The sequence below is a fragment of the Hermetia illucens genome, chromosome 5, assembly GCF_905115235.1.
Source record: "Hermetia illucens chromosome 5, iHerIll2.2.curated.20191125, whole genome shotgun sequence".
In the NCBI taxonomy this organism is placed as follows: Eukaryota; Metazoa; Arthropoda; class Insecta; order Diptera; family Stratiomyidae; genus Hermetia; species Hermetia illucens.
The window spans coordinates 111,832,111-112,106,548 of record NC_051853.1 but is presented as its reverse complement, the minus strand read 5'-3'; the positions used below and the strand labels follow the sequence as shown (position 1 = coordinate 112,106,548).

The window sequence follows — 274,438 nt, the reverse complement described above, 5'->3', positions numbered from 1 at the left end:
TCGGGCGGCGGAGCTGCGGCAGACGTGTCTTTCTAAGATTTTCCACCTCCGTATACGCACAAAAAAAAAAAAGTGTTGTACAGTAAGAGCTTTGACCCTATGGTGAGACGTTTCGAGCGGAACAGTCTTTGTAAGCTGAAATAGGCTCTGTTGGCTGACAACAACCGTGCGCGGATTTCATTCTTTCTTGTTCGTGCTTCTGTTTGACCAGTGCGGTTTGATGTTGTTGGTTGATTCGTCTTCATTGATGTGCAGCCAAGATCTCGCGCCGCCTGCTCGATAAGGATGAAGGCAGTTTGTAAGTCTCGGGCGGTTCTTCCCACGATGTCGATATCGTCAGAATGGGTCAGTAGTTGGGTGGACTTGAAGAGGATCGTACCTCTTGCATTTACATCAGCATCACGGATCACTTTCTCGAGGGCCAGTTTAAAGAGGACGCATGATAGGGCATCCCCTTTTCGTAGACCGTTGTTGATGTCTAATGGTGTTGAGAGTGATCCTGCTTTTATCTAGCCTCGCACATTGGTTAGGGTCAGCCTAGTCAGTCTTATTAATTTCCTCGGGATACCGAATTCTCTCATGGCCGTGTACAGTTTTACCCTGGCTATGCTATCATAGGCGGCTTTAAAGTCGATGGACAGATGGTGCAACTGTTGTTCATATTCCAACAGTTTTTCCATCGCTTGCCGCAGAGAGAAAATCTGATCTGTTGCTGATTTGCCTGGAGTGAAGCCTCTTTGGTATGGGCCAATGATGTTTTGGGCGTATGGGACTATCCGGCCCAGCAAGATAGTGGAGAATATCTTATAGATGGTACTCAGCAACGTGATAGCTCTATAATTGCTGCACTGTGTGATATCTCCCTTTTTATGTATGAGACAGATAATGCCTCGTTGCCAATCGTCAGACATTGATTCTCTGTCCCATACCTTGAGCACAAGTTGATGAACCACTTGGTGTACCTGGTCGCCTCCATATCTAACCAATTCGGCTGTAATTCCATCGACTCCTGGCGACTTATGATTTTTTAGACGATGAATTGCACGGACTGTTTCTCCTAAACTTGGTGGTTTCAGCATTTGTCCGTCGTCTTCAGTTGGCGAGGCCTCCAACTCGCCGATGTTCTGGTTGTTCAGTAGCGCATCAAAGTACTCAATCCATCGCTCTAATATGCTCATTCTGTCGGAAATCAGATTTCCCTTCTTGTCTCGTCAGGATGAACATCGAGGTGTATAAGGCTTCATCCTGCTGACTTGTTGGTAAAACTTCCGCGTCTGGTGCGGTTGCTCACTGTACTTTTCTAGTTCACAGACTTGTTGGTTCTCCCAGGCTTCCTTTTTCCGTCTGTGAAGTCGCTTCTCCGCTCGACGGAGTTCGTGATAAATCTCTGCGCGTGCCCGCGTTCTTTAAGAATGCAACATTACTTGGTATGCGACATTCTTCCGTTCCGTTGCTAGGTTACATTCATCATCAAACCAGCCGTTCCGACTCTTTTTGCGGTTGGGGCCAAGTATGTTTGTGGCCGTATCCATGATAACGTTCTTCAGGTGATTGTGAAGATCATTTGTTGATGCTCCATCTCCCGGTCCTCTGTTGACTGCGATTATTGCGGCATCCATTTCCCTCTTATAGATGTCGTGGAGGGTTGTGTTGTGGATGGCTTCAGTGTTCACTCTCACTTGATTGGCAGAGGGGATTCTGGGTGGGATTGTTTTTCGAGCTCGGAGCACCATGCCAACAAGATAGTGATACGAGTCTATATTGGCCCCCCTATATGTTCTGACATTCATCAAGGCTGAAAGGTGGCGGCGCTCGATCAACACGTGGTCAATTTGGTTGAAAATGGCCCCGTCTGGGGAGGCTCACGTATGTTAGTGGGTATATCGTAGACGCCTCGCGCAAGTACAGAGACGGGGAGCTTTACGGGTGGCGTCTGCGTACCGCATTGTCTCTGAACCGGCCGTGATGGGGATCGCGGGAGTTATCCCCGTTGCCCTTCGTGCTAGGGAGCGTCAGGCCATATACAAGCGCAAGGAAGATGAGCCAAGGGAGGTGGTTGCTTGCGAAGAAAGGCAACACACTCTAGACAAGTGGCAGCTCTCTTGGCAAAATGAAACTAGAGGCAGATGGACTGCGCGGCTCATCGGCAACTTAGGTGCGTGGCTGAATCGGAAGCATGGTGAGACTGACTATTTCCTTACCCAATTTTTAAGTGGACATGGAGGTTTTCAGTCTTACCTGCACAAGATTGGAAAGGCGCGTTCTCCGGATTGTGTGTTTTGCAATGGAGTTGTGGACGATGCCCACCACACTTTTTTTTCTTGTGGAAAGTGGGATGGGGTTCGTCAGCAGCTCTCTTTAAACACAGGGGGTCTCTCTCTAGACAACATTGTGGAAGAGATGCTGAGGACTGCTGACAGCTGGAACCGTGTTGCCCATTACGTTCGGGCCCTTCTTGTTGCTAAGAAGACAGAGCTCGACCGGTCGAGGAGCCGGATGGCAGGGGGTTCCTTAAACTGACAGTTCCCTTCCTCCTCTTCCCTCCCGTTGGTGAAAGGAATTCCCTAATTTGAAGGCTCCGCAAGGCGGGAGAGTTCGGGGGCTGGCTCGAAGTAATGTGACAAACGGTTCCAGGCTAGCTCTCTGACGATGGGAAGGTGTTCAGTTGGTAGTCCGACGATGTACCGAATCGGGAGTCCAACACTGTGTGCGTAAATGCATTCACCTATCCTACTCCCAAAAAAAAAGAAAAAATACGCAAATCGTTGATCCGTTGTCGTTGCCGGGTCCGTCGTTTTAAAGTCCATCCTGTCCGGGGCCCCTTTCGTGGCTCCGTAACTTCAGTTTCCCGTGTAGGGTTGTCAGTCCTACCCAACACCCAACCTGGAGGGCCAGTTGGTACAATTTGTCTCGTTTTTAGGCGCGGGAGACTCGCTTTCATCCTTCTCCGTGTGTAGCTTTTCGTTAAGAAAGAGCTCCCAGCGGTCACCACGTGAAGATGGAGATAGGGTTTGGTAGTAGAGCTGTTGGTGTTGGTTCGGCAACAAGTGGATACTCCCACATAATATAAACATATATTATGTGCTACGTACTAATGAGGCAAATGCACACTCTGCCTCCAGCTTCCGGTTTCCCGATTTGTTACATATCTAAATAAATTCCAGTGTCGCGACGTTTGTTTAGATTCTATAGAACTCAAATTTACAAAACAATGAGATGGTGAGTCAGTCAAAAATAATAAAAGCTCACGAAGTAGATCAAATACGAATAAATTTATTTTTTTATTCAAAATTTGTAGTGACCGCGGCTGCGCGACGGGAGCGGAATCTCATTCGGCTCTTTCTTAATTAATTTGCTTAAATAATGCATTTAATAATGTGCAATTGCCCTAATGTTCGCCGCAGATTGCACATGATGCGAATGATTTTCCGCATCCTTGCGCATGTTGCCGCAACATTGACTAGAGAGAGTTGAAGGCAATGTAGCGGCAAATGAAGCGGTGCTGGAAAAAAGAGGAGGACCGTTGTTTTTCCTTTTGGTTTTGGAGAGGAAGAAGTGACAGTTGGGTTGGGAAGTGAAAATCGTTTTTTTTTAAAAAGGTGTGAAGATTTTCGGGAGGAAGGAAAAAGGGATTCGACCAATAACACGAACACCACATCGTGCTAAATCATAACTCAAGTGTATTTTAACGAAAGATTCCGAGAATAAGTTCAAATCGTTGACAAGAGTAACAAATGATAAATGCTCAGGGATTTAAAGAAAAAAACGGGAAGTCGAAGGCCGGGAAGTCTTTGTTTGGGCACTTTTGGCGAGAACGTGGACGGGACCAACCTTGATCGTCTCTGTCCCGGATAAAGAAAGGCTCCGGGACTGCTTCGAAGACTAATCGAGACGCGATTTGGATTAATATTAACAGTGAAAAGTTATAACGTTCGTGGAAATAGATTGTTACACCAGAGAACAGCGGAAGAAAGGCGAAAAGGCGACTCCAGTTGATGTGAAATTTTCGGAGAGTCTTGCCCGCAACTACACACTCACCAATCGGAAGAAAAACGAAAACAAGGAGAAGGGAGACCATAAAACAAAAAAAATTCAATTAAAAAAATTGTTATTTTTAGGATTATCCATCTCTAACATAGCCGTATTTAACGAATTTCATATTGTACGGTACCATCCTTCGAGCTCAAAGTTGACGGCCTAAATGAGTTTTTTTAAAATTTTCGTTGCTTTTCTTATTTTACTTTTAGTTGTTTTTTTCTCTTTTTATTGCATTTCGTTGTTTAAGTTAATTTTTTTTCTATTTCTTTGCCTATATTACATATTTATAGTTTATTTTTCCTTTAATATATGATGTATAGTGAATAAATCAAACGTAATTTGAGGACTTCCTCCCTCTCTTTTCCTCCGTGCTACCGCTGAACCTCTATCGAAAGGGACATCCTCAAAAATGACAAACTGGCCTGAGGATATCAAGGAAGGGTGGGAGCCTCAGGGGCCTCGCCTCATTCAAGGTCTGAGGCGGAAGAGGCAATAATTGGGACTGTGATCCGTCGTGGATCTTCCCCTCCTTGATCGCGGCACTCGGGTCCGGAGACTGACGGCTCCACGCGCGCGGTCGAGCCGTTTTTTAAGGTTTTGTTTGTAAAACAAAACCTTATTAAAATCGGTTTACTGTCTATCTGTCTGTCCGTCTGTCTGTCTGTCGGTGTGTCTGTCTGTCTGTCTATCCGTCACACGCATTTTTCTCGGAGACGGTTACAGCGATTTACACCAAATTTGATAGTAAGATGGGAACTGTGAACGCTCACGCATATAGTGAGCTACATCCTTTTACGACGAATTTAAGGGAGGATCCCCATGCATGCAAAAGGGGGGTGTACATTTTTTTTTCATCAAATATAGTCATGTTGGGTATAAAATTAAAGGTCTCGGTTAGTACTTTTCGAAGCCAGTCTTAGTTTCGACTTTTGTTGAAAAGGTGGGGAGTGCGGAGGGTTGAAAGTGGTCATTTTTTTAACGAACCCATTCTCAGGAACTATTCAACCGAAAAATCTGGAAAAAATCAGGGGGCTGGCACTATATGGTGCCTAGGCTCCGAAATACCCTCCATATTGATACCTGTTCAAATAAAGTTAATAATAGTATATTACTATAATTTTTAGTAATTTATAGGAAAACCCCCCTTAAGTTCACCCTAGAATCACGAAATTTTGCAGCAATGTAGGTTACAGTATAGGTCATGATCGTGCCAAATTTGGTGAAAATCGCACTATTACTTACAGAGTTATACTAGGTCAAATCTGTCGCTCCTCTGCAAATTCAGGACTATGAATGTCAATATCACTTAAAAGTGGCTATTTTCTCATAATATATGCATATTTTACGTGCTACATGCTAATGGGACAAATGCACACCCAAATCTCTTTATAAAAGAAATACACAAAACCTTTCATATCTGAAGCGTCTAGCTTCCGGTTTCCCGACTTGTTTTTATTTACTTTCCCATTTTAGTTCGCGTTCGGGCTATTATTCGATAGGCCTTCGCGAAGTCCCTATTAATGTCTATTTTGGAATCCGGTGCGGACCCACGCATCGGAATGGGCACATTGATTTCTAATAATGAAGCGTAAGGTATCAAAGCGCTCAAAGGACCCCCCACATTCCCGAGCCTGGCTAGCACAGAGGCGTGCGAGAACGTGTCGAGCGAGCACTTTGATGGAGCTTCAGTCATTGCGGGCGGATCTTCACGGTGAACTTAGCCAATTTGTTTTAGGTTTCTGGGATAGCTCTGCCCTCTAGGTCGTTGTTGGCCACTTAGGATGATCATTATGATCATCCTACCCATTTAATTACATTACAAATTCGCACTTCGTAATCTCGCTGGTGCAGTCGGTAGAATCTTACTAAAGCGGCAAGATCCTTAAAGAATCATTGAAAGGCGGAAGTCATTAAACTTAAATTTTTTGAATACAATACGTGGCGGTTTTTGTCAAAGGTTATTATCGTTTGGAGAGAGAAGACAGAATCCTAAAAAACTTGGTCTTAAAACTACTTTCTGAAGATGGGAAGAACCCATGCGTTGAAAACCAATAATTTCTAAAAATCAGTGAATTCCCAATTTTTATCACATCAGTGACATAAAGTGGCAGTAGAAGATATCTAAAAATCAACAGCAAAAAACAGAAAACAAGTATACAAATAATCCTTTGAATGCAACTTCTAACTCACCCGGCAGGAGTACCCAGAAACCGCAAATTTTTGGAGCAAAACCAATAAAATTGATGTGGAGCGACTAATACCAAGATACCGATTTCAGCCGGCCAGTAACTTTGATGAAGGACACCGCCTACATCAAAGAATTCAAGATGGCAATAGATGTCCCGTATAACCCAGTGATAAATTGGGTTATATTTGTCGCAGTGGTTGGTACCCACTTAGAGGGAGTGAATGCGGAGCAGAAGGTTGAGTTATGGCAAGCAATACACAACCCTAAAACTTAAGCAACGTGGAGGAGCTTCTTCTAAACAACTTGGAAAGCAGCTCGAAAACTCCTGAAATAACATTTCCGGCACAGCATTAAACATAAAAACATTTGTAAGAGAATAAACAATTTTAAAGTTATTTCAATTTTCAATCTTAATTATGAAACAAGTCGGGAAACCGGAAGCTTGACGCTTCAGGTATAAAAGGTTTTGTGTTTCCCTATGTGAGGAGTATAACGTAGTTCTCCATTGGCTTATAGCATTGACCCGAGATATTGAAATCGCTCAGTTCTGGGCAGGTTACTGCCATTGCCAGAACTGAGCGATTTAAATATCTCGAAGGGCAGGTTACTGCCATTGTCAGAACTCAGCGATATAAATATGTCGAATCAATGCTATCAGCCAATGGAGAACTGCGTAATGAAATTGTTTCACGCATTAATGCAACCTGGATGAAGTGGCATTCCCCAACTGGTGTTCTTTGTGATCGACGTATCAGCGCACGTTCCAAATCTAAAATTTACTGCAATGTCGTCCGTCTGCCGCTCTCTATAGTTCTGAGTGTTGGCCGACTATAAAGGACAATGAACGGCGTCTTGCGGTAATGGGGACGAAGATGTTGCATTGCACTGGTAGCGTGACACGTTTTGATTACGTCTGAAATGAGAGTATCCGTGATCGATATAGGTTTGCATCGATCGTGGAAAAACTGCAAGAGAGGCGTTTTCGATGGTGTGGTCACGTAATTCACGCTAACGAGAATTCAACAATCAATATTGGTCAAAACATTGAAAGCAATGGTAAGCAACCAAAAATCCGGTAAAAAAAATGATGGCTTGATACGCTGGATGGGGATCTGAAGGTGTCGCGATTACATCCTGATCAGGCATTTGATAAAATAAAATGCCGAAACCGATCACTACGAGCCGACCCCGCTTATGAACTGAAGGCCGAAGAAAAAGAAAAAGGTGTGAGGTGCGACGAGTGCACGACAGCTGCCTGTAATTTAGTTAAAAATTCCATTGCCCTCTATTTTCTAGAAAGCGATTTAAATAAATCTTTTGATGGAAAGCCATGTGTTGATAATGGTCAACTTCATACACTTCACGCTCTCAATTTAATGTTGTTAGCAAATGCCAACAATTTAACCAACATCAAATATAAACAAGTCGGGAAACCGGAAGCTAGACGCTTCAGGTATGAAAGGTTTTGTTTATTTCTTTTATAAAGAGATTTGGGTGTGCATTTGTCCCATTAGCATGTAGCACGTAAAATATGCATACATTATGTGAAAATAGCCACTTTCATATCACTTGTCTCGAATTTGCAGAGAAGCGACAGTTTTGACTTAGTATTACTTTGTTAGTAATAGCGCGATTTTCACCAAATTTGGCAGGATCATGTTCTATACTGTAGCCTATATTGTTGCAAAATTTTGTGATTTTCCTGTCAATTACTAAAAATTATAGTAATGTACTATTATTAACTTTATTTGAACAGGTATCGGTATGGAGGCTATTTCGGAGCCTAGGCACCATATAATGACTGCCCCCTGATTTTTTTCAGATTTTTCGGTTGAGTAGTTTCTGAAAATGGGTTCGTTAAAAAAATGACCACTTTAGACCCCCCGTACCCCCCACCTTTTCAATAAATGTCAAAACTAAAACTGGCTTCGAAAAGTACTAATCGAAACCTTTAATTTGATACCGCACATGACTATATTTGATGAAAAAAAAATTTACACCCTCCCTTTGCATGTTGTTTACACAAAACCTTAAAACAACATACAAACTGACAAAAAGAGAAGAAAATCAAAATAATTGTACAATTGCTAATTTCGCATAATTTCTTGTACTCATATTAAAATTTGAATAATTTTTTTTTGTAGTACACCGCAGCATATTTTAAGTCGGTGCGTGTTAATATTTTCTTAGGATAGGCAATTTTAGGTTCAGGAAAATTATATATAAAGAAAACATTAGGGCGAAATAAAGGAGTTGTTAATCCTTTACTTTCTTTCCTCTGGTCCGGCCGCTGGAGGCACTGAACAGCTCAAGCTGCATAAACTAGTACAATACTAGTTATATAGCGGAAAGAAAAATCCCAATATTGAACTGCTAATAGGCGGCATTCCAACGACACTGGTATTCTAGTAGTGAACCGTCCGCATCTTGAACGAAGACCTGAGGCGGGAAGGAAAAGCTTTTATCGCTGTATAAATATAGAAAGGGTAGTATAGGTCCCAGGCCGAAACGTGGATTGGAACCCACGATGGAGCATAAAACCTGGGAAATGCCTGCTGAACCAACACCAATAGCTCTACTACCAAACCCTATCTCCACCTCCACGTGGTGACCGCTGGGAGCTCTTTCTTAACGAAAAGCTGCAGACGAAGAAGGATAAAGGCGAGTCTCCCGCGCCTAAAAACGAGACAGATTGTACCAACTGGTTCTCCAGGTTGGGGGTTGGGTAGGGCTGACAACTCTACACGGAAAACAACTTGTTACGAAGCCACAACAGGATCCTCGGACAGGATGGACTTTAAAACGACGGACCCGGCAACGACAACGGATTAACGGTTTGCGCATTTTCTCATGGAACGTGCGTTCCCTGTACAGAGATGAAGCTGATGAGCAGCTAGCCGATACCCTGTCCCAATATAGGGGTGATGTAACAGCGTTGCAAGAGATGCGATGGACAGGGCCGGTTTCCTGGAGAAGAGGATAAATGCGTCATCAACCTCTGTTGGGAAAAGGATATGTTAATCATCTGGTAATTAAAATATCCTGAAGAACAATGGTATATAAGGATAAATTTTGGCATTGTCATTACTAATCAGCTTCAGGAATCTGAAAGAGCTAGTACAAAGTTATCGAAAGGATTGTAAATCATAAATCACAATGCAATACAATACCAAATTTTGTACTCTTCAAAATTATCAACCTGCTTGCATAGAGAAACCAACAATGCAGTCGCAATTACCAAACCAATTCCGGGCTATAGTCGACAAATGGTACGAAGATAGAAGGGCTGAAGAAATCAAGGATCTTAACGAGTATGACGAGACAGTGGACACCTACGAAAATTTTGTAGCGAATCTTTACGAGTTTTCGTACAACTCAACGCAATATGGGATTTTCACTAGACACGTTCCGGAATATTTCCCAGGTGATATCAGGGATTTAGGTCCAGATCAGGTACATCAACAACGCATGGTGAATCTTGCAAATGGAATCAGATGGCTTTTTGATTTTGTCGATTCATAGTTTACGTCGATGCCTCCCTTTTATTGGGGTTCCGCCATGGAAGATCTTCTGGGGATTCTTCGTTGCATTAGGAATAGGAAATTAATTGTTATTTTTTATTTTGCAAATTGTTAATAAATAATTCATGAACTGACATTGGACAAATAAATTTTCTTACTAATTACATTTCAGGAGACTGTACTTTCCAGGCGTCAAATGGTTTTTGAGACAGTTATAGCGGTTTTAGCATGGTTTGCCTATTCGGCAAGCTCATAATACAATGGCTAACTGTACCATCATTCCATTTGAAGTCATGTTTGCCACTTCCTCTTTTCTACCATAGGCATATATTCAATTCTTCTTCAATTCTTAGGTGGCGCAGTCACGGCAGTCTGCAGGATAGAGCACTGACATTTCAGGCAAAACGGTATTTTGTTGGTGGAAGAACACACATATGTGACTGTTATACTATGCAATTTTTCGACCCCGCAGAAGGGAAAAGGCTCGCTGATAGCGGATGCTGTTTTTCTTCCGGACGACTTGCCCCATATGAATGTGCAGCTTTATCGACAATAAGGCGACTCATTTCAAAAGCAGAGGGTCACTGTAGTCTAAATGGCCTGAAACATCCACCTGTGTGGAGTTGGCAAATCAGTAATGGGAAACTTGACTATTGTGGCATATAATGCTACAAGAGATCTTAGTGGACTGGATAGGGACCGGTTTCCTGGAGAAGAGCCGCTACACCATATATTATTGTGACCATCCAATAAACCATGTGCTCGCAATAGGTTTTTTAGTCAGCCAAAAAATGAAACCTACTGTTATCGGCTTTCAAAATATAAGCGAACGAGCGGGGCAAGTTTAGAAATATAAGCCTCATAAACGTTCACGCCCTACAGAGGAGACTGCAGAGTCGGAGAAGGTACCTTCTACGAGGCAGTAGAACGAACCCTCGAAGCCCGTCCCAGATATGACATCAAAATCATACTTGGGGATTTTAACAGCCAAGTAGGGCAGGAGCCCGTATTCAGGCGATACGCTGGCTCCCATAGCTTACACGAAAAAACAAATGATAACGGACTGCGGATTATTCAATTAGCAGTGTCACACGAAATGGTTGTTGGAAGTACATGGTTTGCGCGGAAAGCGGTCCATAAACATACGTGCGCCTCCCCAGACGGAGCCACTTTCAACCAAATTGACCACGTGATGATCGAACACCGCCACCTCTCAGCCTTGATGAATGTCAGAACATACAGGGGTTCCAATATAGACTCGGATCACTATCTCGTTGGCATGGTGCTCCGAACTCGAACAACAATACCACCTAGAATCCCCTCTGATAATCAGGTGAGAGTGAACACTGAAGCCATCCACAAACAACCCTCCGCGACACCTATAAGAGGGAAATGGATGCCGCAATAACCACAGTCAACAGAGGACCTGGAGATGAAGCATCAACAAATGATCCTCACACTCACCTCAAGAACGTTATCAAGGATACGACCACAAGTATACTTGGCCCCAACCGCAAAAGGAGTCGGAACGGCTGGTTTGAAGATGAATGTAAGCTAGCAACGGAACGGAAGAATGCCGCATACCGAGTAATGTTGTATTCTCAAAAAACGCCGGCACGCGCAGAGACTTATCACGACCTCCATCGAGCGGAGAAGCGGCTTCACAGACGGAAAAAGGAATCCTGGGAGAACCAACAAGTCTGTGAACTAGGAAAAGACAGGGAGCAACCGCGCGAGGCGCGCAAGTTTTACCAACAAGTCAGCAGGATGAAGCCTTATACACCTCGATGCTCATCCTGCCGAGACAAAGAGGGAAATCTGATTTCCGGCAGAATGAGCATATTAGAGCGATGGGTTGAGTCCTTTGATGAGCTACTGAACAACCTGAACATCGGCGAGTTGGAGGTCCCGCCAACTGAAGACGACGGACAAATTCTGCCACCACCAAGTTTAGGAGACACAGTCCGTGCAATTCATCGCTAAAAAATCATAAGTCGCCAGGAACCGATAGAATTACAGCCGAATTAGTTAAATATGGCGGCGACCAGTTGCTGAAGGTATGGGACAGCGAATCAATGCCTGACGATTGGGAAGGAGGCATTACCTGTCTCATTCATAAAAAGGGAGATATCACACAGTGCGGCAATTATAGAGGTATCACGTTGCTGAGTACAATCTATAAGATATTCTCCACTATCTTGCTAGGCCGGAAACCCCCTTTCGCTCAGAACATCATTGGCCCATACCAAAGAGGCTTCGCTCCAGGCAAAACAGCAACAGATCAGATTTAACCTGGCCCTCGAGAAAGTGATCCGTGATGCTGAGGTAAATGCAAGAGGTACGACCCTCTTCAAATCCACCCAATTACTGGCTTATGCTGACGATATCGAGATCATCGGAAGAACCACCCGAGACGTACAAACTGCCTTCATCCACATCGAGCAGGCGCGCGAGATCTTGGGCTGCACATCAATGAAGGCAAGACAAAATATATGGTGGCAACGTCAACACCGAAGACGAATCAACCAACAACATCAAACCGCACTGGACAAACACGAATACAACTTTGAGACCGTTGATAATTTCTCCTATCTAGGGTCGAAAGTCACAACCGATAACAGCTACGACGATGAAATCCGCTCACGGTTGTTGTCTGACTGTTCCGCTCGAAACGTCTCACCATAGAGTCAAATGATCTTGCCAGTCCTCATGTATTCCTCGGAAACTTGGGTTTTTAGCAAGAAAAATTGTGAATCTATGAGCGATATCATGACCGTCCGGTTGTGGATAAAATCCCGCTCAATAGGTTACGGTGGACGGGTCACTTAATCCATATGGATGAGGATGATCCCACCCAGAAAGTCTATAAGGTCAATATCTGTGGTAGAAAAATAAGGCGAGGCAGACCCTACCTAAGATGGAGCGATGGCGTAGGTCAGGACAGACAGCTTTTAGGGATATCGAATTGGTGGACCTCGGCGCAAAACCGGGATGTTTGGAGTTCCTTATTAAGGCAGGCCTAGACCGGATACCGGTTGTTGCGCCGTTGATGATGATGATGATAAATATAGAAATCAATACTTTTACAATTTATGAAATAAATCCATATCGAACAACAAATTGCCTTTATACTCTTTTAGTTAATAGAATTAAGTTAATGTCTACAAGGAACTTATCTAGACACATTAGAAGTTTGTTTGACCTTCATCAAATGAAAGGAATTTAATATTCATATGAAGGATACCATCATCACAATTTACATAAAGAATTCATAATATCTAAAAGACGACATCACCAAGACAGTACTATACGTGAAACTTACAAACAACGGAAACCCGATAACAGAATAAATTGCGCTAATAATCATCAGTCAGTCAAATTCCTCTCAATCTAAACCAAATCGATTTAATAATAGCCCTGGTCCAGAACAAAATCATAGCCCAGAATAGTATCAAAGACCTGTATCAGGTCAACCTAGAAACTCTCACCAGCGGCCTGCGCCAATGAGTTTCGCACGCTGGTCAATCAGAAGAAGTTGAGAATGAAGAGGTGCATAATATTGAACCAGAGATTTTTCTGAACTAGGTCTCGGAAATAAACTATTTATCGTTCTTACAATCGATAATATTAAATATAAAGGTTTAATAGATACCGGCTCAACCATGAGTATACTTAATTCAAATAGTGTAGATTGCAATCAATTGAAAGTTTGTGAAAAAAATCAAGATGAAACTTCAAAAGATAAATAATTTTACTATAATTTATAATATATTATAATTATAATTTCAATATAACGCTGTTAGGTGGTGTAAAAAGAACCTTGGGATAAACCATCCAATATTCTTATCGGTATTGATTTAATAAGCAGAATTGTTACGACTCTCGATTTTACCAATAAATGCATTATCCTCAACAATATCCCATTGTTCCCTATTTATTCAAATAATGAGGGTGTGGCTGCACATCGGAGGCGCGAACCTAGGGGCCAACATGGATTCGCCTCAACCGCTGCATTCAATGGCCGAAGAAACAGCTGACGGTCTGACATGAGACTGGGCCGAAAAAATGACAGTTTTAACAGAAAAGTGGAGTCACGTCCGCCGATCCGGGGAAAACGAAAAAGAAAAATTGTAACGTAATTGTAAAATTGTGTAATATCATTTAATGGATATAAATGCAATGAATTGGAAATCAAAGCAAAAGAAGTGTTTAAATTTTGAAGTTGCTAAAGGAATGATTTTTAATAGTTATGAACTTAGTACCCTACTTAGATATAAAATAATAAATAAGGAGAAAAAAATAAAATAAAATTAAGGTCCTTTTAAACAAATTTCAAAGTTTAATCTATAAGGAAGAAGGCCCACTAACAAACATGAATTCAATAACCCATGAAATAAAAATCACAACATATCAACTTATACACGCGAAACTGTAAAGGTTACCCCTAAACATGAAGAAAAACTCAGGAATCAGAAGAAACGGAAGAACAGTAACATAACACAACCGAAACCAAATAAAGTTAAATATATTCGCAAGTATCCCCTACCAAAAACAGAAAGCCAACGAAAAGGATTTCTAGAAGTCATGCGATATTACCGAAAATTTAAATAACCACGAAAACCTGCTCCGTTACAGATGATGAATTTTTGCAATAATATAGTCCGTTTTTTATCTAAGACCATAGCTATGGGAAAACAAATTCAAAATAATAACAGACCACATGCCTATAAAATAGCTAAACACAAAATACACGCCGGACGGTGATTTCGTGAGAGGAAAAAAGAAATTATCCCACTTAAGCGATTACCCACCATTATCAATGTGGAAGAATCTGCAACCCTCGAGGTCACCAAACCAGGTAAGCGGTACATAAACCGAGATACTTGGCTTTGGAATGATGACTTTGAAATGAAGGTCCGTGAAAAGAAATCCCTCCACCACAAGTTTCTCGACGATAAAACGCTCGCCAGTCAGCAAATTTATAAGAACCACCTATCAACGCAACTGAAGTCGAGTAGGCAATAAAACGAATGAAATCGGGAAAAGCCACAGGACCTGACGACATCGCATCTGAACTTTGGAAAGCGAAGAGCTGGAACTCAACACTGTAGCTCAGTGAATTCTTTAATCGGGTTATTCAGGAAGGAAGAACACCTTCCGACTGGCAAGAAAGTACCACTGTTCCAATATGGAAAAAGAAAGATAGTCCAGCAGAATGTTCAAATTACCGTCCGATCCGGTTACTGCATTCTTTACAAGCGTATTCGTGAAATCGTTGAAATAACCGTGAATCAAGCCGGAATTGTCAAAAACTGCGGAACCACTGACGCAATACATGCTGCCCGGTTGCTCATGGAGAAACACCGTAAAAAGCATTGCCCTCTTTACATTTCCTTTCTGGAAGTAGAGAAAGCGTTTGGCCGTGTGCCACACGAACTCATCTGGTATGCTTTACGACAACACTTAGTGCCAGAGGAGCTCGTTGCCTGGGTTCAATTGCACTACCACGATACGAAAAGTAAAGTTCGAAGTATGGCGGATGTATTTTAACTAAGACGGCGGCGCTACTAGTTTTGGGGCCAGGCTCGTTCAGCTCCAACGTATTATGCAAAATGAATATCACCAGTTAGTATTCGTTCGCTGGCCGTTCGGCAGCTCATACAAAGAATCAAATTCCAAGATGCTTTGTGTCACCTCAATGTAACAATTCCACTTTCGCATCGAGCGCCGCTGGTAATTTCACCACTTTGGCCGTAGTTTCCAAAATACTTTTCATTAACCTTTACGGTTAATGCTAGACAGAACAAAGTTTCACGTTGTCTGCTTAGTTATAGTTGGGATCAATTGATAAACAATTTGGTTTAAATAAAACGGTACACCGAATTTAGTTAGTTATTAAATTTAATTGAACTTGACTTTATAAAACCACTATACATTCAAATAATACTTCAATTTGGATAATCGATGAATTTTGCACAACAAGAAAACGTGCTGTGTGCACATGCCGGTGGTCAAGACAGGAGAGAGCGGCTCATCGCCATGCGGTCCTCCACACCCGTGGCGAGTTCTAAATAGTGGAGAGTTCGGCACGCCATCTATTTGCTCGCATTCGCAACATTCGAAATAAATTTCGAAATCGACATAAATTTCGAATGCTGCGAATCCTGCCGCGCCACAGTATCAAAATCAAGCGCCCTCTCACCACTCCTCTTTGTTCTAGTTATGGACACCGTCACACGGGAAGTTACGTCACACGTGTTGGATATCCTCCGGGAAACCCTTTTACCTGAACCCGATACAAGACACACCGCAATAAACAGTCACAAATATAATTAGGGTTTTTCACGAATTTGTCGGGAGTGTAAAACCCGTAATTAAAGGAATGTATCCTGGGTTTTTTTAGCAATATATATAACTGGCTTTTCCAGGATAGTAACTAAGGACATTGTGTAAAAGGAATAGAAAATAAATATATAAATACGCTGGCTCACAGCCTGTTAAGTCAGTCTGAGTTCGAGCTACATAGTGATCAAAGTGCAAAATCGAGTTTTTGTTATTCGCTCAAGAGGATGGGAAACCGCCACCACGACACCCTCTACACGTAACTGGCGCAGTCGGCCGTTCAACTACCAAGGATTTTATTTTCGGTGTTATAAGCGAAAACAAAAGTGGCGTGGGTACAAGATTTATTGGATGCCCTACCGACGTTGGAGCGTAAAGAAAATAATCCGCAAGTGAACAAATACAAAACGAAGAACATGGACTTCAAAACGATAACTGCACACATAAGCTCGTTGCCTAACTTCATGGGGGACCAGCACGATCTTCATACTTTTATAGGCTCGATCGACTCAATCCAAAAGATGATTCAGACTTTTTCAGAAGATCAACAAACGCTCATCAACTATCAAATCATGGGAAAGCTTCTGGGAAAACCGAAAGAAGTCGTCAACGCCTTGCCATCAACGCAGTGGACTTCGATTAAAGGAGCACTTCTATTGCATTTCGACGAACCGGAATCAGAATCCAGACTTATGGAGAAAATACTGGCAGCACAGTTCACAACTCCCGCCGAACTATACGAGTATGTAAGTAAGTACTTGAATATTATTTGCAACAAAATTAAAACGAATGTTGCATATACAGCAGAACAAGCTGCAAATGAGATTAAATTAAGAAGGGAAATGGTGAAATATTGCTATATTGATAAATGTCCAGAGCCTGTAAGGGGAGTGCTCTGTGCGCATAAGCCCGACACTTTAGAGGCCGCTTACGCAATTTTAGTGAATGCGGGATATCTTCACTTTAGTGTAAATCAGAACAGAAACTCATCCCAATACAATAATTATACTAATACTTTCCGAAATCATGTTAGTAATCGTAATAAGGCTCCGAATCAATTCAACCGAAACAGAAATTTTTCTCAATACGATAATACTTTTAGGAATCAAGTTAACCATAATCTTAATCATAATTACCCTCCGACTCAATTCAACACAAGCAGAAATTCTTCTCAAAATAATTATTCAAACAACAATTTTCGTAATCAAGTTTATGAACCTAATAACAATCAGACTCAATTTAATCACCATCAGAATTCAGGAAACTACAATCAGAGACCACATAGTCGGAATTTTAGGCGAAATGATCTTTCAATGCCTACCGATGTCTCAATGAATACAGCTACCACTTCAGGATCTTCATTACATATGGGCTTCGAAAATTTTTCGATTACCAGCCTCGGAAGACTCCCAATTCTTCGATTAACCATCGAAGGAAGACCTTTAAAGTGTCTAATTGATACTGGCAGTACTCATTGCATTATGAACTCAAAATTAGTAGGTCATAATCGGCGATATCCATTGGATAAACCCTTCATCATGAGCACCATACATAAAAAAGAAGAAATAAGATATGGTTTAAAAACTGAATTTCCATCCGAGTTTCGTACAAAACATTATATTGGGTGGAAATTAATCGATTTCGTATCCAACACATTCGATTGTATTATCGGTCAAAACGCCCTCTCCGGTACGCAAGCAATTTTAGACTTTTCAAAAAATATAATTACAATCAATAATATTTCACTGAGCTTTATCCAAGAAGGGGAAAATTATTCAATGATAGCAAACGAAGTAAGTAACATTTTAAATAAAGAGAGTTCTGAAATTCCCGAAATCTCAGTGAATCCAAATAATGAGACTAATTATACAACCGAAGAGAATTTAATGATAGAAAGAATTAAGGATGAATTTGCCGACATCCAATATGACAAACATAAGAAACTAACTTTCACTCACGAAATAAAGCATGAGCTGAAGCTAACGACTTCTGAACCCATATATCAACAAAATTATAGGTATCCGTACTCCCTTAGAGATTTCGTCAAGCGTCAAATAAAGGAAGATTTAGAACAAGGTATCATCGTACCCTCCAAGTCTCCGTATAATTCCCCAGTATGGGTTGTGCCTAAAAAAAGCAACGAACATAGGTTGGTGATCGATTTTAGAAAAATCAATAATTTAACCACTGCTGATAAATATCCGATTCCTCAGATCGACGATATACTTGGTCAATTAGGTAACGCTAATTATTTTACAAGTATAGACTTGGCAAAGGGCTTTCATCAAATTGAGATAAGGCCCGAGGATAGGCATAAAACCGCATTTTCAACAGACGAAGGACATTTTGAATTCACACGGATGCCTTTTGGTCTAAAAAATGCACCGTCAACCTTTCAGAGGTTGATGAATTCAATACTAGCCAAATACATAAACAAAATATGTATCGTATACATGGATGATATACTTGTCTATAGTACAACTCTGATAGAACATGAAATCGCCCTAAGGAAAGTGTTTCACGCTTTACGAAACGCAAATTTAAAGATTGAAATGTCTAAAACTTCATTTCTAAATAAATCAACGGAATTTCTAGGCCACGTCATTACAAAAGACGGTATTAAACCGAACCCTAAAAAACTTCAGGCCATAGACAAATTTCCATTACCAGCAACACAAAAACAAATTAAATCATTTTTGGGACTAGCAGGATTCAACAGGAAATTTATTAAGGATTTCGCGAAAATTGCGCGACCAATGACTAGATTTTTACAAAAAGACGCCAAGGTCGATTTAAATAACACTGACTACAAGGACGCATTCCAAAAATTAAAACTGTACATCTCTAACCATCCTATTCTTCAATTTCCAAATTTCAATAAACCGTTCGCAGTCACAACGGACGCTTCAAATTTTGCGATAGGAGCAGTGTTGTCACAGGATAATAAACCAATATGCTTTGCATCCAGAACACTAAATTCTTCAGAAACAAAGTTAGCAACAATCGAGAAGGAGCTACTTGCCATTATATATGCTTTAAGCTATTTCAGACCTTATATTTACGGACGGAAGTTCGAATTACACACCGACCATAAACCTCTTACATATTTGGAAAATCTTAAAACTGATAATCCGAAACTGCAAAGATGGAAACTAAAGTTAATGGAGTACGATTTTCATATCAAATACATTAAAGGCAAGGTAAATGTAGTAGCTGACGCATTATCTCGTATAGAAATAAACGCTTTAGAGGGTGAAAGTGATTTAGCAACGCAGCATACTTCTTTCGAAGATAATTCACATTATATTCCAATATCCGAAAAACCACTTAACTGTTTCTCTACCCAAATTGTTATCAAAGTAGGCGCAACAAAGGTTGCCAAGAAGGAAAAAATTAATCGAAAAACAAGGACTACATTTTTTTTTAAAGAGTTCACTGAGACGCAAGCTAAGTACGTGCTGAACAACCATGTACCTTTAATAGGAACTACAGGAATTAAGGTCCCAACTAAAAAACATTTATTGATATTACAAAAAGAATATAATATTTGGAAACAAGCAAATAGTAAAGCAACTCTGGTTAATGCTAACTCTTTACTATATGATTGTTCGCTCAGCGAAATCATGGAGATAATTGCAAAAATGCATAAACAAACAAACCACATTGGCATAAATAAATTGTACTCTGAAATACGAACTAAATACTACTACCCTAAACTAAAAGATTTTATTCAAAACTACATAAATAAATGTGAAATTTGTCATCAAAGTAAATACGACAGGAACCCACCTAAAGAACCTTACAAAGAAACATTGACCCCTAGTAAAATTAGAGAAGTATACCACATGGATATATGGTACAAACATAAGAATCAGATGTATATAACATGCATTGACAAATTTTTCAAATTCCTCGCAATTATACCAATAAAAAACCGTCAATGGGATACTATCATAAATGCCTTGACGACACTCTTCAATAAAATTGGTAAGCCTATAAAAACTATTACAGACAACGAATCAGCTCTCATATCACAAAAAACACAAGAATGGTTTGAAAACGAACAAATAGATATTCATTTTACGAGTCCCAACCACAAGACAGGTAATTCAGATGTTGAGATCGCACACAGAACTCTTAACGAGCATATACGAACCTTTTTACTCAGGCAAAAATTAGAAAATAACGAACTAACCCTTTTAGATCCAGTACAAGAATGCGTTAGATATTATAATACAACAACACATTCTGCACACAAATATAAGCCATCAGATGTGTATTTTGGTGAAGTAAATACTGAAATCGTCTACGAGAATTTGAAACAAACCAAAAAGAAAAATTTAGAATACCATAACAAGAGTAGACAGTCAGCAGAATTAGACTCTAACTGGATTAAAAACCCAAAACCTCAAAAATTAGACCCCAGATTCAAAAAAGCTAAAAATAAACAAAAAATCCACCCACAAAATATGAAAAGGCTTAAACATACATTTTCTGATATCTGATGGATGAGACAAAAACCTAAACTGATATGAATTAACTCAGATATCTTGGTTGAATCGAGGATATATAGTGGTATAATATTAATCTAATATATAATAAGTACTATTACTGTTAAGCACATTTTATAAATGAGTAATTGTAACTCCAAAATCAGATGTAATTAGAACAAGAAATAGAATGTATTATTGTAAAAAAAAAAAAAAAAACAGATTCAGCACATAATTAATTAAGATTGTATACGATGATGTACCACCATTAGAAGCATAAATCATAGAAAGTAAGCAAATCCTATACAAAACTTACACCTACCCAAACTGCGGACAGTTTGTACTTAAAGGGGGGAGGAGTTACGTCACACGTGTTGGATATCCTCCGGGAAACCCTTTTACCTGAACCCGATACAAGACACACCGCAATAAACAGTCACAAATATAATTAGGGTTTTTCACGAATTTGTCGGGAGTGTAAAACCCGTAATTAAAGGAATGTATCCTGGGTTTTTTTAGCAATATATATAACTGGCTTTTCCAGGATAGTAACTAAGGACATTGTGTAAAAGGAATAGAAAATAAATATATAAATACGCTGGCTCACAGCCTGTTAAGTCAGTCTGAGTTCGAGCTACATAGTGATCAAAGTGCAAAATCGAGTTTTTGTTATTCGCTCAAGAGGATGGGAAACCGCCACCACGACACCCTCTACACGTAACTGGGATATCCAATGTCCAGCGCCCTACACACTGCTTTATGTAGATAATGTTTTCCTAACATCTGATAGCAAAAATGATCTCCAGCAACGTATCCAAAAATGGAATGATCGCCTCATGCAACGCGATCTCAGATTGAATTTAAACAAAACTGAATTTTTGACGACCGATCCTCATGAAACAGGCACAACCACAGGCACAATGAACCGCGTCTTGCAGTAATGGAGACGAGGATGTTGCGTTGGATTAGTTGCGTGACACGTTTTGATCTCATCCGAAATGAAGATATCCGCGATCGTTATGGGGTTGCATCGATCGTGGCGCGAGAGAGGCGTCTTCGATGGTATGATCACGCAATTCGTGCAAACAAGAATTCACTTGCCAAGATCGGTCTGAACATCGAAGTCGATGGTAAAAGATCAAAAGGCAGACCTAAACAACGGTGGGCTTGATACGCTAGATGGGGATTTGAAAACCTCGAGATTGCACCCAGATCAGGCATTCGATAGAGCCAAATGGCGAAACCGATCACGACGAGCCGACTCCGCTTGTGAACGGGAAAAAGGTTAAAGAAAAATAAGAACTTGGATTTTAATAACCAGTCAATCACAGTTGTGAGTAATCATCAGTTCAGTCTTGAGTTTATTATCTTCAGTAGTTCTAGTTCAGTTGGGTAGGGGTTTAGTTCAGTTAAATAAACGATTAACATTTGGAAAACTAGTGTTTTATTCCGTTCTTGGGAAGAGAACGTTAAGCATATTTTTTTTTGTGGAGGTTGTATATCCCCAACGTAACTGCGATTACTCGATCGGCTTGATGATGATTTTAGAACGTAATAGCTCCACCTGGATCAAATTTATCGGCCCCGCTGCGAAACGAGATAAAGACAAAAGGAGAGCTAATTTGCTGAGCTTCTCGAAGAAGCTGCTCATATTCTCGTTCATTTCTTCTCAATAGAGCTCTGGAGTTGAGCCGTCAACCTCTTCTTCTTGCTCCTCCCCATTACATGCACTTCTTTTGTCTTTGGTGTGGAGGGCCAAGCAAATTAACCCCCATCCAATAACTTCTTACTGTCCATTGATTAACAAATAATAGCATGTGCTATTCCAAGCAGCTGCCCTCTCTCTTCTTTTTTGGCTTAATAGATTTTACGTAAGAAAAGGTCAAGATTATTAATAATAACAATTAAGACATGCGTACTTTTAAACAGAATTATTATTGGCATTTTATTTACGAAAATAATTATTGTTTAATTAGATAGCGACATGCATTTTTTGTTCGCTTCTGTAATAAGTTCTGAGTACCTTCTCCCTAAGTGCTGAATAACGCAGTATTCTTGAACTGTATACTCCCTCAATTTACAACAGCATTAACTGGTCTATTAAATATCGTACTCCATTGTGATGAGTTTCCAGGCCCACTATTGTGTTCCAAGCAGCCCATTTTCTTCAACTTCAATCTGATAGAGAAGGTAATTTTTCAGCCCTTCCACTCTTGCAACCCTCGTGTTCTTTTAGTAGAGCCAAGTTGTGAAGTTGAGTGTTTCGTGTCTGAGATATCGCAGATCTTATTTTTGCTTATTATAAATTCACCCTCTCTCGTTAGGACGTAAAACACAACACTTCTAATACTGAATACTTCCTGAAAATCTTCTTGCTCGTATAGAATTCCTTCAAGCCCCGTCTGAAAGGCTGCAGTTAGTAACTTATGATACTTGTTACCTCGGTAGTCCCACCCATGTGATTCTACTTTAGCAGTGCAGAGTGCAATTTATAAATATCGTTACTAAAGGCAGATTTCATTCCCGCTATTATTTCGAACAAATTTGAAGTCTAATTCTCTGCCCCCTGGGTATTGTCAGGAAAATTCGTCTCAAAGTGGTATCAAGACGTATTGCAAAAATGCTAGTTATCAGATATAAGGAGCGCAGCTGCAAGGATATAAATAGCCATTCGAGTGCCAGCTAGAAGTATCGACCGATGGCACTTGGGCTACGTGGCAGCTAGCATAGCCACATTTCACAACGTGTCAATAAGGAATTCAAATCACGTTTCGACCGTCTCAAATAAACTCTATCTCCATACGAGTATGATTTATCCGTAAGATATCACTGCCCTGCCCTAGCAGAACGAGCACTGCTAAAGGAGTTCCGTTTCCGACTTCTTTTTTCCCACAACGTGGCCGGAGGTGGATAACAGACGAGCTGAAGCAATGTAAAGATTTCATATGGCTCGAAAGCAAATCCTTGATTTGATATCTCATAAAATGAGCGGATGAAAAATTCAGTTGATAGCTCTTATACACTTTATTATCCTCACCCAAAGTAGACTGCGACAAGAATTCCAAAGTATTGTTACGCACCTTCCACAGAAATTTCGCGATTAAATGGAATATGGAAAGACGAGTATCTTTTGTGACCTTTGCGTAATAATGGATTACTTTCTATTTGCCCGTAGCAGACAGTAGTCGAATTTTGATTCACGAAAGATCTTCATCTCTTCTGTCGAAGTTTCGGAGAATAAGCTAAGGGGGTTATTGTGTTACAATTGCGAAAACTCGCAATAAGGTTGCCGCAACGGCGCAACCCCCGCCCCCACTTGCCGATTGCCAATATTTTTTCACTTTCACCTTGGGCACTTCAATATGGTTTATGGCCGCAGTGCCATTCTAGGGAACCAGAGTGAATGTAGGATTTATCGATTTTTATTCAAGCATTCGCGATCGTAAATATTCACTAGTAGACAGTGCATTTAACGGAACAAAACGTGATTTCATTGATATTCAAATGAGGTAAAAGGAAAGTAAACGATGAACGAAGAATTTGTGCTTCCATATGGAGTCCTCAACACTTGAATATTTGTTGCATTAAACACCCTCATGCTTTGCCATTCCTCGTTGTACACGCTTTTGACCTTAGCAATGTATCACCTGTGAAAAGATTTAAACTGTTTAAAATCTAAATAAAGTGCAAGCTCAGCTTACCTTGAAAATGTGGGTTTTCGACACCATAAAAAGCAAAACACGAAAGTTAGGATAAAAGCGAAGGCAACGAATTCCTCAAACATATACATATAAGTGAATTTATTGGCTTTGTAAGGTTACATGTAATTTATTCAAAAAGTCAAAAAGGATGTATATTGTGTGCCGCAGACGGTCAAAACTTCACGGACATTATACAAGCAAGGGTGTAAGACAGCACAAGGCAATGTATCAATAAGGCACGTATGGATGCTAATGAAATTTAGGTAAGCATGGTAAGTACACAGCAGGAAGTGCCTCTAAGGAAAGTAATAGTGTAATCACTTCTTAGATTCAAGTAAAGGTCCCAAGAGTCCAACCATCATGTCTGGTGCCGATATCGTCGTGGACTTATTGTATCGCGATAGAGTTGTGGCACTATCCTATAAGAGAAAGTTCTCCTCCTCAGTCTAGTCCCAAGGCTCGTTGAATCAAGGTCAAGAGTTTGACCGCTTCCAAAGACATGTTGAAATATGACTGCGACAGAACAAGAAATGAACCGAACAACATTGAACTTATTATTATTATTCTACTAGCTGACCCGGCCACGCGTTGCTGTGGCTAAAGTTTTTGTTATATTACATTATATGATAGTAAACAATCTAAGAGGAACAATAAGAGAACATCAGTCACGGAGTCCACTATGCTTTTTCACACAGATGGAATTTGTAAAAAAATATGGTGATTTCCTTATTTGACTTTCTACTACTATAACCCTTTAGTACAATGAAATTATTTACGAACAAAGACGAAAATGTTGATGTTGGTATACAAATTCACTGGATTGAGATTTGAAGGGGAAGTACGTTGAACACAATTAATTACAATGTTCTTACACTTGATATTAAGCAGAAATCAATAGGTACAAAATAAAAATTTATCAGATTTATTATTTCCATTTAATTTTATAACAAATATAAGTATATTACAGTATAATACAGTAAATAACATGTGACGCTTAAACTCATGAATGAGGTAGGCAAGGCAGACAGTCTTAAACTTTTAAACATTAATATCTATTTTTTTGAATTATAAATACTTTCAATTTCAATTTCAATTTAATTTAACACCAATCGGTGCACAATGTTTTTGGTTAACCTGTCTTTAGCTAACACAAATAGATTCGACGGTTTCCCAACACGTGAACACGCAACATATAGTTGCCCATGAGAAAAACATGGATTTTCCAAATCTAAACCACAAATGGACATTGTTTGACCTTGAGATTTATTTATAGACATGGCGAAAGCTAAACGAATTGGAAACTGTAGCCTTTTGAAGGGTATGGTAGAATCTGATGGTATCATCGGAATACGTGGCAGCAGGACCACTTTTCCTTTAAACTTCCCAGCCAAAATGGTTGCTTCAAGAATGTTTCCGGTGATCTTTTTGATGACCAAACGCGTACCGTTACATAATTGAGGTGGATTCAAATTACGGAGGAGAATAATAGGGGAACCAATCTTTAATCGAAGATTATGTGGTGGCATTCCAGGGATATCTAATGAATTTAAAAATTCAATCGGAAGATTACATACACTTTCATTTTCATCAACAACAGTATCGATTGATTTAAAAGACATCAGATCACCTGGTAGCAGCTGTTGTATCTGGAAGTTAATTTCGTCAACATCAACGTTTTGGCTGCCAAAATCGCCCGTTGACTAAGCCATTCATGATTCAAATAATTATTCTGTATATCCGGGAAAATACTCTGAATCAATTCATTTTTATCCTGAACAACAGTGCAAAAATTGTCTGGTAGTTTAATGCATTGCGTATTTGGTTGCAGTTCTATTTTACCGTTCCCAATATCTAGTAGTTGTTCGGAAAATATTTGTGCTGATGGATCATTTTGCAATTGCACTCGCATATTTATGGTCAATAGAAGTGTTTCAACACTTCGCCATAAGAATGATTGTTTCAAACATGCATTAACCTCATCCGCGAAAAAAGAGCGAGGTATAACCGGTAAGGTCTGCCGGAAGTAAGATAGCACCACCGAAAAGTTTATTATTGCTGTTTAAATCTTGCATAGTTCTGTTTAATGCTTCAAGTGAATATTTGTGTGCCATTGTGCACTCATCCCAAATTATTATAGAACTCTTCCGCAACACTGCAGCTATTCCACTATTCTTTTTGATTTTACACATTGCATCTGGTTTATTATGAACGTCCAATGGCAGCTTGAATGTTGAATGTGCTGTTCGCCCACCATCCAGTAAAGTAGCCGCAATGCCTGACGATGCTACTGCTAATGCGATTTTTTGTTGCGACCGTATTTTGGCAAGAATCAACGATATTAAAAATGTCTTACCGGTTCCACCGGGTGCATCCAAAAAAAAAAAAACCGCCTTGTTCAGCAGCAACAGCCAGCATAATCCGATCATAAATATTTTTTTGTTCTGCTGTCAGTAATGGTTCACTGTTCATGATAATTGTTGCTAAACTTCCATGGTCATATTGATTTTCTCGTTGTAAATCGGTATTGACTAAGTCGGTGGCTGGACGATTAGGTGATGGTATACCATAACGATTAAGTGGTAAATTTGAAATAAGAACACATAAATCCTCGATCAAGACCAATGCTTCATTGTACATCTCTGGTGTATAATCTATGTTTTGGCATTGATTTGTTTGTCTAATTCGGTGCAAGATGTCTTCTGCCATACAATTTTTATATTTTTCCCACAAAGTTTGTGCTTGCGAGGGATAACATGTCGTCAAAATAATTGCAAACAACTGACGAATGTTATTCGGTGTTGATGTCAACGCAGCATCAGCAAGCGTTAAGTCCCAATGGTTATCGTCTTCTAGCAATTGCAGTTCACGACATGCATCCTGGTATGTATTGAATACCCGACCATTAACTGTTCGCAAAAATTCAAAAGACGTTGGTCCGGGAACATTCACCAATAACAAACGTAAATAGAAGCACTCACGTTGCTTTGGATGTACCGTGTAAAGTCTCCCCAATGTTAGCTTATATGACACGTTCGTAGATTTACCATAGCAGCGCCATCTATTGATTACTTACTCAACCCAGTCGAAAGGTATCGACATCTGTTAGAATCATTTGGAGTTAACAGATAATTGTGATTGTCAAATAATAACAGACAAATAATTAGCAATAAATTAAAATTGCGACTATAATTTGAGATTTAAACTATCCTATCTCTCAAGTTGGATCGAACTGCACATGGTGTGCGAATTTTATTATAATCGGTTAAGTGGTTTAGGAGTCCATTGAGGACAAACATTGTGACACGAGATTTATATATATTAAGATAAGATTAAGCGAAAGTCGCACCGCGTGATTAAAGAACTCATCATCATTATCAACGGCACAACAACCGGTATCCGGTCTAGGCCCGCCTTAATAAGGAACTCCAGACATCCCGGTTTTGCGCCGAGGTCCACCAATTCGATATCCCTAAAAGCTGTATGGCGTCCTGACCTACGCCATCGTTCCATCTCGGGCAGAGTCTGCCTCGTCTTCTTTTTCTACCATAGATATTGTCCTTATAGACTTTCCGGGCGGGATCATCCTCATCCATACGGATTAATTGACCCGCCCACCGTAACCTATTGAGTCGGATTTTATCCAGAACCTGACGGTCATGATATCGAAATAGTCCATCCTCAAGTAGGGGGCCTAAAATTCTACGGAGGATTCTTCTCTCGAACGCGGCCAAGAGTTCGCAATTCTTCTTGCTCAGAACCCAAGTCTCCGAGGAATACATGAGGACTGGCAAAATCATTGTCCTGTACAGTAAGAGCTTTGACCCTATGGTGAAATGTTTCGAGCGGAACAGTTTTTGTAAGCTGAAATAGGCTCTGTTGGCTTACAGCAATCATGCGCGGATTTGATCATCGTAGCTGTTATCGGTTGTGATTTTTGACCCTAGATATAAAAAATTGTCAACGGTCTCAAAGTTGTATTCTCCTATCCTTATTCTTCCTGTTTGACCAGTGCGGTTTGTCTTGCCTTCATTGATGTGCAGCTCAAGATCTCGCACCGCTTTCTCGATCTGGGTAAAGGCAGTTTGTACGTCTCGGGTTGTTCATCCCATGATGACGATATCGTCAACCCAGGCCGGCAGTTGGGTGGACTTCAACAGGATCATACACGTCGCATTTACCTCAGCATCGTGGATTACGTTTTCTAGGGCCAGGCTAAAGAAGAGACATGAATGGTCTCAATAGTGACCCTGCTGCTACATTGGTCAGGATCAGTCTAGTCAGCCTTATCAACTTCGTCGGCCTACTAAATTCTCTCATGGCGTGTACAGTTTTACCCTGGCTATACTATAATATCATAGGCGGCTTCAAAGCCGATGTAAAGATGGTGCAACTGATGTTCATATTCCAATAGGCTTCCCATCGCTTGCCGCAGAGAGAAAATTGTTCTGTTGCTGATTTGACTGAAACCTCTTTGATATAAGCCAATGATGTTCTGAGCGTATGGGGGTATCCGACCTATCAAGATGGCGGAGAATGTTTTATAGATGGTACTCAGCAACCTAATACCTTTAGAATTGTTGCGTTGCGTGATATCATCCTTTTTATGTATGGGACAGATGATGCGTCATTGCCAGTCATCAGGCATTGATTCGCTGTCCTACACCCTCAGCATAAGTTGATGAACCACTTGGAGTAATTGGTCGCCTCCATATTTGCCACTTCCAACAAAGGATGAAGCGGTGTTGACACCCGCCACACTTCGAACTTTACTTTTTAGATCGCGGTAGAGCAATTGAACGCAGTGCACTAGTTCTTCTGCCACTAAGTTTTGTTGTAGAGCATACCAGCAGTGAAGGAGTGAATAGTGCGATCAACTGATATAATGGTGAGCTTCATCAGCCGATCATTAAATCGTTCGACTTCTTTAATTGCATCACGGAAATACTCTGATTTAGTAATGCCTACACCGTATTGAATGTGCGAACTACCAAAATAGAGAAGTTTTACCGCGTTCGCGTTCTGAGTCGCAGATATTGGCACCAGACCAACGGATTTCTTCTTTGAGCGCAGTAAAGACGCCAAAATTTAGCGTTCGGACACGTATCTGTTTTGCTCCGAATAACTTACTCGAGATTGAATGCATTTTCTTGATCGACCTATCGCAGGAGCCGTCACCATGAGAGATCAGGTAGAATTTAACATAGCGGAATAACTTTGACTATACTTTATTTATCTCTTTTCCCTATCTCAGCATTTTATTTTTGTTTTACTGAGGACAGTACAGAGGACTTTGCCTCAAAGCCTTTTCCTTCACCTGGGCTTGGGACCAGCTCGTTATGTTAATAGCTTAGTAGATTTTATAAGATTTTGTTTCACACAATACATTAAAAGGTTTTGTTGTACAAAACATTAATAAGGGGAACAAAAAAGCTGAAAAAAAGAAGTATAACCTGCACATTAAAAAGTTTTAGAATAATACTCTTAACTTCATAAGAACACATTTCTGCGAATTGCCGCTTTATATATGTACGCTTAGAATCAAATTAAGGAGCCTATAGCAATAGTAGGCACAAGTGACATCCAGCAACAACTGGGTTCAGTAAAGCGAATAAACGCCAACGACTTTTCTACAGATTTAAAAGCCAATTAAGAAGCTTTTATGTGGTTGTGTAGTTTTGTATTACACTATGAGCTCCGTTTTCTAAACGAGTTATCATTCCAAGCAGGATTTCTAATTTCCACTGATTGGTAAATGGTTAGCTCCTCGCAATAATATCGAAACGGAACTATTTGACTATGCAGACTAATAGGAATGTTGCGAGTTGAATTACTAATTCCCGTCGATACTAATCTTGAGCCTCCACTACCGCCGAAGCATCCCTAAAGCATCTGCACAAGTCACATTATCAATAATTCCGCCTAATTAATTCATGAATGTAAATCCGGCATCCTAAAGTGGAACAATGAACTACTTAAGCAGCCAAATCCTAAGATAATTTCCTAACCCTACCAAGGTAAAGCAATTTTAGCGATTTTCATGCATGTCAATACCCGCGACGTGGCAGTACCTCACCTCTCGGCCCATTAAATTCGGCACGTTCTAACGCTTTGAATTAGCATAAGATGTGGCTTTATGCGTGGTTAAAGGAAGGAAGTTGCTTCCAACCCTGATTTCCGGTGAAGGGGTTCATAGGGCTTAATCTGCTCTTTGGAACGACGTTCCTGGTATGCTAAAGTTAACCCGTTAATTTGCAAAGATATGGGGAATACCGTGTTTTGTTTGAAATCAGGTGAGCTGTACTCATAACTTTAATGATAGTGTAGGGAAATAAATCCTTGTTTGTTGGGCAAATTCCAAACAAAGGGAACCACACACGGAATATTCAACCAGATGCCATAGCGTTTTGCTGGTTAAGATGCTCGGAACCATTCGGTGTAGGCGAAACTACCTAGAAATTTACGACTAAGAAAAGATGTGTACAAACTTTATTCTCAAAGGAAAATTTTAATAAGGACCATTTTAAAATGGTGCTGCGACGTATCTGAGAGTTAAACCTAATATTAGGTTTTAAAATAATGCAATCATGTCCATGTGACTTCGCTCTTTCAATTTTTGTCGAGCTGTTTTCAGCAATTCCATCGCTTTATCCAGCAGTGAGATCAACTATTATACTTTTCTCCATGATCACGAAGACCCAGGAATTTTCTGTACTGCACAACAGTTGAAATTTTATCAAATACTAGCTGACCCGACAGACTTCGTACTGCCTCAATCGATAAATAAAAGACCTAAACTTTTGTATAAAATAATTTTAAAACAAACAAAACGAATCCGTATTTAATAAAAAAGCATATTGTGAAGCATTCCGTCTGCGGATTCGATCAATTTCATTATGTCGTGATTGCTGTTGTTGTGTTTGATGTGCACGAACTCGTTGCATTCTAAGCCTATCTACTTCATTATCACTCACTAATTAACGCAATTCTGACATAGCAATACGACTATTTTCTTGATCTGTCTCTCTCTGTTCATCAGTGCGGTTAGCACGTGAGGTAGCTCTTCGCACATTTGATTGACTGCGACGACCTAAGTCAGGTCGTCTTCTCCTCGGCATCGTAAATTGTAAATAATCAAAGTGGGAAAATTTTTCGCTCACTTAGCAGTAAAGTGTGACAATCACAAAATATCAAAAAAAAAGAATGTCACTATCGCAAAGGATCGCCAAAGTAAAGAAAGTTCTCGTGCACTCATAGATATCGTAACGCGATATCGTAATACTTCTTTCCGTGTTCTAAAGTGCAACAGGATGGATTGACATATTAGTTGGTTGTGAAATCTAATGTCAAATATTATCGTTGCGTTCAGAAATTTAATTTGTAACAAAACTTAATATCCAGTCTAGGTCTAGGTAGTCTAGTTTGGTCTTGAAATATTTATGGAGATTCAGAGAAGGTTTAAACGGTGAGAAACAAAAATACTAAAAACAGAAATTTTATTTTCCAATACAACATGTTCTGAGCTGTGAAACATTTGATGTCTTTTGTCTTTTTAGAAATAAAGGATTGTCACTTGGTTGTCAAATATTTCTAGTTGCGTTAAAAAATTTGTCCGTTTCATGGCTGTAATATGAGGTCCCACGAACGCTGTAAGTGATTGAACTTTATTGAATATCAATAAAGTTCAAATTGACTCTAAACTTTATTTAGAAAAAAACGTTTATATGGGAAGAAGAAAAGTGCTGTTTTTAGGGTTTTACCGGCAATTATTCGAATTTTTCTCACCTTTTAAACCTTCCCTAGACCTCTACGGACATTTCAAAACCAAGAAAAGATAAATCTGTTCAGCCGTTCTGAAGTTTTAGCAAGACTAGCGAACAGCAATTGATTTTTAAGGTTTTGTGTAAACACAAAACCTTATTAAAATCGGTTTACCGTCTGTCTGTCTGTCTTTTTTTTTTTTTTTTTTTTTTTTTTTTTTCTGATGGAAGGTGGAAAGCTTTAAAAGCTACCGCAGGCTCCTGCCACACCGTTATGTGGGACTCTTACCCACTAAAACCACCTCCTTCTCCTTCCACTCTCCCCGCGGGACTCCCATTTGGTATTACGTCGCGGGGCTGGATCAGAATTTATTCTGCGCTCATGTCAACATTCGTGTTCCTCCCGCGTTCATTCTTTCGGATGACTTCCTCCTGCCTAAGCTTCTTTCCGATGGCTGTAATCACTTTTTCTACTTCGGTCCATATCCCCTTGGCTTTCACCATAAGCTCCATGATATTTTCGGGTGTAAAGTGCTCCCCGGTTGTAGCTTCTAATGTAGCCCTTTGGGTTTCGAATCTGGGGCAGTGAAAAAAGACGTGTTCTGCGTCCTCTGGAATGTTTACACACTGTGGGCAATATGGCGAATCATCGCGCCCAAATCGGTACAGATATGCTCGATAGCCTCCGTGTCCGCTCAAGAATTGAGTTAGGTCGAAACCTACTTCGCCGTGAGGTCGCTCGATCCATTTCCGGATATCCCATATGATTTTGTGAGTCCAACGGCCTTTTTCTGACTCGTCCCACTTCTCTTGCCATTCCGCGACAGTTTCAGCTCGTGCGAACTGTCGCCGACGGGCAGGAGATTCTCCGGTGAGGTACGTTCGATCGTAAAGTCGTTGTATTTCTTTCGCCAGAATCTCAATCGGGATCATTCCTGCTATCACGCAAGCTGCTTCATTAGAAATTGTTCTGTAAGCGCAACATGTTCGGAGCACACTTATGCGATACGCAGCTCCAATCTTTCTTTTATTTATTATATTTTCCAGTGCATCTGCCCATACTGGGGCTGCATACAGTAGGATCGAACTGACCACCCTTGAAATAAGGAGTCGACGGCTCGGCCTTGGGCCACCTATATTTGGTAGCATTCTCGCAACCAGCGCTCCGATGTTATATGCCTTGGTTGCTGCACCCTCCACATGCAATCTGAAATTCAACCTCTGGTCAATCATTACACCTAAGTACTTAAGTGCAGGCTTGGAATAAATTGTTTGCATTCCAACTTTGATCTTCATGGAAGTGCACTTTCTCCGCTTGGTAATAAGTACTACTTCCGTCTTATGCTCTGCGAGCTGTAGACCAGCATTCTCTAACCAGGATTTAATCTCATAGACTGCTTCATTTGCATAGAGCTCGACTTCCTCGAGAAGGCGTGCAACAACCGTCACACCAATATCGTCCGCGAAACCAATGGAGGCCACACCAGTAGGAAGGTCTAGGGTCAGTACCCCGTTATACATAATAATCCACAAAAGTGGCCCTAGGACAGACCCTTGCGGAACTCCGCATGTCGTTTGGTAGGATTTCATTCCTTCATCTGATTCGCAGAACAGAGTCCTATCGATTAGGAAGTCGGCAACAATACGCACCAGGTACTTCGCCACGCCTAAGTTAATTAGGGACTCAAGTATCTTGCTCCATCTAGCGGAATTGAAGGCATTCTTCACATCAAGTGTAATCACTGCACAACATTTGCCCTCGTCAAGTGCGGTCTTAACTGTGTTTGCTACTAGGACAAGTGCATCCGTTGTAGACCTCCCCTTTCGAAAACCGAACTGATTTTCGGAGAGCCCGCCATCCTTTTCGGCAATTCGAATTAATCTGTTATAGATTACTCGTTCGAATAGTTTGCCAGTATTATTTAGAAGGCATATCGGCCTGTAGGACGAAGCTTCACCCAAAGGTTTGTTTGGCTTGGGGACTAGAATTAATTTCTGCTTCTTCCATTGTGTAGGAAATACTCCTTCTTTAAGGCATGTGGTGAACGCCTCGGCAAACATATTTGGAGCTATTTTTACTGCTGCCTTCAGAGCTTTATTGGGAATGCTATCCAAGCCAGGTGATTTATTTCCAACAATTTTATCCGCAGCTTCGAGGACCTCCTTTTCGCTTACCGTGGGAACTTCCGCGGTGTCTATCTCGACAGTGGGAAGGTTAGCGGTACTCACATTCTGTGGGAAAAGATCCGTTACTATTTCATCAAGCAGAGTAGGGGAAGAGATCGGTGGGGAGCGTTTGCCTTTAACTTTCGATATTACGGTTTTATAAGCGCCACCCCAGGGGTTCGTGTCAGCTTCATTACACAGTCGCTTAAAGTGTTCGCATTTACTTTTCATGATGGCCACATGTAGTTTCTTCCGAGCGTTTTTATATTCTTCATGTAACTGCTCGTATCCAGATCGGTTTCTATTTCGCTGACTGCGCCTTCTGGCCTTGAGGCAGGCCTTGCGGCATTCTCCGATTTCAGAATTCCACCAAAAGTTCGGAACTCGCTTCTGTGATACAACATACCTTGGCATGGATGCGTCACATGCTCGTCGCAACTTCTCGCCAATCTGCAGAGCTTTATTTTCTGCGCTTCCTTCAAGCGCTGTATTTTGCTGCAAAACCTCTCCGAAAATTTCCTCGTCAAACCTATTAGCTGCCCACCTTTCAGCTCTCGTCCGAGACCGTTTCATTCGTTTTCCATGTCTGATTTCAAAAATGATGGCCTGGTGGTCGCTATGTGTATATTCGTCACTGACATACCACTGCAGATCCTTAGCTAAAACATCGCTAATAAAAGTGACATCTATCACGGACCCCATTTCTCTCTTACGGAAAGTGTTCACGCATCCAGTGTTAGCCACTACAAGATTCAGACGAGAAAGAGCTTCGAGTAATATTCGTCCTCTTGCGTTCGTTTCTCGGCTGCCCCATTCTTCAGCCCATGCGTTGAAATCTCCAGCCACTATCTTAGGACTATGGTTTTGTGCGTCTGTTGCTAACCTCTCCACCTAAGAATGGAACTCCTCTGTCGTAAGGCTTGGAGCCGCATAACAGCTATAAATAGATATTCCGCCTATTTTTGCTCTAGTGAAGCCATTCTCGAGGATCTTGGTGGTTCCTTCTATGGCCCGATTTCCGCATGTCCATATCGCTGCCTTTCCGCTCTTATCCGCGACCCATACTCCACTGTCTAGGTTTTTGTACTGCTCGCAGATAATAGCAACGTCGATTTTGTTTTCGAATATCATCTGGGAGAGCAGGTCCTGAGCCGCTTGGCAATGGTTCAGGTTTAGCTGTAGGAACCTCATTTGCGCATAGTGTTGATCGCCTTCCTATACACCGGACATGTGCTGCTGCCTGTGACATGGGCGCTGTCAATGTCGTTTATTTGCCTGCAGAACAGACAATTGGGTTTTTTTTCGCAGGCTTTTGCAATGTGGCCTTTATTTCCGCATTTACGACACAGGTCGGACCTATCGTGAACGCTAGTGCATTTCTTCGCCACGTGCCCAAATTCCAAACACCTGAAGCATCTTTTTAGAGTTATCTGCTCTCGTAGTCGGCAGACGACCCAGCCAATCCGAACTTTGCTGGCTGTGATAGCCCTTTTGGCCGCTTCAAGTGTTAGGCTTATGGACGCAGTTTGCGTGCCGCCATATGCCTTCCTCAGCCGTAAAATATCTCGCTCCTGGACCGACTGTATTCCCAACTGGGATCGTAGCGCTTGACAAATTTCGTCCTTCGTTGTGATCTCGTCCAAGTCTTTACACTCAATGACCACACGATTTTGACTGAGCTTCACTTCTGCTGCCTCACCCAGTGACGACTCGATTTTTTTCTGCAAGTCTTCTGACTTGTTTTCGCCTGGTTTGAATTCCAGCAATAGGTCGCCCTTCTGTGTTCGCCTTATGCGGTTCACACTTTCACCTAGCTCCATTAACGAGGTGTCTGTTTTGACCTTGCGCAGAATATCAGCGTACGTAAGCTCACTTGTTTTTGTTATTATTAGCGCATCAGGCCTGCTTCTCTTCTGCAGCTTTTTCTTCTTTTCCACCTTAGTCCAAGTGGAACCTTGATTGGAGTTACCGTCTTTCGCCGTAGGCTCTGGTAGTCTTTCGCGAAGTTGCCGTGGAGGCGTTTTCTCCATTTTGCGTTTTTGGCTACGTCGAGGAGATTCTGGTTCCCCAATAGACTCTCTCGGTCTTTTACGGAGCTCCGGAGTTTCCTTAATAGTGAAGGGGCTGCCCCTAGATGGAAGCAGCACTCTAGGCGTTGACTGCAGTGCTGCAGTTTCTCCCTGTTTCTTCCCTTCACTACTTTGTTTTAGTTCTTCTCGTACTTCAAGATACGCAGCTCTAATAGCACGCACTTGGTCTTTAATCGCGTGATGGACATTATGCCGAGCGTTTACATACTCCATGAGGTTTTTTATCATTGCCCCTAGCTTAGTTATCGGCTCCGGCTCACTACTCGCATCCTTAATCGAGGCGCGTTGACTAATTTTGTCAGCATTATCGGGCTTTGCTGCCGGGGATCGCATGACTCTACTGCTCCTCTTAAATGGGTCGCCTCCAATATTTACCAGTGGCGTCTTCTCGCCGACGCCCTTACTAGTGGGGACCAGGCTGGATGCTGTGTTAACATCCAACGTCCGGACGGATGTCTCTTCTCCGGGTTGTTTATATTCACCTTCCATTTTTTTAAATAATCTACTAATCACAACAAATCAAGCAAGTTACCTACCGTAGCACTGTAGCGTAGCACTGCATTCCATAGTGTTTGTGAGGATGTAATTGCTGTAATTCTTGACGAATAGAAAATTCAAATTTCGCTTTCAGTGGGATTCAAACCCAGGGTGGAAATGGAATTAGAATTCAAAATTTAAAATGTTGATAAAAAATGCGGCGTCCTTACTCGGGCTCGAACCTGAGTCTTCGTGGTCGACGGGCAGACAAGCTCGCACCGCACCACGTATATCACTATCGTCAGTTTCCTTTTTTATTCCCTAGTCAAGTTTGTAGCCGCTAATACATTCAGTAAACGGCTAATTAATTTCTAGCTCAATACAGAGGGCAAACAAAGGAAATGAAATGAACAAAGAGAAAAATTATCACTGAAGAGTCAATGAAGAAGAATTTCTTGCAAAGTACTCAGATAATTATACACTTTTGTTTGTCACTTTCACCTTATTCACCAACTTTCACTGTTTTTGTTTTTTGTTTTGCTCACTGCTTCCAAAATTGTTATTTAACACCAAATAGACGCGGAGCGTTTTAAAGCTCGCCCAGCTCAGTCGACTGTTGATGTCTGTCTGTCTGTCTGTCTGTCTGTCTGTCTGTTCGTCTGTCTGTCTGTCTGTCTGTCTGTCTGTCTGTCCGTCACACGCATTTTTCTCAGAAGCGGTTACAGCGATTGACACCAAATTTGGTAAAAAGGTGGGAACTGTGAACGCTCACGCATACAGTGAGTTACATCCTCTTACGTCGAATTTAAGGGTGGGTCCCCATACATGCAAAAGGGGGGTGTAATTTTTTTTTTCATCAAATATAGTCATGTGGGGTATCAAATTAAAGGTCTCGGTTAGTGCTTTTCAAACCCTGTCTTAGTTTTGACATTTGTTGGAGAGGTGGGGAGTGCGGGGGGTTGAAAGTGACCATTCCTTTACGGGGGCCATTCTCAGAAACTACCCAACCGAAAAATCTGAAAAAAATCAGTGGGCTGCCACTATATGGTGCCTGGGCTCCGAAATACCTTCCACACTGGTATCTGCACAAATAAAGTTAATAATAGTATATTACTATAATTTTTAGTAATTCTCTGCAAAACCCCCCTTAAGTTCATGCTAGGACCACGAAATATAGGGTGTAACATAGAGCATGATGTTACCAAGTTTGGTGGAAATCGCACTATTGCTAACAAAGTTATAATACGTCAAAGTTGTCGCTTCTTTGCAAATTCAAGGCTATAAATGTCAATATCATCCGAAAGTGGATATTCTCACATAATATTGTATATGCATATATTACGTGCTACGTACTAAGAAATGCACAAAACCTTTCGTACCTGAAGCGTCCAGCTTCCGGTTTCCCGACTTGTTATATATAAGACTAGCTGACACGGCGAACTCTGTTCCGCATTAGAGGCAATAAATAAGCAGACTTTGGATTTTATTCAATTCAATTTTTTATTAGGAAAAATATAAATATAAAGTACTTTAATGATTCTTTATTGTTCATGTATTTTGGTGCATAGGTTGCACTCTTTAGTTAAGCACCTTGTGATACACGACAAACAACACAGATGGACTTCCGACCCGTGAACATACCACGTATAATTGACCATGGTAAGAACATTGATTTTCCAGATTCAGACCACAAACTTTCAAGGATTGTCCTTGTGATTTGTTAATGGTCATGGCGAATGCAAGACGGATCGGAAATTGAAGTCTTTTAAACTCAAACGGCATATCGGTTGGGATCATCGGGATCCTCGGAATTAGAACTTCCTCATCTTCGAATTTTCCTTTGAGTATCGTCGCGTAAATCACATTGTTCATCAATTTACTTACCAGCAAACGCGTACCGGGGGGTGGGTTTATGTTTCGAAGCATAATTACTAAGGAGCCAACCTTGAGGCGTAAATTGTGTGGTGGTAAGCCAGGCACATCCAAGGAGTTTAAAAATTCAATTGGATAGTTGGTGGCTTCATCTTCGCTTGTTACGGAGTCAATTGATTTGAATTAATGCATTGGTGGTCAAAGGGTAGTATAGGTCCCAGGGCGAAACCTTGGATTGGTATCCACGATGGGGCATAAAACCTGGGAAATGCCTGCTGAACCAAACCAATAGCTCTACTATCAAACCATATCTCCACCTCCACGTGGTGATCGCTGGGAGCTCTTTAGTAACGAAAAGCTGCAGACGGAGAAGGATGAAGGCGTGTCTCCCGCACCCAAAAACGGGACAAATTGTACCAACTGGTCCTCCAGGTTGGGGGTTGGGTAGGACTGACAACCCCACACGGAAAACTGATGTTACGAAGCCACGAAAGGAGCCTCGGACAGGATGGATCTTATAACGACGAACTCGGCAATGACAACGGATTAACGATTTGCGCATTTTCTCATGGAACGTGCGCTCCCTGTACAGAGATAAAGCTGATGAGCAGCTAGCCGATACCCTTTCCCAATATAGGGCTGACATAATAAAGAGATGCGATGGACAGGGACCGGTTTCCTGGAGAAGAGCCGCTACACCATATATTATAGCGGTCATCCAGTAAACAATGTGCTCGGAGTAGGTTTCTTAGTCAGCCAAAAAATGAAACCTGCTGTTATCAGCTTTGAAAACATAAGCGAACGGCTATGCACTCTGAGCTTGCGAGGAAAGTTTAGAAATATAAGCCTCATTAACGTTCACGCCCCTACAGAGGAGACTGCAGAGTCGAAGAAGGATACCTTCTACGAGGCAGTAGAACGAACCCTCGAAGCCTGTCCCAGATATGATATTAAAATCATGCTTGCGGATTTTAACAGCCAAGTAGGGAAGGAGCCCGTACTCAGGCGATACGTTTTCTCTCATAGCTTACACGAAAAAGCAAATGATAACGAACTGCGGATTATTCAATTAGCAGTGTCACACGAAATGGTTGTTGGAAGTACCTGGTTTGCGCGGGAAGCCGTCCACAAACATACGTGGGCCTCTCCAGACAGAACCACTTTCAACTAAATTAACCACTTGTTGATCGAACGCCGCCACCTCTCAGCCTTGATGAATGTCAGAACATATAGGGGATCACTATCCCGTTGGCATGGTGCTCCGAGCTCGAATAACAATACCACCTAGAATCCCCTCTGACAATCAGGTGAGAGTGAACACTGAAGTCATCCACAACACAGTCCTCCTATAAGAGGGAAATGGATGCCGCAATAACCGCAGTCAATAGAGGACCTGGAGATGAAGCATCAACTAATGATCTTCACAACCACCTGAAGAACGTTATCATGGATACGGCCACAAATATACTTGGCCCCAGCCGCAAAAGGAGTCGGAACGGCTGGTTTGACGATGAATGTAAGATAGCAACGGACCGGAGGAATGCCGCATACCGAGTAATGTTCCATTCTCAAAGAACGCGGGCACGCGCATAGACTTATCACGAACTCCGTGGGGCGGAGAAGCGACTTCACAGACGGAAAAAGGAACCCTGGGAGAAAACAAGTTGTTTCCGAAATTACTTCTTGGGACAGAGAGGGTGTTGAGTTTTAATTTCTAAATACTTTTTGCTAGAAATACCGCGAGCACGCATTGATTATTGTTCAACTCATTCATTTCCAATGACATTGTTGTTTAACACATTAAGTAATTTTAAGCATTTATTAATTCTAAAACATAATTGCAAAATTTTATTAATTTTTTCATTTCAAAAACTCAATTCAACTTTTTTTTCTCTGCCAACTAATTCTCGACTCCGCTTGCACGATTGCTCTGTCGACCTCATGACTGTCACCCCGCTACCAACAGATAGGCGAGCCACTCAGGCGGATGAGTTTCACTTAGTGAATTATATTATTATGGCGCGGGCCTCAGACGGATTCTCGTTAATCAGCTCGAGTGAATTGCGGGGGATACGCAGTCGTCCGGTGACATTTGAAGCCCAGCAGTTTCTCCAACGCGAAGAACAGAGTAGACTCGAACTGCATTCCCTGGTCAGTAATGACTTCGGCCGGAACTCCAAAGCATGGGATCCATTCACGACAAAGTTCTTCGGTGCACGATTATGCGGAAATGTCACCCAAAGCTATTGCTTCAGATCACCGCGTAAACCTATCAATAATTGTCAGGCAATACTTGAAGCCATGCGAATCTCGCCAAGGGCCAATAATGTCGATTACCGAAAAATCGACCGTGGCAGGGATTTTAACTTCTGAAACGCGTGACAAAGCGTCTGAAACTACATTATCCTTGCCGGATATGTGCTGAATGTGCGAAGTAAACTGGCTAAAGAAGCTCTGCTACTGAAGTTGGCGAGGGGAGGCCTTGACAGGCTCCTGCTCAAAAGCGAAGGTAAGAGGGTTTTGGTCCGTGAACAATGTGGATGACCTGCCCTCTAGGGAGTATTGGAAGTACTTTATTGCCATATACGCGACTAATAGCTCACGATCATAGGTGCTGTATTCAATTTCTGGGAAAAGAAGCTCAACGGCTGCCAAGTTTGTTTCACCTTTTGGTGAAGGGCAGCACCTACTGTGATGTCTGAACCATCAACGAATACAGCTAGGGTTGCATCTATTTGAGTAAATAATAGGAGTGTAGCGTCAACCAGCTGTCGTTTAGCTAGCTCAAAAGCCTGGACGGTCTCTGTATACCACGCAATCGCACGCGTGAGACAAGTAGGCATTGCGGATCGCTTGATGCTATCCGACTCTGGGCAAGAAACGACGATAGAAGTTTAACATGCCCAAAAACCTTCGCAGGTCCTTAACCGTTTGAGGCTGTGGAAAATCTATGATGCTCTGACAGTTGTCTGGATTCAATTGGATTCCCTCAAGGAAAATCATGGTGCCTAAAAACTTCACCTGCTGTTCAAATGCTGACTTTGAAGAAGAGACAACCAAAGCATCATCCAAGTACATGGAACAAAAGTTATGTTTTCCCAGGACAGAGTGGATGAACCTCTGAAAAGTTTGCGCCGCATTACAGAGACCAAAAGGCTTCCGTGTGAACTCAGAGAGTGTTCCCGTATTGCCGTTTTCGGAATATGTTCAGGAGCTTAGCTAAGTCCAAGGTCGTGAAAATACGGCGGTTAACAAGGTTATGCGCAAAGTGGTGGATGAGTGGTATGGGATAGCGGACTGGAATGTCGAATTCTTTCCTAGCAACAGCGAACTTCTGGGGTAGTAATGGACGCACCTTCGCGAAGATATGGGAGCCAGTAGTGCGAATGTGGTGCTGTACATCATGCTTAGCGGGTTCGAGATGCTACTTTCGGTAGTTATGCTCCTGTATTTTTGAAGAAACGCAGATGCTAGGATCGGTTACTTCTTCAAAAATGATCGAAAAACTGACAGTAGGGTAGGTGGCAAGTTTACCTGAAGACCTGAGCGAAGTTGCGGGATCTATAAGAGCCCTAATCTACAAATCCATTGTGGCTTAGAAAGTCTGCGCCTAATATGGGACCTCTGATATCCGCTACAACAAAACGCCATGAGAGCGTTCGTTGAAGCCCCAGACTTACATCTACTTGCCTGCAGCCGTAAATGTATATGGTTAAAGTATTAATTGCCGCCGCGCATGCTCCTCGTGGCTTTTGTCAGCAGTGTTTGCTAACACACCCAATGATCAGGAGTCCGCACAGGTCAAGATGGCCTCGGTGCTTTCCAGAAGTCGCTGAAACCACAGGGACTTCAAAAGCTCAACCCCGACCTTATCCCCGCCCAACTGCTTCATCTCACGCAGCAATTGGCTCGGGGAGCGGTTGTCTAAGGTGAGCTCCGTCAGCAAGTGATTCAGCTTTGCTGACTCACTTACCGACAGTCGCTTGATGAGAGTGCCCTTTAATTTCGAGAGGGAGCACTCCTATAGAAGGTCGGCGATGAGCCCTATCGACTCCTTGTGCAAGGCGACGGGCGCGTGATTGAATCGTGTGGCATTGGCAATGATGCAAGTGCGAATTGCGCCTCCATTTGCCGGAACCAGGCCTCCGGGTTACCTAGCCAAACCGGAGGCATTCGTACCGCCACTGCAGCCACGGAGGGTGAAGAGGTGCTAGAGACGTCTGTGGCACTATTCTGAAACGACATTTTTGAAAATAGACGGATTACGAAGAGTCGTCCGATCCCCACAACAAACAAAAAACGCAAAAACTCAATCACCACCGAAGCGGAATTCACACACGGAGCGGAAGCACTCGAGCTCCACTGTCGATAGAGGAATAACGGAGGCACAGTCTGCCCAAAAATGTTTGCTTTATTATTTTAAAAATTTAATAAAAATGTTATATAAGAAAAGTAAAGTTAAAGCTTTTTAACATCTGTTCGTTGCGATGCTGTTTATTCCGCGGCAGAGCAAGCTTACCACCGAAAGACGAACCGCGTCCAATCATTGGATGCCCTGAATATCCTGCAGCTTCGGGTGAGCTTCGATTCGACGGAAGTGTCGTTTAGTGCTGACGGACGCTGAGTTGATATTGTGCAGAAGCCGATGCAAGAGGTGGCTTGAATCCTGATCGATTTCCCTTAACTCCAGCGAAATTTCGCAATGTCTAAATAATAATTATTTGTACCATTTGTAAGGTAGAAAATTGGAGAAAGTGACTTGTCTGCTGTTACGGAGAACTGCTACTGCTGTTCATTATCCTTTTCGTGGAGTTTTTGAGGCTGCACGTTCTGGGAATTCGGGACCGACGTTGTTGACCGTGAGCTCGTACCTGAACAGGGGGGAGCTGGAATCACAGAAGTACAGTTCGATTTCTTTTTGTAAGAATAGATAAGGGCATCGATTGTTGTTAAACACATTAAGTAATTTTAAACATTTATTAATTCTAAAACATAATTACAAAATGTTATTTATTTTTTAATTGAAAGACTCAATTCAATTTTTTTTTCTCTGACAACTAATTCTCGACTCCATTTCCCCGATTGTTCTGCCAATGGAGTTCTGGTAATGGAGTTTAGAGGGAGGGTTGGACTAGTGGCATGACACGTTTTGATATGGTCAGGTAATTCGAGCTAACGAGAAATCACTTGCCAAGGTTGGTCTGAACATCTAAGACGAAGGCCGGCCGAAACAACAGTAGCTTGATACACTGGATAGGGATTTTAAAGCCTTGCGATTGCACCAAGATCAAGCATTTGATAGAACCATATGGCAAAACCGATCACAACGAGCCGACCCCATTTGTGAAAGGGACAAACCTGTAGAAAAACAACAAGATTTCAACTGTAATTTACTTCACTTTTATTTTTCATACAGAAGATCTTTTTCTACGAGAAGTTAATATTAGTCAAACTTTTCCCAAGGATTTTATGTTCCGCGTCGGCTGGCAATTTTGAAACCGGTCACGCTTGCTGTCGTCACAAATACTGAAATGCAAAACAGAAACTTTTGAAAAATCTCATGTTGCGCAATTAATATGTTAGTTCAATATCGATAGAATCCGATACCATACAATTTGAGTGATTTCAATCATACATATACATACATCCATTTTGACAGTTACTGTCAATACTGTGGGAACAAACGATCATTGACTATTACCGAATACTAAGGCATACATGAATACGTACGCGTCTAAATTGATCTAAAGCTTTACTCCGTGCACAAAAGCGTACATATATGTATGTAAATTAAACAGCGCTGATACTAACGTGCACATGTGCCCATCTTATTGGACATTACCCGCACACTTCGTTCACACATTATGGAATATGCACACGTCTGCCTTCAATAATTGATATTAATGTATAAATAACTAAAAAAAGTTAAACAGTTCGGAAACCGGAAGCTTTGTGATCGTGTTTCCATTTGAATATAGTTCGTGACCTACACATGCTGAATATACCCGATATTGAATTCGATGTGGTACTGACATTTTTTGACCCGAAAGATGCAATTTTGACCTATTCGAACTTTGTTAATAATGGTAGAGTTTCTGCCAAAACTCCCAGCCTGCTGTCCCATATTACATTCAATATTGATACAATTTTACGGATCTAAGATGAACTTAAGGGGAGTTCGCAGTAAATTTACAAAATATAAAAATGTACGATGGTTAACTTGATTTAAAAGGAAATAGTAACGCAGAGACGCAGACGACCATAATTTTTTCAAGATTTCTAGGTTGGGTAGTTTCTGAGAACGGCTCCTTAAAGTCAATGACCCCTTTCGAACTCCGCACTGCTTCCCTCCAAAACCTATGTCAAAACCAATACCTGTTTCGAAAACTACTCCCCCCCCCCCCCTCCATTGTATGCCCAAACATGACTGTAATCAGTGGAAAAACAATTTGCAACCATCTTTTACGTATATAGGGACCTCCGTTCAGTTCAATGTGCAACGTGCAACAAACGTTCTACCAAATTTTGTGTATAACCGTTCTGATAAAAGTGTCTGTGATAGACAGGCAGACGGACAGTGCACCGATTTTAATAAAACAAAAATTTTCAACAAAGCATTAAAAAGAGAAACTAAAATGTCGCCCTATAAGTTCGTATTATATTATGATGACGTTATACACGTTGTTCTTTTTTTTAAGAAGACGTTCAATCAAGTCTTTTATGCTCGAAATGTATCTTCCGCGAAGTCAATCGTCTACTTAATCCCACAAGTTTTCAATAATATTGCCATCCAATGATTGTGGAAAGGTTTGACTACCTTCAGACAAACAATAACTGCTGACATAATTTTTTTTAAACATCAGCGTACATATTGGCATCCATATTGCTGCTGATATACACCGCCCATTCTACAGTATATCCAATAGGCAGTATTCACACTAAATTTCCTGGTCTTCCAAATGTATTGGGGAAGCTATATGTTCACATCAGGCTGCTTGAGCCCTTGAGTAGGTTAGCAGAAAAGCAAATCTAAGGGGGCGCAATCTATTAGATGCTTTTGCGCAATTGGATATATTATAGTTCTAGCCAACGAAGATAATGTAAATGCCTTTGCGAGAAAGGCATCTGGCTCAAACCTAGGTGGTGTGCGGTGTACAGCTGCGTGGTATGTCCTGGTGCGTTAACAGTCAATTTTCTTTGGGCTATTGGTGGAACCTCAAGGCAGGGAGCTATCATGTCCCAAGCCGAGGAAGCTCTCAGGCTTGTCTGCAAATGCTTTGGACAAAAGGCCCTTCTTAGAAATTTGGTTAGACCAACCGAAGAAAACACGCGTCTCTACAAAACGTCCATGCCTAGGTAGTGCTCATTTCCCAGTATAAGACCAAATTACTAATGGAATAGTGAACTAGCCGATCTTCGTTCAGCAGAAAAAAGACTGTGCTAATGAGAAAACTCGCGAAACCGTCCAACTTACATCCAACAGAGCAAGAGAAAGCGGGGGGAAAGGAGCCCTCTATTCGGAGGCGGATGTAAACCCTTGATGGGATTTTTTGGACACTGTGGGGAAAATGCCAGAGTGAGTAATATAGAATAGATTACTCTCGGCCCAGTAGGCTTTTCATATCGGCAGTATTATTTCTCAAAATCCTACACGAACCCACGTGTGCATTTTTGTAAAATGACACGTGAGGGATCGAAATGCTCAAAAAAACCCCACATTCCCGAGCCTGGCTACCGCAGAGGTATGCAAACAAGTGTCGACGGAGCACTTCGGTGAAGCTTAAAAATTTGCGGGTTGACCTTCGAGGTCAATTTCGCCACCTCTTTAGATTTTTCGGATAGCTCTTCCCGCTTGGTCGTCTATCGGCCATTGACAAGCCCATTTTTGTCATTACAATATTCTAGAAGATAATTCCCGTGTGAAGGCCGTTTTTTTCACTTTCTTTAGAAATTTTTTGTGAAAAACTGGATAGAGATACAAATACGAATTTTTCATCATATATTTACTAATATCTACAGTATACGCAGTAATTTTTTCAGCTCGATAACATAGTTCGTTATTGAAATACAAAGCAATTTATACCACCAACACCAAGAAAAGGTGTTTTTTTTCTGCTGCCCCGCTAGATGGCGTTGCGATCATTATAACGAAAAAACTAAGCGGCGTTTTAATGTGCAGGCTCAACTACAGTCCACAAACTAGGATTATTAAAAAATATGAAAAGCTAAATTTTTGGTGCCGTGTTAATTTTTTTTTTTTAAATTTGGTGTTTTTTAAGGCTTTAATGAATAAAAAAAACTACTGAATCGCAGTTACCCTAGTTTACGGACCGTGAATAAGTCGTGAAAATTTCATAGAATTTCGTTGGATAGATTTATAGCTATGTTGGCAGCGAGCAAATATCTCTAAAAAGATGCTTCGGATGCCTCGAATCTGGCCATTTTGCCAACGCATCATAGATTGCACCGGAAATCCACGGTGCATGCTGTGTAGTGGGAGAGAGGGCGTGGACGACCGGCATGTTGCGGGAAGCAGCAGATGTCCGATATATAGGAGGGAGCTGAACCTCACAGGCAAATGAGATTGATACAGATCAATCTCACTCCTTGTGAGGAAGCATCGTCGAATGTGAATCTCCCGGTAATTTGCGAGCCGTTCAGAAACCATACCAGTGCGACTTGGGCGGTGGATGCGTCTGGTAACGCCGCAATCTGGATGTATGAAAGACAGCCCATTCAAGAAGTCATGGCCCCGCCAGCAGCCGGTTTTATAAGGGCCAAGGTCAACGGTGTCCATATTTACAGCTTCTACGCTCCTCCTAGTGCAACCTTAGCACAATATGTGGAGATGTTAGACAGTCTGGTGTTCGACGCTAGAGACCGCAACCCTAAAATCATTGCGGGCGATTTCAACGCGTGGGCCCTGGAGTGGGGAAGCCGACCGACGAACACCAGAGGTCAAATTCTGTTGGAGTCTTTTGCGGAGCTGGACATCGTGCTGGCCAACGTTGGATGCGTGCCCACCTTTCGAGGAAGAGGGTCGGGTTCGATCGTTGCCCTGACATTTGTTAGCACTTCACTGGTGAGGGAGATGACTTGGCAAGTGAATGAACACTACACCCACAGTGACCACCTGGCCATCTTCCCCCGCACTGGGAACCGGCGAAGCAGTCAACGACGCTCTGGAGATGCAAAGGCTAAGGCGGTTGGCTGGTCTATCGGACCTTTCGACGAGGAGAAATTCCTGGTGGCATTGGCTCCCTCCAATGATCCGGATGGAACAGCGGTGGAAAGGGTCACACAGCTGTCTCAGCGTGTAATCGAAGCATGCGACGCTACGATGCCACGACGACGTTTGCACCACGGCAAGAGGCCAAACTACTGGTGGAACACGGAGATCGCTGCCTTGAGATCTGCTTGTCTGCGAGCGAGGAGATTTTCCCACAGGACAAGGGGAAGGCCGGAGCACCAGGAGCGTGAAGAGGAATACAGGGATCTGCGAACCAAACTTAAAAAGGCCATACGAAGAAGCAAGCGAGAATGCTACCAGAAGCTCTGCATAGAGGCTAATGCAAACCCGTGGGGTACAGCCTACCAAGTTGTAATGAACAAGGTTCGCGAGAGAAAATCACCTCAAGTGACATGCCCACGGCTCTTGTTGCAAATAATCACAACTCTTTTCCCGTAGCAGGAGCCGGATGAAAGAACCCCAACTGGAAGCTCACCAGGGCGTCTTCTCGATCCCTGATGTTACTAAAGAGGAATTTCGGGAAATCTGCAGACGTACTGGGGACAGCAAGGCTCCGGGAATGAACGGAATTCCGAACCAGGCTCAGAAGGTGGAGGTCAATGACAGACCAAGGTGGTTTGCAAGCACATTCGAATCGTGAATGGCGGAAGGAATATTTCCCGCCCAGTGGAAGAGGCAGAAGCTGGTGTTGCTACCGAAGCCCCAAAAACCACCCAGCGTTCCCTCTTCATATCGCCCTATTTATCTCTTAGACACCATGAGGAAGATGTTGGAGAGGGTGATATACAACAGGCTGCTCCCGTTCATCGAGCTTACGAGTGGCCTTTCAGAGCGGCAATATGGGTTTCGGCGAGCCCGTTTTACGGTCGATGCAGTAGCAAAGGTCGCGAAATTAGCTCGAAATGCAATGGCCCTGGGCAAATGCTGTGCTCTGGCGACGCTGGACGTCAAAAATGCTTTTAGCTCAGCCAGCTGGGGCTACTTGGCTCGGAGCGTTACCTTTCGGGCAGACTTTTCTGGTACCAGACGGACGACGGGCCGAGTACATTCTGACAGCAGGTGTGCCTCAAGGTTCTGTATTGAGACCACTGCTGTGGAACATAATGTACGACGGAGTGCTTGGCCTACGCGTGCCGGGGGAGACAACGCTGATTGATTTTGCGGACGACCTGGCGGTGGTTGCAATTACAAAGCATCCCGAGGATGTGGAGCTTTATGCAAATGAAGCCATTCATACCATCAAGTCATGGTTTCGAATGGCCAAGCTAGACCTGGCAGACGAAAAGACGGAGGCGGTCCTCATTACCAACCGTAGGAAGAACAACACGGTTACCATCCGGGCTGGTAAGCTTGAAGTCGTCTCAAAATCAGTTGTCAAATACCTGGGGGTGATGATCGATGCCAAGCTGAGTTTGAAGGACACTTACTTTATGCGCGAGAGAAGGCAGCAAATGCCCGCTCATCCCTTGCAAGGATGATGCCTAACGTGGGAGGGCCGAAGTATAATCGCAGGCTACTCATCGCGGGAGTGGTGAGGTCGATCCTGCTATACGCGGCCCCTGTCTGGGCGGGAACGTTGAACCACGCTGTCAACCGGCCAATTGCGCTAAGAATGTGCAGCGCATTTAGGATCGCGTCGACGGAGGCAGTATGTGTTATCGCAGGAATGATCCCTATTGATCTTCTAGCGAGCGAGGCACACTGGTTCTACGAAAAACGAAAGGCAAATCCAGCCGAGGTGAATGCGGATTTCCGAAAAGCTATCAAGAGAGAGTTGTGTGGCAAGTGGGAACAACGGTGGGATAACTCCGACAAGGGCCGGTGGACCCATACATTGATCCCGTGTATCGAGAAAAGGGTCGACCGAAAGCACGGAGAATTGAATTACCCCCTGACACAGTTCCTTACGGGACAAGGTGGCTATAGAAAGTACTACGTCTTTCTAAGATTTCCACCTCCATCCATAAACAAAAAAAAGGGGAACAATCGCCAAAGAAAGAGCCTCGAGAAGATCCCTTGTGATATACTGAACTTACCAAAGACACATGTCACATATAAACGCAGTTGCTACTTTAAAAATGAAGACCGAAAAACTGTCAACCCGATAACTTTACCAAAAATGCCACTATTAGATTTAACGTCAAATGTTGCTACGATTCACTACTCAATACACTATTATTTTTACAAATATATGCATAAAATCGCATACCATATTCCAAGTGAAACATCATTCTTAACACATTTATCTATGAATTCTCACATATGTGTGTATATACTTGCTTTAATCATCCAGTAATGACATCAAATTCATAAACAAAGCCTGATAGGTTTCAGACTAACGCAGCAAAAGAAAATTTATAGAACACATATGTACATACTAACATATGTATATTGTGACTACGCTTTAATCGTAAGCCCCTGTTTAATTTAATAAATTGAAATTGAAATTAATGAGCACATCCCTTGCTCCTCCGGTGTGTACGTTCAACCAGGGCCCTCAAGTCATTCCTTTCACTTCCAAAGCTCTCGATTTGATGTTTGCTTTATGGGGTTGAATTTAGCAATGTTTGTTTGGGAGTATTAGCTCCGAAATCGGATCATAAACGTATGTCTCCTCTCTCCACAAGTTTTGTGGCAATAACACTATCCGGACATACATATGCCCGAAATTCTGATATTATGAGGTTGTGGTGTGCGTATAATGTTAAATAGATAACGAACTATCCTGCCTACACCAGTGATAAACAAACAAAGGATACACATCCTGCGGTCTGCCTAGGCAACAACTTGTTAACCCTAGAGCCACTGCTATCCCTTTCGATAGGTTACCCAACTAAGCACGGAGTTGATTTTCCCCAGAAACCTGCCTGTCTCCAAAGGAAATGGACTCGGAATAAAGGAAAACTCTCTAGGATTAATGGCCTTACGATGACAGCGTGGGTTTCGATAACAGTTGCGAATTGTTTAGAGAGGGAACCATCGGAGATTGTATTCCCTCCACGACACAGCTCTCCTACTTGATATTTATAGGAACCTATTAAGTGGTGGAGCTAAATTACATCACTCGTTAATGTTGATATGACATGTAACACGTGCTTTTTAGTATAAATAAGAAGTTCATTAATGCTGATGGCTGCAAACAACACAAGTGAATATACAGCACCGAACGCAGGCTGGAGATTAACGTTCATCTGAACGCTACTAGTAACCTTATCTTACATGATATGATGTCATGTTTCAATTTGTAAATCAACCTTTTAACTCTGTCTCGGTTGGGATAAATTACGAACAGATTAGTTAAATTGTGTATCCTTGATTCAGCAGGGAAGAGCTTGTTACGTGGCTTGACATGTTTATGATTCTCTGAAATTATCAAGGGGTTTACGACAATCTGAATCCTTCATATTCCACGGAAAATGTGTATCCTGAAATATTAATCACAGTCCCGCAGCGATTCAGTCAGTTTTGCTTAGATTTTCCAATGGAATCGTATGTGCTGAAGATTTAAAAGCGACAAAGCCTCTTGGAAATTCGACCGTTTAAACCACAGATAAATTTGCATTCAATGCTTTTTTCAAGGACTTCAATTCAGAGTTTAGTTTTCAGGAAAACTGGCAGGATACTTCGCATCATATTCAGGCTAAGGATCCAATCGAATCATCGGTAGTTTGCATTCATCTTTTCCTTGTTATTTCCTTTTTACACTGAGGTCAAAATGACATGGGCCACAAACCACAAAATAGTTTTTGGTCACGAATCAAATGCTACATTATACATATTTTTTTTTTTTTATGGATGGAGGTGGAAATGTTAGAAAGACGCTGCTGCGCCAGGTTGCACCACTTGCCACACAACTCTCTCCTGATGGCTTTTCGGAAATCCGCATTCACCTCGGCTGGATTTGCCTTCCGTTTTTCGTAGAGCCAATGTGCCTCGCACGCTAGTAGATCTATAGGGATCATTCCTGCGATAACACGCACTACCTCCGTCGAGGCCGTCCTAAATGCGCTGCACACCCTTAGCGCAATTGGCCGGTATGCCGAACATATCTTCCTTCGGTTAACAGCGTGGTTCAACGCTCCCGCCCAGACAGGGGCCGCGTATAGCAGGATCGACCTCACCACTCCCGCGATGAGTAGCCTGCGACTATGCTTCGGCCCTCCCACGTTAAGCATCATCCTTGCAAGGAATGAGCTGGCATTTGCTGCCTGCTCTCGCGCATAATCCAAGTGTCCCTTGAAACTCAGCTTGGCATCGATCATCACCCCCAGGTTTTTGACAACCGATTTTGAGACGACCTCACGATTACCAACCTGGATGGTAACCATGTTGTTCTTCCTACGGTTGGTAATGAGGACCGCCTCCGTCTTTTCGTCCGCCAGGTCCAACTTGGCCATTCGTAACCATGTCTTGATGGTATGAATGCCTTCATTTGCATAAAGCTCCACGTCCTCGGGATGCTTTGCAATTGCAATTACCGCCAAGTCGTCCGCAAAACCAATCAGCGTTGTCTTCTCCGGCACGCGAAGGCCAAGCACTCCGTCGTATATTATGTTCCACAGCAGCGGTCCCAATACAGAACCTTGAGGCACACCTGCTGTCACAATGTACTCCTTCGGCCCGTCGTCCGTCTCGTATCAGAGAAGTCTGTCCGAAAAGTAACTCTCGATGAGCCGAGCCAAGTAGCTAGGAACACCCAGTTTGGCCAAAGCGCCCTTAATTCAGCCCCAGTTGGCTGAGTTAAAGGCATTTTTGACGTCCAGCGTCACCAGAGCACAGAATTTGCCCAGGGCCATTGCATTTCGAGCTAATTTCGCGACCTTTGCTACTGCATCGACCGTAGAACGAGCTCGCCGGAACCCATATTGCTGCTCTGAAAGACCACTCGCAAGCTCGATGAACGGGAGCAGCCTGTTGTATATCACCCTCTCCAACATCTTCCTCATGGTGTCAAAGAGACAAATAGGGCGATATGAAGAGGGCACGCCGGGTGGTTTTCGGGGCTTCGGTAGCAAGACCAGCTTCTGCCTCTTCCACTGGGCGGGAGACACCTCTTCCGGCATGCACGATTCGAATGTGCTTGCGAACCACCTTGGTCCGGCCTTGACCGCCACCTTCAGAGCCCTGTTCGGAATTCCGTCCAATCCCGGAGCCTTGCTGTCCCCAATACGTCTGCAGATTTCCCAAAGTTCCTCTTCGGTAACATCAGGGATCGAGAAGACGTCCTGCTGAGCTGCAGTTAGGGTTCTCTTTCGTCCTGCTCCTGCTGCGGGAAAAGAGTTGTAATTATTTGCAACAAGGGTCGTGGGCATGTCACCTGAGGTGATTTTCGCCCGCGAATCTTCTTCATTACAACTTGGTAGGCGGTACCCCACGGATTCGTATTAGCCTCTATGGAGAGCTTCTGGTAGCATTCCCGCTTGCTTCTCCGAATGGCCTTCTTAAGGTTGCTTCGCAGATCCTTGTATTCCTCCTCACGCTCCTGGTGCTCCGGTCTTCCCCTTGTCCTGTGGGAAAATCTCCTCGCTCGGAGACAAGCAGATCTCAAGGCAGCGATCTCCGTGTTCCACCAGTAGTTTGGCCTCTTGTCGTGGTGCAAACGTCGTCGTGGCATCGTAGCGTCGCATGCTTCGGTTACACGCTGAGACAGCTGTGTGACCCTTTCCACCGCTGTTCCATCCGGATCATGGGCTCCCTCCAATGCGGCCAGGAATGTCTCCTCGTCGAAAGCTCCGATAGACCAGCCAACCGCCTTAGCCTTTCCACCTCCAGAGCGTCGTTGACTGCTTGCTTCCCCGGTTCCCAATGCGGAGGAAGATGGCCAGGTGGTCACTGTGGGTGTGGTGCTCACTCACTTGCCAAGCCATCTCCCTCACCAGGGAAGTGCTAACAAATGTCAGGGCAACGATCGAACCCGACCCTCTTCCTCGAAAGGTGGGCATCCAACGTTGGCCAGCACGATGTCCAGCTCCGCAAAAGACTCCAACAGAATTTGAGCTCTGGTGATCGTCGATCGGCTTCCCCACTCCAGGGCCCACGCGTTGAAATCGCCCGCAATGATTTTAGGGCTGCGGTCTCTAGAGTCCAACACCGGACTATCTAACATCTCCTCATATTGTGCTAAGGTTGTACTAGGAGGAGCATAGTAGCTGCAAATATGGACACCGTTGACCTTCGTCCTTATAAAACCGGCTGCCGGGGGGCCATGACTTCCTGAATGGCCTGTTTTCCGTACGCCCAGATTGCGGCGTTGCCAGACGCATCCACCGCCCAAGTCGCACCGCCGTAGTTTCTGTACGGCTCGCAAATAACCGCGACATACACATTCGACTCTCGAATGGTTTGCGAGAGCAGGTCCTGAGCTGCCTCACAGTGACTGAGATTGATTTGTATCAATCTCATTTGCCTGTGCGGTTCAGCTCCCTCTTATATACCGGACATCTGCTGCTTCCCGCAATATGCCGGCCGTCCACGCCCTCTTTCCCACTACATAACATACACCGTGGATCTCCGGTGCAATCTTTGATGAGGTGGCCCTCTTCCTCACATTTCCTGCAACTCCTTGACCTATCATGCTGGCTAGTGCATGCCGCCGCAAAATGGCCGAAATCGAGGCATCTGAAGCATCTCTTTAGAGATATTTGCTCCCTGAGCCTGCACACGACTCAACCTACTCTTACCTTGCCCGCGGTAATTAACTTAATAGCTGATTCCGCCGGCAAACTAATAATAGCGGTCTGTGTGCCACCATATGCCTTCTTCATCCTTTTTATGGCACTCTGGTCTATATCGCCAAGGTTGAACTGCTGCTTTAGCGCAGCACAGATGTCCTCCCGTGAGGTGACTTCATCTAGGTCCTTGCATTCGACCACTATCTCCTGTTTCCGAGCTCTTACCTCAGCTTCCTCTCCAAGTACACTTTCCACCTTCCCGCGGAAGTTATCGGCCGACTTGTCGGCGGATTTACTTAATTCCAGCATCAGATCCCCTCCCCGTGTTCGCCTGATACGGCTCACACTATCCCCCAAATCCTTCAATTCCGGGTCTGACTTCACCTTTCGAAGGATGTCGGCATAGGACATATTTCCCTTCTTGGAAATAATTATTATTTCCGGGTGGAGCTTCTTTTTGTCCTTTTTCCTCTTGTTGCTCACCTTAGTCCATTGTTCGGGCCTCCGGGCGTTGGTTTCTTCCACTTTTATAGGTGTTGTGGCTGCAATCGTGAGATTACCAACTTTCGCGGGTACTCTCGCCGGCTTCGCCTCCTTTGGTGAAGAGGCTGTTTTCTTCTTCGGGACTTTCTGTGGTCCAAGAGGGTCGCTGGTACCGTCTCTAGCCCGTTTTCCTGTCTTCCCGCTGGTTTATCACGGGGAGGCGTCACCTGCATTTCCCTTGTGACCTTGCCACCTGACGCTTGGGAATTCTTTTCTTCGAGTGCCTTGATATAAGTCAATTTAATGCCTCTTATCAAGGCTCGAATATTTTGGTGGATATTCCGCCTCTCCTTGATGAACTCGCACAGTTCATTTATTCGTTCCCCGAGTGTAACGAACGCCATTCCGGTATGCTCCCGTTTGCTTTCGCGCCTTGCACCACAAGGAATGATCTCGATTAAGGGACTATTCGTATTTCTTTCAGAGTCCCGCGATGAGTCTCGACTACCAAAAAGAACCATTGTTCTCGGTGGTGATCTCCCAAGCTTCGAACTCCTCCTAAAAGGATCCGGTGTGGACCTAATTTCGACTCCACCATTATCTCTCGTAGCATTAGATGCCACAGTAGCCAACTACTGAGTCACTGCGGTCGTTGGATATCGACGGCCGGGAGCGCGGTAGCTCACTCCCAAAAACCGCCGGCACTGGGTTTCCGAAGCCCTGCACCGTAAAAAAACTATTTTTCTCCTCTTCCATATTTGGTTTAATTTCTGGGTGTCCTTCCCATAGCCAATTTTTATCCACGGGTAGGCGTTTACTTCCCACCTACCCGGCCTGCGCATAAGCATGCCCATACACGCACATCTCCGGATGCGTGCATGTGCACGAAGGGACGCGCCTGATGGGAGATTTGGCAACTCCGCACAGGCTACATTACACATATGTAGAACTATGTACTATATATAAATTGACAACAAAAGGGAAAGAAGTCAAGTGATCCAATTACATATGCATGCGAGTATGTATAGATACAACTCTTTAACCGGGCAAAACAAACCGGGGACTGACAGAGGTATAAAAATGCACTGACTGCGTATAGCAACGCGATCAGGGAAGTGAAACGGAACAGCTTCAGAGAATTCTGTGAAGGGATCGAACAGATTACAGAAGGAACCAGGCTGTACAAGGCTGTAGCCAAAGACGGTGGAATATCCTCTGTCTGCTTGAAAAACCAAGATAGGACATTTACCGGGAATGAGGAGGATAGGGTACACCTGCTTCTCAGAACTCATTTCCCGGGGTCCTACCCCACGGTGGCAGGCGACAACATTCTGCCTGACACCCCAACAACGAATAAAAGGGGAAGGAAGAGCTGGAAACTAGCAAAAGAGGTATGCTCAGAAGCAAGGCTAAGATGGGGAGTGGCAACTTTTAAAACACTGAAATCTCCCGGAGTAGATGGCATTTTCCCAGCATTATCCAGAGAGGCCTAGGAACTATCTTAGAATCTCTTCTGAGGGCGGTAAGGGGGAGCATAGCACTGGGTTACATACCAAGGGCATAGAGGCGGGCAAAAGTGGTCTTTATTCCGAAAGCGGGTAAAAAGGATCCTTTCCATCCTAAATCTTTCAGACCAATCTGCCTAACATCGTTCGTACTCAAAACGGTGGAGAAGGTCATAGACAACTATATTAGAACTAACGTTCTAAAGCGTAATCTCCTACATCACTGTCAACACGCTTACAGGGCAGGACGGTCAACTGAAACTGATCTGTATCACCTGACAGAGGTACTACGGGATGCCATAGAAACAAAAGAAATTGCACTGTGCGCGTTTTTAGATATCGAAGGAGCATTCGACAACACATCGCACACAGAGATACAAGATACCCTGAGCCGAAAAGGAGAGGGAATCACCCTGGCATTCCGGATGGGCAAAATGCTAGAAAGCAAGCAAATAGAGGTACCGACAGGTACAAATTCTATTATCATAAACACCACTCAAGACTGTTCACAGGGTGGGGTACAATCGCCGCTGATGTGGGGTATGGTAGTGGATGAACTTCTCGACGTGCTAACAAATACTGGAATACAAGTCCAGGGTTACGCGGACGACATTGTTTTAATCTGTAAGGGCAAATATGAAGATACCCTATGTGATAGAATCCAAACTGGACTAAGGATTATTAGTGCCTGGTGCAGGAAGGTGGGACTGCGAATCAACCCAACCAAAACTACCATAGTAACATTCACTACGAGGCGTAAACTTGATCACCTGAGAGCCATAACATTACATAATATGGAGGTGAAGCGAGAAACAAAAGTCAAATATTTGGGAATTACGCTGGACCAAAAATTACTCTGGAAGACACATGTCGGAAACAGTTCTCGGAAATCCACGAGGGCTCTGATGACTTGCAGATCCATAACAGGAACAAAATGGGGTTTGCAGCCCGAAGGTACTACTTTGGATATATACTGCAATAGTAAGGCCAATGATTACCTATGGAGCGGTAATCTGGGCAGAAACAACCGAATTCAGCACATAAGCCAGGGAATTACATAAGCTCCAAAGACAGGCTTGCATGTGTATCAGTGGGGCAATGGGGACATGCCCAACGGCATCCCTGGAGGTCCTTCTGGGGTTAACCCTTGTCCACTTGCACATACAGATGCAGGCAATGAGGGCAATATTCTAGATGGCCGGTAGTATGAATGAGGCGGGGAGCTGTCTAAATCGAAGGAAGATTGATGTTCTTTCTAGGCGGTATCCCGAATTACTGATACCAAGGGATAACATGACATCAAGGTTTCACTTCGATAAGAAGTTTGAAACACGTTGGAGTAACAAGGCAAACTGGGAGAGCGTGGCTGCAACATACCGCTTAAACCAGCAACTGATTACTTGGTACGCTGACGGATCCCTCACAGCAGAGAAAGCGGGTGCTGGTGTCATTGGTCCAAGGAAAATGTACTTTGAGCCAATGGGCTGGTACACTAGCATATTCCAGGCGGAAATATACGCCATAGATGTATGTGCCTCCTTTAATCTGCAAAGGAACTATAGGGGCCAGAACATAGCTATTCTCACCGATAGCTAAGCAGCGATCAAGACACTTAGGTCCAACCAGGTGAACTCTAAACTGGTATGGGAATGCCTTGAGAGACTGAATACACTCAGTTCGCCCAACAAGGTCTGGATACTTTGGGTTCCAGGTCATGCTGGGTTGGAAGGCAATGAATTAGCCAAGAAGGGGGCAGGGACGCCTTTACACGGGCTAGAACCCTTCTGTGGAATCGAAAACGTTTTCATGGCTATGAATCTAAGAAATCAAGAGGAACGATTAGGGGAACTATACTGGGCGGGCCTACCAGGGATGGAGCTGTCCAGGGTGCTTATTGGGGAACACGAACCCATACGCACAAAGGATTGCTTAAATCTCACCAAAAAGAACCTCCGAATCATAGTGGGAATTCTAACTGGTCATTGTCGGCTGAACTATCACCTAGGGAAGCTTGGGATATCTACGGACACTGCCTGCAGGTTTTGTGAGGAGGAGGATGAAACCTCTATACACGTCCTAAGACATTGTCCGGCACTTGTGTAAAGTAGGTCGAGGCACCTAGGAGAACACTTAATCCCAGATGCAAAGCTGAAAGATCTGGCAGTAGGGAACATACTAAAGCGCCTAACGGTTATAGGCCTGCTTGAGATACTATGATCAATAGGTACACTATAACCATTAAAAGGGGCACAATAGTTCTTCAAGGACGCGGTGCGACTTTCCCTTAACAGAATAATAATAATAGGTACATACCATAGTTGGTACCTCAAAATGTACATGCATTTAGTATATCAGAAAGCACTGTAAGTTAGGGCTTAAGAAAATACTCAACAACTTCTCTGCTTGTCAAAAGAGGCAACTTGATAGAAATTTGCTGGAGATAGCAACCTGCAAATTGTGGAACTTTACTGCTACCGAAACATCAACAACGTTTCGGATAGGGACTGACCTCGCGGCAACTACCTTTGGCTATCGAAAGCGAACTATGATTGCTTGAAATAATAAAAAACTTGTTGTTTCCTTTTCGTTAGTATGGATATTTATTCTTGCCTGCATGAGGCACAGATGAAGGGAACAAGTGGTTCCCGAAATATCGGTATTTGAAAGAATAAATATACACACCAGCGAAAAGGAAGCAACAAGTTTTTTATTATTTCAGATAATTAACCGTTGGAAACACCGCATAATTACACTCAGATATGATTGCTTTCTGGAATGTGAGCACGCTCCTCGACAACGGTAGTGGAGGTCCCCAGAATGCTTACTTTCTCTAACTTGAATAACAATTTCAGCGATACAGACAGGACATTCTAGGGCTAAGCGAAGTGAGATGAGGGACTCTGGAGAACACTCCTCTCCCTCAAGGTGGGATCGGACAAAATCTTGCTCGGATATGTGATAGGGAAACAGGGCCTTGGCGATGGTAACGGTATTGGTAGGAGGTTTATGGATTTCTGCATCTTCCACCGCCTCGTCATTCGCGGCACATTGTTCGAGGGCAAGGCCTACCATAAGGTCAATTAGGTTTCAGCTGACTAATGCCGTACGAGCAATCAGATCGCCATCTGCAGTAAATTTAAGAGTTGTTTGAAGGATGTCCGTAACAAAAGAGGCGCTGGCATCGGCTTCGATCTGATGGTTACTGACTTTCGCTTGCGTGTTTCTTCCGCCAATTCTCGCAAGGGGTGAAGAGCTACGACCCCCTAAGTTCAACATCGACCGCTTGTATGATCCAGCTGTCGCTCTACAGCGGAAGAGCTGTGATGTTAATACTGAGTAAGCCGCCTGAAAATGTCAATAACAATTGGCCTGTGAACAAAAGTGCTCCTTTCTCGGATGCTACACAAGTCTTCTGCAACCGAATGGACGTCATAAGATCTGGTTTTTTAGCTTTTCTCCCATTTTCGTCACCTTCAAAACACAGGCTATACACTGGCCCTTAGACGCTGATACCCTCAGATCTCAAGATCACAAATCGGGTTCCTTTTCATCATTTTAAAGTAGTAGGGTAGGGTAGGGTTTACGAGCGATAGCAGATGCGACGCGCTCGAAGTACGATACGAAGCAAAATCACGAGAAGTGTAGCGTAGTGTATGCCGTGAGAAGAGAGAATTTGTTATTGCGCTAGTCCAAGAAGCGGAAGCGACCGCAGATCGCAATGGTTTCAGGAATGTGTAACGCATCCGGAAAGAACTTGCATATCTTTCAATGGTCCGTGTGAAGGACGTCAACAGTCGAATTCACATCCACGATAATGAACAATTGAATAGGTGAAAAGAACACTTCATCACGGTTGTTAATCGTATAATACCCGAGAAGTTCCTCCTTTAGTGGGTGATATGGCTAGTTACCATAATATGCGGATACGGACTATTCCTCCAAGCAAAAGGGAAATCATTTCGGCCATCAATGCACTCAAACGGAGTAAGTCCGCTAGGCTTAACGGTCTCCTCGCAGAATTACTTATCGCTGTACCTGTAGTTACTGCTGATTTGCTGCTTGCAGTCCCACAGAAATCTTGGAAACGTGAGACATTATCCGCTGTCAAATCACGATACAAATACTACTGCCACCAGTGAACCGCAACCTTTCGTATAACAGCCTTATGCTCTAACCCGTCATAGATAAAATAATTCATCAAACATCAAAGAACACATCGAAAGTTTGATCGACTGAGAGCAGACTGGTTTCCGCTCCGGATCCTCCTGCATTGTGTCCGGATAGCTCAGTGGTTAGAGCACTAGGCTGTCATACGGAAGGTCGCGGTTCAAATCTCACTGGTGGCAGTGGAATTTGCATCGTGATTTGACGTCGGATACCAGTCGACTCAGCTGTGAATGAGTACCTGAGTCAAATCAGGGTAATAATCTCGGGCGAACGCAATGCTGACCACATTGCCTCCTACAGTGTACTGTAGTGTACCGTTACGGTCTTGAATGAAGTGCTCTAACACACTTCAAGGCCCTGATCCCCAATATGGATTGTTGCGCCAACGATTATTATATTATTATTATTATCCTCCTGCATTGACCACAATAGTGCCCTACGGATAATTTTGGAGCAGTGCGCGAAGTTTAAACCGTCGCTGCACCTGCTCTCCGTCGATTTCGATGGCGTGAACGGGGAGTGTATCTGGGGTGCTCTACGCAGAAAGGTCATTCGAAAGAAGCTAATAGATGTTACCACGGCTACATATGATGGCGCATAATGTCACTTGCTGCAAGAAAGCAAAATCTCGGAGGATATGTCACCGATATTATTTCTTCTTGTTATCGGTGACGTTCTTCGTGCTGCTTTCCCCGGGGGACGTGGAGGACTTCAATTGCCAATGACTTCTTTTCTCAAACACCTCGAATACGCTGATGACATCTGCTTGTTCTGAGGCAAATAAAGTTGGACTGAAGATGAACACCAGCAAAACCAAAGTTCTCGGTCAGGCGGGTCAACGCGCTCTCCCTATCTGTGTTAATGGGCAGAGCATCGATAACGTTAATCAATTTGTATATGTAAGAAGCATAGTTTCTGCCGACGTGCAGAAATGCAATTATCTCAATACCAAGATCAAGGTGAGACTGTTCTGAGCTAATGATCTTTCAGTACTTTAAGTATCTGTTTTGCGTCGTATCATCGGAGTATGCTGGCCTGACTCTATCTCAAACGGAGAACGAAGTGATCGGGCGACGGAAGTGACAGATCACACTTCAAGGGGGAGTGACAATTGCATTACGGGCTACGCCATTCAATGGAACCTACTCTGTCCCCAAGCGCACTGGGCGTAGAACAGTAGAGGAGGAGTGCAAGCGTCTGAGGAAATCGTGCGGGGTGCTGAAGCATATGTCAGGTAATCGCAAACCATGGCGAGTAAATTTGGTTGACGTGCTATACCCCACTAACGGGTGAACGGCAACCATATATATACAACATATGTACAACAAAAAAGGTAAGGAAGTCAATTTATCCCATTATACATATATACGATTGAGCTGGTACTTCAAAATGTACATGCATTTAGTATATCAGACAGCACAAAAGATAGTTTTTTGTAGTTAAGCGAAAAGGAGAAGATTTTGAGTCTTCATTTTCAAACACAAACCACCATCCTTTGGTCACCTCAGAGAGATTTCTGGCTGCAGGGTGGGAGAGCTGGTTTCTTTCGTGAATGCTACGGGCTGACGGCAATATGGATTATTGCACCAACGATTATTATTCTTATTTTCCGACTTATCACAATCTCGGTAGATGCCGGATTTAACCTAATACTACCACTAAGTGCCAAGCATTTAGGCTCGGACGATTCTACCTATTTAAAAACTAAAGGGGCACTGGTGGTGGTGGCCGGTGGTAAGTCAGTGGGAAAATCCGTCGAGTAATCCGCACAACATCGAGCACATATGCAGAATGGTGTACTTGTGAGTGTTTTGAACAAGACTGTGCAAAAGTCCCAGGACATCAAGGGAAGCCGTGAGGGATTTAGGTACAATACCTGTAGCTGACAATATTATCGGAACTACAACCACCCGCTCGAGACGCCAAATTTCTTTGATTTCACGAGCCAATGGTTCATAGTTCACCTTCTTCTCCACGTATTTCCGTTCAATGTTGCTATTATGGGGGATAGCAACATCAATAATATACGCGGAGCGACCCGTCTTGTCAACTAGCAGTACGTCAGGCTTGTTGTGTGCGGTATGGCGATCAGTCAGAACTTGCCGGTCCCAATACATGCTGCAAGCAGAACTATCAAGTACTGCTTGCGGCTCATATCGGTAAACCAGACATGTTCCCGTGATCAGCCCATGCTTGTAGGCAAGGTTTTGATGGATAACCTTACATACAGCATTATGCCTGGTGATGTATTGCACTGGTGACATAACAGTATAGCCAGAAATGAGATGGTCCAACGTCTCTAACGCTGAACCACACATTCTGCACTGTCGTTCTCCACCCGTTCTTTCATGATGAGTTTTTTATAAGCTCCAGTGGCGACCACGCCATCCTGAATGGCACACATGAACCCCTTCGTCTCAGCAAAGAGCTCCCCAGCACACAGCCATCTGTTCGACAAATGCAAATCGACAAATGGCTGCCAAAGACAATTCACATGTTTACCGTGCATTGCCTTCGACTTCCATTCATCGATCCGCTCTTGGTCCGACTTCACCCCACTCAGAAGATTGAAAGATCGATCCTTCAAGTTAAATGGAGTCAGTCCACAGTCTGCCTTACAGACAGCCGCATGCAAGGGACTCGCCTGCTCTTTGCAGTAAAAATAAGCTCGCAGCGAGTCGACTTGGCGATGATGTTGTGCCGTCACGTCAACCACGCCCCTACCTCCGATGTCACGAGGCAGGTTCATCCGCTCCACGGCAGACTTTGAGTGATGCATTCGGAATTTGGACATAGTTGTCCATATCTGCCGCTGGACGTTTTCCAGATCGGTCTTCGTCCACGGCAATATTCCGAATGCATAAGTCAGTGAAGGGATAGCGAATACATTCAACGCGCTCATTTTATTCTTACCCGAGAGATGCGATTTCAGCACCAGCTTTACACCTCGCAGGATTTCGGACAGCAGAGCTTCCGTCAGATCACCAACTCGAGCATAGGTTCCTTGCAGAATTCCTAGGTACTTGTAGAAGTCTGTCTCGGTCATAGCTTCGATGTGGAGGTCACCAATGCTATGTTCGGCATGCGGCTCGTGATGACCTTTGCGGATGGCTTCGATTCGACACTTGTCTAATCCAAACTCCATCCGAATATCATGGCTGAACATGTCTATTATTCGCAACAGACTTCTAAGGTGGTTGTCAGTACCAGCATACAGCTTGATGTCATCTAAGTACATCAAGTGTGTCAGTTCGCACTTAGCACATAGGCCATACTTTATTGGAAAACCATGCCCTCTAGCATCATTCAGCAGCCATGAAAGGGGGTTCCGTGCCATACAAAACAAAAGGGGACTCAACGAATCCCCCTGGAAGATGCTTCTCCGTATACGGATGGGCTCTGAGGTATTAGCACCCTCATATTACGCACCGATGAGGTGGTATGCCACCCTTCCATGACTGTTGCCAAAAACTTTATTAGTTTCGGATCAATGCGATACAGATGTAGGATGTTAATTAGCCAGGTATGCGGAATCGATAGCGTTCCGCCTTGGCATAATCGATATAGCAACTGAAGAGGTTTCTTTGGCCTCTAGTTGCTTGTCCTACAACTACCGAGTCGATAATGAGTTGTTCTTTGCAACCCCTTGACCCAACTCGGCAGCCCTTCTGCTCCTCGGACAGAATGTTGTTGGTCTCGAGGTGCGCATTGACCCTTCCACTAATAATGGACGTGATGAATTTGTAGAGGGTTAGTAAGCAAGTAATCGGTCTTGTGTCTGCGGGGTAATGCACCGTGTCCTTCTCAGGGATAATGCAGGTAATCCTCGTAGTGAGGAAAGCGTGGAAACCTCATTTATACTGTGTGCCAACCGACCATGTACGCTGGTAAATTTCTTATACCAGAAATTCTGCACCCGATCCAGACCTGGGTCCCTCCAGTTCTTCGAGATATTTATGGCTCGTCGAACTTCCTCTTCGGTAACATCCGCAAAATTCATACCAGGTGTATTGGCATGGCGGGTGCCTTCGGCGTTGATCCACTCAGCATGCTGGGCGGGTAACCCCCAAAGTCCACCCCGATACTCTTTCGCTTCCGTCACCGAGAACTGTATTGTCTGGGCGCTCTGTTGGGATTCGTTGAGAGATCTGAAAAAGCTCCGCTGGTTCCTCGCATATGTTGCATTCTGAACACGTCTGGAATAACTTTCGCCATACCGCCGTAACCGACTGCATATGACAGAAAGTTTCTGTTTTAATGTGTCCAGAATTTCAACAACTGGTGTCTCACAGGGGATGGCACAGTTCCGGTAAACCCTCTGCACTTTATTTCTCACCCGTCAGCTGGCATTGCCAGAGCTGATCTGAATCAGTCTAGCAATGTCCTGCCTTAGTGAGTCCCGCCGACGTTCCAGACGAATTTTCCATGGTGGTTCTCTTTTGTCACTCAAACCAATAACAGAAAGCGGATCTTCTGACCGTGCAATCTGCAACTGCACCACAATACACTAGTGATTGTAGTTGCAGCAGCGACATATCAGCACACAGTCGAAATGCAATCTCATCATTGATTTGAGATAGAATTCCCAGAGTTGCTGAAGATGCATAGAGCCTGGGAATACCTGGTCAATGCAAAGGATCCATATCCGCGGCGGGTCACTTAATCCGTATGGATGAGGATGGCCCAGCCCGGAAAGTCTATAAGGACAATATCTATGGTAAAAAAAGAAGGCGAGGCAGACCATGCCTGAGATAGAACGATGGGGTAGGTCAGGACGCCAGACAGCTTTTAGGGATATCGAATTGGTGGACCTCGGCGCAAAACCGGGACGTCTGAAGTTCCTTATTAAGGCACACCTAGACCGGGTACCGGTTGTTGCACCGTTGATGATGATAATTAACTGTTTTTGAGTCTTCTTACATTTTATAGCGAGAGTACTACAAAAAACCTATATCCTCAAAAGGTGCCGACATTTTATCACATTAACTGACTGTAACGCCATTCCCTACGAGACCATCGCACATCAACACCGGCCGTTGATTGCTGTCTTGTGAATCAAACCACCGATAAAAAGGGGTGAGGAACGCACTGGCCCGCCATGTGTTGAATAGTGGCGAAGAAATGATCTCACTTATGCAATTACTAACCATTACGAATGTCGATCCACAAAGCGACTGTGCGACTCTTGAGGTCGGGTAAGATATTCATCAAACGAGATACCTGGCTTTGGAATACAGATGATCCGTAAGAAAAAACACCTCTACCATAACACACTGACCATTTTTTTTAAAATCTCCATGCTAATCTGGAAGCAAAGAAAGCCGAGCCGAGTTACCCGAGCACCAGATGATGTTTTCCAAACGTCCCAGCAAAGTTGATCTCGAGTCAATTCAAAAATTGAATGATCGCCTCATTCAGCACGATCTCAGACTGAATCTGATTTGGGAATTGTCAGGTTAGGTAGAAGCAAAAGTTGAATGAAAGCTGTTATATATGTGAAATGTTTATTTAAATCAAATACCGATCATATTTCTCATTGTGGGATTCACAAAGTGAGAGCTGTGAGTAGACTGTCTCTTCCACCGAGTAATTTCTCTACTTAACCCTCTAGCAATTAGTTAAAGTTTAGGGAGTAGATCACTTCGGTAGAAAAGAAAGGTAATTAAAAGTGATAACTCCAGACAAGTGCCTGAAAGTAATTAGCACTACCACACTAAATAGCACTGAATTTTTGATAACCGATCCCCATGTAACAGGCTCTATCACTATCACTGTCAGTGGCAGTAACCTACCAAGAACTAAGCGATTTAAATATCTCGGATCAATGCTATCAACCAATGGCAAACTGCGTTATGAAATTGCTTCACGCATTAACGCAACCTGGATGAAGCGACGTTCCAGAAATGGTGTTCTTTATGATCGACGTATCAACGAACGTCTCAAGTCTAAAATTTTTCGCAATTTCGTCCGCCCTGTCGCTCTCTATGGTTCTGCATGTTGGCCGACTATAATAGACGATGAATCACGGCTTACAGTAATGGAGACAAAGATGTTGCGTTGGACTAGTGGCATTACCCGCCTTAATCATATCCGAAATGAGGATATTCGTGATCGATCGTGGAAAAATTATGCGAGAAGCGTCTTTGATGGTATGGTCACGTAATTTGCGCTAAAGAGCATTCACTTGTCAAGATTGATCTGAACATCCAAGCCAATGGGGAACGGTCAAAATGCCGGCCGAAGCAACGGTAGCTTGATGCCCTTGATAGTGATTGGAAAGCCTCGCGACTCCATCCAGATTAGGACTTTGCTGGAACAAGATAGTGCAACCAATAAAGATGAGCCGACTCCGGTTCTAAATAAGACAAACACTAAGGAAGAAGGAGAAGAAATTGAGAGGCATAATGTGGACATACATTCCTAAAAGTTCCTGCTACCATGTTTTTGTCGGATGGCGCGACATTTAGCTCGTTTTTATTGAACTCGAAACCCGCCAAGGGTATAAATTATAATGACCGAAATCGCCTGGTTGGAACCTAAACTGGTTTAAGCTAATAAAATGAAAATGTTTGTTTGGGATGAGTTGTCCTGAGCCCACCATCTACTTGATGGCGAGCTGCGGGTTTTGAATTCAATAAAAACGAGCTAAATGCCACCCGTTGCCACTTTCGGTTACGCTGCTAGCGTAGAGGCGCTGAGGCAGCGTCAGATGAGATCGCCTCTGCCCTGCGATCGAAACCGTCAAAGCCAAATTGTAATTTTTTTAAAAGTACTGGGCGCTCGTACCCGAACAGAGTAGTCCACGCACTGAATGACAGAAATAAGTTACTTCTCAAATATGTGCAGCCCGCCATCAAGCAGATGGTGAACTCAGGACAACTCATCCCAAACAAAAATTTTCATTTTCTTTGCAGGTTTTTCCAGTCAGCTAAGAATTCAAAATATTCCTTCATATTTTTTCAAACTCCAAGGTATATGTACATATTACAGACATGATACAATATTATGTTCATCCTAAGCGAACAAACATTGCATATTACTGAATACTGTACATATGTACGCATATAAATTGATCGCACGCATATCTCAGATTTACTTCGTACACAAGAGCATCCGTATGTATTTACATATACAGTATTCCTGTTGAATTACGCTGGGACTGACGTACCTATCTACATATACATACATGTATATGTTTGCCTCGAGTAATTGATATTGAAATACAAATGACTTAAAAGGCTAAAGAGGAGAAAAAAACTTTTTTTTCATTCAATATTGTCATGTGGGGTATCAAATGTAAGGACTCGATAAGTGCGAATCTGATATTAGTTTTGACGTGAATTGTAAAGTGCGCGAGTACACTGTCAAAGTGAGGCAGGACTTATTTTCAAAAACTACCCAATCCGAAAGTCCGAAAAAATCAGAAAGAAATCTATGCCTTAAAATATGTCCCATTCCGATATCTGCTCAAATAAACTTATTAATAGTATATTACCAACTTTTAAAAATTGACAAGAAAACTCCAAATAAGTTCAGCCCAGGAGTTATTTTGCATACGCATGTATGTAAATCCAGCCATTAGCGGTAATATTATAGCAGTTCAAACTTAAGAATTTTGCGCGAATTTACTGCATCTGAAACTATGTAAATAAAATTCTGACGTCATAATTAACGAAAATAATTGACATTCGAGTAAAATATGAAAATTCGATATATGAAGAAGTTACTTCTCCCCAGCCCTTTTACCCTTTGCTGCTATTAGGTGCACCCTCGTTTGTATTTGTTTTTAGTGAACTTCTACACATTTGCTAACTCTTAGTGTGAAACGTATGGAATTAGCTATAATCGATAGAGGGCTTACCAGAGCAAATTATTTATGTAAATAGCTGCTGACTGCTAAATTTTAAATTATTATGCAAGTGCAACTGCTACGCACTCCAAATTCCTCACATAGAGAAACACAAAACCTTTCATACCTGAGGCTTTCAGTTTCCGGTTTCCTGACTTGTTTATTCTTTTTACGTAAATTTTCAATGATCTACGTTACTTTTCTTTCGAAAACATAGAAATGTCTCAATTATTCTCATCGTTTGGCGGTAGTGTATGTGTGAACATGTTGGCAGATTAATCGGAGTTTGTCCGACTTGTACTTTTATTTTTTTTTTCTTTTTCGAGTTGTCACAAACTCAACAGTTGCCGCGTTTTCCTAATGCAAGCACTAAGTCCCAAACATTTAGGCTGGTGGTGGTGCCCGGTGGTAGGCTAACAGGTGAATCAGTCCCGAACACCCCGCAACATCGAGCACGTATCCAGAATGGTGTATTTCTACTTGGTTTGAACTAGATTTTGTAAAAGTGCCAAGCCATCAAGGGAAGCCATGAGGGATTTAGGTACAATACACGTGGCTGAGAATATTAAGGACACTAGAACCACTTTCTCTGAATGCCAAATTTCTTTGATTTCTCAAGCCAGTGGCTCATAGTTCACCTGCTTCTCCACGTATTTCCATTCAATGTTCCTATTATGAGGGATAACAACATCAATAATATACGCGGAGTAATCCATCTCTTCAACTAACAACACGGCAGACGTGTTGTGTGGTGTATGGTGATTAGTTATAGCTTGCCTTGTTAATCATCTTCCATACAGTATTGTGCTTATTCGTGTATGGCACCGGCACTATAATGATGAAATGAGATGGTCCAACGTTTCTAATACTGAACCATACATTCTGCACTAGTCATTCTTCACCCGTTCTTTCGTTATGAGCTTTTTATAAACTGGGAGGCAGCCAAGCTGTCCTGAATGGCATACATAAATCCCTATGGTTCAGCAAAGAGCTCCCAGGCACAAAGCCATCTGTTCGAAAAGTATGCTGCCCGACGCTCTGCTGGGATTCGTTGAGAGATCGATCACTGATTCGCTGACTCCAGTGTCAACTCCCCACAATCCTGCGACCTTCTCTGCACCTACTTCTCTTCAGTGTTTTCTCCCTCGAGCCCTCCACCCTCTGCACCTCTCATAACTGCAGACTGCTCCGAATCTCGGGCCATTCCTCTCCTTACGGCTTACTTGATTGAGTTCCTCACTGGTAATCTTGACCCCAATGTCAGACCTGACCCCGAGCGGCTTCCTAACCTCTTTTTCCTTAACTGTAGAAAACGCATTTCCCTCTCCTGAGTATACAACAAAAGTCTAGATGAATGCTACTTTCCCCGTCTCTGGAAAGAGGTCCTTATCATCCCTATCCTCAAGAGCGAAGATCCTTCTCTTGCTGTCAACTACCCCCCATTTCTCTTCTCTCATCTTGCTCCAAAATCTGGTTGAACACCTACTTCGGTCAGCTCATTGTCAAAGAGCAGCATGGTTTCGTGAACTGTCTTCCTTCAAAGACTTGGGTGTAATATTCGACGACAAACTTCGTTTCAATTCCCACTTCGTTGACATCATCAAGAGCTTCCAAAATGTCTAGTTTTATTCTACGTTCCTCCTCCATCTTTACCTCAATCCAGCCCTCCTTAACACTCTTCAATTCCCTTATCAGAAACATCCTTGAATATTGCTGTGTAATCTGGTCCCCCTTCTACATTCGTGACTGCCGCACTCTTGCAGTTGTACAACTTAAATTCACCAAGACCCTCTTTTACAAAAAGAACCTTCCACGGGTGGATTATCCGTCACAACTCCGCACCCTCAATCTCCCCTCCTTACAGCAACGGGGATCTTCCTTGATATGGGTACTCTTTTCAAACTCTGCAATTGTCCGCCAACTCGGATGTCCTCATTAAATAAATAAATAAACTACGGGTGTTTCACTGGAGATGGCATAGTTTCTGTAGACCATCTGCACTTTATTTTTCACCCGTCTGCTAGCATTGCCACTTTTCCATAATTCGTTTAGCTTGACTAAAAATTCATTGTCAACTCCACTTTTTAAACTTCAATTATTTTGTCACATTTCATTTCCAAGCCTACTCCGCCACGGAGAACACCGGTTGTGGCATCTGACAGTCGAATTAACAATATTCGAAATAAATGTCGAATGCTGTTAACCCTGCTGCGCCACATGAGATAAGTTTATTTCATACTTACTTAGTTTTTGTTGATATACTGACTATGCAGACATTCATATTTGCAGAAATGGATTGTAACATATCCACGCAAACTGCACAGCACACGTTAGGATTGCCCGAAAAAATATTTTTGCTATGCTGGATACGTTACGTTCTGTAAAATCTTAGTATCTGTAAGTATAAATGCACTTCAGTAGTGTCTGCGAATGGCTTTACGATGCTGTGTTGGCATGTTTAGATGAATACTTTTCTCAATATTGGAGCATTTTTGTGGCAATTGTGTGAATTAAATTTATATAATGAAGTTTAGTGACAGTTAGCGACTATTATGCTACCACACCTTTTTTCCTCAAGGCAATGAAAGCATTGGGAGAACCCACGGCTTCAAATTGCCCTGGGGTTGAACAAATATGAAGTGTGCGGAAAATAGAATTGTCTGCTTTGTACAAGCCGTCCTTTCTACATAAAATTATACCATAGTCGAAGTTTACTTTATGCACTCATGTTTACGGGGATCAGAGCAATATAGAATCAAGTTAAAAACACAATCCACATCATGGATATGTAGCTCTCGGAATCGCCAAACGTGGCAAACACTTCATCAATTGGGAATAAGTGAATAAGACCAACAATGAAAAAACGAATATGTTGGATCTGCGGTACAACTCACTATAACTATGTCACAATGAAGACATCTCCGGTTGAAATGCCGGCAGAAAAGAAAGGAGGATCAAGTCATCTGCGATGATGGTAAATTGCTAACTAAAATTATCCTGAATTTCCAAGTCAATAGAAAGCGACCAATGGCTTCATATATACGATTAACATAGGTTCAAAACCTTTCGACTGCACTCGCTCTAAATTCCACAAATACCTTGGGCCAAACTATTGATCTTCAGAATTTTTCCGGAAGATGTGTGTATATGTAACTCAACAATATGTTGCGAGAGTAAAATACAAAGAAAAGACGCATAACATAACATATAAATTCACAAAGGCTCAATTAATCTGAGTTCACAAGTAAATAAGACAATTTCATGATCAAATGATTCAATTTATAATTTCCCAGTTCCAGTTCTGCATTCACTCGAATACCTCCTGAATCTCATCATCATTATCGTGTTGTAATCCATCATCGTCACCGTCATGACTCCGTCCTGTATTCCAAATAGAATCAAAGTCCAGTTTACATTCCCTGGCTAGTTTTTCAATTAATGGTTTTGGAATTAATCCCCGCATGCTCCATGACGAATCTTTCATTCCAAGTTCCTTGAGTGCTCCCAGCGCTTCTGAAAATAGTTTGGATATAACAAGTGCTTGCACCAGCAATGCCAAGATGTCGGAATGCCGAATTGGTGGTTTCTCTGGCTTAACTGAAAAGAAAAGAAAATGACATAGGATAAATTGAAAAGGAGAAACATGTTCACAAAAACTGTATCATATTCCCAAAGTGGTGCAATCGTGGGCTATATGTAAACCAAATAAAAAACCCCACCTCCTTTCCCTGTTTCTTCGAAGAGTTCCAATTCTAAGATTTGGAGCTCCCAAGATTTTACTCTTTCACCTCATAAAACAATCTACCAGAGCTTTTAACAAAATTATAGAGTAAGAGCCCCTCCACCCAGACCTACGTCATAACCTACAACTTGAAAGTTTGTCAATGGAAAGCCCCCACGAGCTTAGGAACAATTGTAAACTAAGAGTTTGAGTCGTAGTGGGTTCGACCTTTGCTACACATAAAGGGATTCACAGACCACATCATCATCATCAACGACGCAACAACCGGTATCCGGTCTAGGCCTGCCTTAATAAGGAACTCCAGACATCCCGGCTTTGCGCCGCGGTCCACCAATTCGATATCCCTAAAAGCTGTCTGGCGTCCTGGCCTACGCCATCGCTCCATCTTAGGCAGGGTCTGCCTCGTCTTCTTTTCCTACCATAGATATTGCCCTTATAGACTATCCGGGTGGGATCATCTTCATCCATACGGATTAAGTGACCCGCCCACCGTAACCTATTGAGCCGGATTTTATCCACTACCGGTCATGGTATCGCTCATAGATTTCGTCATTGTGTAGGCTACGGAATCGTCCATCCTCATGTAGGGGGCCAAAAATTCTTCGGAGGATTCTTCTCTCGAACGCGGCCAAGAGTTCGCAATTTTTCTTGCTAAGAACCCAAGTTTCCGAGGAATACATGAGGACTGTCAAGATCATAGTCTTGTACAGTAAGAGCTTTGACCCTATGGTGAGACGTTTCGAGCGGAACAGTCTTTGTAAGCTGAAGTAGGCTCTGTTGGCTGACAACAACCGTGCGCGGATTTCATCATCGTAGTTGTTATCGGTTGTGATTTTCGACCCTAGATAGGAGAAATTGTCAACGGTCTCAAAGTTGTATTCCCCTATCCTTATTCTTGTTCGTGTTTGTGTTTGACCAGTGCGGTTTGATGTTGTTGGTTGATTCGTCTTCGGTGCTGACGTTGCCACCATATATTTTGTCTTGCCTTCATTGATGTGCAGCCCAAGATCTCGTGCCGCCTGCTCGATCTGGATGAAGGCAGTTTGTACGTCTCGGGTGGTTCTTCCCAAATTTCGTTACAATCGGTTTAGCCGTTTTTTAATAAATCGGGTGTGACAGACAGGCAGACGGACAAACAGACATTGACTCGATCCTAATAAGGTTTTGTTTCACACAAACCTTAAAAATTAGCTTGATACTATGACGTGATTAAGTAGGAATTTTACTCACATTTGTCGCCTATTACCTGCCGAACCCACAACGACTCAAACTCTATAGTACGCAATTGTTCCTATACCCATGGGGGAAAGTCACTGATAAATTTTCAAATTTTATACTATGAGCTAGGTCAGTGGTCCCCGGGCTCTTAGACTACTAGATCAATTATGGCAAATAACTCCAAATCGAACGGCTTTTTGCATCTCAGCCAGTGGGTCTAGATCAAGGAGACTATACACAGGAGGGTGAAATGGCCTAGAAAAGCTTTCAATTTGTACGGGCCAAAACAGATGACATCCGGTGAAAGCCCCTTTCCAGTCAACATCACAGTTAAATTCTGCATATCGTCATTGGTAGAGTTTTTGATTTGAATGAGTGGCTCCCTTTGTATCGAAATTTTCCAGTTTGATGCCAAAATCAATCATAGAAGGCGGCAATCCGAGTAATATCCCAATGTCTGGCGTCCTCACCCTTCGCCATTGTTCCATCTCAGGCAGGGTCTGCCTCGTCTTCTTTTCCTACCATAGATATTGCCCTTATAGACTTTCGGGGCTGGATCATCCTCATCCATACCGAACACTGCCAAGGGTTCGCAATTTTTCTTGCTAAGAACCCAGATCTCCAAGGAATACACAGACACATAGATCATAATCTTCTGCAGTAAGACCTTTGACCCTATGGTAGGACACTTCGAACGAAACAGTTCTTGTAAGCTGAAATAGGTTCTGCCAAGCCAACAACCGTGCGCGAATTTCATCGTCATAGCTGTTATCGGTTGTGATATTCGACCCTAAATAGGAGAAACTTTCAACGTTCCCAAAGTTAGTCTCCTATCTTCATTATTTTCGTTTGACCTGTGCAATTAGATGTTGTTCGTTCTTTGGCTTTTGGCACTGATGTTGCCACCATGTACTTCGTTCTGCCTTCATTAAAATGCAGCCCAAGATCTCGCGCCGCCTGCTCGATCTGGATGGAGGTAGACTGTATATCTCGGGTTGTTCTTCCCATACTGTCAATATCGTGAGCTCAGGCCAGTAGTTGGGTGGACTCACTTTCTCCAGGGCCAGGTTAAAAAGGACACATGATAGGGCATCCCCCTGTCTTACACCGTTGTTGATGTTGAAAGGTCTGGAGAGTGATCCTTCCTGCTAGTTTTATCTAGCCTCGTACATTGGTCAGGGTCAGCCTAGCCAGTTTTATCAATTTCGTCGGAATACCGAATTCTCTTATGGCCGCGTTTTACCTCCTAGACGGCCTTTAAGTCGATGAAAAGATATCCATATTCCAACAGGCCTGGAGCCTCTTTGCTATAGGCCAATGAAGTTCTGAGCATATGGGGTTATCCGGCAGCAAGATAGCGGGGAATATCGTATTGATGGCAGTCAGCAGTGTGATACCCCTATGACTGTTGCACTGCATGATATACCCTCTTTTATGTATGAAACAGGTAATATCTCGTTGCCATTCGTCAGTCCCACACTTGGAGCATCAGTTGATGAACTGCTTGGTGTAATTGGTCGCCTCCATATTTAACCAATTCGGCTGTAATTCCATCGGTTCCTAGCGACTTATTGTTTTTAAGCCGATAGATTGCACGGACTGTTTCTTCTATGCTTGGTGGTGGCAGCATTTCTCCGTCGTCTTCAGTTAGTGCCTCCAACTCGCCGTTATTTTGGTTGTTGAGCAGTTCATCAAAATATTCAATCCATTGTTCTAATATGCCCATTCTGTCGGAAATCAGATTTCCCTCTTTGTCATGGACACATCTTCATCGAGTTATATAAGCGTTAGCTGCGGTTATTGCGACATCCATTTCCCTCTTATAGGTGTTGCGGAGGGTTGTGTTGTGGATGGCTTCAGTCTTCACTCTCACCTAATTGTCAGAGGAGTTCTGGGTGGTTTTGTTATTTATCCTTGGAGCACTATGCCAGGGATATAGTGATCTGAATCTGAGAAAGTTGGCCCCCCTATATGTTCTTACATTCCATCAAGGTTGAGAGCGGTGTTCGATCACCACGTGATCAATTTGGTTGAAAGTGATACCGTCTGGAGAGGACCATGTATGTTTGTGGATCGCTTTCCGTGCAAACCAGGTATTTCCAACAACCAGCCTGAATACGGGCTCCGTGCCTACTTGGCTGTTGAAATCTGCAAGTATGATTTTGATATCGTACTTGGGACAGACTTGGAGGGTCCGCTCAACTGCCTCATAGAAGGTATACTTCTCTATCTATGCAGTCTCCTCTGTAGCGCATAGTGCATAGCCGTTTGCTTATCCTTTCAAAGCCAATAACGGCAGGTTTCATTTTTTGGCTGACTATGAAACCTACTCCGGGTACATGATTTACTGGATGGCCGCTATAATATATGGTGCAGTGGCTCTTCTCCAGGAGGCCGGTCCCTGTCCAATCCATCTCCTGTAACCCTGTTACATTAGCCTTATATTGAGACAGAGTTTCGGCTAGCTACTGAACAACATTCGGTGAGCATTTGAATGAGCAAATACGCAAATCATTATTCCGTCGTCGTTGCCGAGTTCGTCGTTTTAAAGTCCATCTTGTCCAAGGCTGCTTCTGTGACTTCGCAACATCGGTTTTCCAAATAGGGTTGTCAGAAATTTAGCCAAAACCCCCCTTAAGTTCATGTTAGAAGTACTAAATTTGGCAGTGTTATCAGGGATAACATAAGGCGTAACTTTGAAGGAAAGCCAACTATTATTAAAAAAGTTATAGAAGGTGAAACTTTTACCTTTTTATGTGAATTTCGTGCATTCTAGAACGTGTATGACGTCATTATAACATATTAATTCCCTAATACCACAAAAAAGTGAGATCACAAGGAAACATTTCGCTTTAGTTTCTTAATCATTTATATATCAATTACTTGTGACGGACATATGTATGTATTTATATGAATATACTAATAAAGCTTTGGGGTGGTGTCTAATTCAGATGGATATATTTGTTGATTAAACCAACGGTAGTCAATATAGGAACTGTACATGTACATATGTATGCTTCCGGACACAAAGTAAATCGAGAATATGTGTACGACCAATTTATATTATAGGCAGCACCAGCTTCCAGTATTCCGACTTTTTTTTTGTCTGGTTTCATCTCCTGTGTATAGTCTTTTTGACCTAGCGCACCTTTGGTGCGGGCGCAATTTTTGCTAAGTAAATACGTTTCTTCTACATTATAAACACATAAAAAATAAGTTACAATTAAGTTCGGATTGGCCAAACAAATGTAATAGCCACCCATTTGAAACTAGTTAAGATAATGTTTTTAGCTAATCATAAATTTAAGATAAATCATGTCTACATGTAAGCCACTATAGGTGCTCTGAGGTGGCGGGGAGGAAGACAGGGCGGCAACCCTGACGGCTGAACCAAAATCAAGTGGCCGAGGAGAACCTCCACGTGGTGGCGCCGGGAACCGCTGTATCGCATTGGCTTGCCGGCCGTGATGCAGTAGGCGAATGCTCCAAGGCCTAGCAAGGGCGATCAGACCCGAGTCTGCACGGGGACTCATCTGAAGTGACTTCGGTCACGAAACCTTACCAGGGGTATACTGACCCCATGGGAACCGAGGTAGCCCATGGACTCTTATACTTCAGGAGAATTCCTGTCGCATCTGAGTACAGCTCGGTTGGTTGCGGTTGGCCCCCTTGTGGGAGTTTCATGGTGGCTGTGGTTGTGCTCAAGCGAGAAGAGACCTTCGGGTCTCGACGTGGTGTTGCGTATCAACACGGGTGCCGTACTCCATAGTTCGGTAGAGATTTAGCTAATTCTTGTATCCACCAGTATGAATGCTAAACTATGCACTTGGTATAGACTGGTACCGTTACGCTTGTCTCAGCGGGGCTCTGATTGTGGTCACAAAATCAATCCCTGACTGAAGAGGACCGTAGGATTAAGTCTCAAGACAGGTACCTACGTTAAACACCAAGGACTTCACGGTAAGCCACTATAAGAAAATAAAAGCCTAAAACCTAACCTCTTGGCCTAGCCATCGTATTTTCATTGACATTGACAGTGAATAGCATACGCCATGAAGTAAAGGACTTCACTTTGATTAGTTTATGTTGTGTGAATTTCTCAACACTTTTATGCACAACGATGAATTCTGACACAAGCCCCAGCCTATCAACCTGCTATTAACTTGAATTCTATTCAAACCCTCTGGACCCTCGTGAGGTCAAACGCTTTCCCTGCTATCAATCCTACCATAAATGCCCTAATGGAAAAAAATCGGAAAATTAGAAACTTATGGAAAAATAACAATAAAAGCAAAGTAATGTTGGAATGCTATTTTAAAAGTATTCCAGAGACGGTCCTATTTTGACGAAGCAGGAACTGTAAAATTATAAACTTATCACTTATCACTCTAGCCTTTTATTTAGTCTTTTCCCCCTGCACCATATCAAATTTTCGGGTTCACTGATTTTTCGTCCGATTATTTTCGAGTGTTAACCCAATTATATTTCTACCGCTGTCAACTTTGATCAGGGTTTCACGAGCATCCAGATCGTTGAATCTTTTCAGAGTATTCTCATTTCAAGTGCGTTTAGATCTTATGAATAACAGATTGATTTGATTCGGCAGATAAATCACTGAAGGAAAGTTACAGTGGAAGTCTACTCTTTCCTATAAACATATCTTTTTCCATATTTGATTTTTCTATAAGACTAAATTAATTTTCGCTATCATAACACTCCATACTGTGGTAATTCTACAACTGCGGAACAAACGCGACGATGAACTTAAATATAAACAAGTCTGGAAACCGGAAGCTAGACGCTTCAGGTATAAAGAGATTTGAGTGTCCATTTCTCCCATTAGCATGTAGCGGGTAAAATATGCATATATTATGTGAAAATATCCACTTTCAAGTGATATTGACATTCATAGTTTTGAATTTGCAGAGGAGCGACAGTTTTGACCTAGTATAACTTTATTAGTAATAGTGCGATTTTCGCCAAATTTGGCAGGACCATGCTCTATGCTGTAGCCTATAATTTTAGGGTGAACTTAAGGGGGGGTTTTCCTGTCAATTACTAAAAAATATAGTAATGTACTATTATTAACTTTATTTGAATAGGTATCGGTATGGAAGGTATTTGGGAGCCTAGGCACCATATATTGGAAGCCCCCTGATTTTTTTCAGATTTTTCGGTTGAGTAATTTCTGAGAATAGGTTCGTTAAAAAAATGATCACTTTCAACCCCCTGCACTCCCCAGCTTTTCAACGAAAACTAAGACCGGTTTCGTAAAGTACAAACCGAGACCTTTAATTTGACAGCCCATATGACTATATTTGATGAAAAAAAAATTTACACCCCCCTTTTGCATGTATGAGGACCCCCGTTAAATTCGATGTAAAAGGATATAACTCACTATATGCGTGAGCGTTCACAGTTCCAGTTCCTTTCTACCAAATTTTGCGCCAATCGCTACAACCGTCTCCGAGAAAAATGCGTCTGACGAACAGACAGACAGTCATTTGCGGTCAAAATGAGTAAGGATTCGGTGGTGATCGAATGCAAGAATTTGGATGAAGTCACCATCTGAGATCTGCGAGGGCTTGCAAAACCCAATTAGGATTACAGTCAGTGAGTGAGTCTAATGTGCTACGTACGGTGACAGGCAGATAGCGTCGATAAGTCTTCCTATTGAAGCAGTGAAAAAGGCGATTGCAATGGGCAAAGTACGTATTAGATGGGTGGTCTGTCGATTACGGGAACAGAGTCCAGTGCATAAATGCTATAAGCGCTGGCAGGTTGGTCACATAGCGAAAGCTTGCACTAGCTCGCAAGACAGATCAAATCTGTGCCGCAAATGTGGAGAACAATGCCATTTGGCAAAGGCTGCAACGGAATGCCCAAGTGCGTATCTTGCAGGAAGCAGTAAATGCCCAGTGTTCAGAAAGCCGTTCATAAATAAGGTCAAATTAAGTTTATACACCTCAATCTGAACCACTGTCGACCGGCCCAAGACCTACTTTCCCAAAGCCTATTCGAGAACAACGTCGACGTTGCGATTATATCCGAACAATACGAAAATGTGCATAGCGAAGTATGGATAGCAGGCAAAACCAGTAGGGCGGCGATATGCAGCTGCGGAAGCCAAGCTATTGTAGATGGGAAAAAAACATCCAGAGGACGGGTTCACCCGTGCCAAGATTGGAGGAACATACATCTATAGCTGTTACGCAGCACCGAGCCTCACATTAAAGAGATTCACGACATTGCTGGCGAAACTATCCTTCAATGCAAGTCGCTACAATCCCCCCCCCCCCCCCCATGGGCAGAAGAATGGGGTAGCAGAGAAACCAACGCAAGAGGACGAATATTGCTGGAGACGTCCTCGCGCTTGAACGTGGTACTCGCCAACTCTGGAGGAGCCAACACATTCCGGAGGGGAGAATTGCAATCGGTGGTAGACCTCACTTTCGTCAGTGATATAGAGTATCAGAGACTTTCAGTGGCGTGTCAGTGAGGAGTACACGCACAGCGATCATCAGGCTATCATCTTTCAAACCTCGCAAAGGAATAATCTGAAGCCATTAAAACGAATAACGATGAGCTGGGTAACTAAGAAATTCGACGCAGAAATGTTCAAGGAAGATACATTGCGATCGGGAAGCGCACAAAACAAAGTTTCACAGGTCGTGGAAAAATAGCAGCGGGTGTGCGATGCCGCTATTCCTCGACGTAGCACTTTCCGAAGACGAAATCCTAATTTTTGGTGGAATTCCGAAATTGAGGAAGGCCGGAAAAAGTGCCTCAAAGCTAAGAGACGCACAGAGCGCAGAAGAAACCGACCTTAGTTCGAGGAGCTACACGTACAATATAAAAATGCGAGAAAAAAATTGCAAATAGCTATCGCAAAGAGCAAATCTGAACATTTCAAGCGGATGTGTACTGAAGCTGACTCTTACCCATGGGGTGGCGCATATAGGTCGGTGATGTCATCGCTAAAAGGCGAGCGCTCCCTACCGATTACTTGTCCAGAGTTGCTGCAGAATATAGTGAACACTCTATTCCCAGTAGATGTGAATTGTACAAGTCCGGCTGCAGTACATTTTAATCCCGACGAAGTTCCGATAGTGGTAAATGAGGACGTTCTAGACGCATCAAAAAGATTGACTGAAAAAAAGACTCCAGGATCGGATGGAATCCCTAACATTGCCCTGAAAGTAGCCGCCAGGACAGCGCCAGGTATATTTGCCCAAGTTTTCACGGCATGCCTTAGGGAAGGAGAATTCTCCGAACAATGGAAGGTACAAAAGCTAATACTCATTCCGAAGGTAGATAAACCATTGGGTGACCCCTCTTCATATAGACCGATATGTCTGGTCAATACCATTGACAAACTATTTGAACGAGTAATATATAACAGACTGCTCGCTGCTGCGGAAAAGGAAGGAGGTCTTTCCGACAGAGAATTTGGATTTCGTAAAGCGAGATCAACTGTCGACGCAATCAGCATGTGACTGGCTTGGCTCAGGCTGCAATAGAAGAAGGAAAATGCTGTGCAGTAATAACCCTCCACGTAAAAAATGCGTTCAATAGTGCAAAATGGAAAAAAATCATCGAGGCACTCGACAAGATACAGGCCCCGAAGTACATAGTACGCATTGTGGTTGAGTTTCTCCTTGGGAGAAGACTTTACTGCGATGGGCTAAAAATGTTCCCGATAACTTGCGGAGAGCCACAGGGTTCTGTCCTGGGTCCCTTGCTGTGATTAGTTATGTACGATGGAGTGTTGACGCTACGCCTAGCGGACAACGTGACAACTATTGGCTTCGCCGATGATATCGGAATAACAGTGGTTGCAAAGCACCAAGACGAGATCGAGATCTATGCAAATGAAGCGATATGGGAGATCAATTCCTGGTTGAGAAATTCTGGCCTTTCACTTGCCGAACATAAAACAGAAGTAGTTCTCATTAGCAAGAGAAGACAGAACACAACTGTGAAAATCAAAGTTGGCGAAAAAACAATTTACTCCCAACCATCGCTCAAATACTTGCAAGTAATTATTGACAGAAGACTCAACTTCATAAGGCACATCTTCCATCGCTGAAACGATCTCGAGGATACTACCGAACATTGGTGGGCCAAGACAAAGTCGACGTCTTCTGCTCTTCAGGGTAGTCAGCTCCGTGCTACCCTACGCAGCTCCAGTTTGGGCAACTGCTCTGAATAACAAAGTGAACTGCACTCCGGGTATGCAGTGCGTATCGGCCTTCAGGTGAAGCAACATATGTACTAACAGGGATGCTCCCCGTAGACGTCTTGGCGAAGGAAGGCCGGCGACTCTACGACAAAACGTATGCAGCTGGAGAGTCTATCGCATTTCGACGGCAGCTGGCATGGTGGGAATCTATCGAGCGATGGCAACAGCGATGGGATGAGTCCCAAACTGTTCGTTGGACACACCGCATCATTCCAGATATTCGGAGATGGTTTGAACGAAACCATGGCGAATTAAGCTACGAGTTAACATAATTCTTAAGTGGACATGGAGGTTATCGTGCTTATTTACATCGATTTGGTCACGACGAATCGCCATGCTACCCAAGGTGTGGTAACGTGGCTGAAATGCGGAGCATGTCATATTTGATTGCCCCAGGTTCACCGCGCAGCGAACAAGAATGGAAGCGGCCGCAGACAGGCGTTTAAAACCGGAAAACATTGTGGAGTTTATGCTGGAGTCAACGGATGTCTGCAAGGAAAATGCAAGCTATTCACCAACAGCTTACGCAGGAAGAACTGCGACAAAAACATGGAAGGGAGAGAACCGAATGAGCCGCAGTTAAAAGCTGATCCAGTCCCGCCACGCAATACTTTATAGGAATTCCATGGGGAGAGTGGAATAAGAAGGAGGTAGTTTTAGTGAGTAGAAGTCTCACATAACTGCGTAGCAGGAGCCAGCAATAGGTTTTGAACCTTTCCACCTTCCAACGCCGAAAAAAAAAGACAGACGGTAAACCGATTTTAATAAGGTTTTGTGTTTACACAAAACCTTAAAAATAGTACAATTTGAACCCGAACACTAGGTCGAAAAGTGCGCTCAATCAAATTCTTTACATCATTCATATTCCACATTTTCTTACGAAGTGCACCAGTGAAAAGCATTTAAAAGTGTCGAAATATTTTTGATAAAATTAAAATTATATCGAAATATAAACGGAAGAACTTACAAGAGCCCATCGGAAAAGGCATCTGCGCGAGAATATCTGCACTATATAATAAGCTCGTTGGTGTGGTGCCAAAACTGCGACATACAATGCGAACATGATGAAATGGGGGATGAACTTCTTTACGTTGATAGCCCACGCACTAAATATGATGAGGACATTGCCATCTATGCGAGTTTCCGTGACGCCATTACAGAAGTCGACCGATTTGATGATTGGTTAATCTCTCAAATGTCAGCTGACTACACCATCCATTTCTGGGAGAGAGAAATGAGAGCTTTGGTGTCGAGTCCTTATAGTTGTCAATATATGGTTTACTAACTGGTTGGCTCATCTTCGTGGATTTTATAGTGGGAATAATATGTAATACTCTTGCTATCGTGCTATGAAGCCACCGCTCAAAGAGTGAAAGAAGCGAACTGGCCAACCGCCAATTAAATTGTGTCGATATCGCGAAACAAGAAAATAAATGATCTTATGGACTTGCATGACATACGAACGAACGTCGAAAACATGTGCCAATGCAACGGGAGGCGTCAAGCCTGGCAAGATGTCCATCTGCCGATATACGTCGCTTCGGAAAAACCATGTCCAAATGAAGATCCATTTTAAGCTTCTCGTCATTTCACACGTATACGGCTCCATTTGGTTCAGTTTATTTTTGGTCCCACTGAAGCCCTTTCACCCATACAAGGTTCCTAGTTGGCAAACTATTCATTCAACCCAAAAATAAAATCTAACAACTTTTAACAACTTATCATTAAAATCCACTTGCTGTGCGGTCAAAACTTAAACTGAGTCGTGACCGGAGAAGGACCGTAAGGACCGCTCTCTCTATATAATATTCCTCAATTTAATGAAGGCGTTTGACCATGTACCACACAAACTCAGCTGGTATGCTTTGCGACAGTACCCTGTACCACCAGAACCCATGCGTCTGCTTAAATTGTTCTACCGCGATCTGATGCCAAAGGCAGATATATTATCATAAAACCGCTTCGTATTTCTCTTAGTTTTCATGAGGGAAGTGCCCTTTCTTCACTCCTCTTTATTCTTGTTATAGAACATGACACGTAGAACATTCGACATAAAGGCCACATTGCTTCATGCAGATCATGTTTTCTTAGTGTTGCATAGCAAAACTGACTTCCAGCAGCCTGCCCAAAAGAGGAAAGACCGCCTCATGCAACACGGTCCCCGTTTAATCTGGATAAATAAAAAACAAGTCGGGAAACCGGAAGCTGGACGCTTCAGGTACGAAAGGTTTTGTGTATTTCTTAGTACGTAGCAGTAATATATCCATATATTATGTGAGAGTATCCACTTTCGGGTGATATTGACAGTCATAGTCTTCAATTTTCAAAGAAGCAACAAATTTGAGGCATTATAACTTTGTTAGTAATAGTGCGATTTCCACCAAACTTCGTAAGATCATGCTCCACATTATAGCCTATACCACTGCAAAATTTCATGGTACTAGGATGAACTTAAGAGGGGTTTCTAACGAATTACAAAAAATTGTAGTTATATACTATTATTAACTTTATTTAAACAGATATCGGCATGGAAGGTATTTCGGAGCCCAGGCACCATATAGTGGCAGCCTCCTGATTTTTTTCAAATTTTTCGGGTTTGGTAGTTTCTGAGAATGGCCCCCTTAAAGAAGTGATCACTTTCAACCCCCCGCGCTCCCCACCCTTCCAAAGAATGTCAAAACTAAGATCGGCTTTGAAAAGTACTAATCGAGACCTTTAATTTGATACCCCACATGACTATATTTGATGAAAAAAAATTTTACACCCCCCTTTTGCATGTATGGGGACCCCCCCTTAAATTCGACGTAAAAGGATGTAATTCACTGTATGCGTGAGCGTTCACAGTTCCCACCTTTCTACGAAATTTGGTGTCAATCGCTATAACCGTCTCCGAGAAAAATGCGTGTGACGGACAGACAGACAGACATACAGACAGACAGACAGACATGTGAGAAATGCATTCAATTCGGCCAATTGGAACCTAATAAGGGAATCTCTGGCGAAGATTGGTGTTCCCGCTTATCTTGCAGCTATTATCAACAGCTATTTACAAGAACGGAGGCTTTGGTATTGCACCGATGACGGACCCCAAGAGTACGTTGTCTCCGCGGGTGTCCCACAGGGCTCCGTATTGGGCCCACTGCTGTGGAACATCATGTACAACGATGTTCTTAATCTTCCCCTTCCGGAAGAAGCCACGGTGGTGGGCTACGCCGATGATATAGCGCTGGTTGTTGTCGCAAAGCATCTCGAAGATGCTGAGTTATACTCATGCGAAGCGATCAGTGCTGTTAAGGGTTGGCTTGAGAGTTCTGGTCTGACACTTGCGGAAGAAAAAACGGAAGCGGTCCTTATCACCAAGCGCCGAAAAAGAAATTTTGCCCGTATTCAAATTGGGAATCATATCATCACTTCTAAGCCTGCGATCAAATACTTGGGAGTGATGATAGATGGGAAGCTTAGCTATAAAGCACATGTGCAGTATGTCTATGACAAAGCATCCACTGCGAGTGTGGCCCTGGCAAGAATGATGCCGAACGTGGGAGGGCCACGGCATGCTTCCAGGTTGCTTATAGCGAGGGTAGTGAGTTCGATCCTGCTCTATGCAGCTCCAGTTTGGGGAAAGGCATTGCAGGTTACATTTAACGGTAACAAACTGAGTTCAGTCTACAGAAGAACAGCCCTAAGAGTGTGCTCGGCATTCAGGACTGTCTCAGATGATGCAGCATTCGTCATTTCTGGAATGATGCCCATTGACATCTTGGCAGACGAGATGACGAATATCTATAATGCGAAGTCTATCTCTCCTTTATCGCAGACGAAGAACGCCGAAAGGGAGAGATCGTTAAATAGATGGCAAGAGCGTTGGGAACGCTCGGGAAAGGGCCGGTGGACACACAGGCTCATCCCTGCCATCAAGGAGTGGTTGGAGAGACGGCACGGTGAGATTAATTATAATCTTACTCAGTTTCTCACGGGGCATGGAAGATATCGCCAGTACCTGTTCAGGTTTAAACCCCCCAGAGGACCCAGAGCATGTATTCTTCCACTGTCCAAGGTTTGTGGAGGAAAGGAAGAGCCTAGAGGAGACTCTAGGAGAGGTGCTTGTGCCAGAGAATGTGGTGCGAAAAATGCTAACATGTCAGGAAGACTAGGATGCGATCAACTCCATGGTCGTATCTATCCAGAGCAAACTGTGAAAGGCAGAGGAGATCAGAATAGCGCGGTTACGTACGCCGCGTAGAGACGAAAGGGGACGAAGCTAAAATGAGCTGACTCCGCCCTGTGATGTAATACCGTACGGTGGTTCCACGGGGCTTGGAGGGAGTCGGGGGTGGTTTTAGTGGGTAAGAATCCCACACGCTGGCGTGTCCAGGCCAGTGTCTTTTGAAGATTCCCACCTCCTCAAAAACAAAAAAGACAGACAGACAGACGGACAGACAGACAGACAGACAGACAGACAGACAGTAAACCGATTTTAATAAGGTTTTGTGTTTACACAAAACCTTAATAAGTGGTAGCGACCTACTGGGAACTTCTTATATTTCTGAAATATTCTAATCGTAAAAGCATTACCTTGATATTAATTCAAACGAAGGTTCGGAATCGTGCGAAAACTATAATTATTAACTGTCAAAACTAATTTTTCGGAGTCATGCCGAGTGACACTTTCCAGAGCGTTCAAAATTGAGTGCGCTCATCACGCGAGCTGCTCGCTCCACCACAGCACTTCACTCCAGCTGAAGCTAAAGCGGTTTCAGAAGCCAGGGGAACCAAGACCATCGCTCAAGGTGAAGGATTGATTAATTATAAGAATTTGCATTTCTAAACGATAGATAGGCCTTAAGAAAATGTTGAAAAAAGCAATCGAGGTGCTCTAAGTGTTCAAAATCTAAAGAAGACACGATCAGAATATCATCCGAATTTAGGAAGTTTTTGTAGTACAACATTTTCAAAAACGATGGAAAGAGTGTTTGGCATGAAGTTTGGGGTCCTGATGACCCAAGAGAGGTTGTAGCATCAATCAGAGATCTGGTGTTCAGATACACTAGCAATCCATAGAGACACAGGACGTCCACGTATGAGATGCGAGTGCTGATACCCGCGATAATAAGCGTGTTAATGGACGATTCGAGATGTAGAAACAAGTGAGACTTCAACGCCGGTATTAATCGGGTAATGGTACCGATTCAAGGCTTCATAAAACGGCGACGTGGTTTTGCAATGGGTAACCGCCGTCGGGCCGCCGGGCAAGTCTATTTTTCTGAAAATATGCAGAGCTGGTATATTTCGTTACATTTTCAGGGAACCTTTTACGGTACGAGCAAGTACTTCCCGAAAGTAAGGCACTAGCCGTCTCCTCCAATTTAGAAACGGGGTTATTTACGCTGCCAGTGTCTGTTGTAGCATGGCTATCTGGTTTGACGTGCTACGCGGCACATCATGAATTTTATCCGCACGTGCTTGGAGTGCCTGTGCGCTGTTCGGAAACCTCTGCGTCCACAAAAACTATAACAGCTCGGTGCTTTGTCACTACACAACTGCTTTATTCCGCCTAACGACTTTTCTCCGTTTGAGTGCATTGATTACCGAACTGACTTCTCTTCTGCTTGGAGGAACAGCCCGTATCCGCATGTTACGGTAACTAGCCATTTCATCCAAAAGGAGAAACGGTTAAGTACCATTGTGAAAAGAATACCTCTTTAGTTGTTCAATATCGTTGTTGATCTCCATCACAGAACCATTAAAAGAGTTCCGACCACATGCAAGTTAATATGGATGATGGGGTATACATTCCTTCGTTGCGGCCTGCGGAATCTTCCGCTTCCCAAATCAGCGCAATAGCAAACCCTATGTTGTCACGGCGTACACTACGTTGAACTTCTCGGAATTTCGCTTAGTTCGAGTGCGTCACGCTCGCCATCACTAACAGCGATCAGTAGAGACTTCAACCCCTTGCGTTCATCGATCCGCTTCCACGACCACGCATTCAGCTAGATCTAATGGCGTCCCCTTGGCCGACACCCTTTTTAGCACCCATCAAAAAAACACTTTTGATGAAAGTCCAATGCTTATACTCTCAGGCGGGTTACTCAGTATATCTGTCATTCGATCAGTAAGAAAGCTATGCCACTGCAACGTCTGGGTCATACAAGGAATCGATGTTGAACTTAGGGGGTTGCTCCTGTCTGTCTCAAGTGATCTCTTTCGAGACCGATGTCTGCGCCTCTCTTGTTACGCACATCCAGCAGACAACTCCTAAATCTACTTCTGATCGCGAAGTGATCTTATTGCTCATATGAAAACCAACTGACCTTATGACAGCCTCTTTGCTTCAACAATATGCCACGAGGCGGTGGAAGTTGCAGAAATCCATGAACCGCTTACCATTACCGTTACAGCCGCCAAGACCGTGTTTCCCCGTCATATGTTCGAGCAAATTGTCGGACCCCATCTTGGCATTCAGGCCACCCATCACGACCTCAATGTTACCTTTAGAAAGCTTACCCTGAACGGCATTTAATTGCTCGTAGAAAGCATCCTGCTCAACTACATCAGATGTCTCCTTTGATGCGTAACATTGTACAATTGTGATACTCCTTATGCTGGACAGGAATCTTGCAGTTAGAAGTCTGTTAGAAACCGGCTCTCGGCTTTGCGGTAGAAGTCGGAAGCAACCCGAAAACGGATTCTCCTCAGTTACCACTTGGCTTTCCAAAGTACAAAAGTACATTACCGCACGAGGAATAAGAGTACTATGCAGAGTCTCCCACCATCTTACTTCACTTAGGCCCACAATTTATTTGTCACTTACCATCGATTGCGATGTTCTGATCAATCTTGGCAAGTGAATTCTCGTTTCAACATTGGGGTAAATTTTAGATTTGAGACGTTCGTTGATACATCTATAACAAAAGACACCAATTATGGAAAGCCACTTCATTCAGTTTGCGCTTATACATCAGCAATTTTGTAACGCAATTCTTATTTAAATCACTCAGTTCGGAACCTACCACGGTTGTCAAGAAGCCGTTCATAAATCTTGATAATAGGGAACTGGATGGTAATTTGAACATTCTGCTGGACTACCTTTCTTTTTCCATATTGTAACTATGATCCATTTTTGCCAGTTGGCTGGTGTTCTAACTTCCTAAATAACCCGACTGAAGAATTCACTGAGGCAAAGTGTTGAGTTCCAGCTCTTCACTTTCCAGAGCTCAGATGCCATGTCGTCAGATCCTGTTTCTTTCCCTGCTTTTATTCATATTATTATTTCCTCTCCTTAAGTCGCGCTGACAGTTAAGTTCTTGGGGTTTTAACGTAGGTACCTATCGTGGACACTTAATTCTACGGGCTTCTTAAGACACGGATTGATTTTGGAATCACAATCAGAGCCCCGCTGTGACAACGGTACCAGTCTATGCCAAGTGCATGGCTTAGCATTCATACTGGTGGATGCAGAACCTACCTAAATCTCTACCGAACTCAGGAGTACGGCATCTGTGTTGAAACGCAACACCACTCAGAGGCCCGAAGGTCACTTCTCGCTTGAGCATCACCAACAACCCGCAAGAAGCTCCCACTAGGGGGCTAACCGCAAACAACCGAGCTATACTCATATACGACAGGAATTCTCCCGAAGTATATTAGTCCAGGGGCTGCCCCGGTTCCCATGGTACCAGTATACCCCTGGTAAGGTTTCGTGGCCCAAACCACTTCAGATGGGTCTCCGTGCAGACTCGGGTCTGATCGCCCTTATTAAGCCTTGGAGCATTCGCCTACTGCATCACGGCCGGCAAGCCAATGCGATACAGCGTTTCCCGGTGCCACCACGTGGAGGTTCTCCTCGGCCGCTTGGTTTTGGTTCACCTGGCAGGGTTGCCGCCCCGCCTTCCTCCCCGCCACTTCAGAGCACCAGTCGCGCTGACAAGCGGAATTGCTAGAAATGCCGATAGTGCTTGTGAAAGTGGAGGATAAATAAATTCTTCCATTGAAATCTGCTCGAAATATTCTCGCCATTTATCCGTCACAGCTCGTCGGTTGGTAAGCAAAGTTCCGTTTTTGTCATTAACGCAACAAATGTGTTCAATATCCCGTGAGCGTTGGTGTCGGCTTTTGTGAAGTCAGTATAAATTCCATTCCCCATCCCGAGTGTTCATTTCATCGTGAATATCTTTGAAATGGACCGCTCGGGTGACAGCGATCGCTTTCTTTGCTTCACGGTTGGCATTCTTACAAATTTGCCAATTAGCAGGCGTTTTATCTGGGAAATGTCTGCTGAACCAACACCAATAGCTCTACTACCAAACCCTATCTCCACCTCCACGTGCTGATCGCTAAGAGTTCTTCCTTTATGAACAACTGCAGACTGAGAAGGATGAAGGCGAGTCTCCTGCGCCTAAAAACGGGACCAAATGTACCAACTGGTCCAGGTTGGGGGTTGGGTAGGGCTGACAACCCTATACGGAAAACCGATGTTACGAAGCCACGAAAGGAGCCTTGGACAGGATGGATCTTACAACGACGAACCCGGCAACGACAACGGATTAACGATTTGCGCATTTTCTCATGGAACGTGCGCTCCCTGTACAGACCGAAGGCTGCTCAGCAGCTAGGCGATACCCTGTCCCAATATAGGCCTGATATAACAGCGGTTCAAGAGATGCGATGGACAGGGACCGGTTTCCTGGAGAAGAGCCACTACACCATATATTATAGCGGTCATCCAGTAAACCATGTGCTCGGAGTAGGTCAGCCAAAAAATGAAACCTGCTGTTATCGGCTTCGAAAATATAAGCGAAAGGCTATGCGTTCTGCGTTGGCGAGCCAAGTTTAGAAATATAAGCCTCATAAACGTTCACCCCCCTACAGAGGAGACTGCAGAGTCGGAGAAGGATACCTTCCACGAGGCAGTTGAGCGGACTCTCAAAGCCTGTCCCAAGTATGATATCAAAATCATACTTGGAGATTTCAGCAGTCAAATAGGGACGGAGCCCGTATTCGGGCGATACCAATGATAACGGATTGCGGATTATTCAGTTACCAGTATCGCACGAAATGTTTGTTGGAAGTACCTGGATGTCAGAACATATAGAGCAACCCAGCCGCAAAAGGAGTCGGAACGGCTGGTTTGACGATGAATGTAAGCTAACAACGGAACGGGAGAATACCGCATACCGAGTAATGTTACATTCTCAAAGAACGCGGGCATGCGCAGAGCCGTATGACGAACTCCGTCGAGCGGAGAAGCGACTTCACAGATGGAAAAAGGAAGCTTGGGAGAACCAACAAATCTGTGAACTAGAAAAGTACAGGGAGCAACCGCACCAGGCGCGCAAGTTTTACCAACAAGTCAGCAGGATGAAGCCTTATACACCTCGATGCTCATCCTGCCGAGACAAAGAGGGAAATCTGATTTCCGACAGAATGGGCATATTGGAGCCATGGGTTGAGTACTTTGATGAGCTATGAACAACCAGAACATCGGTGGGTTAGAGGTCCCGCCAACAGAAGACGACGGACAAATACTGCCACCACCAAGTTTAGGAGAAACAGTCCGTGCAATTCATCGGCTAAAAATCATAAGTCGCCAGGAGCCGATGGAATTACAACCGAATTAGTTAAGTACGGTTGCGACCAGTTACACCAAGTGGTTTATCAACTTGTGCTCAAGGTATGGGACAGCGAATCAATGCCTGACGATTGGCAACGAGGCATGATCTGTCTCATACATAAAAAGGAAGATATCACACAGTGTAGCAATTATAGAGGTATCACGTTGCTGAATACCATCTATAAGATATTATCCGCTATCTTGCTAGGCCGGATAGCCCCATACGCCCAGAACATCATTGGCCCATACCAAAGAGGCTTCACTCCAGGCAAATCAGCAACAGATCAGATTTTCTCTGTGCGGCAAGCGATGGAAAAACTGTTGGAATATGGACAACAGTTGCACCATCTATTCATCGACTTTGAAGCGCCTATGGTAGCGTAGCCAGGGTAAAACTGTACACGGCCAAGAGAGAATTCGGTATCCCGACGAAATTGATAAGACTGATTAGGCTGACCCTGACCAATGTGCGAGGCCGGATAAAAGCAGCAGGATCACTCTCAACACCATTAGACATCAACAACGGTCTACGAAAAGGGGATGCCCTATCATGCGTCCTCTTTAACCTGACCGTCGAGAAAGTGATCCATGATGCTGAGGTAAATGCAAGAGGTACGATCCTCTTCAAGTCCACCCAACTACCGGCTTATACTGACGATATCGACATCATGGGAAGAACCACCCAAGATGTACAAAGTGCCTGCATCCAGATCGAGCAGGCGGCCATTGGGGCGAGATCTTGGGCTGCACAGCAATGAAGGCAAGACAAAATATATGGTGGCAACGTCAGCATCAAAAACGGACCAACCAACAACATTAAACCGCAGTGGTCAAACAGGAAGAATCAGGATAGGAGAATACAACTTTAAGACTGTTGATAATTTCTCCTATCTAGGGTCGAAAATCACAACCGATAACGGTTACGATGAGGTAATCCGTGCACGGTTGTTGCCAGCCAACGGAGCCTATTTCAGCTTACAAAAACTATTCCGCTTGAAACATCTCACCACAGGGTCAAAGCTCTTACTTTACAGCACAATGATCTTACCAGTCCTCATGTATTCCTCGGAGACTTGAGCGCAAGAAAAATTGCGAACTCTTGGCCGCGTTCGAAGAAGAATCCTCCGAAGAATGTTTGGCCCCCTAAATGAAGATGGACGATTCCGTAGCCTATATAACGACGAAATCTATGAGCGATACCATGACCGCTCGGTTGTGGATAAAATCCGGGTCAATAGGTTACGGTGGGCGGGTCACTTAATCCGTATGGATGAGAATGATCCCATCCGGAAAGTCTATAAGGGCAATATCTATGGTATAAAAAGAAGACGAGGCAGACCCTGCCTAAGAGCGATGGGGTAGGCGAGGACGCCAGACAACTTTTAGGGATATTAAATTGGTGGACCTCGGTGCAAAACCGGGATGTCTGGAGTTCCTTATTAAGGCAGGCCTAGACCGGATACCAGTTGTTGCGCCGTTAATGATGATGACAATTCGTCTTTTTCCCGCTCAGTCCCTTTTCATCTAATGGAACCCCAGAGTTCTAATACATGTGTGACGCGGATGGAGAGATGATGAGTATTACGAGCATGACCATCCGGGTTAGCTGCCGCCAGCCCGTATAGTCAAACCAAAAATAAGACCACATTTCCTGGCTTAAACGCGCACGGGGAGCCAACTACTCGCACAATTGGAAACATGACCTAGGGTGACAAACCCTTGGTGGGTAGCACACTCAAACTCATTCTTCTTCAGCCACAAGTGGCACGGGATCAAAGAGTAAAAATCAGTGGTAAATGGACGACTCTTTCCATGCATAACCGTGATCAGTATTATTACCGAATTCCCAACCAGGAAACTTCTGGGCTGCGATTCAGATAAAGGTCTAAAAGTGCGCCAAACAACGTGCGGTGTCACATATCCTCTGTTCACCAGCGCCAGTTCGCATGGACTAAAGCAGGGAACGATTTAGAAAATTTATATCAGATAATCCGAGATGAATCTAATGATACCACAATAAAGTAGGTTCCGATCTGTCTGACACGAAGGTTACCTCTGTCGATGTCCACATACAATTTCACTATATTCCCCAATATGTTCGAACGTTACAGAGGATGCCAAGAGTGTACTACTTACAGGAACGAACTAAAGGCTACAACTCATTGATGAAACCCTTCCCCTGCCCCCGAAAACGCAAATAGAAAATAGTTATCATAATAAGTCAGTACACTCACCTAACATATTTCGACATCCTGCAATAACAAATTGATTGTCACCATTCTGGAAGGCTTCCTGAATGTCCAAAACTTGCTTTACTTCAACTACAGTTCTCTGCAGATTATCTGCAGCCCTTTGAGAATTTGGTACCTTAGCCAGACACTTCGCCGCTTCGTGCATGGCCTTCAATGCTTTCTCATAGTCACGAAAATCATCAATCTCCACTTGAGCGCAAGTTGCATAAAAGTTCGCTAGAGAATCATAAGCTAGACCTTTGGTGTAGAAAGTAATAATATTCTTCAGTATCTTCGGATCCTTCTGCCAGTCCAGTGCTTGCAAATAGTTTGCCGCCATGATGTAGACTTCCCTTTGTCGAGACATACCGGCAAAGAATACAATCTTGTCGGTGTCTCCAGATTTCAACAAGCTTTTCATGGCCCGAATTTTATCTCCAGCTTGAGTAAATTTTTTTGTTGCCGTATGATAGTCTCCCTGCTCTTGCAATATTTCCCCCAATCGCACCAGAACAGTTATCCGCGTTTGGTCGGAAACTTCTTCTTTAGTGGGGGTTAACATTTCTGCCAGAGATTCCGTAATGGGAACTCCATGTTCCGAGCAAATAGTCAAAGCACTTTCGAACTGTTTAGTTTTCGCGAGTAACTGAACGGCCTTTTGATGCTGTTCAACGTTGGAGAAGAATTCGGCGCACCGGTTAATCAAATCCGCATCGGATTCAGGTGTCAATTCCGACGCTATTACTTGTAATGTTTCCGGCTGTTGTGATGCAAACGCCATTTCTACGGCTTTGTGTAACATTCCAGCCCTGTGATAAAGTTCCACAGCCCTTTTGTATGAACCGCATTCCTCAAAATAAGCGGCAGCCATTGCTTTGTCCCTGGGTCGTGCTAAATTGGCAACTGTCCATAACTCATCCTGAAAGTCGTTTTCCTTACAAATTCGAACGGCATTACTGTAAGTCTGCGCTTTAGTGTAGAAGTCAATGGCATCCGGATATTTGCCAATGTTTTCCAAATGTCTTGCCAAGTGGTAGCATGCCGCCCTGTCACCGCATTGCCTTGCAATTGAATCGGCTTTAGAGAGTTGTCCAAGAAAACAAAGAATGCGAACCTAAGAAAAAAAGGATTTATGAAATAACTATTGACCAAAACATTGCGAATCAGCACGCACCTGAGAAAACCAATCTTCTGCTTTCTGATAAACCTTGAAGGCCGATTCCATATCCCCTGTACTTTCAATGTACTGACCCCACCATTTAAGCATCTTGGGATCGGTGGTGTTCTGCATATATTTCTGAAAAGGAATTAATAAAAAAAGTCGGCATGAAATACTCTGCACGCTAAACAGTGTTATATAAACTACAATATTACTACAGCCTTAGTGGCAGGATGCCACCAGCAAATCAAATGCACGAAAGGGAAACCCTCTTATTCGGTTCTTCAAGGATTTTTTATACTATGCGAGCATTTGTTGGGAAATGTTATAGTCAAAGAAACATTCGAAACTCTGTCAATAGTTTCACGATGATAACAAATATAGCTGACAGCGCTACGCTATTTAAGCGATCTTTTCTGGATGAAACCACATTTTCCTAGATACTCAGTATAATAATAATAATAAGAGAAGAGATCCACTGGAGGGGCCCAGGTCTGGATCGGGTACAGAATTTCTGGTATAAGAAATTTACCAGCGTACACAGTCGGTTGGCACACAGCATAAGTCAGGTCATGGATTGGTCAGAGGAATTTCCACCCTTCCTCACTGCGGGAATTACTTACCTTACCCCCAAGAAGGACACGGTGCAGGACCCCGCAGACACAAGATCTATTACTTGCTTACCAACCGTCTACAAATTCATAACCTCCATTATTAGTGGAAGAGTCAATGCGCAGCTCGAGACCAACAACATTCTGTCCGAGGAGCAGAAGCAACTCATTATCGACTCAGTAGTTGTAGTACAAGCAACTACAGGCCAAAGAAACCTCTTTAGTTACGATATCGATTATGCCAAGTATTTTGATAGCGTTCCGCATACCTGGCTAATCGACATCCTACATCTGTATCGCATTGATCCGAAACTAATCAAATTTTTGGCGACAGTCATGGAAGGGTGGCATAGCACCTTATCAGTGCGTACATCTGAGGGTGCTAATACCTCAGAGCCCATATGTATACGGAGGGGCATCTTCCAGGAGGATTCGTTGAGTCGCCTTTGGTTTTCTGTGGCACTGAACCCCTTTTCATGGCTACTGAATAATGCTAGAGGGCATAGTTTTGCAATAAAGTATGACCTACGTGCTAAGTGCGAACTGACTCACTTGATGTACTTAGATGACATCAAGCTGTATGCTGGTACTAACGACCATCTTAGAAGTCTGTCGCGAATAATATACATGTTCAGCCGTGATATTCGGATGGAGTTTCGATTAGACAAATGTCGAATCCAAGCCATCCGCAAAGATCATCACGAGCCGCATGACCTCCACATCGAAACTATGACCGAGGCAGACTTCTAAAAGTACCTAGGAATTCTGCAAGGAACCCATGCTCGAGTTGGTGATCTGAGGGATGCCCTGCTGTCCCAATTTCTGCGAGGTGTAAAGCTGGTGCTGAAATCGCATCTCTCGGGCAAGAATAAAATGAGCGCGTTGAATGTATTCGCTATCCCTTCACTGGCTTATGCATTCGGAATATTGCCGTGGACAAAGACCGATCTGAAAAACTTCCAACGACGAATACGGACAACTATGTCCAAATTCCGAATGCATCATCCAAAGTCTGCCGTAGAGCGGACACTGGAGGTAAGGGCGTAGTTGGCGTGGCAGCACAACATCATCGCCAAGTCGATTCGCTGCGTACTTATTTTTACAGCAAAGAGCAGGCGAGTCTCTTGCATGCGGCTGTCTGTAAAGCAGACTTTGGACTGACTCCATTTAACTTGAAGGATCGATTTTGTAATCCTCTGAGTGGGGTGAAGTTGGACCAAGAGCGGATCGATGAATGGAAGTCGAAGGCAATGCACTGTAAACACGTGAATTATTTTTGGCAGCCATTCGTCGATTTGCATTTGTTGAATAGTTGGCTGTGTGTTGGGGAGCTCTTTGCTGAGACAAAGGGGTTCATGTGTGCCATTAAGGACGGAGTGGTCGCCACCGGAGCTTATAAAAAACTCATCATGAAAGAACGGGTGGAGAACGAGTAGTGCAGAATGTGTGGTTCGGCGTTAGAGACGTTGGACCATCTCATTTCTGGCTGTACTGTTATGCGCCGGTGCAATACATCACCAGGCATAATGCTGAATGTAAGGTTATCCATCAAAACCTTGCATACAAGCACGGGCTGATCATGGGAACATGTCCGGTTTAACGATATGAGGCGCAAGCCGTGCTTGTTAGTTTTGCTTACAGCATGTATTGGGACCGGCAAATTCTGACTGATCACCATACTCCACATTACAAGCCTGACGTACTATTAGTTGGCAAGACAGGACGCTCCGCTTATTGATGCTGCTATTCCCCATAATAGCAAGGTATCCGACGTCAAATCACGATAAAAATCCGACTGTCACCAGCGAGATTTAAACCGCAACCTTCCGTACAACAGTCTTGTGCTCTAACCACTCAGCTATACGGACACGCTCAGTATAATAAGCTGGATTGAAACTCAAAGCTATTGTTTACGGTAAGCAACAAATGAATTAATCTCGCATTAAGGAATACCAATAACTTGCAACATGGTATAAATAATTTCTTCTAACTAAATACATTTATCTGAATCGGAAGGTATACGCAATCAGATTGGCTGCATAACCGTCAGCACTCTTTGCTGAAAATGCATAAGAGGACGTCCCGCCCGAAAAGAATCATCTTCTGAAGGTAGCTTATGAGCTGCTTTCGCCGCTTTTAGCAAGGTTAAAGAATTTCGATCCCCAAGTTCAACATCGACCGTTTATATGATCTAAGTGTCATTCAATAGTGAGAGAGCTGTGCTCCTAATCGGACGGCAGATACTTTAAGTAATCTGCCTCAGAATATTGATGAGCATTGGGCCGCGATTCAATGTTCCTTTCTCCAATGCTAATCAAGGCGTCGGCCGTCTCTTGAAGAAGATCTAGCTGACTGATTGATCATGAAAACGGATTACTGAACATGTAGGACTAACACGCAATGTCGTCCGTCCTGTCGCTCTCTATGGTTCTGAGTGTTGGCCGACTATAAAAGACAATGAACGGCGTCTTGCGGTAATGGAGACGAAGATGTTACGTTGGACTAGTGACGTGACACGTTTTAATCACATCCGAAATGAGGATATCCGCGATCGTTATGGGGTTGCACCGATCGTAGAAAAATTGCGAGAAATGCGTCTTCGATGGTTTGGTCACGCAATTCGTGCTAACGAGAATTCACTTGCCAAGATTGGTCTGAACATCGAAGTCGATGGTAAACGACCAAAAGGCAGGCCTAAACAACGGTGGGTTGATATGCTGGATGGGGATTTAAAAGTCTCGAGATTGCACCCAGACCAGGCATTCGATAGAGCCAAATGGCGAAACCGATCACGACAAGCCAACCCCGCTTGTGAACGGGACAAAGGTTGAAGAAAAGGACGAAATAGGACTAACACGCTTGAGCTCCAATGCGATATCTAGGGAAGTTTAGTGTAATGTACCTTGTGGTCAAGGGAAATTTATTAATCAAGGAACGAGAAGTAGCCGCAAATAGTGGTGATATAGAACCCTTTATCTCACTCGAGCCAATTAAGGCCGATGGGCTTGAAAGTCTAACCGTAGAAATATTCATTGCAGCTCCTCAACTTTTGACTTATGCTTGGAATCCGAGATCTTTCCCGTAGAATGGAAGAAGAGATGATCGAGGTGGAAGTTTCCGTAAATTATACTGATCGCATCAGAAAATACTTCGAGAGCTTGGTCAACAGAGAGTCGGTTGCACTCTCTTGCACAGACAGTATCAACACCCTCCGGATAATTTTAGAATAGTGTGCTGAATTTAGATCTCCGTTTCACCTGCTCTTCATCAATTTCGAGAAAGCTTCCGGCAGAAACAACGGGTAATGTATCTAAAATGCTCTACGCAAAAGAAACATTCCGGAGAAACTAATAGCTATTTTTAAATATATGGTAGTCCGAAACGTCATGTGATACATCGAGATACAATTTCTGAGGAAAGTGGAGTCTGCCAAATTTGCATCCAATCACCGATATTATCTCTTCTTGTTATCGGTGACGTGCTCCATGATACCTTGCCCAAAGGACATGGAGGGTCATTGAACCGCATGGCATCTTTCCACAAATATCTTGGCTATGCTGATATCTGTCTGCTATCACAACAGGTCATTGACATTGGCCAAACGGTCCTGAATTTGAACAAAGAGGCAAGCAAAGGCTCTCTGCCTAAATGGCCACCGCACCCTTCCTATTTGCTTAAATGAGACAACATTAGAGGCTTTGAGAGCACCAGAACCTCAAATGCCTCGGGAGCCTAGCTGTAGACCTACGGGACGAAAGTTAGGTAGAAGTGGCGTAGGGATCCTCAAATCAGAAACTCAGGTCAACTCCATGATACTACAATCTATTAGAAATCACAAGAATGAAGTATAATGGAATAACAATAAAACAGACCAGTGCAAAATGTATGGTTCGGCGTTAGAGACGTTGGGCCATCTCATTTCTGGCTGTACTGTTACCGGTGCAATACATCACGAGGCATAATGCTGTATGTAAGATTATCCATCAAAGCCTTGCATACAAGCATGGGCTGATCACGGGAACGTGCCCGGTTTACCGATATGAGCCGCAAGCAGTACTTGATAGTTCTGCTTACAGCATGTATTGGGACCAGCAAGCTCTGACTGATCGCCATACTGCACACAATAAGCCTGACGTACTGTTAGTTGACAAGACAGGTCGCTCCGCGTATATTATTGATATTGCTATCCCCCATAATAGCAACATTGAACGGAAATACGTGGAGAAGAAGGTGAACTATGAGCCATTGGCTCGGGAAATCAGAGAAATTTGGCGTCTCGAGTGGGTGTTTGTAGTTCCCATAATATTGTCAGCTACAGGTATTGTACCTAAATCCCTCACGGCTTCCCTTGATGTCCTGGGACTTTTGCACAGTCTGGGTCAAACCATGCAGAAGTACACCATTCTGCATACGTGCTCGATGTTGCGAGGAGTACTCGACGGATTCTCCCACTGACTTACCACCGGCCAGCACCATCAGTGCCCTTTTAGTTTTTAAGTAGGTAGGATCGTCCGACCCTAAATGCTTGGCACTTAGTGCTAGTATTAGGTAAAATCCGGCATCTGCCGAGATTGTGATAACTCTGAATTCTATAATTTGGTAAATTTCAATGAAGTAAAAATGATGCCAATCCATCAATTGAGAAGAAGGGAAATTTAAGGTCTTCTGCAGATATCTGGCGGGAGTCGTCTGATTTAGTGACTGGATCGGACTTCCGTAATGGACAGCACGTCGTAGAAGCGGATAATCGTGAGACTGTTTGTCATCGAGGCACCACGATGATCAAAATCCTAGCCACTATCTATGGGCAGGTTCGCGTAGAAGGTGGATGAAACGGACTGGGGGTATGAACGCAGTTACAACATCTTACCACCCCTTATTACACGAAGAGTCGATGCGGGCAGAGTTCACCCTCTACACGTTCAGAACCTCTGTTATTGATAGAAAGCCAACGCTCACTTCCAGATCACAGGCATTCTGTCCGAGGAGCAGAAAGGCTGCCGAGTTGAATCAGGTGTTGCAAAGAGCATACGGTGATTTCCACATCCAAGCTATGGTCGAGACAGACTTCTACAAGTACCTGAAATCACATCTTTCGGTGAAGAATAAGAGTCCCTTCACTGGCATATGCATAAGACGTAGGAAAGCTAATCTGGAAATCGCTCTGCGGCCAATACGGACTACTATGTCTAAATTCAGAATGCATCATCCAAACCCCGACATGGAGCGGATGGACCAGTTTATAAGGCACATTGCGGGCTGACTCCACTTAACTTGAAGGATCAATCTTTCAATCCCCTGAATGGGGTGAAGTCAGATCAAGAGCGTATCAATAAATGGAAGTTGAAGGGAATGCACGGTAAACATGTGAAATGGCTCCGGCATCCCTTTGACGATCTGTATCTGCCAAACAGATGACTGTGTACTGAGGATTTATGCGTGTCATTAGGACGCAGTGGTCGCCACCCGAGCTTATAAAAAGTGCATAGTAAAAGAGCGGGTGGAATACAAAGAATACAGAATGTGTGGTTCGGCATCTGAAATGTTGGCTCATCTTATTCCTGGTTACACTGTTATGACGCCGGTGCAATACACAGATGGGCATAATGCCATAAGTAAGGTGATTCATCAAAGCCTGGCATACAAGCATGGGCTGAACACGAAAACATGCACCATTTAAGGATATGAACAGCAGGCAGTACTAGTTAGTTCTGCTTACGGCATATATTAGGACCACAAAGTTTTAGCAAATCGCCATATACCACACAACGCGTATATTATTGATGCTGCTATCCCGCATAATAGCATAATTGAACGGAAATTCATCAAAAAAAGGATAAGAGAGTGAACTAGGAGCCAATGCCTCGGGAAATCTAAGAAATTTGGCATCTCGAGAGGGTGGTTATAATTCCCAGCTACAGATATTATAACTAAATCCCTCACAGCTTCCCTAAGGCCGTAGGTCTCTCATATTTGCACCATTCGGCAAAAGTGATTGATGTTGTGGTGGGTTCTCCACGGATTTTCACACTGAGCACCGGTCACCACCACTAGAGTCCCTATATGTTTTGAAGTAGTTAGGATTGTGCGAGCCTAAATGCTTGGCACTGCTAGTATTAGATAAAATCCAGCATCTGCCGAGATGGTGATAACTTTCCCAGAGCTCTAAGTAAAGTATTCCACTTTTTTCGAATCCAATAATGCTGAAAATACATAGACAAGAACATCAAAAGCAAGTAAACTAAATAATGCCAAGGTTCTATCAGCTCTGGATACAAACCCTTTATTGTTCTATTATTGAACATTTTATTACTGGCTGCCGAAATAGATAATAACCGTGTTACTAAGACAGCAACGGACAACGGAAATGTGCACAACCAAGTATTTCGCTATCATCACTGAAATATGGATCTTCTCGATCTCTTCGGCGAAAAGGCATAATCATCGTATAATATGGATATATAATATGTAATGTACTCTCGAACGGTATTGGGGAGCACTTGCGACCGAATATCGGTAACTTCAATGGTCCTCCGTCGCAACTCCAAACTTTATTGGACGTTTCACACAACTTCGCTTTCTTCTTATTCCCCGCAAGCTGCGATACGAGTGGCAAAACTAATTTCTCTAGAAGAATGTTTGCGACAGAAATGAAGAGACCGCACTGTTTGAATCTGTTTCAACAGTCGGGCAGCATTCTTTCTTCATTTTCTTCAGCTTTTGCCACGTTCACAAGCAGGGTCGGCTCGCCGTGATCGGTTTCGCCATTTGGCTCTATCGAATGCCTGATCTGGATACAATCTCGAGACTTTTAAATTCCCATCCAGCGTATCAAGCCACCTTTGTTTAGGCCTGCCTTTTGGTCGTCTACCATCGACTTCGAATTCTCATTAGCACCTATTACGTGATCATCGAAGACGCCTCTCTCGCAACTTTTCTACGATCGGTGCAACCCCATAACGATCGCGATGTCCTCATTTCGGATGTGATCAAAACGTGTGACGCCACTAGTCCAACGCAACATCTTCGTCTCTATTACCGCAAGACGCCGTTCATTGTCTTTTATAGTTGGCCAACACTCAAAATCATAGAGAGCGACAGGACGGACAACATTGCGGTAAATTTTCGATTCGAGACGTCCGTTGATACGTCGATCACAAAGAACACCAGTTGTGGAACGCCACTTCATCCAGGTTGCGTTAATGCGTGAAGCAGTTTCATATCGCAGTTCTCCATGAACATTCTGCTGGACTACCTTTCTTTTTCCATATTGGAACAGTGGTACTTTCTTGCAGTCAGATGGTGTTCTTCCTTCCTGAATAACCCGATTAAAGAATTCGCTGAGCCACAGTGTTGGGTTCCAGCTCTTTGCTTTCCAAAGCTCAGATGCGATGTCGTCAGATCCTGTGACTTTCCCCGATTTCATTCGATTTAATGCCTCCTCGACTTCAGTTGCGCTGACAGGTCGGGGATGTGCAAATTCTTCCATTGTGGCTCGACAGTTTGTAAGCAAAGTACCGTTCTTGCCATTGACGCAACAGAAGTGTTCGATATCCTGTGTACGTTCATTACGGCTTTTAGCAAGTCGATACAGATCTCGTTCGCCATCCCGAGTGCCCAGTTTATCGTAAAGATTTTTGTAATGGTTTGTTCGGGTGACAGCGACCGCTTTCTTTGCTTCCCGGTTGGCATTCTTATAAATTTGCCAATTAGCAGGCGTTTTATCGTCGAGAAATTTATGGTAGAGGCGTTTCTATTCACAGACCTTCATTTCAACATCATCATTCCAAAGCTAAGTATCACGGTTGATGTTCCGTTTACCCGGCTTGGTGACCCCGAGGGTTGCAGAGGCCGCTTTGTGGAGCGTGTCTTTTATGTGGTTCCATGATTCTTCCACATTCGTAATGGTTGGCAATCATATGAGTGAGACCGTTTCTTCTTTCTTCTCACCAAATCGCCACCATTTAATGCGCGCCGGGGCAGTGCGTTCCTCACGCCGTTTTATTGGTGGCTTAATTCGCAGGACGGCAATCAACGGTCGATGTTGAGGTGCGATGGTCTCATAGGGAACGACTTTGCAATCAGTGACGGTGGTAAAATGTCGACGTCTTATGAGAATATAATCGATTTGCGTTTTACTGTTCCCACTATAAAATGAAGGAAGATGAGACAATCGTTTGATAAACCATCTATTCATTAGCACAAGGTCATGGGTGTCCGCAAAATCGATTATACGCTCGCCACCCTCATTGCACCTGTTACCGTCTTCCTTTTCACCCACATGACCATTAAGGTCGCCGGCAGTTATAATATAGTCGTCAGTAGGCACGTGACAAGTCTTTTCATCGAGAAATTGCCAGAAGGCATCTTTCTCAGCATCAGGTCGACCTGTCTGTGATGCGTACGCGGTGAAGAAGTCAATAGTGCGATCAGCTGATGTAATGGTGAGCTTCATCAGCCGATCATCAAATCGTTCGACTACTTTAATGGCATCACGGAAACCCTCCGAGATAGCAATACCAACACCATATTGAGTGTGTGGGTTACCAAAATAGCTAAGCTTATAGCCGCAGCTTTTGGCACCGGACCATCGGGTTCCTTGCAGAGCGCAGATATCAATGCGCCTTTTCCGAAGGGCTCGTGCGACTTCCTCCGTCTTTCCAGTTAGGGTACCAACATTTAGCATGCCGACACGTATTTGTTTTGTTTGTTTTGTTCGGACTAACTTGCTTACGTCCTGACGCCGTCCATGCGTCAAGAACCCTTGCCCATTTCTCGACAGGACGGGGGCCCATCCTGCCGCGTCGACTGAGATGGACGCCCTAGCATTTCTCCGATGCTTGTAACTCAATCCAATCATCATGTCTGTAACGACATTGTATGCATTTTCTTGGTCGGCCTGTCGCGGGACCTGTCACCAAGAGGGATCAGGTAGGATTTAGCATAGTAGAATAACTCCAACTATACTCTATTTATCTCTTTCCCTGATCTCAGCATTTTATTTCTGTTTTATTGAGGATAGTACAGAGTACGTTGCATCAAATCCTCCCCCTTTACCTGAGCTGGGGACCAGCATACTATGTTAATAGCATGGCGGAGTTCTCAATCGGGCAGCATTATCAGCACTAAACAACAACGATCAAGCCAGTTGGTGTGGAATTGTCATCAGGTGCTGCTGAAACTTAGCCGATTGAACGAAACATTCGTGATATGGGTGCCAGGGCACTCAAACATCGCTGTTAATGAGGAAGGTGACAGACTGGCTCACCAAGGTTCTGAATCCACAACGGTGGGGCCAGAAGCAGCATTTAGAATCCTCCTACTCTGAAGGGGGAAATGGCGAGGATTCACGCAACCGAATGGAGAAATTTGAACTTCTGCCAGCAGACGAAAATCTTTTTGAAGGAACCCGGGGCCGTTAGAGCGGAATTTTTGTTGTCCCTTAAGAAGTGGGACATGAAAGCCCTACTAGGGCTTTCAAGAGGACACTGCCCCTTAAGCTGCTACATGGAAAAAAATTGAAGGAGTTAAATAACAGGTGGTCCTATAGTTATAGGATGTACCAAATTTACCTTATTTTTAACTAAAATTGTGTTCTTCATAATTATTATCCATACTTCAAGATCTCGTTCAGGATTATATCTTGACAATTACCATAGCTGATAATATCCTATCTTTCACTACGTTAAAAACTTCCCAAATTAATGTCAGTGGCATAACTCACACTGATTATGTCCGAATTGAAGACGTTCGCGAACAATGCGACATTACATACATCATAAAGAAGTTGCGAGAGAGGCTTCTTCAATAATATGCTATAGTCCGCCCGGATGACAACTCACTAGCTAAACTGGGCTGGAATATCAAAGTCAATGGGAAACATCCAGAAAGCTTTAACCCAGCCTTTATAGAAGCGATGGCTTAACGGTGACTTCTCAACTTCATCCGTACTTAACTTACGACCGGAATAGGTAGTGAACCCGATCTAGATGAAACGAAGTTGCCATCGAATGGGACAAAGGTTAAAGAAAAGGAGAATGAAAAACCGGTACCGTGTACCATACCATCACTTTGGTTGCTCCAATTATGATAGTGGGCATGATTATGATAAAACTGAATATCAAAATATATGTATATACATATGTCCAGATATTTTCGGAATATTCACAAGAATTTACGAACCTTCAGCATAATCGGATCTTCCAATAGCATCTGTGTTACATTTTGCACAGAGTCCTGCGTTTTCTCGAAAAACTGCAAAGCCTCCTTTAAGGACCCAGCACCTCTTAGTTGCTCACCTTTCTTAAAATATGTGTTCTTCAGATGAACTCTGTCGTCTCGTTCTGCAATTTGAAGTGCCTGAAAATAATTTAATAGTCAATCACCTCCTTGGATACTTTGTTCACTGTACCTCATCTAAGCGCCCACAAGCTTGCAGCAGTTTGTTCAATAAGTCAAATCTGCCACACTGAATATATAAGTTCTTAGCCTCCTCAATCATTCCCAATTCGATGGCTAGTGTAGCGACCTTTGCTTCATACTCCAAACTATCGTCTTCCATGGCTTGACGTAACGCTCGAACAGAACGCGCTTTTTTCAAGTGACCCAAACAAACACGTGCCACGTCTAAACGACCAGTTTGTACGCACATTTTAGCTAAGTTCATCCACACAACTTCCGACTGGATTGAACGGATACACCTGAAAAATGAAACAATTGGATTGATTGACTAGTTGATCAGATTGTAAAATTATGGCAAGGGAATACCGAAAAGCCTGATCCATATTTCCCTGAGCAACATTCAAGCTGAAATCGAGGACCATTTTCCTCGTTGTCTCATCACATTTATCCATTCCTTTGAAATTGCAGAGCGATGTATGAGCGACGGTGTTTATGTTCAATGTAATCTACAAGAGAGCCAATTTTCAGATTGAGATACAAATTTCAGTGGCAGTGTAAATTCATTTGAGGGATTAATCAATGAACATTTAATAATCCTGTGTTCACAAACTTAATGGGATGGGATTCTGAAATGGAGGAGAGTTGAAACCCATTTTGAAAAGACCAAATCCATCAGACAACTGAATTTGTTTATCCACTACCTTTGGCTAGAAACACTAAAAAGATTGATATGGTTAAAGCCAAAATAATACTGGCATACAAAATCAAGACTCATTTTTCATATAGCGGAATATGATCAAGAAGATGTACTATACACCCATTATAAGCCAATATACAACCTGAATAAAAAAACCCAAATCACCCCCATGTCGCCACTTATACCCACAAAAAGCTACAATGACAGTCGTCCAGAGACAATAACTGCCTATAGTGTCAGAGAATTGACAAAAAACATCTAGAGTTACAATATTGTGAGAAAAATCACTTTAGAAAAAATATGTGTGACGTCATTTGAAATCTTATAATAAATATAAAAATAATTAGCCAGGACACCAAAATTCCATTACCGTAGGGCCAACATTTAGTTAAGAGGATTGATAATGTCAGTAAGGAGATCCTGTAAGAAAGGCTAAGTAGTTTTCGAGCAAAGTTTTCGCATGTCTTTCGGGAAAGTTAAGCGGAGTATCAAAGCCACAATAACCAGTCGATCGCGGACAGCGCCCACCCTCAGTTTCCGATTTCCAGCGTCGAAACTGGAAACACATCAACCTGACCCTCAAAACCAAACTTCAACCTCTCCTACTCCCATCCAACCGTACAGTTCCTAACGAATCCATCGACCTGACAATTCGTCAATACACCAAAGCAGTTCGGCAAGTATGCGACGAATTGATCCCTTCCCGTCCCTTAAACTACCGCAAACTAATCACCCTTCCCGACGATATCCTATCCGACATCCAATATAAAAAGACCCTCCACAACCGCCTCTCCAACACTTAGCTGAACCCTGGTACATACAGGGAACTCAGAAAGACCTGCCCGCGTTTGGGCAAATCAGTCCAACAAAACGCAATCCTTCCCCAAAACATCCTACCCACAGAAAAAGTAAAAGTTCTCGAAGACCACTTCCTGCAAGCTCACATTGCCCCCAATATATCCTCCATCATCAACCACTGCCTTATCAACGCCCACTTCCCAACAGATTGGAAGAGTGCTCGAATTGTTCCTATCCCCAAGAAAAACCAAAATCCACTAAATCCCGATAGCTACAAGCCTATCTCAATCTTCTCATCCTCCACCAAGATTTTCGAGCGGATCATCAAAGTCACTATCGACGAGCACTGTGACTCCAATCATTCAATCCCACAATTCCAATTCGCCAACCGCCCCAAACACTCAGTCGAGCATGCACTACTCGTGCTCAAATCGGACGTCCTCCTCGGCCTCAACCGGAACGCTCCGACCATAGCCTGTCTCCTCGACATAAAGAAGGCTTTCGACTCCGTATGGCAATACGGACTCGCATACAAGCTTTCTGAAGTCCTCCAGTTCCATCCGCACCTCTGCAAGCTAATTCTTAGCTTTCTTGATGGGCGGAATTCCCAAGTCCAACTCCGTGAACACCTCTCCCCCCCCATATTCTAGCCCGGCTGGCATCCCTCAGGGGTCAGTCCTCTCCGCTACCCTCTTTTCCCTGTTTACCGCAGACCTTCCCAAACCAACTCCACACCCAAATCCAATCCGAATCCTTCAATACGCGGATGACTTCATCCTCTACACCTCCACCAGAAACATCCCTGCCGGTGAAGCCCGCCTCAATTCCTATTTAGACGAGCTCTACCGGTATTTCACACGCTGGAAACTGTCCCTAAATCCACAAAAATGCGAAACCATCGTATTCCGTAGTACCGCTAAGATGACGCCGGAAATGAGGAACGACATTTCAACCCTATCCCTGAAGATCCGCAACGACACCATCCCAACCGTCAAAGAAGTCACCTGGGGTAACAATCAATTCCCGCCTAACCCACGTCCCACATATCACGAAGGCACTGACAGTGCAACAGGTGCCTTCAAATCCCTCTACCCAGTCCTGAAATACACTAGCCCAACACCTCAGAAAGTCAAGCTGTTTTGCTTCAAACAGCTTATCCGTCCCCTCCTCGTTTTCGGCTTCATCTTCTGGTCCGACGCTCCCACCAAATCGAACGAATCCGCTGCAAAGAACGCAATCCTCCGCCACTGTACCAACATATACAAGAACGAAGACCGCTCCAAATACATCTCCAACCAGATCCTCTACGACTCCTCTCAAACGCCCCGCATTGACGCCGTCCTAGCCTGTCATGCCCTCAAATTCCTTGAAAAAGCCATATCCCACCCAAATCCACTTATCTCCCAGGCGATGCAGATCGAGATCGTCGAAGAGAATCTTCTACGAACTCATCTGTTCCCCCAAATCCTCTTATCTCTCCAGTCCCGTAACCTCCTTTTCGACCCCGGCGGTAGAGTAATCTTCTATAACGGCATCTACTCCTCATTCCAGTTTTCAAAACTTTCCCATCCTTAGCGCCACTCCTAGCTTCCTTTCCCAAACCCCTCCCGCATGCCCCCATCGCAATCCACATCCTAGTTCCTTCCCCGCCCGCCCGCTTTTATAAAAAAATTAACCGAGTGGAGGTTTTTTTCGACTTTTCCTCCACTATTAGCATCTCACGCACAGCTTCAACCCGATTTTTCATAACTTCATGGAGAGCAAGAACTTAATTTTGTCTAAAAGACGAAGCAGCGAGGAAAGGGAAGCAGACTTACCACCACGTAAAATCAAGAATACTTCCCATATTCCGATAAAAGATTCTTCAGGCTCAGAAATAATAATTGAAGACGTTGGACCGCCAAGACTTTTAGGTATAAAAGACGATCTACCACTGGATTCACCAGCTACCAACATAACAGTTACAGCAAAGTCCGCTACTCCACACTACTACATCAGCTAAAATTTCCATAGTATTACACTAGCTAAAAACTTCAACGCACCAAGGAGCCCGACAGAACAGGTAAGTCGTGAGAAATCTCCTCCTATAATAATGAGAGCAGACCCCAGACAACTAAAAAGATTACCCAAGCAATTTTAGAAACCCTCCACAACGAAGCTCTGCTTAAACGCAATAACCCCACTTCAACCCAAATCCTGACCCCTAGAGTCAACAAACAGGCAGACTAATTTCGTTGGAAGAAGGTTGGACAATTCCTGCTCTAGCGACGAGGTACTACAATTCATCGTCTAATAGAGGCAGCAGCTGTTCGTCTTTACGAAACAAGCTACTCATGCCGCAATCAGAAAGAATTGCATCTATTGTTAATTAGATTCAAACCAGGCGTTCAGACTGCCAAACTCTCGAAGCCCGCCACCCACTTTCAGTTCGGCCTGTCAGTTACGCGTGAAAAGTCCACATTTGACCGGTGGCCATAATATGGATGAGATGCAGTTGGTCTCCAATTTTGACTATTCAGGCGGCCGGTGATCGAATGAAAAATGATTGGGCCAACTGGCCAGACACGTTTGTTTAGGATGTAAGGAAGGATTTCATGTTGGTTTAGGCCATCAGCGAGAATTTTATGGGCTCCTTTATCGCTATCGCTAGTGTGTCCGGATAGCTAAGTGATTAGAGCAGAAGGCTGTCGTACGAAAGGTCACGGCGCAAATCTCACTGGTGGCAGTGGAATTCATGTCATGATTTGATGTCGGATACCAGACTCAGCTGTGAATCTGGCAGAATCTGGATTTTGCCTAATACTAGTGCCAAGCATTTTGGTTCGGACGATCCTACCTGCTTAAAAACTAAAGAGGCGCTGGTGGTAATGGCCGGTGGTAGGTCAATGGGAGAATCCGTCGAGAACTGCCCGCAACATCGAGCACGTATGCAGAATGGTGTACTTCTGCATGGTTTGACCCAGACTATGCGAAAGTCCCAGGACACCAAGGGCAGCCGTGAAGGATTTAGCTACAATAGCTGTAGCTGACAATATTTTGGGAACTACAACCACCCGCTCGCGACGACAAATTTCTTTGATTTCCCAAGCCAGTGGCTCATAGTTCACCTTCTTATCCTCATATTTCCATTCGACGATGCTGTTATGTCAACTAACAGTACGTCAGGCTTGTTATGTGCAGTATGGCGATCAGTCAGAACTTGCCGATCCCAATACATGCTGTAAGCAGATGCCTGGTGATGTATTGCACCGGCGCCATGACAGTACAGTCAGAAATGAGATGGTACAACGTTTCTAACGTCGAACCACGCATTCTGCACTTGTCGTTCTCCACCCGTCCTTTCATTACGAGCTTCCTATAAGCTCGGCTGGCGACCACGCCGCCCTGAATGGCACACATCAACTCCTCTGTCTCAGCAAAGAGCTCCCCAGTACACAACCATCGCTTCGACAAATGTAAATCGACAAATGGCTGCCAGAGACAATTCACGTGTTTACCGTGCATTGCCTTCGACTTCCATTCATCGATCCGCTCTTGGTCCCACTTCACCCCACTCATAGGATTGAAAGATCGATCCTTCAAGTTAAGTGGAGTCAATCCACAGTCTGCCTTACAGGCAGCCGCAGGACTCGCCTGTTCTTTGCTGTAAAAAAAAGCGTGCAGTGAGTCGACTTGGTGATAATGTTGTCAACCACGCTCCTAACTCGATGTCACGAGGCAGGCTCCTCCGCTCCACGGCAGATATAGCCTCTAGTTGCTTGTCCTACAACTACCGAGTCGATAATGAGTTGCTCTTTGCAACCCATTGACCCAACTCGGCAGCCCTTCTGCTCCTCGGACAGAATGTTTTTGGTCTCGAGGTGCGCATTGACTCTCTCACTAATAATAGACGTAATGAATTTGTAGAGAGTTGGTCAGCAAGTAATAGGTCTTCTCTCTGTGGAGTCTTGCACCGTGTCCTTCTTAGGGATAAGGTAGGAAATCCCCACAGTAAGGAAGAGTGGAAAATCCTCCGGCCGACTCATGACCTCATTTATACTTTGTGCCAACCGACTGTGTACGCTACACCCAATCCAGACCTGGGCTCCTCCAGTTCTTCGAGCTGTTTATGGCTCGTCAAACTTCCTCTTCAGTAACATCCTCAAAATTCATGCTAAGCGTATTGGGGTGGCGGTGATCCACTCAGCATGCTCAGCATGCAGGACGGGTAACCCCAAAAGTCCACCCCAATATTCTTTCTCTTCCGTCACCTAAAACTATACGATATATGTCTGGACGCTCTGTTGGGATTCGATGAGAGATCAGAAAAAGCTCCCCTGGTTCCTCGCATATGTTGCATTCCGGACACGTCTGGAAAGACTTTCACCATACCGTCGTAACCGACTGCATATGACAGAAAGTTTCTGCTTAAGGTGTCCAAAATTTCAACTGCGGGTGTCTCACTGGGGATGACATAGTTCGGATAAACCCTCTGCACCTTATTTCTCACCCATCTGCTGGCATTGCCAGTGCTGATGTGAATCAGTCTAGCAATGTCCTGCCTTAGTAAGTCCCACCGACGTTCCAGACGAATTTTCCATGGTGGATCTCTTTGGTCACTCTCAAACCAATAACACGAAAGCGAATCTTCTGACCATGCATTCGAATAGCCGTAACTGCATCACAATACACAAGTGATTGTAGTTGCAGCAGCGACATATTAGCACACAGCCAAGATGCAATCTCATCATTGATTTGAGGTAAAATTCCCGTAGTTGCCGAAGATGCATAGAGCCTGGGAATACCTGGTCTATGCAAAGGATCCATATCCGAGAATTCTATACACGCTCTTAGGAATTCGTTCCAAACCTGAGCGGAAACCTCAGCTGGACGGTAGCTAAGAGTGCTTCGGTGAGTACTGAAACTGTTGCCTACAGTGCGGTGTGGTGTTATTGATGCCACCGCCTCTGCTCCTCTGACTCGGTCACCAGTTTCCCCGATGACCCCAAGTCGAACACGCTCTCTGATAATGGTCGGGATTGTGTCGCTGCGAGTAATAAAGCGCGAAACAGCTGCAGCAGGCGGAGCAATGTTCCTGGTGGTCGTGGCGCCTAGACGTCGAACCGCCCGACGACTAGCGGTTTCAACGCGTGCTGTCCATTACAGGCGATCCAGTCATCAAGTCAGACGACTCCCGCCGGTTATCCGTACCGGACCTTAAATTCCTTCTTCTTCTCATAGATGGATTTGCATTTTATACCTAACTGCCCGGTTCGGGGATAGCTTCCTCACTGAGTAATCTGCAAGACTGCAAAGTTCCTGCACTTTCCTCACCTACCCCCTGAGACGCTGCGGAGGCGTACAGCCATTCAGACAGAAGTTATCCATCCTTCCTCCTTTCACAACCAGGCTTGGCACCGGCTACGGCGGTATTATTATTATTATTTATGGCTAATGAATGTTTTTGATAAATATTGACAAACGAAAATATCTCAAATTCTGATCTCAAACTATGCCAATAATGTTTCAGCTTGCCGGTACATGGATGGTACTTTGAGCTCAACTGGCGGCCGAGTGCATTGCGGGCTCCTCCAGCGTAAATAGCAGGCCGTGGATGGCAGGCTTAAGACTCGCTCTCTGTTCCACACGATAGTGTCTTTTGAAGCAGTTCGAAGAAACGATATCGTGCAATGTGAAAACTGCAGGAAGGTTGGTCATGCCGCATCAAATTGTAATATGCATACCGATGTGTCAAATGCAATAACCCCCATGGACCTAGATCGTGAAGAAGAATCAAATTTCATCATAATCGGTTCAGTCGTTTTTGAGTAAATCGGATGTGACAGACGGACGCACAGACATTGAATCGATTCTAATAATGTTTTGTTTTACATAAAACCTTAAAAACGGCCTGTGGGGAAGTAGATTCCTTATAAATTGAACTTTAATTGACATTGGACTGAAATGGAATGTCAATTATTCTCGTAAATCATACCCTTAGTGTCTTATGCCCATAGCTTAGCATGCAGTAAGTTCGCTCGAACTCAGTAAGTTTGCGACGCTGTCTTCTACGCTGATCCTAAGATGATTAAGGGGAATTTTTCAGTCCATTTCGAAAAATTGGTAATATACTATTAGGAAGGTTATTTGAGCAGATATGGGAGTAGGACATATATAAACGCATCACCCTGATTTTCTTCAGATTTTGGTGTTAGGTAGTTTCCGAAAATGAATCGTGTCTCACTTAAAGTCTATACATTTTGACTATTCGCGCTTTTTGTAATTTATGTCAAAACTGATATCAGTTTCGGAAAGTAACAATCGAGGCCTTTTATTTGGTGCCCCATATGACTGTATTCGGCCAAAAAATGTGTGGGAAGCCCCCTTTGCACTCCACGTAAATTTATGCCACGCAATTTCATAATTCGCATATGTCCACCAGATATGGTTTAAATCGATGTAGTCATTTTAGAGAAAAGTGCTTGTTACAGACAGACAATGAATCAATTTAGTAAGGTTTCGTTTTTCACAAAACCTTAAAAATTCGTTAAAACAATCAACCCATTTCTTACTAAAACCTTTAAGTACATTTTCCCACTTCTTAGGAGAACTCAAACTCACACAATTCCCATTCGGAAAAAATCAAATCTCATTCTCATATCACTATTGAATTGCGCATCAAAAATCGTTGAAAGAATCCTCTATACAATTGTTTTTGCACATGCCACTAAATTTGTCGTCATACGACACTTTCAGTTTCCTGATAAACAGAAGCACCCCACCTTTAATGTCCTCTTCATTCTTGAAAGTGATATGCCATCAAAAATGAATAGCAATATCCCCTCTACCGCATATATTCTCGACATTCAAAAAGCCTTCGACGATGTACTCATCTACTAAATGTTTAATATCTTGCAAGCTCCTTCTGAGCCACGTGAAGATTAGAAAAGATTCCCCCCTAATTAACACACTCAGAACGGGTACCCTTTTTGAAATCTTAATGATCATCCCCTTCTTCCATTCTCTGAAAAGAGCCTCGGATTCGAAGGATTTTCATACGAATGGAAGTAACAGATTTTAAAACTACCAGCGCAATAGCAAACTACCTTTTGTCACGACGCACACTACGCTGAACTTGCCGGAACTTCGCTCTATATCGTAGTTCGTGTCAGTCCGCTACCACTCACAGGAGTCCGTAGAGCCTTCAACCCTTTCCGCTCATCGATACCAGAAGACTCTAATGTCAGTAGATATATAGGGAGATCCTGTCAAAGGGGCGTAATAGGTTTCTAGCAAAGTACCCGAAAGGCCGGAGATTCGCCTTAAGGGTCAGTCTTGATCCTGAGAGGAGGCAGCCACACCAACCCGTAGTTAAGCCGACTAGCTTTTTATCGGTCCATCCTTCCAGGAAAATCTTACCTCCGCCATGTCTGAACGGAATCAGCAACATCGAAGTGATTGGAAGAAGAGCATCCTCCGCCGATTTCGCCGAAGAAGAGGAGTATGCGCACATAGACCAGCACCTGGAGGAAGCTCGCCTCACGCCGACAGGCCAGCACGGCACCCATATTTGCATCAGCCAACGACGGCAAAGATGCACCCACGTGCAACAGCGACACCCCCGTCAGCACTTCTGCAGCCTGGAAGGAAACAAGAATCCCGCTGATAATCATCTATGAGGACGAAACGGAAATTCCGTGCATCATAACTAAACATTTGGAAATGCGCTCAGGAAACGCGGTGAGAATACCAAAATCCTAGTCATCTCGACTAATGACTTTGAGAAGACTTGCAGCTACCTCACGAGCAAAGAGAAGAGTTTCTTCTCGAACATACCGATGAGCAAATATTTATTTATTAATTTTAGTTTTAAGTAATCCCCCCCCCCCTTGTCGAGGGATTTTCCCTATATTTCCCCTCCTTTCCAGATGTTCAATAAAGAGATATAAATGCCAATTTAATCATAAGATTTTACTTTTAGGTTTTGACTTAGATTAGAAAAATTATGTTAAGTCTCTTACTTTTAGTCATACTTTGAAGCACTCTGTGTGATTGGCGTTTGTTAAGTTTACGACAATTCATCATCATGAACGGCGGAACAACGGGTATCCGGTGTAGGCGTGTGTGGATTTCATAGTCATATCTGTTATCGGTTGTGATTTTCGACCCTAGATAGGAGAAATGTTCAACGGTCTCAAAGTTGTAGTCTCCTATCTTCATTATTTTCGTTTGACCAGTCCGATTCAGTGTTGTTCGTTCTTTCGTTTTTGGCGCTGACAACGCCACCATGCACATTATCTTGCCTTCATTAATGTGCAGCCCGAGATATCGCGCCGCCTGCTCGATCTGGATGAAGGTAGACTGTACATCTTGGGTTGTTCTTCACATAATGTCAATATCGTCAGCGCAGGCCAGTAGTTGGGTGGGCTTAAAGAGGATGATGCCTCCTCTTAAGGTAATTACCTAATTGTGTTTCAAATTGGATTTTTCCAAATAAAATATGCATGCAAGTCGATTGTCCACCAACAAAATCACGGCATTGCACATAATCTTTATTCAATTATTGTATGCACCTTCCTATACTTTATGTTATCAAATTCATACAATCAAATGCCACTAAGAGTGGCTTAACTTAACTTCAATTTTTAAGAATGGAAGCTACGGACCTAATGCAAGTGACATTAATAATTAGCACTTGCAACGCAAATAGTGCCTTCCGCAGTTCTCAAAACAAATTCGTTCAAATTAATTACATTCAACAACAACTGTCAAAAACGAAAAGCGCCGCCATATTGCAAATGACGCAATAAACTATTATCTGTCACGCATCACAAAAGTTCAATTTTCCGCACCTTTTTGCGTGCCGCATTGCGCATCGGACTTATATTTTGCCTCATACAAGCCCGTGTAATGAATTTCATTTGACAGCTCTCTCACTCCGCATGCACGCAGTTACTCCGCTGTTATGTTTGGCCCCTAAGCGATTCGACCTTATGATCGATATAGATGGTGCACCTTTGTATACCCATGTGTTTTTCCACTTATGACCCTAAAAAGAATCCATTTTTCATGGACAGTAACGATTCAATGCAAAAATGAATTTATTTTGTTTCGTACGAGCAAAGTTTACGGATAGCTGAGTGGTTAGAGCGCAAGGCTGTCGTACGGAAGGTCGGGGTTCAAATCTCACTGGTGGCAGTGGAATTTGTATCGTGATTTGAAGTCGGACACCAGTCGACTCAGCTGTGAATGAGTACCTGAGTGAAATCAGGGTAATAATCTCGGGCGAGCGCAATGCTGACCACATTGCCTCCTAGTGTACCGTTACGGTCTTAAATGAAGTGCTCTAACACACTTCAAGGCCCTGATCCAACATGGATTGTTGCGCCAACGATTATTATTATTAAAGTTTCACAGGTGCTATTTAGTTTCTCCATCTCTCTTTTGTTCAGCTAATGCTCTCCTTTCGTAAGCCCTCGAAAACAGCGTACTGACTTACGCTCCATTATTCTAGGAGTTGTTCTTGTGTTTGCGAATCATCTCCATCTAGTAATTTCACATCTCCGCCTTATTAAAATCGGTTTACTGTCTGTCTGTCTGGCCGTCTGCCTGTCTGTCTGACCGTCACACGCATTTTTCTCGGAGACGGTTGAAGCGATTCGCACCAAATTTGGTAGAAAGGTGGGAACTGTGAACGCTTACGCATATAGTGAGTTACATCCTTTTACGTCAAATTTAGGGGGGGGGGGGGTCCCCGTACTAGCAAAAGGGGGGTGTAAATTCTTTTTCATCAAATATAGTCATGTGGGGTTTCGGAGCCGGTCTTAGTTTGGACATCTGTTGAAAAGGTGCGGAGTGCGGGGGACTGAAAGTGATCATTTTTTAACGAACCCATTCTCAGAAACTACTGAACCGAAAAATCTGAAAAAAATCAGGGGGCTGCCACTATATGGTGCCTAAGCTCCGAAATAGCCTACATACCGATACCTGTTCAAATAAAGGTAATGATAGTACATTACTATAATTTTTAGTAATTGAAAGGAAAACCCCCCTTAAGAGCACCCTAGAATTACAAAATGCAGAAATGTAGGTTATAGTATAGAGCATAATCGTGCTAAATTTGGTGAAAATCGCACCATTACTAACAAAGTTATACTAAGTCAAAACTGTTGCTCCTCTGCAAATTCAAGACTATGAATGTCAATATCACTTGAAAGTGGATATTTTCACATAATATATGCATATTTTACGTGCTACATGCTGATGAGACAAATGGACACTGAAATCTCTTTATAAAAGAAATACGCAAAACCTTTCGTACCTGAAGCGCCTAGCTTCCGGTTTCCCGACTTGTTTTCAGTTATCTGCGGTCCTTTTCAAAATGACCATTTTTGAAAAACCAAAACCATCTTTCATACGTATATTGCTTTGGAGCACGCTTACCGAAGGCCTTCCAAAGTAATTGGTACCGTTCAGCAGGAGTTTTTTATAAAGAAAAACAAAACAAATTTAGTGTAAATCGCATAAATGTCAAATTTTTATACCACACACAGCATTGGTGCGCCATATGCATTCTCAAATCCGCATTTCATAGTTGTACACCTGCTATATTACTAGAATAAGAAATAGGTCGGATGGAGCAGACAAAAAAAATTTTGATTCGCTGGCGTAAAGTAATGATGATATGGACCCAACAATAATGAAGATGCCAAATAAATGATTATTCCTTATTAAAAGCTGACAGTGACTCCTCAGGGCTAGCACATTATAAATGTAGGACTTTGAAAGCCTTTTTGAGCGCTCTTTGGCTTGAATCCGGATGCTATTCAACTTTCTGCGCCTGAGAGAATGCAAGGCCGATTCAATACCATCCATTTAGCATAAAAGTGCCCAATTATAACATAACGATTGGTTTTGCTCTCCCACTCATTGAAGAAAGCTAAAAAACGTTCTAGTCTCGAAAATTCGATTTGATATCCAAGCACAGGATTGCTTTACAATTTTCTGTAGTACCACAGCGTCAGGAAAAATTTTTCAAGCATTGGTCAGTGTAAGTATCCTTCAAAGTTACACGTTGGTAGCCTTTGAGATAGGCGGACAGGCAGTAGTTGCAGCAAGCGAATAACAGAGCTTCGTCCCAGGGAGCAGTATATGTACCTTCATATCTGCCCTTGCTTTTGTAGTTCAGATAAAATCTTTTTCGAAAATTGCTGTACATCTTGTCTCCCATCGGCGTCTGATCCATGTCGTCAGGCAGGCAATCATTGACTCGTATTTGAACATACAACTTTACCTTACCTTTGATAGGAAAATAACCTTGGAAGTTTTCTATTTCAACAAGTTGTTGTAAATTTTTTGGCAGAAATATGAATTCAAAATGGACCTCTGCTTCTGATTTCAATTTTTCTGTAGAATTTCTTTATATTATTATAAATATCCCATGTTTCTGACAACAACACTAAGAACAACAACAGCAAAATCGAACATGACGATACAACCGGCTATAGCCGAAACTTTCAGAAGAAGCAACAACACACTACGCTCACCGCTGGGAGATTTCACTATAAATCCCTTTGCAAGAAGCGCGAAGTTATGACGGTCTCCTACTGAAAAAGTTAAAAGGCCCATTGTCCCAATGGTGAAGCTGACTGGAAGTGAAAAAGGGAGTGACACCGTATAGGCTAAGAGTACTGACGATCAAAAAAGAGAGGCCATCGAAATCAAGTTCGGAAAAGGGGCCACGAGAAAAAATGGCAAAATCCGAGCTTTATGACACCCATTTCATCCGAAAGACAACAGTAAAGGAAGAAAGGCTACTCAAGAAGTGCGGAGTGGTCCTACGGAAAATGAAGGATGCTACCATCGTCCAGCTAAACATCTCCATGGATACCAAAAATGGCATAATTGAGAAGGAAGAACTTCTGGACCTTATTGCACCCCAGCGAAACCCCTGGATGACAGTCGAAGAGGAGTTCAGGAGAAAGCAAATTGCTAGTGCAGCCTCTAGTTGCGCAAAAAGACAATGCCCTCAGCCCGCCAGAGGGGCAACAGAAAATCAACAAAAAGAGGCGAGGGGAAAACTGCGAATATCTGCCGACGAGAACACAGCAGGAAGAATTCCTCGTGTTGGTAACTAAGCGACCCAACCAGCGTCGATAAAGAAGAAAATTCAGTAACAGCAACCTAAGTTGAATAGCGACAGTAGTGGCTTCACTGTAGTAAAGTCGAAGTCGGCCACGGCATTAGCGTTAAAGAAAAAGGAAAGACGCGAACCAAGGTGAGAGCAAAGGGGGATTTTTCGCAGAAGTTCTGAGAGAAGTCCGCAACAACGCCAAACCAGAAGACGCTGAGATAGATGTTAAATCTACCCGGCGGACTCAAACTGGCGATATCAAGTATATCTAGCTTGGGTGGAAGACCGAAAAGAAGAGTACCTTCTGCAAGACAGCCAAGAGAATTCTAGACACGAAGACAGTTGTTTCCAGTCTAGAACCCATGTGCACCCTTGAAATAACAGATCTGGATTATTTCACTAATACGGTAGAGCCGGAGGAGGCGATAAAACGGGATTACCCAGATGTGGGCAACCTTAAGGTGAGAGTTATAATACGTTTGTCCACTCTAGAGGGCAAAAACTGGCCATTGCCACTATCCCTGAGAAGACAGCGATCCAACTTCTCCATTGTGGGCAAATGGAGATCGGACGGATTACTTGCAGAATAAGGCAAAGCGCAAATAGTGGAAGAAAGAAGAATTGACTTGTGGTTTCTCAGCGAACAGTTCTGGGATAGGAGCTCCTCATTGTGGTATGCCGATATATCTGGCACTGCTGCCATTTGGGTGGGAGATACAGTTAACTTGCTAGTGCGGGCCCGTGGTTGAGGAAATGGCTTCGTTTGAGTTCGTTAAGCGATATTGACGTTCACGCCAAACGTTCCGAGGAAGGCTCGCCGCCTTGGAGGACAAAATTAGAAACACGGAAGAAAGAATTTTGGTCGGAGGAGACTCTAACGCCAGAGCCCTCGAATCAGGCATGCCTCAATCAGATTCTCGAGGCACACAGACCTTGAAAATGACCAGCAAGACAGGACTCATTATCTTGGATACCGGTAACACTCCTACATTCCGACTATTGCTACAGAGTCTTAAGTATCAGCGGTCAAACGATGGAAACTACTGGAAGATTTCACTACCAGCGGTCATCAGTACATTTGCTTCGTAGTTCATTCAACAATGAGCCTTATTACCGCAGCTTGTAATGCATCAGCTTCTAAAAGGAAACTGCTTCCTGGGAAATTACCCATGTACTGGTGAACGGCTGAAATTGCACGCCTACAAAGGAATTGCCTCAGACTTCGGCAGATTGCTCAGCGCGCAAAAGGCCAAGACGAGGTGATGTTTCCTAAGCATCAGCAGAGTATAAGAGTGGGGAAAAGGAACTCCTCCATGAAATCAACAGACAGAAGGCACACCGCTGGCAGGAGCTCATCAACGACGTAAACAGAGAGCCATGTGCCTCTTGTATAAGCTGATTTCCCCGGTCCATTGGTCGCCCTGTTTTATAGAAGCAGCGAAGATGGATAAAATTGTGCAGGCACTATTTCCTGTCCCCCCCATCCAAACTGACACTGTCGATGAAGAAGTGAGTACTGAGGTATGCCCACTCTTTACAGCAAAGGAACTAAATTAGGCAGTCCTGCCCATGAAGTACAAAAAAGCACCAGGACCGAACGGTATTCCCAGCGAAGTGTTGAAACTCGTATGCAAATACTGAATACTGACTTGCTACTCGGCCCAATCAATAGATATCTGACAGCAGGTGTTTTTCATTCCCGCTGGAAGGTTGCGATACTTGTGCTGATAAGCAAGGGTAAAGACTTCCCAGCGGCGCCGTCAGCGTATTGTCCACTCTGTATGTTGAACACAGCGGGGAAGCTTGAGAATTGCATTACTGGCTGTGCCATTTAGGGGAATCCATACTCCCAGGATGGCCGACGTTTAGGTCGGTGAAGGACAAATACAAGCATTTCAAGAAGTAGTGGGGGGGAGCTAAAGGGCGAACGATGGCGCGTAGGTGTGGTTGTCGCGCTATGCCTCACCAAGGAATGAAGGGCAACTATATATATATAAGTGCATATGGAAAACAGAATGAAAACAAAAAATTACAAAGTGACCATCACATGTGTCAGCCAAAGATCTACATCAGGTTAAGAGAGGTCAGACGTTCAGGATATAACGATTAGGAATGTTGTTTTTAAAGGTTAGAGATCTCCATTGCTAAGATTCAATTACATCGCAATTACAATTATGACGAGGGAATCATACTACCGAAGCATATTCAAGAATATTACGGACGAATGATTTCTTATAAAGGTTACCTCAGGAATTGAATTGACACGAGCAGCGAAGCATAAAGCGAGAAGTGCAGCTAAGTACATCGACATAATGAAAATAAAATCGGAGTTTGCTGTGATCACCCCTAGCTCCTTGTAAGAAACAATGACGGGGAAACTTATTAGTGAATAGCATAAAGAGTAACATTTCTTCACATTAAGTGGTAACTTGTTACGAACGCACCACTGAGATAATGTGTCAAGATTTGATTAAAGGCTGCCCTGGTCAGTAGACGAACAGGCAACACAAAGCATGTCGTCTGCATATAAAAGGCTAGGACAGGTAAACAAGGAAAGAAGATCATTCACTAAAAATGAAAACAGAAGTGGACCGAGGATGGAGCTTTGGGGTAGTCCCAATAAGGGAAGAAATGGAAACGGGATAAAACCATTGAAGAAGACACGATTTACTCTACCATCTAAGTAAGGTCTTAATCACGAGAGAATACTTGTCGGACATCCATACAATGGGAGTTTGAAGAAAAGCAAGGAATGGTTAATAGAATCGAAAGCTTTGTAGAAGTCAGCATAGATTGCATGGACATAATTTCTTGTATTTAGAGACTTCGCAGCAAAGTTGGTGAACTCCAACAAATTGATCACAGTCGAGCGACCGTGCTGAAACCCATGCTACTCTTTCACAATGAAGTAACCGGTCCAGGACGAAAGGCAGTCTTTTACGGATCTTTCAAAAATTTTGTAAAACGAGGAAAGGATGAATATAGGTAGTTACTTTTCGGCCCGGGTATTGTCAACTTTTTGGGTATAATTCGAGCTTCCTTCTACATATCCGGAAAAATACCTTCGGAACATTTCTTGGTATAAATAATAGTAAGGGGAAGGGAGACTTTTAATAATTTCTCCTATCTAGGGTCGAAAGTCACAACCGATAACAGCTACGATGTTGAAATCCGCGCACGGTTATTGGCAGCCAACAGAGCCTATTTCAGCTTACAAAAACTGTTCCGCTCAAAACGTCTCACCATAGGCTCAAATTCTTAGTCTACAATACAATCATCTTGCCAATCCTCATGTATTCCTCGGAAACTTGGTTAATAATCCAGCCCGGAAAGTCTATAAGGGCAATATCTATGGTAGAAAAAGAAGACGAGGCAGACCCTGCCTGAGATGGAGCGATGGCGTGGGTCAGCGCGCCAGACAGCTTTTAGGAATATCGAATTGGTGAACCTCGACGGAAAACCGGGATGCCTGGAGTTCATTATTAAGGCAGATGATGATGATGAAGGAAGATGTTTTATTACAATTTTTTTACGAAAAGATTCGGAATACCATCGGGACCGGAACGGCCATTAACATCGACGCTGGGGGATTCAGAAGAGGAAATGTGTCGGAAGTGTGGTAAGATGAGTGGTTAAGAACGGAGGAGAAGTGATCCCGAAGAAGTTCACAAGCTGATTTAGAGGAATAAGAAGTATGACCAAGCAACTTTTACCAACAGTGGGAGAAAAGCATAAATTGCGAACGCGTGAAAAGATGAATTTGAATTTTCGTCGCTCGAGTGAGTGTTCGATGCTATTTAAATACTGGAAAAGTGGATTTTTGATCAGAACTTTGGCATGCTAACGAAGAGTTATATACTTTACCCTGTCTTCTTCCAGAACGTTGGAAGGTCAGACGAGCTTTATGTATTGCAGACCTCTACAGTGAACCAGCCAGAGTATCTGCGCAGACTAGAATGAGAAAGGCGAACGAAACAGGAAAAAAGGTTTTCCAAAAAGTCATGAAATACTAAAACATCCTGGAATGGAGCCTTCATTATTATTAAGAAGTGGCAAATGAAGCCCCAAGTAGGAGTTTATCGGAACACTGTTCCTGAAATTACTATATAGGAAAAATTAGGGTGGTGATTTCGGCTATATGCAGCACTTCATATCCGGCAGCTCGGCCTCCTGAGGTATCAGACGGAGACATGTCGGTCGGCAATCTGGAGAGAGTTCTCAGATTCGCAGGGCGCACAATGAGCCTAACAAAGGCCTGAATACTTGGAGCTGCTGCTCTGCCCACTAATTATCGTGAAATTTTTAGAGGTTTTTGGTTAGACAGAGACCGGTAATCCTTAATGCTGCACATATTTCGAATTTTTCCTCCCCTTCGTTGTTTCATTCGATATGAAAAGTCTAAAGACAAAGTCCATATTAAGGGAGAAAAAATCTACATCTGCTGCTTTAACTGAACGCACAATCAATCATACCTTGCATATAAAGGGTTTCATGTTACAAACCGAAAAATGATTCAATTTTAAAAAGGTTCACACAAAAGACCTTGGTTCCAAAGGTTCAAATTCAATTTCGAACTATTTCGATTGAGAGGATAACGCTCGTGGTACAACAATATCATAATCAGATGATGGTTTATAAGTCTAGAAAAAGAAAATCTCGCGAAAACCGAACTGTCAGCGATAATTTTTTCAAATTCTGCGACTGACAATTTCCATTCGTATGTTTTCTCCATTGTTACAAGGTGTCTGCAAAGTGGAAGTTCGCCCCTAACTTACCCGAAACCATGAAGTTTATATAGAATTGCTTTTTAGTTTTCAAATTACCACATGGGGTGCGCAGAGATTGACCAATTGCTCCCCGGGCGCCAAATTAACGATTTCCAGCTCTTTGATAAGGCATTTATCTGTAGCGAACATTATAAATACTTGCGATTCGACATGGCCCGATAGCAGATTCGGTCCGGCGCCAGCTGTGGTCAACGCTGCTGCAGTTGCTGATGCCGATACGGTCGTTGTCACTGCCGTCACTTGTCCACCGGTTTTACCACTAATTCGAAGCCCCTGGAATTCGATGCCGATTAGCCCCATCTGTCTATTGCTCACTGGACAAGTCCCAGCACCACCAGCGTTTTTTGCCGGTGCCGATGATTTTTGCTTTGGCTGTTGCAGTGAACGTGCTTCGACAGCCAACAAGCGGTTGTCGTCCGTGTCCCAGAGAAAGGATACTGGCAATCTGAAAGGAAAAAACCAAAAATTATACCATTAGATGTTGTGAATGGTTTCTATGGATGCCAGTTTTTTCAGTCTTTTAAATTTTCATTAAAATCAACTATATTAAGTTATTAGCAGGGCTGAGTTCCTAATCAGTGGCGAGATGGGTCACAGATACTGCCACAAATAAACGCACATCCATTCTGCAAAAATCCATCATTTTAGTTGAAAGCAGAATTAAACAAATAAATTTCATCCAACTATAGGAGGAAAGGTGGAGTGGGGTTTCTCATATTGATTTATTGAAGAGAATATTATGTGTGTAGTATGTATATGGGAAAGGATTTCATAATATAGATAATAGAGGGGTGTTAAATTTTTTTCCACCGAATATAACCTTGTGCGGCATCAAATGAAAACTCTGGATTAGTACTTTCTAAATCAGGTCCTCATTTTGAAGTCAATTGCAAAATGCGGGAGTGAGGAGATCGTACTAACATGGGTTCTAATGTGTAGCAATCCTCTGGAAAGTTTGGTAGGAATTCAACTATAATTAACAAATTTACAATAGGTCAAAGTTGCTTCTTTTCCGTCAAATTGGTACTCCTTAGGAGATAAAATGTCGTGTTCGAGTACGTTCAGCGTATATGCACTACAAGCTATGTATAAATGAAACCATCGCGTACCCGAATATTATTACATGAAAGATCAACAAAACCTTTCATTCTTGAAGCACGGCGCTTCCGGTTTCCCAACTTGATTGAATTTGCACGTCAATAAAGCAACAACAAGAAGAGTTCTCAATTTTTAAGGTTGTGTTTGCAAAACAAAACCTTATTAAAATCGGTTCAATGTCTGTCTGTCCGTCTTTTTTTTTTTAAGGAGGTGGAAATCTTCAAAATACACTGGTCTGGACACACCAGCGTGTGGGATTTTTACCCACTAAAACCACCCCCGACTCCCTCCCTGCTCCACGGAACCACCATATGGTATTACATCTCGGGGCGGAGTCAGCTCACTCTAGCTTAATCACCTTTCTTCTATACGCGGTGCACGTGACCGCGGTTTTCTCCTTTCCTCTGCCTTTCGCAATTTATCTTGAATAGATGCTATCATTAAGTTGACCGCATACCAATTCCCTTGATGTGCTAGCATTTTCGGGGGATGCCTTTATACGGGCCAGAACCCTTCTGTGGAATCGGAAACGGTTTCATGGCTATGAATCTAAGAAACGAAGAAAAACGGTTGAGGGAACTATATTGGGCGGGCCTACCAGGGATGGAGCAGTCCAGGGTGCTTATTGGGGGATACGAACCCATGCGCACAAAGGATTGCTTAAACCTCACCAAAAAGAACCTCCGAATCATAGTGGGAATTCTCACTGGTCATTGTCGGCTGAACTACCACCTAGGGAAGCTAGGGATATCTACGGACACTGCCTGCAGGTTCTGTGAGGAGGAGGACGAAACCTCTATGCACGTCCTGGGACAGTGTCCAGCACTTGTGCAAAGTAGGTCGATACATCTGGGAGAACACTTAATACCAGATGCAAAGCTGAAACTTCTGGAAGTGGGGAACATACTAAAGTTCCTAACGGTTACTGGCCTGCTTGAGATACTATGATCAACAGGTACACTATAACCAGTAAAAGGGGCACAATAGTTCTTCAAGGACGTGGTGCGACTTTCCCTTAACAAAATAATAATAATAGCATTTTCGGCACCAGATTTTCTTGTACGAGCACCTCTTCTAGAGTCTCCTCTAGATTCTTCCTTTCTTCCACAAATTTCGAACAGTGGAAGAATACATGCTCTGGGTCCTCCGGGACTCCCTCGCAATTTGGACAGTCGGGTGAGGTCTCCAATTTAAACCTGTGCAGGTATTGCCGATATCCTCCATGCCCCGTGAGAAACCGGGTGAGGTTATAATTAATTTCACCGTGTCGTCTCTCCAACCACTCCTTGATGGCAGGAATGAGCCTGTGAGTCCACCGACCCTTTCCCGAGCGTTCCCACCGCTCTTGCCATCTATTTATGAATCTCTCCCTTTCCCGCGATGAGGAAGAGGTTGGCTTCGCATTATATATGTTCGCCATCTTATCTGCCAAGATGTCAATCGGCATCATTCCAGAGATGACGAATGCTGCATCATCTTAGACAGTCTTGAAGGCAGAGCATACCCTCAGGGCTGTCCTCCTGTAGACTGAACTCAGTTTGGTAGCGTTCCCCGACATCCGCAACGCCTCCCTCCAAACTGGGATTGCATAGAGCATGATCGAGGTCACCACCCTGGCTATAAGCAACCTAGAGGTATGCCGTGGCTCTCCCACGTTCGGCATCATCCTTGCCAGGGCCGTACTTGCAGTTGATGATTTGTCGCAAACATACCGCACATGTTGGTTATAGCTAAGCTTCCTGTCTATCACCACCCCCAAGTATTTGATGGTCGGCTTGGAAGTGATGATATGATTTCTGATTCTAATACAGGCGTAATTTCTCTTCCTGCGCTAAGTGATGAGGACCGCTTTTGTTTTTTTCTCTGCAAGTGTCAGACCAGAGCTCTTCAGCTAACTTTTAACAGCACCGATTACCTCGCTTGAGTATAACTCAGCATCTTCGTGATGCTTTGCGACAACAACCAGTGCTATGTCGTCAGCGTAACCCACCGCTGTGGCTTCCCCCGGAATGGGAAGATTAAGTACATCGTTGTACATGATGTTCCACAGTAGTGGGCCCAATACGGAGCCCCGCGGGACACTCGCGGAAACAACGTACCGCTGGGGTCCGTCATCAATATCAGACCAGAGCCTCCTTTCAGTTAAATAACCATTGACGATAGCAGCGAGATAGGCGGGAATACCAACTTTCGCTAGAGATTTCTGAATTAAATTCCAATTAGCCCAACTGAATGCATTTTTCACGTCCAGGGTTACTACCACGCAATATTTGCTGATACTACCGTTTCCGTGAATTGCATCTTCGGCCAAACCAATAACCAATTTGATGGCATCAATGGTTAATCTGGCTTTACGGAACCCATACTGCCAATCTGAAAGGCCACCTTGGCTCTCAACCACTGGGAGTAATCTATTCTAGATTACCCGCTCTAACATTTTCCCCACCATGGTTCACCTGGAGGTTTACCTGGCTTGGCAGAAATATCCCCTCGGACATGCACGCTTCGAACAAGTCGGCGAGCATGTACGGCCTGGATTTCACTGGAAGCTTAAGGGCCTTATTCGGTACTCCGTCCAGTCTCGGCGCCTTATTGTCTCTCTATTCCGCAGCTCGTCTCTGATCACTGGCGGAATTGCCATCACATTCAGAGGTGGCTGCAATGTGTCGATGCTCTCCTCTTGTTGGGGAAATAACCCCTGGATTGTTTTCCGCAAGAGGGTGGGACACGTGATCTGCGGAGATGAACGACCCCTAAATCGTCCCATCACGATTCTGTAGACCTCTAAATCGTCCCATCACGATTCTGTAGACTGGCGCATACCTTCGCAAAGTGCCCAAACATTAGGCATTTAAAGCACCTCTTTAGTGAAGTCTGTTCTCTTAAACGGCAGACAACCCATCCAATCCGAACTTTTCCGGCCGCCAACAACTTCTGTGCTGCCTCCGCTGGTACTCGTATTTTGGCCGTTTGAGTACCGCCATTGGCTTTTCTGTCTGTCCGTCTGTCTGTCTGTCACAACTTTTCTCAGAAACGGCTATACCGATTGACACGAAATTTGGTGAGAAGGCGGGAACTGTGGACCCCCAGACATGCAGGGAGTGATATCCTCCTACGTTGAGTTGCAAAATGGGGGTGTAAAAATCTTTTCACCAAATATAGTCACGTGGGGTATCAAATGAAACGTCTTAATTAGTACTTTTCGAATTAATTTTGAGATTTGTTAAAAAGGCAGGGAGTGGGAGGGGTGGAAAGTGATGATTTCTTTCACGGACCCATTCTCAGAAACTGCCCAACCGAAAAATCTTAAAAATTCATTCTATCATATATGGTGCCCAGGCCTCAAAATACTCTCCATATCGATATCTGTTCAAATTAAGTTAATAATAGTATATTTTAATATAGTATGTAGCATATTATCTCCAAGTTTGATCAAAATCGTACTATTAGTAACAAAGTTACAGTAGCTCAAAGTTGTCTTTACCGTGTAAATTTACAACCGGAAGTACTAAATACGACATGCTAAATGCATATTCTTAACGGGCTACGTACAAAGGAGATAGTTCAACACTCAAATATACTCACACAAGGAGCAAACAAATCCTTTCATACCTGAAGCGCCCAGCTTCCGGTTTCGCGACTTGTTTTCTTTTATAATTTATTTCCTTATTTGCTTAAAGCTACGTGACATAAAAACAAGTACGGAAACCGGAAGCTAGACGCTTGAGGTGTAAAAGGTTTTGTGTTTCCATTTGTGAGGAATAATGATTATATGACAGTTCCATCTGTACATAGTTAAAAGTACAATTGCGCTGTACTTTTTAAAAAGCCAGTTACACAGATAATTCGATCTGGAAAGCACTGTATTGATAGCAGTTAACCTCATACGCTTCACACTAGAAGCTCAATAATGCTACAAAAGAGGGCTGGGGAGAAGTAGATTTCACAAGAATGGAATTTTCATAATTCACTCGAATGTCAATTATTCTCGTTAACGTCAGCATCTAATTTGCGTGGCTTAGGTTGCAGTAAATTCACACGAAATCGATAAGTTTAAACTGCTATAACCTTGATGGTAATAGCCAAATTTCCATGAAACTTGGCAGTATTATGTACGATGCTCTCTTCTATGTTGCAAAATTTGTTACTCCGAGAATGCACTTAAGGGAGTTTTCCAGGAAATTTCAAAATTTGGTAATAGTTCATTTGAGCAAATATCGGAATGGGACATATTTTGAGGTCTAGATTTGGTATAAGTGCACCACCCTGACTTTCTTTCAAAATTCTGCGTTGGGTAGTTTCCGAAAATGAGCCCTGTCTCACTTTAAATGTGTACATTTTCCCTCTCTACTCACGCATTTTCAAACCTACGTCTAATATCACCTTTCGAAAGTACTAACTGCGAACTTTCATTTGACACCCCACATGACTACATTGGTTGAACAAAAATTTTACATCCCCTCCCTTTGCATGTATGGGGAACCCCCCTTTAAACTCCACGTAAATTTATGTCACTCACTGTATGGATGGGATTTCATAATTCTCATCTGTCCACCAAGTTTCGTTTAGGACGGTTTAGCCGTTTTGGAGAAAACAGTCTGTGACCAACAGATAGGCAGACAGTGAACCAATTTGAATAAGGTTTTGCTTTACACAAATGTACAAATTATGTACTATACTGACAACATCGCATCTGAGCCCTGAAAAGCGAAGAGCTGGGACCCAACACTGTGGCTCAGCGAATTCTTTAATCGGATTATTCAGGAAGGAAGAACACCATCTGACTGGCAAGAAAGTACCACTGTTCCAATATGGAAAAAGAAAGGTAGTCCCGCAGAATGTTCAAATTACCATCCGATCCGGTTACTTTCCCATACCATGAAGATTTTTGAACGCATTCTTGACAACCGTATTCGCGAAATCGTTGAAATAACCGTGAATCAAGCCGGATTTGTGAAAAACTGTGAACTAATGACGCAATACACGCTGCGCGGTTACTCATGGAGAAACACCGTGAGAAGCATCGCCCTCTTTACACTTTCTACTTTCTGGATCTAGAGAAAGCGTTTGACCGTGTACCACACGAACTCATCTGCTATGCTTTACAACAACACTTCGTGCCAGAAGAACTCGTGCGGGGTTGAATTGCTCTACCACGATCCGAAAAGTAAAGTTCGAAGTATGGCGGGTGTATCAAAACCGTTTCCTGTCTCTGTTGGAGTTCATCAAGGAAGTGCCCTCTCACCACTCCCCTTCGTCCTTGTTATGGACACCGTCACACGGGATATCCAACGTCCAGCGCCCTACACACTGCTTTATGCAGATGATGTTTTCCTAGCATCTGATAGCAAAAATGATCTCGAACAACTTGTTCAAAAATGGAATGATCGCCTCATGCAACACGGTCTCAGATTGAATTTAAACAAAACTGAATTTTTGACGACCGATCCCCATGAAACAGGCACAATCACTGTCAGCGGCAGTGATCTGCCCAGAACTGAGCGATTTAAATACCTCGGGTCAACGCTATCAGCCAATGGAGAACTGCGTTATGAAATTTCTTCACGCATTAAGGCAACCTGGATGAAGTGACGTTCCACAACTGGTGTCCTTTGTGATCGAGGTATCAACGAACGTCTCAAATCTAAAATTTACCGCAATGTCGTCCGTCCTATCGTTCTCTATGGTTCTGAGTGTTGGCCGACCATAAAAGACAATGAACGGCGTCTTGCGGTAATGGAGACGAACATGTTACATTGGACTAGTGGCGTGACACGTTTAGATCACATCCGAAATGAGGATATCTGCGATCGTTATGGGGTTGCACCGATCGTGGAAAAGTTGCGAGAGAGGCGTCTTCGATGGTATGGTCACGCAATTCGTGCAAACGAGAATTCACTTGCCAAGATTGGTCTGAACATCGAAGTCGATGGTAAACGACCAAAAGGCAGACCTAAGCAACGGTGGCTTGATACGCTGGATGGGGATTTGAAAGTCTCGAGATTGCACCTAAATCAGGCATTCGATAGAGCCAAATGGCGAAGCCGATCACGACGAGCCGACCCCGCTTGTGAACGGGACAAAGGCTGAAGAAAAAGAAGAAGAATCGTGGAAAAATTACAAGAGAGGTTTCTTTGTTGGTATGGTCACGTAATTCGCGCTAACGAGAATTCACTTACCAAGAGTGGTCTGAACATCGAAGTCGATGGTAAACGACTAAAAGGCCGGCCTAAACAATGGTAGCTTGATACGCTCGTTAAGGATTTAAAAGCCTCGAGATTGCATCTTGTCCAGGCAAGGCCAAATGGCGAAACCGATCACAACGAGCCGACCCCGCATGTGAGCGAGACAAAGGCTGAAGGAAAAGATGAAGAATCGAATATTTGAAGCCTTTTTATTGTTCCCTAGTGAGGCTGCTAGAGATGGTTGGCTGAGCTAAGCTTAAGTTGGTGTTTCACCTAATTAAGCATATCACTCATTGCTGCTTCACAAAGGGGTATTTTCTGGAGAGTATTCTTCGGCGCAGTTTACGATACAAGAACCGTCAGCTGAAAGCATTACGACAAAACAGTTAATAACAGATTCAACTTTTTCTCAAATATTAAAAACTGAAAAAATAAAATAAAAAAAGTTTTTTTATTATTTTCCTTTTCTGATGCGACCGGCAGTTGGTTTATTTTTAGACTAACTCGACCCGCTTTGTGCGTCGGCCCCGGGGCTATCAGCAGGTAGGCGAGCTGACCAGGCGGATGAATTTCGAGTTGCTTAGTCATGAAGAGTTGTGCTGCGCTACTTTAGTGTTGAGCTGGAATAAATAGTTCCATATTGCAACACCTCCATACCCCCAAGCTCAGCGTTCTCTTGGTGAACAGAGAAACAAATAAAATTAAAACAATCAAGCAAACAAACCGCAAACTCCCCCCACAATACATCTAATAGGCAGAACTTGCTCCCAAGGGCCCCGAACTTGCGAATGCGTTGGGGTAGCTTATTCGTACACATTATAGGCCCTAACATTTAGGGACATTTACCTATGGTTTAATACCTATGATCATCATCATCAACGGCGCAACAACCGGTATCCGGTCTAGGCATGCCTTAATAAGGAACTCCAGACATCCCGGTTTTGCGCCGAGGTCCACCAATTCGATATCCCTCAAAGCTGTCTGGCGTCCTGACCTACGCCATCGCTCCATCTCAGGCAGGGTCTGCCTCGTTTTCTTTTTCTGCCTTAGATATTGCCCTTATAGACTTTCCAGGCTGGATCATCCTCATCCATACGGATTAAGTAACCGGCCCACCGTAATCTATTGAGCCGGATTTTATCCATAACTTGACGGTCATGTGTATCACTCATAGGTTTCATCGTTATGTAGGCTACGGAATCGTCCATCCGCATGTAAGGGGCCAAAAATTCTTCGGAGAATTCTTCTCTCGAACGCGGTCAAGAGTTCGCATTTTTTCTTGTTAAGAACCCAAGTTTCCGAGGAATACATGAGGACTGGCAAGAGCATTGTCTTGTACAGTAAGAGCTTTGACCCTATGATGAGACGTTTCGAGCGGAACCGTTTTTGTAAGTTGAAATAGGCTCTGTTGACTGCCAAGAACCGTGCGCGAATTTCATGATGGTAGCTGTTATCGGTTGTAATTTTTGACCCTAGAGTTGTAGTCTCCTATATTTATTCTTACTTATGATGCGTACGAAAAAGCTTCTCTAATACATTCACATTCGCGCTATTTGTCTCATAGACACCATGGGGAAGATGTTGGAGAGGGTGATATACAACAGGCTGCTCCCGTTCATCGAGCTTGCGGGTGCTTTTTCAGAGCGGCAATATGGGTTTCGGCGAGCCCGTTGTACGGTCGATGCAGTACCAAAGATCGTGGAATTGGCTCGAAATGCAATGGCCATGGGCAAATGCTGTGCTCTGGTGACGCTGGACGTCAAAAATGCCTTTAACTCAGCCAACTGGGGCTGGATTAAGGGCGCTTTGGCCAAACTGGGTGTTCCTAGCTACTTGGCTCGGCTCATTGAGAGTTACTTTTCGGACAGACTTCTCTGGTACGAGACGGACGACGGGCCAAAGGAGTACATTGTGACAGCAGGTGTGCCTCAAGGTTCTGTATTGGGACCGCTGCTGTGGAACATCAAGTCATGGTTACGAATGGCCAAGCTGGACCTGGCAGACGAAAAGACGGAGGCGGTCCTCATTACCAACCGTAGGAAGAACAACACGGTTACCATCCGGGTTGGTAATCGTGAGGTCGTCTCAAAATCGGTTGTCAAATACCTGGGGGTGATGATCGATGCCAAGCTGAGTTTCAAGGGACACTTGGATTATGCGCGAGAGAATGCAGCAAATGCCAGCTGATCCCTTGCAAGGATGATGCCTAACGTGGGAGGGCCGAGGTATAGTCGCAGGCTACTCATCGCGGGAGTGGTGAGGTCGATCCTGCTATACGCGGCCCCTGTCTGGGCGGGAGCGTTGAACCAGGCTGTCAACCGGAGGAAGATAGGTTCGGCATACCGGCCAATTGCGCTAAAGGTGTGCAGCGCATTTAGGACGGCGTCGACGGAGGCAGTGTGTGTCATCGCAGGAATGATCCCTATAGATCTTCTAGCGGGCGACGCACACTGGCTCTACGAAAAACGGAAGGCAAATCCAGCCGAGGTGAATGCGGATTTCTGAAAAGCCATCAGGAGAGAGTTGTGTGACAAGTGGCAACAACGATGGGATAACTCCGACAAGGGCCGGTGGACCCATACATTGATCCCGTGTATCGAGAAGTGGGTCAACCGAAAGAACGGAGAATTGAATTACCACCTGACACAGTTCCTTACGGGACACAGTGGCTATAGGAAGTACTTGCATCGCTTCGAGTTGGACGAGTCTCCCAACTGTCCTGAATGCGGTGCTACACCCGAGGACCCGGAGCACGTTATGTCCCATTGTCCCAGATTTCTGCAGCAGAGGAGGAGGTTGAACAGCATCTTGAGGGCGGAAATCGTGCCCTCCAACCTGATGAAAGAGATGCTGAAGTCGAATGAAAACTGGATGGCGGTAAATGATGCAGTAGCCGCGGTGCAGACAAAACTCCACGAGTTGGATCGAGCTCGGAAGGCGGCGCGACGGACACGTGACATGGACGAGCTGGTATAGCGAACCAGAGCCTCCCCTGCGAAGTAATACTTCACGGTGGTCCCGCGGGGAGGGACGGAAGAGTGGGGGTAGTTTTAGTGGGTGCGAATCCCACACACTGCTGCAACCGAGCGCAGCAGCGTCTTTCTAAGATTTCCACCTCCATCCATAAAAAATAAAAAAATACATTCGCAAGTTTGAAGCCATTGAGTGTGGGTATTACCTATTAGATGTACTTTGCTCCCTACAACGCGAAATTGGTATAAGAACTAATCTTCTTCATGTTATCCTTTTATCGCAAAAACATCAGGAAAGATATTAATTTCACGGTCCAGTATTAGCTTCTTGTAACAATACAATATGGACTACGACCAACCACTGTATGTACAAACAAAGAGAAACTTATTAGCCTTCCTGAATTATGAGCTTTGCCAAATAATCATATAATCGAATATTGTCAAAATTGAAAGCATATTTTTCTTTCACACATAAAATCCATGTAAGAAAGAAATAAACGTGAAGAGGAACTTGTGGAACTAGGACTAAGTCCCTGTTTCAGTAACTGCCATGTGGGAGATATTATGGCCGTTTACTCACATATACTTTTTTCTATAATGAAAACCGATAATAAACCCCGAAAAAATTGCAGCCAGAAAGAAAAATCCCGGCTTATGAAGGTTAAGCCTTAACAAATCCGCCGGAATATTTCCATTAAAAGTTAACGTGCCCTTTCTTATTAGCTAAAATATGATACCATAATAGTAATCATTTCCCGATATGTCCCCCGCAAAACAGGACACAAGGGAAACGCACGAACGCGACTACGCCACAGCGACATATCTTTACACCCGAATAAACCCTTCATCACAATCATTTATTTACCTTGCAATTGAGCTTCCTCTAGCCTCGTCCTCCGCAGTAATATCTGATTTAACAAGGAAATCATATGTTCCCAAGTTATCCTTCTCGAAATCCCACACGTACAGTTTGCCGTCGGGCGTAAGACTTTCGTCGGCTATAGTGAGTGCTACATGTGTCCCGCTCGAATTACACCTCGCCATTATTATCTCGCCAAAGTTTTCGAATAAATCATAGCCGCATTTAGGATGAATCAGGATTTTCGGATCATGGCGTGATACATCGTAAAGTTTTATGTAGCCGTTCATTGTGAAAATAGTCAGGTAATGATTGCTCAGGTCACAGCCAATGGGTTTACCTATGAAAAGAAGAAAAGGGAATTCGATATACAATATTTCGGACAGAAAGATATCATATCTGTGTGAGGAGTTCAAAGTTCAAATAGATCTGGTTTCACTAAAAGATAGTTTTTTCAGTACGGTGCATAATCAACGATTGTACGACTGCTTACAAAATTATAAATGTAGACTTGCTTGGATTCGAATCAAATTGGCATTAGAGAATGGAAACCTTAAATTATAATTATTTTATTTTATTTATTTTGCCTTTTCATTGAAAGCTGTATCTACAGCAGTTAACAAGTCAGAAAAAATTCTAAGGCTAGAAATGTGTGCTCAAACAGTATTAACCAAGAACATGATAGTTTAAAGACAACTGAAACAACTGGAAGTGGAACGAACCCTTAAAGTCTGTCCCCGTATCACATAAAAATCATACTCGAAGTCCTCAGCAGCAATATAGGCAAAGATTTGCAAATAGCCAGTTTGTGGGGGAAGGGCAAGCAAACGTGCGTCTTACCACCCGGAACTATATTCAACTAAATTGGCCGCGTGTTAATCAAACCCCATCCCTCTAACTCTTGATAAATATCAGAGCATATGGGTAAAATCAATATAAATAACGGCCTAAATGGAATAAAGATGCTATCTTAAATCCCCTCTGACAATCTAATAGTCGGCCAACACTCCCAACCACAGACGACGACAGGGTGGACGACATTGCTGTAAATTTTAGATTTGAGACGTTCGTTAATATGTCGATCAAAAAGAACATTAGCTGTGGATGCTAATGCGTGAAGCAATTTCATAACACAGTTCTCCATTCGCTGATAGCAATCTTCTTCTTTTTCTTCAGCCTTTGTCCCGTTCACAAGCGGGGTCGGCTTGTCGTGATCGGTTTCGCCATTTGGCTCTATCGAATGCCTGATCTGGCTGCAATTTCGAGGCTTTCAAATCCCCATCCAGCGTATCAAGCCACCGTTGCTTAGGTCTGCCTTTTGGTCGTTTACCATCGACGACGATGTTCAGACCAATCTTGGCAAGTGAATTCTCGTTTGCACGAATTGCGTGACCATACCATCGAAGACGCCTCTCTCGCAACTTTTCCACTATCGGTGCAACCCCATAACGATCGCGGATATCCCCATTTCGGATGTGATCTAAACGTGTGACGCCACTAGTCCAACGTAGCATCTTCGTCTTCATTACCGCAAGACGCCGTTCATTGTCTTTTATGGTCGGCCAACACTCAGAACCATAGAGAGCGGCTGGACGGACGACATTGCGGTAAATTTTAGATTTGAGACGTTCGTTGATACGTCGATCACAAAGGACACCAGTTGTGGAACGCCACTTCATCCAGGTTGCGTTAATGCGTGAAGCAATTTCATAACGCAGTTCTCCATTGGCTAATAGCGTTGACCGGAGGTATTTAAACCGCTCAGTTCTGGGCAGATCACTGCCGCTCACAGTGATTGTGCCTGTTTCATGGGGATCGGTCGTCAAAAATTCAGTTTTGTTTAAATTCAATCTGAGACCGTGTTGCATGAGGCGATCATTCCATTTTTGAACAAGTTGCTCGAGATCATTTTTGCTATTAGACGTTAGGAAAACATCATCGGCATAAAGCAGTGTGTAGAGCGCTGGACGTTGGATATCCCGTGTGACGGTGTCCATAACAAGGACAAAGAGGAGTGGTGAGAGGGCACTTCCTTGATGAACTCCAACAGAGACACGAAACGGTTTTGATACACCCGCCATACTTCGAACTTTACTTTTCGGATCGTGGTAGAGCAATTGAACCCAGCGCACGAGTTCTTCTGGCACGAAGTGTTGTCGTAAAGCATACCAGATGAGTTCGTGTGGTACACGGTCAAACGCTTTCTCTAGATCCAGAAAGGCAATGTAAAGAGGGCGATGCTTCTCACGGTGTTTCTCCATGAGTAACCGCGCAGCGTGTATTGCGTCAGTAGTTCCGCAGTTCTTGACAAATCCGGCTTGATTTACCGTTATTTCAACGATTTCGCGAATACGGTTGTCAAGAACGCGTTCAAAAATCTTCATGGTATGGGAAAGTAACCGGATCGGACGGTAATTTGAATATTCTGCTGGGCTACCTTTCTTTTTCCATATTGGGACAGTGGTACTTTCTTGCCAGTCAGATGGTGTTCTTCCTTCCTGAATAACCCGGTTAAAGAATTCACTGAGCCACAGTGTTGGATCCCAACTCTTCGCTTTCCAGAGCTCAGATGCGATGTCGTCAGGTCCTGTTGCTTTCTCCGATTTCATTTGTTTTATTGCCTCCTCGACTTCAGTTGCGCTGACTGGTGGAACTGCTCCAAATGTTGGCAATGATTGTGGAAGTGGAGGATGAGCAAATTCTTCAGTTGAAATCTGCTCGAAGTATTCTCGCCATCTATCCGTCGCGGCTCGACGATCAGTAAGCAAAGTACCGTTCTTATCATTAACGCAACAGAAGTGTTCGATATCCTGTGTGCGTTCATTACGGCTTTTAGCAAGTCGACACAGATCACTCTCGCCATCCCGAGTGTCCAGTTTATCGTAAAGATTTTTGAAATGGTTCGCTCGGGTGACAGCGACCGCTTTCTTTGCTTCCCGGTTGGCATTCTTATAAATTTGCCAATTAGCAGGCGTTTTATCGTCGAGAAATTTGTGGTAGAGGCGTTTCTTTTCACGGACCTTCATTTCAACATCATCATTCCAAAGCCAAGTATCTCGGTTGATGTACCGCTTACCCGGCTTGGTGACCCCGAGGGTTGCAGAGGCCGCTTTGTGGATCGTGTCTTTCATTTGGTTCCATGATTCTTCCACATCCGTAATGGTTGGCAATCGTATGAGTGATAGCAATGACTCGAGATATTTAAATCGCTCAGTTCTGGGCAGGTCACTACTGACAGTGATAGTGCCTTTTTATGGTAATCAGTCGTGCCACAGTGAGCACCAGTTTCGCTGACAGTTACGTCACGGTATTTTACGTGGGTACCTGACTCGTAGACTTAATCACACGGAAGAGGAACAAAAGACAACAACAAGTCTCGTCATCAGAAAAACCTCTGCCTAAAACTAAGGCAGACACGAAGGACGGAGTACCACAAGAAAAGGTGGGGAGACGAAGGAGGACTAGACCGCCAGCTATGCTTATTAAGCCGACAGAAGGCAAGACTTTTGCGGAAGTCCTCAGCGAAATCCGTTACAAAATTAAACCCGAAGACAACGGAGCGGAAGTGGGTTCCATACGTAAAACGAAGCGTGGTGGAGTCTTAGTCGAACTAGGCCCGAAGACTATAAATAAAATCACGTTCTGTGAAGCAGTCAAGGGGCTTCTAGGAGAAAAAGCTTTGGTTTCCAGCCTGGAACCCACGTATGCTTTGGAAATCCGACTGCCTCACGGAAAAGAACGAGGTAGAAGAGGCCATCAAACGCGAATGCCCGAAGGTAACCAATGTCCGGATTGGTATCACCTTCGCGAACTCCCGAAGCCAAAAACTCGCTGTAGTGGAAGTTGCCGAGCAATACACGAGGAAGCTTCTAAACAGCGGGAAAATAAGAATTGGTTGGGTAGTGTGTAGGATACGAATTCTGTCTGTAGGGGACCTGACAGAAGGGCAACATGCCGTAAATGCGGTCAGGCAGGCCATAAAGCGAGCACCTGCAATGAAAAGGAAAGCTATGCAGGGACCGTGGCGCGACTGATGAGAGCATTGCGCACACTACAGGATCGGGACGGTGTCCAGTTTTCAGAGCAGAACTGGAAAGAGCTAGGATACGGTCAACATGATTCGCATCCTACAAATCAATATGCACCGGAGCGCAACCGCTCACCAGTTGCTAGCGCAGTTCGCTGCGGAGACCAAAGCTGATTTAGTACTCATCAGTGAGCAGTACCGAAACAAGGGCCCAGTTTCATGGCACCCAGCCATATCAGGTACTGCCATCTGGGTTCGGGACGGCCCCCTCCTGGTGGTTCTTGCCCAAGGCCGAGGGAACGGCTTTGTTTGGATTCGGTGTTCAGAGATAACGTTTTTTAGTGTCTATCTTACGCCGAATAAGACGATGCCGGACTTTCGTCGGAGGCTTCATGCTTTGGAGGACGCTACCTTAAGCACGGGTGGGCGGATCCTGGTCAGGGGTGACTTCAATGCTAGGGCACTTGAATGGGGCATGCCTCACACAGATTCCAGAGGGAAACGAATTCTAGAAATGGCGGCGAGAACAGGACTGGTAGTTCTAAACACCGGATCTACCCCAACGCTCCGGCGCCCGGGCTGCGAAGGAAGCATTCCAGACGTAACCTTCGCGTCGGAATCGCTGCTGTCGCTGGTGGACGGGTGGCGAGTTCTGGAAGACTTCTCTGCAAGTGACCACCAATACATTGCTTTCGAAGTGGTGGACACAAACTCTCGGTGTGCGCCACCCCAGCGCTCTACATGTACATGGAACGTCGCGAAGGTGAACACCGGGAAGTTTGTCGAAACTCTGGGAACGGGTGGGGCCACGCTGGAGGGTACTCCTGGAGGCGGTGGCGCCGCAGCTGACACTGTCATAAATTCAGTTATGAACCTGATAACGACGGTCTGCGGAGCCTCCATGCCCACGAAGACATCGAGGCGCGGCAAACCTTCCATGTATTGGTGGACAGTGGAAATCGCAGAGCTCCGGAATGAGTGTCACAGGCTCCGCCGCTTAACACAACGTCTAGGCGACGGGGAGGAGGCATGTACCATAATGACGGAGTACAAATCAGCCAAAAGGAGACTCCGCAGCTCAATAAACAAGAGCAAAGCTCGCTGCTGGTAAGATCTGGTCGACGAGGTAAATGGGGATCCGTGAGGACTCGGTTACAAACTGGTAACCCGAAAAGTCGGGGCTCTGCGGAAACCCTGTTCATTTAGGGCGGAGTAGATGAACCGCATTGTGGGGGCACTCTTCCCTGCCCACCCCGTATGGGATGGTGACGTCGGCGCGGGGAGCACAGAGGACTGTCCACTTTTTTCTATAAAAGAGTTGGAACAGGCAGTCCTCTCTATGAAAAACAAGAAGGCGCCAGGACCCGATGGTATTCCAGCAGAGATATACAAACTGGTATTCCAACACCGGCCAGACCTACTGCTCGACGCATTCAACGCTTGCCTGAAAGAGGGCATTTTTCCTGCTCGTTGGAAAGTTGCGAGGCTTGCGCTGATCCCTAAAGGGAAAGGCGACCCCGAATTGCCGTCTTCATACCGCCCACTGTGTATGCTTGACATTGCTGGGAAAGTGCTCGAAAAGCTCATCAGAAGTAGACTCGCTGAAGCGATATGCGTTGCCGGAGATTTATCTCCCCGGCAGTTTGGTTTTAGGGCAGGGAGATCAACAATTGATGCTGTCATGCAAGCCGTGGACGCCGTTCGACGAGCAGAGGCACATAGCCGCCGAACTCGACGGGTGGTGCCCCTCGTAACGCTTGACGTCAGAAACGTAATTCCGTAAGATGGAAAGACATTCTAGGCACACTAGACAATACCTTCAACGTGCCGAACTATCTCTTACGGATTTTGAGGGACTATCTGAGGAACCGCTCCCTGCTCTATGAAACACTAGAGGGTCAAAGGTGGATGGAGGTCACGTCCAGGGTGGCACAGGGTTCCATCCTAGGGCCGGACCTCTGGAACGCTACCTATGACAGTCTGCTCAAACTCGATATGCCAAAGGAGTCGCGCCTGGTCGGCTACGCAGATGATGTCGCAGCACTTGTTGCTGGACGCACTGTCGAACAGGCGCAAAGCAGACTCGGCATATTAATGCGACGGGTAAGCGGATGGATGACTACTCATGGTTTCAACCTTGCACTGGAAAAAACCGAAGTAGTCATCCTGACTAAAAAGAGAATTCCGGCCCTGCGTCCCATATCGTTCGGCGAGTCGATAATGGAGTCAAAATCAACGGTAAAGTACCTCGGGTTGACTCTTGACTCAAAGATGAGCTTTTCTGAGCAAATCCAAGCAGCAGCAAACAAGGCCGCGGCTGGAGTTTCGGCATCAAGTAGGCTAATGGCAAACATTGGGGGTCCTATGTCTAGTAGGCGACGTCTCCTGATGAGCTCAACGCAGTCTGTCCTGCTCTACGGCGCAAAGGTGTGGGCTGGCGCTCTTAACAAGGAGGTATATCGTAAACGCCTCGCGCAAGTACAGAGACGGGGAGCTTTACAGGTGGCGTCTGCGTACCGCATTGTCTCTGAACCGGCCGTGATGGTGATCGCGGGAGTTATCCCCGTTGCCCTTCTTCCTAGGGAGCGTCAGGCCATATACAATCGCAAGGGAGATGAGCCAAGGGAGGTGGTTGCTCGCGAAGAACGGCAACACACTCTAGACGAGTGGCAGCTCTCTTGGCAAAATGAAACTAGAAGCAGATGGACTGCGCGGCTCATTGGCAACTTAGGTGCGTGGCTGAATCGGAAGCATAGTGAGACTGACTATTTCCTTACCCAATTTTTAAGTGGGCATGGAGGTTTTCAATCTTAGCTGCACAAGATTGGAAAGGCGCGTTCTCCGGATTGTGTGTTTTGCAATGGAGTTGTGGACGATGCCCACCACACTTTTTTTTCTTGTGGAAGGTGGGATGGGGTTCGTCAGCAGCTCTATTTAAACACAGGGGATCTCTCTCCAGACAACATTGTCGAAGAGATGCTGAGGACTGCTGGCAGGTGGAACCGTGTTGCCCCTTACGTTCGGGCCCTTCTCGTTGCTAAGAAGATAGAACTCGACCGGTGGAGAAGCCGGATGGCAGGGGGTTCCTTGAACTGACAGTTCCCTTCCTCCTCTCCCCTCCCGTTGGTGAAAGGAATTCCCTAATTTGAAGGCTGCACAAGGCGGTAGAGTTCGAGGGCTAGCCCGAAGTAATGTGACAAACGGTTCCAGGCTAGCTCTCTGACGATGGGGAGGTGTTTAGTTGGTAGTCCGACGACGTACCGAATCGGGAGTCCAACACTGTGTGCGTAAATGCATTCACCTACCCTACCCCAAAAAAAAAAACCCTGGTGGCAGCAATGCGATCTCGGTGTCACCGTTTTGGCGGCGTAACCCGGAGGACTAGTTCCACATCAGCAGACGGTGGCCACACTCGCAACTACGGTCTCTAAGCTAGCGGCGACAGTGGGAGCTTGACGTTCGGAAGGTATGTCGCGAATCCGTTCACGGTCCGCCAGCCGAAAAGGACGACCGAGTATTCGCTCGTAGGGAACCTCAAAGAGTCCTGCAATTTGCTGGTACCACCACAACTTCGCCGATAATTCAAAGAATTACAACAGTCCGTACACATTCATTGCACCAAAAAACTAAACTCGTTGGGAGCTCCGGCGTGGCTCCCCAAAATGTAACTCCACGCCGCCTAACCATCGACGACCCTTTGAGCCAGTGCCATTACCTAATCAACACAGGCGCAGACGTCTCGGTTCTACCGGTATCACGGAATCACAAGTCGATCCTAGAACATCTCAAACTCCTCAACCATGGATACTTGCGGCTACAGACAAAGTGAACGCAAGTCTGGGACTTCGACGAACGTTTTATAGCGGACATCATCATTTCCATATTAGGCGCAGGGTTCCTGGACAACCTAGACCCCGCAGCCTCGCTCACATCTTCGGGAACATTTTTGAAGAAGTAGCGCACACTTGCATTAGCGCGCTCCTTCAAAAATACAGCAACATAACTACTGAAAGTAGTCTCTCGCAGCCAGCTAATCATAATATACAGCACCACATGCGTACTACTGGCTCCTCTATCTTCTCGAAGGTGCGTCCATTTCCACCCCAAAAGCTCGCTGTTGCTCAGAAAGAATTTGATATACTTTTAAAGCAGGGTATTTGCAGACCATCAAAAAGCTGCTGGTCTTCTCCACTACACATAGTCCCAAAGCCCAATAGCGAATGGAGACCATGTGGCGATTGCAGACGTCTGAATACTCAAACCATTCCAGACCGCTCCCGCTTACCACCCATCCACGACTTTGCGCACAATTGCCGTATTTTCACGTCCTTGGACTTAGCCAAGGTGTACCATCAAATCCCTGCAGCTCCAGAAGACATTCCGAAAACGGCAATATGCACTCCTTCGGACTATTCGAGTTTAAACGGATGACTTTTGGTCTGTTCAATGCGGCGCAACCTTTCCGGAGATGCATCCACTCTGTCCTAAGAAACATTAACTTTTGTTTCGTGTGCTTGGATGCTGATTTGGTCGTCTCTTCCTCTGAGTCTGTTTGAACATCTCGAGCGCATTTTTCAGTATCTTCTTGAGGCCGGTCTTATACTTAACGTTAAAAAATGCAAATTCCTTAAACAGGCCGGTGTAGGAAACATACAAATATATACAAATGTTGGGTGAAGGCAGCAAAGTAAATGTTAGTCGGAATCCTAATCCTACATATTCATTCAAGGCTTGTAACTTCGAATGTCCAGACTCGACCGCGAATATTTCTGTTCGCATTCATTCATGCGGAATATGAAGGATTTGTGGAGCTTCGAATCGAAATCGCAAGCCCATAACTTGATGACACGTTAATGGTGTGAATGCCCATATATGTCAGACAAAACTTACCCTCATTGTCATTGCACAGGATCTCTTTTAGAATGACTCCTCCGAGCGAATAGATTTTCACGTCATTCGTCGTCAAACAAATAATGTTCTGATCATGGATGTACAGGCTCAAACATTCGGCGCCGAAATTTTGCAATAATTTAATGGACAAACTTTTGTCAGTGTCACTGAGTTCACTATCCTTGCTAATTTTGTATGTAACAATCGTTCGTCCGTTGCTCACGATGAAATTCAGTTCCGTCAGAGACAAGTTCGTGATTGAGATGTCTGCATGCACAGTGGTTGATTTGCCGCACGAATGCTCCACGTAGACTTGATTTGCGCTCCTCTGGACGGCCCAAATGTTACGCTTGTGGAATGATATCAATGGTTGTTCCTGGCAAAATAAACGAAACATGTAAATGTAGATGGTATAATAGAGCGACTGACACTGAAGGGAATAGACGTGAATGCGACACCATTTCCTAAATATGAAAAAGCTCAACTACTTCTACTAGCTCCAAATGCCGCTCTGAACTCGCTAATCAAATCGGCTTGAAATCTACAAACAAAAATGGCACTTAGAGATAAATAGATTGTAATAACAATAATCAATTATCAAACAAATCAATCATTAATCATGAATATTTCCAACAAAATCAGTTCCTACCCCAAGGGGAAGGCAACCTTAATCTAATTGACTGGAAAATACCACAAGATCTCAGGTAGTAGATGAGAGCGAACAGAGATAGTGGCATATTTAGCAGAAATGTAACGCCCAGGAAGAAACTAAAGTCTTGTTAGGTAAACTCAAAGTAATATCGTTACCATGAGAAACAAGATACTCGTAAAAGTTGAATTTTGGACCACCTCCCTGGAGGCGGAAGGAAGAAGGTCAGGCCCCCCTCATCAACTCTTTTCTTAAAAAGTTGTGCCACATCAAAATCGAGATATTTCGATGGCTTTATGGAGGAGGAGCATGGAGAGAAAAGTGGATAGTCGTCTCTCTGCAACCCTGATAAAAAGTCGCGGTATTTCAAAAGGGCGTTGTTTTCTTGTCTTCATCGGAAAGGCAGGACTAAGGAGGGTATGTGCGAGAAAGTGGAAGCTTTTAAATCTCTAGCCCCGTTAAAGAAATACAGCAGCCGCCACTTCCTAAAAAGTTATAAAAGAGATACTTGCATATCATTAATAAGCTTTATGATAAAGTAATTACCGCCGCAATTTTGATCCGCACGAGTAAATGGGGAAGGAGGGGCTCCTTCCAACCAATCTTCCAAACCGCGGCGATAATTTTCTTACCAATAAGCGCATCAAAGATATGGAAATAGACCCTTTCTGAAGCATCATAACTTTTCGAAACAAAGCGGCTAGTACGAGTTTTTAGCAGAACTAAAAAGGAGGAATCTTCCAATTTCTACAGCAGGATTATAGTTGATAAAACAAATTTTAACACAATCATACTAAAACACACTCCTCCCCTCATTGAAACGTCATAACTTTTTAAATTAAATTAAGTGAAACCTGTTTAATAAACTGCTAACCAAGATCTTTGGTCTGATATCACATATTAGTAATATTTGGTAAAAAAAATTTAGACCTCCAGGCGGACCGGGAAGGGGAATAGGAAGAAACTGATCCCCGAGAGTCGCAGCTTTCTCGGGGCATAGGTTAAGTTGGTCCGCCGGAATCGCCATCTCCCTGGCTTTTCTCTCTACTTCCCTGTATAGCCCTCTTTTGTATTTGTGGCGTTCTCCCTTAAATCCAAAATAAGATTTTGCCTTCACTGTTTAAATAGGTATTTGCAATGTTCTCATGTTGATATTTAATGCTTTTGTTTGCAGTTAATTTCTACAAAAGCGACAACTTTCAATTGCTATAACCATGTGACAAACAGTACGATTTTCACCAAACTTAGTGACATTATAACTTACAATACTCAGAAAAAGTTAGCGTACAGATAAATCTCTCTCAGGTCCTGATGGTATCCCGGCGGAAATTTACAAACTGGTGTTCCGCCAACTGCCAGAATTGCTGCTTGAAGTTTGCAACGCCTGCTTGAAGGAGGACATTTTTCCCTGTCGCTGGAAAGTGGCCAGACTCGCGTTGATCAGTAAGGGTAAAGGAGACCCGGAGCTCCCGTCGGCATACCGACCGCTGTGTATGCTTGATACGGTAGACTCGCTGAAGCGATCCGTGCTGCCGGGGACTTATCCGCAAGGCAATTCGGGATTAGAACAGGGAAATCTACAGTGGATGCTGTTATGGAGGTCGTAGATGCGTTTAATCGAGCCGGGGCACACAGCCGCCGATCTCGACGGATAGTGCTCCTCATAACGCTTGATGTCAGAAATGCCTTCAATTCCGTAAGATGGACAGATATGCTAGGCACACTAGAGAACTCCTTTCACGTGCCAAGCTATCTCTTGCGGATATTGAGGGATTATCTGAAAGACCGCTTCCTGCTCTATGAGACGCTAGAGGCCCAGAGCAGGATGGAAGTCACGTCGGGAGTAACACAGGGATCCATCCTAGGGCCGAACTTCTGGAACGCTTCCTACGATGGTCTGCTGAGACTCGATATGCCCGAAGAGTCGCGCCTGGTCGGTTATGCAGACGACATTGCGGCACTTGTTGCCGGACGCTCTGTTGAACAGGCGCAAAGCAGACTTGGCATACTGATGCGACGGATAAGCGGATGGATGACTGCTCACGGTTTCAACCTTGCGCTGGAAAAAACCAAAGTAGTCATCCTAACCAGCGATTAAATACCTTGGTTTAATCCTCGACTCAAAGATGAGTTTTTCTGAGCAAATCAAAGCAGCAGCGGACAGGGCTGCAGCTGGAGTCGCGGCCTTCAGTCGGCTAATGGTGAATGTTGGGGGCCCCATATTAACTAGGAGACGTCTCCTCATGGGAGCAACGCAGTCCGTTCTTCTCTATGGTGCGGAGGTATGGGCTGATCCCCTTGACAAGGAGGTGCATTGTAAACGCCTCGCTCAAGTGCAGAGGCGGGGAGCTTTGCGAGTGGCGTCTGCTAATCGCACCGTCTCCGAACTGGCTGTACTGGTGATTGCGGGAGTGATCCTCATTTTCCTCCTTGCCAAGGAGCGCAAAGCTATCTATCGCCGTAAGGGCGAAAACCTAAGAAAAGTGATTGCCCGTGAAGAACGTCAACGCACCCTTAGCGAGTGGCAACTTTCTTGGCAAAATGAGCCAAGGGGCAAGTGGACTGCGCGGCTCATTGACAAATTAGACCCACGGTTGAACAGAACGCACGGTGAGATTGATTACTTCCTTACCCAACTTTTAAGTAGGCGTGGAGGTTTTCAGTCTTACCTGCACAGGATTGGGATCTCCTGATTGTGTTCTGCAATGGAGTGGCGGATGACGCTGAACATACCTTTTTCTCTTGCGAGAGGTAGGACGGCCTCCGCTAGCAGCTTTATGCAGACGCAGGGGGGCTCTCTTCAGACAACATAGTGCGAGAGATGCTGAAGAGCGATGGCAGCTGGAATCATATTGTGCATTATGTTCGGGCTCTTCTTATTACGAAGAAGATTTAACTCGACCGGCGGAGGGATCGGACGGTAAGGGGTTCCCTGAATTAACAACTCCCTTCCTCCCCTCCCCTCTCGTTGGTGAAAGGAATTCCCTGACTTGAAGGCTTCCAAAGCCGGGGGAGCGGGAGGGTTAGCCCGTAGTAATGTGTTAAACGGTTCCAGGCTAGTTCTCTGATGACATCATTTCTTCTTTTCCAGATCCACTTTACAGCAGTTTGCGTCAAATTGGCTTGAAGTATATCCGAATATATTCTTTTGTCTATTGTTGGCTCGATAAAGTTATACTAACTACGCCACTAATTGCCATACACCCGCACACCATAACGCCACCACCGCCGTATTTGACAGTGATTACGAGATTTTCTTTATCTAATGCTGTATCTTATTTTCTCTAGACAAACTTTCATCCCTTGATCCCAAGACTACAAAATTTGTTCTTTATTGAAAAAGGTACTATTTTACAGGACTTTGCTGACTTCTTTATGTGGTCCTTAACAAATTCAATTCATCTTTTTCTGTTAACACGTGATAAAAGAAAGGCTTTCTACGTACCACGCGGCAACGATAACCACGTTTTTAAGGTTTTGTGTAAACAAAACCTGATTAAAATCGGTTTACTGTCTGTTTGTGGATCTGTCTATCTGTCTGTCATACACAGTTTGCTCGGAAACGGTTGTAGCGATGGATACCAAATTTGATGGAAAGGTGGAAACTGCAAACGCTCAAGCGTACAGTGAGTCACATCCTTCCACGTCGAATTTAAAGGGGCATCCCCATACATGCAAAAAGGGGGGTGTAAGTTTTTTTCACCAAATATAGTCGTGTGGGGTATTAGTTTTGACATTTGTGGGAAGGATAGGGAGCGCGGGGGGTCGAAAGTGATTATGTCTTTCAAGGGCCCATTCTCAGAAACTACACAACCCAAAAATCTGAAAAAAAATCAAGAAGCTGCCACTATATCCATATCTGTTCAAATAAAGTTAATAACAGTATATTACAATAATTTTTAGTAATTGACTGCGAAACCCTCCTTAAGTTTATGCTAGAATCTCGAAATTTTGCAGCAATGTGGGCTATTACATGGAGCATGATCCTATTTCTATTAATCTATTAATCGACTTTAAAGCCACCTATGATAGCATAGCCAGGGTAAAACTGTACACTGCCATGAGAGAATTCGGTATCCCGACGAAACTAATAAGACTGACTAGGCTGATCCTGACCAATGTGCGAGGCCAGATAAAAGCAGCAGGATCACTCTCAAGACCATTCGACATCAACAAGGGTCTACCACAAGGGGATGCCTTATCATTCGTCCTCTTTAACCTGGTCCTCGAGAAAGTGATCCGTGATGCTGATGTAAATGCAAGAGGTACGATCCTCTTTAAGCCCACCCAACTACTGGCCTGTCCTGACGATATCGACATCATGGGAAGAACCACCCGACACGTACAAACTGCCTTCATCCAGATCGAGCAGGCGGCGCGAGATATTGGGCTGCACATCAATGAAGGCAAGACAAAATATATGGTGGCAACGTCAGCACCGAAGACGAACCAACCAACAACATCAAACCGCACTGGTGAAATAGGAAGAATAAGGATAGGATAGGATACAACTTTGAGACCGTTGATAATTTCTCCTATCTAGGGTCAAAAATTACAACCGATAACAGTTACGATGATGAAATCCGCGCACGGTTGTTGTCAGCCAACAGAGCCTATTTCAGCTTACAAAGACTGTTCCGCTCGAAACGTCTCACCATAGGGTCAAAGCTCTTACTGCACAGGACTATGATATTGCCAGTCCTCTTGTATTCCTCGGAAACTTGGGTTCTAAGCAAGAAAAATTGCGAACTCTTGGCCGCGTTCGAGAGGAGAATCATCTGAAGAATTTTTGGCCCCCTACATAAGGATAGAATATTCCGTAGCCTACACAATGACAAAATCTATGAACGATACAATGACCGTCCGGTTGTGGATAAAATCCGGCTCAATAGGTTACGGTGGGCGGGTCACTTAATCCGTATGGATGAGGATGATCCCACCCGGAAAGTCTATAAGGGCAATATCTATAGTAGAAAAAGAAGACGAGGCAGACCCTACCTAAGCTGAAGCGATGGCGTAGGCCAGGACGCCAGACAGCTTTTAGGGATTTCGAATTGGTGGACCTCGGCGCAAAACCGGGATGTCTGGAGTTCCTTATTAAGGCAGTCCTAGACCGGATACCGGTTGTTGCGCCGTTGATAATGATGATGACCCTATTTCTTGATTTGATTTGATTGAAAGCGCACTATTACTAAGAAAGTTATAATAGGTCAAAGTTGTCGTTTCTATGCAAATTCAAGACTTTGAATGTCAGCATCACACGAACACGGATGTCCTCACGCATATATGCTTACATTACGTGCCAAATTCTAATGGGACAAATGTCGACTCAAATGTTTTAATAAAAGAAATACACGACTTTTCAGACAGTGTCACTACAAGCAAACTTCCGAAACCTATCTTTGATATCTTTAGTAATTTCTAAAGTCTTTGTTCTACGATTTTGTTGCACTCGCGTTCAGTTAATCTTTGTGGGCGCTCAGAACGTCGCCTTGATACGCAACCTGAACTTTAGGAGAAACTTTGCTGTGGACTTTCCAACCAGGGCAGATTGGAAGACCGGCTTCGACACAGTGTTCTTCGCCGGCGGATTAAAGGTCTGTGGAGTCGGTACGGAAGTTTTCACGAAAACACACAGTGTATTCGAGTCGTACGGTCTCCCAGATTTTGCCAATGTATTCCAAGCGGAAGTACTATAGATACTGAAAGCCTGTAAACGTAACATAGCCTTTATGCCGTCAGCCAAGCGACATTAAGACCTTGTACTCAGCGGCGACATCTTCTTGGCTAGTAAACAATTCTTTAAGGACCTCAGACAGATCCCTGGCTGGAGAGTGGGAGAGCTGCTTTCTTTCGTGAATGCTACGGGCTGACTCTGAAGATCCGAACCGACTGGACAGTCTCTCTTTGCTCTCATAACAGCAGTCGTGATGTTGGTTGTGGCATAAAAACGGCGCACCAGAACGCTATTTGGGCTTCTCGGAGAAGCCATTGATACCTACCTACCCTAACGTTGATGGAAGAATGCAACAAAGGAACATCGAATGTTATCACAAAGTGCATAGCACATGTTACTTTTCGCAAATTATGTTTTTCTAAACTCTCACAAGAAAGCTGATTTCAAGCAGTTTCTTCAAATATGGTGGTATGATCCTGAGTTCTAAGCAGCAAAGATAACAAATGGCGCCGCGAGATTATTGAAACAAAGAGGTCGTACTGAATCGTAACTCTGTATGATTATATCCGGGATAAGGACGTCTTCGACGATATGATCACGTGATCCATGTTGATGGCAGCTCCGTTGCTAAGGCTGGACTGAACATTCAAGTCACTGGGAGACGAAGCTGACCAAAACAGCCAAGTTCTTGACGCACATTCAAAAATGTATCTTCTTCTTTTTCTTCAGGCTTTGTCCCGTTCACAAGCGAGGTCGGCTCGTCGTGATCGGTTTCGCCATTTGGCTCTATCGAATGCCTGATCTGGGTGCAATCTCGAGGCATTTAAAACCCCATCTACCGTATCAAACCACCGTTGTTTAGGTCTGCCTTTTGGTCGTTTACCATCGACTTCAATGTTCAAACCAATCTTGGCAAGTGATTTCTCGTTGGCACGAATTGCGTGACCATACCATCGAAGACGGTTCTCACGCAACTTTTCCACGATCGGTGCAACCCCATAACTATCGCGGATATCCTCATTTCGAATGTGATCTAAACGTGTGACGCCACTAGTCCAACGTAACATCTTCGTCTCCATTACCGCAAGACGCCGTTCATTGTATTTTATAGTCAGCCAATACTCAAAACCATAGAGAGCGATTGGACGGACGATATTGCGGTAAATTTTAGATTTGAGACGTTCGTTGATACGTCGATCACAAAGAACACCAGTTGTGGAACGCCACTTCATCCAGGTTGCGTTAATGCGTAAAGCAATTTCATAACGCGGTTCTCCATTGGCTGATAGCGTTGACCGGAGGTATTTAAACCGCTCAGTTCTGGGCAGATCACTGCCGCTGACAGTGATTGTGCCTGTTTCATGGGGATCGGTCGTCAAAAATTCAGTTTTGTTTAAATTCAATCTGAGGCCGTGTTGCATGAGGCGATCATTCCATTTTTGAACAAGTTGCTCGAGATCATTTTTGCTATCAGATGCTAGGAAAACATAATCTGCATAAAGCAGTGTGTAGGGCGCTGGACGCTGGATATCCCGTGTGACGGTGTCCATAACAAGAACAATACGGATACGAATTCGGGCCGCCCCAACCAAATGTTACAGATGTTTGGATTATGGGCACACATCTGCAAACTGTCGGGGACCTGACAGAAGGGCAACATGCCGTAAATGCGGTCAGGCAGGCCATAAAGCGAACAGCTACAATGAAAAGGAAAGCTGCGTCCTATGCAGGGACCGTGGCGCGACTAATGAGAGCATTGCGCACACTGCGGGATCGGGACGGTGTCCAGTTTTCAGAGCAGAACTGGAAAAAGCCAGGATAGGGTCAACATGATTCGCATCCTACAAATCAATATGCACCGGAGTGCAACCGCTCACGAGTTGCTAGCGCAGTTCGCTGCGGAGACCAAAACTGATTTAGTACTCTTCAGTGAGCAGTACCCAAACAAAGGCCCAGTTTCATGGCACCCAGACATATCAGGTACCGCTGCCATCTGGGCTCGGGACGGCAGCCTTCTGGGGGTTCTTGCCCAAGGCCGAGGGAACGGTTTTGTCTGCATTCGGTGTTCAGGGATAACGTGTTTTAGTGTCTATCTTACACCGAATGAGACGATGCCGGACTTCCGTCGGAGGCTTCATGCTTTGGAGGACGCTATCTTAAGTACGGATGGGCGGATCCTGATCGGGGGTGACTTCAATGCTAGGGCACTTGAATTGGGCATGCCTCACACAGATTCCAGAGGGAAACGAATTCTGGAAATGGCGGCGAGAACAGGACTGGTAGTTCTAAACACCGGATCTACCCCAACGTTCCGGCGCCCGGGCTGCGCAGGAAGCATTCCAGACGTAACCTTCGCGTCGGAATCGCTGCTGTCGCTGGTGGACGGGTGGCGAGTTCTGGAAGACTTCTCCGCAAGTGACCACCAATACATTGCTTTCGAAGTGGTGGACACAAACTCTCGGTGTGCGCCACCCCAGCGATCTACATGTACATGGAACGTCGCGAAGGTGAACACCGGGAAGTTTGTCGAAACTCTGGGAACGGGTAGAACCACGCTGGAGGGTACTCCTGGGGGCGGTGGCGCCGCAGCTGACACTGTCATAAATTCAGTTATGAACCCGATAACGACGGTTTGCGGAGCCTCCATGCCCAGGAAGACATCGAGGCGCGGCAAACCTTCCATGTATTGGTGGACAGTGGAAATCGCAGAGCTCCGGAATGAGTGTCACAGCCTCCGCCGCTTAACACAACGTCTAGGCGACCGGGAGGAGGCATGTACCATAATGATGGAGTACAAATCAGCCAAAAGGAGACTCCGCAGCGCAATAAACAAGAGCAAAGCTCGCTGCTGGCAAGATCTGGTCGACGAGGTGAATGGGGATCCGTGGGGACTCGGTTACAAACTGGTAACCCGAAAAATCGGGGCTATGCGGAAACCCTTTTCACTTAAGGCAGAACAGATGGACCGCATTGTGGGGGCACTCTTCCCTGCCCACCCCGTATGGGATGGTGACGTCGGCGCGGAGAGCACAGAGGACTGTCCACTTTTTTCTATAAAAGAGTTGGAACAGGCAGTCCTCTCTATGAAAAACAAGAAGGCACCAGGACCCGATGGTATTCCAGCAGAGACATACAAACTGGTATTCCAACACCGGCCAGACCTACTGCTCGGCGCATTTTCCCTGCTCGTTGGAAAGTTGTGAGGCCCGCGCTGATCCCTAAAGGGAAAGGCGATCCCGAATTGCCGTCTTCATACCGCCCACTATGTATGCTTGATACTGCTGGGAAAGTGCTCGAAAAGCTCATCAGAAGTAGACTCGCTGAAGCGATACGCGCTGCCGGAGATTTATCTCCCCGGCAGTTTGGTTTTAGGGCAGGGAGATCGACAATTAATGCTGTCATGCAGGTTGTGGACGCCGTTCGACGAGCAGAGGCACATAGCCGCCGAACTCGACGGGTGGTGCTCCTCGTAACGCTTGACGTCAGAAACGCCTTCAATTCCGTAAGATGGAAAGACATTCTAGGCACACTAGGCAATACCTTCAACGTGCCGAACTATCTCTTACGGATTTTGAGGGACTATCTGAGGAACCGCTCCCTGCTCTATGAAACACTAGAGGGTCAAAGGTGGATGGAGGTCACGTCGGGGGTACCACAGGGATCCATCCTAGGGACGGACTTTTGGAAAGCTACCTATGACAGTCTGCTTAAACTCGACATGCCAGAAGAGTCGCGCCTAGTCGGCTACGCAGATGATGTCGCAGCGCTTGTTGCTGGACGCACTGTCGAACAGGCGCAAAGCAGACTCGGCATATTGATGCGACGGGTAAGCGGATGGATGACTACTCATGGTTTCAACCTTGCACTGGAAAAAACCGAAGTGGTCATCCTGACTAAAAAGAGAATTCCGACCTTGCGTCCCATATCGTTCGGCGAGTCGATAATCGAGTCAAAATCAGCCGTAAAGTACCTCTGGTTGACTCTTGACTCAAAGATAAGCTTTTCTGAGCAAATCCAAGCAACAGCCAACAAGGCTGCGGCTGGAGTTTCGGCGCTAAGTAGGCTAATGGCAAACATTGGGGGTCCTACGTCTAGTAGGCGACGTCTCCTGATGAGCTCAACGCAGTCTGTCCTGCTCTACGGCGCAAAGGTATGGGCTGGCGCTCTTAACAAGGAGGTATATCGTAAACGCCTCGCGCAAGTACAGAGATGGGGAGCTTTACGGGTGGCGTCTGCGTACCGCGCAGTCTCTGAACCGGCCGTGATGGTGATCGCGGGAGTTATCCCCGTTGCCCTTCTTGCTAGGGAGCGTCAGGCCATATACAAGCGCAAGGGAGATGAGCCAAGGGAGGTGGTTGCTTGCGAAGAACGGCAACACACTCTAGACGAGTGGCAGCTCTCTTGGCAAAATGAAACTAGAGGCAGATGAACTGCGCGGCTCATCGACAACTTAGGTGCGTGGCTGAATCGGAAGCATGGTGAGACTGATTATTTCCTTACCCAATTTTTAAGTGGGCATGGAAGTTTTCAGTCTTACCTGCACAAGAAAGGCCCGTTCTCCGGATTGTGTGTTTTGCAATGGAGTTGTGGACGATGCCCACCATACTTTTTTTCTTGTGGAGGGTGGGATGGGGTTCGTCAGCGGCTCTATTTAAACACAGGGGATCTCTCTCCAGACAACATAGTGAGATGTTGAGGACTGCTGACAGGTGGAACCGTGTTGCCCATTACGTTCGGGCCCTTCTCGTTGCTAAGAAGATAGAACTCGACCGGTGGAGGAGCCAGATGGCATGGGGCTCCTTGAACTGACAGTTCCCTTTCTCCTCTCCCCTCCCGTTGGTGAAAGGAATTCCCTAATTTGAAGGCTCCGCAAGGCGGGAGAGTTCGAGACTAGCCCGAAGTAATGTGACAAACAGTTCCAGGCTAGCTCTCTGACGATGGGGAGGTGTTTATTGGTAGTCCGACGACGTACCGAATCGGGAGTCCAACACTGTGTGCGTAAATGCATTCACCTACCCTACCCCAAACAAAAAATAACAAAAACAAAGAGGAGTGGTGAAAGGGCGCTTCCTCCATTCAAAAATCTCTATCTGGACCAAATTCACGACCGACCTAGACTAGTCAGCTACAAAAGCTGACAAACATGAAAAGTGAAGAACTAATTCTTAGCGAACCAATGAAGAAATATATTTTTTAGCTCTTTACTTCAATGAGCTATCACGGGCAATGCCCCATAAAACCGGCACCATTTGAACACATGAAGAAGTAGTAACATATAAAACGGGGCCAAATTTGGTAAGCAGAAAGTAAGATTCGATAAGCACCAATGAAGACTGCATTGGTGAGAATGGGCCGAATCTCAACCACGTATCCAACGGAAACAGAACAACTCCCACACTTCACACTCAGTCCCACTACAAATTTAAACATAGTACTATTGTCTAAAAATCAACATATTTAAACAGCTAAATCTAATCCATATAAGTGCATTGACACCTCTTTTAAGCAGTGTAGCGCAAAAGTAATGCTTTTCAAACTGGTGCGTGCAAAGCAAACTTACCTTAAGGACATAAACGTTAGATATACAGTTGACCATTATACAAGGCTTAATTGTTTCACTTATACCCCAGTAGCATTGTTTGATTGCGCCTCGGACGGCAGCGATGTTGTTTAATTGCCAGGAATTTTCCGGTACATCAATCGGATAATTTGTTGTCCTTTTCCACGTATACAAATTTCCCTGATTTGTTCCGGCACATAATGTTTGATTGTCCTGGCAGTAGGCGATGCATGTAAATATTTCATTTGTTGTCTGTGTTAGCGCTCCGTCAACTTTACTCGCACCTGAGCCGAATGTTCCGCCTGATGACGATGACACCGACGCTTTCATGTTTATCGTTGATGACGCTGTTCTGCCTGTCGAATGAATAGTTGATTAGATGAGTGATAAACAAAACGCCGTAATTGATCATAGTTGCACCGCGTTGCAATGAACTGACTAATTCGGGGATTCGGGGGCTGAGGTTAATGCAGGCATGTTCGTTAAATATCATACAATGGACCAGCATGAGTCTCCCCTGCGAGTATCGTTCGCAGGATTCACTCAATAGAGCAGACATTCTAGTATTTGATACGTGTGTGCTCGTTCTTGTCACAGAAAATGACAGGAACTGGCATATTGAACATTTCATCAAGGTAAGGGGTAGACCTTAACGAAATAGTATGTACTGCCATCGTTCATTACTTTTTGCGTCCCTTGCCTTTAAGCTTCCCAGAGAGGGCCAAAAAATTGGAGCTCTTTAGAAACTCTAAAATAGCCTCATGAAGCCAACAAATTTGTGAAGGCGTTTATATTTTCCACTTATCCATGGTCGGACTGAAATCAAGACATAGATGAATATTTCGGGTGATGAAGAAAAAATTACATACTTTCTCATAAATTATACTTTGATTGTGGACTGTGCTGAAAACACTCTCTGAACTTTACGATTTCGTAATTTGAATTAATCGATATTTCCCTAGCAATTGGGGCAGATTTAAGACAACGTACCGGATCACCGCAGTAAAATAGGATATAATTGTAGAGATCAGGGAAATTATGAATCCTACTAAATTAAGTGGCCGATTTGAAGTTAGGTCAACCACAAGCAAGCATTTAATGAGGGTAACTAATGAAAGGGCCGCGGAGTAGGTCTCGCAAAATTGTGACAATTGAGCTAAAGAGCCAAGGCAACGCGGGCGTATCTTAAGAATGCAAGGGCGGCATCGAGAAGCGGGACATCCATCGCAATCACAACAGACAATCATTAGAGACTCCAATATTTTGGACTCACGTCATCTCTGAGTGCTTCCGTAACACCATTCGCATGGCGAGCGGATTCATTGATTCAGCTGGCCAATCCAAACTTTTTCCCCCTTCACATCATAGACAAGCCAACCAAGCTCCACCAAAGATATCGCGGAACCATCATGTCACCAATGCTAATAAAAACCCCGCTAGCTAAACTTGGACTAGAAAATAAACCTGGAAAAAGCGCAAGATAACTAGAACTTAATACCCAGAAAACCAATATATAAATCAGTAGACTCCACACAAACTTTTGTAAACAATACAAAAAAAACCTCTAAAAACTGTATTTATTTATTTATTTAATTTACGAACAACAAACAGAGAAAATTCCAATTAATTATTGTCCTCAGGAGGAGGAGAAAGCAAAAAACTTATCCCACGTTTAAAACTACTTAAAGTAGGGAAGTTAAAAGGACCAAGCTGTTTTGCATTATAATTTCGGCAAAGTCTGGGAATCGGCGAATGAAAGTAGACTTCGAGCTCTGCGAAGGGCACGTTGAAAATGTCTGTGCTACGTGCGTTATAAGACGCAGGACGGCTGGTGATCTCGTCAGCGGCGGAGCAGTCCATCAGACCCGAGAAAAGTTTAAAGAATGTGCATAGATCCAGATAGGATCTACGCTGTTGTAGGAAGGGAAGGTTCAGAAAGCGGAGGCGGGAGGGGTAACCCACACAAGGGAAGCTTTTCTTAAAGAAGAGGGAACGGTTGAATTTACGTTGCACAATTTCAAAGGCAAGACAATCACACGGGAGGATGGCCAGATCACGGAGCAATACTCCAGGGTATTCCTCACGAGGGAATTGAAGAGAGCTAAGGAGGGTTGGATGGAATCAAAATCAGAGGAGGAGCGAAGTATAAAGCCTAACAATTTTGCTGCTCGATTGATGACATCGAGGCAATGGGTGTCAAAGCGGAGCTTATTGTCGAAAGTGACTCCGAGGTCTTGAGTGGAATTTAAGCAGGATAAGGAATATCCGTTAACAGAATAGGAGAAAGAAGTGGGTGTCCAGGTTAGACTAAAGGGAAATACAGTCCATAGGCGACGATATAGCGGAAAACAGCTTAAGTTCGTTTGCATAGAGCAAACAGGGACAAGTAAGGAGGGGAGGAAGGTCGTTAATAAAAAATAAAAATAGCAAAGGACCCAGAATAGACCCCTGTGGGACGCCAGAAGATAGGGAGAAGGAGCGGGATGTACAGCCATCAAAAGAGAAGCGGGAGGATCGGTTGGAAAGGTAAGAGGCAAGCCATAAAACAATGGTATGAGAACGTTTAGGGACGAGAGTTTGGATAGAAGTATCTTGTGATTTACAGTGTCGAAGGCTTTCGCGAAGTCAGTGTAAATGGTATGCGCTTCTTGCCGTGAATTTAGACATTTGGCGACAAAGTTGGTAAAGTCAAGCAGGTTGGAGGCAATGGACCTACGTTTAACGAAGCCCTGTTCGCTATGTATTGGCCAAAGTGGGCGGACAACCAATCACTAACATATCTTTCCAGGATTTTGGAACAGGAGAAAAGGGGGAAAATGGGACAGTAATTCTCGGCAAGCCAACGATCGCCACTTTTGTGAATTGGGGATAATGAGAGCCTCTTTCCACAAGCTGGGAAAATGATTCTTTTCCAGGCTTTTGTTGAAAATAAGAGATAGGGGAAGGGAGATGGACTTACCAGTTTTGAGCAAAAAGAGGTTTGGAAGACCGTCGTAGCCAGGTACGACATTGGCATCAAGTTTGCCAATGAGGTATTCGAGAAGGATAGGGGTAAGAAGGGGAATGGTAGGCGATGCGGGGCACGCTACATCCACTATCGGGAGGGATTCGGAGGAAGGAGGGGGAACATAGACTGACGAAAAGTAGCGGCAGAGTAAATCGCAAGATAGTTGGGGGGAGTTAGCTGAGCAGCCAGAGAATTTAATGGAAGGAGGGGATAACTGGGCAGGACAGCGCGAGTTGCGAATGTGGGACCAGAAAGGTTTCAGGTTTCCGCGCTTTAGTGGGTCTTCCACGCTGGATAAATATTCGTTTCTGGACTTACGTATTAAGGATTTGACCGAGGAACGAAGGGATTTGAAAAAAACTAAGTCAACGTTTCTAGAAGACAGGAACTTCTTTCTCGCAGTCTATTTTTGACGTAGTTTTTTGTGAATTTCAGTGGTGAACCAGAAGGGGTAAGAGCGTAAGCACTTAGGAGAGGAGGGAACGTAACAAGGAGGAAGATCAGATAAAATGGTATAGAAAGTGTTGGGACCCAGTTGATTGACGTCAGGGCTGAGTTCAGACCTTCGAAGTTCGCTTTACGAAAGTTGAACTTGGTAGGTTTGCGAGTGACAGGAGAGTGGAGTCGGGATATCTGAGCATCGAACTCGAGAGCAGGATGATGGGCGTCAAGGGCAACGTAAGACGGAGCATAAAGGGATTAGGAAAGATAACGTACAGGAAGGTAAGAGAGGACAAGGTCAAGAATGCGATCTAAGTGATTTCCAGAAAGATTAAACTGGAGGGCGCCACAGGTGTACATAAAACTGGATAGAGGAAGGGAAGGGTGGCTCGAGTTATTAGGGAGGGAGGGAAGGCCAGGACTAATGGGCCAGGAGAGCATAGAAAGATTAAAGTCGCCACAGAGGATGAAAGGAAGTGAGGAAAACAAAATAATTAGGGCCTCTGATAATCTGTCGAAGAAATCCTCGTACAGAGAAGACGGGCTTAGGCAGGGAAAATATACACACGATATGATAAAGGAACATACATTTGGCGGAAGGACAAGTATGGTAATAGAATCGTAGGAGGAGGAGGAGGAGAAGGAAAAGATGATTTCGGCACGCATTTCGACATTTGGGCACCTCCGCCAGTTGTCATGCCAAGCGCAACGCAGTCTCTGTCACAACGAAAGAGAGTAATCTTCGAGGAGCTCAGAATCTAAAATCCTGTCAACCAGCCAGGTTTCAGAAATGCAGATGACATGATGTTGGAATGCTAAGGCTAACAGTTTGAAATCCGACAGCTTGGTCCTTTTACCTCTTACATTTTGATAAAATAGCTTATAGTTATTGGAATCATTCAAGTTCGGCGAGGCAGGCGGGCGGGCCGGAAATTTTTAAGAAGCTTAGACCTCTGATAAGGCTTAACGAAGACCTTCTGTGGCCAAAAGGAAGATTGGACAATAGCATCGAAGTCATGGGAATATGTCACTTTGAAGGAAACTATCACTCGGTCAGGAGAGCCATCCTTCGTCAGCTTCACACAGAAAAGAGGTGACAAAGTTGAGTTGGTTTTATATTGATATCTAATGCTTTATTTATATTTAATATACGAGGTACATCCAGAAAATACGTGTATGTTGACAACACTGCCTTGTAACCTCACTCTTCCCCTTTAAAATGAGACCCATTCGGGATTAGTATATTCAAAACTCCTAACTCAGGATCATCTCTTGCACTTCACCACGGTTCTCGTCCAGAAGAAATTGAGTGAAATTCTAGATGGGAGCTAAAATAATCCTAAACGTATCAAAGAATGCCTTGAAATTTTATCGGCAGAAAACATAAAGTTTCCACTCTGAACCTTCCTGTATCCATCACATCAACAACCTGCGAATCATTTTGAAACAGATTGTCCACTTCACCTTCTCTCAACAGCGTCAACGGGGAGTGTATCTGGAATGCCCTACCGACCCTACACTAGGCAGAATATTCTGAAGAAAGAAATGGCAATTATCAGAGCGTCACGATTGATGCAAAATATCACGTGTTGCATCTAGGTAAGCCTCATAATAATTTGAGATCGAAGCCTCATCTATCTTGTCAACGATATTATTTCTCCCTGTTATCGATGATGGCCTACATGCCCCTTGACTCCAGGGATCTTTACTCTAACACATCGACTGTGGTGATGCCAGTTGCATGCTTTCCAAGTAACCGAGATTGGCCAAATAGCTCTGGATTTGGAAAAGAAGGCATGCAGACTCCGACTCAGGATAAACTCCAACAAAACCAAAACACTCAATCCAAAAGGTCATTGCAATCTTCTTATTTATATTAATGGACGAAATATAGAAGGCGTCAATCAATCTGTATATCTAAGTCGATGTCCTTCGGCGCATTATCAGCACCAAATTCTTTTCACTGTTTTATTCAAAATCTGGAAACGCAACACCAATGCCAAGAGACTGTCCGATGCTTATGCTCTTTCTATGCTGTTATCTAAGACGTGATTAACATTTAAAACATTCATCCGTGTTACATCGTATTCCGACGTGACAAAATTTTAAACTACGAACCCTGCCGAACTCATCATCAACGGCGCAACAACCGGTATTCGGTCTAGGCCTGCCTTAATAAGCAACTCCAGACATCCCGGTTTTGCGCTGAGGTCCACCAATTCGATATCCCTAAAAGCTGTCTGGGGTCCTGAGCTACGCCATCGCTTCATCTTAGGCAGGGTCTGCCTCGTCTTCTTTTTCTACCATAGATATTGCCCTTATAGACTATCCGGGTGGGATCATCTTCATCCATACGAATTAAGTGACCCGCCCACCGTAACCTATTGAGACGGATTTTATCCACAACCGGACGGTTATGGTATCGCTCATAGATTTCGTCATTGTGCAGGCTACGGAATCGTCCATCCTCTTGTAGGGGGCCAAAAATTCTTCGGAGGATTCTTCTCTCGATCGCGGCCAAGAGTTCGCAATTTTTCTTGCTAAGAACCCAAGTTTCCGAAGAATACATAAGGACTGGCAAGATCATAGCCTTGTACAGTGAGAGCTTTAACCTTACGGTGAGACGTTTCGAGCGGAACAGTCTTTGTAAGCTGAAATAGGCTCTGTTGGCTGACAACAACCGTGCGCGGATTTCATCATCGTAACTGTTATCGGTTGTGATTTTCGACCCTAGATAGGAGAAATTGTCAACGGTCTCAAAGTTGTATTCTCCTATCCTTATTCTTCTTCGTGTTTGACCAGTGCGGTTTGATATTGTTGGTTGATTCGTCTTCGGTGCTGACGTTGCCACCATATATTTTGTCGTGCCTTCATTGATGTGCAACCCAAGATCTCGCGCCGGCTGCTTGATCTGGATGAAGGCAGTTTGTACGTCTCGGGTGGTTCTTCCTATGATGTCGATATCGTCACCATACGCCAGTAGTTGCGTGGACTTGATGAGGATTGTACCTCTTGCATTTACCTCAGCATTACGGATCACTTTCTCGAGGGCCAGGTTAAAGAGGACGCATGATAGCGCATCGCCTTGTCGTAGACCGTTGCTGATGTCGAATGGTCTTGAGAGTGATCCTGCTGCTTTTATCTGGCCTCGCACATTGGTCAGGGTCAGCCTAGTCAGTCTTATTAATTTCGTCGGGATACCGAATTCTCTCATGGCCGTGTACAGTTTTACCCTGGCTATGCTATCATAGGCGGCTTTAAAGTCGATGAACAGATGGTGCAACTGTTGTCCATATTCCAACAGTTTTTCCATCGCTTGCCGCACAGAGAAAATCTGATCTGTTGCTGATTTGGCTGGAGTGAAGCCTCTATGGTATGGGCCAATGATGTTTTGGACGTATGGGGGTATCCGGCCTAGCAAAATAGCGGAGAATATCTTATAGATGGTACTCACCAACGTGATACCTCTATAATTGCTGCACTGTGTGATATCTCCCGTTTTATGTATGAGACAGATAATGCCTCGTTGCCAATCGTCAGGCATTGATTCGCTGTCCCATACCTTGAGCACAAGTTGATGAACCACTTGTTGGTCGCCTCCATATTTAACCAATTCGGCTGTAATTCTATCGGCTCCTGGCGACTTATGATTTTTTAGCCGATGAATTGCACGCACTGTTTCTCCTAAACTTGGTGGTGGCAATATTTGGCCGTCGTCTTCAGTTGGCGGGACCTCCAACTCGCCGATGTTCTGTTGTTCAGTAACTCATCAAAGTACTCAACCCATCGCTCCAATGTGTCCATTCTGTCGGAAATCAGATTTCCCTCTTTGTCTCGGCAGGATGAGCATCGAGGTGTATAAGGCTTCATCTTGCTGACTTTTTGATAAAACTTCCGCGCCTTGTGCGGTTGCTCCGTGTACACAGACCTGTTGGTTCTCCCAGGCTTCCTTTTTCCGTCTGTGAAGTCGCTTCTCCGCTCGACGGAGTTCGTGATAAGTCTCTGCGCGTGCCCACGTTCTTTGAGAATGCAACATTAATCGGTATGTGGCATTCTTCCGTTCCGTTGCTAGCTTACATTCATCGTCAAACCAGCCATTCCGACTCCTTTTACGGCTGGGGCCAAGTATGTTTGTGGCCGTATCCATGATAACGTTCTTCAGGTGGTTGTGAAGATCATTCGTTGATGTTTCATTGCCACGTTCTCTGTTGACTGCGGTTATTGCGGCATCCATTTCCCTCTTATAGGTGTCGCGGAGGACTATGTTGTGGATGGCTTCAGTGTTCACTCTCACTTGATTGTCAGAGGGGATTCTAGGTGGTATTGTTATTCGAGCTCGGAGTACCATGCCAACGAGATAGTGATCCGATCAAGTAGTGATGATAGTGATCATTCATCAAGGCTGAGAGGTGGCGGCGTTTGATCAACACGTGGTCAATTTGGTTAAAAGTGGTCCCGTCTGGGGAGGCCCACGTGTATTTGTGCACTGCTTTCCGCGCAAACCAGGCACTTGCAACAACCATTTCGTGTGACCCTGCTAATTGAATAATCCGCAGTCCGTTATCATTTGTTTTTTCGTGTAAGCTATGGGAGCCAACGTTTTGCCTGTATACGGGCTCCTTCCCTACTTGGCTGTTAAAATCCCCAAGTATGATTTTAATATCACATCTGGGACAGGCTTCGAGGGTTCGTTCTACTGCCTCGTAAAAGGTATCCTTCTCCGACTCTGCAGTCTCCTCTGTAGGGGCGTGAACGTTAATGAGGCTTATATTTCTAAACTTGCCTCGCAAGCGCAGATTGCATAGCCGTTCACTTATGTTTTCAAAGCCGATAACAGCAGGTTTCATTTTTTGGCTGACTAAAAAACCTACTCCGAGCACATGGTTTACTGGATGACCGCTATAATATCATATATGGTGTAGCGGCTCTTCTCCAAGAAACCGGTCCCTGTCCATCGCATCTCTTATAACGCTGTTATATCATATAAAAGGGGGGGGGGGACAGGGTATCGGCTACTTGCTCATAAGCTTTATCTCTGTACAGGGAAAGCACGTTCCATGAGAAAATGTGCAAATCGTTAATTCGTTGTCGTTGCCGGGTTCGTCGTTGTAAAGTCCATCCTGTCCGAGGCTTCTTTCGTGGCTCCGTAACATCGGTTTTCCGTGTAGGGTTGTCAGCCCTACCCAACCCCCAACCTGGAGGAAGAGTTGGTATAGTTTGTCCCGTTTTTAGGCGGGGGAGACTCGCCTTCGTCCTTCTCCGTCTGCAGCTTTTCGTTACGAAAGAGCTCACAGCGGTCACCACGTGGAGGTGGAGATAGGGTTTGGTAGTAGAGCTTTTGGTGTTGGTTCAGCAGGCATTTCCCAGGTTTTATGCTCCATCGTGGGTACTAATCCACGTTTCGCCCTGGGACCTATACTACCCTTTGACCACCCCCTGCCGAACTACGGGCCAGATATTGGTGAATGTGTTAATCAGAAAGCGGTAGTGGCAGTAGAAAGTTCACACTTGAAGGAAGGACTGCAACTACATTTCTGGCTATGCGATGCAATATAACGTACTATCTTGGGTGGCCTGCAACGACACCTCAACGATATTACAGTAAACAAACAACGATGGAGCATAAGCTTGATTGACACGCTTTGCCCACATAAATGGTAAATGGCAGTCCGGGCCTTTGAAAAAAGCATCAATGTTCGTTGAATATCTCCCCTTTTTCAAATATAACAAATTGAAGAACATCACCGATCGCAAAAAGAAATATTAAAAATGTCAGAATATAACTCCGATGAATTCCGTTTAAGACTACCAAATTCCGTTGAGATTTTACGACTATGCAACTCTTGACATTGTCATATGTGCGATTTGAACACTACCAAAAACTTTATGGAAGGGAATAAAGAGCGGATAACACTTGAAGAAAATTTGTCCCCGTGGTAAAGCAAGGTAACAGCACTCTGCCTAACACCCAAACGCCGGACAGAATGGGGAAAAGGCTGAAAGGAAAACTAGCGGAGGAGATATGCCCGGAAGCGAGAATAAGATAGGAAGTGGAAACCTTTAAATCGTTGAAATCACTCGGAGTAGATGTCATTTTCCCAGCATTACTTCAGACAGATCTAGAAATTAACTTCTATCTCTCCTACAAGTGGTAGAGGGCAGCAGAGCCTTGGTATAAAGGACATGTAGGCGGGCAAGAATGGTCTCTAATCCGAATGCACGTAAAAGCGATCATTTTCACTCTGGATTTTTCAGACCAAGGAGGGTCAACCGAACTTGCTCTGTATAAGTGGCCGGATGTAGTACACAATGCCACAGAAATAAAAAAAATTGACACTGTGTGCGCACAGGAAATACAAGACGCTTTGATGCGCAAGGGAGTGGGAAGTGGGAGTGGACAGAATATACGAAAGTGACGGAATAGAAAAACCAAAAGATAAAAATTCTTGTCGTGAACACTACTCATAAGGTGGGGTATTATCGCCGTTAATGTAGGGTATGGTAGTTGACGAACTCCTAGGAGAGCTAACAGAGACTGAAATACCAGGGTTACGCTGATGTCATTGTTTTCTTCTGCAGGTGCATAAATAAGGAGGCCTACGGATCACTAGTAACTAGTGCAAGAAGGCAGAGTTGCGTAAAAATCTAGCCAAGGCCAATATAGTACCATTTACCAGGAAGCGAAAGCTTTATCATTTGAGAGCCGTTAGATTACATGACATAGAGTTGAAACGAATAACGGAAATAAAATATTTGGGCATCACAATAAAACAAAAAGCACTCTGGAAGACACATGTTAAAAAAGGCTCTAATGACTTGCAAGTCCATAGCAGGAATTGGAAATGGGTTCCCAGCTAAAAAACCAAGAGAAACGGCTGAGGGAACTTTTCTGGGCAAACTTACCAGGAAAGGAGAACTTATGCGAAGCAGGTTGAGAGACCTGGAAGAACACTTAATACCAGATGCCAGGTGGAAACACTTAGAAGTAGAGATCGTAATAAATTTCCTGCCGGTTATAGACTTGAGAAGGGGGAACCACATTACAAGGCTTATTTTATTTTCACTCATTTTTTGAGATTTTTCTAGTGAGAGCAATTATTTAGAATTCATTCGAATTTGGACATTATATTAGTCATATTACGAGCAACTTTCGGGAATTTTTTTTAAAAATGTAAGTCAAAATTAAAAAAAGACGCGAAATTATTCTGCTGAAGGTCGCAGCTAAAGTTCTCCAGCTGCGGGACGTATAGCGACTCTAATTATTATCTGAAACCGAAAAGATTTTTTACTACCTTACTTTCTAAGAATGTAAATCTAAATGCAATTGGAAATTTTGCAGGCGTTCAAAAACAAATATTTCAATTTTCGTTATTTTTTCACTTCTTCTTTTTCTCTAGCACTTGGAACGCGGTCGGCTCGTCGTGATAGATTTCGCCATTTTGCTCTATCAAGCACCTTACCTGGATGTAGTCGCGAGACTTGCTTGTTTCGGCCGGTCTTTGGTCGTTTATCATCAACTTTTATAAGTAAATCTTGGAGGGTGAATTGTCGTTTGTACGAGTTACACCACCACCATAAGACACCCTTCTCATCATTTTGGCATGTTATGTCACTGGTCCAACGTAAAATATTCATCCCCATTATCGTGACACGCCGGTCATTGCCTTTTATAGCCGACCAACACTCAGAACCATAGAAGAAGACAGGGCGGACGACACTGCAGTGAATTTTAAATTTGAGACGTTCGTTAATACGCCAGTTGTAGAACGCCACCTCGTCCAAGATGCGTTAATGCCGGAAGCAATTTCATAACACGGTTCTCCAGTGGCATTGATCCGGCATATTTAAATCCTAAATCCTCCCTGCTAGCTCATTGCTACTGACTGCGATAGCACCTGGCTGCATTTTTTTCACTAATTATGCAAAAAAAGAGGCACCCTAAAAAAATGGTATCATCCCAAATGTTTGGTCATATTCATGGTAATTTTTTTTAGAGGATCATACCTCCATACTTTGTTATGTTCGGGATATAAAGACACGGTTCCCAGAACGAAAGCTGGTATAATAAAAAAATAAACGAAGCGACACGAGCCAAACCAGCAGTGACACAGATGTAACAAAGTTTGTCCAAAGCTTTCTTACGCCCAAGCGTTTGAGGATCTTCCATCATTTTCCAAAGTTTGGTTGAAGATCTCTCTTCAGCCCAAAATAATGAACAGCGACAACTCCCTGTTATCACACTTATCATGGGTTTATGGAGTTAAATGTCGTTACATTCAACTTTGCGTCCCTGATCTCACACAAATAATTTCTCGCTGCCCAAGTGTTGGTTGATTCTCTGAAAGCACACTTCTAATGCATTTGAGGTACCCATTTAAAGGGTAAGCATAATGTCAACTTCACTTGATATAACTCTATCTGGAAAGACTTTAACATCGACTACCCATTTATTCACGAAAGACTATGGGCGGTCATAATTAAAACCACTGATAATAGACGGATTTGTATAATTTCCGTCTATATCAAATGTAGACCCCTAACTCAGCAACTGAGCCAGTCCCTTGCTAAAATCAAAATACCTCAGTTTCGGTTGCAACTTCAACTCAAGGCACACCTCCTGGGGCGTTTGACGCCTGAAAATCAAACAGAAATCTCAATCGAAATTTCTACAAAAGAAAACGAAAATAAAGCTGACTCTGATACATAGCGCTGCTCCCTCAGATTAATTTTCAGAGTATAATAATCCAAAACATGTTGGAGAAATTCCATAGGAATGAATTCACCTGCAAACTAGCAACTGTTGAAACCGGGCCGAATATCTTACAACACATAAATACACAAATTGACGGAGAAGCAAAAATGACGCAACTTTCTTCTAAAAAAGAACAGGAAACCAGTCTATAGTGATGTTGAAAGAGCGAAAACCCTTACAGAATCCTTTGAGTGGCAGCTCACCTCAAACAACCCGGCTACAATCAACAGTGAAAGATTTCATTTCCGTAAACTCCCAAAGACTCACTACTTACTCCCCAATGAATCCTTCAACTAAGCACACGGGCTCGCCAAATTTTTGAGTTTATCACAACTCACTGAGCTCACTACAAATCTAGATGGTAAGAAGGGTATTCAGTCGATTTGTCGGCTCCCATAGCATACATAGGACACCAATGATAACGGACTGCGGATTATTCAGTTAGCAGTATCGCACGAAATGGTTGTTGGAAGTACCTGGTTTGCGCGGAAAGTAGTCCACAAACAAACGTGCCCTCTCCAGACGGGACCACTTTCAACCAAATTTACTACGTGCTAATCGAACGCTGACACATTGATAAATGTCAGAATATATAGGAGAGGGGTGGACAATATAAACTCGGATCACTATTTCATTGGTATAGTGCTCCGTGAGAGTGAATACTGAAGCCATTCACAACACAACCTTGCATAACACCTATAAGGGAGAAATGGATGCCGCAATAACCGCAGTCAACAGATGCCCTAGAGATGAAACATCAAAAAATGATCTTCACAAGACCTATCACGAGCTCCGTCGAGCAGAGAAACAACTTTACAAACGGAAAGTCTGAGAGAACCAACAGGTCTGTGAACTCGAAAAGTACAGGGAGCAAACGCACTACGTTCGGAAGTTTTACCAATAAATCAGCAGGATGAAACCTTATACACCTCAATGCTCATCCTGCCGAGACAAAGACGAAACTCTGATTTCCGACACAATGGACATATTGGAGCGATGCTTGAGTATTTTGATGAACTCCTCAAAAACAAAAATATCGTCGAATTGGAGGTCCCACCCAGAACACCATTCGCCCATATCAAAGAGACTTAACTCCAGGCGAATCAGCAATAGATCAGATTTTCTCTCTGGGGCCCGAGATCTTGGGCTGCACACGGACAACGACAACGCCAAAGAACAAAGAACCAACATCATCCAATCGCACTGGTAAAACGAGAAAAAATAAAGATAGGAAACTACTACTTTGAAACCGTTGAAAATTTCTCTTATCTTGAGTAGAAAATCACAACTGATAGCAGCTATGACGATGAAATCCGCGTACGGTTGTTGGCAGCCAACAGAGCCTATTTCAACTTACAAAAACTGTTTTACGAACGACTCACCGTTGGGTCAAACCTCTTACTCTACAAGACTATGATCTTGTCAGTCTTCGGAGACCTGGGTTTTAGCGAGAAAAATTGCAAACTCTAGGCCTCTTTCGAGAGGAATCCTGCCAAGAATTTTTGGACACCTACACGAAGATGAACAATTCCTTACCACGACCATCAGGTTGTGGCTAAAATCCGACTCAACAGGTTGTGGTAGACGGGTCACCTAATCCGTATGGATGAGTATAATCCAGCCCGAAGTCTATAAAAGCAATATCTATGGTAGGAAAAGAAAACGAGGCAGACAATGACTGAGATGGAACGATGGCGTAGGTCAGGACGCCAGACAGCTTTTAGGGATACCGAATTAGTGGACCTCGGCGGGGTCTCTGGAGTTCTTTACTAAGCCATGCCTAGATCATGTTGATTTTTCCTCCAATTGGGAAGTAGCCAAAATAATTCCATGAGGAGGCAAGTCGGAATATAGGACCTCGACGCTTCAGGTATGCATCTGAATATCTCCGAATCAAGAGAGTGCACACTGGGACCGACACGACACGAAAGTTTTGCTAACGCCCACTGGAAACGACACGACAGGTTGGTTAGTGCCCACCGGGAACTACACAACACGAGAAAATATTGCCAAGTATATTTGCAAGATAAACATATTGAAAATATTATTATTAATTTATGTTTGTCGTAGAAAAATGTCTCTGGCTGCTTCAGACAACAGGCAGACAAATGTCTGTGCATGTTTCATACATCAGACCGACAAATGTCTGCGTCAGTCAAATGATTTTTATTGAGAAAGCATTTTCTGCACCAGACAAATGGCTGCGTCTGACAAATGTGTTGGTCGGCATCAGATATCAGATAGACAAATGTCTGCGTCAGACAATTCTCTATTTAAACTATTTAAAACAAACCTTTTCTGCATCAGACAAACTTCTTTGTCTGCCTCACACATCAGACTAATATTTGTGAGACAAATATCTAAGTCTGCTAGACAAATGTCGGTTTCAGAGAAAATATTTGTCTGCGTCAGACAAATGACTGTGCCTGTCTCACACACCAGACAGACATTTGTCACCCCCATTGAATTGAATACCACTAGTGCAAACGTGCACATACGTACATTCATATATCTATTTAAATTTGCAACTCCATTAGCATATGCTGACATATATCCATATGTTTGTCTACTTCGATCAGTTGATACTGATATATCAACAACTAAAAAAGCTAAAAATAGAAGGAAATATGAATAATGGTTTCGTTCTGGTTACAGGCTCATCCATCATAATTTTATTAAAATTTACTGGGAACAGTTTCAATACCGTCTTTAGAAATATAAACATTGCATTGCTCATGATGGGAAGTTGTCCAATATAACTGTCCAGTGACTGACTCGTTCTGATGACAGATTACGCCGTTTGCAATTTAGCGGTGCTTTTCGTTTTCGGCAGTTAATTTGGATGAATTCATTTTTAGAACTGCGGAGGCGTTATTTGAGTTGCAAGTGCTAATTATTTATGTCACTTCCATTAGTCCCGTAGCTTCCATTCATGCAAATTGAATTTAAGCCGGCGGTATGTATCTCCGGTTATAGCAGTGATACCAGTGATAGTCTGTCACCAAAGTCCACGACATAATTCTAAATTCGGTGACAGATAACTCATGTAGTCGCTTACGTGAACAATTAATAAAGCGGCTGTGTGTTAGTCACAAAAAGAAAACAAGGTAGCTTATGGATAACACTTCCACCGGTGACGAGAAACCCTCCCAGTTCCTCCGCCGCCTGTAGTGTTTCGGCGGTACCTCAGTTCCAGAACCGCTGATCCATAGTCTGTGGGAAAATAGAAGGTTGGTCACCACAAACTGCACCCGGCATAGTTGACAAGATCTACGCCTCCGACATCAAGCATCGCGGAAGCAACATATATACACCCTGCCCTTCAGCAGCGGAAATACACTTAATGCAGCCAGTTCAACAATTAATAATTCAACTCGTAGAACTTCGAGCGGATATAGACGCAGTTAAACGGCAGATCGCTACGAATATTTATCCAGACGGACATCTCAACGTTCTCGGTCTTCGTCGCATACACAACACATCTCCAAAAATCTTCGGCCAGAGGGTATATGTTGATGCCACTGGAGGTTCAATACCGACGCCATCAAATGTACGAAACCATGTAACCAGACTTCGGAGAATGCAAATGGCCCCATTTTATCAGTTTTTGTTGTTGCCTACCTACCTACCTTATACACCGGTATAAATAAGCACCCTCTATGCCTCGAAAACCAAGAGCCCTATAAAACAAGTCAGGAAACCGGAAGCTGGACACTTCAAGTATGAAAGTTTGTATGTACAGGGTGCGGCAGCATAACTTCCTTTTTTAAAATGCGCGCCACTCAGTTAGTTGATGTCATAGCGGAGCGCTAGTGGTCTCGTTCAAGAGGGGATACTGTAAAGTTTTGTCCCGACACGGTTCAGTCGCCATCATGCGTTGGAATAGTGAGGAGCGTGCCTTTGCCGTTGAGGTTTACTTTTCAAGCGGATGTTCGGTTACTGCAACACAGCGTGCATTTCGGAATCGCTTTAATTTAGCCCCGTTGGTTCCCGTCCCAGACCGCAAATCAATTGCTACATGGGTCACTACATTCAGACAAACTGCAAGTGCGACAAAAGGAAGAACTGGAGTCTCTCGGCCCGTTAGATCACCTGTGAACATTGAAGCAGTGGGAGCGTCAATGTTACGATCGCCACGGCGTTCTGCGCGCAAACACGCTTCTGCCCTTGGACTATCCGATCGTTCTGTGAGAAGAATTCTTCGTGATGATCTTCATTTTCATCCCTATAAGATGGCGATAGTGCAGGAACTTTCAGAACGTGACTTCAATTCTCGGATGAATGCGTGTGAGCTTCTTCTTGATGTCGTTCCCGAGGGTGCTATTGTTTTTTTTAGCGATGAAGCCCATTTTCATTTGTGTGGGTCGGTTAACAAACAAAATATGCACTACTGGGCTGACACCAACCCTCGAGAATTGCATCAAAAGCCTTTGCATTCACCCAAAGTCACAGTGTGGCGTGCAATTTCCTCAGCTGGAATTATTGGTCCCTGGTTTTTTGAGGAAAATCAGGTTACAGTGACAGTGAATTCGGACCGGTATGTAAACATGCTACAGAATTTTTTTTCCCAGAAGGCTAGAAAATTTGGATTTGGGCGACACTTGGTTCCAACAAGACGGTGCAACAGCACGCACTTCAAGAGCATCGATGGCTGTTTTGAGGGAAGACTTTCCAGAGCGCCTTATCTCAATTAAAGGCGATTTGGAATGGTCGGCACGCTCTCCCGATCTGTCCCCTTGTGATTTTTTTCTATGGGGTTTGTTGAAATCCCGTGTTTATGTGAACCGTCCAAGAACCCTACAAGATTTGAAGACCAACATCTAAGAAGAAATTGCCAATATAACACCTGCTATGCTAACAAGAGTCATGACAAACGCCAGAAATCGGTTTACGCAATGTATGGAGAATGAGGGACATCACCTAACAGATTTGATCTTCAAAACAATGTAAATAAAAACTTTAGACATGTACCTACATTATAAAAAATAAATAAATATTTTCCGATGCATACAATAGTTTTTATTGAGTTTTGAAAAAAGGAAGTTATGCTGCCGCACCCTGTATGAAGTTAATTTGTTTGTGTAGTCTTACCTGCTGTTGGTAAATCCATTCGCAGTAAATAGTTGTCACTGGTATCGATATCCCAAATTCGGACGCTGAAATCACCTAAAAATCAAAATATTTCAAAAATGAATGCCATCATAATTTCATTAAAATTTATTAGGAACGAGTTTGCAATACGATGAATAGAAATATAAACGTTAAATTATTTATAATCTTAGAATGATCGCCAAAAATACTTATTAATGAGTGGCCTTCTAAAATAATAGAATAATAATTTAAGGGTAAATGATAATCTAAATATTTTCTATAAAAATCTTAGTACTCTTGTCAGATTCAGGAGCTAAGCACTGAAAACGTGAGGAAGTAGCTCCAGAAATAAACAATCATTTGTGAAAATAACGTTTACTTCCAAGGGAGAAGCTATGCTTTTAATTTCTAATAAGATTTTACAAGCGTCGGAAATGATAACTAATAAAAAATCTCTACCCCTCCCTCCAGAAATTTCAATGTCTCAGTGAAAATGCCCGCCCTACTTGTAGCTACCGGCGCTCAAAAATTTCAAACGTGACCAGATAAAATCTATTTTAAGCGAGTTTTATTGTTGTTTTTTTTATTAAATAGACACTATTTTTTTGCATAATTTTTTCCATAGTAAATAAAGGTTTTTGGTGGACCTCCAAAAGTTGACTCTCCTAATTTTGTGTCTCAAATACTTGAAATAAATTTGTGTAAATATTCAATGTTTCCAAAAAAGTGACTGAAAGTTTCGTCCAGGGCAGAGGCAACTCTGACAAGACTGTCTCACCTCTGCCCTGGGAGCAGCGTGACCGAAAGTAGCGACAGGTGGTAATCACTCCATATATATATATAATCGCAACACGACCTGAGTCCTCATCCGGTCCATCATCAAGTGAATGCGGACTCAGGACTCCCAACATTTTGAACAAAAAATTTAATGTTTATTTTTGATGAAATTTTTTACCTCTTTCAATGCAACAATGTTGTTTATCTAAGTGCAATTTCGCAGTGTTACTAATAATTAAATTATTTGAAATAATTAAGACTTGCTTTTTCTATTCGCTAGTGATATTTATTATGGTTGCAAATACCGGTGGTGAAGGAACAAGTGGTTCTCAGAATATCGACATTTGCAACCATAATAAATATCACTCGCAAATAGAAACAAGTCGAGAAATCGGAAGCTGGACGCTTCAGGTATGAAAGGTTTTGTATATTTCTTTCATAAGGACATTTGATTGCGATTTTGTTCCATTAGTACGTAACACATAATATACGCATATATTATGTGAGAATATTCACTTTCGGGTGATATTGACATTCAAAATCTTAAATTTCCAAAGAAGTGACAAGTTTGACCTACTATAACTTTGTTAGTAATAGCGCGATTTCTACCAAGCTTCTAAGGACCAAGTTCTATATTATAGTCTACATTGCTGCAAAATTTCATAGCGCTAGGATGAACTTAAGGGGACTTCTGCAGCCAATTACTAATAATGATAGTAATATACTATTATTAACTTTATTTGAAGGGATATGGGTATGGAAGGTATTCTGGAGCCTAGCCACCATATCGTGGCAAGCTCTTGATTTTTTTCATATTTTTTGTTTGGGCAATTTCTGAGAATGGCCCCGGTAAATAAATTATCACTTTCGACTCCCCGAACTCCCCGCGTTTCCAACAAATGTCAAAATAAAGACCAGATTTCCAAAGTACTAGTCGAGACCTTTCATTTGATACCCCACATGACTATATTTGGTGAAAAAAAATATACACTCCCCTTTTGCTTATATGGGGACCCCCTTAAATTCCACATGAAAGGATGTAACTCACTGTATGCATGAGCGTTCACAGTTCCCACCTTTCCACCAAATTCAGTGTCAATCATTACTACAGTCTCCGAGAAAAATGTGTGTGGCGGACAGACAATTTTACACGAAACCTTAAAAAGAGGAAGTCTTAATTATTTCAAAATGTTGTTTAGCTCGACTGTCCTCTGTTCCATAGATGTTTTCCTGTTTACAGAAGGTCAATAGGTAAAAGTGATTTTATATTACCGTTGTGAAGTAAACAAATCGGAAACCGGAAGCTCGGCGTTTCAGGTACGAAAGGTTTTGTTGACTTTTTATATAAGAATATTTGACTACACGATGGTTTCGCTTGTATGTAGTATATACCTCGAATATACCTGATATTATTAGGGAGTAATAATTTGATGGTAAAGCAGCAATCTTGACTTACTATAATTTTGTTAATAATAATAGGCTTTCGACTAAATTTTCCAGTATTATGCTTCTTATTTAAACCTACCTTACCCCATTTTCCGATCTTACCCCAATTTTCGGATCTAAATTGAACTTAATGGCAGTTTTCAGTAAATCTTCAAAATATAGGGTGCGGCAGCATAACTTCCTTTTGTAAAATGCGCGCCACTCAGTTAGTTGATGTCATAGCGAAGCGCTAGTGATCTCGTTCAAGAGGGGATACTGTAAAGTTTTGTCCCGACATGGTTCAGTCGCCATCATGCGTTGGAATAGTGAGGAGCCTGCCTTTGCCGTTGAGGTTTACTTTTCAAGCGGATGTTCGGTTATTACAACACAGCCTGCATTTCGGAATCGCTTTAATTTAGCCCCGTTGGCTCCCGGGGGGGGGTCACTACATTCAGACAAACTGCAAATGCGACAAAAGGAAGAACTGGAGTCTCTCGGCCCGTTAGATCACCTGAGAACATTGAAGCAATGAGAGCGTCAATGTTGCGATCGCCACGGCGTTCTGCGCGCAAACACGCATCTGCCCTTGGACTATCCGATCGTTCTGTGAGAAGAGTTCTTCGTGGTGATCTTCATTTTCATCCCTATAAGATGGTGATAGTGCAGGAACTTTCAGAACGTGACTTCAATTCTCGGATGAACGCGTGTGAGTTTCTTCTTGATGTCGTTGCCGAGGGTGCTATTGTTTTTTTTTTAGCGATGAAGCCCATTTTCATTTGTGTGGGTCGGTTAACAAACAAAATATGCACTACTGGGCTGACACCAACCCTCGAGAATTGCATCAAAAGCCTTTGCATTCACCCAAAGTCACAGTGTGGTGTGCAATTTCCTCAGCTGGAATTATTGGTCCCTGGTTTTTTGAGGAAAATCAGGTTACAGTGACAGTGAATTCGGACCGGTATGTAAACATGCTACAGAATTTTCTTTTCCTACGGCTAGAAAATTTGGATTTGGGCGACACTTGGTTCCAACAAGACGGTGCACACACTTCAAGTGCATCGATGGCTGTTTTGAGGGAACACTTTCCAGAGCGCCTTATCTCAATTAGAGGCGATTTGGAATGGCCGGCACGCTCTCCCGATCTGTCCCCTTGTGATTTTTTTCTATGGGGTTTGTTGAAATCCCGTGTTTATGTGAACCGTCCAAGAACCCTACAAGATTTGAAGACCAACATCCAAGAAGAAATTGCCAACATATCACCTACTATGCTAACAAGAGTCATGACAAACGCCAGAAATCGGTTTACGCAATGTATGGAGAATGAGGGACATCACCTAACAGATTTGATCTTCAAAACAATGTAAATAAAAACTTTAGACATGTACCTACATTATAAAAAATAAATAAATATTTTCCGATGCATACAATAGTTTTTATTGAGTTTTGAAAAAAGGAAGTTATGCTGCCGCACCCTGTATAATAATAAACTATTATTACTTTATTTGATCAGATATCTTAACGGAGGGTATTTTGAGGCCTAGCTACCATGTGTATGGACCCCCATGATTTTTTTCAGATTTTGTTGTTTGGCAGTTTACAATAACGGGTCCTGTAAGTAACAGATCCTCTCCGGACCCCCGCACTCCTCCACTCTGCAACCAATTCCAAAATTAATATCTGCCTCGAAAATTACTAATTGGGCTATTTCACATGAAAATATTCGGTGAAAAAAATCTTGCAACCCTCTTTGCGTATATGAAGAACGTTATCATGGATACTGCCACAAACATACTTGGCCCCAGCCGCACAAGGAGTCGGAACGGCTGGTTTGACGATTAATGTAAGCTAACAACGGAACGGAAGAATGCCACATACCGAGTAATGTTGTATTCTCAAAGAACGCGGGCACGCGAAGAGACTTATCACGAACTCCGTCGAGTGGAGAAGCGACTTCACAGACGCAAAAAGGAAGCCTGGGAGAACCAAGAAGTCTGCGAACTAGAAAAGTACAGGGAGCAACCGCACCAGGCGCGGAAGTTTTACCAACAAGCCAGCAGGATGAAGCCCTATACACCTCGATGCAACCAGAACATCGGCGAGTTGGAGGTCCCACCAACTGAAGACGACGGACAAATACTGCCGCCACCAAGTTTAGGAGAAACAGTCCGTGTAATTCATCGGCTAAAAAATCATAAGTCGCCAGGAGCCGATGGAATTACAGGCGAATTGGTTAAATATGGAGACGACTAGTTACACCAAGTGGTTCATCAACTTGTGCTCAAGGTATGGGACAGCGAATCAATGCCTGACGATTGGCAGCGAGGCATTATCTGTCTCATACATAAAAAGGGAGATATCACACAATGCAGCAATTATAGAGGTATCACGTTGCTGAGTACCATCTATAAGATATTCTCCACTATCGTGCTAGGCCGGATAGCCCCATACGCCCAGAACATCATTGGCCCATACCAACGAGGCTTCATTCCAGGCAAATCAGCACAGATCAGATTTTCTCTCTGCGGCAAGCGATGGAAAAACTGTCGGACTATGGACAATAGTTGCACCATCTATTCATCGACTTTAAAGCCGCCTATGATAGCATAGCCAGGGTAAAACTGCACACGGCCATGAGAGAATTCGGTATCCCGACAAAATTAATAAGACTGACTAGGCTGACCCTGACCAATGTGCGAGGCAGGATAAAAGCAGCAGGATCACTCTCAAGACCATTCGACATCAACAACGATCTATGACAAGGGAATGCCCTATCATGCGTCCTCTTTAACCTGGCCCTCGAGAAAGTGATCCGTGATGCTGAGGTAAATGCAAGAGGTACGATCCTCTTCAAATCGACCTAACTACTGGCCTATGCTGACGATATCGACATCATGGGAAGAACCACCCGAGACGTACAAACTGGCTTCATCCAGATCCAGCAGGCAGCCCGAGATCTTGGACTGCACATCAATGAAGGCAAGACAAAATATATGGTGGCAACGTCAGCACCGAAGACGAATCAACCAACAACATCAAACCGCACTGGTCAAACACGAAGAAGAATAAGGATAGGAGAATACAACTTTGAGACTGTTGACAATTTCTCCTATCTAGGGTCGAAAATCACAACCGATAACAGCTACGATGATGAAATCCGCGCACGGTTGTTTTCAGCCAACAGAGCCTATTTCAGCTTACAAAGACTGTTCCGCTCGAAATGTCTCACCATAGGGTCAAAACTCTTACTGTACAAGACTATGATCTTGCTATTCCTCATGTATTCCTCGGAAACTTGAGTTCTTAGCAAGAAAAATTGCGAACTCTTGGCCGCTTTCGAGAGAAGAATCCTCCGAAGAATTTTTGGCCCCCTACATGAGTATGGACGATTCCGTAAGCCACATAATGACGAAATCTATGAGCGATACCATGACCGCCCGGTTGTGGATAAAATCCGGCTCAATAGGTTACGGTGGGCGAGTCACTTAATCCGTATGGATGAGGATGATCCCACCCGGAAAGTCTATAAGGGCAATATCTATGGTAGAAAAAGAAAAAGAAGACGAGGCAGACCCTGCCTAAGATGGAGCGATGGCGTAGGTCAGGACGCCAGACAGCTTTGAGGGATATCGAATTGGGGGGGGATGTCTGGTGTTCCTTATTAAGGCAGGCCTTGACCGGATACCGGTTGTTGCGCCGTTAATGATGATGATGAAAGTGTACAAATTTTACATACCAATCGAATCGGTCAAAACACCTCTACTAAAGGCTTGGGACAAAATTATGCCCTAAAACAATGGCGGTCATCATTATTAACTTCCGAAAACATAGCCTGCCTAAATGTAAATATGCCTTTTATTTCAGCATTTATTATATTAAGTTACAAAAGAATTCTCTGCTCTTTCAACTTATGCGGTTTTTTTTTTTCATTTCATCAATTTATGAAAAAAAATATGCCCAAAAACCGTATCCCAGAACATTTATCATACCCTATATGAGTATATGTCTACCGAATTTTTATCAGACCTTTATATTAAAAATACTTGAAATTGGAAAACAGAGAAAAGAAAGAGAAATTTGGACCAAGTGCGATTCTTTGGGCATAACGACTGAAATCCTAAGCCTAGTGATAATCAAACTAAATTAACAATGTGAAGTTAAGGGACAAGAAACAAACGTGATTACCTTATAATTCTAACTGGTAACAGAAAATATATAGCTATTGTCGCCAACATTGCACACAAGAAATGATAAACATTTGTACGTAAACATTTACACAATTCAACCACATACCATAGAAAAGATAGTTACTTTAAAGTTTTATTCTAAACCTTACTCTACGTGCATGTTAAATTATTCATGTTTTGGCACAATGTTTTCGTTATTCAATTAATCAGCCAACCTGTTATAATAGCTAAAGATGTCCCAGCCCACGATATGGCACCGTTATTTCCTGGTATCCTTCCGCTTAGTTTAACTCGATCCAGTTCAGTGAGCGCGCCAGTTGACTCAACCAAATAGTGTCCCACAGTCATGTCCTCCATCAGAGCCACAATCGCTTCTCTGCAATACAGGATGCAATAACAAAACATTTGTGAAAAAGGACATAGGAAAATTTACCTCTTCGGATGCCATAATATCTGCGTCACAGGTACCGAATTATTTTTCAAAACTTCTGTACACGTTCCACTTTGGTTCATGTAGTACATAACGCCCGATTGTGTCCCCGCGTAAAAGCAATGATTATCCTTGACGCCGGCATGCGAAAGATTTCGAGCAGCTGTCCGGGGTCGCCAAGCTGTTAATGTATCTAAAGCGTGTTCATCTCCCGCCACGGCAGCTTTTGCGAGATTTGAGAGTTCTGTGCTCACAGGACTCACAACCGTTTTTCTAAATGTTATATGCAAAAGTGTATCACGAAGGTCCTGAGAAAACATAGTGAGGAATTGGTACTGTCCATCGCAACGCCACCCTGTTAACATGCCAAGCTAAAAAAGAAAATCATAGGATAACTTAGCTCAACTGAAGCAGTTGTAGTTGATTAAATGTTATCAACTAAGACGATATAAAAACAGGTTCATATCTTTTACTGAATTTATCATTACTAATGAATACAATACAGGCTTTTGGGGGAAAACAAACACAATTTTCAATCCCAATAAAGAGCTATCACATTTTTTCTAAACAGATAGATCCAGTCATTGAAACCGAAAATTAGGTGCGACCTTCGAATTCTTTCAGTCAAGATCGATTAACATAATATTTGAGTTGGGGGTCTCTACCCGTCGCGTAAGAAACAAATGTTATATGGCGCCGATGCGCGCTTCCCCCCGGAGAGGGGGTGGACATAGTGGATATAGAGAGCCTTGTTTCTGCTTAATATAATTTCTACATGAAATGTATGGTTTTCGAGTTATTTGCGAAAAACTGTTAAAAAAACATCTGGGCATCGGGGCTATTCCATGTGAATTGGTCTTGACTGAAGAACTCGGAGGTTGAAAGCTTTAATGACTGGACTAAATTCCGACACAAGAATGATGTTAATTGCAGTTTTCAATTATGCTGCCAACCTTTTCACCAACCTAACATTAGCCGCTGTATATACAAGCATATAGATAGTATACATGGGTGTGGAAAAATTAAGAAATCCTGTTAAAAGCAATGAATTCAAAAACTAATAAAAGAACGTAAAAATCGATGAAACAAAAAATGTACTAGTTCCAGAAAAAATGGCCAATAAGTCTAGCCCCTTAACTGGCACTGTCAGCTCTACATATTGTAGATAATTAAAAATTCAACTCAACATCTGCCTCCGATAGCAGTGTAAATAATTCTAAATAAATTCTCAAATATGGTAGTTCTGCTTTTTCGGATTCCATTCTTCGTTTAATCCATTTAATGTGTAATATTCGTCAATTTTCCATAATTAAACCTATCATTTTTACATGTCAGTTGGAAACTAAAACAATAACGTTACGATTTCCCAACAGTCATATCTTCGAAGTGATGATGACCTTTACAATCGAAAAAATATCAATTTATAAAACATTTTATGTAGTATCAAATCAGGGATTAAATGATTGAGGGAGTGGGAAATTGTGATTTTTTGGGAAGTTCAAGCTTTTTGACACTATCCTCGAAAAACCTGTAACTCTGTAAGGGTAAATGATAGAGTACCCATTCCCTGAACGAATTTTCCTCAAACAAATATGGTAAATAGTACCACCATTAGGATTTCTACCATCATGAACGAGACACCTTGTATATGCTTGAAATCTTCCCGAATCGAAACGTATTTGAGCTGAAAGTGCCGCTTCAAAACCAGCGGCATCAAAGCGTTCGCGTCAAAACGTACGGAAACGTGGGGAGGGGTGGTCTTGGCTTGCGTAATGATAATGGTGGTAGGTTTAAGGATTTTTGCAGCTTCCGCGATTCGAGCACGATGCGTACCATAAGGCAAGTTGGGTTTCAACTGACGGGCAACGTACGAGGAATCAGATTGATCACTTTGCGATCACCAATAGATTTAGGAGTTGTGTTCTAGATTAATTACTGCGGGTGGCGGCAAGTGTGACCCGCTCGAGCTCCGATTCCTTGCAAAATCCCGGGAGGTTCAGCATAGTGTACATCGTGTTAAAAGCCAATTTATCATTAGTCAAGGGTGCAAAAGATTTCGCAGATAGCAATGGTATGAATGAATGGAATAAATTCGCCGGACTTGACGATCTCCCCTCACAACTTTTAATTGCGGCTCCCACAGGTCCTGCAGAGCAACTACTTTCACGGAAATATGAGTAGGTCCCCTTCTTCTACTCATCAAGTTTCTGAAAAAGAGCACCCAACTTGAGTGCGACAATAGACAATAGACTCCCCCAAAACCTTGTTAAAATCGATTCAATGTCTGTCTGTCCATCTGTCTGTCACAGCCGTGTTACTCGAAAACGTCTGAACTATTTGTCACAAAATTTAGTAATAAGGTGTGATCTGTGTATTCCTTTACATGCAGCCAGTGGCGCCATTTTGTGGAGGTGTAAAATATTTTTTTACAGAATATGAACATGAAAGGGTTCGATTAGTACTTTTCGAAACTGATCTTATTTCTAATATTGGGTGAAATACAGGTGAGTGAGGGCTCAAAATGTGCGTCCCAAAAAGTGAAACAGGTCTCGTTTTCAAAATCTATCGAGGGGAAAAATCTGGAAAAATTCACAATACGAAATCTAGACCTCAAAATACATCTCATTCCGATATGTCGTCAAATAAAGTAAATAATGGCATATTACTATATTTTAGAAATTTACCTTACCCCCGTAATTTCATCCTTGAAGTACAAGATTCGGCATTGGTATAACATATAATATATAAGGCGTACCTTTGGAGATTAAACGAAATACAGCTATTATTAACAAAGTTATGGACGTTCAAAGTTTTGCATTTCACGTAAATTTATTACACCCTAAGACGTGCACGACGTCATCATCATATAAAATGAGCTTATCTGAACGGCAGGGTCCATGGAAACACTTTTGTTTTTCTTTCTTTTTTTAGCTTTTTTTACTTATTTGAATATCAGTATCAATTACTAAAGACAGGTATGTGTATATATATTTATGTCCTATGCGGGTAGTGTTCAATTAGATGCGCATAGAGTAAAAATGCGTCAAAATGCGTTAGATCCATTTAAATGCGCAACGTTTGTTTATTTAGAATGAATTCAGTATTGATGTCTTTGATATGTATATAATTAGTGGAGGAAAATGTTACATGTTTAGCTAAGTACGATTTGAAAACCGTGCATAGAGAGTTCCTCACATAAGATGAACACAAAACCTTTTACCGAAGCGCCCAGCTTCTGATATCCCAACTTGTTTTTAGATTATTAGTATTTTAAATTTCAGCCAAATTCAAACGCACTGGAATGCCCTCGTCATTATGTGCGACGTCACAAGTCGCATCAAGAAACCTCAGTAGACTCGCAACCGGCAGTCGCTAATTAAAATATAAAAGTGTCGAAATTAATTTCGCGCGTGAAATTTCTAGAAGGGCGGTGAAATACCCAAAAGAAGGACGAAAACGGCTACGATTTCGTAGGATAGACGCAACTCATCAGACGCTCCCTCATTTCTGCCCCCAACGTGACCGAAGTGGCTCGCCAGGTGCTATACGTTCCCTTTTCTAATTCGCAAAACACGACAAGGGTGCGAATTATATCCAACGTAAATCCACCCACAATTTGGTCCAAAGCTTGGCCGAAGCTAGATAATTTTTATTTAGGAATTGAGGAGTCCTAAGTCCGCATCTACTTGATGTCGGACCGGACCATACGGAGAGTGACTTACTTCCACTCTTTATGGTCCATGGACTCCTCTTTTTGGGTTTAACACTCAAAGTTCAAAAATTAAAAGTGGGACGAAGACGACTAAGGTTTCGTAAAATACTGTTTCGTGCCTTTAGCTGTTTTTTAGCTGCTCCGAAAGAAAATATTCTGAAGAAGTGGATCGCCGTCGCCTAACTAAATCCAATTTCTTTGCAGTCAGGTTTATATTGTTGTGAGGATCATTTCAATGTGAGTTAATTTTTATTTATTAAATTTAAACTCCAATCTAATTGCTAATATACGACTGCGTTGGAATTTTGTGTCACCATTTTTCATTTTTAAAGTCTTATGTTTAAAATCGATTCAATGTCTGTCTGTCTGTCACACCCGATTTACTCGAAAACGGCTAAACCAATTGTCAGGAAATTCGGTTAGAAGGTGTGGTCTGCGAATCCCTTTACATATAGCCAGTGGCGCTATTTCATGTTGAGTTTGAGGGGGCGCCATACATGTAAAGGTGGGTGTAGAACTTTTTTCACAGAATATGGTCACGGGCGCGATTAGTACTTTGTGAAAATGTTTCGGATATTGAGTGAAATATAGAGGAGTGAGGGCCCAAAATGTATTAAGCAGATCTCAGAACCTTTCCAATCAAAAAATCTTAAAACTGAATTCGCAGTGATGCATCTCCAAATCTAGGTCTTAAAATACATCCAGTTCCGATATCTGCACAATAAAATTAATAGTATATTTCCATATTTTATAAATTTACCCGGCGCCCCCTTAAGTTCATCCTAGAAGTACAAAATTTGGGATTGGTGTAAGGGAGAGAACATAAGGCACAGTTTGGTCAAGTTTGAAGAAAATTCAATTATTATTAACAAAATTATAGAGGGTGAAACTTTGCCACTTTTGGTGAATCTCGTGCATTCTACAACGTGTATGACGTCATTATCACATATAAATTCGTCAATACCACAACAAAGTGAGCTCATATGAATGGGGTCGCAAAGAAATAATTTGTTTTAGTTTTTTAGTCATTTGTATATCAATATCAACTACTCCAGACAGAGATATATGCGTATGTAGGTATATATACGTGCTAATGAAGTTTGGGAGTAGTGTCTAATTCAGATAGGTATATTTGTACATTAAACCAGCGGTATTCAATATTCGTACTCTATATGTATATATGTATGCTTTTGCGCAAGAAGTAAATCGGGAATATATATACGTGCATATATGTACAGTATTCGGTAATAGGCAGTTCGTTTGTTTAAGGTGAGGATAATATCTATAATACCTATGTCTGTTTGGAAAAATATGAAGAAATATGGATTTGTAGCTATATGTGTGTAGAAGTTTCTTGCATAATATGAAGATAAAGCCTTTATACCCGAAGCGCGAGCTTCTGGTATTCCAACTTGTTAATATTTCAATTGAAAGAAAATCCTGGGAATTATCTGCAGTTCTGAATAGATCCCACTTCCAAAACCTCAGAACGGCTAGCCTTGGGAAAATGCGACCTACAGCTGCAAAATTGCCAAGGGTGCGTATTTTAGAAAGCGCTTTGCGGAATATTATTGAGGCTAATACAAATAAAGTAAGAAGATAAAATATCCCGCCGAATATTCGACCGATATCCGATATTTTGGCGAACTTTCCATAGCCGTACAGCCTATTGTGATTGGAGCTTTTTTGCACCTTGTGTTCTAGCGTTATTTTTGCCAACACCGTGTAAACATTGCCCTTGCACATTAACTGCACTCTCCCCTTGCATTGAATCTATAATTTTTAAGTTGGAACCGGCAAATCAATTATGTAGCAATATGTCGAAGATTAACATTAATTGAATTTGTCGCATGTGTAAAATGGAAAATATGTTTGAAGCAAACGGTAGATATTGGTTTACATTACAAAACGATTAGTCAGCAAAATTAATATGTGATAAACAACACACTAACATTTTCGTGTTGACACCTTTTGCTTCGGGGATGTTGTACTTCCCAGAAGTTTTTATACAGCTTTTACCATTGCTGCCGAACCGTAAGGCAAGGTGGACCAATTCCCACTTATCTGTTAGAAACTGATTGATTACTAAAATGTTAGATATTGCCTTCTGTTTGTAGTTAAGTCTAAAATTTATAGACCAGTAGCTTACTCCAAACTACAATTTTATTTTATTATGTATATATATTTCGGGAGCAACTTACTCCCTTCATTAGTACAAAGCTACTAGCTAGCTAGTTTGGAATAAGCTACTGGTCTATCAATTAATGATTGATTACTTCAAAAGTAATAAGTAACAAACCCTAAACCGTATTGCCCCTTTTCTGGCAAATTTTACGATGATTAATGATGAACTTATTATTACATTTATTAGAGGAGATATGCAGAGAAGCCTAGACACAAAGTGCCCGGACCACCATCATATTTTTCAAATTTTTCGATAGGATATTTTCTAAGGACGAATCTTTAAATTGCCCCTTTTCCACTCTTCCCCTTTGCAACTAATGCCAAAGCTAGCATTCGTCTCTTCTTCTTCTTCTTTTTTCTTTTTCTTCAGCCTTTGTCCCGTTCACAAGCGGGGTCGGCTCGTCGTGATCGGCTTCGCCATTTGGCTCTATCGAATGCCTGATCTGGGTGTAATCTCGAGGCTTTCAAATCCCCATCCAGCGTATCAAGCCACCGTTGCTTAGGTCTGCCTTTTGGTCGTTTACCATCGACTTCGATGTTCAGACCAATCTTTGCAAGTGAATTCTCGTTTGCACGAATTGCGTGACCATACCATCGAAGACGCCTCTCTCGCAACTTTTCCACGATCGGTGCAACCCCATAACGATCGCGGATATCCTCATTTCGGATGTGATCTAAACGTGTGACGCCACTAGTCCAACGTAGCATCTTCGTCTCCATTACCGCGAGACGCCGTTCATTGTCTTTTATGGTCGGCCAACACTCAGAACCATAGAGCGACTGGACGGACAACATTGCGGTAAATTTTAGATTTGAGACGTTCGTTGATACGTCGATCACAAAGGACACCAGTTGTGGAACGCCACTTCATCCAGGTTGCGTTAATGCGTGAAGCAATTTCATAACGCAGTTCTCCATTGGCTGATAGCGTTGACCCGAGGTATTTAAATCGCCCAGATCTGGGCAGATCACTGCCGCTGACAGTGATTGTGCCTGTTTCATGGGGATCGGTTGTCAAAAATTCAGTTTTGTTTAAATTCAATCTGAGACCGTGTTGCATGAGGCGATCATTCCATTTTTGAATAAGTTGTTCGAGATCATTTTTACTATCAGATGCTAGGAAAACATCATCTGCATAAAGCAGTGTGTAGGGCACTGGACGTTGGATATCCCGTGTGACGGTGTCCATATCAACGACAAAGAGGAGTGGTGAGAGGGCACTTCCTTGATGAACTCCAACAGAGACACGAAGCGGTTTTGATACGCCCGCCATACTTCGAACTTTACTTTTCGGATCGTGGTAGAGCAATTGAACCCAGCGCACGAGTTCTTCTGGCACGAAGTGTTGTCGTAAAGCATACCAGATGAGTTCGTGTGGTACACGGTCAAACGCTTTCTCTAAATCCAGAAAGGCAATGTAAAGAGGGGGATGCTTCTCACGGTGTTTCTCCATGAGTAACCGCGCAGCGTGTATTGCGTCAGTAGTTCCGCAGTTCTTGACAAATCCGGCTTGATTCACGGTTATTTTAACGATTTCGCGAATACGGTTGTCAAGAATGCGTTCAAAAGTTTTCATGGTATGGGAAAGTAACCGGATCGGACGGTAATTTGAACATTCTGCTGGGCTACCTTTCTTTTTCCATATTGGAACACTGGTACTTTCTTGCCAGTCAGATGGTGTTCTTTCTAAAGAATTCACTGAGCCACGGTGTCGGGTCCCAGCTTTTTGCTTTCCAGAGCTCAGATGCGATGTCGTCAGGTCCTGTTGCTTTCCCCGATTTCATTTGTTTTATTGCCTCCTCGACTTCAGTTGCGCTGACTGCTGGAACTGCTCCAAATGTCGGCAATGATTGTGGAAGTGGAGGATGAGCAAATTCTTCAGTTGAAATCTGCTCGAAGTATTCTCGCCATCTATCCTTCGCGGCTCGACGATCAGTAAGCAAAGTACCGTTCTTGTCATTAACACAACAGAAGTGTTCGATATCCTGTGTGCGTTCATCACGGCTTTTAGCAAGTCGGTACAGATCTCTCTCGCCATCCCGAGTGTCTAGTTTATCGTAAAGATTTTTGAAATGGTTCGCTCGGGTGACAGCGACCGCTTTCTTTGCTTCCCGGTTGGCATTCTTATAAATTTGCCAATTAGCAGGCGTTTTATCGTCAAGAAATTTGTGGTAGAGGCGTTTCTTTTCACGGACCTTCATTTCAACATCATCATTCCAAAGCCAAGTATCTCGGTTGATGTACCGCTTACCCGGCTTGGTGACCCCGAGGATTGCAGAGGCCGCTTTGTGGATCGTGTCTTTCATTTGGTTCCATGTATCTTCCACATTCGTATGAGTGAGACCGTTTCTTCGTTCTTTTCACCAAATCGCCACCATTTAATGCGCGGCGGGCCAGTGCGTTCCTCGCGCCGTTTTATGGGTGGCTTAATTCGCAGGACAGCAATCAACGGCCGATGCTGAGGTGCGATGGTCTCATAGGGAACGACTTTGCAATCAGTGACAGTGGTAAAATGTTGACGTCTTATGAGAATATAGTCGATTTGCGTTTTATTGTTCCCACTATAAAATGTGGGAAGATGAGACAATCGTTTGGGTCATGGGTGTCCGCAAAATCGATTATACGCTCGCCACCTTCGTTGCGCGCTCCGAACCCCTTTCCCCCATGGCACCTGTTACCGTCTGCCTTTTCACCCACATGACCATTAAGGTCGCCGGCAATGATTATGTAATCGTCAGCAGGCACGTGACAAGTCTTTTCATCGAGAAGTTGCCAGAAGGCATCTTTCTCGGCATCAGGTCGGCCTGTCTGTGGTGCATACGCGGTGAAGAAGTGAATAGTGCGATCAGCTGATATAATGTTGAGCTTCATCAGCCGATCATCAAATCGCAGCTTTTAGAACCAGACCATCGGGTTTCTTGCAGAGCACAGATGTCAATGCACCTTTTCCGAAGGGCTCTTGCGAGTTCCTCCGTCTTTCCAGTTAGGGTACCAACATTTAGCGTGCAGACACGTATTTGTTTTGTTCGTTGTGTGCGGACTAACTTGCTTACGTCCTGACGCCGTCCATGCGTCAAGAACCCTTGCCCATTTCTCGACAGGACCGGGGCCCGTCCTGCCGCGTCGACTGAGGTGGACGCCCTAGCATTTCTCCGAGGCCTGTGACTTAATCCGATCATCGTGTTTGTAACGACATTCTATGCATTTTCTTGGTGGACCTGTCGCGGGGCCTGTCACCAAGAGAGATCAGGTAGGATTTAGCATAGTAGAATAACTCCAACTATACTCTATTTATCTCTTTCCCTGATCTCAGCATAGTACGTTGCCTCAACCACTCCTCCTTTACCTGGGCTTGGAACCAGCATACTATGTTAATAGCATTCGTCTCGAAAAGTACTAATCGTGCCCTTTCGTTTCACGCTGGACTCAGGTCCAAAGCGAGGTCCGCCAGTGTTACATCTTTTCACCGATATTATTGCTTCATATTATCGATGACATTCTTCATGCTGCTCTGTCCGGAAAACGTGGTGGGTTTCGATGGATCGGCGACATCTTTCCTCAAATATCTTGACTAACTGATGACATCCCCTTGCCCTTTCTGCGAGTCATGGACCTTGGCCAGATGGCGCTAGATTTCGAGAAGGAGTCAAATATATTTGAACTGAAGATAAACGCCAAAAAAAACTACGATCCTCCGAAGAGGTTGATAATTTGTATATCCAAGAAGCGTGGTTTCTGCTGAACTTAGCATTAACAGTGCTAAATCCACAATTGCTGCTTTGTCCCAAATCTGTAAATACAGTTATTCCAACACCAACATCAAGTCGAGATTGATCCGTGATAATATTTTTTCTGTTGCTAATGAGATCAGCATATTGAAAGTAATCCCCACTGTTACTAGAAAGCTCCAAATGTTCATCAACATTTGTCTACGTCGTACCATTGGGGTACCCTTGCCTGATCAAATTTCTTACGGAAAACTTGTCAAAAAAATGATCGCTTCATACATCACGGTTTCCGGTTGAATCTGAATAAAAATAGGGTTTTTGACAACCGACCCCAAAGAAATAGGCATTGTTATGGTGATTGATAGCCACATGCCGAGAACTGAAAGAATTATGTATCTGAGATCAATCATATCTGAAATAAGAAAATCCCTCGCATTGTAATCTGCCATGTTACCTTCCATTGTTCTAAATGCTCGCCGAACAATCAACGCCAATGAATAGCGCCTCGCAGTTATGATAAACAAAAATGTTAGATAATACCAGTGGCGTGATACGTACGTACCACAATCGTACGTACATATGTACGTACCACAATCCATATAAAAATGCATTCATCCTGGGTGAATTATGAGAGGTAACTTCGAAAGTACCTTCTTCCTCTTCTTTTTCTTTAGCCCTTGTCCCGTTCACAAGCGAAATCAATTCGTCATGATCAGTTCCGCCATTTTATTCTATCAACGGTCCAATCTGGATGCAGTCGCGAGGCTTCCAAATCCTCATCCAGCGTATCAAGCCAAACCTCGTAGCGTATATATAATCAGTGTGTCACACCTGATTTTAATCTTCTTTTTCTTCAGCCTTTGTCCCGGTCACAAGCGGGGTCGGCTCGTCGTGATCGGCTTCGCAATTTGGCGCTATCGATTGCCTGATCTGGATTCATGAACTGGATCGATTTCGGTATCACGAAATCTTAAATTTTGGACTACTGATTGCTGAGGTGCGCTACGATCTTTTTTCGACCCAATGAGGGCGCTGAGAAGTTAACGACAAAATGAATTGGCTAAAGTTTCGGAAATTTTTAATACTCATTTGAAAACAAAACTAAAACCGATGGGGTTAAAACTCAAAGCACTCCAGCTCACAGCAAAGAAGTAAAACATACATAGATAAGACTTTAGTCACCTGACGAGATCCAACATCTGCTTCTCGTCAAGGGCAAACCAAACAAGAAAACAGCAAACACAGGTCTCCATAGTTAAAATAGTAGTTAGCAATAACTGCCTGCAATAGCCCCCCCCCTTAAACCCACATCAAATGGTGCAATTCATTGCCTGCGTAGCGGTTTACACACCACCGATTGTGAACAAATTTCATCACGATAGCTCCAGCCGTTCCGAAGTAAATCGTGTGTGAAAGACGGACAGATATTCACTCGATTTTCATAATGTTGTTAGATAAGAAAGTGACTCTTCGAATGATGATGGCATTCACTAGAAAGTGCGCATTATTCTATTCATTATGTAGCAAGTTACAAATAAATAATTATTTTGCTAAGGGTTGAAATTTCAACCCAAAGCCGTTACCTTGTATCGAGTTATTGTTACCCAAGTATCTCGATTGACGGCTGACATGGAAACAATACATCGAAGTTGGAAAATTGCGACTAAATCTCAAATCGAGAACTTTCCACTATTTCGCAAAAGATCTAACTGCGACTAGAGTGTAAACTATTATTCCAGCTATTTTGGAGCCCATCTGAACTTGTAGAGCTTAACTCTGAGTACAAGAAAGTATCTCAAACATTGAGCTCGATAAAAATATTCAAATGATCACCGGCGTCTCATGGTACATAAGCAAATCGAAGAATCACAAGCTCCTGAAAATGTGATATGAAACTTTTGATTTAATTGATAAGTATAAAATAACGCTGATAAATCCCCCGAATATACTAGCTAAAACTTTGCTTTGGTTCATCCTAAAATCCGTCAAGTAAAGGGATTAACATGAAGCAATTTTTTTTTATTAAAAATTTATGATACCAACTGCTTATAATTAAGCCGAAGCCGGTCCCAAGCCCGGTTGTGGAAGGAGGAGGGATGGATAGCTTGAGTCTGAATGGTTGTACGAAAGTGCAGCAACTTTGCAGTCTCGCAGATTACTCACTGAAGAAGCTATCCCCACACCTGGCAGCTAGATATAAAATCCAAATCCATATATGAGAAGAAGAAGGAATTTAAGGTCCGGTACGGATAACCGGAGGGTCTGACTTGGTGACTGGGTCGGGCTCTCGTAATGGACAGCACGGCGTCGAAACCGCTAGTCGTGAGGCAGTTCGACGTCTAGGCGCCACGACCATCAGGAGCATTGCTCCGCCTGCTACATCTGTTTCGCCACAGTCTGTGACAACCACTTCAGCAGGTTCGCGTAGGCAACGGATGAAGTGGACTGAAGAAATGAACCTCTTCACCATCCGCTCCTACTACGAAATACCGGCGGGGCGAGTACAACATCTTACCGCCCCTTGTTGCACCAGAGATTGATCAAGCGTTTCCCGCAATTCACGCACGTGACTGTGCAGCGAGTTGCAGACCAGTACCGCTTTATTCGAGAGGCGGCGGCATCAACAACACCACGCTGCACTGCAGGTAACAGTTTCAGTACTCGCCGAAGCACTCTTCTCCACCGTCCAGCTGAGGTTTCCGCTGAGGTTCGGGACGAATTCCAGAGAGTGTGTATAGAATTCTCGGATATGGATTCTTTGCATAGACCAGGTATTCCCAGGCTCTATGCATCTCCAGCAACTCCGGGAATTCTATCTCAAATCAATGATGAGATTGCATCCCGGCTGTGTGCTCACATGTCGCTGCTACAACTACAATCACTTGTGTCTTATGGTGCAGTTGCGGCTAGCAGATTGCACGGTCAGAAGATTCGCTTTCGTGTTGTTGGTTTGAGTTACCAAAGAGATCCACCATGGAAAATTCGTCTGGAACGTCGGCGGGATTCACTAAGGCAAGACATTGCTAGACTGATTCAGATCAGCACTGGCAATGCCAGCAGACGGCTGAAAAATAAAGTGCAGAGGGTTTACCGGAACTATGCCATCCCCAGTGAGACACCCGTAGTTTAAATTCTGGACACACTATAGCAGAAACTTTCTGTCATATGCAGTCGGTTACGACGGTATGGTGAAAGTCACTCCAGACATGTCCAGAATGCAACATACGCGAGGAACCGGCGGAGCACCCGCCATGCCAATACACCTGGCATGAATTCTGCGAATGTTACCGAAGAGGAAGAGGGCCATAAACAGCTCGAAGAACTGGAGGGGCCCAGGTCTGGATCGGGTACAGAATTTCTGGTATAAGAAATTTACCAGCATATACAGTCGGTTGGCACGCAGTATAAATGAAGTCATGAGCCGGCCGGAGGAATTTCCACCTTTCCTCACAGCGGGGATTACCTACCTTATCTCTAAGATGGACATGGTGCAGGACCCGGCAGAAACAAGATAGATTACTTACTTACCAACCCTCTACAAATTCATCACGTCCATTATTAGTGGAAGGATCAATGCGCACCTCGAGACCAACAATGTTCTGTCCGAGGAGCAGAAGGGCTGCCGAGTTGGTTCAAGGGGTTGCAATGAGCAACTCATTATTGACTCGGTAGTTGTAGGACAAGCAACTAGAGGCCAAAGAAACCTCTTTAGTTGCTATATCGATTATGCCAAGGCTTTCGATAGCGTTCCTCATACCTGGCTAATCGATATCCTACATCTGTATCACATTGATCCCAAACTAATAAAGTTTTGGCGACAGTCATGGAAGGGTGGCATACCACCTTATCAGTGCGTACATCTGAGGTTGCTAATACCTCAGAGTACACACATGTATACGGAGGGGTATCTTCCAGGGAGATTCGTTGAGTCCTCTTTGGTTTTGTAGGGCACTGAACCTCCTTTCATGGCTACTGAATGATGCTAGAGGGTATGGTTTGGCAATTAAATATGGCCTAAATGCTAAGTGCGAACTGACACACTTGATGTACTTAGATGACATCAAGCTGTATGCTGGAACTGACGACCATCTTAGAAGTCTGTTGTGAATAATAGACATGTTCAGCCGTGATATTCGGATGGAGTTTGGATTAGATAATTGTCGAATCCAAGCCATCCGCAAAGGTAATCACGAGCCGCATGCCGGACATAGCATTAGTGACCTCCACATCGAAGCTATGACCGAGACACACTTCTACAAGTACCTCGGAATTCTGCAAGGAACCCATGCTCGAGTTGGAGATCTGAAGGGTGCTCTGCTGTCCGAATTCCTGTGACGTATAAAGCTGGTGCTGAAATCGTATCTCTCGGGGAAGAATAAAGTAAGCGTTTTGAATGTATTCGCTATTCCCTTACTGGCTTATGCATTCGGAATATTGCCGTGCACGAAGACCTATTTGGAAAACGTCCAAAAGCGGATACCGACAACTATGTCCAAATTCCGAATGCATCATCCACAGTTTGCCGTGGTACGTATGAACCTGCCACGCGAGTCGGAGGTAGGGGCGTGGTTGACGTGACGGCACAACATCATCGCCAAGTCGACTGGCTGTCTGCTTATTTTTACAGCAAATAGCAGGCGAGTCCTTTGCATGCGGCTGTCTCTAAACAGATTGTGGGCTGACTCCACTTAACTTGAAGGATCGATCTTTCAACCCTGTGAGTGGGGTGAAGTCACCACCAGGCATAATGCTGTATGTAAGGCTATCCATCAAAACCTTGCATACAAGCATGGGTTGATCTCGGGAACATGCCCGGTTTTCTTGATAGTTTTACTTACAGCATGTACTGGGACCGGCAAGTTTTGACATACTCCACATAACAAGCGTGACGACTGTTAGTTGACAAGACGGGTCGCTCCGCGTATATGAATGATGTTGCTATCCCACATAATAGCAACATCGAACGGAAATACGTGGAGAAGAAGGTGAACTATGAACAACTGGCTCGAGGAATCAAAGAAATTTGGCATCTCCAGCGGCTGGTTGTAGTTCCCATAATATTGTCAGCTAGAGGTATTGTAGCTAAATCCTTCACGGCTTCCCTTGATGTCCTGGGACTTTCGCATAGTCTGGGTCAAACCATGCAGAAGTACACCATTCTGCATACGTGCTCGATGTTGCGGGGAGTTCTCGATGGATTCTCCCATTGACCTACCACCGGCCATTACCACCAGCGCCTCTTTAGTTTTTAAGTAGATAGGATCGTCCGAACCCAAATGCTTGGCACTTAGTGCTAGTATTAGGTAAAATCCGGCATCAGCCGAGATTGTGACAACTCGGAAAATAATAATTGTTAACACAACAATCGAATTGGATCTAGTCTAGATAGATCCTAGTCCCTTCAAATACTGTCCTTTCACGCAACAATTTCCCACTTTCTGGTTGATTACTTGAAAAGTAACAAATAACAAACACTAAACTTAGTGCTTTTATGTATGTAGATAAGATTCAAATTGCTCGCTCCGTGACGTGACATGAAGTATCAGCCAATCACCACGTTTTCTTTTCCACCTTGTAAGAATTAAATTTTTAAACCATTATAATTAATAAATGAGCGTTTCGAATTGGTTTTTTAACGGATATGGTAATTGGGCAGGTCAAACTACTATTTCAGCAAAAAAAAAAACATGTAGTTAATGCTAATTCCCCGACCACGGCCTTGAACTTCAAAAATCTACGCGGGCTCAGCGAAAACAACAACTTCACCCTGTCGTCCTGTATGTATTATGCGGTATGCAAATTCTTTACAGCAACAATCAATTGCCTGCCTGCCTCCAATGATATGTAATATTGACAAGTTTATGGGGGTCAAAGAAGGATTGGCCCAGTCAATTTTCGCTTGTACCATTTGGAAATTATTAAAAATGAAAATTTGGAATTGTTCAAATGAAATTGGGTTCCTGAGTTTAGGGGATGATTTAAAAATAAAGAGCTGTAAAAAATCCGCGAAAAGAGGGAGTATTACATGTTATTGGATGCACTCTCTTGTCAGATTGATCTGGAAAAGAAGCGAATGAAATACCGCTCATGCCGCTAACCCGCGGATACTACAACCCCTTTAACTCAACGTAGAACAATGTAACTGACTGCATCCAAGGGAATTTCCAGCTCCCACTTTTTCACTAAATTTTGTATCAATAGGAATAACTATTTCTAAAAAAACGGATGAGGCTGACACTTAGACAGAATAACGGGCGGACAGATAAAGGGACAAACAGCCAATAAACCGATTTCAATACTGTTTTGTTTTACACAAAACCTTAAAAAGCAATCAGTTTGCAATTAATATCTGTGTGTAAACTTTATTCGTTTTTGCGTAAACTTCAGTAGAACCTAGTTCAAGTCAAATGGCCACATAAAAAAGACAGATAGGAAATTACTCTGTGAACTTAACAAAAACATTCTATGATTCTTGGCAGAAAATTTAAAAGTCCTACCGAATCGACTGTCACCATTCTTCCGCCTTTTTCGCTGAATTCTAATAAAATGATGGGTGCTTTATGTGGTCCTTGTATGGCTGAAAATTCTCGATTTCCCTCGTACCACGCATGGATTTCTCCATTCTCCCAGCCGCTCACCAAAAGCCGTTTTTCTGGATGCCAACAAAGGGCAGTGGCTTGTGAAACCGAATGTACAGGGAATGTTACATCTCGCAAGGGCTCGCCCTAAATGTAAAGATAAAATTTTAAATACCGCTCTTGGCAACTATATATTGCATAGCGAAACTTACAGTATCGTCGAAAATGGTCACGGAACCTCCGCGATCTTGGCTGAAAGATGCTACCGCGAATACTGGTTGATAGGGATGCCACTTGCCAACAGTACTCACAGCATCCAGATCAAGAAATTGCACTTTAGTATCAAAGTATAGGGTCATTTTGATCAGAATAAATGCACCGCGGACGAACTATTTGTTTTGGTCCTGCACTAATCTATATATGTGGCCACAACACATCGTAACTATGGAAACGAACCGTTTGGTAACCATAACAAAAGGCGGCAAACTTTCTGAAAATTTCACTTAAGTTCACTTGTTTGATTCATTTTTGTTCGTGTATCTTTCAAAATGGGGTATACGGAGTAAAGGGAATTAAACTTACCATAGTGACAGGACCGGTGTCCAACTATCATAAAGGGAGTTTCTGAAGAGTTCCTATCTTTTGACTGGCGATATTAACACTGTACTGTTGGAAACTAGGATTACGCATAAACAAACTTAAATAAAGAATTAAATGTTGACTCCCGATAAGATGCCGGCTAAAATCCACCGGCAATTTTCGTAATATATCATGGGGAGATATTTTGTAGCTAGATGGATGTTCAGGAACTAAAAAACTCATTTGAAAAAATTTGCTGCTTTACACAGTATATATACTTCGCATAAAGTGTATATTTTTTTGTGAAGATTCTCTTCCCTTGAATGCGGGAAAAATATTTAAAAAAAAACAGCAACCACGTCTAGTTTTCAAAAATAGGCCTACAAATAAGTTCTGTCGGTTTTTTTTTAAATTTGAAGCTTTATTGTGAAAAAATGGTTATACATTCATTGTTCAAAGTATTGCCCATCGCTAGCCACAACTTTCTTCCATCTTTCAGGTAATTCATAGATACCATCGCGCCAAAAATTGGCCGGCTTGGCCGCTATCCACTCATCGAGCCATTTTTTGAGTTCGTCGTAATTGGAGAAGTGCTGGTCAGCCAGGCCATGCTGCATCGACCGGAACAAATAGTAATCAGAAGGAGCAATGTCTGGAGAGTACGGCGGGTAGGACTTCCCATTTCAACGTTTCTAGATATGTTTTAACGGGCTGTGCAACATGTGGACGAGCATTGTCATTTTGCAAAATAACTTTATCATGCCTTTGTTGGTATTGCGGCCGTTTTTTCTTGAGTTCGCGGCTCAAACGCATCATTTGACGTCGGTAGAGTTTGCCCGTCACCGTTTCGTTCGGTTTTAGCGGCTCATAGTATACCACACCCAGCTGGTCGCACCATATACACAGCATGATCTTCTCACCATGAATATTCGCTTTGGCCGTCGATGATGAGGCATGGCCGGGGTATCCCCACGTTGCCCGACGCTTGGGATTATCGTAATGGATCCACTTTTCATCGCCAGTAACTATTCGATGCAGAAAACCCTTCCTTTCTTGTCGTTGGAGCAGTTATTCGCACGTGGAAAAACGGCGTTCGACGTCTCTTGGCTCCAGTTCATACGGAACCCAATTTCCGACCTTTCGGATCATTCCCATCGCTTTTAAACGGTGGGAAATGACTTGCTGAGTATGTCCAAGTGTTTTTCCAAGTTCTTCTTGCGTTTGCGATGGATCTTGGTCGAGCAATGCCTCTAATTCTTCATCTTCACAAATTGTTGGCCGTCCGGCGCGCTCTTCGTCCTCCAAGTCAAAATTGCCACTTTTAAACCGTCCAAACCACCTCTGACACGTTCGCTCAGATAGAGCATGGTCACCATACACTTCCACCAAAATGCGATGACTTTCGGTTGCTTTTTTCTTCTTATTGAAATAATGAAGTAGAACTCCCCGCAAAAGCACATTATTTGGTGCAAAATTGGCAATTTTCGTTGATGAAAACAGTATTGTTGTTTACACTTCAATTAAATAATTTATACTGACGTGTGTGCCTATTGACAGTAGCTTTCCGATGAATGTTTGGAAATGTGGATCAATGAAATAAAAAACAAGCTACGCCATCTATTGTGAAAACCGACAGAACTTATTTGTAGGCCTTTACATTAAATAGTAAAAAAAATAACATTAATAAAATAAACAAGGTTGATATTATTAATTTTGTTCCTTTTTATGGTTTTCTGGTGACCACATTGTCTCCTACAGTGTACCGTTACGGTCTTGAATGAAGTGCTCTAACACACTTCGAGGCCCTGATCCAATATGGATTGTTGCGCCAACGATTATTATTATTTATGGTTTTCTTGATCTGTTTTTTTTTCACAGAATATGGCCATGTCGGGTAGCAAATGAAAGGGCTGAACTAGTATTTGATCTGATATTGGGTGAAACACAGGATAGTGGAAACTCGAAATGTGTACCCAAAAAGTGAAACAAGTGAACCTATCCAACCGAAAAATCTGAAAAAATGACAGTGATGGGTAGGTAGGTAGGAATCAGTGGCCGCTCCGATGAACCCAACTAGCGCTGTGGTGCGCCATTTTGATGTCACAAACTCCAAAAACCATGACTGCTGTCATGGGATCAGGGAGGCAGAGTCTAGCCGGCTCGGATCTTCAGAACCAGTCTGTAGCATTCACGAAGGAAAGCAGCTCCCCCACCCTGCAGATAGAAATCTCTTTGAGTTCCCCAAAGAATGGTTTACCCAGTGTCCGTAGCCTGATTCTAGCTAGAGCTGGGCAATCGCAAGGAAAGTGCATGCAAGTTTCCCTTCCTTCTCCGCAGCTTCGGCAATGCGAATTGTAGGTATGCGGAGCTTAGCCGCGTGCAGACCGCCGTAATCTTGAATGCATTTGCACTGGTCTGTGATCGGGCTATGTTATAAGCGGGCCAAATTCTTCTTAACTTGGCATAGCTCGTAAGCCTTCGCCATCTAAGGCCCGCGGCTGCTAGGCAGTGCAAGTAGACTGGGTCCCCAACAGCCGCAAGCGAAACACCGAAGGGCTGCTAAGAGCAGAGCCTCGCCTGGCCAATCCGTCAGCCCACTCATTCCGCTCTATGTTCCTATGCCCGACAACCCAGAGGAGGGTGACCTTGATCGTGCCACCCAGACGGTTCAGCGCGTCTCTGCATTGCGCCACCAGCCTGGAAGATGTCGTGGCTGAGTACAATGCCTTGATGGCCGCTTAGCTGTCGATCAGAATGGCTATTTTACACTTGGGGCTCGAATCTCGCTCCAGCCATTGACAGACTTCCAATATCGCCAGTACTTCCGCTTGGAACATACTGTCGAAACCTGGGAGACCATATGACTTGGATACACCGTGTGTATTCGAAAAAAAAACCCCGGCCCGACTCCACAAGCCATCTTTGATCCGTCGGTAAAGAATACTGAGTCATAACCTTGCAACACGCCGCCGGTCTTCCACTTTGCCCCTTTTGGAAAGTCCACAGCAAAGTTTCTCGTGAAGTTCAGTTTGCGTGTGGCATAGTCCGTGGGGAATACCCAGGTTTCCAGAGGTACTTCCTCTAGGATGTTGCTGTGGCCGTAGGACTTCGCTGTCCAGCATCCGGACTCACGTAGTCTGACGGCACTGCACGCTGCAACGTATTTAATGTGGTCTAGTGACAGTGATAATCTATACAAACTCTAGGCAAATACATTCCATTCCCATATCTGCTCAAATCAAGTTAATAATAGCATGTAACTATATTTTAGAAATTAACTTGAAGACCCTCCCCAAGTTTAATATTGATGCACACATGCATCGGATCCCAATTCTCCTCGCATGCTATTATTTTCCAGAAGTTTTTGTGTTAGCATTTCACCTAGAGCTACTTCTAGGTTTAGTCTTTCTTACACGAATCTCGAACATTGGAAGAATACTTGCGCTGGATTCTCTTGGGCTTCATCGCAGTTTAGGGATCAACATGTGTGTTCAACAACCCTTTTTTGAATGGTCCCATCGTTGGTTCCCGTTTTGACTACCTTCGCCTGCAATTAAAGATAGCAGCCCCTTACATTTGTCATCAAATTTATCATGAACAATATTCATGGTGAATGCTTTTTCGCAAGTATAATCTAACTGCTGCTTAAAATTGAGATTTGCATCTATCATCACTTTCCAGTATGATGGCGTAGCTGTGGTGTGTCGTGATATGACTTCCAATTCTAATGTTAGCGTGATTTCGCTTATAGCGCTTGGTGGCGAGGACCCCCATGAAAATAATGGTGATCTGCTGCATCTGCAGATAGGGAGTCTCACAGACCACCATAGACACTTCGGAGAAACAAGTAAGTACCAAACTCCTTCAGTTGTTGTCGTTGGAATGCCTAAAAATTTTAAAACTACGAAAAGCTCTAATTCCAATTCAATCGTCATGTACTTTCCAGTGAAGAAAGCAGGGAACTCAAACCACCAAAAACTCCTCAAGAATAAAGAGGACTACACAGCGACCAAGAACATTCTTTTGAAGAACCAGGCCAAATTCTTCGCCTATATTCTCCCACCGGAGTAAACCACGTTTCTTATCATTTGTGGTCTAGACCGCACTCACTTCACACAGGAGATCGCTAAGGACTTGAAGGTCCAAGGCATATCCAGCGTGCTTTCCATGAAACCCTTCGTCACAAGGAAGCCAAAGAAGAGGGCCATAGAATGACGCATATTTCGAAGTCGATCATCCCACCCCAATCAAGTCAGTAGCCCACATTTTGGTTCGCTTTGGCCGATCATGAATACACGAGGCAGTGTAAAAACTGCTTGCGGGTTAATCACGCAGTGCTGACCTGTGAACTGCGGGGCAAGCGACTATCTCGCCAACTACTGCAAGTTCCCTAACTTCCCCAGAATTGTACCGATGACAAATGCCCAAAAACAGCCCCCATCCCGGATCCTACCGAACAAATTTCGCTTAATCCCAATACTCTCCTTCACTCGACCACCAGTGTAGCACCACCAAACCAAATTATCCCGGATCCCCTTCGGTTCGTCGAGCAATCTCAGAAATTTATGATGATGTTCAATGCAATGATCGATCTGCTGGCATCCATGGACGTCAAGACATTCGGTTGAACATCAACTCTGTAGCCAGCAGCACCTTCATTTTCCAATCCTTTTCGGTACCGACAGACACCATCCTAATCAATCAACCATGCACTTTGCCGCAATTTTTCCTTCCTACCAATGTCTTTACATTCCTTGCTCAGTAGGGTTTTGGAAGACGACTTAAATGCCAGGCATACTTCTTCGTTGCACTCCGAAATAAGTAATAATGGTCGTCAACTACATCTCCGAATTTAACTCAGCACTACCAGCAGAGAGCTGCCCCTTTAACCTTCACCACTTCCTTCCAACAAGATCGGCATTGATTTCAATCGTAATACGTTCTCATTCCTAACGTCAGTGATCCTGATACTATTATCCTTGATATGCAACTCCCCGATAGTGTCACGCGCCCACCGCTTCACTTCAAGGACGCTAAGTGGTGGCCCATTTACCAATCCCTTAGATACAAGCTACCTCAATCCAACCCACTGAAGCAATTCACGAAGTATGTGACAGACTTGTTCCTTTCCATTCCTTCTGGAATCCCAAGAACTCGTTCTTTTCGCAACCCTCTTCTCGATCTTTGCAGCTGACATTCCCGGGCCCGCTTCTAACCACAATCCTATCGAGATCATCCAGTAAGCCCATGACCTTCACAAAGGATTATACAGGGTGCGGCAGCATAACTTCCTTTTTTAAAATGCGCGCCACTCAGTTAGTTGATGTCATAGCGGAGCGCTGGTGGTCTCGTTCAAGAGGAGATACTGTAAAATTTTGTCCCGACATGGTTCAGTCCTTTGCATAGAACAGGTATATCCAGGCTCTATGCATCTGCAGCAGCTCTGTAAATTCTATTTCAAACTAATGATGAAATTTTCGGCAGTGTATTGTGGTGTAGTTGCGGCTGTCAGATTGCACGGTCAGAGTATTCGCTTTCACGTTATTGGTTTGAGTGACCGAAGAGACCCACCATGGAAAATTCATTTGGAACGTCGGCGCGGACTCAAATCAGAACTGGCAATACCACCATACCGGTGGAAAATAAGGTGTAGAAGGTTTACCGGAACTATACCATCCCCAGTGGATAGCCCAATGTCGAAATTCTGGACACACTAAAGCAGAAACTTTCTGTCTTATAAAGTCGGTTGCGACGGTATGGGGAAAATCATTCCAGATGTCTCCAGAATGCAACGTACGCGAACAATCAGGGTGCCTTTTTAAGATTACTTAACGAATCCCAGCAGAGCATCCAAACAGTACAGTTTTCGGTAACGAAAACGAAGGAATATTGGGATGGACTTAGGGGGTTACTCGCCCAGCATGCTGACTGAATTTCCGCTAAAGGCATCTGCCATGCCACTCCGCCGGGCATGAATGATGCTAGAGGGCATGGTTTCGCAATAAAGTATGACCTACGTGGTAACTGCGAGCTAACACACTGGATGTACCTAGATAACATGATGGTACTGATGACCACCTCAGAAGTTTGTTGCAAATAACACAAGTCTGCAAAAAAAAATTTGTTGTTTTGATAATTTTAATTCATTTATAAAGTTTTCCATGCACTGAATCCAAAAATGACTTCCGTTTTGCCTCAATGCGCAACTTTTTTCATAAATTGGGTATTTGTTTTTACGACTGGTACTACTCGAAAAAGATATACCGTAGGTAGGTAGGTAGGTAGCAGTGGCCGCTCCGAGGAGCCCAATTAGCGCTTTGGTGCGCCGTTTTGATGCCACAAACTCCTAAGACCGTGACTGTTGTTATGGGAGCAGGGAAACAGAGTCCAGCCGGCTCGGATCTTCAGAGCCAGCCCGTAGCATTCACGAAGGAAAGCAGATCTCCGACCCTACAGCCAGAAATCTCTCTGAGTTCCCCAGAGAATGGTTTACCCAGTGGCCGCAGCCTGACTCTAGCCAGAGCTAGGCAATCGCAGAGAAAGGGCATGAGGGTTTCCCTTCCTTCTCCGCAGCTTCGGCAATGCGAGTTGTAGGGTATGCCGAGCCTAGCGGCATTGTCCCTTATGGACCAGTGCCCCGAGGACTCACAGTCCTCCTCGCTGAAGCGAAAGTGCGTTTGAACCAGCAGCTCCAAGGTTTCGCTAGAAGTTTCCGTCCAGGAGCCTTCCGACTTTTTAAGGAAGGATGGGCTCTTATGTTCCTTGGACAGAATCTTACTGAGCCTCGCGGATTCACTAGTGCTTTCGATGTTCTGACAATAGTCCGGCCAAGACCGCCTCTTGGCGGTCCTGATGACCGACTTGTACTTCTTTGGGCAGTCCTTGTATGGCTGCCAGTATTTTTGCCTGTAGCAGATGTTGAAGATTTCTCTTGTCAGCTTCCTGAGAGATCTTCGTTCCACCACGGTGGCAGAATCTTTTTGCTGTACTTAGCAAGGCACGAGACTTTAAAGGCTGTATCAAATGCCTTCTCTAGAGCCCCGACCTTTGACTCCAGTTCGTCTGTCGTGCCAATCCTACCAATTTGCGCACCGGAGAGTTTGTTCTTAATTACTTGACCAAACTTTCTCCAGTCGATCCTCCTGGGGTCTCTAAAGGGCTTTGAGACCTCTGCGGCGAGATCTAGACTGAAGAGTATCCAACTATGGTCGGAGAAGGATCTCTGGTCAGACACTCCCCAGTCCTCCACCCTAAGAATCCCGTTGTGGGTTATTAGGGTGATATCAAGGACCTCCTCCCAACCGCCACAGTTCTCCGAGCAGGGGAAATGGAAGGTTGGTGTACTGCCCCTGTTACACACCGATAGATTTGAAGTAATAATAAAATCGAAGAATGACTCACCTCTTTCGTTGATTTCGGGGCTGCCCCAAAGCGTATGCCTTGCATTCGCGTCGCAGTCTATCACCAGGTTGGCTTTCTTTGTTGTTATGGTGTTTGTCAGATGTTGTAGGTCTTCTGGCGGAGCTGATCGGTCATGAGCCATGTACGCCGAGGAAATATACACCTTCTCTGCCCCCGCCTGCTCTAGCTTGACCACAACTAGGTCACTGGAACTCAGGTCCGGGTACAAAAAAGCGTGCAGACTCTTCCTCGCAAGAATACATGCTCTAGGTCTATCCTGATCAGCGTCTCCTGTGCTGTGAAATAAATTAAAATATTTGCTTTGGAGCCCTTTGATGGTTCGGTCGCTTCCGACCCAGAGCTCCTGTATTAATGCGATGTCGATGTCTTCCTCTAAAAGGAAGACAAGCAGATTAGCCGAGGCGCACTTCGAGTGCTGCAGATTTATCTACGTTACCCTCAGCATGACCTGCTTGCGTTGGAGGTTCGTCAGTTCCCGTCGGACCGTCGATCGTCATCTCCTCCAACAGCTCGTTGGCGCCGTCGATTGATTCTAGGTCGTCGTCCGGTTTTGCTGAGCGGAACAATTTTACCTTCGCATTCCTGATTCCGAACCACACTTTATAGTCGGCCTTTTTCAGTGCCTCCAGGCACTCCTCGTTTATACGGAGTAGTACAGGCTGGCTGTTTGTCTGAGGTTCCCCCCCTTGATAACGAGCCAGTCGTCCATGGGAATCCCAGGGTTGTGACAGCGCAGGAAATGGACGAGCTTGTCCTTCTCCATGCGGATCTTCGGCAACCAGATGCGAGCGACCGGTCTCCTGGGAATCTCGTCGTAAGGTATGATCTTGAGCTTAACGCCCTCCCAGGCGTCGCTGATCTTAACGAGACACGAACCGAGAAAGTCCTTAGAGAACTGGTCCATGGAAGCTATTATGTGGAACCCACGGACCACCTGAGATGAATCAAAATGGGGGGCGAGTCCCGGGTGTTTACCTCCGGTGTCCAGGAGAGCCATGCCCGACAGCCTAGCCTCAACACTGATCTACACCTCCAGCGTTAGTTTGCCGCTAGCAGAATTGCCATCCGCCAGCGCTACACGTAAGTGACTCCTAGACACGTCACTGAAGGGCTTCGCAGTACGAGGCCCGCCGGCTGACTGTTACTTGTACAATTTCCTTCGGATGTTGCTTAGCGTCTGCGCTCTTGCCCACTCTACTCCGCTTCTTATCTTGTTCGACCTCGTCTTGAGATCGATTGCGTTTTAGAGCGATGGGCTTCGCCTTCTGCTCGTCAGCCAGGCGTTTGCTATTGTATTCATCAACAATCGCCTGGTATTTAGCGAGGCCTTTTTCATCCCGCTCGTCGACAGTACCTTCCTCCTTATTCTTAGCAATCTTGCTGAGAATATGCATGGCCTTCTGGTACTGGCTCTTAAGCAGGACACCCGTGGACCTTCGCTTCTTAGCCGGTTTCCGGCGACCGGCATTCTTGTCGGTTTTCGCTTTCGAGGGATCCCCCGACGTTGAGGGCTTCGGGTCAGGAGTACTATGTCTGGTACTCGCTACACCCAGCTTGACGGCAGTGGGTTCCAGGCTGGAAGCCACTAGTCCGTTTGGCGCCTCGCTCCGGGAGGTCCCTGCGGTTGGTTTCAGCACAACGGTGTCACGGCTGGCTCCGAGTGTGCGCCTGGCATCATCGCCTCCTCTTCCTATCGTCGTTTTTACTTTTTGATAATTGAATCCATGTCTTGGTCCCACGAGTAGTCCGGGAAGAATGTCCACCCTGGCTGCCCGGCCGCCAGGGTAAGGGCCTCGGCGTATGCTTTTCCACCTTGGCTTGGGGTCTTATTAGCACTTTCTCGGGTCAGGGAGGACGATCCCCGGGCTGTTGCTTCAGTCCATCCCTCCGCCAGATCTACTTGTCCCTAACACATGACCAGCAGACAAGCAGATCCTCGTCAGTTGGATGAGCCTACTCCCAGCCCGGCCCTACACACTCTTGGCCCGCCCGAAGACGGTTTCCAGCCGCCACCACGCGGAGGTGGTGTGAGGACTTGCCGAATTATGCAGCTTTAACCTGAAGCATAATCAGACCGGGCCGCCCATAAGTAGTGTATAAAAAAATATGTGAAGTCGTATTTATTATTTCAAAGATTTATTTTTGAATAAAAACAGCTTGTGAACTCACTCAGAATCGTTGTTTCTCAACTGTGAGGCTCTTCCTGGTCGATCTAATGAATGTCATCTGGGATATCTCTCCCTAGCATACAACAGTAGCCTGCCATTATTATTGTGATTCAATTTTCTTGATACTTCTTTCCATATTATCGATACCTTGATGGAAACATTCTCCTTGTTCTTCACTCACGGTCCTTAAATTCTCACGAAAATAGTCCACGTGAAATTGTAGAAAATGTACCTCTAGGCTCATGAGACAAACCAAATGAATAAAAGAATTCAACAATTTGTTTGACTATATTTTCGAAATCAGGATCTTTATTCTTAAAGGAAGAGAAGAAGAAGGAGAAGTTCTCCACAACATCCCTAAATGTGAACCATCCTCGCCTCTGGAAATCTGTCATGATGTTGGTAAACTCTTGATTCGCTAGAAGTCATCCGATGTCTGGCCCAACTAATATACCTTTCTTCAATTTCACCTCCGAGACACCTAGACATTTTTAGTATTTGTATTTAGTTTTGGAAACATTCTTCCTCTGTTGAGAGGGATTTGACAAAGTGTTTCATATAGCCGTGCTGAATATGAAGGGGAGGAAAGAGTATTTTTTCTGGTGGTACGAAATTTTCTCGCAGAATATTGTTTTGTCCAACCATAAGCACCCTTGGCTCCCAACTCTCCATTGACCAAGGATTTTTTCAGTCTCGGCTGTACCATAAACATAACAAGTCAGGAAACCGGAAGTTGGACGCTTCAAGTATGAAAGGTTTTTTGTATTTTTTCTATAAAGACATTTGAGTGTGCATTTATCCCATTAGTACGTTCCGTTAAAGAAACGATCACTTCCAACCCCCCTCACTCCCCACCTTTCCAACAAATGTCAAAATTAAGACCGGCTTCGGAAAGTACTAGCCGAAACCTTTCATTTGATACCCCGCATGACTATATTTGGTGAACAAAAAATTACACCCTCTTTTGCATGTATGGGGACTCCCTTAAATTTGACGTAGATTGATGTTACCCACCGTATGCGTGAACATCCACACTTCCCATCTTTCCACCAAATTTGGTATCAATTACTAAACCGTCTCCGAGAAAATTACGTTTAACAGGCAGACAGACAGACAGTGAACCGATTTTAATAAGATTTTCTTTTACACAAAACCTTAAAAAAACAAGGAGATTGGGAGGAGCAGCATACATGATCTTTAAATCACCGCACCTCACCCACACACCAGCCTTGATCTTAATATTTGAGTTTTTAAAGAATCATATTCAAGTTCTCTCAGGTCTCTTTCAAGAACACAAAATATCCAACAACAATGGAAACATAGAAAATAACGTTATGTAGCAAACCTCTAATGCCACTAGAATAAACTAGATTTTCTTCTTGGGTCAAGTAAGATACAAAATTATTTCCACGAAGTCTGAATCGACAAAAGACACTTCAGGTAATAATAAAGTTATCCAAGTAACTCAGCAGCATCTTTGGGAAAATTCACATCTCTCACTAAACGATTCATCTCTTCTTGGGAGAGAGGTTTGGTCTGGTATCATTTTCATAGTCAGAACTTGAGCCCTAATCATCCTGAGATTATAGTTCACCTTTATCTGAGTCTGGTATCTTCCCTAACGTAGCAAGAGGCTTTGACACCGGTATTTCTGCATCATGAGGAAGAGAACGAATCGTTAGGGTAGATTTAGTACACAATGTAGTAGGCAGCTAACATGTAGTAAGCCTGCTATGTGTACATGAAAACTCTCGTTTTCACCAGATGCTGCATTCAGCTCCTTGCATTTCTATCATAACATCAAGTAGAAAATTAGCTGACTTGTATTTTTCCTTTCCTATTTACTTATGGTTATGGTTCATGCAGAAAATTTTTCATATGATGAAAATAGTACAATCTGGAGAGGGGCCAAATCTGAAATCGCATTTTGTGAAAAATCCTGATGTCCTAGACATTTTCTGATGTCATTTTCGTTTTCGACACATCAAAATACATCAGTTAAAATTATTCAAACAGTTTTTTTTTGTTGCAAACCTGTGTAATAGACATGTTTAGCCGCGATATTCGGATGGAATTTGGATTAGACAAATGTCAAATTCTAACCATTCGCAAAGGCATCACGAGCCGCATGCCAGGCGTAGCATTGGTGACTTCCACATTCAAGCTATGAGCACCATGATAATGTCCGGTTTAACGATATGTGCCGCAGGCAGTTGCTTACAGCATGAATTGGAACCGGCAAGTTCTAACTGATCCATATACTACACAACAAGCCTGACGTACTGTTAATTGGCAGGACGGGTTGCTCCACCTATGTTATTGATGTTGGTATCTCCATAATACCAACATTGAACGGAAATACTTGGAAAAGAAACGGACCTATGAACCAGAAATTTGGCGTCTCGAGAAATTGGTTGTAGTTCCTATTATATTGCCTACTACAGCTATTGCGCCTGAATCCCTCACGGCTTCCCTGGATATCCAGAGACTCCCACATAGTCTGGTTCAGACAATGCAGAAATACACCATTCTGCATAAGTACTCGATGTTGCGGAGAGAGAGTCCCTTTATTTTTTTATGTAGGTAGTATCGTCCAAATCTAAATTCTTGGCACCTAGTGCTAATATTAGGTAAAATCCGGCATCTGCCGGGATTGTGATAACTCAGAAGAAATTAATAAAAAATGTGCTAAATAAAAACAAGTCGGGAACCGGAAGCTCAGCGCTTCAGGTATGGAAGGTTTTGTTTGTTCCTTCTGTGAGTATATTTGAGTGCAGTACGTAACCCGTTATGTGTATGCATTTAGCATGTCAGACTACTCACTTTAGTATGATATTGATATTTAGTTCCGCTCGAAACGTCTCACCATAGGGTCAAAGCTCTTACTGTACAAGACTATGATCTTGCCAGTCCACATGTATTCCTCGGAAACTTGGGTTCTTAGCAAGAAAAATTGCGAACTCTTGGCCGCGTTCGAGAGAAGAATCCTGCGAAGAATTTTTTGCCCTCTACATGAGGATGGACGATTCCGTAGCCTACACAATGACGAAATCTATGAGCGATACCATGACCGTCTGGTTGTGAATAAAATCCGGCTCAATAGGTTACGGTGGTCGAGTCACTTAATCCGTATGGATGAGGATGATCCCACCCGGAAAGTCTATAAGGGCAATCAATATATATGGTAGAAAAAGAAGACGAGGCAGACCCTGCCTAAGATGGAGCGATGGCGTAGGCCAGGACGCCAGGCAGCTTTTAGGGATATCGAATTGGTGGACCTCGGCGCAAAACCGGGATGTCTGGAGTTCCTTATTAAGCCGGACCTAGACCAAACTTGGGGATAACATGTTCCATACTAAAATCTATATTACTACAAGTTTTTATAACTCTAGGATAAAGTTAAGAGGAATTTCTACTCAATTTCCTTAAAAATATAGTAATATACCATCAGTAAGTTAATTTGAACAGATATCGATATCGAGATATCGATCCTGATTTCTTTTCAGATTTTTCGGTTTTGTAGTTTCTGAGAATCGGTCCGTTGCAGAAATCATCATTTTCGGCCCCTCGCACTCCCCACCTCTAAAACAAATGTCAAAAATAACACCGATATCAAAAAGTACTAATCAAGACTTTTCATTTTATACCCAACATGACTACATTCGGTGAAAAAAAAATGTTACGCCCGCCTTTTACATGTATGAGCCCCCCCCCCCTTAATCTCAACGTAGAAAGGTGTCACTCACCGCATGTCTGGGCATTCACAATTCCCACCTTCTCACCAAATTTCGTGTCAATCGGTATAGCCGATTCTGAGAAAAGTGCCTGTGACAGACAGACAGACATTGAACCGATTTTTATAAGATTTTTTTGCAAAACTGAAAGTCCCTCCCTTCCCATGCGTCTGTGGCGCGGCAGGATCTGCAGCATTCGAAATTTATTTCGGATGTTGCGGATGCGGACGGGTAGTGGCGCTGAACTCCGAAACTCTCCACTCACGCGTTTTCTGAACGCACCAGGGGAGTGGAGAACCAGCGGTAAAAAAATGCCGTTGGTTGGGACAGTAAGGACCGCATGGAAATAAGTCGGTCTCTTCTGTTTCCAACCGCGGCAGTGAACACTCGCGTTTTCTCCTTTAATTTAAAATATTGTATTCCATTGCAACTTGGTAAATTTCTCGTTAGAAAGTTTTATCTCGTTTAAAATTGACGAGGGTTTTTGAGTAGTTTAGTATTTTAGCGGTTTAATATTTGTTACTAATATTTTCCACAAATTTTATAAGAAACAACTCTAACAAAATTGCCATCCCAAGATTTGTTCAAAACGCGGCCTGCCGTGTCGGTGTAAAGTTCACCGTGTTTCAGTATAAACTCACCGCGTCTGCATCTCAATCTCGTACTTTTCGGTAAGAAAAATGTCGTTTGACAATAAAGACGCGGCAGGCCCATCGGACCCACAAGTGACCGCCCTCGCCGTACGCGTTCCTCCGTTTTGGCGGCGGAACCCCGAGCTGTGGTTCGTGCATTTGGAAGCACAGTTCCAAATGTCCGGCATCGCATCGGACGCGACCCGTTTCAACTACGCGGTGGTCGGCCTGGACGAAGAGTCCATACTTCTGGTGTCCGACGTGGTGAAGTCGGCATCGTACTCGCAGCTCAAGAGCGAGTTGATCAGGCGCCTGTCAGCAAGCGAGTCGGCAAAATTAGACCACTTGCTGGCGGGTTTAACGTTGGGTGATCGAACTCCCAGCCAATTGCTTCGTGAAATGAGGCAATTGGGTGGGAGCAAGATCGGCGACGATCTGATCAGGTCGCTCTGGCTGCGTCGGCTCCCGGAGGGCACCCAGGCGATCCTAGCCTGCGTCTCCGGTTCCTTGGAGGAACTAGCAGCGACGGCCGACCAGGTACAGGAGGTGTACGTTCGCCCAACCATAGCGGCCGTTCAACCACCGTCGGATGAGGTCAGCGACTTACGGCGCGAGATCGCGGCCTTAACTGCCAGCGTGGCCGAGATGCGGGCGACGTTGGACGCTCAGCGTTCGAGTGCCAGGTCGCGAGCTCGCTCACGGTCTGCCACACGAAAAGGGCGTTCGGGTAGCAGGTCGTCAAGACAGCCTGCGGACCAAGGTATTTGCTGGTATCATCGTAAGTTCGGAGATAAAGCGACAAGATGTACGCTACCTTGCAAATTCGCGCCTACCGCAAAAAACTAGGTCCGCGGGGGGTCTTGGCGACGGCCACCCAGAGCGCAGCGCCACTTCGCCTAACTATTTTCGACCCCCTCAGCAGGCGCAACTACCTCGTCGACACGGGTGCGGAGGTTTCGGTTCTTCCCGTACCCCAGCATCATCGACTATACCCACAACCCCTCAAACTGGCGGCAGCAAATTCCTCCCGTATCAATACATACGGGTACAGGCAAGTGGACGTGAGTCTTGGCTTGCGTAGGACGTTTCCGTGGCGTTTCATCCTGGCGGATGTCAGCTTCCCCATATTAGGCGCAGACTTCTTGTGTCACTATGGGTTGCTGGTGGACTTGCAAAATAAGTCCCTTATAGACCCCACAACCAAACTAAATTCGTCGGGCCAAATGGTATCTCACGCTGACAATAACCTTTCCGTTCTTTTGGAAGACATCTCCGACTCTCGTGTTCGGACACTCCTCCAAAAATTCAGCCAGATAACTACCGAGTGTAGTCTCTCGAAACGAGTAAAGCACAATGTGCAGCACCACATAAATACTACTGGTTCCCCGATTTTCTCAAAGGTGCGTCCTCTACCACCCCAGAAACTGGCTATCGCGCGGAAAGAATTTGAACAACTTGTTCAACAGGGTATCTGCAGGCCCTCAAACAGCTGTTGGTCTTCCCCTTTACATATGGTCCCTAAGCCAAATGGCGAATGGCGTCCCTGTGGGGATTACAGAAGGCTAAACGCACAGACTGTTCCTGACCGATATCCGATTCCACTCATCCACGACTTTGCGCATCACCTCGCGAATTGCCGCATCTTTTCGACCTTGGACTTAGCCAAGGCATACCACCAAATCCCAGTAGCTCCTGAAGACATTCCAAAGACGGCAATATGCACACCCTTTGGACTCTTCGAGTTCACCCGAATGACTTTCGGATTGTGCAATGCGGCGCAAACCTTTCAAAGGTTCATTCACTCAGTCCTGCGAAACCTCGATTTCTGTTTCGTCTATTTGGATGATGTTTTGGTCGCTTCTTCTACTGAGTCTGAGCACTTAGCCCATCTCGAGTGCATTTTTCAACGTCTCCTTGAGGCCGGTTTAGTCTTAAACGTTGAGAAGTGCAAATTCCTTCAAAAACAGGTGAGATTCCTCGGCCACTCCATTTCCCCTGAAGGAATACAGCCCGACCCAGACAAGGTGCAAGCAATTACAAGCTTCCCGCGTCCAAAAACAGTGAGGGAGTTGAGGAGGTTCTTGGGCATGCTAAACTTTTATCGTCGTTTCCTGCCCAAGGCCGCCCATCACCAGTCCATTTTGAATGCGTACTTGTCTGGCCCCAAAACAAAAGACACACGAGAAATTGTGTGGTCTGAAGAGGCTGTCCGCGCGTTCAACAAATCCCGACAGCAACTGGCTGACGCTACACTTTTGGCATTTCCTCATCAAGATGCACCCCTAGCCGTTTTTGTTGATGCCTCTGACATCGCAGTAGGTGCTGCCCTTCACCAAAAGGTGGACCAAGTTTGGCAGCCGTTGAGCTTCTTCTCGAAGCAGTTGAATCCCGCTCAACGGAACTACAGCACCTACGATCGCGAACTGCTCGCCGCATACCTGTCCATCAAATACTTCCGTTTCTCCCTAGAAGGCAGGCCGTTCACAGTGTTCACGGACCATAAGCCTCTCACGTTCGCTTTGAAACAGAAGCCCGACAAAGCGTCCCCTCGTCAGCTTCGACACCTGAGCTTCATAAGCCAGTTCACGTCAGACATCCAGCACGTGTCCGGGAAGGACAACATTGTTGCTGACGCTTTGTCTCGTGTCTCCGAAGTTAACATCCCCGCCTCACTCGATTTCTCGGCTATTGCCAAGGCGCAAGTGGATGACGCAGCACTTCAGAGCCTCAAGTCCAACCCCAAATACAAATTTCGGGAGTTGCCCATCTTCGGCTCAAACCTCTCGCTCTGCTGCGAAGACTCGGAAAAGGGACCTCGGCCATACATTCCGGCCACATTTCGCAAGGAAGTGTTCCACGCAGTTCACGACTTGGCGCACCCCGGCATCAGGACAACAAACCGGTTAGTCACCGGAAAATACTTCTGGCCCTCCATGAACAAGGATATCAATTCCTGGGCCAGAGAGTGCATCGCATGCCAGAAGTGTAAAGTCTCCAGGCATGTAAGGAAAGAAGTGGGCTCATTCCCCCGCACTACCAAGCGTTTCCACACCATACACCTCGACATAATAGGGCCTTTGCGAGACTCGCACGGTTACAAGTATTGCCTCACAATCATCGACAGGGTCACGCGGTGGCCTGAGGCAATACCTCTGAAGGACATTACGGCGCAATCTTGTGCCGAAGCCCTCTGTCGAGAGTGGATACCTCGCTTTGGCGTCCCTGCAGTGATCATCACTGACCAGGGAATGCAATTTGAGTCCACCCTTTTCTCCGAGTTAGGCAAACTCCTGGGTTTTAAACGCCAGCGGACTACTGCATACCACCCGCAGTCCAATGGGATGCTAGAACGTTGGCACCGGACGCTGAAAGCCGCCATTATGGCACGCGACGACCCGTCCTGGACTCAAGTCTTGCCTCTCGTCCTACTCGGCCTTCGTACAACCCGCCGAGAGGAATTTGCTGCCAGCCCCGCGGAGCTGGTTTACGGGGAGAACCCAAGACTCCCAAGCGATCCGGTCTTCGACAAGAGATCGGGTCTCACGGAGTCGGGGTTGGTGCGTCTGCTGAGGGACAATCTCCGACGCATCAAAGCGCCACCACCCACTCGACACTCGTCCATACCTGCTTGTTCGCCCAAGGAACTGGACACGTGCACGCACGTACTGATCAGGACGGATGCCGTCCGGAAGCCGCTGCAGCCTCCATATGAGGGCCCGTACCGCGTTCTCGAGCGGGGAGAACATTTCTTCCAGCTCGAGATCGGTGGTCACAAAAAGGCGGTCTCTTTGTCCAGGCTGAAACCCGTGTGCGCCCCGAGGCAACGTTGTGTCCGCTTCGTGGATTAACGGCGAACGAAGTTCGGGGATCCGTCGCCGAAACCCCCTAGGTTTCGTCTGGGGGCGGAGTGATGTGGCGCGGCAGGATCTGCAGCATTCGAAATTTATTTCGGATGTTGCGGATGCAGACGGGTAGATGGCGCTGAACTCCGAAACTCTCCACTCACGCGTTTTCTGAACGCACCAGGGGAGTGGAGAACCAGCGGTAAAAAAATGCCGTTGGTTGGGACAGTAAGGACCGCATGGAAATAAGTCGGTCTCTTCTGTTTCCAACCGCGGCAGTGAACACTCGCGTTTTCTCCTTTAATTTAAAATATTGTATTCCATTGCAACTTGGTAAATTTCTCGTTAGAAAGTTTTATCTCGTTTAAAATTGACGAGGGTTTTTGAGTAGTTTAGTATTTTAGCGGTTTAATATTTGTTACTAATATTTTCCACAAATTTTATAAGAAACAACTCTAACAAAATTGCCATCCCAAGATTTGTTCAAAACAAAGCGGAAATAATATATTTACAACACAAATAGAAGTTGCGTGATTTGATTTTTAGTTATACAACTGCGACTAAACGTCTAAGGGAAATCATAGATTCTGCTCGCTAGCATCTTTACACCGTTTCAGAACAGCTAAACTTAAACGCATAAGTGGCTTAAAGAAAAATAGACACAATTACTTTCAATAAAAGCTAGTTCCTTAGATGTTTTTTTCTATTTCTCTTCTTAATAATAATTGTTGGCGCAACAATACAGTTGGATCAGGGCCTTGAAGTATGTTAGAGCACTTCATTCAAGACCATAACGGTGCACTCCAGGATTATAGTACCCTATAGGCGGCAATGTGGTCAGCATTGCACTCGCCCGAGATTATTACCCTGATTTGACTCAGGTACGACTACTGCCGCCCAAGAAATGTTTATTTCACCGGTAACGGAACAGATGCAACACTGACTACCGTCTCCTCTCCGAAATCATCAAAGACTTGTCCACCAAAATCAATGGAACTATTCGGTCCGAACTGAACGCATCTTACAAGAAACTCCTCAAATCCCTCAAACCCGCCCCACAAGTTTTCTCAGTAATTAATAGATTGGCAGGAAGAAAAAAATATACTAACTTCCACCAAACCCCGATAAAAATAGGTAACCTCCAGTGTCACTCCCCCGAAGAAAAAATATCCGTCTGCGTAGACTATTTCAGCCACTTATTCAGAGCCAAATAGCCAGCGGACCCCATCTGGAACTCGGTGATCGCCAATGCTGTCAGCGATAAAAGGTTGAACTTGGAAGGGTCTTACCTTCGCCCCTTTTCTCCCAGATGCCCGGCTGATACAGTCAGAACAGGCCCGTTTGCCTCCTTCTTTACCTCCCTAGAAGAAGTCGAACTTGCAATCTCCCGGTGCAACAATAAAAAATTTTCGGGCCCCGATGGCATCTCTAACTTTGTTCTGCAGAAGTGTGCGCCTACGATTAGTGAACGTCTCGCCATCCTCTTCAACAACTGCCTAAACAACGGCCACTTACGGTATCTTGGAAATCCGCCCTCCTCATACCTATCCCTAAGAAGGGGTGCTCGGCCGATCTCAAAGATATGAGGCCCATCTCTCTTCTTTCCAATATTGGAAAAATCTTTGAACGTATCCTACTAAGCCATCTCAATAGACACTACTCCGCCATCATTCCACTTAATCAATTCGGCTTCGAAAACCTCAGATCCACCGAGCAGGCAATCATGTACCTGCAAAACCATATCCTCAATCAACTGGAAAACAGGCATTGCACCGTAGCCTGCGCCTTAGACCTCGAAAAGGCGTTTGATTCAGTTTGGAAAGAGGGATTGCTCTACAAACTAATCCAGTCCAATTGCCCCCCCCCCCCTATTCAGAATCCTCGCAGACTTCATCTCCAACATAACTTGCCACGATATTCCTCTCCCTCCCGTAAACTTATCCCGCACCACAACGGCAACTCAGGCAGCCCTTCTCCCGCCCTCTTCCCCCAACGACAATGGTCTTCGCGCGTCAGGAGGAATTCTCTTCGCAGATGAAACCATCCTATATGCAATATCCTAACCAATAGGGTCGTCGCTTATTTCAACCAGTGGGCCCTTACCGTTAATTGCCTCTGTCTGAGTCTGAGGTTATTTACTTCAGAAACCCCAGTGGGAAGTGCCACTGGCGCACAGTATCAGAAAGCAGAAACCTGCATTTACGCATTACTAACCACACACTCAAGCCGAAATCAAATATTAAATACCTGGGAATTTCCCTCAACAATAAACTCAAATTCAACCGTCACGTCAGATCTGCTATCGACAAGGCCTCTAAGGCCTCAGCTGTCTTAAAAAACCTCCTCTCATCCCGGGCCCTGTTCCCTGCCACCAAAACCCTTTTATACAAAACTCTCATTCGTCCAATCCTGACCTACGGTTTCCCAGCATGGGCTACCATGTCACCGAACGTAGCAGAAACCCTCCAACGCTTTGAAAGGACGATACTCAGGAAATGCACGGCCAAATACAGAAGGCCAAACCTTAAATTTCACAAAAACTCTCTTCTGTACGACCTTTCCGGGGTTTGCCCCATAATTCCGCACTTGATCAAGTTGCCGCGCGTCAGACTGAAAAAGTGGCTGTCCCACCCTAACCCGCTGATAAAAAATCTCACTAAATGCAATGCACTGTTACGCGAGCAGAGGTACTACGTGTCAGGGCTGACTCTCCTCTCGGACAGTAACTCTCCTCTCAACCATCCTTCATCCTTCATCCCCTCCTTTTATCAAAGCCCCTCCCCGGACTTCCACAGAGGCTAAACGCGTAAGTCCAATGTTCTGGCAGTCAATCCCCGCGCAGGTGAAGATCACCTTCTATTATTTTTTCTTTACTTAGACCAGATTAAGACAATAGACACTAATTAGCCTGTACATAATGGAATACCTCCAAGCATTAACTTCTTCCCCAAACTAAGGTCCCTCCTTCTACCAATTAAGCCCCACAATACATGCCCCGCAATCCCACAGTCCTTTTCATCCCTCCCGCCTTGGGTCTCTGTCCTCGCGCAGGTCCAAATCGAGTAAAAGGTAGCCCTTTCTCAGATTGCTAACACCATTGAGAAAGGACTGCAATTTACTCAAATTCGGTTGTCAATCCTGTCCACCGGTGCCTAAAAAACTCCCTTTTTTCCGTTTTCCAGTACGAAGTACTATTTTGTGTTATGTTTGTTTAGTTGTAAGTTATAAATTATTCTTAGGTTTAAGCACATGTTAAGTCAAATGAGCACTGACATGCACCACCTTTTCACTTTATAACATGTATCTCCATAGGTTAGCGTTACATACTTAATTAGTCACGCTTGAGCTTTTAAGTTATTATTCCTTTTGTACCGCACATGTATTTCTTTTCTTCCTTCTTCTTTTTCTTCAGCCTTTGTCCCGTTCACAAGCGGGGTCGGCTCGTCGTGATCGGCTTCGCCATTTGGCTCTATCGAATGCCTGATCTGGGTGCAATCTCGAGGCTTTCAAATCCCCATCTAGCGTATCAAGCCACCGTTGTTTAGGTCTGCCTTTTGGTCGTTTACCATCGACTTCGATGTTCAGACCAATCTTGGCAAGTGAATTCTCGTTTGCACGAATTGTGTGACCATACCATCGAAGATGCCTCTCTCGCAACTTTTCCACGATCGATGCAACCCCATAACGATCGCGGATATCCTCATTTCGGATGTGATCTAAACGTGTGACGCCACTAGTCCAACGTAGCATCTTCGTCTCCATTACCGCAAGACGCCGTTCATTGTCTTTTATGGTCGGCCAACACTCAGAACCATAGAGAGCGATTGGACGGACGACATTGCGGTAAATGTTAGATTTGAGACGTTCGTTAATACGTCACAAAGGACACCAGTTGTGGAACGCCACTTCATCCAGGTTGCGTTAATGCCTGAAGCAATTTCATAACGCAGTTCTCCATTGGCTGATAGCGTTGACCCGAGGTATTTAAATCGCTCAGTTCTGGGCAGATCACTGCCGCTGACAGTGATTGTGCCTGTTTCATGGGGATCGGTCGTCAAAAATTCAGTTTTGTTTAAATTCAATCTGAGACCGTGTTGCATGAGGCGATCATTCCATTTTTGAACAAGTTGCTCGAGATCATTTTTGCTATCAGATGCTAGGAAAACATCATCTGCATAAAGCAGTGTGTAGGGCGCTGGACGTTGGATATCCCGTGTGACGGTGTCCATAACAAGGACTAAGAAGAGTGGTGAGAGGGCACTTCCTTGATGAACACCAACAGAGACACGAAGCGGTTTTGATACACCCGCCATACTTCGAACTTTACTTTTCGGATCGTGGTAGAGCAATTGAACCCAGCGCGCGAGTTCTTCTGGCACCAAGTGTTGTCGTAAAGCATACCAGATGAGTTCGTGTGGTACACGGTCAAACGCTTTCTCTAGATCCAGAAAGGCAATGTAAAGAGGGCGATGCTTCTCACGGTGTTTCTGTATTGCGTCGGCAGTTCCGCAGTTCTTCACAAATTCGGCTTGATTCACGGTAATTTCAACGATTTCACGAATACGGTTGTCAAGAATGCGTTCAAAAATCTTCATGGTATGGGAAAGTAACCGGATCGGACGGTAATTTGAATATTCTGCTGGGCTACCTTTCTTTTTCCATATTGGAACAGTGGTACTTTCTTGCCAGTCAGATGGTGTTCTTCCTTCCTGAATAACCCGGTTAAAGAATTCACTGAGCCACAGTGTTGGGTCCCAGCTCTTCGCTTGCCAGAGCTCAGATGCGATGTCGTCAGGTCCTGTTGCTTTCCCCGATTTCATTTGTTTTATTGCCTCCTCGACTTCAGTTGCGCTGACTGGTGGAACTGCTCCTAATGTCGGCAATGATTGTGGAAGTGGAGGATGAGCAAATTCTTCAGTTGAAATCTGCTCGAAGTATTCTCGCCATCTATCCGTTGCGGCTCGACGGTTGGTAAGCAAAGTACCATTCTTGTCATTAACACAACAGAAGTGTTCGATATCCTGTGTGCGTTCATCACGGCTTTTAGCAAGTCGATACAGATCTCTCTCGCCATCCCGAGTGTCCAGTTTATCGTAAAGATTTTTGAAATGGTTCGCTCGGGTGACAGCGACCGCTTTCTTTGCTTCCCGGTTGGCATTCTTATAAATTTGCCAATTTACAGGCGTTTTATCGTCGAGAAATTTGTGGTAGAGGCGTTTCTTTTCACGGACCTTCATTTCAACATCATCATTCCAAAGCCAAGTATCTCGGTTGATGTATCGCTTACCCGGCTTGGTGACCCCGAAGGTTCCAGAGGCCGCTTTGTGGATCGTGTCTTTCATTTGGTTCCATGATTCTTCCACATTCGTAATGGTCGGCAATCGTATGAGTGAGACCGTTTCTTCTTTCTTCTCACCAAATCGCCACCATTTAATGTGCGGCGGGCCAGCGCGTTCCTCACGCCGTTTTATCGGTGGCTTAATTCGCAGGGCGGCAATCAACGGCCGATGTTGAGGTGCGATGGTCTCATAAGGAATGACTTTGCAATCAGTGACAATGGTAAAATGTTGGCGTCTTATGAGAATATAGTCGATTTGCGTTTTACTGTTCCCACTATAAAATGTGGGAAGATAAGACAATCGTTTGATGAACCATGTATTCATAAGTACAAGGTCATGGGTGTCCGCAAAATCGATTATACGCTCGCCACCCTCATTGCGCGCTCCGAACCCCTTTGCCCCATGGCACCTGTTACCGTCTGCCTTTTTACCCACATAACCATTAAGGTCGCCGGCAATGATTATATAATCGTTAGCAGGCACGTGACAAGTCTTTTCATCCAGAAGTTGCCAGAAGGCATCTTTCTCGGCATCAGGTCGACCTGTCTGTGGTGCATACGCGGTGAAGAAATGAATAGTGCGATCAGCTCAGTGAGCTTCATCAGCCGATCATCAAATCGTTCAACTTCTTTAATGGCATCACGGAAACCCTCTGAGATGGCAATGCCAACACCGTATTGAGTGTGCGGGCTACCAAAATAGAAAAGTTTATAGCCATTTTTAACGCGTTCGCGTTCCATGTCGCAGCTTTTGGCACCAGACCATCGGGTTTCTTGCAGAGCGCAGATATCAATGCGCCTTTTCCGAAGGGCTCTTCCGAGTTCCTCGGTCTTTCCAGTTAGGGTACCAACATTTAGCGTGCAGACACGTATTTGTTTTGCTCGTTGTATGCGGACTAACTTGCTTACGTCCTGACACCGTCCATGCGTCAAGAACCCTTGCCCATTTCTCGACAGGATCGGGGCTTGTCCTGCCGCGTCGACTGAGGTGGACGCCCTAGCATTTCTCCGAGGCTTGTGACTCAATCCGATCATCATGTTTGTAACGACATTCTATGCATTTTCTTGGTCGACCTGTCGCGGGGCCTGTCACCAAGAGAGATCAGGTAGGATTTAGCATAGTAAAATAACTCCAACTATACTCTATTTATCTCTTTCCCTGATTTCAGCATTTTATTTTTGTTTTACTGAGGATAGTACAGAGTACGTTGCCTCAAACCCTCCTCCTTTACCTGGGCTTGGAATCAGCATACTATGTTAATAGCATGCTCAGAATAGTTGATGGTTATTTTCAATATTAAATATCCCAACCCCAAGAGGGAATAGAATTCATCCCCAGGGGAGAAGGGCACATCGACACTATATGTATAACTTTTGTTTCTTATGCTATTCCCTAGTTCCTGTTCAAATTTCACGTCAATCAGTTTTGACCAGAAGAATTCGGAGTTATGAGTGATCGTGCCTGAACTATAACTGAACAGTATACGACGGAAAACTTCCTGTCCAATAATGCAAGAATCCACTGTAGAAGATGGTGAGATTGCGTGCTATTGGTAGCAAATCTCCCAACCATCGACCTCTTGGCTGAATCTGACTATAGTCAGCTGGAGAATGTCGTTCGATGACAGTCATTCCTGTAATCGCTCCTCAGCGCTGTCGGTACGCTCGCGAGCCAGCCGCCGCAATTGTTTATTCAATGGTAGTTACGCTCGGCCGCTGCAGCTTTTGTATTGGGTTCGTGTCCGTCGATCTAGCGCACTCATAACGCATTCCACGAGCTTCTCGCTCCATCACCAGCCGCTAGTGAAGCTAACTCACGCAAGAACAAGGGGCGACGCAGAATGGATTCAAGTTACGTAAAAGTGTTTGGGGCGATGCTCATCCCGAATTTGGGAGGACTAATCAACGGCCGCCGGGTGACCAGGGCGAACCTGCAGAATTGGTACAGCAAACTGAATTTCCCATCGTTCCGGCCACCGAATTGGGTCTTCGCCCCTGTCTGGACCTCGCTCTACTCTAGCATGGGCTACGCCTCTTACTTGGTATGGCGCGATGGAGGCGGATTTGCCGGCGAAGCGCAGTTTCCCTTGATGGTATATGGAGCCCAGCTAGCGCTAAACTGGGCCTGGAGCCCTATCTTCTTTGGGCAGCGCAACATCAAAGGGGTGAGCTGATTCCATAGTAGTTCCCCGATATTTCCTCATCAAATTCTTTCGCAGGGCCTCATCGATATTTTGGCTTTGACTGCAACTGCCTCGGCTTGCGGCGTTCTGTTCTACAGAATCAACTCCATCGCGGGACACCTATTCATTCCTTATGTGGCGTGGCTTACGTTCGCCTCATTCCTCAACTATACCTTGTGGAAGCTGAACCCAGAGCCTAAAGAAGTTAAGGACCATTGAGGTGGATTTGGCTCTGCGCAGTCAGCAGCAAGTGGGAGCCGGCTTGGTTTTGTTTTCAGATTAATTTTAGGCGGCATTCGGCACAATACTATCCAAGGGTTCTTAACAGTTTTGTAATTGGAAATTCTTTTAAAGGCGCAACACACTTTGTGGTGACATGTGATATCTCATTAAGCATTTTTAGCTTTCGCGACATATATACATAATCTGGCGGAGCTGAACACTTCTAAAAGGCAATGGTTTTTCTAGGGCGGATTTAAGCTTTTCATTTCTGGTGGTATTGATAATTTCATTTGAATAAAACATGCATGACAGTGTTGTTCTAGTGCTCAAAGCACTTTTTCCCACTTCGCCGTTGCGCAAATGGCATTTCCCACCGATTTCTTATCTAATGTAAGTACACCGCCGCTAGATAAGTGCCGGACAACCTCTTGATAACATCCAAGCTTGTTTTCAAGTCCGATTAATCTTACGTTCTAATTTTAGTGAATGATTGTGGACGGCTTTGAATTTTTTCGCCAACATTAAACTTTATATTTTTCAGAACAATTCCTTTTTTTATTCGATACTAGCTGACCCTGCGAACTTTGCTCCGCCTTAGAGGCAAAAAATAAGCAGATTTTTGATTTTATTAAGTTAATTTTTTTATTTATCAAGTATTTCAATGATTCTTTAATAGGTTGCACTCTTCAGTTAAGCACCTTGTGATACAGGACATTTTTTGTTTTATTATCAGGCGCAAGTACAAACAACGCAGATGGCCTTCCGACCCGTGAACATGCCACATATAATTGACCACGTGAAAAACATTGACTTTCCAGATTCAGACCACAAACTTTCAAGGATTGTCCTTGTGATTTGTTAATGGTCATGGCGAATGCAAGACGGATCGGAAATTGAAGTCTTTTAAACTCAAACGGAATATCGGTTGGGATCATCGGGATCCTCCGAATGAGAACTTCCTCACCTTCGAATTTTTATTTGAGTATCGTCGCGTAAATCACATTGTTCATCAATTTACTTACCACCAAACGCGTACCATTGCAAAGTTTTAGTGGGTTTATGTTTCGAAGCATAATTACTACGGAGCCAACCTTGAGGCGTAAATTATGCGGTGGTAAGCCAGGCACATCCAAGGAGTTCAAAAATGCAATTGGATAGTTGGTGGCTTCATCTTCGTTTGTTACGGAGTCAATTGATTTGAATAAATGCAGTGTTCCAATATCATTCTGAAATATGTAGTTTAGGTCATCTACATCTTTCTTCTTGGCCACTAAAATTGCTCGTCCACTCAACCATTCATTATTTTTGTAGTTAGTAATAATGAATAATGAATGAAGGAATACTTTGTTAATAAGTTCGTCCTTCGATGAGACAAAGTTACAGACATTCTGAGGAAAAGAAATCAATCCACTTGATTCGTTGACCGGTACTCGACCATTACCGATAATCAGCAATTGCTCAGAGAAATCCATCTTCAGCAGATGCATCATTAAGCAATGCAACTCTCATGTTTGTTGTCAGCTGGAGTTTCTTCACACAGCGCGATAGATTCGATGATTTGAAGCAAGTGTTTATTTCGTCGGCAGCCGTTTATCCTGGAATTACTGGGAGTGTTTGGCGGAAATCGCCAGACAGTAAAATCATTGCGCCTCCAAAACATCTCGAGTCATTGCGTAGATCTTTCAATGTTCGGTTAAGTGACTTCTAATGCACGTTTATGCGCCATTGTGCATTCGTCCCATATTATGACTTTCGATGCTGATAAAACTTTGGCCATTGCGCAGTTTTTTGAAATATTACATTTTGGTTCTTCAATAGTTTGAAGATTTGACTGCAATTTTAATGCTGAATGAGCCGTACGGCATCCTTCTAACAATGTGGCTGCTATTCCAGAAAAGCAACTGCAAGCGCAATGTTGGATCTCGCGAACAGTGTTAGCTACTGTTCGTGCATCGAACAGGAATCAGGACTGTCTTGCCAGTTCAACCAGGGGCATCCAGGAAATATAAGCCACCATTTCCATCATCAATTGCCTTCATTAATGTATCATAAACTTCCTTTTGTTGAGGATTCAACAGTGGTACATTCGTTTGAACAACTAAATCTAATTCCTGGCGATCATATTCACGTTCCCGTTCCAATTCTCGATTAAATCCGTCATTCATTCCACGATTTGGCGCTAGCATTCCTAACCTGACTAATAAACTACCGCACATAAGGTAACACATGTCTTCGATCAAAAGTAAAGTCCGATTATGTATCTCCTCATTCATCTCAAGATCGGGATTTCTGGAACTGACACGTATCTGATGTCCAATATCTTCTGACATATTATCCTTGTATTTATACCACAGGCTAGATGGGTTCGATGGAAAGCATGTCGAAATGATGATTGCAAATAATATACGTATCTGACTTGAAGATGCAGAGATAATGGCTTCAACGATTGTCGTATCCTAATGGGCATCGTTTTCTAGTAAATTGAATTCTTCACTTGCAGCACGATATTTTGGGAATATTCTACCATTAACAGTCCGTAGTCACTCAAATGACGTTGGCTCACGCACATTTACCAGCAACAACTGCAAATAGAAGCATTCATCATTCTTTGGACCAACTGTATACATACGACCAAGAGGATCAGTAGAACGCACATCCGGATAACCAGGAACCGTATTGCCTTGTTTCCGTCGTTGAAAATTCTGCGATGAAGCATTCCAAGTGTAATAACGTGGCATCTCCCAGTAAAGCAAAGTTCGTGCAAACGGATCGCTTTAGCAGATCGCAAAGAAACTGGTCAATGTTGTCGCTGGAGGTGTTTCAGCACGTTAAACAACGTTCGAAGCCATGAAATATACTCGTTGACTATTCTCCAGATGCACCGCCAAATGCACAACAATAGGATGACGTTCGTGAATAGGGAATGCGAATATACGCCAAATCGCTTCATTGCAGTCCACATAACGACCAACTTGATAGCGCGCAATTTCATCGTTGGTATTGGAGGATTCGATGCCAAAAACCGCCATATCGCTGTCTTTGGTGACATATTTGCAAATGTATTTTATAGACTTTACTGAATTGCAATACTCAACGTTGCAATGTGTCGTGATCGTTTTGGAAATAAGTGGCGAATATGAAACAATCCAACTGTTGTCGACAACGAAATCTATTCTTTTCACTTTTGTTGTGACAGTTCAGCCGTTATCATCGGGTGACGGACGGCGATACAGTGGATAACCATCGTTGCCAGTGACGGTCTCCGCCGTTAATTTCCGTGGCCATCGTTTGGAACACTTGCCGTCGATCATATCGAAACGCTGCTCGATTCAAATCAGCACTTGATAAATCTCTTCTTGTGCGTCGGAAATCTACTTGTTGATCTCTGTTATTCGCTCGACGATTTCGCATTGCCAACCGAGCCGTTTCACGGGATGCCTCGCTTTGCTCTTGTGATTGAAAAGCACGAAGTCGAGCCATGCTAACGCGGCGCTCTTGAGGGCAATTCCTTGTGCTTCTTCAGTCACTTCATTCGCAATGATTCGTATCCTTCTTGCATTACGGCTTTGTCGGGAAAGATTCGATCGTCTTGGTTGCGGCATTGTTAATAATGATTCAAAGAGAATACAAATTAATGATGATACTGATGATTATATATTTCTGACAAAATTTATGTTATCAAATTTTCTACTTAACCATAGACAAAATTACGTTTAGCTGCCAATTGCGTTTTGTTATTCCATGTCAGATGCGTCTTTGTTATGCCACGTTTTATAGGAACTTAACGGAAACGCTGGCGAGCGAGATAAACCCACCAATTTTCAGCCAAATCGGTTCAGCCATTTTTGAGTTATAAATAGTGTAACTAACACGACTTTCTTTTATATATATAGATTGGTAAAGCATTTTTAGGCAACGTCATCCAGAATTTTCTCAGACTAGCCTCAATTTCCAGATTTTCAACGCAATTATTCTTATCTACCTGGTCAGATTAATGTCCGCACCAGCCTTTCTATGTCAAAGGACAACTTCCATTTAGCTTACGGAAATTTTGCTTCCCTCTTCGACTCCCTCAAAAGCAGTTAGCACCATCAATTGTATAATTACCCTAAGCTCCACGCTCCCCCTTTTTGCGAATATTACAGACGATCCCGAGCATTTACCAGTTGGTCTGTTCTGCGAGTCTTCCAGTATGGAGTTCCCGTAGTCGTTTAGTAATAGGAAACCGCCGCCCAATTTTCTGGAATGCCGTTAATTATTGCAAGTTCTCCATGTAGGCAATTTTAAAGCATAGTGTGATTGAAAACACACGCAATAGGAATTGGGTCAGATCACGAAGTTTCAAACAATGAAAAATATAAAATAAACTTGATGATCACAGGAAAAAATCCGGTCGGTATTTATCTTATACTGAAAACATCTTCTTTTCCATCTATTCCTGGTCGACAATTGTGGGACCATTAGTTCCCAATTACGTTCAAGAGGATTTTTTCTGATTCACAATCACCCCGAAAGCGTGTTTTAACTTGCGAGGAGACTTTAAGCAATTGCAAATCTTATTAAAACGTTTATACTCTGCCCAGTCAATATTTATCCTTCCCTTGGTAAGATAAGAAATGGCCGCGCTGCAACTCCCAAACTCATAGCCGTTATAAAGAGAAAGAACGAAATCTGACAGACCCAGAATGTTAGAGCCAGCCCGTGAAGCCCACGAAAGGTATCCGTATTTCTTTTTTGTTGCTTGTACTTATATTTTATAAATCATTCATTAAAACATGAAGCAAAATATATGCCGCTTAGAAACAACCATCCATTTGCAGAAGGACAGATCCTGTTATCATATACTCGTATTCATTAGTAAAATAAATTTGCCAAGGTTGAAAAAGTTTGCTCAAAGGCTATTTAGTCAATATTTAGTTGGAGACGAGTAAAATCTTTAGTCACTCTTATGAGGTTTTTGTATTTTTTTTTTGCTAAAAATGCTAATAAAAGTAGTGCTAAATTAACATGCAGTAATTGGTCTGTGTGAGTTGTGTCTGAAGTACAAAGTTATAAAAATTTACAATTAAAACTGCAAACAGTAAGAAGAAGGAGGAAAAAGGACTCGCATTCTAAATAGAATAATAACTGGTGAATGTTCTTGTTAGAAATTAACGAATTTAAACGTTGCACTCCCATAAGCGTTGTGGCACGAACATTCCATGAATCCGAAGAGAAGTCCACGCACGAAGTATCCAACTGTAAAGAGTACAAATGTAACTAACGCTTGATTCTCATACAAAGCTTCTAGCACAATAAAATTGTTGTTATATCGTTTGTTTACCTACGTGACGAATTTCTACCGTACCTTAATAAATGCAATATTATCCAAAATGATGCAATTGTAATCACTCGATTTTAATGAAAGTAGAAAGTAGACGAAGTAATATAAGCAGGCTCAGTCATAAAACGCGAAATCATTGGATAAGCACCAGTTAAAATCCTGAAAAAATATATGTCAATTGAAAATAAAATATGTTTCAATATTTTTGAAATGTTTTTCCGCATTTGTTACTGAATTGCACAAAAGAGATAAAAAAATATTTCCTTTCCAAGTGATAGTGCTGTGAAAATTCCCGACCAAACTATTCGGACGTATAGCAGATGTATCAGAATAAGATCGCTTCAGCTAATTAATTTCGTCTACTATGAATCTTCAAGTCACGTCACTATATTCCACGTTGCGGAAGTGTTCTTACTATCGCATACTACACTCTTTAGGCACCAGAAGGCCAGATTGACTCTATAGCTCCTTCATATATAAAAACTTTGAATTTGAAGTGTAGCTTGGAAGTTTTTTTGAGCAACCAGTGCAAATTTTTGAACCTCATACTGACCTGAGTTTTTTAGCCCCAATATTTTGCCTTCTGGGACCGAGAAATTGGGGGGACGTTCGCTTTACAGCGTTGAGGTGACATGACTACACTTCTTTTCGTTGACTTTGATTCTCCAGCAGACGAACCGTTGCTCAACTTCGTTGATGCAGTATATACCAACTAAAACAACGGGTCAAGGATAATGCGTTAAGACCCCCTTTGATTTGGATCCTGTGAGGTGAGCCGAATCTAGAAACTCGAAAACTCGAAAGATAATTTTACACATATGCAAAGACAGCTTTTTTTTTTATTTTGTAAATGAGGCCACCTTGCCTGACGTTATCAAACAACCGTTCGAGATCAAGGAATACGGCTGAGCAATATTTTCAATCTTCCAAAGCGCATTTTACCTCCCAGGCCAATCTGGTGCTCAGAGGTGGCGATGAGGAAGACGGGGCGGCAACCCTGTCGACCAAACCAAAACCAAGTGGCCGAGGAGAACCTCCATAGTGGTGGCACCGGGAGACGCTGTACTCACTTTGGTTTGCCAAAGGCCTAATTAGGGCGATCAGACCCGAGTCTGCACGGGGACTCACGAAACCTTACCAGGGGTGTACTGGTACCATGGGTACCAGGATAACTGCTGGACTCTCATACTTCGGGTGAACTCCCGTTGTATGTGAGTACAGCTTGATTATTTGCGGTAGGCCCCCTAGTGGGAGTTTCATGGGGGTTGTGGTTATGCTCAAGCGAGAGAAGACCTTCGGGCCACGGGGTGGTGTTGCGTTTCAACACGGGTGTCGTACTCTTTAGTTCGGTAGAGATTTAGGTATGTCTTGCATCCACCAGTATGAATGCTAAGCCATGCACTTCGTATAGACTGGTACCGTTGTTGATTGTCTCAGCGGGGCTCTGATTGTGGTCACAAAATCAATCCGTGTCTTAAGAAGACCGTGTGATTAAGTCGTAAGACAGGTGCTCACGTAAAACCGTCAAGGACTTAACTTCCAGGCCAATCGATGAGCTATTTTAAAGGTCTGTGTTTCTTCCTAAACCCAAACAAGTGAGAAGAAAAGTTGTCATTTTTGTTTGCGACCATATCCAGCACGTTATTTACATAGCATGCTAATCCCAAGCCCAGGTAAAGAAGAAAATTTTGAAGTAACGTGCTTTGTACTGTCCTCAGTAAAACAAAAATAAAGTGCTGAGATCAGGGAAAGAGGTAAATATAATTGAAATTATTCCATTATGCTAAATCCTACCTGATATCTCTTGGGTCTTGCCACAGGCCGACCAAGGAAATGCATCCGATGTCTTTCAAAACATAATGGTCGCGTTGGGTGATAAGCCTTGGGAAAATGCTAGGATATTCACCTCAGCCTACTCGGCAGGACGAGCCCCAACTCAGTCGAAAAATGGCCGACGCATGGACGGCGCTTGTACATATGTAAATTAGTCCAAGCACATCAAAAACATGCCTGCACGCTAAATGTTGGCACCGTCTCTGGAAAGACCAAAGAACTCGCAAGAGAAAAGGCACATTGATATCTGCGCTCTAGAAGAAACCCCATGGTCTTGTGCAAAAAGCCGCGGCATAGAATGTGAACGCGGTAAAAGTGGCTATAAACTTCTCTATTTTGATAGCCCACGCATTCCATACCATATTGGCACTGCCATTTCAGAGGGTTTCCGTCACGACATTAAAGAAGTCAAAAGATTTGATGACCGGTTGATGGAGCTCACCATTATATCACCTGATCGCACGGAAAGTCTATAAGGGCAAAATCTATGGTAGAAAAAGAAGACGAGGCAGACCCTGCCTGAGATGGAGCGATGGCGTAGGTCAGGACACCAGACGCCATATCAAATTGATGGACCTCGGCGCAAAACCGGGATGTCTGGAGTTCCTTATTAAGGCAGGCCGGATACCGGTTGTTGCGCCGTTGATGATGATGATGATTTCGTGAGAAGAAAAATTTCCAACCATTACGAATATGGAAGAATCGTGTAATCAAGTGAAAAACACGATCCAGGAAGCGGCCATGCAACCCTCGGGATCATCAAACCAGGTAAGCGATTCATCAACCGAGACACTTGATATTGATGATGATGTACAAATCAAGGACCTTGAAAAGAAACCTCTCTAGCACAAGTTTCTCGACGATAAAACGGTCTCCAATTGACAAATTTACAAGAATGCCAACCGGAAAGCAAAGTAAGGGATCGCTGAGCCATGGCAAACGTTAAGGTCGCCAGGTGAGATAAGCGCACACTTAACTCTGGAATGATGACGTTGTCATGAAAGTCCATGAAAAGAAACGTCTCTACCACATGACGACTATAAAACGCTGGCCAATTCGCAAATTTACAAGAATATCAACTAGGAACCAAAGGAAATGATCGGTTTCACCCGAGCGGTTCATTATAAAGATCCTTATGATAAACTACACTCTCGGGCGAGAGAGATATGTATCGACTTGTCAAAAGTCGACATGAGCGCACACAAGATATCGAACACTTCTGTTGCGTTAATAACAAGAACGGTACTAACAGACCGACGAAGAATTTGTTCATCTTACATTTCCACAAGCGTTACCGACATTTGCAGCGCAACTGACGTCGAGGAAGCAATAAAACAAATGAAATCGAGGAAGCCACAGGACCTGACGACATTGCACCTGAGCGCTGGAAAGGGAAAGAGTTCGGACCCCACAGTGTGGCTCAGCGAATCCTCCAATCGAATTATTGAGGAAGATAGAACACTATCTGACTGGCAAGAAAGTATTACAATATGGGAAAAGAAAGCAAACCAATGCTGACCACATTACCTCCTAGTGTACCGTTACGGTCTTGAAAGAAGTGCTCTAACACTGATCCAACATGGATTGTTGCGCCAACGATTATTATTAAAAAAAGGTAGTCCAGCAAAATGTTCAAATTACCATCTGGTCCAGTTGGTGTCCCTTACCATGAAGATTTATCAACGCATTCTTCACGACCGTATTCGAGAAAGTGTTTGACCTTGGGCCACAGGAACTCATCTGTTTTACTCTACGATAACACCTATGGTAGCACCAGAGGAACTCGTTCACCAGGTTCAATTTTTCTACCACAATCTCTCTCTCTGGCACAAAAAGGCTGATTTGAAGGTCTCGCGCTTTCATCCAGATCAGGCCTTTAATAAAATAAAGTGGCGCAACCGATCGCAACGAGCCGACCCTGCTTGTGAAAGGGCAGAGACTAAAGAAAAAGAAGGAAAGTAACCAAAATTGTCCACAGGATCATACACCGCTGTCGCTCAGTAGTAGGAGGGCTATATTGCTGATCGGACAGCAGATATACTGAGTAACCTGCCTAAGAATATCGATGAGTATTAAGCCGCTATCAAAATTTTTTTTTTCTCGGGTTATACGCAGGTCTTCGGCCACGTCCCGCAGTTGCGACATAAGATCTGGCTGACTCGTGGAAGTGGGTCGTTGAACAGACGGGGCTGAATGCTCTATTGACCACTGCAAGAGATTACGGGCGTGATGCTTGCGACTCCGATCCCGAGCGAAATCACGGGAAGTTCATCGTGTCACCATTGGAGGGGTTACAGCTTGTTCCCTGCAGTCGCAAAGCTAATAGCTAAACTAATCCTGGAACGCATCAAAGAACGTCGCGAAAAATTGAACGACAAAGAGAAAGCTGATTTCGGCACAAGATCCTCCTGCATTGGCCACATTAACACCCTATAGATAGTGCACGGAGCTTACATCTTCGCTTTACCTGCCCTTCATCGATTTTGAGAAAGGTTTCGATAATGTGAGCAGGGAGTGTATCTGGCGTGCTCCACGCAGGAGGAACATTCCGGAAAACTAATAACTATTATCAAAAGTGTCCGGATAGCTGAGTGGTTAAAGCACAAGGCTGTCGTACGGGAGGTCGCGGTTCAAATCTTGCTGGCGGCAGTGCGATTTGTATCGTGATTTCAGCTGTGAATGAGTACCTGAGTCAAATCAGGGTAATAATCTCGGGCGAGCGTAATGCTGACCATATTGCCTCCTACAGTGTACTGTAGTGTACCTTTACGGTCTTGAATGAAGTGCTCTAACACACTTCGAGGCCCTGATCCAATATAGATTGTTGTGCCAACAATTATTATTATTATCAGAACGACATATGATGGCGCAAACTGTCACGTGCTGCACCGGGGTAAAATCTCGGATGATGTTGAGGACGAAAGCCGAGTCCGCCCGATTTGCATCTTATCACATATTATTTCTTCTTTTTATCGGTGGCGTTTTTCATACTGCTGTGTCAGGAGAACTTGGACTTCATGGTCCATTGATGTGACATCTTTTCTCAAACACCTCAATAACATCTGTTTGCTCTCCCACCGGGTCATGGTCCTGGATTTGGAAAGAAAGGCAGGCAGAGTTGTACTGAAAGTTAACACCAACAAAACCAAGGTTTTCAGTCTGACGGCTCATCGTATTCTCCCTATCTGCATTAATGGGTAGAGCATGAAAAGCGTTTAGCAATTTATACATCTAGGAAGCAATGTTTCTGCCGGCAGTAACACTGAACTGGATATCTTCTTCTTCTTTTTCTTCAAGCTTTGTCTCGTTAACAAGCGGGGTCGACCCGTCGTGAACGGTTTCGCAATTGGGCCCTATCAAATACTTGATCTGAATGAACTCTTGAGGCTTTTAAATCCCCAGCCAGCATATCAAGCCACCGTTGTTCCAGCCGGCCTTTTAGTCGTTTACCATAAACTTTGATGTTGTGCATTTTTTGCCATATTGGAAATATGGTACTTTCTTGCCAGTCAGATGTTGTTATATCTTCCTCAATAATCCCATTGAAGAATTCACTGAGCCAGTGTTGGGTCCCAGCTCTTCGTTTTCCAGAGCGTAGATGCGATGTCGTCAGATCCTGTGGCTTTCCACGATTTCATTCATTTTATTGTTTTCTCGACTTCAGGAATCGTAGGATGAACAAATTCATCTGTTAAAATCTGTTCGAAATATTCTCGTCGGTCTGTAAGCAAATTACCGTTCGATATCTTGTGTGCAATCCTGTCGGCTTTTGACAAGTCGATACAGATCTCTCTCTCCATCCTGAATGCTCAGTTTACCGTAAAGAACCTGAACCATTTGTTCATTCATATTCCGACTATACGCTCGCCATCCTCATTGCGCGCTCCAAACCCCTTTCCCCCGTGGCATCTGTTATCGTATGCCGTATGCCGTATGATTATTAAAGTCGCCTGCAATAATGATATAGTCATCAGCATGCACGTTACAGGTCTTTGCATTGAGAATTTGCCAGAAAGCATCTTTCTCGGCATTAGATCGACCTGGCTGTGATAATGATATAGTCATCAGCATGCACGTTACAGGTCTTTGCATTGAGAAGTTGCCACAAAGCATCTTTCTCGGCATCAGATCGACCTGGCTGTGGTACGTACGCGATGAAGAAATGAATAATTGGATCAGCTGATATAATGGTGAACTTCATCAACCGGTCATCAAATCGTTCGACTTCTTTAATGGCTGACGGAAACTATCTGAGATGGCAATGTCAACACCGTATTGAGTGTGTGGGCTACCAAAATAGACAAGTTTATAACCACTTTTATCGCGTTCACATTCTATGCCGCAGCTTTTGGCACCAGACCATAGGGTTTCTTCTAAAGCGCAGATATGAATGCACCTTCTCCGAAAGGCTCTTATTCAAATAAAGCCAATAATAGTGTAATACTATCATTTTTTAAGAGGTTAGATATTGTCTTCTATTTGTAGTCAAGTCTAAAATTGATAGACCAGTAGCTTACTCCAAACTACAACTATAATTTATTACAGTGTATATATATATTTCGGGAGCAACTTACCTCCTTCATCAATACAAAGCTACTGAAAACAATTGCAAAAATACGGTTCTTTTCATACTTCAACATTAATTACCTAAATTACTTTTCAAAAAAGCATTAAATTATTAACCTAATAACCTGTTAATTACCGCGGCGAGTCTTCTTAATTTTGCGGGGCAATTACCGGAGTCTGTGTTTAATAACCGGGTCTTCTCTCAAAATGTCTAGACTTTCCTAAGGGTCCAAGGTTGTCGTTCGGTTTGTATGACGCAAGAGCTCAAGATTTTCGCGTTGAATAGTATGGGTTTCCTCGACGATCTGATGATGATCTTACGCATGACTTTTCTTTTATTTTCTTTTACCGATTTTGTTTACCAATTCCTTGATGTGTTCATTATATCTAGGCGTTTAATCTGTCCTATGTATATTTATATCGATGCACGTTATTCGGTAAATCCCGCTTTTTTCCTTCACTGCCAAAGGGTCCTTGACGCTTCCCAGTAAATTCCGCAAGGTGGACGATCGACTTGAACCTACGACTTCCAGTTAACAATTTTTCACCCAATTCCTGATGTTGTTAAATAGGTAGCAATACGGGATACTTATCCGTCTGGTGGTTACCTCCTGCTGCGAAAATAGTATTGTATAGGCATGCCTATTGTGTTGCATTATTTTCCTTCCAATCACTGGACGGGTAAGTATGCCATATTCCTACCCATTTAACAACATCAGGAATTGGCTACTAGAAATTTTGAGAGAAGACGCGACACGGTTATTAAACACAGATTCCGGTAATTGCTCCTCAAAATTAATAAGACTCGCCGCGGTAATTAACAGGTAATCATCATCATCATCAACGGCGCAACAACCGGTATCCGGTCTAGGCCTGCCTTAATAAGGAATTCCAAACATCCCGGTTTTGCGCCGAGGTCCACCAATTCGATATCCCTAAAAGCTGTCTGGCGTCCTGGCCTACGCCATCGCTCCATCTTAGGCGGGGCTACCTCGTCTTCTTTTTCTACCATAGATATTGCCCTTATAGACTTTCCGGGTGGCATCATCATCCTCCATACAGATTAAGTGACCCGCCCACCGTAACCTATTGAGCCGGATTTTATCCACAACCGGACGGTCATGGTATCGCTCATAGATTTCGTTATGTAGGCTACGGAATCGTCCATCCCCATGTAGAGGGCCAAAAACTCTTCGGAGGATTCTTCTCTCGAACGCAGCCAAGAGTTCGCAATTCTTCTTGCTAAGTCTCCGAGGAATACATGAGGACTGGCAAGATCATTGTCTTGTACAGTAAGAGCTTTGACCCTATGGTGAGATGTTTCGAGCGGAACAGTTTTTGTAAGCTGAAATAGGCTCTGTTGGCTGCCAACAACCGTGCGCGGATTTCATCATCGTAGCTGTTATCGGTTGTGATTTTCGACCCTAGATAGGAGAAATTATCAACGGTCTCAAAGTCTTATTCTTCTGGTCAAACGACCAGTGCGGTTTGATGTTGTTGGTTGGTTGTTTTTCGGTGCTGACGTTGCCACCATATATTTTGTCTTGCCTTCATTGATGTGCAGCCCAAGATCTCGCGCCGCCTGCTCGATCTGGATGAAGGCAGTTTTTACGCCTCGGTAGGTAGGTAATTAGGTTAACAATTTAATGTTTTTTTTAAAAAGTAATTTAGGTAATTAGTGTTTAAATATTTTCCCAATTGTTTTCAGTAGCTTTGTATTGATGAAGGGGGTAAGTTGCTCCCGAAATATATATATATATACACTGTAAAATAAAAATTGTAGTTTGGAGTAAGCTACTGGTCTATCAATTTTATCATTTTTTAGTAATTGACTGTAAAACCCTCCTCAAGTTAATACTAGAATCATGAAATTGGTAATAAAGGTTATAATATAAAGCGTCTTGGTGGAAGTCACACTATTACTAACAAACTTATGTTAGACCAAAATTGTTGCTTCAGTGCAAATTCTAAGCCTTTAAATGTCAGTACCACTCGAAAGTGAATATTTTGACACAATATATGCATATACGTTACGTACTAGCCACAAATGGAATAAATGTTCATGTTTTAAATATTTTTACAGAAAATTGAAAGAAAAAATATAGAAAATACACAAAACTTTCATACATGAAGTGTCCAGCGTCCGGTTTCCCGGCTTGCTTAAGGGCAATTGCACCTAAAATTTTTAATTTACGATCAGTGCATCTGTTTTTTCGTTCAAATTTTGCGAAACGTTTTTTCATGTAATCGAGTTTTATATTTTCACTGTAAAAAGTTCTGTACCATAAGAAATATTCTGCACAATTTATATTCAATGTAAGAGGGAATGGAAGTGAAAAAAATAACTTTTTTTTTTCAAATGCATGTATGTACCTTAAATATTTTAACATCGATTTGAGAGTTCCACTTCAAATATTTTGTACATATTTATGTCCAGATAAAATTTGACTAAAAATAACGCTCTAACAACAAACTTCCTGGCAAAATAGATTTCCATGATTGATTATTCAATATAATTCAGGCACTAGGAAAGTAATTACTCCGCGAGGTATGTGCCTGAATACATTAAATAGTTCCATCTGTTTTCAGTTGCCGAATTTATAAACTCAATTTACTTTAACAAATAAACAATGCACAAGAAATTACTGAATAAGAGTACGATATGCAGTTAAGATATTAAATGCGCTTAAGTGTTATATACATGTTATATATATTCTTCAATTTCAGAAAAAGTACTTGAATTTTTGTAGATCCTTGTATTTAAAAAAAAAACAAAAGCAAACGTACTTTGGAGTAAGTTGATTTTCGGAGATCTTAAATAAAATATTTCAAAGTGTTGTTTTAGACCTACTATATGACGCATGTGAAAGGCATCCCTTAACAAAGTGCTTCTTGCTTGTCTCTCTCTCTCACTGATTTGGTTTCGTCTCGCGACTAATAACTTTCCTCAAATATGTTTAAGGCTTTATCTTTCTGCTTTCGTATACTATATATAATCGTTTTAGGGAGCTGTTATCAAAACTTCTCCACCAGACTTCCTTTTATCGTGTTTACTTTCGGTAGCTTCTTCCTCAATATCTTGACTGTTATCTTCGGATCTGGTTATCTTTCTGCTATTTGTATTTTTAGTGAAGGATAGGCTCTCCAAATGGTTGATCAACTCCGAAGGATGCTGACATATTTTTTTGATTTGAACTTATTCCACCTTGTGAAGCTACAATTTCATTCCCTGTTGAAACTTCATTCTTGGATGGTTCATCAAAGTCCCCGACAAGAGTGGGAACGTCATCGTCTTCATTCAAATGGCCAAATGCCTTTACATCTGACGTAATAGCAGCAGCTTCTCGTAACTGAAGCATTGTCTCGTTGCCAAGTTGCGGTGATAATTGAGGCAGCATTTCAACAACCTGAGAGAAATTAGAAAGTAATTAGCTTCGTTCATTCCCCCGCAAATTTACCTTACCGTTTTATTTTCTCCACGACCAGTAACAGCAAAAGTGTTTGCACTCAGTGAAGCTTGAGCTCTAGGATTATTGAAATGAATTACACTTAGGTCGTCTTTTATTATGTTAACTTCTTCAATGCCGGGGATCGCACTAAGATTCACTCTTTTTAAGGCACTCTGTAGCTTCTTGTCATCAGTTGCATTCATTTGATGCAGAATCTTCTTCTTACGACGAACCGTCCCCTTTCCACCGATACGTACTTGCGATTGCAAAAATCTCAATTTCTCTTCAAGACTTTTCTCCTTCGGTGGCTGTATTAGAATTTCTACTGAAAATGTGAAACGTGAAAATACCCGCAAGAGAAACTCTCATTCGATCATTTTAAACGAACAGCAGCATCGAGAAAATTCAAATGAACGTGAAATATGCGAGTAGAAGACAAACTTCTGTTCACATTTGGCTCTTTAAAAACAACAATGCAGATATTTGCAGCGCAACATTAATAAGCATTTGTAATAAGTTATGCGAAGTCGATGTTCAACATTATTTGCGTCAGGCTATCAGAGATACTGGAATAACGCTTTTTTCTAATAATTATCGCTACATTCTCTGAGTTTTGGAACTATATTTTCCGGCCCAGTGGAAAAAGTTATACAACTCCGAATACATTTCCAAAGTCTTCCTCTAAAATATTGGCAATAAGCGAGTTTAAGCACATTGCATAAATCAAGTGAAAATTCTGCATAAACTAAAAAAAGCGAAAAGCAAAAAAAAATATTCGTCCATAAAACTCCTAAAGATGATATTGGAGACGAGGATGTTGCGTTGGACTTGTGGCGTGACACGGCTTGATCACATCCGAAATGAGGATATTCACGATCGAATGGAGTTGCCCCGATTGTGGAAAAATGCCAGAGAGGCACCTTCGATATTATGGTCATGTAAATCGCTGTAACGCAAATTCACTCGCCAGGATTGGCCTAGACATCGAAGTCGATGGTAAAACAAATCGATCGGTAAACCTCACGACTACATCCAGATCAGGCATTTGATAAAATAAAATGACACAACCGATCACGACGAACCGACCCGTTCGTAAACGGGACAAAAACTAAAGAAAACTCCTTAAGACATTTCGCATCATGCAGACTAACAATAATTATGTTTCATGGCTCTCACTTTTCGAGAAGTGTTCTCTAATACGTTATGTCTTGTGCAACTTTTTATTCAACTCAATTTGCCCAGCGAACAATGCATACATGGTAAGATATTTGAAAGTATCCCCTCATCTTCGGACGTCGACCCTTGCAACAATTTGTTAAGAGATCCCACAGGAAAAGCGTTTCCATTGCTCTTTTATCTGAACTGAAACTGAAGTCCGCAACTTTGCGATAAGTATTTATTAGAACTCCAGGAAAATCGTTGGAGTCGTTACTGTACTATAGATGTACTCTGAATTTGATACTACTTGCTACTGGTATTGTGAAGTTACATAAGAATGCGTAAAAATCAAGCGTGGGAGTTACCATGAATAAGGTTTCACTTCGACAAGAAGTTTGAAACACGTTGGAGTAACAAGGCAAACTGGGAGAGCGTGGCTGCGGCATAAGGCTTAAACGTAGCTATTCTCACCGATAGCCAAGCAGCGATCAAGGCACTTAGGTCCAACCAGGTGAAGTCTAAACTGGTATGGGAATGCCTTGAGAGACTGAATACACTCGGCTCGTCCAACAAGGTCTGGATACTTTGGGTTCCAGGCCATGCTGGGTTGGAAGGCAACGAGGCAGCGGACGAACTAGCCAAGAAGGAAGCAGAGACGCCTTTACACGGGCCACAACCCTTCTGTGGAATCGGAAACGGTTTCATGGCTATGAATCTAAGAAATTAAGAGGAACGGTTGAGGGAACTATCCTGGGCGGGCCTACCAGGGATGGAGTAGTCCAGGGTGCTTATTGGGGGATACGAACCCATGCGCACAAAGGATTGCTTAAACCTCATCAAAAAGAACCTCCGAATCATAGAGGGAATACTCACGGGTCAATGTCGGCTGAACTATCACCTAAGGAAACTAGGGATATCTACGGACACTGCCTGCAGGTTTTGTGAGGAGGAGGACGAAACCTCTATACACGTCCTGGGACAGTGTCCAGCACTTGTGCAAAGTAGGTCGAGGCATCTGGGAGAACACTTAATACCAAATGCAAAGCTGAAAGATCTGGAAGTAGGGAACATACTAACTACTACTACTACTACTACTATGATTAATAGGTACACTATAACCAGAAAAAATGGGCACAATAGTTCTTCAAGGACGCGGTGCGACTTTCCCTTAACAGAATAATAATAGTACCATGAATACGTTATCCCATCTTTTCTATAAATTAATTCACGAATGCATCAACTGATTTCATCTCTTGCGCAATTTACTAACAAATTCTACAAGGGCACCGAGTGGTAGTAGTGTATAATACAATAGCTCAAAAGAACATGCCACCGGTCACAAGATAAAAACATCCATATAATTCTTCGCATGAATCGAGGCGATGTATACAAACAACGCCCCCAAAATGCAAGCATTATATGAAAGACTATCCTCTAGCCTGACCTCTGTAATGACAGCATTGCGTGTCGAATATAATTTATGGATGACTGTATCCAGTTAGAGTTAAAAATGTTAATCGAGTAACTATTTTTCTGAAAAGTTCTGCCATAGGAAACCCGTTTTACTGATTTACATCTAAAATTGGGCAACAAACACACTCCATACTTAACGATCACTAAAATCTTCTTTCGTGTAAACATAATCACATATTTTTTTTTTTTTTGAGAATGATGGGGTCCTAAATCCGCATCAACTTAATACTGGACCGGACCAAATGGGGAGCAACTTACTCTCTCTTTTTATGGTCCACGGGCCCCTCGTTTAGGGTTTATCACCCAAACTTTACAAAAATGTGAAGCGATGACGGCTTTACGGTTGCTTACCAGGGCAGAGGCAAATGGTCAGATGATGGCTCACCTCTGCCCTGGGAGCGTATATATATAAAGGAGCACTCAACATCTGCGAGCCGCTTCGGTCACGTTCCACAAGTTGAAATAAAGGCAATAGTGAAGTTTTCTTCGAAAGGAAAAGGATATGGAAGCAATGACAACGACATCAGAATAAACAACTCTTGAAATACGTTACCTAATAATAATGCAGGTAGGGGGTAAAACTACCGGAGGCATCGGAAAAATTATTGATCGAAGCTATTTCACTGTTTACGTTGTCAAACGTTGTAAAGAAAACTTTCAAATCCAAGATAAGACCAGAAATGCTCAGGGGAAAAACCCCAAGATCATTATGAGCGGCGCATTTTAAAATAAATTAACAAAAATATTTCTTAACAGCAAATAGTAAATAGTAAGTAAAAAAAAAGTTTCGCGGTTTTAGCTCGGTAAAAAATATTTTAACACCTTTGGAAAACGGTAAATACCGAAAACTTTTATAATTCAAATCATTTTTCACTTTTTTTAAGCTAATATAAGTATTACTTTTATTTACACAATTTAATCTGCATTATTCTGATAGTAAAACATACCGTACATATGATGGAAATCGTATACAGAGTTTAATCCACATAATATTCAGATTAATATCGAGCATGGTGGAGGGTCAATGAGTGTATGGGGGAGTTTCTCGGACGAAGGAATGTGGAATATTTATTTTATAGACAGTAAAATGGATAGATTCCAGAATCTTAAAGCAAAATGTGAACAAAGTTCTGAGGAGTTGATATACTTGATAAATTCGCCTTCTATCAGGACGATCATCCTAGGCGCATTTCCTATATTCCTGAAGTGTAGCTCATCTATAACTACCCGAAATTTATGAAAACAACTTCGCAGTCATCATATCATAATTTACTTCGCTTAAATATTTGCTTATGTTTTTTATAGGAATGTTTAATGAAAATATATAATCTTATATACCTCTCTTGAAAGATCTGTTCATTATCTAAAAGATGCATATTAATTTTGAAAAAAAACTTGACAAATTTGTACTTAAAAACATGTTCAAAACATGAATCAATCTTTGTCCGATTTCGCGTTTGAACCACTGTATATATATACCTTTTAAAATTGTGAAAAATGCTTTTCTATTTGATGCAAAGTTGTTCAAGCTTGAATGTGTGCCTATTTTGAGACCCGAGAACTTTGAACTGAGAAAATTAAGGAATAAGCATACCTGCATGAACTTACCTGACAGAGAACACACATCTCATTAGATCAATTTAAAAATTTTAGTATTGATTATTTCTAGGATCAAATTAAGAGGTGTTTTACCGCAAACTTCTAAAATATTGCAATAGATTTCATATAGTTGCATCGTGATTTTTTCAGAATATATCGTTAGATGCATTTGCAGCATGATAAAATGAGGCCTGTTACAATTAATATAATAGTAGTTAAATTTTCAGTCGCTACTCCTCCATTGTTCATTAGATATTGAATGTTTGAACAGTTCCTACAAATTTTCAGTTCTTTCCCGGTTTTGCATGTATGGAAAGGATCTCCTGAGGTTCACATAGAATTTTAAAACAGGTTAAGCAAGGGGGGAAAACTGGAAGTTTGGGGCTTCCGATATGAAAGGTTTTGAGTTTTCATATGCGAGGTACCTTGAGTGCATGACAATTCCACTTATGCACAACTAAAAATCCAAATGTACCTTATTTTTCAAGAATCTTTTACAAAACCTATTTGCTTCAGAAACTGCACTATCAATAATAGCCCACCTTCACTTGTATCTGACTTTAAAAATAAGAGTTGAGGGTTGTTTGTGATCAACGCATCAGTGAACGTCCGTCGTCCAAAATTTTCGTCAGATCAGCGATGTAACAGGCCTTGATCACATCCAAAATGAATCCATCCACGATCGATGTAAAGTCGCACCGATAATGGGACAATTGCGAGAGGAGTCTTCGATGGCAACGGGACTAAGTATTGAAGTCGATGGCATACACCCAAAAGGCCGCCCACAACGATGATGGCCTGATACGCTAGATGGTCATTTGAGAGTATCTTCACTTCATCCAGGTCAAGCCCATGACCGAGCAAAGTGGCGTAAGCAATCAAAATGAGTCGACCTCGCTTCTGAACGAGACAAAGGCCGAAGAAGAAGTTGAGCACCATTTACCAAATATGCGTAAGTTCACTTAAAACAGACCCAAACAAATTGCCAAAAATAGCTACTTCGTATTTAAGTCCTTCGTAGTATATGTATGTCAACTGTTCCCGTTATTTATACATCAGCATCATATTTCCATGGCTTAATAATAATAATAATCGTTGGCGCAACAATCCATATTGGATCAGGGCCTTGAAGTGTGTTAGAGCACTTCATTCAAGACCGTAACGGTACACTAGGAGGCAATGTGGTCAGCATTGCGCTCGCCCGAGATTATTACCCTGATTTGACTCAGGTACTCATTCACAGCTTAGGTCCGGGAAAACCCATTTACTTGTCAGGGAAAAATTTAAATAGATTTATTAACTAATTGCGATATGTTTAGAGGATATTTTTTTGATTGAAATCGTTAACACATTGGAATCTTAATATTTTGATTCATATTTAACAATAAATTTATATTTATCTTTTATAGTATGCTGAAAAGTTTCCCGATCATTTTTCTAAAAGGCTACGACGTGGTAAGTTCATGCGAAATTAATGAATTTAACTTGATATAAGTTTCTTACTAATTACAGGATTTGCAACTCATTGTATGCGGGGGCGTTCACAGTTCCCACCTTTCTACCAAATTTGGTGTCAATCACTGCTACAGTCTCCGAGAAAAATGCGTGCGACGGACGGACAGACAGACATTGAACCGATTTTCATAAGGTTTTGTTTTACACAAAACCTTAAAAATCAGTACCAAACAGAGTTGCAAAATGCCAAGCGGCTCCACAAAAAATGACCACCCACTACTTTTCGATTAATGAGAGTACTGGGTGGAATTACTGCAAAATTTGCTGGTAGAAATTTAAAATACTGCTTCCAAATATTAATATATTTTAGTAGCACGGATAAGGAGTAGAGACTAAGTCTACATTGTATACATCAATATACTACCCAGTCACTTCACCGAACTTTTGAAAGAGAAATGCATCAAATCTTACCTTCTAATCGTTAAAAATTAACATGATCAAAATTCAAAATGTGATATAACCTTATTAATTTTGTCATTTCAGCTATTAGACACGCTAATATATTAGTATTTTCATTCAAAGAAATATAATGGATCAGTCGATGACAAGTTTGTGGACTTGCAAAATGCGACTTCGGTCAATTCAAGCAAAACGATAAAAGCAAAATCCATTCATATTAATGCTGGACATTATAGTACTTACGAGCGGAGCTAAATACCGCTGCTTGCTCTGAAACATAAAATGCACTTGAAGGAGTGCAAAATGAAGGAATTTAATGTCTTCAGGCCATAAATGAGATGCGAGTCACGCCACTAAAGATTATACTTTAAATATTCAATGTCACCACAAAGTAAATGCGGTTGCTCGGCAACAGTCAGTTACCAAGCCCCTCAATGAGTCCTAATCAAGTACTGTAACCGTCGTTATACCGTTTGAAGTCATTTGCACACGCTCCATTTTTGAAATTCGACCCGAGCGACTTTTGTACGTTTTTTCCCGAAAGTATAACTAAAACAATTTAACCAATTCTGCAGAAACAATATTTTCCACTACTTCTATTGTGAAATAAAAACAGAACCCTTTTTATTATTGCTTCGGCACATATATAAGGTAGTAAATAGCGAAGTTGTGAATTAACTAGTAAAATAATGAACCACCGAAATTCTGAAATTCATGCTGCTCGCCACGGCAACAACCTAAGGCACATATTTTTTTATATATTTTTATTGGTATGTTGTGATCAGAAAAACTTTATGATGATATTATCACATCAAATCAAGAAAACTCCCAGAAGTGGAGCGTTAGAGATGTGGAACTTTTTTCCTTTCCAATTATATTTTGCATTGAAAATTGTTCGTCGGGCTTTCAACTGCTGTATTATTACTACAATTTTCACAACTCCAAATCCAAAAATTATCTAATCGCAGCCAGTAAAGGCGTAGTATATTAGTAGACTTGCTGGAAAGGCAAAGGAGCAAAACTGAAACAAGGAAACTGAATCGACTGTTGTCGAGGAATTTCAGAAAAACATAAGTTTTCGATAGTTTCCATATAATTCACAATATCCCACATTCCCAGTAATTCCCTACATATGTGTGTGGGTTTCGTAGAGCGATGTATTCCCATCTAGAGGTTATTATCGTATATCATGTTATCACTGCAGCAGAGTTAAGCAACCATTTTGTTTTTATCAAATTAACACTTTACGATGCACATTGCAATTTCTACTATTCTATAATTTCCACTTAAAAATCCAACTCTCTGAGATACTTTACTTGATTTCATATTATTACTTGTATCAATAATCTAAGTCCAAGGACGCTTACGCAACTAAGAACTCCCCACAATCGACGATGACAAACTAAACACATAAACAGGTTGAGACTTTTTCTGCAAAGAAAATTGGGATACTATGTATATACGGTTTTATAGATATTTAACATTTTATTAAACCCTTTCGATTATTACAAATGTACACTTTGTATACGATCATCGAAACAATTAAAAAGTTAAACAAATTCGTTAGAATTAAAACATCAAAATTCGTGTAGAAATCACGCGGTGCTTTCGTTCTTTTCCAATTAAATACAAATAGATGAAAACATCACAGTACAACATTCCGTAATCTTGAGACTCGTCAAATATATTAGGAAACTAAATATGCTTCGGCATATAGTAAATGGACGAAAAAATTAAAAAAAAAACACAAAGAATCATATTCGATTCGCAAGGCAAACATGTTATAAAAGCAGGGATTGTGAATTTTCAAATTCACCGAATTCACTTTAATCACTTATCAAAACAATTACAGAGCAAGAGGGCTAAGACAAATATCAGAAATATCGCACTAGGATTCAGGCGATGCCCCTGTGAGGACTGTTAATCAATTATTGCCTACAAGCTGTTCAAGACAAACGAGTATTAAGTCAAGTATACTTAAGAAAGTGGGAAAATTTAAACCTCCGCACGTTCCACCCGAAATTCCAAACAAAGATTTGCAATCCGCCAATGTCTGGATTGCGCTATCTCCAAAATTTCAAATCAGTCAAGTTCAAAAACTGTCAGGACGGCTTTCAAAGCACATTGCACCTTTGAATTTTTCGAACTACTTCATCCAGTTTTTGCGATTCAATGATAATAGTTTCAAATATTTTCCAGAAATTTAGTTCAACAGTATCTCAATCGGTTTATAACCACTTTCCTAACCCAACCGTTCAGAACGGTATCCTATTTTTTTGGCAACTAGGGATATCTGATTCCAATAAATCACTATAATACGATACTGAAAATTAAAATGCATTGGCAAGGTGATGTACTAAAGACTAGAGAGTGTTTACAGGCGTCGCGAATTGACGAAACGTTCAACCCTAAACAATAAGGCGTTTCAATGAGTAATGTTTATCAGATCACAGTTCATAGGGGACTAGAGCTTTTAAACTAACTAAAAAATAAACATGTAAAAATCAGTCGAAACTAATGAATCCTTGTAAAATAATTTCAAAATTTCCAATTAAAATAATGAAAAGATTCAAAATTCATGGGAGGGGAGAATTGCGATCGTATTCTATGCCCCAAAATGCCAAACTAACGATATTACTGCCCCAATTATCCAATACTGTAACTCTACGACAAGCGTTCGTATCAACTTAAAACGAAATGTTGGCTTAAACTTTGCAGAATAGCGAACTATTCTAGCTTGCAGACCTCATCGTATCCGTCGCAGATCATTACCCCTCATAATGAAATTCTAGCGCATCTCGTGGAGTAGAGTGATCACATATCCAAAAGTCTTGAAAGAGGGGTCCAGCGACAACACTACACAACTCTGCAAACTAGAACGGTCCGCAGCTTCCGCGATTTTTGTTAGTAATATGGTTAGTACGTAGCAATCATTCGCAGGGAAAAGGTAAAGCTCAAAACAACGACAAAACATGATTCAAATTCAAAACTCAAAGGTAAAAACATGAAATTAAAAGCAATCAACCAAAGCAGGAAATAGCGTTTCTCAAAAATTACGAAGCCAACTATTTTTTCTGATCTCCACCTTCCTTCTTCGCCTTTGGTTTAGGCTGCTGCTTGTTCTGTTGTTGTTGGCCAGCTTCAGGCTTTTTCTGTGGTGGCTTAGTTTGCTGCTGCTGCGGTGCCTTTGGCTGTTGCTGTTTCTGCTGTTGTTGTTTCTGTTGCTGCTGTTGCGGTTTTTGCTGCTGCTGCGATGGTTTCACCGGCCCTTGCGCTTTCTGCTCTGGAGCCTTTTCCTCCGATGGTTTCCCTTGTGGTTTCTGCTGTGAAGGTTGCTCATCTCGGGTCTTTTGTTCCGATCCCTTTACATCTTGCTTTGATTGCTGCTGTTGCGGTTTCGGTGGAGCTTGCGGCGATTTAGATTTCCGCTGTTGCGATTTCACTACGTTATCAGTCAATTGCTGGGTATTTTCGTGCGTCGCCACTTCCGAACTACTTGGCGCCCCATCAGTCTTCTTTGGTTCTAGTTTGCCAGCTTTCTCTTCATTCGGGCTGCCAATATTAGGCAGTGATTGATCATGAGCTTTGTCAGTCTTTACTGCCGGCGGTGGTGTCTTTGGCTTAGGCTTACCATTATTCTGAGATTTATTTCCGGGACTATTCTTTTGATCAGCCGCATCCTGCTTCTTTCCACCACCTTTTTTCTGATCGGATTTCGGAGTAGGGGGTGTTACTGATTTTGGCGGCGATTTTTTCGGTGCTTTATCAGGCTCGGATGTTACTCGTACTTCTCCAGTCGCAGAGGTCGCTTCTGCCTTCGATGTATCTGATGGCTTAGAAACTTCTTTGTGAGTATCTGTTGTGTTAGACTGTCCTGGCTTCTCTCTTTCCGGTCCTTTCGCCAAATCAGTTGTTTTTGTAGTTTCCCCTGTCTTCAATGGTGGAGGTTTTTCAATTGGCTTTGGAGATTCCACTAGTTTAGGAAGCTCAGTTGGTGTCGGAGCCTCAGTCGTTTTTCCAATTTCAACTGGTTTCGAAACCGCGGGTTGTATCGGGACCTCTGGGACTGGTTTTGAAGCCTCGGCGGGCTTTACAACTTCGATTGATTTCGGAACCTCGGCTAGATTCAAAGTATCAATTGATTTGGCAGCTTCCACGGATTTCGGAGTTTCAGCTGGTTTTGAAGCCTCAAAAGGCTTCGTAGCTTCCGTTTTCTGGGCGTCTGCTACTTGTGGAGCCTCCACTGGTTTTGCTGCTGTGGACGCTTGTGAAACGTCCACTGGTTTTGAGGTTGCAGTTGCTTTTGAAGCCTCAGTCTTCTTCGGAGCATTGGCTGGTTTTGTAGTTTGGGGGTCTTGAGATTCAGACGGTTTCGAAGTATCAGGTTGTAGGCCTTCAGTTGCTTTAATAGGTCCAGCAGGTTTTGGAGCTTCCACTGGTTTCGAAGCTTCCACCGGTTTTGCAACTTCTACTGGTTTTGAAGCACTCGTTGATTTTGGAGCCTCCGCTAATTTCGGAACTTGAGACGGTGTTGCAGTTTCCGTTGATTTAAGCGGCTCTGATACTTTTGGAACCTCAGCTGGTTTCACAGCTTCGACTAATTTGGGGGGCTCAGCTGATTTTGGAGTCTCGACTAATTTCGTGGCTTCAGCATGTTTTGGGGCATCGGCTGATTTCGCGGTCTCGATTGGTTTTGGATCTTCTACTGGTTTCAAAACCTCTGATAGCTTTGGAGCTTCGGCAGGTTTTGGAGAATCGGCAGGCTTAGGAGTATCAGCAGATTTTGGAGCATTGGCAGATTTTGGAGCATCGGTAGATTTTGGAGCATCGACAGATTTTGGAGGCTCGGCAGGTTTCGGGAGTTCGGCAGATTTTGGAGTCTCGGCAGGTTTCGGAAGTTCGGCAGATTTTGGAGTCTCGGCAGGCTTCGGAACTTCGGCAGGTTTCGGAATTTCGGCAGATTTCGGAACTTCTGTTGGTTTCAAAGCTTTGTTGGTTGGTTTTGAAGTTTCCACTGAGCTAGTAGTTTCGACAGATTTTGGAGTATTGGCAGCCTTTGGGACCTCGGCAGCTTTCGGCACTTCGCCTGATTTTTTAACTTCCGCTGGTTTTGAAAACTCAGCTGGCTTGTTGGCTCCTTCGGGTGTCACCGTCCCAGCTGGCTTAAGAATTTCAGCGAACGTAACTTCTCCCGGGGTAGAAGTTTGAAGTGGTTTCAAAACTTCGCTCATTTTCGATTCATTACTTGGCTTTGGAGCTTCCGTGGGCTTGCACGCCGCCGTTTGTTTTTCAGTTTCTGCTGACTTTGATTCTTCTTTCCGCTGTTGTGCATTTGTTTCTATTGATTTAACTTCAGACTTCGGCAGCTCAACTTTTTCTGAAGTTTCAACTTTTTCTGGAAGTTGCGGACACTCCGATACCTTTGAAGGGCCAGTCGACACTGGTGCAGACGCCTCTTTTACATTCGCATTTTTTTCCTGCTTTTTCTGTTCTTTCGATTTTTGCCGCACCTTGGTATCCGCTACTTTGGCAATTTCAGGTGTCTTTTTCCCATCAGATGGAGCAATGTTTTGCTTAGCTTTTCCCTCTTGCAACTGATCTCCCTTTTTCTGCTGCTCCTTCTTTTTATTATTACCACCACCTGCTTTATCCTTGTTACCCTGCTTATTATCGACTGGCTTTTCCTTTTCTTTCGAAGGCGATTTTCCCTTTTGCTCACTTTCGGGCAACTTTTCCTCCTCTCGAGTTGTTGCTTCGGCAATCTTGGCGCCGTTCGTAGCAGCCTCCACTTCAGCCACTATTTCTGTCTTCTCTTGGGCTTTAATATCTTCAGTAGAGACATCGCCTTGAGGTCTCGTTTCATCGTTAGCCGCTTTACTCGTATTTGGCACTTCATTTTTAGAAGCCTCGTCGAAATTACCAACCAATGTAGGAACATCATCGTCTTCAGCAATTCCACTGAGCGTTTTGCCAACCGACATATTACTGGCGAACCTTCTCAGTTGCACTACAGTCTCTTGGCCAAGCTGCGGCAATATATCAGGCAGCATCTCCACAACCTAAATTACATAAAGTACTTACAGATACTCGTCAACAACTAGGCAACCACTTCACTTACTTTCTTATTTTCCCCATGTCCTGTTATCGCGAATGTGTTCGCTGATAACGAAGCCTGGGCTTTAGGATTGTTGAAATGGATCACACTAAGGTCATCTTTTATTATGTTAACCTCCTCGATGCCGGGTATTGTGGTAACATTTAACTTCTTCAGCGAACTCTGCAGTTTCTTATCATCCGTCGCCGCGGTCTGATGGACAACCTTCTTCTTGCGACGAGGAGTACCCTTGCCGCCTATGCGAACTTGCGCCTGTAAGCGCTTCAGCTTTTCAGCATTCATTTTCTACCGAAATTGGAAATCTTCCTAAGGAATGTCGACCACAGACAATTTAATAATTCAAGAACTCGCGAGGCAGCCAATCGCCCGCTATAACTACTTCTACAAACATACCTTAGGTAATACGGCCTCCGCTGAACAACGTTATCGTCTACTACTAACGCTTTTACCATGAAATTTCGGCGATTCCGGGTAAGCACGTGCTTCTATCGTAAACCCCCACAATAAATTTTTCGCCAGTCGCACACACACGACGGGGAAAATTTTCGCAATATGGCCAGAAAAGTTTCGTCGAGTTTCACGATATTTTTCCTTTTCCTAGCCGCTCAGGGAAATTTCTTTTCCTGGATAAATATGAATTTGAATGAGGCGGGCCGAGCTCGACTCCTGCCAAAGGGAATGACGGCGGTTGCTTCTCGACACCACTTAATATGCAAAGACGTTTACGGAAAAATTTTATATACGAATACACTACAAAAACTCGAATATATTTAATTTCAAAAAGAAAAAGGCGACTAAATATTTCTGTATTCTTTGAAATGATTTTTGCGAATATTCCGCTCAAACGTCACAAGTAATTTTTCAAACGTTCCACAAGCAAAGTTAGAAAAATAAAAATAGGTTTTCAATGTCATCGACGAAAGCGAAAATATACTTCAAGTGGAAGATTCCTTTGGGAATATTTCTCCGACATCGCGAGTAAACGGTTCGCTAATGATGCTGTCATGTTAGGGAAAGTGAACTATGTTCAGATGAATTACTAAAGAATTTACAACAACTAAAGGAGCTTGTAAAATGCCAATAAACCCGGAAAGGTAGGAATTTTACGTCGATTTCATCACCCTTGTTTATTACGGATACTGGTAGTTTTTCATAATAACCTTACGTAATTTTCTTTTCATGGATGGCAATTTTGGCGCACCATCTTTCATGTTAGTGTCCGAATCGCTGAGTGGTTAGAGCACAAGGCTATCGTATGGAAGATCGCGGTTCAAATCTCACTGGCGGCAGGGGGATTTGTATCGTGATTTGACGACGGATACCAGTGGACTCAGCTGTCAATGAGTACCTGAGTCAAATCAGGGTAATAATCTTGGGCGAGCGCAATGCCCACCACATTGCTTCCTACAGTATACTGTAGTGTACCATTTCGGTATTGAATGAAGTGCTCTAACACAGTTCAAGGCCCTAATCCAATATGGATTGTTGTGCCAACGATTATTATTATTATCTTTCATGTTGCCTACGTGAATGTGTGGCGCACATAGTGCAGCACGGCATTGCTGTAAAAGGGAATTTAGTATTGCACTGTCTGGTAGAAACTGAATGGTCCTAAAAGAACCCGTATGCTATATCCCGAACGAGTCTGCAGGTGGCGGAGTTTTCATCATGAAAGAATAGCATCTGAATACGATTTGCTCTTTTAAACAAAAACGATCAAGGACGGGATCTATGTAAAGACACATTGCATTGAAACGATGGATTATACATATGAAAATCGTAATTCCATACAGCTCGATGAATACGCAACCTTCTTCAAGGGGATATCCTAGTGTTAATTGCATGAAAAAGGGTATCATTTGCGTGCCGGATCCACATGTTGGTCGAACGTCAACAAGCCATCGAAAAAATTCAAACGTGTCGATATAGTGTTTGGCTTGGCTTGTGTAGGTGTGCAAGTACTTGTCACCGATCTGATCGAATTTGCTTGCTTGCGCAGAAAACAGTAACGAACTTGCAAACGTGTGGACGGCGATATTTGGTCCGTCAAACATTTGTGAAAGTTTTTAATTTGCGACAGGTATCAATTTGCGGTAGGCCAATCTTATTGACAATACAAAGAGTGCGCAATGCACGGGGTAGTACTTAGATTTTCCAAGTGCCCTCTAACAAATTCAACAAATATATTTCTTTACTTTTGATAAAAATCTACTGCACACATTTAAATTTGGACATATGTATAGTATATAGTCAATTTTCCCAATTTGATTAGCTCCTGAACAAAGCCTTCTCGATTTTTATTGTAGTTCTTATTGGAAATCGTCATTTCAAATTTCCAAAATCTAATATTCTTGTCTCAATTTTGCAGTCGATATGGCGTCTGGCAGTAATGGAAACGGAATTGTTGCGTTGAACTGGTGGCGCAATACGACTTGATCACATCTGAAATGATGAAATCCGCGATCGATATGGGGTTGCACCGAACGTGGAAAAGTTGCGAGAGAATCGTCTTCGGTGGTATGGTCATGTAATTCGCACTAACGAGAATTCGTTTGCCAAGATTGGTCCGGACATCGACCAAAAGAGCCGGACGAAATAATGGTGGCTTGATACGTTGGGTGGTGATTTGAAGGCTTTAAGAATACATCCAAATTAGGCCTTTGATAAAATAAAATAACGCAACAGTCACGGCGAGCCGACCCCGGTTGTGCACGGGACAAAGGCTAAAAAAAAAGAAAGAATTTTACAGTCGATAATCATAAGCTTGTAAAAAAAAATTGGATGAAATCGGTTCATTAGAATTTTCTCTGTGCTACCCAACGTACCGAAAAAAAACATGATTTGAGAAACTGAATTGAACTGATTTTTAAGGTTTTGTGTAAAACGAAACCTCAATAAAATCAGTTTACTATCTGTCTGTCCATCGGTTCGTTTGTCTGTTTATTAGGCCAATTATCTCAGAAACAGTACGCCCTATTGATGCGAAATTTGGTAAAAAGTTGGGACCTGTGAATACCCTCGCATACGTTGAGTTTAAGAGGCATGCAAAAAAAAAGGTTGATAAATTTTTTTTCACCGAATACAGTAATGTGGTTTATCAAATTATAGACATCAATTAGTACTTTTCGAGCCGGTATTGATTTTGACATTAGTTACAAAGAGAAGAAGTGCGGGGTTCCGAAAGTGATCAGTTACTTCAAGGACCCGTTCTCAGGAAACAGCCAAAACATCTGAGAACAAATATGATGCCACATGCATATGGTATCTAGGCCTCAAAATACTCTCCATACTGATACCTGTTTAAATAAAGTTAATAATACTATAAAACCATATCTACTATAAGAATATTTTTTAGAAATTGCCCGGGAACGCCCTTAAGTTTATTCCAGAATCATCAACTTTAGCAGTAATATAGGCTATATTATATGATAGTATCAAGTTTGGTGGAAATCGCACTGTTACTAACAGAGTTACAATAGGTCAAAGTTCCCACTTTTATGCAAATTTCTTGCATCCTAAGTCTTTGAATGTCAGTATGATATGATAAACTAAATACATAATTTAAATAAATAATTTAGGTACAAATATGCCTATACAAGCAATACACAAAGCCTTTCTTATCTGAAGGATCCACATTCCAGTTTCCCGACTTGTTATTGTATTGAGACCGTTCGACATGCTCCTCAGTGAAGAGAGCATCATTGAGTGGCTTGACTATTGGTTCGAGAACAGTTTGTTCGTAAATTTTAGCCTTGATTTTGGCTCCAGGAATGCAGAAATGGATAGGAGTGACATTTTTCCATACGAAAAAAAAATGTCCAGATCGTTTTCCATTCATTTGCATGTTCAAGTCAATCTTATCGAATTCCCGTTAGTGCTGATTACATGACAATTTAGTTATCACTTAACTTCCTTTGTTTAAAAACACGCAATAGTCAATCTGGATTGTTAACCGGCTGCACTACTTTCGTAGTTGATGTACGATGCGAAGTTAATAATAGTAGCTGAAACACAGTTGAATCGAAGAAAATAAATTCGAGGATAGTGTATACTATTATTAATAAATTATAATTTATTTGGCACTTTAGTCGGGCTAAGGCGGTTTAAAATGTCCAGTTGAGTCAAAGAAAATAAATTAAAAATAAAATGTCCAAGACTACTCGCGAGTGTTACATGCCACGGTTGGAGACAGAAGAGACCGACTTAGCCCGACTAAAGTGCGAAATAAATTATAATTTATTAATAATAGTATACACTATCCTCGAATTTATTTTCTTCGATTCAACTGTGTTTCAGCTACTATTATTAACTTCGCATCGTACATCAACTACGAAAGTAGTGCAGCCGGTTAACAATCCAGATTGACTATTGCGTGTTTTTAAACAAAGGAAGTTAAGTGATAACTAAATTGGTGACCCCGACGTGATCACAAGCCCTAGACGCCATCTCCGCAGCCACTTTCACCACACTCATTTGCCGCATTGTGTGCCTCGTCCTCCGCCGCCCGCTCGCAGGAGAACGTCAAGCCGCGGGGACTCTGCCGCCCTAAAATTCAATCGATCCCCAGAAAGTCAACGAGAAATTCAAGCTGCTTCCTATCCTTAAGTAGCTGCGCCAGATAGTGGGCTATACTCTCGGTAGATGGAATTGTGTCAGTTAGCGTACTTGGGAGGAAGCGACTCCGCACCTGAGATCACTGCCCGCGACGCCTCACTTATTCCGTATAACTGAAAATCAGGAGCTGTCCGGCAGACACCATCCAATTCCGACAGCGGCAGGGGTCGTCTTTTTGTAACCGGCACAACGGCCAGGCCGAAAAACAGCACGAGCAGCACTCAACCAATCGCAAAGTTCCGGCTGGAAAGCACCAGCAGCAACAACAATACTAAATTGATTACATTATAAACAACAATTACAAATATTTTTTATTTTTTTAACGCGTCACTAATTACCGTGTACGCGCATTAGTTTCAAGCTTAACGAAAAAGTGAAATGAGAAAAAGTATGCAACAGCTAATTTATAAGCATTACTTACATTAATTGAATTCGTTTCCGAGGAGAAATATTTGAAAGAAAATATTGTTAAATTGTATACTGGCGGTTAAATGTATAGTAGTTCTTAAGAATAAATAGTATACCCGCTGCAAGAGACAAGGTGTGCAGGCGTTTTAGGTGCGGATCATCGTTGATTGTCCGCTCTCTGGGCGAAGTTCTGGAAGGTGATTTCGGTCTGCGCTTGTGAGCGTCTGCTTACGGTTTTGTGTTATCTACTTTGTTCGTGCGGTCATTCGTGGGTGCGGCCTGCAGTGTCGGAGCAAATTCACCGCGTTTTTCATTACAAACTCACTGCGTTTTCACTGCAAACTCCTACTTTTTCTTACTCAAGATGTCGTTCGACAACAAAGACGCGGCAGGCCCATCGGACCCGCAAGTGACCGCCCTCGCCGTACGCGTCCCTCCGTTTTGACGACGGAACCCGGAGCAGTGGTTCGTACATTTGGAAGCGCAGTTCCAAATGTCCGGCATCACATCGGACGCGACCCGCTTCAACTACGCGGTGGTCGGCCTGGATGAAGAGTCGATTCTTCTGGTGTCCGACGTAGTGAAGTCGGCATCATACTCGCAGCTCAAGAGCGGGTTGATCAGGCGCCTTTAGACAAGCGAGTCGACAAAATTGGACCACTTGCTGGCGGGTTTAACGTTGGGTGATCGAACTCCCAGCCAATTGCTTCGCGAAATGAGGCAATTGGGTGGGAGCAAGATTTGCGATGACCTGATCAAGTCGCTCTGGCTGCGACGGCTCCCGGAGGGCACCCAGGCGATCCTAGCTTGCGTCTCCGGTTCCTTGGAGGAACTGGCAGCAACGGCTGACCAGGTGCAGGAGGTATACGTACGCCCAACCATAGCGGCCGTTCAGCCACCGTCGGATGAGGTGAGCGACTTAAGGGGGTCATCCCGTGTGTCGGGTTGGAGAAATCGATTTTTTTTTGCATGAATTGTATCTATATATAGTGGAGAATATGTGGGCAAAGGGATTTTCCGATATTCCGAGTCGTTCAGAAATTACAGTGTTAAACAACTAAGGAGTTTGCAGCCGCGGCTAGAGTACTCGATGAGAAAGAGCATTGAATCTTTTTTTACCTGTTAGTTTTTTACCTGAGCCTTATAAATTCGAACACAGGTATAAATATAAAAAGATGGAAAACCAATCAATTGTCTAAACTTATTTGCTGTTTGGAATAAAAAGGATAATTCAGTCTAGAGTGAGCACTGAAAGGCCTTCAAGCTATACTCAGTTATAGTTTGTTGTAAGTATTGTGCTGTTTGTGTGTTCAGTGATTTTTTTAAATGGATCGTACGAAGGGAGATCGCTTTAACGTTCAACGTCATACTCGCTCTTAAAAACGAGTATTTTATGGGAATCGATACTTATCAGAGAAGAAAAAGGACTTCGCATCAACATCAGCAAAGAAACTTTTAGCAAGCATGAACATGGATGTTCCAATTGCGACAAGTTTTGTATATTAGATTTTCTCCGGTATTTCTGCAAATTTATGCAAATAATAAAATATACGTAGTAGTAAAAAAGGAATGCGTAGGACATGTCGAGAAAAGAATGGGAACACGGCTTAGAAATGCAAAGAAGAATCACAAAGGCATTGGTGGAAAAGGGGCTGGAAAACTTACTGATAGGGTTATTTACGACCTCACTACATTTTTTGGGCTAGCTATTCGTCGACACGCAAATTCGATAGAAGGAATGAAGCAAGAAATTTAGGCAAGTTTCTTCCATAAATGTTCTACAGACGAAAATCCACAGCATCAAAATTGTCCAGCAGGCGAGGACAGTTGGTGCAAATAGCGCAAAGCGGAAGCTAAAGGAGAACTGGATAGTTTCCACCACGAGAAGGCACCTTTGACTGAAGAAGTTCAAACAGTCATCAAACCAATCTATGAAGATTTGTCACGAGATGATCTCTTGAACAGATGTTTAGGAGCAGAGACCCAGAATAACAATGAGTCGTTAAATGCATTGATCTGGACTTTCGCTCCTAAACACCTTCATTCTGGGGCTAAGGTCGTAGAAATAGTCACTTTTCTGGCTGCAATTATTTTCAATGAAGGATTCAATGGCATTCTCAAAATCCTAGTGACAATGGGATGTCAAGTTGGTCACATATGTCAGGTTTATGCTGACCGCCTAAATGAAGCGCGAATTTGGCGGTCCGAACGACGATCGACTGACCTCACTAAAAGAGCCAGAATTGAAACCAGAGAGCAACAATCGGCCTTAGAAGACTTTTTTGAAGAAACGGAGGGTGCTCTCTATAAACCAGTTTGCGGACCGTAGAATATTGTCCACATTAAAATGCCGTTTAGTTTTTTTTCTTCAGATGAACACAGCGCCCTCCAGCGTGGCAGCAGAAAAACACCTTTTTTTGGAGATGGGTGCATAAATTGACACGTATTCCGAAAATTAGCTACGATATCAAGCTGAAAAATTTATCACATATACTAGAGATATCAATAAACATATGGTGAAAAAATCACGTTTCTACCTTTATCCAATCCTCCAAAATAATTTTTCAAAAAAAGGCAAAAAAAACGGCCTTCACACGGGATGACCCCCTTAAGGCGCGAGATAGCCGCTTTAACAGCTAGTGTCGCCGAGATGCGGGCGACGTTGGACGCTCAGCGTTCGAGTGCCAGATCGCGGTCTGCCACAACAATATTATTGAAGATGCCTCTCGCGCACATATCGAAATCGATTTTCATGTTTTCGCAGGTAATTAACATCAACGTTTAACTGGTTCTCCATTTTATTTACGAGAATTTGATTTGTTGCCTATCTCACCTTAAATCAATCTATCGCACCCACGAAATTAATGTTTTTTTTCAGAGAGAAGAAGGCTACTTTCTACAGTTATCTACAGTTGCTACCAATTTACCTACCAAAAAGTGACTTTTATGTTTTATTACTATTATATTGAATATTTTATAAAATTTGAAGTCTGCATACCACAACCAGAAACATTGGAATTACCAGAATGGCATAGAGAGTAGGTAGCTTCCCTTAGATAAGGCTTCACTCACTAATTTAGCTATTCTGGTACTTGGACTTAGAACCAAAATCAAATAACCAAAACAATCGTGAGATAAAATTTTCAAATATCTTTCATTCCGAAAACCAACTGTCTATAATTGAAAAAATTGAAAGTAGTTTCAAACTATTGCAGCTTAATCCCCTCAAATAGAAGGAATAACCAACCAACCATAATAGTTGGGAAGTTTCACACAATACAGTTGTGTACTGACGCTATTTTTTTCTTCAGCCTTTGTCCCGTTCACAAGCGGGGTCGGCTCGTCGTGATCGGCTTCGCCATTTGCCTGATCTGGGTGCAATCTCGAGGCTTTCAAATCCCCATCCAGCGTATCAAGCCACCGTTGCTTAGGCCTGCCTTTTGGTCGTTGACCATCGACTTCGATGTTCAGACCAATCTTGGCAAGTGAATTCTCGTTTGCACGAACTGCCACATCGCCATACCATCGAAGACGCCTCTCTTGCAACTTTTCCACGATCGGTGCAACCCCATAACGATCGCGGATATCCTCATTTCGGATGTGATCTAAACGTGTGACGCCACTAGTCCAACGTAGCATCTTCGACTCCATTACCGCAAGACGCCGTTCATTGTCTTTTATGGTCGGCCAACACTCAGAACCATAGAGAGCGACTGGACGGACGACATTGCGGTAAATTTTAGATTTGAGACGTTCGTTGATACGTCCATCACAAAGGACACCAGTTGTGGAACGCCACTTCATCCAGGTTGCGTTAATGCGTGAAGCAATTTCATAACGCAGTTCTCCATTGGCTGATAGCGTTGACCCGAGGTATTTAAATCGCTCAGTTCTGGGCAGATCACTGACAGTGATTGTGCCTGTTTCATGGGGATCGGTCGTCAAAAATTCAGTTTTGTTTAAATTCAATCTGAAACCGTGTTGCATGAGGCGATCATTCCATTTTTGAACAAGTTGCTCGAGGTCATTTTTGCTATCAGATGCTAGGAAAACATCATCTGCATAAAGCAGTGTGCAGGGCGCTGGACGTTGGATATCCCGTGTGACGGTGTCCATAACAAGGACAAAGAGTGGTGAGAGGAGGCTTCCTTGATGAACACCAACAGAGACACGAAGCAGTTTTGATACACCCGCCATACTTCGAACTTTACTTTTCGGATCGTGGTAGAGCAATTGAACCCAGCGCACCAGTTCTTCTGGCACGAAGTGTTATCGTAAAGCATACCAGATGAATTCGTATGGTACACGGTCAAACGCTTTCTCTAGATCCAGAAATGCAATGTAAAGAGGGCGATGCTTCTCACGGTGTTTCTCCATGAGTAACCGCGCAGCGTGTATTGCGTCAGTAATTCCGCAGTTCTTGACAAATCCGGCTTGATTCACGGTTATTTCAACGATATTCAACGGATCGGACGGTAATTTGAACATTCTGCTGGACTACCTTTCTTTTTCCATATTGGAACAGTGGTACTTTCTTGCCAGTCAGATGGTGTTCTTCCTTCCTGAATCACCCGGTTAAAGAATTCACTGAGCCACAGTGTTGGGTCCCAGCTCTTCGCTTTCCAGAGCTCAGATGCGATGTCGTCAGGTCCTGTTACTTTCCCCGATTTCATTTGTTTTATTGACTCCTCGACTTCAGTTGCGCTGACTGGTGAACTGCTCCAAATGTCGGCAATGGTTGTGGAAGTGGAGGATGAGCAAATTGTTCAGTGTACTGACGCTAATAAACAGACAAATCAATCTGAAATATGAAAGGTATCCTCCGAAGTATGAAGAAGCCTTTAGAAAGCAGTCCTTGAGTCCTCATGTTTGTCCTTAAAAAGAGCAATTCTAGTTAAAAGAAGAAGAGAATAAAAAACTATAGAAAAGGCAATGGGGTTTAATAGCCAAGCATTGTTTCTGTTTAAGATAAATTGGTTAGGCCACAATATTTTAGTGTTTTTGACTAAATTAAAAGATTAGTTATTATCGGATCCTTATTAGTAAAAAAGACCCGGAGAAGACAATTCTGGCAGCCCCACAATGTCTGTCGATACTCACTAACTATATTCTCAAATACACACGTTTAGTCCATGTGGATATAGGATAGGAAGATAACCTTATCTTCAGCACTTTCTTACAGAAACACATAAGAATAAAAATTAATATCTTCAACATTTTTAAAACCATAACCTCAAAATTTGTATTAAGAAATGTAATTACTGGCAGCAAAACGATATAAACTTTAATTTTTACAGAGTAAAACAGAATGAAAGTAGATAACTTAATACAGATTGAGAAAAAATGTGAAGCACAATTTGCATTTTCCCTATTCGATTCTTAATCATTGAAATAATTGTAGTATTCAAACAATAAAGAGCATAAAAACGGGACTTTGTATTTACAGCTACTCCAGCAAACATGGGAAATGGTTAAAAAATATAAAAGTTCCTCGTTCAATTTACCGTAAAGTGCATATTTATTAAATTTGTGAAATGGCTAAAAGTAATTGATATGTAAGAACTCGAACTTTTTCGGTATTGTCACAATCTCGGCAGAAGTCGGATTTTACCTAATACTAGCACTAAGTGTCAAGCAGTTAAGCTCGAACGATCTTACCTACTTAAATAAAAAGGATAGTGTGGCTTTTGTGGTGATGACCAGTGGCTCATAATCCACTTTTTTCTCCAAGTATTTCCTTTCAGTGTTGCTATTATGGGGAATAGCAAGATCTATAATATAAGCAAAGCGACCCAATACAGGCCAGAAGCAGACCTATCGAGTTCCGCCTGTGGTTCAGATCCGTAAACCTTGCTGTAAAAAAACGCGTAGTAAGGCAATTTGGCGGAAATGGGGGAATCTAGAGCGAAGACCAGCCTATTGTCCGTCGATCAAGCTTCCGAGGTCTTCTTTGATGCGTTGCAGGATTACTTTAGCTATTATCTTTGCAACAGCAGAGAACACGGAGATACCCCACTCATTTTTCACATCCAAAAGAAGTGGCTTTCTTGGGAATCTTAACGATCATCCCCTTCTTCCACTCTTTGGGAAAGGTCTCGGAATCCCAGGAATTCCGTACGAGTGGAAATAATACGGGGAGATTGTGAATCCAAGCGACTTTATTCCGTTTGAGTGCATTGATGACTGAGATAAATTCTCTTTTGCTTGGAAGAACAGTCCGGATCCGTTTGTTATGGTGACTAGCCACATCATCCGAAAGAAGCGGAACTTCACGGGATATGATACGTCAAGAACCGTGGTGAAGTATTTCTTCCTCCTTTTTAGGTGCCTATGGTTGTAGATGAGTTGGCTATTAAAGTCCTTCACAGGACCATCGAAAAGTTTGCGACCACATGCAAGTCCTTTCTTGATGCGGTGTAGACTTTTGAAACCATTGTGTTCTGCGACATCTTCGTAAATTTCCTTTTGTTACAAAACAGACTATGTTGACCTTCCCGAGGTTTCGCACAATATCGGATTTAGAGCGCATCATACCCTCCATTACTCGCAGCGGTCAATAGAGTTTTCAATCCCTTCCGTTCATCTATTCCGCTTGCATGATCCCACAGTCAGTTCCATCTTAAAACGCCCTTGCGGGCCGTGGCGATGATCTACGTAGCAACCGAGAAAACAGCACTTCTGATTGCGGCCCAATGCTTATCGATATTCTCAAGCGGGTTACTCAGAGTATCTACCATCAAATCAGCAAGATAGCTCTCCCACTGTCGAGCGACAGCTGGATCTTATAAACTAGACAAAAGTTTAAAGAATGCCCTTTCTCCCATTTTTATACGTGAGGAATTTTCAAATTTTTCAGAAAAATATACATATATATATATAACTATGAGAATACAGAAAGTGGTTTTTATTAGAAGTTACAAACCGTCGGCAAAGTGTCGAACCACTTAAAATGTACTTTTTAATCAACGCTCTTTACAGCGACCAAGAGAAATTTGCTTTATGATATTCGGAATAACAGCCAAAGAGAAATTTCACTCATAAATAAAATATATTTTGGAAAAAAATCTTAAAAAAGTGTATTTTATCAAGCTTTTAAACATAATGTCTCCCTTGATCCTTTTCGAAACGAAGTTTAATATATGAAGGAAAATAGGGGTGATAGGGATCAACATGCGTGCACTACAGAGTGTAATTCATCTCGTTTTCAGAACCTATCCTATCCTATGAGTCAGTAGAGTTTATGATAATATCCATTGTTCACTACCACCTGGTATCTATTGTCCTCTCGCACTGCTCCCTCTCATTAGGATCATCTCTATGAAGGCATAAAGGAGGCACTCATTCGCTTAAGTAAGTTTCTATGCTCCGTTGGGGATAAGCGAGTATTTACAATTGGAAAATGATGAAGATGACACTGGTTTGAAATAATAAAACACGTTTTTTCCCTATTTGCTACTGTTGACTTTTATTTTGCAAATACCAATATTTCTCGAACAAGACTTGATAGCACTGATGAAGAGAACAAGTGGTTTCCGAAATATCGGCATTTGCAAAATAAAAGTTAACACTAGCGAATAGGGAAAAAAAACAGTTTTATTACTTCAAATAATTAATCGTTAGAAACACCGCATAATTACACTCAGATGACACTAGTTTCTTCCTCAGCCTTTTTCATTTGGTAAACTCTATGCAGGTAGTGTTATAGACTATTTTGCTCCTCATTCGATTTGCTCTTCTTGTACCTATACCTATCATTGCTGATAATATTCCAATCTTCTTCTTCAACCTTCGCACCGTTCACAAGCGGGTTCGGGTCGTCGTGATCTTGCCTGATCTGGATGCAATCTCGAGGCTTTTAAATCCCCATCCAATGTATCAAGTCACCGTTGTTTCGGACGGCTTTTTGGTCGCTTACAATCGACTTCGATATTCAGACCAGTCTTGGTAAATGAATTCCCGTTGGTGCGAATTACGTGACCATACCATCGAAGACGCATCTCTCGCAGCTTTTCCACGATCGATCCGAGTACGTATCAATCGCGGATGTCTTCATTTCGGATGTGATCAAAACGTGTCACGCTACTAGTCCAACGTAACATCTTCGTCTTCATTACCGCAATACGCCATTCATTGTCTTTTATAGTCGGCCAACACTCAGCGCAATGGTGAGCGACAGGACGGACGATATTGCGGTCAATTTTATATTTGAGACGTTCATTAATACATCGATCGCAAAGAACACCAGTTGTGGAACGCCACTTCATCCAGGTTGCGTTAATGCGTGAAGCAATTTCATAACGCAGTTCTTCGAGGTACATATTTAAATCGCTCAGTTCTGGGCAGATCACTGCCGCTGACAGTGATTGTGCCTGTTTGATGGGGATGGGCCGTCAAAAATTCAGTTTTGTTCAGTTTCAATCTGGGACCATGTTCTATGAGGCGATCAATCCATTTTTGGACAAGCTGCTGGAGATCATTTTTGCTATTAGATACTAAGAAAACATCATCTGCAAAAAGCAGTGTATAGGGCGCTGGACGTTAGATGTTGTAGAGTTCGCGTGGCACACGATCAAACGCTTTCTCTAGATCCAGAAATGCATTGTGAAGAGGGCTGCTTCTCACGGTGTTTCTCCATGAGTAACCGCGCAGCGTGTATTGCGTCAGTAGTTCCACAGTTTTTGACAAATCCGGCTTGATTCACGGTTATTTCAACGATGTAGCGAATACGGTCGTCAAGAACACGTTCAAAAATCTTCATGGTATGCGAAAGTAACCGGATCGAACGGTAATTTGAACATTCTGCTGGACTATCTTTCTTTTTCCATATTGGAACAATGGTACTTTCTTGCCAGTCAGATGGTGTCCTTCCTTCCTGAATAACCTGATTAAAGAATTCACTGAACCACAGTGTTGAGTCCCAGCTCTTCGCTTTCCAGATCTCAGATGTGATGTCGTCAGTTGCGTTGACTGGTGGAACTGGTCTAAATGTCGGCAATGATTGTGGAAGTAGAGGATGAGGAAATTCTTCAGTTGAAATCTGCTCGAAGTATTCTCGCCATCTATCCGTTGCGACTCGACGGTTGGCAATCAAAGTACCGTTCTTGTCATTAACGTAACAGAAGTGTTCGATATCATGTGTGCGTTCGCTACGACTTTTGGCAAGTCGATACAGATCTCTTTCGCCATCCCGAGTGGCCAGTTTATCGTAAAGATTTTTCTAATGGTCCGCTCGGGTGACAGCGATCGCTTTCTTCGCTTCCCGGTTGGCATTCTATATATTTGCCAATTGGCCAGTGTTTTATCGAAAAATTTGTGGTAGAGGTGTTTCTTTTCACGGACCTTCATTTCAACCTCGTCATTTCAAAGCCAAGTATCTCGGTTGTTGTACCGCTTACCTGGCTTGGTAACCCCGATAATTGCAGAGGCTGCTTTGTGGATCCTGTGTTTCATTTGGTTCCACGATTCTTCCTCATTCGTAATGGATGGTAATCGCATAAGTGAGATCATTTCTCCTTTTTTCTCACGAAATCGCCACCATTTAATGCGCCGCGGGCCAGTGCGTTCCTCACGCTGTTTTATCGGTAGCTAAATTCGCAGGACGGCGTTCAACGGCCGATATTGAGGTGAGATGGTCTCATAAAATGTTGGCTTTTTATGAGAATATAGTCGATTTGCGTTTTACTGTTGTACTGTTTAAAATGTAGGAAGATGAGACAATCATTCGATGAACCATGTATTCATAAGTACAAAGTCATGGGTGTCCGCAAAATCGATTATACGCTCGCCACCCTCATTGCGCGCTCCAAATCCCGTTCCCCCATGAAACCTTTTACCGTCTGCCTTTTCACCCACATAACCATTAAGGTCGCAGGCACGTGGCAAGTCTTTTCATCGAGAAGTTGCCAGAAGCCATCTTTCTCGGCATCAGGTCGATCTGTCTGTGGTGTGTACGCGGTAAAGAAGTGAATGGCGCGATCAGCTAATATGATGGTGGGCTTCGTCAGCTGATCATCAAATCGTTGGACTTCTTTAACGGCCTCGAAATGAAATGCCCTAACACGCCCCAAGAGATGCAATTAAATAATTCCAGAAATTTCTATTTGTAGAACAACACCTTAAAAGGCTTATCAAGCGACTGTAGTTGAGTTGGGTAAACTGATTAACGTTTTCAGTCAGGCATATGAACTCTAATAAGGATAATGGATTCTAAGCCACCCCGTTTTGTTATTGGGAAACATATTTTACAACTTTCACGCTTCTCCTCACAATAAACTTATGTTTTTCTGTTTAGTCCTTTGTCAAGCATAGGCACGCCTCACGAAATGGGAGGCGAAGAGTTGATTAGGCTTGTTTGATAATACAAAGGGGTCCATATTTACTTCGGAACCCTGTTTTCTGTGTAAAGTTCTTGTCATGCATGAATACTTCACGAAAGTATAAAGCCCTCAAAAGCCATGTGTTCGGATATCACATGGACTAATCTGTTGAAAATCAATCAAAGATTTGTCCTTTAACAAAGAGGAAATGGAGGCTGTCATCAGATCTTAGACCTACTGGAAATTTGCAGTACGATATGCAGGATCAAAACTTTAGGTCCGGAAAGCAAACTTCATAAAGTCTTCTAGCTCGTGGTAAAAACAAGGCCGGATACGTTTGCTGAGTTGTCTGAATAATGCAGTGCAGAGAAGATCTTCCCTGCATTATTCGCTGGGCAAAAAGCGTAAACACCGAATACCGAACACAGACGATGTGCAGTATACTTTCAAGTAGATTAACCAGGCCTGATGAAATGATGAAAAAAAAATAATAACCCTCGGACCCGAAATAGAGACACATAAAGAAGTAACTAATACTAAAGAAATAATGAAAGGGCCCGTATACTGGGCCCTGATTTTTCTCCACACTACACAATTATAGTAAGTAAGGCATCCTAAAATAATAATAGCACATTAACATAAATTAGCCTAACATATTAATCACCTTACAAGACGAAAGTATTTTTACTTCAAAAATTTTTCGAATCCATTGTTTTAACAACGATTTACATTTAGAAATGAGACCATCCAAAGCTTTCATTGCCCCTTCCATTATACCTCTCCATTAATTAGATACATTGCAAGCATGCTTCTTATCAATTATCCTGGGAATTACACAAAATCGGAAAAAAAGTCATAGTGGCTCCTTTATTGAGGTCTATACCTCAAAATATTCTATATTCCGGTGTCTGCTCAAATCAAGTTAATTATAATATTCCACCATATCTTAAATCGATTGGTAATATCCCACTTAAATTTGCCAAAGAATCATGGAATTTCGCAATACTACACAATACTGAAACATTTGCTGAAAATCCTACTGTAATTATTAAAGTCATAGTGGTTCTTTCGTGTAAATTTCCTGCACTCTAATATACTTACTACATATACCCTACGAGTTATGTATAAATCGAACCATCGTGCATCCAAATATGCTAACATAAGATATTCGCAAAACTGTTCATACTCGAGTTCTCGAGCTCCCGACTTCTGACTTTTTTTATAATCGTTTCCTGTTTTTTCTTCATTTTCGTTACCCTCACATTTATTGTTACTAATGCGTGGGATTCACTATCACTTACCGTCTTTCAGCCATGGGTAAACTCAGACGAGTAGGTTGCCCTATAAACAAATGGAATAGAACAGTAGATAAGGGAAGACCTTAAGAAGCTTACAAACATTTCAGGCAACGATGGCGCGCAGGCGTAATTGGCTCGCTATGTATCATTTAGATATTGGTAACCATTATAAACTCAGAACTTATAGTGGTATCGGCTGTGTGCTGCTCATATAACGACAAAAAAGATGCCAAAACGAAACAGCCGAAGCTAGTATTGCGGTAACTGTACTCTAGAATTCAACATAACACTTGAAGAATGGTTGTTTATCTGTGGAAATCGGTGAAGCGCTTTTTCCACCGTAGACACTGCCGCTATAAACTTGGGCAGGAACATCTTCATCCATAGCGACTGCCACTTACTCAGCCGGATTTTATCAACAATCAAATACGCTTATCAATTCCTGTGTTATGTAAACTATAGAATCGGCCATTCTCTTGTTAGTGGCCAAAATCCCGCGAACGATTCCCTTCTCAAACCCAGCTAAGAACTCGAAATAATACTGTCCTCTGCGTTTAACAAAAAAATATTATATATCTTCAGTATGTCGTTTGGACCTATAACCCCCCTAGTTCCAAGTGTTTCAACCTGGCATCTTGTATTAACTATTGTCCCAAACGCCTCAACTAATTTTGCACAACTTCCGAACGTTGCCTCAGAACATGTGTGAAGGTTTCATCACCCTCCTCACAGAATCTACAAATAGTATCCGTAAATATCCCTAGCTTCCCCAGGTGATAGTGATAATGAGTATTCCCATTATGAACCAGAGGCTCTTCTTGATGACACATGAGCACATTGGACCGTTCCGTTTCTTGTAAATTCGCCCGCACAGTTCCCTCAGCCGTTCCTCTTTGCTTTCTAGCGTAGCAGCCATGAACCCCGCTAAATGAATCTGGCCCGTATAGCCACCTCGTCCGCTGTCTCATTGCCTTCTGACTTAATGTGGTCTGGAACCCAAAATATATAAACTTTATTGAGTGGCCCAAAAGTGTTCAGTCTGTTAAGGCATTCATATGCTAGTTTGGAATTCATCTTATAGGACCTAAGGGCCTTAATAGTCGCTTGACTGTTGGTTAGGATAGCAATGTTCTGTCTCTTATAGTTCCTTTCGAGATTGAAGGAAGCATATATTTTTAGGGCGTATACAAGACAGAACATTGCTATTCTAACCAACAGACAAGCAGCTATTAAGGCACTTAGGTCCTATCAGGTGGATTCCTCCGTCTGGAATATGCTGTTATTTTTTCCCATTGGTTCAAAGTACGTTTTCCGTGGATCAATTCCCGGACATTATGAAGATCACCATCCTTGCCTGCATATGCATGCGAAGATGGAAAGGAGTTAATGACAGAGGGGCCTCCAGGAATGCCGTTGCATATTGCCACAGATTCTTATGCAAGCCAGCCTTTGAAGTTTGTGTATCTCTCTCTGTCTCTCTCTTTGGTAAGTGCCGATGATGTTTGAGCAGAAATTAGATTTCCCTCTTTGCTACACAACTGATGCCGAAGCTCCTTGTGATACTCAAATTCACAGATTTATTGGTTTTCCCAGGCTTCCTTTTTTGTCGTGAAGTTGTTTTTTCGCTCGGAGTTCGCAATAAGTCTTTGCATTTGCAAGTTAAAAACTTGTTTAGGAAGAAAAAGCGAATCTTTAGAGAACAAGTTTTCGTTTTAAATTTATTCTCCCTTTTCCACAAACCACTTTCGAACTAAACGGCGCCATAACATGCATTATTCCTGAGTAAGGTTATCGAAAACTAAATTCAACCTTTATCCTCCACATGATTGTACTTAATTATTCTGTGGAGGCATTCTGGATCGCTAAGACTGAAGGTTATGCTCACTGCATTCTTCCGTTTTGATGGTAAAGGGATAATGTAGAGCACCAGTTAACAACGCACACCGCTTAAAGCAATTCGAGAAAGGCACCGGGATTTGTGATGGAACAATTCATGACTTTTGGGACATGATATACTTCATTCGTTTCACATACAAAAACTCCAAACTTCGTATTTGTTTGTGCCCAAAAAAAAAACATTAAAGAACTATCGATTTGCAAGTACAGATGTTATTATAAATGCATAGCTGCTTAGTGAATGAGTTCCAAGTATTTTTCAGAGATTGGAAAAGCTGGCACAAACGTGTACCTAGCCAGACAAGTTCCTGCAGACCTGTCGGTTACGTCTCCGGTTGGTTTGTCAGTGTCGACTGCACATACGGCCCATGATCCATGATCGATTGAAAAACGATTCGATCAGCTGGTTAATCTGAAGCTCAGACAAGCCAGTTCGTAAAAAGGATAAGGCCGCGTTAACGGGGCAGATCGTCTAGAAAGTGAGCGTTCCGTTCGCAATATGAATTTTTTATGCAAAACTCTAGCGGCCAGGGTTCAACCCATATTTGCTCCCGGCTCGCCGGTACGTGCGTGAAGTTTTCAATTCAAGAGACAACCGGATGGATTCTAAACGGTTGAGGCGTAACTGACAGGTCTGCTGAAGCCTGTACGGCTGGCTTAATGGGGATCACTTTGTAACATTACGCAACGCAAATTTGCGCTATTTCTTACACCCCTCGTACATTTTTGTCTTTGTCGCAATATACGAAGCAACCCACCGAATCAGAACTGACATTTTCAACACCCTATTTTTCATATAAGCTGACACCACGTTGAATGGCAGCCCTACAATTAATATCCTCCGGCGGTTCTGAAAAAAAAAGGTTTTCTCCACAAAGGGAAAGAATTAGGCAATTGTTATCTATGTTACACTTTACCCTGAAGAAGCGGACAAGATGTTCCCGAAATACTGGCATGTATATAAACAATGAAAAAAATAATTCCTCAGCGTTGAAAGCGGTGTTTACAATTGAATTTAATTCTTGTTACCAGAATAATTATTCGCTCAAGTGGCATGATTCATGAAACCCTCTATAACGCTATTAGAAAGCCAATTCTAAATTGTAATTGTTTTCTTCTTCTTTGTGTCAAAGAAAGCGTTTAAATGACTAAACCACGATACATCTCATAGGCAGTATCCACATTAAATGGTACGGACTTGCGAATGGAGTGGGAAGGCTTGTTCGTACACATCGTAAGCACTAAACCATAGGAAACACTGTTTGATGTTTGGTGCCTGTAATGTGCACAGATAAGCTTCCTCAATACATTCGCGTCCGGACCATTTGTGTGTGTGCACGGTGGGGGAGAAGCTACAGCTTTTGAGCACTCAGGCCGTGTTGGCCCATTGTACTCGCTACCCCCGTCTAACGGAATATTCCGGATTCGTTAACGTATCGCAGGATTTCCGTTAGTGGATGCGATGCTACCCGTTGCAATTGGAGAACATCGGCACCAAAGATCTGATGCCTGATGCGTTCATAGGCGGGGCATTCACATAGGAAATGCTCCGTGGATTCCGCTTCCTCATTACAGGAGGGACACGTATCATCTTGAGTAATTCCTGTTCTGAACATATGCCCAGCTAGTGAATGCAAGTCCTCCTGCTTTTCGACGGGATAAACTTTGCGGTACGTACGTTCGGTTCTGGCAGGAAAAGTTTGGTGTGTCGAGCAGCATTCAGGCTCTGCCACCTGTCATTATGGGAAGCTTGTTCCCAGTTTTTGAAAACAGACTTAGCCAATACTACTGATACTCCAATTGCTGGCTCCGGTCCCGGCATAGGGGAGATTGACCCCTCTTTCACTTAAGCGTCCGAGATTTCATTTCCCTCTACCCCACAGTGACCAGATACCCAGAGTAGTTCCACCGTATTGAATCTAGACATAGAGTTCAAACGGTTACTGCATTCCTGAACGATTTTCGAGGTGATCAAAGGACTGCTCAATGCCCTCAATGCAGCTTGGCTGTTACTGCAGATTGCGATGCGCCTGCCCTTCAACCGCTAAATCGCCCAATTTGTCGCCCTTAGGATCGCATAAACTTTGGCTTGAAAAACCGTTCCATATTGTCCCAAAGGAAAAGCCCACTTCTCGTTTTTATTCGAGAGGTAGACTCCGGCTCCAGAACCCTCTTCTGTTTTTGAGCCATCTGTGTAGAAGACTTCCGTATATCCCGCCACGCACTCCTCTCGGTCTTCCCAGTCCTTTCTACTCTTCAGGGTAAATTCATATCTTCTACCAAACAGATGTATGGGGACACGAGAATCGGAAGAAATTGTAAGAACTGGATTCAGTCCTCCCAGTAACTCTTCCGATGCTCTGTGCCCCCCACATCCGTTGTTTCCCCATAGATCTACTCGAATTAGTCTATGAGCTGGTCTCATTGCAGTGCTTTGCATAAATATATCCAGGGGCTGCAAATTAAGTAGTGCATTCAGAGCTGCGCCGTCGTGCTCATGGCACCAGTGATACCCAGACACAGTTCTTTGCAGTGCGGCTAGTTTACCTTTTTGTCTCACCTTAACCCACCACACTACGGATGCATATACGAGCATCGGCCTAATGATGGCAAACGTCCGTCTGCACAGCCCATAAGCTGTGAGAGCTCGTTTCATCTTTACCTCTACATGTTTGTTCCAAAGAAGTTTTTTATCTAGAGTGACTCCCAGATATTTCATTTCTTCGGAGAGTTGAAGGGTAGTACCTCTCATCTCAGGGAGGCAAAGTCCATCCAGTTTTCTTCTTTTTGTGAATAAAACCATTGTGGTTTTGTTTTAATTAACTGACAGACCATGTCTGAAGCACCAACTGTCTATCAAATCAACGGCACGGTGTATATTCCTACACACCGTTCCAAGATCCCGATCAACAGCAAACACAGCCACGTCATCAGCATAAGCTTCAGCGACAAATTTTGCAGTTCGCATAGTAGTGAGTCGATCAGCATATTCCACCGAAGTGGCGAAAGCACACATCCTTGGGGGCAGCCCTTCGTTGCTTCTGCAATCAGGTAGCGATCGACACCCACCTCAGCGCACAGCAATCTCTACGTTAGCATAGCATGGATCCACTTAAAGCATCATCAACACCATACGCTCTGGCGGCATCACAAAGTTTTTGAAAAGGCGCACAGTAAAAAGCCCCTTCAATGTCCACGAGCACCCCCATCGCGTACTCACCATTCAAAGTTGCATCCTCTATCTTTGTGACCAAAGAATGAAGAGCAGACTCACAGGACTTTTCACGTTAGTTTTCACTAAGTGGGTGTGACCTAAGTGTATTTCCACGAATGTGACGCTCCACCAGTCTCTGCAAACCTTTCAGCAAGAATGAAGTCAAGCTGATCTCCGGACCATTTAAGATACTGCCTATTAGATAAACTCTGACCTGAACTACAGGACATACTTTTATGATCAGCTGATATTTACATCAATATAAGTTTACACGCCATTAAGAACAGCCATACGATATCCTGAGTCAAAAACAATAAAGTTAAGACTCCAGTTTTCACTTTGCTGCGTAAGCGAGGTAATGTGTTCTTGGCCTGCACCAGGTTTGCTGCTCCTTCAGATTCACAATTGTGTTATAGTTACAATACTACCGTGGGTATTTTGCAAACTTCCATATTATCCCTTCGTTCATCATTGGTATGGCCGCTTTGTGGCCTTGACCATTCTCGAATTGTAAAGTGTTCCAAAACAACTCTAAAGTTATCTTCAGAAGTTGGGAAGCAAAATCTGGAACACCAGACCCAATTGAATCACACCCTCAGAACAACTTCAGATTAAATAAAATAGGAAATCATGCTTTCCGCTGTAACACAGCATTCAACACATTCCCTGCTGTATAAGCATCCTATACCTCAAACTTACTTAAGATTTAGTTTAAATGAAGATCTAGGGAATAACTTTTTGAATATAATAGTGCCCACCACCTTGGAGTATGAAAAAAAAGTTCAATTACCCGAACAAGAATTCATTTATCATCCTTAATTTCTTTTTCTTCTTTCATTACAAGAACTCCATCGAGTCTTTCCATAAGTGACTTCAAATCCTGAAAACTAAGATTTGTCCTAAAGCTCTCTTCAACCAGGCGGATCACCTCGTTATCCAGTTCAACCACTTTGTCCATTTTCCCGTATGCCTCCGTTTCTGCTTCCAGTGCTGAGATAAGGAATTTATTCTGAAAATGGTAACAACGCTTATCGTTTTATACTGTGGGCTAGCGAAGTTACTCTACTTGTTCGAACGTCTTCTCCATACCAGCGACCAGTTCTTCGTAGTACTCCACGTCCGTCTGGGTGTAAGGATTTTCGTGTCGCAGGTCTTCGGCCAAAAGCAGATTTTCGGGAATTGTAAAGTGTTTGTTTAATACTGAACTAAAATTCTCTAAATCAGTTTGGATGGAAGCCATGATCTTGTTAGTAATGTCCCCACGTTTGCTGCGAATATTATCCGCTGCAGGAATAGAAATGTTTGACTTCTTTATAAGTGAGTCGGCGAGGGTATCGACGAGTGAGTCGATCTGGCGGCGCACCATACAGTTATCTGAAAACGGAATTTCCAAATTAACACGATATGCTACCGTACAAACCCACAATACACACGCTCCAAATTCAGCTGGTACACAGAGAAATTGAAATGTTGGATCTCATATTCTTCGCGTTTGTAGTCCATTTTACAAATCTTAACAGACAGAACCCGCTCAACGCAATCTCTCCACAATAGCTGTCATTTTTAAATTCCCGTAACTGACGTCCCGGTCGCATAATTCCTTGAAAATTGCCTTCGTTAAGTGTTCGGATAAACCCCTACTGGTGCAGGCCTGCAACAAGATTTTCTTGTAGTTTCTCTCATAAGGTGCTGATAAAGATTTTATAAAACGGAAATAACTAGTGCACTAACGGCTGTGGTTCTTGCTGTTTTTTCCATCTACGTATGTCCCTATGTTAACGGGGAATTTATTGCTATGAATGTTATTCTCTTAAGGGGTTATATCTGCTTGGAGGCCCAAAGAACCCAGTAGAACTGCCTTGGATCTTTTTTTCTGAACTACAAAAGTTTTGCTAGTAAAGAACACAGAATTATAATTTTATTTTTTTTTTCAAAACGGCGAAGGTTAGAAATGCTAAATCGAATTCTCTTCATTAATTGTTAAAATCGTTTCTATTTCATTTGATAATTGAATATACAACTTACACTTAAATTTCATGTAGATCGGCTGAAAACTCTTCGAGTTCTATTGCTCGCCGATTTTAAAAACATGTTTCGAAAAAACAACAATCCAATTGGATCAGGACATCGAAGTGTGTTAGAGCACTTCATTCATAGACCACACCGGTACACTGTAGGAGGCAATGTGGTCAGCATTGTGCTCGTCCGAGATTATTACCCCGATTTGACTCAGGTACTCATTCACAGCTGAGTCAACTGGTATCCGACGTGAAATCATAATACAAATTCCTCTGCCACCAGCGAAATTTGAACCGCGACTTTACGTCGTACGCGCCACAATGAGGCAAAAGTCAAATATGTTGAAGACTTATGCTTATCGAACTCCGTCAGATTTATGAACAACTGCAGAACTGTTGGCAACCCTCTAATAAATATCCTATGCTCGTCATAAATTCTAGGTTAAGGTAGTTCAAGTTAAGTTAAGTAGGTTAAGTAGATTTAGTAATTTTGAACAAGGTTTTTTGCACTTTTCCTTGGGTAATTCATACCATAGAACGAATTTATTTATTTGCGATGCTAATTTTAATTTTGTAGAGTAAAGATGAGTCTGGTATCTACAGCCATAAGTTCTGCTATTGTATAGAAGGTTAAGATCATGAATAAAGCCGAATTCAATTCAATTCAATACGTCGTACGCGTAAAAAATAATTTTTCGAGCTGATAATATGTTTTTAAAG

The 274,438-nt window shown here is 43.4% G+C and overlaps 4 protein-coding genes across 8 annotated transcripts; 1 reads left to right on the top strand and 3 right to left on the bottom strand.

The window, feature by feature from the left end:
- Positions 1-71,829: 71,829 nt before the first annotated feature.
- Positions 71,830-196,805, bottom strand: LOC119658359 (intraflagellar transport protein 140 homolog). Its single transcript, XM_038065719.1, has 15 exons — positions 196,617-196,805; positions 196,324-196,551; positions 180,206-180,573; positions 179,988-180,148; positions 173,387-173,461; positions 156,096-156,451; positions 144,210-144,585; positions 135,299-135,632; positions 124,215-124,623; positions 106,151-106,290; positions 105,795-106,083; positions 105,566-105,742; positions 94,788-94,910; positions 93,617-94,727; positions 71,830-72,164 (listed from the first exon to the last, which is right to left on the bottom strand). Exons 1-15 carry the CDS (start codon positions 196,761-196,763, stop codon positions 71,875-71,877), a joined length of 4,584 nt encoding a protein of 1,527 aa, XP_037921647.1. The 5' UTR covers positions 196,764-196,805; the 3' UTR covers positions 71,830-71,874.
- A 24,948-nt stretch (positions 196,806-221,753) lies between these two features.
- LOC119657954 (translocator protein) lies at positions 221,754-223,070 on the top strand. The gene is made up of 2 exons (XM_038065156.1): positions 221,754-222,284; positions 222,339-223,070. The coding sequence occupies exons 1-2, from the start codon at positions 221,961-221,963 to the stop codon at positions 222,519-222,521; spliced, it is 507 nt and encodes a 168-aa protein (XP_037921084.1). The 5' UTR covers positions 221,754-221,960; the 3' UTR covers positions 222,522-223,070.
- Positions 223,071-236,603: 13,533 nt separating this feature from the next.
- LOC119657953 (cell surface glycoprotein 1) lies at positions 236,604-250,644 on the bottom strand. Of its 5 annotated transcripts, none has more exons than XM_038065150.1 (5): positions 250,348-250,644; positions 249,958-250,260; positions 246,925-249,898; positions 237,710-238,020; positions 236,604-237,653 (listed from the first exon to the last, which is right to left on the bottom strand). In XM_038065150.1, exons 2-5 carry the CDS (start codon positions 250,234-250,236, stop codon positions 237,372-237,374), a joined length of 3,846 nt encoding a protein of 1,281 aa, XP_037921078.1. In that variant the 5' UTR covers positions 250,237-250,260; positions 250,348-250,644; the 3' UTR covers positions 236,604-237,371. The 5 variants fall into 5 exon arrangements, with proteins under 5 accessions (XP_037921078.1, XP_037921081.1, XP_037921080.1 ...); XM_038065153.1 differs by having other exon boundaries at positions 237,710-238,017; XM_038065152.1 differs by having other exon boundaries at positions 249,958-250,256.
- A 21,842-nt stretch (positions 250,645-272,486) lies between these two features.
- LOC119657443 lies at positions 272,487-273,291 on the bottom strand. Its single transcript, XM_038064355.1, has 3 exons — positions 273,134-273,291; positions 272,767-273,074; positions 272,487-272,709 (listed from the first exon to the last, which is right to left on the bottom strand). Exons 1-3 carry the CDS (start codon positions 273,201-273,203, stop codon positions 272,503-272,505), a joined length of 585 nt encoding a protein of 194 aa, XP_037920283.1. The 5' UTR covers positions 273,204-273,291; the 3' UTR covers positions 272,487-272,502.
- Positions 273,292-274,438: the final 1,147 nt, after the last annotated feature.

Bases quoted from the DNA above. Each gene is read 5' to 3' on its own strand.
- LOC119658359 (XM_038065719.1), bottom strand. From the start codon at position 196,763: ATGACCCTATACTTTGATACTAAAGTGCAATTTCTTGATCTGGATGCT. The intron at 180,574-196,323 runs GTAGGACTTTTA...TTTCTTTTTTAG, and splicing joins GAATGGTGACAGTCGATTCG to CTTGGCATGTTAACAGGGTG. The intron at 173,462-179,987 runs GTTGGCTGATTA...TTTGATTTTTAG, and splicing joins ATCTTTAGCTATTATAACAG to GTGATTTCAGCGTCCGAATT.
- LOC119657954 (XM_038065156.1), top strand. From the start codon at position 221,961: ATGGATTCAAGTTACGTAAAAGTGTTTGGGGCGATGCTCATCCCGAAT. The intron at 222,285-222,338 runs GTGAGCTGATTC...ATTCTTTCGCAG, and splicing joins GGCAGCGCAACATCAAAGGG to GGCCTCATCGATATTTTGGC.
- LOC119657953 (XM_038065150.1), bottom strand. From the start codon at position 250,236: ATGAATGCTGAAAAGCTGAAGCGCTTACAGGCGCAAGTTCGCATAGGC. The intron at 249,899-249,957 runs GTAAGTGAAGTG...TATGTAATTTAG, and splicing joins GACATGGGGAAAATAAGAAA to GTTGTGGAGATGCTGCCTGA. The intron at 238,021-246,924 runs GTGGAGATCAGA...TCACATTTTCAG, and splicing joins ACCAAAGGCGAAGAAGGAAG to TAGAAATTCTAATACAGCCA.
- LOC119657443 (XM_038064355.1), bottom strand. From the start codon at position 273,203: ATGGACTACAAACGCGAAGAATATGAGATCCAACATTTCAATTTCTCT. The intron at 273,075-273,133 runs GTGTGTATTGTG...TTCCGTTTTCAG, and splicing joins GTACCAGCTGAATTTGGAGC to ATAACTGTATGGTGCGCCGC. The intron at 272,710-272,766 runs GTAGAGTAACTT...TACCATTTTCAG, and splicing joins TGGAGAAGACGTTCGAACAA to AATAAATTCCTTATCTCAGC.